Source organism: Dasypus novemcinctus, chromosome 24 (assembly GCF_030445035.2).
Source record: "Dasypus novemcinctus isolate mDasNov1 chromosome 24, mDasNov1.1.hap2, whole genome shotgun sequence".
Lineage (NCBI taxonomy): Eukaryota > Metazoa > Chordata > Mammalia > Cingulata > Dasypodidae > Dasypus > Dasypus novemcinctus.
In genome coordinates, this window is record NC_080696.1 from 16,734,447 (window position 1) to 16,978,239 (window position 243,793).

Below are 243,793 nucleotides of genomic sequence, written 5' to 3' on the forward strand. Positions count from 1 at the left end.
CTATATGCTATCTACAAGAAACTCATCTTAGACCCAAAGATACTAATAGATTGAAAGTGAAAGGCTAGAAAAAGATATTCCGGCGTCCGTCCCCCGGTGTCCCTCAGCCTCGGAGACGCCCCCGTAGCGGAGCCCGGAGCCCGCCTGCCTGAGGCGTCCGCGGCCCGAATCCGGCCCCTCCCTCCCAGGTGCGGGCCGGAGGGGCGTCCGCGGCAGTTACCCTCCAACAATTTTACAGATGAGAAGACAGGCTCAAAAAGAATTTTATCATGTGGGCAACCTGCTGCAACTGGTTCTGCTTGGATGGACAGCCTGAAGAGGCCCCTCCGCCCCAGGGAGCCAGGACGCAAGCATGTTCCAACCCTGGGTACAGCTCCTTCCCTTCTCCAACAGGGTCTGAACCAAGCTGCAAAGCTTGTGGGGCCCATTTCGTGAACACGGCCAGGAAGCAGACCTGCTTGGACTGTAAGAAAAATTTCTGCATGACCTGTTCAAGCCAAGTGGGAACTGGGCCCCGCCTCTGTCTTCTCTGCCAGCGGTTCCAAGCTACAGCCTTTCAGCGGGAAGAGCTCATGAAGATGAAGGTGAAGGACCTGAGGGACTATCTCAGCCTCCATGACATCTCTACCGAAATGTGCCGGGAGAAGGAGGAGCTGGTGTTCTTGGTGCTTGGCCAGCAGCCTGTAATCTCCCAGGAGGGCAGGACTCGTGCCCCTATCTTGTCCCCAGACTTCCCCGAGCAGCAGGCCTTCTTGACCCAGCCTCACACCAGCACAGTACCTCCTACCTCACCCAACCTTCCTTCTTCACCTACACAAACCACCTCTGTTGGCCCAGCCCAGGCTCAGGAAAATCAGCAGGCCAATGGCCATGTGTCTCAAGACCAAGAGGAACCCATCTACCTGGAGAGCACAGCCAGAGTGCCTGCTGAGGATGAGACCCAGTCCATCGACTCAGAGGATTGCTTTGTGCCCGGCCGGAGGGCTTCTCTGTCTGACCTGACCAATCTGGAAGATATTGAAGCGCTGACTGTGCGGCAGCTGAAAGAGATCCTGGCTCGCAACTTTGTCAATTACAAGGGCTGCTGTGAGAAATGGGAGCTGATGGAGAGGGTCACTCGGCTGTATAAGGATCAAAAAGGACTCTAGCACCTGGTGTGTGGTGCTGAAGATCAAAATGGGGGAGCAATGCCATCCAGCGTGGAAGAGAACCTGTGTAAGATCTGTATGGACTCACCCATTGACTGCGTTCTGCTGGAGTGTGGTCACATGGTAACCTGCACCAAGTGTGGCAAACGCATGAACGAGTGTCCCATCTGCCGGCAGTACGTGATCCGAGCAGTGCATGTCTTCCGATCTTGACGACTTGCACCAGCTTCTTCAGTGCCTTACAGGGACACAGCCCTCGGTGCCTGGGCTAAGGGTTGGCCAGCCTGCAGAGGGGGCAGGCTAACAGAAGAAAATTTGCAGAGTGTTCCCAAGACCAGAGTAGGCAAAGATGCCATGTTACCCTGAGTATGCCTTTCTTGCCATGGGGTGCACCTCTTAGCTGACAGAGCCCCTGAGGCGAGTGTGGACTGATACAGATTGCGCCGGCAAGTCCTTGTTTTTATGATTTTGGGGTGATGATGGTAATTGATGGAGAGATTTTGCAGAGCTTGGACCATGTCTTCATTCCTCTGAGAGAACCCAGACAACTTAGGTACACTTCCACCCTTTCTTCCATTCCCCTACCCCATCCCACTGAGATGCTTGCCTCTGTTTCACCAATCAAAAGTCATGCTAGAAATGGTTCTCTTTCTCTCCACATTTGGATATATTTCTGGTCTTTTTGTGCTTTAACCTAACTTTGTTAAAGTATTTGGCTACATCGCCTAAAACCCATTTGTTTCTTTGGACCAAAAAGATGTTTGCTTATCAGACCAACAGAAGTTCTCCCTAGGATAGAATTTTTTACCAGTAATCTTAACTCTGGTGAGAAATGAAACTAATGCTTTTGAAATCTTCACAGTTGTTAAGAGTTGTTTACTTATGTGCTGGGATTGGAAGTTACCAGTCTCCTGACGCTGGTAGCCAACAGAGGATCTACTTCCCCAGCCACTGAAATTCCTCTCATCTCTGCTGCTTCCTCTCTTGGGGTCTGACTGTACCATCCTTAATTTTAGTTTATGATGAAAAAGTAAGTTGTTCGAGAGGCAGTAGCTTTCTGCTTAACTTTGATTTCTGATCCTCCTTTGCCAACTGTTATGGGTCTTAATCTACTTCCCTGAGGTTGAAGGCTCTCCCTTTCCCCCGGAATTTCTAAAGCATGTCTCACGTACTTCATACTGAAAGCATAGAGACTTGGGCAAAGAACCTTGCTCATCTCTACCAAGACTTTTCATGGAGACTGAACCTATAAGAGCACCTAAGAGGTATTGGAAGGTACTGAATTAGGCTGGGTTCTACCTTTGAACAGGCAGCTGGAAGCCTTAATCCCCAGTCTTGGTGGGAAGCCCTTACTCCCATTTCCTTTCTCAGCCTACTGACTGGGGGCAAGTCAGAAAGAAGCATTCTCTAAGCCCTTTAAGGAGAACCTTGTAGTGAGTGGGTGATGTTCTTGAGTCCACTTAGGGTTTTTATACCAGCGGAGGAATGAAGGGCTTAAGGAAAGCCCACTGGAAAAGCTTAGCCAAGTGCAAAACACATGCTGTCAGAAGAGTTGTTTGTGCTCCCATTACCAGTGGAAGAACTATGCAAACCCTAAGTACCTGAGGGCTTTGGCAGACCCCCACTCTACAACCAGGATATCTCAGACTAGAAGAACCAATCATGACTTTGGGAGGCAGTGGGAAACCTCTGCTAAGGGGACTTAATTATATTGGTACAGGCATAGTTAAGCTTCCTCTCCATCATCAACCACTAACTCCCTTTGGGGAAATGAAATTATTTCAGGAAATAGTTCATGAGCTAAACACTGGGCCACTTAACCTCGGCATTATACAAAGTCCTGGATTATTTGTTTCTAGACCACATCCTTTGTAGGAGTTGGGAGAAACAAGATTCCCCATGAAGACATCATTTTTTCACCTTTCTGCTGGACAGTAAATACTATAGTTTACAATATCTGCCAGATTAGCAAAGGACCATTTTAGCTACTCTTGATTTCACTGTGAAACACGTCTGTATATATGCAACTCAGTTAGGCTCTAGCAATAATTTCAGGGCAGAAGCTGGCTCTCTGCCTACTCCTAACTTGCTTTCTCTGCTGAGGACTTGCCTCCCCACCTTACCCCCATATTCCCTCCTAGTCATGATTGAAAATAAAGGCCTGATAGTTGGTTAGTAATCTCTGTAAGAATTAGAACTGATGTCATTCACTCATTCTGGAGAAAGAACTTGCCTTAACACTTTAAACCTCTAGTGATGGTTTCCATTTAGGGAAAAAAAGTGTCCAACAACCGTGATATTTTATACTTGCTTTATTGTAACAACAAATAAAAATTGGGAGTTCCAAAATCCTATTCTAAAAAAAAAAAAAAAAAAAGATATTCCATGCATGCAGTAACAAAACAAAACAAAACAAAACAAAAAAGCTCGATCAGCTATACTTATATTGGATGAAATAGACTTTAAAAGCAAAACTTTTATTAGAGACAAGAAAGGACATTATATATTAATAAGAGGGGCAATACACCAGGAAGGAATAACAATCATAAATGATATGCATCTAACCAGGATGCCCCAAATTTCATGAAGCAAACACTGTGAAAACTGAAGGGAGAAATAAATATCTCTGCAATAATAGTTGGAGACTTCAATACACTACCCTCAGCATTGCATAAAACATCTGTGCAGAGGATCAAAAAAGAAATAGAGAGCTTGAATAATATGATAAATGGACTAAACCTAATATATACAGAACATTGCACCATAAAACAGCAGGATATATATTCTTCTCATGTGTTCATGGATCTTTCTCCAGGGTAGACCATAGGTTGGACCACAAAGCAGATATCAATAAATTCAACAAGATCGAAATTATACAAAGCACTTTCTCTGATCTTAATGGAATAAGTTGGAAAGCAACAACAGGCAGAAAAAGGGAAAATTCACAGATATATGGAGATTAAACAACATACTCTTTTTTTTTTTTTCTTGTTAGCTACAGTTTTTCATATATGCCCTTAATCATGTGGAGAAAGTTCCCTTCTTGTCCTAGTTTTTATCAAGAAGGGGTGCTGGATTTTGTCAGATCACTTTTCTATGTCAACAGAGATGTTCATGTGGGTTTTTTGTTTTTTCATTGTATTAATGAGGTGTTTTACATTAATTGATTTTCTTAGGTTGAACTACCCTTGAATACCTGGGATAAATCCCATTTGATGGTGGGATATAATTATTTTATTTTAACAGATCAACTTTATTGATATATATTAATAAAATATGCAATTCATCCAAAGTATACAATCAATGCTATTTGGTATAGTTACATAGAAAGACATACTCTTAAATAATCAGTAGGTCAAAAAAGAATTGTGAGAAAAATCAATAAATATCTCAAAATGAATGAAAATGAGAACACAACTTATCAGAACCTATGGGATGCAGTGAAGGCAGTGCTGAAAGGGACATTTATAGCCCTCAGGGCTAATATTAAAAAAGAATAAAGAGCTAACTCAATGACCTAATTACACAGCTGGAGGAACTAGAAAAAGAACAGCAAACTATTTCCAAAGCAAGCAGAAGAAATGAAATAAAGATCAAAGCAGAAATAAAACTGAGAACAAAAAAAAGAATTAACAAATCCAAAACTTGTTTCTTTGAGAAGATTAACAAAATCAACAAACCTTTAGCTAGAATGACAAAGAAAAAAAGAAAGAAGATACAAATACATAAAATAAAAATGGGGACATAACTACTGACCCCACAAAAATAAAAGAGATAATAAGAGGATACTATGAACAACCTACAAATGAGACAATGTAGATGAAAAGGAAAAATTCCCAGGAATGTACAAACACCCTACACTGACCCTGGAATAGAACAAACACCTCAACAAACCAAACACAAGTAACGAGACTGAAACAGTCGTGAGACAACGTCCCAAAGTGAAAAGCCCAGGACCATGTGTTGACACAGGTGAGTTCTACCAAGCATTCAAAGATTTGATACCAACCTTACTCAAACTCTTCCAAAACATTGAACAAGAATGAACACTACTAAACTCATTGTATGAAGCCAATATCACCCAGATAAAGATATTATGAAAAAAGAAAATTACAGGCCCATTTCCCTATTGAAAATAGATGCAAAAATCCTCAACAAAATACTTGCTAATCGAATCCAACAACCCATTAAAAGAATTAGTCACCATGATCAAGTAGGGTTTAGACCAGGCATGCAAAGGTGTTTCAACATACAAATATCAATCAGCGAAATATATCACATTAATAAATCAAATTAGAAAAATCACATGATCCTATCAATTGACGCAAAAAAGGCACTTGACAAAATACAGCTTCCTTTCTTGACAAAAATACTACGAAAGAAACTTTCTCAACATGATAAAGGCCATATATGAAAAACCCACAGCTAACACTGTACTCAATGGTGAAAATCTGAAAGCTTTCTTGTTCAGATCAGAAACAAGACAAGGATACCCCCTGTCACCACTGTTGAGCTATATAGTGCTAGAGGTTCTAGCTAGATCATTCAGGCAAAAAACAAAATAAAAGGCATCCAAACTGGAAAAGAAGTAAAACTTTCACTGTTCACAGATAATATGATCTAATACCTAAAAAGTCCTGAAAAATCTACAACAAAGTTGCTAGAGATAATAAACAATTTCAGCAGAGTGGCAGGATACAAGATTAATATGCAAAAATCAGTAGTGTTTCTATATACTAGTAATGCACAATTTAAGGAGGAAGTTAGGAAGAAAATTCCAATTACAATAGTGATTAAAAGTATAAAATATTTAGGAATAAACCTAACCAAGGATATAAAACACTTATATTCAGAAAACTATAATGCATTGCTAAAAGAAAAATTTAAAAATACCTAAATAAATGCAAGAACATTCTGTGTTCATGGATTGGAAGACTAAATATTGTTAAGATGTCAATTTTACCCAAATTGATATACAGATTCAATGCAATCCCAATAAAAATTCCACCAGCATTTTTTAAAAAGAAATGGAAGTGTAAGGGGCCCCAAATAGCCAGAAACATCTTAATAAGGAAGAGTGAAGTTGGAGGACTCTCACTTCCTGACTTTAAATCATATTACCTAGCTACAGTGGTAAAAATAGTATGGTACTGAGAAATGGATGTGGCTCAGGCGACCTAGCTCCTGCCTACCACATGGGAGATCCGTGGTTTGGTTCCCAGTCTTCTCCTAAAGAAGAGACTGAGCTGGTGTGATGGGCAGGCATCACATGATAACACAATGAGATGACACAAAAAGAGATGCAAGAAGAAAAACATAATGAAAGACACAACAAAGCAGGGAGCAGAGGCTCCTTGTGCCTCCTAAAGAAAACAAGCAAGACAGCGAGCTGAAGCAATGGGCAGGCACAACAAGAGACATAAGAAGGAAAACAATGAAAGACAAAACAAAGCAGGAAGCAGAGGTTCCCGGTGCCTCCTAAAGAAAACCAGCAAGACAGAGAGCTGACGCAATTGGCAAGTGCAATAAGATGACACAAAAAAAGACACAAGAAGAAAAAACAATGAGAGACACAACAAAGCAGGAAATGGAGGTGGCTCAACTGATTAGGTGTATCCCTCCCACATCAGAGGTCCAGGTTCAGTTTCCAGTGCCTCCTAAAGACACAGCACACAGCAAAGTATAAACAACAAAGGAGTGGGGAGAAATAAATAAAATAAACCTTTAAAAAAAAAATTATTCTAAAAGAAAGTCTATTAAAAAAAACCAGCATGGTACCTGCATAAAGATACACACCTAGATTAACGGAATTGAATTGATGCTTCAGAAACAGACCCTCACGTATATATGATCAAGTGATTTTTCACAAGGCTGACAAACCTACCCAGCTGGGGCAGAAGAGTCTATTTAACAAATGGTACTGCAAGAACTGGATATTCACATCCATAATAAAGAAAGAGGATCCTTATCTCACACCTTAGACAAAAACTAACTCAAAGTGGATTGATGACCTAAATATAAATTCTAGAACCATAAAGCTCTTAGATGAAAATGTAGGGAAACATCTTCGAGACCTGGTGGTAAGTGGTGGATTCTTAAACCTTATACCAAAAGCACAAACAACAAAAGAAAACATGGGTAAATGGGACCTCCTCAAACTTAAACTCTTTTGTGATTCAAAGAACTTCGTCAAGAAAGTAAAAAGACAGCCCACTCAATGGGAGAAAATATTTGGAAATCACGTATCTGATAAGGTTTTGATTTCCAGTCTATGTAAAGTGATCATACAACTGAACAATAAAAGAGCAAGCAACCAATTAAAAAATGGACAGAAGACCTAAACAGATATTTCTCCGAGGAAATACAAATGGCCCAAAACCACATGAAAAACATGTTCAATATAACTAGCTATTAGGGAATGCAAATCAAAACGACAACGAGATTATCTCACACTGCATAGAATGGCCATTATTTAAAAAACAGGAAAAAAAAGTGCTGGAGAGGATGGGGATAAATAGGAACTCTGTGCCGTTGGTGGGAATGTAAAATGGTGTAACCTCTGTGGAAGAGTTTGGCAGCTCCTCAAGAAGTTAAATATAACTGCCATATAATCCAGCAATTCCTCTACTTGGAATATATCCAGAAGAACTGAGAAATGTGACACAGACAGACATTTGCACACTGATGTATACAGCAGTATAATTCACAATTTCCAGAAGATGGAAACAACCCAAGCGTCTATCAACTGATGAATGGATGAACAAAATGTGATATATACATATGATGGGATACTATGGTGCTATAAGAAGAAATGAAATTGGGACACATCTGATAACATGGATGAATCTTGAAGACATTATGCTAAGTGAAGTAAGACAGACACAAAAGGACAGATACTGCATGTTCTCACTAATATGAACTAAATATGAAGAATAAATGCATGGAGTTAAAACCTAGAGTAGAGGTTATTAGGAGATAAGAGAAGGGTTGAGAAGAACTACTGATGCTTAATATAGGTAGACGTTCTAATTAACTCAACTGTAAAAGTGTGGAAATGAATAGAGTTGATGGTAACACATTAGAGTGAGTAGCATCTGGTTTACAAATGGGACTGTGGCTGAAAAGGGTAGTCTAGGGGTGTAAATGTCAACTGAAAGAAAGCTAGAGAAAAACCTAGGGGCTGAATAACACAGTGAACCCAGAGGCGGATGAGAATTGGTGGTTGGTGGTCCAAATACAGAAGTGTCCTGCTATGAGCTAGAACAAATGTACGTCACTATTGCCAGGTGGTAAGAACGTGGAGCAGCATGGGAAAAATACAGTTAATGTAACCTAGGGACTAGGTAACAGCAATACTGTAATATTTTCACATCAACGCCAAAGATATAGTGTGTTAATAAATAAATAAATCTAAAAAAAAAAAGGAAAAGAAATGTTCCAACAGTTGAAGGAACAGTTTTTGTGACGGCTCCAGGCTGTGGCGTGGGAGAGCTGGGGCGGCTCCCTGCACTTCGGGCGCTTCACCTGGAGTTCAACATGCCCTCAGAGGGCCATGGTTTAAGGACGAAAAGGGTTGAAATGTGGACAGGGTTTAGAAGAGCACTGGGCGCATCAGAGGCGCTTGATGCAGGTGCTCAATAAACATTAGTTATTGCCACTATAATAATCATGCAGCTGGCCATTATGCTGACACCTCATGGGCCCCTTAAACATTTGAAAGCCTGCCCTAAGGCAGCTTAAACATTTTGTTGCTAAATCCGTAAGCGATTCAGACTGTGTGTAATCAATTTACTCAGGAAATTTGAATTTCCCGATGGTCAATAGACTTTTAATAGTGCTTTTAGAGTTCACGTCCAAGGTCACTTTGCAACTGTGACAAAAATCTCTCTTTTCCTCCCCTGTGAAATGGGCACACCTCCTCACAGCAGTAGGAAGGAAAGGTCACTGTCCACTCTGGTTAATACTGGTAAGTCCTTTGCATGAAGGTAAGGCTGGGATGTCCCAGGAATGTGGTTTCAGGGAATTCCTCTCCCCTTTGGTGAGAGGACACTTCTGCTCCTGCCTTCCTGGTGAGTCACTGGGTTCAGTCTGGCAGGAGGCACGGAGGACTGGTTGGGGCTGAACCCCAGGGTCCTGCCCATCTTCCCAGATCTGCAAGCTCCAGGGAGGCTTTTGCTTGTCTCGGTGTCTTCAGCCAAAGTTCCTGGGTACTGGCTGCCAACCATGGGAGAGCTGGGCACCCACCGGCGCCTCCCTATAGGGCATTGTTAGGGCATTAGTCACCCAGCAACGCCCTCTTGTATTTGTTTAGTTGATGTAGCAATAGAAAGATTACACGCCGGCAACGTCTTGGGCATTCTGGACTCTGCCCTCTAAAGAAAGCCCCATCGACCACGTTGCCATTTACTCCAAAGGACGATGCCCATCAAAGCGCAGCGCGCAATCGTCGGCTGTGGGCCCAGCTCTGCCTCACTCAGGTTCCCTCTTTGTTTTAAAAGGCCTCTGGCAGCCCCTCCTGAAATCAGTGAGGCTGGAGATGTCACTCCCTGGTCACGCCTAGATTCTTGACTGATTTATTAAGGTTCCTGGGGAAAGGTTCCTTCTATTATTTGCTTGGCAAATGCTTTCTTGGCTCCTGCTCAGAGATGCTTATAAGAGGTGGAGGCCCCAGTCAGATGTGGTCCCCAGAGCCGCTCAGGCAGTTTTCTGTGTGCCCGAGGGGCAGGGCGGGAGGTACGGGACGCTGGGTGGGGATGAGTTGTTCCCCCGAAGACCTGGCTGGACCCCTAGGCAAGCTGAGGGCAGTGGTGAGCAACCTCGTGGAGTCACGAACTCCTGGGCCCCCACTGGTCAGGCAATAGGGAGTAGTGGGGCTTGTGGCGAGCTGGAGATCACCTGCCCCTCCTAAAGGCAGAGGCTCCACTCCAGCTGCCTAGGGCTTTGGGGGAATGAGTGGCCAGCGTGCCAGAGCTTTTTAGTTGCCAAGAGAGCCCAGGAATTTGGAGGTATCATAAGATTCTCACATTTTTCAATGTCAGCAACTAATTTTTAAAAGACATTGCAAGTACAGTACAGCCCATTGGAACTCGTCCCTGGGCCCAGGGCGGGCCTTGAGCTTGGTCCTCGTGTGGTGCGGGGTCCCCCACGCCAGCCCGCTTGCCGCGTCCACGAGCCTGCCCTGGCCGTCTCCGCACAACCTCGGGAGCCGGGCCCGCCTGGCTCTGCGTCCCGACTACACTCCTTGCCGGTGTGAATGTTAACAGGGCCAGACTATAAAAGTCCGAGACTGTGTCTCTGAGGGTACCAACCCCCAAATGCCTTTGCCCAGAACCCCTGCCTTCACCGAGCCGATGTCTACTGGTGATAGGAATATGCCCCTGGGTGATACCGAAGGCCAGCTCGGCTTTTGGCCATAAGCTGGTTACCCACATGCTACTTCCAAACAGGACTTGAGCATCAGGAACTCTCTTTGAACCTGTGTTTAACATTTTGAGAGGAGGGCAGCAAAACTGCCAAAGCCAGCCAAAGGCAGGTGTCCCTGTCAGCCACGCTAACTAGTTTAAAGAAAAGGGTCGGGGAAGACGATGTATTTGCAAAACAATTTGTATAATAATATAATTCCCAGCCACAACTTTCTTGTAGTGTTTAAAATTTCTGTTGTCACTTTTGTCTGAGAGATTCCAACTGACTCGCTTTTCTTCACAGTGGAAAACTTAATGAATGTAAATTGGGGAAAAAAGTTTTTTGTCAAATTAAATTTTTGGTAACATTCTTAATATCTACTACATCTTCTTGAGCAGGTACTGAAGACTGAAAAATGAGTAAGTTGTGTAGGTCTCTGCCCTCAAGGAGTTGATACTCTAGAGAGGACAGAAAATGTAAGTTCCAAGCAAGAGGGTACAGTAAGGATACTTAGAATAGGTAAGTTATAATGTAGAAGATATTTTCAGGTTGGCTTCATTTAATCAAAAGGAGAAGAGATGGAGAGAGGTCAGGGAAGGCTCCCTGCTAGAGGGGACGCCTGAGCTGAAAAGTCAGAGATGAGCAGGGGTCAGCCCAGAGAGGAAGCAGGAGTAAGGAAATGGGAAGCCCACTGAGCTGCAGCTCACATGCCCCGAGGGATGGGCATAGAGGGTTCTCGGCCAGCATTGCAAGAGGATTCAGAGAGGCCACTGAGAGGTGGGTGGAAACCAGCTCCAGGAAGTCCCAGTTCCTTCCCCTGGGCAGGGTAGACTGTCGTGTGGAGCCCCTGGAGGGTGCCAAGCAGGGGAGAAAAGTGAGCAGGTCCGCATTTTAAATAGATGACCATGGACTGTTGTGTGCCGGGTTGGAGGGGGATGAGATGGAAGGCAGTGAGTCTGACCACTGCAGGCATCCAAGTGAGAGCTGAGCAGGAACTCGACTCAGACCAGGAGTGTGGGGAGGAGAGGAAAGGAAACCTGCAAAGTGCCCGTGATGCAGAAAAGGCAGGTGGGTCGGCCCCCATTAGTCAAAATGCAGCAACCATTTGTTGAATAATAAGTGAATAAGTGAATATCACCTGGGTTCTTCCAGGGGCCCAGCAGGGCTGTGGGGTGTGGCTGTGTAGGGTGAGCACTTCCGGGGGCAGCCAGCCATGGAGATGAGTGACGTTGTGGGGTCCACTTGGCCTCTGCTCCCAAACCTAGTAAGCAGGTTTGTAGTGCTAACAAGGAGATCTAAGACAAAGATATGCCCCCCAAGGTGTCGACAGTGATTACTCAGCATGAGAAGGACACCTGTGATCACATGCTAAATTCCTCATTCAGGCTACGTCCAGAGGAGGTCGGCAAAGACAGACACCATCTCTCCTTGTGATGGCAGGTGAGATAAGAGTGGAGCGTCTTGAGAGAAGACTTCTATTTCTTCCCGTTAAGTAGGATTAACCTTCAACAAGTTGACTCAAATGAGGATGAAACAAAGGATCTAAATTTAAGATTTTCCTTCATCAAAGTTTGGGAGCGTGGTTTCTTCAAGGGAAAGTTTAGAAAGATGAGAAACTCAATGTTTTATTAAGCCCTAAAGAACTTTATGCCATGGTTATCAACCCTGCCTAACTGTATTACTAACAAGTAACATCTCGGTGACTCTTAAAAATACATAAGCCCAAGCCCCACCCCTATAGGTTGTGATTCCGTGGGTGAGGGGTTGAGCCCAGGGTTCTATCTGTGTTCATGTTTTTTCCCCAGAACAGCTGTAGAGGGAGGTGCCAACAGAGTGTCAGCTGCAGAACAGGTGGAGGAGAAAATGCCCCTTAAGAGACCAGCAAGCAATATATTTATGATAAAGATCTTTAAAAATCACTAGCTTTTACTCTCTTATTTTATTCATATATTACACTAAATCAATGTGCAAAAGTCTTGCTCATGTTCTCGAACAAAGCATTCAAGATTTTTAGGGTACAGGGAAGCTTCAGGTGCAAAAAACATTTATATTCAAGAAGATGCCATCTTACGACTCAAACGTAAGCACATTATCAAGTCCTTTGAAGGGACAGTTTTTATCCAATGCATTGGATGGATCTGGAAAACCACCAAATAATCAAATGAACAAATCAGATGCAGTACCTGAAAACCCTGATAATTTAGGTTGGCATCTTAAGTTCTGATTGTTTTCTCTTTTCATCTTCTCCCTGCTGCAAAGCAAACCATTAAAGTCAAGTTTACATGGACTTAGAGGATTCCAACCCTCCACCCCCCACCCCCAATAAGTGTCTAGAGAAACTTGCTTTTCATCTGTTCCTTAGTACAGCTGTGCACACTCCCTGTGGCTGTTAGAAATTTTTTACCCTCAGTTTTCCCATCAGTGTAATTAGTGAAAGGCACCACATCCCTATGGAGGACATGTACAACAACACGAGAGTCGACAGTAATCACTTTCTAAATACACAGAAAAGACATACTCCTGCCCAGACTTGCTTAAATTCCAAAACAACTCATTAACTTACATAGTAGCCTAGCAAGCAAACAGAAAATTATGAACTCCCAAGTACAACCTGGCTAAAGACCCATCGACATATCACTGGTGGGATTAACCATCCACAGCAGCAATCTCCAAGGTTCTCAGCTCACACTGACCTGAGCATCTCAGTAATTTCTTCAGGGCACATCAGACCAAAAGGAAATACTCAATACTTCCATTAATTAGGTTCAAACAACACAAGCAATTATGTCCTCACAACCTAGTAGCCATTTGAAAAAATTTTAAAAATGAAAACAACACCTTAAACAAACACAAAACTAACGCACTTGTTAAGTACAGCACGACTTCTCCAACCTTGGATTTAGACTGAACACTACCACCTTCATTTCCTGTACCACACTGACTGTCACATGATACTTTTTTTCTTTTGTTTTGTTTCTTGTTTTTCACAGCAACACTGAAAACTCAGCTTTGCAAAGATACAATGTTATGGAAAGGAATGAATGTGATTTAACGTTGAAAACTGAACTATCTCGAGTTAGTCTTCACCTCTCTGAGCCTCAGTTTCCTCACTTCTGCAAAGGAAACAAAATAAGTGCATGTCCTAAGTAAAATTAAATGGATTCCTGTTGGGAGCAAACCTTTCCAAGAAGTGACAGAGACTTCCAAAAGTTAAAAATAAAAAAAATGTTTTCTGAGAAATGGAATGTGCCCTGAAAATATTGCAGTTTAAGCAACAATTGGAATAAGCTGGTTTTGGTCCAGTAGAAATAACTTATTAAAAACAGGCAAGAATGCTATAGAAATCAATGATCATTATCTGCTTTGTAAGACCCTACTTTGTAAAAAGGGAACCTAAATGCCAAACAATTATTTTAACTTCCCCTTTACAAATCACCTAAATCTCTTTATAAGCCAATGCAGCTTACTAACCACTTTGAAGTCTACTTTGGTGTGAAGTCTTCTTTCTGTGTTCAAAGAGTTTCTCTTTCAATAAACCTACTTTATTGATTACCAATGGTGAGTCAGTTTCTTTGGAGAGTTTCTGGTGTCAGAAGTGGGATCTGGAGACGACCTCTGGCCATTCCCATGGCTGGTGAGTAACCAGGTGTGGTACCCATGGAACCCTGTGCATCTGCTGCTCTCTTGCCAACTACAGACCATGAGAGGTAAGTTTCTCCTGGATCTTAGTTCCACTTTATTTGTGTTGAGCTCTTTGGGTTTATTTTAACACTTGGTTCTGTTTTGGTCTGGTCAGATGTCTCCTTGGTGAGTTCCTTGCTCTGTGAAGGGTGTGGAGGTTCTGGTATACCTTTAGACAACCACCTTTCTATGTGTAGATTCCTATATAAATTTCATTTTCAGAGTCTTTGATTGAACATGGGTTGTTTTAAGTCTACATCTAAATCTCTCTCTTCACCTATGGCAAAGATGACTGCTGCCTACATGATTTTTCACTATGGGCCCAGTTCATCTTTGTTTTTAGATAAATGGGTAGAATCCATCAAGAATGACTTGAGTGGCTGCTTTGTGGATCTAACTAAAATGATACATTTGAGAGGGGCACTTGAGAGTTTCCCAGATTCCACAAAGGGAGTGGGGGGCATTTTTTTTGTTGCTATTCAGAAGCTTCTAAAAGGCAAAGTTACTCTAAATTAGTGTCTTTAAAAGATTCTTTAAAGCATGCAGAGGAAAAAAATTTAAAAACCATGTTGCTAGTCCTACTGCTCCCACTTACAGTCCCTTAGATCCATTTTACCATTCTCCTTTCCACCTGATTCCCCAGTGTCCATAAGTCAGTTTCTCTAAGAATTAGGCCATATACTGAGCCTTGCATACTAGCTACCACTGAGTCTACAGTCTGGACCAGGGCTGAACCTCATGCCATTATAAAAGACTTCCCAGACCTTAAGAAAGATCAGACTAAATTTACTGAATAGTTCAAAATCCTGACTGGGGCATATGACCCAGGGCTCCTAGACTTATATCAACTAGTTCACATATTAGTGAATCCATGAGAAGCTAAAAATGGATGGAACTGAGTGAATGAAGCAACTATGATGCATATTTAAAGGATCTTTTCCAGTATGGTACTAAGGATGGAATTGAGAGAGCTCACAAAACCAGACAATCTTTGTTAGGAAAAAAAACACCCAAGGTCTTTCCCATAAAAATAGATAGGAAAATAGTACAATTTTGCAAACAAACAAAAAGGATGAATCAGTAGGAGACTACTGGGAGAGATTAGGAAATACCTTTAGCCAAAAGTCATGACTCAAAATAAATAAAGGAACAGTGCTTTCTAGTCATTTTGTAAGTGGCCTAAAACCCAAATTAAGGAAGTGGACTTGGCCCAGTGGTTAGGGCATCCTTCTACCACACAGGAGGTCTGCAGTTCAAATCCCAGGCCTCCTTGACCTGTGTGGAGCTGGCCCATGTGCAGTGCTGATGCACGCAAAGAGTGCCCTGCCACGTAAGGGTGTCCCCCACATAGGGGAGCCCCATGCGCAAGGAGTGCACCCCGTAAGGAGAGCTGCCCAGTGTGAAAGAAACTGCAGCCTACCCAGGAATGGCACCGGACACATGGAGAGCTGACACAGCAAGATGACGCAACAAAAAGAAACACAGATTCCCGTGCTGCGGACAACAGAAGCAGACAAAGAAGAACACCCAGCAAATAGACACAGAGAAAAGACAACTCTGGGGGCGGGGCAGGGAGGGGGGAGAGAAATAAATAAAAAATAAATAAATCTTTAAAAAACAAAAGCAAACCCAAATTAAGTGACCTAGTTAAAAAGCATAAATTCAAATGGGTAATTACTCCTATTTCAGAACTCTAACAGCTGGCCTAACATTTTGAAAGAACATTATAGCATAAACATACTAGCCATGCTGCAGTGGTTTGAAGCTGTATGTACTCCAGAAAAACATGTTCTAAATTTAAGCCATTCCTGTTGGATGTGGACCCTATGTAAGTAGGACCTTTTGATGAGGCTATTTAAGTTAAAGTGTGATCCACCTCATTCAGGATGGGTCTTAATCCTGTTACTGTAATCCTTTATAAGAGAATGAACTTCAAAGAAAGAAAAACCACTGAAGCAAGAAATTGAAAGCAATGGAATCTAGAAGAGAAGGGAGAGACCAACATATACTGCCATGTGCCTTGCCATGTGGCAGAGGAGACAAGGATCACTGGCAGCTGGTCTTTGGGAAGAAAGTATCACCTTGATGATACTCTGATTTGGACATTTTCTCAGCCTCAAACTGTAAGCTAATAAATTCCCATTGTTTAAGTCAACCCATTTCATGGCATCTGCTTAAGCAGCCTAGGAAACTAAAACAAATGCTAAAATGCTGATGGCACCAAAGCTTCAGCAATTACAGTCCTCAAATGACAAAACCCATCCTGACCAATACAGGCCTTTATTAGATAAAAATACTTATAGTTACTGCAAACAAAAAGGACTTTGGAAAAAAAGATTCCCCTGATTAAAGCAAAAGACCCAGCCCTAGCCTGCCTGCTGATAGGACTCCAAGGAAAGAGTTGACAGGTTGCTCCCTTTGCTTCCATTGACTTTACAGGAAGAATTTTCCAGTTAGTTAATAGAAAACTTATTCTTTTAAATTGACACTGCAGTCAACATATCAACAATAAATTCTACGACAACTTCACAACCTCTTTCTTGGAGTAATGAAATAATAACAGTGGTAGATATAATCAATCAAATCCAAACTTTTTATCATAACAAGGGGCACAATAAACACTTCTTTCTGCTTTATGAGACTTCTTCAGCAAATCTTTTGGGAAGAGATCTTCTCACAAGATAGAATTGTAAATTAGATTTTGCACCAGAGGAAATAATCTTAGAAATCCCGGATCACTCAGTGTCTATGTGCATGGCAAAGCCTAATCAGACTTCCCTTTTCCCTTCTGAAAAACTACTAGCTTATTCATACTCCTCTGATCAACTATTTTCTGAAATATCAAATTGTCTTTGGGCAATAAATGTCACTGATGTGGGACACATCAGAAGTGCTTACCCTATAAAAATACAAACTGACCTCTTCAATTCTTTACCTACATTGTTCCAATGCCCTATTAAGCCAAAATGGGCTAACTCCTATTGTTGGGGAATTAATAAATAAGGGTCTCATTGTTCCTTGCACTATTCCCTGTAACACTCCCAAGTTTCCTGTCAAAAAGTCCAATGAATGAAGCCACCACTTTGTATAAGATCTCAGAATAATAAAATAGTAATCTCCTGACATCGTGTAGTCCCTTACCACAATACACAGCTAGCCTAGAATCCAGCAAACATCAGATGTTCTATGGTTATTGATCTTTGTTCTGCCTTTTTTGATATACCTGTTCATGCAGAAAGTCAATATTTATTTGCTTTTACCTGGAATGGTCAACAGTATACTTGGGCAGTCATGCCTCAAGGGTTCACTGAGGCCCCTTCCTGTTTCTCACAAACACTTCAACAAGATTTAAGAGATGTAGAATTCCCTAGCGGGTTTACACTCCTCCAATATGTTGATGATTTATTGCTTTGCTCAGAATGAAAAATTGCTTGTCCATAGGATTCCTTGTATTTTCTTACCCAACTTGCATTAAAAGGACATGGGAGGTGAAGCAGCTGTAGCTCAAGCAACTGAGCTCTTACTTACCACATGGAGGGCCTGGGTTTGATCCCTGGGACCTGGTGAAAAAAGAAAAAGGCATAACAGACCTGCATGGTGAGGTGCAGGCCCCCACACTACACAGAGAAACATGGGTCCTCACATGGCAGAAGCAATACACCAAAAAGACAATGACCCAATTGGATAGGGGGACAAAAAAGGGCCTGGGAGGGAGTGGATGTGGCTCAAGCAGTTGAGCACCTGCCTCCCACAGGTTCAGCTCCCGGTCCCTCCTAAAGAAGACAAACAACAAGCAGACATCAAGTAAAAAAACAATGAGCAGACAATGAGCAAAAACAATGAGCAAGACAATGAGCAGACAACAAGCAGACTACGAGCAAAAACAAAACCAGGAGGGAGTTGATGTGGCTCAAGCAACTGAGCACCCACCTCCCACATGGGAGGTCCTGTTTTGGTTCCTGGTGCCTCCTAAAGAAAAAACAGGCAATGAGCAGACAATGAGCAAAAACAATGAGCAGACAATGAGCAGATGAAGGCATGGGTAGGGGGAATAAAGATTAAAAAAAAAAAAAGGACATGGGAGCAGATGAAGTTCAGGTTGGGAGCCTGCTTCCCATGTACAAGGTTCCAGGTTTGATCCCCAGTACCTCCTAAAAACAAAACAAACAAGCAAATGAAAAAACCAACTCTCTTTGGGGAGCAGATGTAGCTCAGTGGATGAGTGCCTGCTTCCCATGTATGAGGTCCTGAGTTCAAGCCCCGATACCTCATTTAAAAAAAAAAAAAAAGGCACAAAGAACCATCTGAAGACAAACACAACTTGTTAAACTAAAAGTCTTTTACTTGGATCATGAGTTAACTCATGATTATCCTCATAATTACCTCAAAACAATTCTATTTTCCCTGACCTATAACAAGAAGACAGCATAGACTTTTGGGGGATTTGTCACTACTGCTGCCCGTGGGTCTCAAATTTTTCTCAATTGACTGTTCTTCTCTATAAATTCACTAAAACCTTAACCTCCAAATTATTACATGAGAAAAATGACACATATAGGCCTTTACCCAAATTAAAGAAACCTTAATACAATCCCAACCTTAGACTTGCCTAACTACAATTTACCCTTTTCACTAAGCTTAAAAATAAAAATCAGGCATGGAGGGCAACAGAATTGCATACCTTACTACAGTCTACAGTTGGGTTCAGTAGCAAAAGCATATCCAGCTTGTTCAAGGGCAGTAACTGCCACTGCACTCAGCTGCCGTGCAGGCACTTGACTCACCACAAAGGCATGCTTTCTCTTTTTTACCAGGAGGTCCCACGGGTCAAACCTGGGTCCTCCCATATGGTAGATGGAATCCCTATCACTTGAGGCACATCCTCTTCCTGATTAATGGAATACTTAGAAGGTTATATTCAACAGATCCAATAGGCTTTTAGAGATCCCCTGTTCACAATCTACAACCTGGCAACTTTGTACTTCGGAAGACATCAAAGAAAGACCTGGGTCTCCAGTTGAGTGCCCCTAGAAAGGACCTTATCTGGTTTTAACTTCTCATACTGTAAAGGACTATAATAATACATACCTTTGCTTCTGGGAATAATTAATAAGAATGATAAATTATAAGATAAATGGAGTAAAAAATTAAGTACTCAGTATCTTTTTTTGCCAATTGATATTTTATTTTATTTTTTTGTCTTTATTTTTTAATGTTATATTCAAAAAATATGAGGTCCCCATATACCCCTCACCCCCCTCATCCCACTCCTCCCCCCATAACAACAACCTCCTCAATCATCATGAGACATTCATTGCATTTGGTGAATACATCTCTGAGCACCACTGCACCTCATGGTCAGTGGTCCACATCATAGCCCACACTCTCCCACAGTCCACCCAGTGGGCCATGGGAGGACATACAATGTCTGGTAACTGTTCTTGCAGCATCACACAGGACAACTCCAAGTCCCAAAAATGCCCCCACATCACATCTCTTCCTCCCACTCCCTACCCCCAGCAGCCACCATGCCACTTTCTCCACACCAATGTCACATTTCCTTCAATTACTAATCGCAATAGTTTATGAATAGAATATCAGTAAGACCACTCCAATCCATACTCTATTCCTCCAACCTGTGGACCTTGGAATGGTTGTGTTCACTCCACATCTATATCAAGAGGGGGCTTAGATTCCACATGGATGCTGGATGCAGTTCTCCTGCTTGCAGTTGTAGGCACTCTTGGCTCCCTGGTGTGGTGGTTGACCTTCTTCACCTCCATGTTACATAAATGTTATATTGAATATATAGGGGATTCACATATACCTCACTCCTTCCCCCTCCTACACTTTTCTCCATTAACAACATCTTTCATTAGCATGGTACATTTGTTACAATCCACAAACATATATTGAAACATTGCTACTAACCATGGTCTATAGTTTACATTATCGTTCACACTTTGCACTGCACAATTTCATAGGTTTTGACAAAACGTATAATGGACTGTATCTGTCATTGAAACATCATGCAGAACAATTCCAATGTCCCCCAAATGCCCCAAGTTATACCTATTCTTCCTCTCCCTCACCTCAGAACCTCTGGTGACCACTGCGTTCATATCAATGTTTCAAATTTTTCCATTACTAGAATAATAACAAGTCTACTTTAGTCCATAGTTGCATTTCCCCTTTGTGTTGTTGTTCATTCCTTAATCTTGAGGATTTTGGGATGGTGATGCCCACTCTGCTTCTGATTGCAAGGGGACTTAGAAATATTCAGTATCTTGAAAATTATCATTTAGACCTTGCTATTCAAAGTATGGTCAGTGGGTCAGTAATAGCTGGGAGTATGTTAGCAATGCAGAATCTCAGGACCCACATAGATTTGTTGAATTAGAATCTGCATTTTAACAAGATGTCCAGGTGATTCATATGCACATTAAAGTTTGCAAGGCACCAATTTACTTCCATTATTATATACTAGTGAATTATCAGAGCAAAATCACCTGTTTTAAAAGCAATGGCGTAGAAACCAATAACAGAAAGAGATCCAGGAACTCCCCAAATGTTTGGAAATTAAATAATATACTTCTAAATAATCCATGGATCAAAGAAGAACTCACAAAGGAAATAAGAAAATATCTTTAACTGAATGAAAATTAAAACATGACACTTCAAAATTTAACGAATGCAGTTAAAATAGTTCTTAGAAGAAAGTTTACAGCATTAAAAGCTTACATTAGATTCTGAGTAGGCCAGAGATCTCATCTAAACAGCCTTCAGAAAGTAGCTACCCACTCCAGGTGGCCAGACGGGAGTTTCAGACCAGTGCTGTCTCCCAGGACATTGACGCAGCGGCCAAGTTTATTGGTGCTGGGGCCGCCACAGTGGTGTGACTGCACTGGGACAGTGATAGGCAACTTGATCATTGGCTGTGCCAGGAACCCGTCTCTCAAGCAGCAGCTCTTCTCCTATGCCATTCTGGGTTTTGCCCTGTCCGAGGCCATGGGGCTCTTCTATTTGATGGTTGCCTTCCTCATCCTCTTTGCCATGTGAGGCTTCGCTGGGTCACCTAGCTGTCCCTGCTGCGTGGATTCCAGGCCATACCCCATGCTGGAGTGTGCTAAGCTTTACCATTAAACACACTGTTTCTCTAAAAAAAAAACAAAAAACTTACATTAGAAGAAAATGTCTCAAAAATAAATTACCTAAGTTTTCACTCCAGGAAGCTAGAAAAAGAAGAGCAAATAAAATTCTCAATAAGAAGAAGTAGGAATAAGTAAAGATCATAGGGGAAAATAATGAAATAGAAAAGAGAAAAGCAATAGAGAAGTCAATGAAAGACAAAAAACTGGCTCTTTGAAAAGATCAACAAAGTTAATGAATGTTCAGCTAGCCTGACCCAAAAATAGAGCAAAGACACGAATTCCCCAAGTCAGGATGAAAGAGGAAACACACATTACAGAAATCAAAAGTATTCTAAAGAGGGAAGCATATGTGGCACAAGTGATTGGGCTCCTGTCTACTATATAGGAGGTCCAGGGTTCAGTTCTCAGGGCCTGCTGGTGAAGGCAAGCTGGCCCGCATGGTAAGCTGGCTCATGCAGAGTGGTGGCCTGTGCAAAAAGCTGGCACAGCAAGATGATGCAAGAAAAAGAGACACAGAGGAGAAACAATAAGAGATGCAGCAGACCAGGAAGCTGAGGTGGTGCAAGAGATTGAGTGCCTTTCTCCCACTCTGTAAATTCCTGGATCGGTTCCCCGTGCCGCCTAAAAAAGAAGAAAAGCAGACACAGACGAACACACAACCAATGGAAACAGGGCAGACAAGGAGCACAAAACAATGTGGGAAGGGGGAGGGGGGAGTAGAATAAATAAATAAATATTTTTTAAAAGTATTATAAATATTAACATATTTATGCTAACAAATTAGACAATTTAGAAGAAAGTCCTAGAAAACCACAATTTACTAAAACTGAATCAGAAGAAATATATACTCTGAGTAGATCAATATCAAATAAAAACACTGAATTAGTAATTTTAAGTCTTCCCATAAAGAAAAGCCCAGATGACAACACTGGTGAATTCTATCAAACATTTAATAAAGGTGAGTGGGATAATATATTCCTACACAAATTCTTTCAAAAATAAAGGAGAGAATCACTCTCTCAACTCATTGTAGGAGACCAGCATTACCAACACAAAGGCTAAATAAAGATATCACAAGAAAAGATTACAGACAAATATCCTCATGTACACAGAAAAAAAAAATCCTTAACAAACTGGCAAACCAAATCCTACAACATGAGGAATTGGGGTGGTTTTCAAATATATCCACAAATACTTTGGTTCTTCCCCTTTCAAGTGATGGAGCCTTATACCCCTCCCCTTGACCCTGGGCTGGACTTACTGAGTTTCTTCAAATGAACAGTGTGGTGGAACTGATGTTAGGATTCCAAAGGAGATCATAAAAGGTATTGTGCTTTAAGCAATTTGATGATTACGTACCTTAGTGTATTTGTTTTTATATTTCTTGGGTTTGGCATTTGGTAAGTTTTTTCTGATCCCTCTATCTTCCCTCCCCTTCAGAGGCTCCAATTAGACATTTATGAGTCTGTTAGAATTCATTCCAAAACTAATTGATGCACTGTCCCTTTTTGTTGTCTTTTTCCCTCTGTGCTTCATTTTATATACTTTGTATTCCTACTCTACATCTTTCTCTTTGTTTTCTATGTCTCCTGTCTTTTCTTGTTCCTCTGTTCCTCCTTTACTATCTTATTTTGTGTTAAACACATATTTTCAGTGTACCATTTTAATTACTGTGCTGCTTTTCTAGCTTTTTTGGATTTTTTTTTTTTTTGCTGGTTCTGCTAGATATTACAATATTCGCTTTTGCTAAAAGACAAAGATAAGAGAAAATTTAAAAATCAACAAGAAAAAAATTACCTGTCATGTACAAAGAAACTATACATTTAACAGCTGATTTCTTATCAAAAACAGCAAAGGCCAGAAAGCAGTAAAATGACATATTCAAAATTTGAAAGAAAAAGTCTGTCAACCAACAAAATAATAAAGACAAAATTGACATTACTATATAAACAAAAACCTTGAAAATCTGTTGCTAGAAGATCTGCCCTGTAAGAAATATTTCATGTTGGAAGGAAATGGCACCAGATGCCAAAAAGTGAAAAGCTCGACAAAAGGTAAATACATGAGTAAATATGAAGACTGTGTGAGTGTAGGTGCATAGTTTGTGCATGGTTATAGAACATAAATAAATGTAATATATATGACAATATTATCACAAGGAGGGGAGGAACTGATCTATTCTGGAGAAAAGCTTACATAATCTACCACAATTATGTATTAAGTTGAAGTGGATTGTAGGAATTTAGATTGATTATGATGTATATAGGTATGGTTCTCTTTGTTTTTTTCTTTTTAGGGTTTGCAGAGTTTTTTAGCTCTGTAAGTTAATGTTTTTCATCAGATTTGGGAAGTTTCCCACCATTATTTCTTCAAATATGTTCTGCCTCACTTCTCACTCTTGCTCTCCTCTGTACCTTACAAGGTCAGATGGACTCCTACCCCCATTCAGGACTGTGGCCTCCTCCCTGAGGTTTCACTATTAATACACCTCCATCCTCCTCCTAAAATGTGTTGAAATCCCTAATCTGGTAGTAAACACTCCAGTACCATACTCTTCAATATTATAGATTTATTTCCCAATGTTTCTCCCCCATGTATATCTTTTTTCCTATCCATATACTTTGAAAGAAAAAAAATCTTTCAAAACCTGATTTTTTTCACCTCATAAATTGTAAACAGAGATTTTAATTTCAGATGAAAGTATTCATTCAAGGAATATTTGTATACCGCTATATATGAGTCTATGCTTAGTAGAATAGAGAAAACATGATTTGTGGGTAGATACTGAAAGCCTAAATCCCCACACAAGTTTAGTCCTTAACCTTCTGTGTAATTAGGGTAAGTGACTCACTGTGCTATGTTAGTATTTTGAGTGCCTATAAAAAGCTTAATTAAAAACATTAAAGTAATTATGTTACTTATCCCTCAGTTTCTGTTTCTATATAATGGTAGAATTTATTCCTCAGGGCATGGTAAAAGGTAAATAAAAACTAGATAACAATTCAAGGTATAAAACACCTACATGATTAGGTTTCAAAACTTCAGTTTAAGATTTCATTCTCATATTAGAATTTTAGACTTTTACACACAGATCCACATTTGAATCCAAGTTCTGTCCCAATTACTAACTAGTCATCCTTAGCAAGTTCTTAACCAATTTGTGTAAAGTAGTCTATGGTTGATGTGGACTTCCTATGCTATTGTAAATGAAGGTCTGTTTCCTGGTACATGGAAGAAGGGAACTGACTGTGAGTTCGAAATATATGTCCAAGGCTTACTGATGAGCAGGTTTCACTCTAGGAGCTGCAGATGCTCTACATGGTAAAATGAGGTGCACTCTGCCCCAGGGAAGAGGAAAAGCCTTGACTCTCTCCAGACAGTACATTAATTTTTGTTGGAGAAGAGTACTCTTGTTTATTTCCTCTATCTAGGTCTCAATTTCTTCATCTGTAAAGTGGCAATAACAACTTCCACCTGTCAAGATGGCTGTGAGAAGTAAATAAGACAGGGTTCTTTCTTTTTTTTTTTTTAAGATTTATTTTATTTATTTCACTCCCTGCCCCCCCCATTGTCTGCTCTCTTGTGTCCATTTGCTGTGTGTTCTTCTGTGTCTGCTTGCATTCTCAGCAGCATTGGGAATCTGTGTCTCTTTTTGTTGCATCAGCATGCAGCATCAGCTCTCAATGTGTGCGGTGCCACTCCGGGGCAGGCTGTGCTTTTTTCACATGGGGCGGCTCTCCTTGAAGGTGCACTCCTTGCATGTGGGGCTCCCCTACGTGGGGGACACCCCTGCATGGCACGGCACTCCTTGCATACCAGCACTGTGCATGGGCCAGCTCACCACATGGGCCAGGAGGCCCTGGGTTTTAACCCTGGACCTCCTATTTGTAGGCGGATGCTCTATCAGTTGAGTCATATCTGCTTCCCGACACCAGTGTTCTTACTGATGAGGTCAAGCTTTATAATCCTATAATTTTATTAGAGACACATAGTTATACTAGTGTTGGGTCAGTTAAGACACTTGCTGAGGCATACACGTCTACAACACTCCTTTGACTAAGGGAAAGTATTCTCTCAGCAGTGATTTTCACCAAAAGGCCAGGTTATACCATCAGAAGAGCACTCTGACCTTCTGCACAGAATGACCTCTACAGCCAAGCTACCATTCCTGCAGACCTGAGGCAAAACCTTGGAGGTACAGAGCAGGTGGTGAAGCTCCAATAAGAAGAATGGGGAGAAAGAAGTGGAAAATCGTAAATAATGTCAAGTAGATAGAGTCATTGAAGGACTCTTCCTTCCAGGTGTCTCATGAACCGTAGGAGGCTTACCCAGTGTGCCTTCTGAATTACTCATAGGGTATGGGATGGCTTATTAAGCTGAGGACTGTCATTTGGCCTGCAAACACCCAGATAACCTAGGTGCCTACATGATAATTGTGGAGATTATAAAGAAAGGACAGAATGAGTCTCTGACATACTCTCCTTCTTCCAATATTTACAGAGTACAGGAGCTACAACTGCTGGAAGACCAGTGTAGTGGTTTCAAAATAAGTCCACAAATTCTTTGAAACCCTTTCCCTCAAAAAGTGGAGCTCCCCCTTCCTTCACTGAATATTGGCTGGACCTACTGTCCAACTTATAATGAATGGAATGTGATGGAACTTATAATGAATGGAAATGATGGTCACTTCTGAGACCAAGTTATACAGTTCCCTCCTGGCTCTCTTCTTTCTTGCTCTTGGAACTTAGCCACCATGTTGTAAGGAAGCATAGGCCACATGTAAAAGGCATGGACGAATATTCCAACAAGCAGCTCCAGTTAGTCCCTTTGCCAACAGCCTGTACCAACCACCCAATACGTGAATGGACAAGTCTTTATATGAGTCCAGTCTCCAGCCTTCCAGGCTGATAAAATCATCCCCTTTGTGCCCAGTTTTCTCAGTTTCTATTCCCCTAGAAACTGAAAAATAAGAAATGATTACTATTGTTTTAAGCCACCAGAGTTTGGTGTAATTTGTTTTGCAGGAATAGATAATCAATACAGCCAGTTTGTTGTACAAGTTAGAGCATTTTTAAAGCAATGCTGTGATTGGACCAATTCACTGATATATATATATATATATGTATTTTAAAATTTCTCTCCCCTTCCCCTCCCCAACCCCCCATTGTCTGCTCTCTGTGTTCTTCTGTGACCACTTCTATCCTTATCAGCGGCAACAGGAATCTGTGTTTCTTTTTGTTGCATCATCTTGTTGTGTCAGCTCTCCATGTGTGCGGCACCATTCTCGGGCAGGCTGCACTTTCTTTCGCACTGGGTGTCTTTCCTTATGGGGTGCACTCCTTGCGGGTGGGGCTCCCCTACGCAGGGGACACCCCTGTGGGGCATGGCACTCCTTGTGCGCATCAACACTGCACAAGGGCCAGCATCACACAAGGTCAAGGAGTCCTGTGGTTTGAACCACGGACCTCCCATGTGTTAGGTGGACGCCCTATCGATTGGGCCAAGTCCACTTCCTTCACTGATATTTAGATGCAGACTGCAGATAACTGTCATCCATTCATTATCCAAAGGTCACTGAAGAGTTTAGACAAGGAAAGCATTTGCTTTCAGTTCAATGAGGAAAATCCCAAGAAGGTACCATCCCCAGAGGATATTTTGGAAATTTGCAGAGGCATATTATAGTTGTTTTAAGAACTAACAAGCCCTTCTGGCATTTGGTTGGGGGAGTAGGGATTCTAGAGATCTAGCAATATGCAAGTTAGCAGTCCTGCAAAATAAAAATTATCTCATATCATACACAACTTTCAGATGTTCTTTGCCCCCTGGCTTCTTTTGGGTCTGGTCTATGTGAGCCTCTGAAAGGACACTGGAGGATAGAGGGAGAGAGACATCAGGGTACTTAATGCCTTGTTTTCCTCCTTGCTAGGTCATGGTTTGGCAGTGACCACATTCCTCTGCCCAAGTCTACAACTTTGTTGGGATGGCACTCTCCTTCAGCTCAAGGACTTACTGGGCTCCATTAATTGCTCCCTTCCCTTGATCCTTTAAAGCCAGGAGTCAAAATGGCTTCTCATCATTGCTAACTCTTGAGAGTTTCAACCTTCACTGTCTATACCCTCGTGAAACTCTCCTCTAGTCCTCCTTCAAGCATGCCATCTGTCCCCTGCTGGGACAACAAATGATCCTTCTCAGGTCCACAATTTCCTGTCTTTAGAAGTATATTTGTGCCAACATGTTATCCCTCCTTATGCTAAGATTATTTCCCTATTTCTTTTATCATATACAAATAAGTCTGGTCTATCTTATCTGAACACTAGTTTTTATTCTAGTCTCCACCCTTAATTCTCCTCTTTTATTTTCCTCTACTTTTCATCTGGAGTACATTCTGAACTTCTCACTTACTTTTAAATCCAAATACAATCTTTCTGACTAACTTCTACATGTAGGTAGTATTTGCTCTTCTATTATGTTTTCTAGTGTAGTCATGCTAGAGCAATTACATATTGAAGTACATGTTGTGTATTATTTATTATAAACTACTTTCTATTTCTCCTTTATATTATAGCTTGAAGAACATAATATACACACATATATATGACATGTATGTATACATACATATACTCAATTAAATATGGGTGGGTAATTTATGTCATCTAGGAATTTCACTTTTGGACATTAGACAGGCTTTATATAAAATTTGTTACTGGGAGGGGGGTGTCATTAAGCTTCACAGGGTTGAGGACCACTGACCTGAGAGCTCCACAGTGTCTGAAAAGATTTAACAAGGTTTCCTCATGAGGTTGGCCATGACTACTCCACAGACTCTTTAAACAACCTACATGATTCTGTGGCTTCCCAGAAAATGGAAATTAATCAACCTACAATGAAGACTCCCAAGTGCAGGAAGCTTTCCCCCTTGAAAGACCTAGTGTATGGTGGGAATTCTGAGGTCCACCTGACCACCTGGAAGTCTGAGAATTGTTCAAACTGTTGAAACCAACATCTCCTAGGATGGAAATGGACAAACAATATGGCCTCCTTTGCCTATATTTACTCATCCAGTTCTCCACCTTCCAAGACACTGGAAATATATGCCAACTTAGACTCAGGGGCATAGATGTTATGAGACACCCTCTTAAATAGAATGCTTCATTGTTGAATCCAGGAATGGTCATATGGGGACATACTGGTGCCTCTTCAAGAGTACCAGAATGTTAAAGAATTGTTTTAAAGAGAGTGCATCATTATAAGACATCATCTTATACATTGATATCTTCATTTTTTTTAAATCCTTCTATGTCCTCATAAAACACCCCATTGTGACTTCTTTTGGAAAGCTCCTGCTTACAATGTAACAAAACAAAGAGACAAAGTGCACTGGAGCAGATCTCACTAAAAACAATTAGACTCCCAACTGCTGTAATCATTACGGCTCCATAACATCATCTTCTAAGAAGCTAAGAACAGTGTGCAGATATGACCTCATTTATCTATACAACAAGCTTATAGGTGGGTGGGGTATTATCATTCCCATTATGCCTTATGCAGTTAAGGATTGTCTCAAGATAACCCAGAAAATTGGCCTTGGATACAAGGACTGGAATTTTCACTTTCGTTCTGGATCTGTTAGAGCTTGTTTCCGACGTCTGCAAGGCACGTGAGACACTGAAAAAATGTGCACACATGTAGCCATCCAAATGTGAAACAGCAATATCAAAGCCTCAGTTTTAAATAACTCTCCAAAAGAAGAAAAAGAAAGGTTTTGACTATATCACTAAAGGGAAACTCTGACCAACACACACACACTCAAAGCCCTTGGGCCTTTTATGTCAAATTGAAAATAAAAGGAAAGAAATATTAACAAAAATTGAAGAGACAAAAATCATGAAACAATCCTTTTCAACAAAGCAGTGCAGGTCAGGGAGAGACAGGTTCCTTCTAAAGCCCCTTGCTACTAGAGATGTTACAATACACAAGAACAGGAAATAAAGAAAGGGGAAGAAATACATTGAAATGATTTGCCTTTTTATTTTTTATTTTTTTTTATTTTTTAAAGATTTATTTATTTATTTAATTCCCCCCCCTCCCCTGGTTGTCTGTTCTTGGTGTCTATTTGCTGCGTCTTGTTTCTTTGTCCGCTTCTGTTGTCGTCAGCGGCACGGGAAGTGTGGACGGCGCCATTCCTGGGCAGGCTGCTCTTTCTTTTCACGCTGGGCGGCTCTCCTCACGGGCGCACTCCTTGCGCGTGGGGCTCCCCCACGCGGGGGACACCCCTGCGTGGCAGGGCACTCCTTGCGCGCATCAGCACTGCGCATGGCCAGCTCCACACGGGTCAAGGAGGCCCGGGGTTTGAACCGCGGACCTCCCATGTGGTAGACGGACGCCCTAACCACTGGGCCAAAGTCCGTTTCCCTGATTTGCCTTTTTAAGAAAACACCTAATTTTAACCAGCAGTTAAGTGCACTCTTCTTCCTACTTGGTGTATCATTCAGAAACAAATGTAAAATCTCAAGTATTTCAGTTAATGGACATACAGTCAACATGTGGTATAGCCATGATCCTATGTGATTGACAGTAACATCTGTCCTTGAGCTGAAAATATGTCAGCCTACTGTTAATCTGAAACTTATTTCCTAAATCAAAAAAGAGAATTCATTAAAACTCTAATAGAAAAACAGTTTTAAAATAAAATCAAAAGCATTCCGCTAATACATTAATTTTAGAGTTTAGTTTCTGCCTGGCCCCATAATGCAAAGCTCTTCTAGCACATCCTCCAAGATTTCAGGGCATCTTGAAACATGTGAAGGATCACCTGACTTCAAGGGCCAGCACCATGTGGCAACATGGGTGACCTTGCATAGCCCACAAGTCCCGATACCTCGATTCTTTGTTATAAAGGAATAGGGGCAACCCAGAAGACCTCTGAGGCCCTTTCTTGAACTCCCACCTGCTTATACGTGAATTTACTCAAATCATTGTACAATGTGTTTTAAAACACCTGGGGCCAGCTTGTGCCCCCCACTTTGGGATGTGTTCCTCGGCACCACCAGAGAATTATCTGATTGAATTTGATGTACCCCCCACATTGCCTTGTATTTCTTTACTTTGTCATCTCCCCAAAGAGACGATGAGCATCATGGGTCTAGGAACTGGGTCCCTCCACTTCGAATCCCAGCTGTCCAGCAGAGCAGGGCCCAGTAAGACTGCAACAAATGAGAGGTAGCTAGCTGTCTACACATCATAGCATGTTACTGTACTAATAATGTAAATGCAAGTATTTTTGGGAACAACTTGCTTTGTTCTTTAAATTAATATACTTAAATATTCATAACCTAGGATGACCTTTTTTGTTTCTTAAAAAAAAGGAAGTTCTGAAAAAATCTGTACTCAGACAAAAAAAAAAACACTTTGATATTGCATCAATGAATTTAAGCAGGCAAGATAATAAGACCTGTTCATATTTTATTGTCAGTAGAATCTTGAACTCCAACAAGTTCAAAATATATCGTATTAGCAAGACTGAATTAACATTTATAAATTTGAACAACAAATTGGGGAGAAATGTTTTAAATGACTGTTTATTTAGTACCTGACCCTTTGATGGAGTCCACAAATCATTTCTAGAGCTCTGGACTTTCAACTCACTAAATTAGTGCTTTTTTCCCTTAGTGTTTGTCTTTCCAAAGATGATCACTTTATAGTAAACAGCATAGATTCTTTCAATTTTGTAAAGCCCCTGTCCAATAAAACCCCAGAATGTTAAGCATAAAAAGAAGAAAAAATTCTGATCAAAGTTTTGATTTTTAACAACCCAAGTTCTTCCGCTACCCAAACATTAGTGGTAGGTCAATAGCAACAAGTACCTTCAGTTAACTGGACAAAGTCTTCCAGTTCACATATATAGCTCAATCTTTAGCTTATACAGACTCATAATGAGTACTTCTCTCCATTTTTTTTTCCAGAATATTTTCTTTATTGTACCTAGGTCACAAATATAAATCTCTAGAGGGTAGGAAATATTTATTCATGCCTGCTTCACTGTAACCATAAGATTTCACTTCCGAGCCTGTGCTTCTGCGTGGCCACACAAAACAGCAGCAGTGCCAACAGGTTCCTCCAATCTTAAGTAGAAGTCTGGATAGTAAGAGATTAATTTGGCAGTCATTTTCTCCATAAGTATTAATGTTTGTGCCTTGTGTACACCAGACCCTGTGCCACTGCTGCTGAAGATAACATCCAGATACCCCACTGAAAGATGCTGGTAAGATTCTGCTGCTCATCTGAGCTCCTCCCAGCAGGGGAGAGGACAGCCAAGTATGGACAGTACAAGAGAGTCCTCTGAGCTCACATGTAGTAAGTATTCAAGGGCTTGCTGAACCCTTGAAATGGAAAGATAAGAGCAGAGAGATAGGCTGCTGCCTCGAAGTACTGTTGAGCAACATCTGACAAGCTGCAGGGTCAGAAGGAAGTGGACTGCTGTTGCCCTGGTGGGCCCAGGCAGGAGATGTTCTCAGACCTCAACAACAAGGGCTGTGAGGAAAGGTGGGATGGCGTGAAGAGTGCGGGAAATGAACTTATGACAGAGTCTGGCCCGGCCTGTCCCTCTGGGACCTCCCCTGGGGGAGCTTGTTCCTAAGGGGAGGGAAAAACATGAGACACACGTTGCGACACACTCTGATAAAAATTTGGAGATAAATGTTTGAAAAATGTTCTGGGAAAATCTAATGAAAGGAGGAGGGGAAGGTTCAGAGAAGAATGGACACTTGAGAGGAAGCTTGGGGAAGCGGATTTGGCTCAATGGATAGAGCGTCCGCCTACCACATGGGAGGTCCAGGGTTCAAACCCAGGGCCTCCTGATCCATGTAATGAGCTGGCCCACATGCAGTGCTGATGCGTGCAAGGAGTGCCATGCCACGCAGAGGTGTCCCCCATGTAGGAGAGCCCCACGTGCAAGGACTGCTCCCTGTAAGGAAAGCTGCTCTGCGCAAAAAAAGTGCAGCTTGCCCAGGAGTGGCACTGCACACATGGAGAGCTGACGCAGCAAGATGACGCAACAAAAAAAGACACAGATTCCTGGGGCCACTGACAAGAATACAGGACAAGGACATAGAACACATAGCAAATGGACATAGAAAGCAGACAACTGGTGGTGGGGAGGAGAGAAATAAATCTTTGAAAAAGAGAGAGAGGAAGCTTGAAGGATGAGTGAGTTTGCCCGGGAAGATGCGGTGAGGTATATTTTACCCCTGGAGAGGAGGACGGCAAGGGGCTTGAAGCACAGCATTTTGGGGGGATTCTAGGTGGCTTGAAATGGCAGGAAATACCATGGAGTAGAAAGGGAAGAGATAAGAGGGCTGAAACTAGGGGTGAGTTGGAGTAGACTGGGATGGAGTTGTGATTTTATCCTGAAGGCAGTAAATGGTCAGAGGTTTAATTAGAAAACAGGGGTGTATGAAACAGAAAGCTGAACATACTTCAGAATGGCTGGAATACTAGCTGAGAAACTGTTGCAATAATCCCAAGAAGAAAGGACAAGGGCCCAAGACTTCATTCAAGGCTGGGGCAATGGGAACAAAGAGAACCTGGCAAATTTAGGAATCCAGAGCAGGCAATGGGAGTTTGATGGGGAGGGTTTGAGGGGTTAAGGGAAAGGAAGATGCTGGGAAGGACTTTAAGAAGGTCCTCCATGAAACTGAGAGGAAAGTAAGGAAATCGACTGAGATTGGAGACTATAGGAGGAAGAGGTTTGGGAAGGAAGAGAAGAGGGTGAGCTTGAGATATGCTGAATATGAGGTGCCTGATGGTCATTCAAGCAACCATGTCCACCTGGCACTGGAAAATGGGTCTGGAGCTCCAGAAAATTGATAAGGGATGGATTTTGTATTCTCCCACATACACAGAGTTTAGTTTTGACTCAGATTCAAACAGAGTCATTGTAATTCCAAAACACTGGAGCAGTATTCATTCAAGAGACAGAAAAGCAAGACGACTAACTTGGCAGCTGAAAAAGATGGCCTGAGGTCAGACCAGCTCAGGATGTTTTCTGGTTTGAGGAGGCTTTGTTGTTGTTGTTGTTGTTGTTTGGGGGAGGAAGGTGCAATTTTGTTTACTTGTTTGTTGCAGTAATCTAGATAAATGCTGTCTCCTCCCAAGAATGTACTTAATTCCTAGGACCTGGTTTAGACTTACTAATCACTGGCATGAGTCCTTATGTTTGCCTCCAGGAAGAATGTGGTTTTTTCACACTGGTGACAAGAGGGAAAGATAAAAAGATAATTACAGAATTAAGTTATGAAATAAATTGCTCTTCTTTTTCTTCATAGGACTTGATCAGACCTATTGGAGGGTTGTCTGATACGGCTGCACAGGGTATGAACTAAACAAACCTAGGGCAAGCAATTCACACCTTAGGCTTTGTAGAAATGATTATCTATTATGAAAAGTTCCAGGAAGATGGCAGTAAAATATCCTAAGGAAGGGAGCATCTCTTTCTAACTTGTACAAAGATCCTTTCTGGGCTAGACGCTGTCTCTCCTTATCAGAAAAGGAAAGGATTTTGCTGATGATGGTTGGCTGCTGAGAAACCTAAAACAGTAACATACATACATTTCACTTAGAAATTAGAAGGTTGAAAGGAAACACAATCTATTCATTCTCTAGTTGCTGGAACCACACTGCAAATATCAGTCTGGAATTCATTCTTTAGCCTGGACAAACACAATTCAACATATAATCAGGCTTATAATCTTGTTGCAAAGAGAATCTGTAGCATCTCTAGCTTCTGTCTACATTTTGTGGAAATGAAGAAGGAAGCCAGGAAATATCTTTACTTATGCAGTTATTTGCTGGGATTTGTGTATCAATTCCTTGAGTGGAAGATAGCCTCTTACTCGAACATAAATAATCATGAATACAACAACTAATATTGTAGTGTTAAAATTAATTCCAAAGAAAGAAATACTACTTACATCCATTACACCGGAACTTATTTACTTTTTAATGTATTTATTGCCTATAATTCAGCTAGAAAATGTTCCTGAGAGATAGAGGCTCTATCTTATTTATTAAGAAATCCTTAGTGCCTAAAACTGTTCCACATACACAGTAGGCACTCAGTAAATATGGGTTGGTCAACTGACCAATGCAATCTATTTAGCCTTTTTAAACTAAGGTTTAAAAAAATTTGCTTAGGATGAAAAGAAATCAGGAACTGTCTCAACTTAAAAACTATAATGAAAATCATGTTGACAAGAGTGGCAAATATTTATTGAGCAATTACTATGTGCCAGATCACTGTTTTAATGGCTTAAATACATGGATCCATTGAATCATCACATGACCCATTGAGCCTCAGGCAGATTAAGAAACTTACCCAAGTTAGTCAGTTGGTGAGTGGCAGAGACAACGTTCAAATAAGGGTAGCCTAGCGCTAGAGACTGTTCTGTCCATAGTAAAAAGTGCTTTAGCTGCCACGATTAATCTGAACACTAATGTCCTCCCACAAATTTATTACTCTGAGACTGAAAATATGGAAAAACTAGGGTGAATTTCTTGTCTAACTTTCTTTCAAGAATGATGTGTCAGAAGATGTAGCTCTAGCTATTGGGTTCTTGTCTACCATATAGGAGGTCCAGGGTTTGATTCCTGGAGCCTCCTGGTGAAGGCAAGCTAGCCTGTGTGGTGAGCTGGCCCACATGGAGAGCTGGTGCAGCAAGATGATGCAACTAAAAGAGACACAGAGGAGAGACAATAAGAGACACAGCAGACCAAGGAGCTGCGGTAGTGCAAGAGATTGAGTGCCTTTCTCCCACTCCGGAAGGTCTCAGGATTGGTTCCCAGTGCTGCCAAAAGAGAAGACAAACAGACACATTAGAACACACAGTGAATGGACATAGAGAGCAGACATCAAGCGCAAAACAATGGGGGAGGGGAGCAAAAATAAATAAATTTAAAAAATAATAATGATGTGTCTGTACATTTAGCCCATTCAGCACAACCAGATATTTCCTCAATTATTGCATTTTGCCTGTGGAAAACTGAGCAGATGAGCAGATTTTCTGCCCTTTGAACTACTGTTCTAGTACATTTGGATACTACATGGTGTTAGTAAAGTCTATATTCTTGATTTGCTCAACTATGGCTACACAAATGCATTCTAAGGCTTGAGACTCTGTCTCAGTCCACCATCTTGAAAATGCTCACACAAGGTCCAATGTGGACCAGGGTTTTGTTTTGTTAATGCTGGAAACTGTAGTTCTCACATAGTAGAAAATCAATAAATATAGAATGAATGAATGAGTCCATGCTCTGAGAACCTTAGGACAACATGTGAAACATTCCTTTCTCTCCCTCCAAAAAAGAGAATGGCTATTTTATTCTCTGTGTTTGATTTTAGAGCAGTCAGTTACCATGGCATTACAAGAATGTTATTATTTCTGTTTTCTTCAAGGGTAGCTATACTTAAAAATACATGAAATGTTTAATCTCACAAATATTTGGAAAGATGCAAAATCGGCTGATTTTTCTGCATCTTTGGTTACCTAGATTGCCCAGGGAAAATGCTGGTCCCTGGGCAAATGAACTCTGATTGTTGGAAGCCTGCTCCCATTCTCTACCCTGATTGCTAGAAAGGGCCTATGGGGAAGGCAATGATTATTTTGTTTAGAGCACCCTCTTCTGTTCAGTGGTGCTGAGGCTGTGTGGAGAACAGAGGTAAGGATTTCAGTGGGTGAGGATCTTAAGTCAAAGGTTAGAGAAACACAGGTTTTCATCCATGGAAAGGAGTTTTTTTTAAAATTTATTTTCTTTAAAAAGAAGCTTTAGATTACATAAATGTTACCTTAAAAATATAGGGGATTTCCATATATACTACCCTTTCTCCCTCCCATGCTTTCCCCCATTAACAACATCTTTCATTAGTGTGATACATTTGTTAGAAACGATGAACACATTTTTTAAAAAAGATTTATTTATTTATTTCTCTCCCCTCCCCCCCACCCTGGTTGTCTGTTCTCTGTGTCTATTTGCTGCGTCGTCTTCTTTGCTTCTGTTGTTGTCAGCGGCACGGGAATCTGTGTTTCTTTTTGTTGCACCATCTTGTTGTGTCAGCTCTCCGTGTGTGCAGCACCATTCTTGGGCAGGCTGCACTTTCTTTTGCGCTGGGCGGCTCTCCTTATGGGGTGCACTCCTTGCACGTGGGGCTCCCCTACGCTGGGGACACTCCTGCGTGGCACGGCACTCCTTGCGCTCATCAGCACTGCACATGGGCCAGCTCCACATGGGTCGAGGAGGCCTGGGGTTTGAACCACGGACCTCCCTTGTAGTAGACAGACGCCCTAACCACTGGGCCAAGTCTGCTTCCCGATGAACACATATTGAAGCATCGCTACTACCCATGGTCTACAGTTTACATTACAGTTTATACTTTGAACCACATTTTATAGGTTTTCAAAAAATGTATAATGGCTTGTATCCATCATTGCAATGCCATGCAGGACAATTCCAATATCCCAAAAATGCCCCGTGTTACACCTATTTTTCCCTTTCCCTCCCCGTCAGAACCTCTAGAAATCACTGACTTTATATCAATGATACCCAAGTTCTTCCATTGCTAGAACCATAGTTTCATTCCCCTTTATGTTTGTTCATTCCTCAATCTTGAGGATTTGGGGATGGTGATGCCCACTCTGTGTCTGATTGAGAGGGGGCTTAGATTCCATGGGACTGATGGCTGGAACTGTCTTGCTTGCAGTTATAGATACTCTCTGGTTTTGGGGATGGGCATTGTCCTTTTGTTAGTTGTCCTGGGTGAGTCCAATGTACTGGAGAGTAGGTATTGCAACTCTTCTGAGATTCAGGGCTCAAGTGGCAAATGAACAGACCAAAGATTTAAGTCTCTGTGACATATATTTAATGAGCATAGTGCTATTTATAGGCTCAAATAAAAGGGGCAGAAGAGCCATGTGTAGGGAAATTATAAATTAGTTTAACTCACATTGGGAAGCATACATTCCAAAGTAGGGCCCACTGACAGGGTGCCAAATTTCTGAGATTGTCTGCTCTGCCTATAGTGTCTAGATGTCTCTAGAACCCTCAAGAGCCCTGCTGTTTGAGGCACTGTTTACTGTGGCAGTCAATGAGATCCTCCTGAGATGTGCGTAAGTGTAACCTCTGGAATGACCTCCTGACTCACTTTGAAATCTCTTAGCCATAAAAACTCATTTGCATTTAATATTTCCCCCTTTTGGTCAAGGTCTTCTTTCCAAATGCATCACTAGTTGGCACTTGGCAAAAATCCCTCAGTGCCAGGGAGGCTCATCCCCAGGACTCACGTCCCATGGCTGGGAGAAGGGAGGATGGTGTATGCATTTATATGCTGAGTTTGGCTTAGAGAGAGGCCACATTTGAGCAACAAGGAGGTTTGGAAAGGACTTTATAGAGGACTAGTTCAAAGCAGCCTTTAACAGATTGGGAAACTAAGGCCCAAGGAGGTCAAATGCCTTACCCATGGTCACAGAACTGTTAAATCTCAAAAGTAGAAGAAGCTAGATTCCCTGATCTGTATCTCCCATCAACAAAGGAAAACTGAACTTCTAACTCCAGTCTCTTCTACCTTTTTAAACATTAAAAACAATTAATCAGACCAATTGTGCCTGTTTATGATTTATACCTTCAACTTCCTATAATGAACTACTAACATTCTTAACAATTTTAAAAATCACTAATTTTGGACTCCAAAGGCTTCCCAGGAATGGATTTCCTTCAATCCATTTCAAGATTTTTCTCCATAGGCCTCACATTTTGAAGGTTTTAAATCTACCAAATAGAGACAAATTTACAGTAAAAATGTGTTTTCTCATTTTTAAAAGTAGAGATACAACAGCCATGGATGAGGTTTCATGCTATTGATATTATTAAATGGAATTACACATGTAAAACGCAATTTCTAACAGTGATTAATACATTGCAAACATTCTGAAAATGTTTGCCATTATAATTGAATAATGCTAGCCAAAAGCCAAGGGGGGGAGGTATTTTTGTCAGTCTGTATAGTCTTGGGGAAAATCAATGTACCACCTTTTTTGATATTTTAAATACTAAAAATGACAAGCAGCTTTCAGAGGTAATTCTAAGGATGGCTGGGGGCCTAGAAGCCCCAGATTGGGCTGGCTGCTGTAGGCCTACCCCGGGGGCCATTCTGAGCTCATCTGGGATCAAGATGCTTCTTGATCTGGCAGTTGATGTGTGCACCCTGATGAGAAGAGAGTACCCATGGAACCCTCCAACTCTTTTTGCCACTGAACTAAAACAAATGTTTCCTAGAAGCTAATTATTGGAGACATATATCTGGAGTTTAATAAAAGTGTATAGAAAATGTGCAGCCCTTTGCGAAGACCATAGGCTTCTAAAAACAAAACAAAACTGACTCCATTTATGTAAGGTTCTAGAACAGGAGGTGGTGGGGATGAAGACTGCCTGGGAAAAGGCATGAGGGAAACTTCTGGAGGGACAGAAATGTTCTGTAGTTAGAGTTTGGGTTTCATGGCCATGTGCCTGTATTAAAATTATTGTATGGTACATTTAAGATCTATGTATTTTATTGTGTATAAATTTTACTTTAAAAAAGAACTGAAAACAACTGAACACTAGATAATGATAAGCATGCTTAAATCTTTAGGGGTGAAGTGGACCGATGTTTGCAGCTTACTTTGAAATGCACCCAAAAATTAGATGGATTAAAGTATGGATAGGCGGATGACAAATGCAGAGGTGTGTGATAAGGCAAATACAGTAAACTGCAGTGGGCGTCTCAAGGTTCACTGTATATATTTCTTTCAACTTTTATGTTGAGTTTCACAGTAATACTTTGGAATGAAAGGATTAAGCTAGTTTCAACCATTTTGTTCCAGTAATTTCTTACCTTTAAATATATTTTTCTCCAGCATATTCAAATTCTAAGATTTTTCTTTGTAAAAAGTCATAGAAACACTTCTAACCAAAGGACTCTGCCTAGTGGAAAGCTGAAGTGTTGTTTCCTCAACGGTGGTGGTACTTTTCTCTACTAACATGGTTGGTGGTAATTACTTGCAGACACCTGCTTCTCCCCATTAGGCTGTCCTGCGGGGGGTCAGGGAACACGAGTCATCCTTTTAATGAGCCCTGTGCAGCGTGGTGGGCGGGCACTCCAAATGTGCGGTAAGAGCAGGGTTTGGCAGCCAGATGGCTCGGATTTGGGTTCTACAACTCACTAGCTGCATGACCTGGGGTAAATTACCCACCAGCTCTGAACTTCAGGTTCCTCATCCTTATGAGCTGTTCTGAGGTGTCATGCCCCCCCATTTCTAGGACAAACCTCGTTGGACTGCTCCTCTTGTTCACTTCATCCGCACACTAATTGTCAGGTCTCCTGGAGTCAGCTACTAGAGCTTGGTTCTGGTGCCAGGAGCGCCTCCTACAGGTAGCTCTGGCCCACTGGTTCAGCATCTACACCATAACAAGATCCCAAGCATACTCCAGGTTGAGCTACCCTAGTCCAGGTGAGATGATTTCTCTATCCTCCCAGTTGTCCATCAATAACAAATCCCTTTCTCTTTCCCCAGAGCCACCATCAGCCCTCTACTTTCCTTATCTTGAGCTATAAACTTACTGACACTAATCTCTTCATTGTTTAAGACTGGCAGCTCCTTGCTGACAGTGCAATTATTATTTTTAAAAATATCCGATCATGACGCTCAGTCTTGCTTAACTATGAATACAGTAAACAACTTATTAGGGGACAATCTGGTTTTCTGAAAACATCAAACATATGGGTGCACAGAGGCAGTAGTTATATAAAAATCAATACAGGGATAAAGTTCCTTTTCTCAGCAATTAGGTTTTGCATTGCTATGATTTCACCAGCTCGTCAATGTACAGGATGGAGTCCAGACAGCTCAGTCAGTCGGGTGAGGAAGTTCAAGGGCTCCAGCCTATCTTGCCAGCTTGCCTTCCGCCACCCTATGCCCCATTCTCAGGCTCTCACAGCTCTTTGCCCCTCTGAAAGCCTCAGTGACAACGTGAAAAGGGGTTGGCCCATCCATCTCACTGTTACCAAGAAATACTTTACTTTGTTTTAAAACACCATTCTATGTGACTGGGAAATGGGGAGGGCAAGAGTTGGAAAATCACAACTATGTAGTTATTATTTTTTTATTTCTTTTATTTCTTTCTTTCCCCATCCCCAATTTTCTGTCCTCTGTTTCCATTCGCTGTGTGTTCTTCTGTGTCTGCTTGTATTCTTGTCGTGGCACCAGGAATCTGTGTCTTTTTTGTTGCTTCATCTTGCTGCGTCAGCTCAGTGTGTGTGTGGTGTCACTCCTGGGCAGGATGTGCTTTTCTCACACAGGGCAGCTCTCCCTACAGGGCGCACTCCTTGCGTGTGGGGCTCCCCTATGCAGGGGACACCCCTGTGTGGCAGGGCACTCCTTGCACGTGGCAGCACTGCGTGTGGGCCAGCTCACCAAATGGGTCAGGAGGTTCTGGGTTTGAACCATGGACCTCTGATGTGGTAGGTGGATGCTCTATCCGCTGAGCCAAATCCGCTTCCCAATTATGTAGTTATTACAGTAAAGACTGGTCTAGGCAAGAATCATCAGTGGTTGCATGGTCTTAACAGTGTCTCATCAGAGATGGTCTTATGTACAAGGGAAAACAGAAACCGCACAAGGCAGCCATCAAGTACTACCTGAAAAGGACATAACTCCACTTATCAAACATTATTGGATCAACTGTCAAAACTGCAGATGGATGGTAGGTTATGTAAGAGTACTGCATCAATGTCACCATCGCTGAACCTGATGACTGGACTGTGGTCACGTAAGAGAATGTCCTTATTCTTAGGAAATGCACACTGAAGTCCCTCATGGCTTATGATGTTTGGAACTTACTTTCAAATAGTTCAGGAAGAAAGAGACAGAGAAAAAAAAAGAGTGGGAGAGAGAAAGGCCAAAAGTACAGGCAAGTAATAAAGCACCTGGAGCAGAATGTTAAAAATGGGTGAATCTGGGGAAAGGGGACATTGGTATCCCATGTGCTACTTTTGCAACTTTCCTGTAAAGTTTGAAATTATTTCCAAATAAAAAGTCTAAAGTTTAAAAAGTATTTCTTTTCCCAAAACAACAACAAAAAAACACCCCCAAAACATTTTACTCAAGAAAACATGTTTCTCTAAGACAGAGGTAAACTACACTATCAGTAACAAAAGTGCAGTAAATCTTGTAAGAAATCACCTGGTAGAAGGTGGAGTGCATGTGGAGGCAATAGCAATGAATCCTAGCGAACAGCCCCCGAGCCGTCGCTCCATGCCAGGCGCTCCATCTGTAGCACCAGCGTTAGTACTATTTCACTGTTGGTTTTCTAATCCATTCCTCCATGCCTTTGTGTTTCTTCTTATTTTCTTTCTTTTTTTTTTTTTAAAGATTTATTTTTATTTATTTAATTCCCCTCCCCTCCCCTGGTTGTCTGTCTTCTGTGTCTTTTTGCTGCGTCTTGTTTCATTGTCCGCTTCTGTTGTCGTCAGCGGCACGGGAAGTGTGGGCGGCGCCATTCCTGGGCAGGCTGCTCCCTCCTTCACGCTGGGCGGCTCTCCCTACGGGGCGCACTCCTTGCGCGTGGGGCTCCCCTACGCGGGGGACACCCCTGTGTGGCAGGGCACTCCTTGCGCGCATCAGCACTGCGCATGGCCAGCTCCACACGGGTCAAGGAGGCCCGGGGCTTGAACCGCGGGCCTCCCATGTGGTAGACGGACGCCCTAACCACTGGGCCAAAGTCCGTTTCCCTTATTTTCTTTCTAACACGGGTTGAAAGCTTAGTCTATTTTCTTACCTTTTCTATTTCTTCCTTCAATAATAAAAACATTTAAGATAGTGGATTTGCTATAATCAGCATTCTGGTTTTCATACATAATATTTTTGTTTCGTTTCTAATGTAAATCAAAAACTACCAGGGCTTAAGAAAGAAAAAGGCTGAGTTTACTACCCACATCATTGAAAAAGTTGAGGGGGAAATTCCAGGTGTTTTTAAATGGTAGAAAGCAGAAAGGATGTTTCATTGCTCGTTAAAGATTGAAAGAGAACACTCTGAATAGGTCAGAATGAATTCACAGAACAGTTACAGGCTTGGTTAAAAGAAATCCTATTTTTCAGAGGTCAAGAAAAATTCTTGAGTTAGATCCAAGAAGGTCATTCAAAGTTCATGGTTCTTTAACAAAGTTAGTGAGAGAGAGAGAGCACTCAGTTTTATTATCTCCTAAGCTAGTGCTGCCAAAAATGAAAAATCTACCTTTTAATGTTCCCCTTTGGGGTCTTTTCTTTCCCCAAAATGATGGGGTGGTCACACAAATAATAGCCACATTATCAGGTTTTCACTTCTACACCTCCGTACTGTTTTCAGTGTCATTCCAACAGGATTTCTTTGTTTGTTAGCGCTAATAGATTTGTTGTGGATTTTTTTTTGGATTTTCTCTATGACGGATCGTGTCATTTGCAAACAGGGAAAGTTTTACTTCTTCCTCTTAAATTTGAATGCCTTTTCTTTTTTTCTTTTCCTAATTGCTCTGGCTAGAACTTCCAGTATAGTTTTGAATAACAGTGGTGACAAATGGGTATTACTGTCTTGGTTCTGATCTGAGAGGGAAAGCTTCATACTTTCGCCACTGAGAATGATGTTAGCTGTGGACTTTTCATATGTTCTTTACCATGTCGAGGAAGTTTCCTTCTATTCCTCATTTTCCAAGTGTTTGTTTTTTTAATCAAGAAGGGGTGATGGATTTTTTTTGTCAAATGCCTTTTCTGTATCCACTGAGATAATCCATGGGTTCTGTCCCTTTGTCCTATTCATGTGATGAACTATATGGGTTGATTTTCTTATGTAGCACCACCCTATCATACCTGGGATAAATTCCACTTGATCATGGTGGATAAATTTTCTTTTTGGCTTGTAAACTTTTATTATTTTATTTTTAATGTAAACTGTTTCTAATAGGGGTAGAAAAGAATGCATACACCAGATCAATGACCACATAATGAAGCCATGGTAATCTAATGTAGCAAAGATACCACATGTGAAATGCACAGTCGCTGTGACAGGGGCTACTGATTTGGTAATAGCCTACTGTCATCCTCCAGGATCTATCTGATTTTTGCTGGTGAGTTAATGGAGATATGATGGGGAACACCACCCTTGCACTCTTTAGGTCTTTCATGGTGAAAATAATTTCTGCCATCACCTCTGGCATGTGGTATTGTTTGTTTTTAAAATTTATTTTATTTTTTAAAATATATTTTTATTAGAGAAGTTGTGAACTTACAAAACAATCATGCACGTGTGTAGAATTTCCATATGACACCCCTTCACCAACACACCACACCATTATGGAGCAGTTGTAACTTATAAAATAATATCATCAGTCTTTTACCATTAACTGTGGTCCACAGTATACACTTGGCATATTTTTTCCTTACTCCATTATTAACACAGTACATCTTTGGCATTGATGCAAAAATATTGCACTATTGCTGTTAACTATAGGCCATAGGTTACATTAATTATATTTTTCCCATGCTTCTCCACATTCCCACCCCCCTGTAATAGTGCCATATATCCATTCTAGTTCATGGAAGGACATTCTTGATTTGTACTATCAACCATAATTCACATGGTGTATAATTCTTTTAATGTGCTCTTGGATTCAGTTTGCTAGCATTTTGTTGAGGATTTTTGCCTTTCTATTCATAAAGAATATTGAACTGTAATTTTTTATTCTTGAAGTATCTTTATCTGGCTTTGGTATTAGTGTGATTATATAAAGGAGAACAGCAGTAAAAAATAAATAAAATTATAATTCAATAAATTAAAGCTGACTTCTCACTAGAAGTAATGGAGGCCAAAATAAAATGGAACTACACCTTTTAAAGTACTAAAAGAACGCCTGTTAACTCAATTCAATATTAAGGAAAAATCATCTTCTCAAAATAAGGTAAAATAAAGACATTTTCAGACAAACCAAAACAGAATTCATGGCCATCGAACCTACATTTTAAAAAATGCTAAGGGGTGTTCCTCTCACTAAAGGAAGATGGAAACTCAGATCTACAGAAGGAAACGAAGAGTACTACAAATGGTAAATATAAAAAAATTATTTTTTCTTCTCATAATTTCCTTATAATACAACTGTGTAAAGCTAATGTGTTAAGATGGGGCTCATAACATATTCAGAAGTTACAAGTATGACACAATAGCACAAGGAATCCAACTACTAGAAAGTTCTTCCATTTGGGAAGTGGGATGTTCAGATGCATGGAGCCAAGTGTGACATGGCTCAACTTTGATAAGTTATAGATACATATCATTAGCTCTAGAGCACCCACTGAAGATTAATAAGAAGTGAAGTTAAAAAGCGAATAAAAAAGGGAATAAAATGGAATACTTAAAAAAAATTACTTAACCTGAAAAAAAGGCAGAAAAGGAGCAACTAAGAAAGCAAAATAAATGGGACAAATAGAAAACAAATAACAAGATAATATATTTAAATTCAACGTTATCAGTAACAACATTTGATGTAAATCAACTACACACTTGAATTAAAAGGTTGAGATCACCAGACTGGATAAAAAAATCAAGATCCAATGATATGAAGTTTATAAGAAACACTGAAAACAGAGACATAATTCAAATGTAAAAGGTCAACTTTCGAGAAGATGGCAGACTAGAAAGATATGGGACTCTCTTCTTCAGAAAAATAGCTAGAGGACAAGCTGAAACAGCCTTGAAAAGGATCTTCTAGGGTTTAGGACACCAGGCAAAGGCTGGACACTGCCAGAGGAGAGAGGGACAAAGGAGAGGAATGGCAATGACGAACTGTGAGTTGAAACCAGCTGCTGCTACTGGCACCATCCCCCACACTAAAGACATTTTAGAATTCTTGGGCCTCTGGGCATGCAGCTACAGAAAAAGGGGGCTCCAGGGATCCCCCACCCCAGGAAAGGAGAGAAAGAGGGACACAACCTAAGGCTGACTCAGTTTTTGACCCACAAATTTGGTCTGCTTTGTCCCACCAGCCCTTCCAGGCCCCTTGGAGCCACACCATTGTTTGCTGCACCATTGTTTGCCTTGGGAGCTGCACAGGACTGGAGAATTCTGACCAGACCCTTGCAATCTCCCTCTCTCCTAGCCAGGACTGATTGCTGAGGAAGCACCTCCCCAGGAAAGGGGAGAGAGAGGGACACAGCCTAAGGGAGACTCAGCTTTTGACTCACCAATTTGGTCTGCTGTGTCCCAGAAGCCCTTCCAGGCCAGGTGTGACTGTGTCATAGTTTGCCTTGGGAGCCTCAAGGGGCAAGGGGCTAAAGACATACGACCTTCCCAATCTCCTTCTCTCCTAACTGGAACTGACTGTTGAGGATTCAGAGTGGAAATATTTCCTATCTGGGAAAAGGTAGAGGGCTGGCAGAGAAGGTTGGAGAATTGTCTCTGAGAAAGTTTGAATTACAAGACTCTTAGCCTCCAGGCAGGAAGCTCTATCAGATTGATCCAGTCTGTGTTGCAACAAATACCCTCTGACCAGGCATTGAACTGAGAGCTGCCAAAGAGCACCATCTGCTGGCAGATCAAGGAAGTGCACGTGAGAAAATTAAAAATAAGTAAGAATCTTTTTTCAGCCTTTATAGCTTCCCTCCCTAGGCCCTAGGAAGCAGGTCTGCAACCAATTACACGGTCGAGGGCCCAGTTTTGAGCAACTAGCAGGGACAAACCTAAGAATCCTGGTTGAGCCAAGAATCAAAGAACAGTGATTACACACAGCTTCCCACTACTAAATTCCCTACTAAAGAGAAAGAAATTGAGCATATGAGTAAACTACATCCTAATCAGATGCATAGACAACAGCAAAAAATTACGTCATACTAAAAAAATGGAAGATGTGGCCCAAGAAAATGAATATTTCAAAGCCCCAGAAGAGACAGAGGATTTGAGAGAAATGATTAGCCAGATGCTCACAAATTTCCCAAATCAAATTAATGAGTTGAAAGACAATATGGCTAAAGAGATAAATGACATAAAAAAGACACTGAGCTAGTGCAAAGAAGAATTTGAAACCCTGAACAGAGCTCATGGGAATGAAAGACACAATAGGTGAGATAAAAAACACATTAGAAATAGACAAGAGCAGACTCAAAATGATAGAAGAAAGAATAAGTGCCACAGAAGACAGAACAGCTGAAACCAAAGAGAGAAAAGAACAGAAAAAATTGAGCATGGGCTCAGAGAGTTAAATGACAACATGAAACACAACAACATATGTGTCATGGGAGTTTCAGAAGGAAAAGAGAAGGAAAAGGGGGCAGAAAGAATGAGGAAATAATGGCTGAAAATTTCCCAAACCCCATGAAAGAAATGAACTTACATGTCCTAAAGCGCACCATAGCCCAATCAGAATAAATCTGAATAGACATACTCCAAGGCACATACTACCCAGAATGTCAAGTGTCAAAGACAAAGAGAAAATTCTCAGAGCAGAAAGGGAGAAGCAAACCATCACATATGAGGGATGCCCAGTAAGACTTAGTGTGGATTTCTCTTCAGAAAACATGGAGGTGAGAAGACAGTGGTAGGATGCAATTAGGATACTGACAGAGAAAAACTGCCAGTCTAGAATTCCTTATCCATCAAAATAGTCCTTCAAATATAAAGATGAGTATAAAATATTCACAAACAAACATAAATTAAGGGACTTTGAAAAAATGAATCCACCTTTGCAGGAAATATTAAAGGAAGCCTTAGAACCTGTAATAAAAAGACAGGGGAGAGAGGCCTGGAGGAAAGTATAGAAAAATGAATAGCAGAAAGAATAACCAAAAGATTAAAAAGGCAGACAAAAATATGATATGAATAAAATGGTGGAAGTAATGCATTTACAGTAATAGCATTGAATGTAAATGGATTAAACTCCCCAACCAAAAGATAAAGGCTGACAAAATAGATTTTAAAAAAAGAGCCTTCCATATGCTGCTTACAAGAAACTCACCTTAGATCCAGGGATACAAATCAGCTGTAAGTGAAAGGTTGGAAAAAGATACTCCATGCAAATAGTAACCAAAAAAAGAGCAGGGGTAGCTATACTACTATCAGACAAAACAGACTTTAAATGCAAAAAAGTTATAAGAGATACAGAAGGTCATTATATATTAATAAAAGGGACAATCCACCATGAAGATATAACAGTCATAAATATCTATGCTTCTAACAGTGGTGCTCCAAAATATATGAGACAAACTCTGGCAAAACTGAAGGGAGAAAGACATTTTTACAATTACCATTGGAGACTTCAACACTCCACTGACATCATTAGACAAAACAACTAGACAGAAGATCAACAAGGCAACAGAGAACTTGAACAAAATGATAAACAAGCTAGACCTAACAGACATATACAGAGCGCTGCATCCAAACTCAGTGGGTTATACATTATTCTCAAGTGTCCATGGATCTTTCTCCAGGATAGACCACATGTTGGGGCACAATGCAGCTCTCAATAAATATAAAAATGACTGAAATTATACAAAGCACCTTCTCAGATCATAATGGAATGAAACTGGAAATCAATAATAGACAGGAAAGGGGTAAATTCTCAAATGTATGGAGGCTAAACAACACACTCCTAAATTCTCAGTGGGTCAAAGAAGAAATTACAAATGAAATCAGTAAATATATTGATACAAATGAAAATGAGAACACAACTTATCAATATTTATGTGATACAGTAAAAGCAGTTCTTGAGAGGGAAATTTATAGCCCTAAAAGCCTATGTTGGGAAGCGGACTTGGCCCAATGGATAGGACGTCTGCCTACCACATGGGAGGTCCGTGGTTCAAACCCCAGGCCTCCGTGACCCGTGTGGAGCTGGCCCATGCACAGTGCTGATACATGCAAGGAGTGCCGTGCCATGCAAGGGTGTTCCCCGCATAGGGGAGCCCCATGTGCAAGAAGTGTGCCCCATAAGGAGAGCCGCCCAGTGCAAAAGAAAGTGCAGCCTGCTCAAGAATGGCACCGCACACACGGAGAGCTGACACAACAAGATGACACAACAAAAAGAAACACAGATTCCCGGTGCCGCTGATAAAGACAGAAGCAGTCACAGAAGAACACACAGTGAATGGACACAGAGAGCAGACAACTGGGGGTGCGGGGTAAGGGGAGAGAAATAAATTTAAAAATAAATCTTAAAAAAAAAGTCTATGTTAAAAAAGAAGAGCTAAACTCAAAGATTTAACTGAACAACTAGAGAAACTAGAAACAGAACAGCAAACCAATCCCAAAGCAAGCAGAAGGAAAGAAACAATAATGATGAGAGTAGAAATAAATGAAATAGAGAACAACAACAAAAAAAAAAATAGAGAAAATTAAAACCAAAAGCTCGTTCTTTGAGATCAATAAAATTTGACAAACCCCTAGCTAAACTAACAAAGAAAAAAAAGATTGAAGATGCAAATAAATAAAATCAGAAATGAAAGGGGAGAAGTTGTAGAAATAAAAAGGATCATAAGAGGATATTGGGAAGCAGACGTGGCTCAACTGATAGAACATCTGTCTACCATATGGAGGGTCCAGGGTTCAATCTCCAGGGTCTCCTGACCCATGTGGTAAGATGGCCCATGCACAGTGTTGTTGCACACAAGGAGTGCTGTGCCACGTAGGGGCACCCCTGCCCAGGGGTGCCTCACATGCAAGGTGTGCACCCCACAAGAAGAGCCACCCCGTGTGAAAAAAGCTCAGCCCGTCCAGGAGTGGCACCACACACATGGAGAGCTGATGCAACAAAAAAGAGTTGCAGTTTCCCAGTGCCGCCTGATAATGCAAGCAGACACAGAAGAATACACAGTGAATAGACACAGAGAGCAGACAAGGGGGAGCAAGGGGAGAGAAATAAAATAAAATAAATCTTAAAAAAAAAGAGGATATTATGAGAAACTGTATGCCAACAAACTAGACAACCTAGATGAAATGGACAAATTCATAGATACACAAACTAACTACACTGATGCTACAAGAAAGAAAAGAGGGAAGTAGATGTGGCTCAAGTGATTGTGTTCCCATCTACCATATGGGAGGTCCAGGATTCAATTTCTATGACCACCTGGTGAAGGCAAGCTGGCCTGCATAGTGAGCTGGCCCAAGCAGAGAGCTGGTCTATGAGAAGAGCTGGCCCACGTGGTGAAATGGATTGAGGGGAGTGCTGGCCCGCACAGGAGTGCCAGACCACGTGGCAAGTTGGCCCGACTGGAGAGGTGGTGCAGCAAGATGACTCAACAAAAATGAGACACAGAGAAGAGACAATAAGAGATGCAGCAGATCAGGGAGCTGAGGTGGTGCAAGAGATTGAACACCTCTCTCCCATTCCGGAAGGTCCCAGGATTGGTTCCCAGTGCCACCTAAAGAGAAGACAAGCAGACATAGAAAAATGCATAGCAAATGGACACAAAGAGAGCAGACAGTGAGGGGAAGGGGGAGAAATAAATCTTAAAAAGAAATAAAAGAACTTAACAAATCAATCACATTTAAAGAGATTGAATCCATTATAAAAAATACCTCAGCAAAGAAAACTCCAGGACCAGATGGCTTCACAGGTGAATTCTACCAAGCATTTCTAAAAGAATTAATGCCATTCCTGTTTAAACTCTTCCAAAAAATTGAAGAGGAGGGAAAAATTACTCAACAGATGTAATGAAGCCAACATCACCCTAATACCAAAGCCAGATAAAGACATTACAAGAAAAGAAAATTACAGACCAATCTCTAATGAACATAAATGCAAAAATTCTCAATCAAATCCAACAGCATATCAAAAGACTTATACATCACAACCAAGTGGGATTTATTCCTGGTATGCAAGACTGGTTCAACATAGTAAAATCAATCAAAATAATATGCCACATTAACAAAGTGAAGGGAAAAAACACATGATCATCTCAATCGATGCGGAAAAGGCATTCAACAAAATCCAGCATCCATTTTTTATAAAAACACTTCAAAAGATAGGACAGGAAGGAGAATTTTTCAACATGATAAAAGACATATATGAAAAAGCCACATCCAATATCATACTCAATGGGGAGAGGTTAAAAGCTTTCCCTCTAAGATCCAGAACAAGACAAGGATGTCCACTGTCACTGTTGTTATTCAATATTGTACTAGAAGTTCTAGCTAGGGCAATTAGACAAGAAAAAAAATTAAAGGCATCCAAATAGGAAAAGAGGAAGTAAACCTCTCACTGTTGCAGATGACATGATCCTGTATTTAGAAAACTCTGTAGTATCCATGACAAAGTTACTTGAACTAATAAATGAGTTCAGCAAAGTGGTAGGATACATGATCAACACACGAAAATCAGTAATGTTTTCATATACTAGTACTGAACAAGCTGAGAAGGAAATCAGGGGGAAAACTCTATTTTCAATAGCAACAAAAAGACTCAAATGCCTAGGGATTAATTTAACCAAAGAAGTAGAAAGCCTATACACAGAAACTACAAAACAATGCTAAAAGAAATCAAGAAAGACCTAAATATGGAAAGACATTCCATGTTCATGGACTGGAAGAAAAAATATCATGAAGATGTCAGTTTTACCCAAACTGATTTATAGATTCAATGCAATACCAATAAAAATTCCAACAGCCTACTTTACAGAAATAGAGAAGGCAATTACCAAATTCATTTGGAAGGGAAAACGCACCCAAAGAGCCAAAAGCATTCTAAAAAAGATGACCAATTTTGGGAGGAATTTCATTGCCTGATCTTAAAATATATTACAAAACTACAGTGGTCACAACAGCATGGTACTACCATAAAGATAGACATGTCAATCAGTGGAATAGAACTGAGAATCCAGAAATAAACCCTCCATGTTTACAGGACAAAATAGTCTCTTCAACAAATGATGCTGGGACAACTCGATATCAATAACCAAGAGAATGAAAGAAGACTCTTATCTCAATCCCTATATGAGAATCAACTCAAAATGGATCAAAGACTTACATATAAAAGCCAGGACCACAAAATTACTACAAGAAAATGTAGGGAAACATGGTCAAGACCTTGTAGTAGGTGGTGGTTTCTAGGGGCTTACACCCAAAGCATGTGCAAGAAAAGAAAAAATAGCTAAACAGGGCCTCAAAATTAAAAGCTTTTGCACCTTATCTTTGTTAAAAGAGTTAAAAGGCAGCTGCCTCAATGGGAGAAAATATTTGGAAATCACATGTCTGATAAGGGTTTAATATCTAGGATATATAAAGAGATGTTAGAACTTAACAATAAAAAGAAAAATGACCCCATTAAAAAATGGGCAAAAGACCTGAATATACATTTCCAAAGAAGAAATATAAACGGCAAAAAAAAAAAACACATGAAAAAATGCTTAACATCCCTAATGATGACAGAAATGCAAGTAAAAACTACAATGAGATATCATTTCACACCTATGAGAACAGCCACTATTAAAAAGTCAGAGAACTACAAGTGTTGGAGAGGATGTGGAGATATAGGAACACTTATTCACTATTGATGGGAATGTAGAATGGTACCACCACTGTGGAGAACTGTTCTGCAGTTTCTAAAAAAGTTGAATATAGACTTGCCACGTGACCCTGCAATACCAGTACTGGGTATATACCCAGAAGAACTGAGAGCAGTGACACAAACAGATATCTGCACACTGATGTTCACGGTGGCATTATTCACAGTTGCCAAAAGTTGGAAACAACACAGTTGTCCATCAACAGATGAATGGATAAACTGTGGTGTATTGATATGGTGGAATATTATGCAGCTGTAAGAAGAAATGAAGTCATAAATCATATGACAACATGCATGAACCTGGAGGACATTATGCTGAGTGAAGCAAGCCAAATGCAAAAGGCAAATACTGTATGATTGTGTTGCTATAAACCAAATATACTGTGTAACATATTATATGATTAAAGAAAAATTTATATGTATCCAGTACATTTAATTGAGAAATGTATGTTTTTATTCAACCGTCTTTTTTTCTTTTAAATTATTGCTTATATTTTCAATTATTAGATGTACGAAATAAAGTTTAAAAAATTCTGATTGAAAAAAATAGTAAAAGGTGGAGTAAGATAAGCCCATAGTCAAATGCTCTACCATTGGTGGTGGGGCGATGTATGGAGATCCTGTACAGTATTCACGATTGTTCTTTAAACATTTGAAATTTTAAAAAGCATGCAAACAGTAAGGCTAAGAAAATGTGTTGCTATGTTAATATGGAAAAATAAATTTCAAGATAAGGTGTATTACCAACCATAATGAAATTTTCATAATGATAAAAAAGGTAAATATGAACACATTAGAGTACTAAATGTACACATACCAAGTACCAGAGCTTCAAAATACCTAAAGCTTAAAAACTAAAGGAGAAAGAGACAAACCTACAGTCATAGTTGGAGACATTGAAACTCCAATCTTAGTATTTACAAAAAATGATTAAAGATCTAGACGATCTTACTGGCACTATCAAACAAGTTGATCTAATTGCATTTATGGAAAACTATAACTAACAAATGCAGAACATACATTCTTGTTTAAAATGCATATTCTATGTTAATCAATATACCAGAAGAGTATCCTGCAACATCCTTGAAAATACGGAAGGAAGAAACTGCCCATCTGCAGAGAAGATTCATGAGTAGGGCACGCCATGCTGTGGAAGCCAGTGCCTGCGGTGGAAGCCACCTCGGGAGCTATTCCATGACTGGAATTGGAAGTTCCATTTCCCATAAAAGGGGCAGGAAGAGACGGTTGGTCACCAACTTCACGTACTGATTATAAACTCAGCTGGCTAAAGTATAACCCTAAAGCCAGCTAAAGTTTTACCCTGTCCAACTCAACATGAGGCCAGCAGCCACCATTTTTTTTTTTTAAGAACAAATACACTACAAACACAAGTAGCCACCATTTTAACTCTACCCCAGCATGAGGGGAAGTGGGGCTGACTAAAAATCACAGTGAAGTTAGGGACTGGCTTCTTTCCACCAAGATCAGATTACAGCCTTAACTTAGGTTCCAGCCCCATCTCCAGCAGGGAAGAAGTTGGGGGAAACTGCACCAGCCTCTCCAGGAAACTGCAGGCACTTTTGGCTAGCACAGGCTGAATAGTTGGATACTTGGGGCTCCATCCCCACAGCCCAATAAGATAGGAGAGGAGCTGTGTTTCCTCAACCTCTCCAGGCAACTACAGGCACTCTGAGACCATATGAACTGGTTTACTGAGCACCTTTGATTCCATTTCCACCTCTGCTCTCCCCTACATAGGATAGGAGGGGGCTGGTGTTTCCTTACTCTCTCAGAGCAATTGCAGGTGCTTTTGGCCTGTGTAAATTCAACTGTTGGGCACCTGCGGCTCCACCTCCAGCCCCAATTGGACAAGAGAGGGACTGTGTTTCCCAGCTTCTCTGGGTAACAGCAGATGCTTTTGGTCCACACAGACTGAATAGTTAGACACCTGTAGCTCCATCCCTGCTATAAGTAGGCTGGAACGGGAGCTGGGTTTTCTCAGCCTTTCCAGGCAATGGCAAGCACTTTCAGCCTGCATGTCCTGGGCTAGTGGATACCTGTGCATCCACCCCCACCCCCTAATAGGATAGGACTGGTGTTTCCTCAGCCTCTCCATGTAACAGCAGGTACTCTCAGCCTAAAGGGATTGAATTTGTAGGCATCAGTGGTTCCATTCCAATCCCTTAAAGGGCAGAAGGGACAGTACTCCTTCAGCCTCTCAGGGCAACTGCAGGCATATTTGGCCCACACTGTTGGGCACGCCAGAGAGTCCATCTGCACACCCAGCAGGGGGGTGGGATAGTGCTACATCAGTCTACCTCGGCAACTGCGGTCATTTTGGACCTGCACAGTATAGATTGCTGCCCATACCTCTAGCACCATGGCTGCCCCAGGTGGGGGTAGAAGGGGTGTGAAGCTTCATCAGTTTCTCTGAACAACTACAGACAGTCTTGTCTTATACAACTCACAGCTATGGGTCTGTCTCTACACTTGGCAGAGAAGAAAGGTGGGAGAAGCTTTATCAATTCCTGGGGCAAAAAAAAGGCAGCTTCAGCCTCCACAGCTTACAGCACCAACTACATTCTCAGCTCCTCCTACACAACCAGCAAGGGAAAAAAGGCAAGAAAGCCATAAACTAAAGAGAGAAACTTCACACAGAATAAATACCTCTAGTAAGCCAGATGCCAAGACACCAACAAGAAATTACAATCCATATCAAGGAACAGGAAGATATGACCCAGTTAAGGAATAAGATAAGCCTCTGGATAACATAAAGGAGTTAAGACAACTTATCATAGATGTTCAAACAAATCATCTTAATAAATTCAATGAGATGGCAAAAGAGATTAAGGATATTAAGAAAACACTGCGTAGGCACAGAAAAGAATTTGAAAGCATATATAGAAAAATAGCAGATCTTATGAAGTTTCATTTCAATAAATGAAATTAAAAATACACTGAAAGCATATAACAGCAGATTTGAGGAGTCAGGAGAAAGAATCAGTGAGCTTGAAGACATGGCCTCCAAAGCAAACATACAAAGAACAGATGAAGAAAAGAATGGAAAATATTGAACAGGGTCTCAGCAAGAGATGTAGAAACATATGTGTCATGGGTGCCCCAGAATGAGAAGAGAAGGCAAAAGGGGCTGAAGGAATATTTGAAGAAATAATGGTAGAAAATTTCCCAACCTTATTGAAGGACATAGCTATCTGTGTCTAAGAAGCACAAAGTACTCCCATCCAAATAAATCCAAATAGACAAACTCCAAGACACGTACTAATCAGAATGTCAAATGCCAAAGACAGAGAATTCTGAGAGCAGAAAGAAGAAAGTGATGCATCACATACAAGGTACACCCAATAAAATTAAGTACTGATTTCTCATCAGAAACCATGGCAGCAAGAAGGCAGTGATATGATATATTTAAGAAACTGCAAGAGAAAAACTGCCAACTAAAAATCTTATATCCAGCAAGACTGTCTTTTAAAATTGAGGGTGAGTTTAGAATAGTCACAGATAAAAAGAAACTGAGAGAGTTTATAACAAAGAGAAAGGCTTTGCAGGAAATACTAAAGGGAGTGTTTCAGACTAAAAAGAAAAGACAGGAGAAAGAGGTTTAGAAGAGAGACTATAAATGAAGAGAGTATCAGTGACAGTAACTAAAAGTGTGTCAAAAGAGTGATGAAAATAAAATAAGACAGATAAAACCCAAAGGTCAAAATGGGTGAAATAAGAACTGCCTTTACAGTAATAACATTGAATGTTAATGGATTAAACTCCTCAATCAAAAGACACAGACTGGCAGAATAGATAAGAAAATATGAGCCATTTATATGCTGTCTGCAAGAGACTCACCTAAGACAAGAAGGACATCAATAGACTGGAAGTGAAAGTTTGAAAAAAGATATTCCATGCATGCAATAACAACAACAACAAAAAAAGCTGGAGTAGCTATACTTATATCAGATGAAAGAGACTTTAAAAGCAAAACTGTTATTAGAGATAAGAAAGGACATTATATATTAATAAAAGAGGCAATTCACCAGGAAGAAATAAGTCATAAATGTACATGCACCTAACCAGGATGCCCCAAAATACTTGAGGCAAATAATGGCAAAACTGAAGGGGGAAGTAGATATCCCTACAAAAATAGCTGAGACTTCAATACACCACTCTTAGCATTGGATAGAACATCCTCGCAGCGGATCAATAAAGAAACAGCTTGAATAATATGATAAATGGACTATACCTAATAGACACATACAGAACATTGCACCACAAAACAGCAGGATATACATTCTTTTCAAATGTCCAAGGACCTTACGTCATATTTTGGGTCACAAAGCAGATATCAATAAATTCAACAATGGGAAGCAGACTTGGCCCAGTGGTTCGGGCGTCGGTCTACCACATGGGAGGTCCGCAGTTCAAACCCCGGGCCTCCTTGACCCGTGTGGAGCTGGCCCATGCACAATGCTGATGCGCGCAAGGAGTGCCCTGCCATGCAGGTGTGTCCCCCGCATAGGGTAGCCCCACGCACAAGGAGTGCACCCCATAAGGAGAGCCACCCAGCGCAAAAGGAAGTATAGCCTGCCTAAGAATGGCGCCGCCCACATGGAGAGATGACACAAGATGACGCAGCAAAAAGAAACACAGATTTCTGCTGACAACAACAGAAGCGGACAAAGAAGATGCAGCAAATAGACACACAGGATCATTGACTATGGGGTGTAGTGATGCTCAGAGATGTTCTTGCTGGGTGCGGTGGATGTGTCATGATGATGGGAGCGAGGGTTGCTGTGGGGGGAGTGGGGGGTGGGGGTGGTGGGGTTAAATGGGACCTCATATTTTTTTAATGTAATTTTTAAAAATAAATAAATAATTTAAAAAAAAAAAGAAAATGAGAACACAACATATCAGAACCTATGGGATACAGTGAAGGCAGTGCTGAGAGGGAAATTTATAGCCCTCCATGCTTACATTAAAAAAGAAGAAAGGGCTAAACTCAATAGCCTAACTACACAGGTGGAGGAACTAGAAAAAGAACAGCAAACTAATCCCAAAACAAGTAGAAGGAATGAAATAACAAAGAGCAGAACAGAAATAAAAGAAATTGAGAAAAAACAATAGATAGACTGCATAATATCAAAAGCTGGTTCTTGGGGAAGATTAACAAAATAAATACTTAGCTAGACTGACAAAGAAAAAGAGAGAAAATGCAAATAAAAAATAAAAATGGGGACTACTGACCCCACAGAAATAAAAGAGATCATAAGACCATACTATGAAAAACTGTACACCAACAAACTACATAATGTAGATGAAGAGGAAAAATTCCTAGGAACGCACGAACAACCTACACTGACCCTAGAAGAAATAGAAGACTTCAACAAACCAAACACAAGTAACAAGATTGAAACAATCATCGAACAATGTCCCAAATTGAAAAGCCCTGGACCAGATGTTTATACAGGTGAATTATACCAAGCATTCAAAGATTTAATACCAATCTTACTCAGGCTCTTACAAAAAACAGAACAAGAAGGTACACTGCCAAACTCATTCTATGAAGCCAGTATCACCTAATACCAAAGCCAGATAAAAATACTATGAAAAAAAAATTACAGACCCATTTCTCTTATTAATATGAATGCAAAAATCCTCAACAAAATGCTTGCTAATCAAATCTAACACCAAGTTAAAAGAATTATTCATCATGGTCAAGTGGTTTTTATACCAGGCATGCAAGGTGATTCACACAAGAAAATCAGTCAGTTTAATATACCTCATTAATAAATCAAAGAAAAAAAAAATCATATGATCCTATTGATTGATACGGAAAAGGCATCTGACAAAATACAGCATCCTTTCTTAATAAAAATATACAGAAGATAGGAATTGAAGGAAACGTTCTCAAAATGATAAGGGCCATATATGAAAAACCCACAGCTAACATTGTACTCAATGGTGAAACACCGAAAGCTTTCCTGTTCAGATCGAGAACAAGACAAGGATGCCCATGGTCACCACTGTTGTTCAAAATAGTGCTAAAGATTCTACCTAGAGCAAAAACAGGCAAGAAAAATAATAAGCATCCAATTCAGAAAAGAAGAAAAACTTTTGCTATTTGCAGATGATATGATCCAATACCTAGAAAAAGTCCTGGAAAATCTACAACAAAGCTGCTAGAACTAATAAATGATTTCAGTAGAGTGTCAGGATACAAGATCAATACGCAAAAATCACTGGTGTGTCTATATAATCGTAATGTGCAATCTGAGGAGGAAGTCAGAAAAAAAAATTCTATTTACAATAACAACTAAAAGTATCAAATATTTAGGAATAAACTTAACCAAGGATGTAAAGCACTTGTATTCAGAAAACTGCAATACATTGTTAAAAGAAATCAGAAAAGACCTAAATAATTGGAAGAACATTCCATGCTCATGGATTGGAAGACTAAATATCATTAAAGTGTTAATTCTACCCAAACTGATAAACAGATTCAATGCAATCCCAATAAAAATTCCATCAGCATTTTTTAAACAAATGGAAAACACAATTATCAAATTTATTTGGAAGGGTAAGGGGCTCTGAATATCCAGAAACATCTTAAAAAGGAAAAAGCAAAGTTGGAGGATTCTCACTTCATGACTTTAAAACATATTACCTAGCTACAGTGGTAAAAACTGCATGGTACTTGCATAAAGATAGACATGTAGACCAATGGAACTGAATTGGTGGTTCAGAAACAGACAGTCACATCTATGGTCAAGTGATTTTTTGATAAGGCTGTCAAACCCACCCAGGTGGGCAGAACAGTCTATTCAACATATGGTGCTGGGAAAACTGGATATCTATAGCCAAAAGAAAGAAAGAGGACCACTCTCACACCTTATATAAAAGTTAACTCAAAATGAATCAAAGACCTAGGTATAAAAGCAAGAACCAAAAAGCTCCTAGAAGAAAATGTAGGAAAACATCTTTAATACCAGGTGGTAGCTGATGCATTCTTAAACCTTATACCAAAAGCACGAGCAACAAAAGAAAACATGCATAAATGGGACCTCCTCAAATTAATCAGTTGTGATTAAAAGGACTTCATCAAGAAGATAAAAAGGCAGCCCACTCAATGGGAAAAAATATTTGGAGTCGCATATCCAATAAGGGTGTGATTTCCATTCTATATAAAGAGATCATATGTCTCAACATAAAATAACAATCAATCCAATTTAAAAATGGGCAAAAGATTTAAATTGACATTTCTCCAAAGAGGAAACACAAATGGCCAAAAGCACATGAAAAAGTGCTCAATATTGCTAGCTATTAAGGAAATGCAAATCAAAATGACAATGAGATACCATTTCACACCACATAGAATAGTCCTGATTAAAAAAACAGAAAATAATAAGTGCTACAGAGGATGTGGAGAAATAGGAAAACTCCTTTACTGTTGGTGGGAATGTAGAATGGTGCAGCCTCTGTAGAAGACAGTTTGGTGGTTTCTTAGGAAGCTAAATATAGAACTGCCGTATGATCCAGCAATTTCTCTACTAGGAATATATCCAGAAGAACTGAAAACTGACAAGAACAGACATCTGCACAGATGTTCATAGTGGCATTATTCACAATTGCCAAAAGATGGAAACAACCCAAGTGTCCATCAACCAATGAATGGATAAACAAAATGTGGTATATACATACTATGGAATACTATGCTGTAGTAAGAAGAAATGAAATAGGGACACATATGATAACATGGATGAATCTTGAAGACATTAGTCGAAGTGAAATAAACCAGACACAAAAGGACAAATATTGCTGGGTCTCATTAATATGAACTAAATACAAAGAATAAATGCATGGTGTTAAAACCTAGGCTAGAGGTTACTAGGAGATAAGAGGAGGTTGAGAAGAACTGCTGATGATTAATGTATGCAGAAGTTTTAATTAACTTTACTGTAAAAGTGTGAAAGGGGATAGAGTTGATGGTAACACATTACAGTGAGTAGCAACTGGTTTATAAATGGAACTGTGGCTGAAAAGGGTAGTCTGGGGAAGTAAATGTCAACTGAAAGAAAGCTAAAGAATAATATAGGGACTGCATAACATAGCAAACCCAGAGGTGGATGAGAATTGTGGTTGAGGGTACAAATGCAAGAGTGTCCTTCTGTGAGTTAGAACAGATGTACATCACTATTGCAGGGTGGCAGGAATGTGGAGAAGCATGGGAAAAGTATAATTGGTGTGACCTATGGATTGTGGTTAACAGCAATAATGTAATATTCTTGTATTAATGCCAAAAATGTACTGTACTAATAATGGAGGTGTATGGAAGAAGTGTGCCAAATGTATGGTATGGACCATGATTGGTGGTAATAGTCTGATGATATTATCTCATAATCTGTAAGAAATATTCTACCACAGTGTGGTATGTCCATGAAGGGGTATTGTATGGGAATTCTACATATGTGCATGATTGTTTTGAAGTTCACAATTTTGTAATAAAAACATATTGAAAAAATAATAGGGGAAAAATATACCAAATGTAAGATACAGTTTATAGTTAGTAGTAATATTTTGATGATTCTCTTACATAGCTTGTAACAAATGTTTCACAATGCAAGGTTTCATGGAGGGGTGATACATGGAACCACTGTATGATGTTGTACATGTTTATTTTGTAAATTCACAACTTTTACTATACACTTATTGTTTATGTATGTTCATATATGAATGATATACTTCCATAAATAAAAATATTTCGAATTGAATAATAATGAAAATACATCAAAATATTGGGATGCAACTAAAACCATGCTTAGAGATAAATTTGTAACTTTAAATGCCCATATTGAAAGGAACAAATGTTTAAAACCAGTGATCTAAATTTCCACCTTAAAATGCTAGAAAACTGAAGAGTAAATTAAGTAGAAGAAAATAAAAAAGAGCAAAATTCAATCAAACTATAGATGAAACTAACAAACCAAAAGTTGGTTATTTGAAAGATTAATAAAATTAATAAGCACCAACAATAAAAATCAAGAAAGGAGGGAAAATACAACTTACCAATATTAGGAATTAAAAAGCAATGTCAGTATATATACTACCGGTATTACTATAGTAAGAATAAAATATTGTCAATAATTTTATGTAAATTCAGACATACCTTGGAGATACTGCAGTTCAGTTCCAGGACACCACAATAAAGTGAATGTTGCAATAAAGTGAATTACACAAATTTTTTGGTTTCCCAGTGCATATAAAAGTTATGTTTACACTATACTGTCATCTATTAAGTGTATGATAACATTATTATCTAAAAAAGAAATGCACAGACCCTGATTAAAATATGACATGGAGACATAAATTGAGCACATTTAATTTGAAAAATGGTTTCAATACACATGCTCGATACACGGTTACCACAAACTTTAATTTGTAAAAAATGCAGTATCTGCAAAGTACAATAAAGTGAAATGCAATAAAATGAGGTATGCTTGTACATATGCTAACTTAAATGAAACGGAGAAATTCATTGAAAAATACAACTGATCAAAAGTGACTCAAGAAGAGAAAATTTGAATAAAACTATGACTATTAAAGGAATTGAAATAGTAATAAATATTTGCACAATTTTAATCCAAGCCCAGATGAATTCACTGCTGAGTTCTAGCAAACATTTAAGTAAGAAATAATGCCTAAGTTACATAAAATCTTTCAGAAAATAAAGGAGGAAAGGATGCTGCCTAAATATATGAGCCCAACCTATTCCTGAAAAGAAATTTGATAAGGGCATTGCTTTTTTTTTTTAAGATTTATTTTTTTAATTTATTTCTCTCCCCTCCACTCCCCAGTTGTCTGTTCTCTGTGTCCATTCACTGTGTGTTCTTCTGTGACTGCTTCTATCCTTATCAGCGGCACCAGGAATCTGTGTTTCTTTTTGTTGTGTCAGCTCTCCGTGTGTATGGCGCCATTCTTGGGCAGGCTGCACTTTCTTTCGCGTTGAGTGGCTATCCTTAGAGGGTGCACTCCTTGCTCGTGGGGCTCTCCTACGCGGGGGACACCCCTGCGTGGCAGGGCACTCCTTGAGCGCATCAGCACTGCGCATGGGCCAGCTCCACATGGGTCAAGGAGGCCCGGGGTTTGAACCGCGGACCTCCCATGTGGTAGGTAGATGCCCTTTCCATTGGGCCAAGTCTGCATCCCTGATAAGGACATTTAAAGAAAGGAAAATTGCACACCAAAATATCCCAACTGCACATAAACTCAAAAGTCCTTAAAAACATTAGCAAACTGCATCAAATTAATAAATGAAAATGATAATACATGATGACCAAATGGAGTTACCCAGGAATGTAAGCTTTGTTCCACATCTGAAAAATCAATTGATATAATTTATCACATTAACAGAATAAAGGAAAAAACTACAAACTTTTTTCAGGGGTCACAGAAAAAGCATTTAACAAAATTGAACACATACTCATGATCAAAAAAAAAAAAACCTAAAAAACTCTTAATGAAATAGGATTTTAAAAGGAACTTTCTCCATTTGATAATAGGCATCTTAAAAAGCATACAATTAATATCTTACTGGTGAAACAACAGAAACTTTCCCCCTAAAATTGGAGAAAAGTAAAGGATGTTTGTCTCACCACTTCTATTCAGTATTGTACTGGAGGTTCTAGTTTGGGCAATAGGACAAGAAAAAGAAGCAAAAGACATAAAATAGGAAAGAAAGAAGTAGAACTGTTTTTATTCACCAACTACACTATTGCTTCTGTAGAAATACCTAGGAAATCTACCAGAGAAGTGTAGAATAAGTAAGTTTAGAAAGGTTGCTGGATATAAAGTCATTATATAATTGCTGTTTATATCTGTGAAAAAGGAACAGTTGAAAACTGAAATTGAAAAATATCACAATAACATTAGAAACATAAAATATTTAGAAAAAACTAACAGAAGATGTGCAAGCTCTGTATGTTCAAAACTACAAAATATTGCTGAAACATGTTAAAGAAGGTCTAAATAGATATATCAGGTACATGATGCAAAGGATATTGAGGACTTCCAGGAAGATGGAGGATGAGAAAGACACAGGACTCTCTTCTCTCCCAGAAAAATAGCCAGAGGAGAGGCAGAGATGTCTGAAAAAAAATGTTCTAGGGTTTAGGACACCAGAGGAAGGCTGAACACCACCCAGAAGAGAGAGGGGCACAGGTAAAAAAAAAAAAAAAAAAAAAGCCCTACACATTAAGACCATGAGTACAAGCTGCAGCTGCAGCCGCCAGTGCTTTTTCCCCATCCTGTGAGCAATTTTAAGTTTTTCATCCTTGGACTGGAGGCTACAGATTGAGGGAGCTGCAGGGATCCACCTGCCCAGGAAATGGGAGAAAGAGGGACGCAGCCTAAGGTTGATTCAGCTGTTGGCTAACAAACTAGTCTGCTGAGTCCCACGAGCACTTCTAGGTCAGCCGGAGCTGTGCCATCATTGCTTGCCTTAGGAGCAGGCCCGGGACTAAAGAGATGCAATTCTCTCAGTCACCCTCCATACTGAGGACTGGTTGTTGAGGATTCAGAGGGAAGTGGGATTATTTTCTACCTGCAAAAAGGGAGGGGGATGCCAGCAAAGGTTGGAGAACAGCCTCTGATATAGTTTGAATTACAAGGCTCAGAATATCCTCAATGCAGAATCCTCTGCTGCACTGTTGCTGTCTATGCAGCAGAGAAAACACTCTGACCAGGGTTTAAACTGAAAAGTCTGTCAAAAGGAAGTGGTATGTGAATTTAAAAGTAAATAAGTCAGAGAGGATTTTTTCCAGCTTTTACAGCCTTCTTCTCCAATGCCCTTGGAAGCGGGTCTGCAACACATTATTGGGTCCATGGCCCAGATTTGAGCAACTAATAGGGACAATCCTAAAGACCTAGTACAGGTTGAACCAAGAATAAAGAACAGCAGTAACATTCAGGCTCCCACCACTAAATCCCTACACAAGAGAGAGAAATTGAGCATCAGGTAAACTCACCATCATAATCAGATGCCAAGATATTAGCACAAAACTATAAGCCATACTAAGAAAACAGAAGAAAAGGACCAAACAAAGGAATATATCAAAGCCCCAGATGAGACACAGGATTTGAAACAACTAATCAATGAGGTTCAAACAAATTTCCAAAATCAAATTAATGAGTTGAATGGTAATATGGCTAAAGAGATAAAGGACATCAGAAAGACACTGAGGGAGGTGGTTCTGGCTCAGCTGATAGAGCATCCGCCTACCATATGGAGGGTCCGGGGTTCAATACCCAGGGCCTCCTGACCCATGTGATGAGCTGGCTCACATGTGGTGCTGCCGTGCGCAGGAAGTGCCATACCAGGCAGGGGTGTCCCTGAGTAGGGGTGCCCCATGCGCAGGGAGTGCGCCAAGGAGAGCCACATCATTAGGGAAAAAAAAAAAAAGTGCAGCCCGCCCAGGAGTGGTGCCACATGCGTGGAGAGCTGATGCAGCAAGAAGAGTGACACAGTTTCCCAGTGTCACATGACAAGAATGCAAGTGGACACAGAGGAGTACGCAGCAAATGGACACAGAGAGCTGACAATGGGGTGGGGGGGGGAGGGGGAAGGGGAGAGAAATAAAAAAAATAAATCTTTAAAAAAAAAAAAAGACATTGAGGGAGCCCAAAAAAGAATTTTAAAATCTAAATAGAAAAATAACAGAGCTTATGGAAATGAAAGACAAAATAGGTGAGATCAAAAACATATTACAGGCATACAACCACAGACTCAAAATGATAGAAGAATAAGTGATACAGAAGACAGAAGAGCTGAAATTGAAGAGTGAGAGGAACAGAGAGAGAAACGAAGGAAAAATTGAGGAGGGGCTCAGGGAATTGAATGATAACATGAAGTGCAACAACACAGGTGTCATGGGAGTCCCATACGAGAAGGAAAAAGGGCAGTATTTGAGGAAATAAAGGCTGAAAATTTCCCAACTCTCATGAAAGAAATGAATTTACAAGTCCAAGAATTGAAGCATACCCCAATCAGAATAAATCTGAATAGACCTACCCCACGACACATACTACTCAAATGCCAAATGTCAAAGATAAAGAGAAAATTCTGAGAGCAGTAAGGGAGAAACAAACCATCACATACAAGGGATGCCCAGTAAGACTTAGTAAATATTTCTCAGCCAAGAATTCTTTATCTGGCAAAACTGTCCTTCAGATATGAAGGTGAGTTTGAAATATCACCAAGAAACAAACGAAGAGAGTTCATTAAAAAAGAATCTGTCTTTGCAGGAGGTATTAAAGGGAGCACTACAGCCCAAAAGAAAGGCAAGAGAGAGAGGCTTGGAGGAGAGTGTAGAAGACAAGAATAGCAGAAAGGATAACCAAAAGAGTAAAAAGATAGACAAAAATAAGATATGACATATGAAAACCAAAGAATAAAATTGCGGAAGTAAATAATGCATTTATAGTAAAATCAGTGAATGTGAATGGATTAAACTCCCCAAACAAAAGATAATAGGTTGGGGGAAGCAGATGTGGCTCAATCGATTGGGCTCCTGTCTACCATATGGGAGGCCCTGGGTTCACTTCCCAGGGCCTCCTTGTGAAGGCAAGTTGGCCCACACCCGTGGAGAGCTGGCGTAGCAAGATGATGCAACAAAGGATTGTTCCTGAACCACAGAAAAACTACGTAGAAAATAATGACCTACACTAGCACAGGCTCACCACCCCAAACCCGCGGGCGTGCGGGGTACCGGGCCCGCTACCTTGTTGAGCCGGTCGTCATCCGCCTCGATGCCCACACTGTCCAGGATCTTCTTGATGTCCTTGGCGCTGGGGGAGGTATTGCCCCCGAGGGCGGCCAGTAGGTAGGAGGCGACGTAGCACATTCTGAGGCGAGGCGGGGTGGCTTTTAGCATTGTTTTGTAGTTTTCCACATATAGGTCCTGTACTTCTTTGGATAAATTTACTCCTAGATACTTGAGTCTTTTTGTTGCTCTTGTAAATGGATTTTTTCCCCGATTTTCTCCTGAGATTGTTGAATACTAGTGTGTAGAAACATTACTAATTTTCACTTGTTGATATTGTATCCTGCCACTTTGCTGAACTCATTTATTAGCTCAAGTAGCTTTGTGACAGACAGTTCAGAATTTTCTAAATATTGGATCATGGCATGCACAAATAATGAGTTTTACTTCCCCTTTTCCTGTTTGGATGCTTTTTTTTTCCCTTGTCTAAGTGCTCTAGCTAGAACTTCTAGCACAATATTAAATAATAGTAGTGATGATGGGCATCTTTGTTTTGTTTCCAATCTTGGAGGGAAAGGAGAAGTCTGGAAAAAGATATTCCACACATACAGTAAAAAAAAAAAAAAAGCAGGGTAGCTAGACTAATATTGGATAAAACAGACTTTTAAAAAAACAGCCAACTCACTAGGAGAAAATATTTGGAAATCACATATTCAATAAGGGTAATAATGATATTTACAGAGATGCTACAGCTCAACAATAAAAAGACAAAAGACCAAATTTAAAATTGGGCAAAAGACTTGAATAGACATTTGTCCAAAGAAGAATTATAAATGGCATAAAAACACATGCAAAAAAGTTCAAGAACACAAGCAATTAGGGAAACTACAATGAGATACCATTTCACACCTATTAGGATGGCCACTATTAAAAAGTGTTGGAGAGGATGTGGAGCCATAGGAACAGTTATTCACTGTTGGTGGGAGCGTAGAATGGTACAGCCACTGTGGAAGACTGTTTTGCAGTTCCTTAAAAGGTTGAATATAGATTTGCCTCATGACCTGGCAATACTACTACTAGGTATATTCCCAGAAGAACTGACAGCAATGACATGAACAGACATCTGAACACCAGTGTTTACAGTGGCATTATTCATGATTGCCAAAAGATGGAAACAACCCAGGTGTCCATCAACTGATGAATGGGTAAACAATCTGTGGTATATATATAGGATGGAATATTATGCAGCTGTAAGAAGAAATGAAGTCATGAAGCATACGACAACATGGATGAACCTGAAGGACATTATGTTGAGTAAAGAAAGCTAGACAGAAAAGAACAAATTCAGCGTGATTGTGCTATTATGAACTAAATACATTGTGTAATCTCATTGAGTTAACTTGAATATGGGTCACCAGAAAATAGAATGAGGTTAGAGAATGGTAAGTCACGGATTAACTTGTGCAGAATTGGTAAAAAGGATGTAAGTTAATCTTTGGAAATGAATAGGATCGGTGAAAGCACAACACAATGTTTGTAACTAGCAGAGCTATTACATATGGGTATGACAATGGTTGGAAGAGAAAGTGTATGGTCACGTATTTTACTAAAAGGAAAGCTAAACATGGGGCTGTATAATATAGTAAAACCTTATGTGAAGTATCAATATGGGTAATATTGCATATACAAGACTGTTTTTCTTTGAAACTTAATGAATGTATGCTAATGTTACAAGATGTTAATATCAGGTCAAAAAATGCCACCATTATGCTAAGTGAAAGAAACCAGACACAAAGTACTATATATTGTATGATTCTATTTACATAAAATGTAAATATAAATCAATTTATAAGATGAAATTAGATTAATGGTTTCGTAGGGCTGAGGAAGGATAGAGGGATTAAGAGGTGACTTCTAAGGGGTGTGAGTTGTTTTTGGGTTTTTTTTGAGTAAAGAAATTGATGTAAAACTTTTTATGGTGATGAATGTACAATATTGTCATTTGACTAAAAGCCATTGAGTCTACACTTTGAATAGCTTGTATGGTATGTGAATATATTTCAATAAAACTGCTTAGAAAAAGAACTCAATATTATTATGACGTCAATTCTTTCCAATTTGATTTATGGATAAAACACAATCTAAATCAATATTCCCATAGACAGTTTCACAGAAATTGTTAAGCTGATTCTAAAATATATAAGGATATGCAAAAGATTTAGAATGACCAATATGATCTTGGAAAAGAATAGCATTTGAAGGACTTAAACTACCAAATTCTAAGACTCACTATATGTTTACAATAATCAAGATCTGTGGTAAAGGTATTAAAGTATGCAGAATAGAGAGCCCAGAAAGAAGCAAATATTTACAGGGAATTGATTTTCAGCAAAGCAACCAAAATAATTTAATGGTGAAAAGAAAGTCTTTTAACAAATAGTACTGTGGAACTGGCTGTGGAAGACCGGAATACAGCACAAAGGACCTTTGGAGAGGGCCAAACTCAAAATCTTTTGAGGTGAGGTTAAGACTGTATATTTTAAAGGCTCCCTAGTATAGCCGAGGTGTCAGTCACTGGCTCAGAGGACTCTCAAGGAGAGGTCACCACCCAATAGAAAGCAAGGTCAGGGAAGGTTTCATGACAGTGCTGGGAATATGTTCTTGAAGGATGGGTAAGATTTAGAAGAGGCAAAAAAAGGGGAGCAGGCAATGTATTCCAGGTGAGGTGTGTGGTCAGGTGAAGTGGGATGTGCCCTGGCGAAAGAGGAGATGGGGAAAGGAGCACGGAGGACTGTTTGCTTTTAGAAAGCAGGTAATCCAAATTTCTAGGTGGAAACTCCCAATTATTAAATGCTAAGCATGCTTTCAAATATGAAACACAAGGTGGGCCAAACCAAACACATGTGGACAGCTAGATGACAATCTCAACTACACACATGGAAGATTAGCCTGATATAACTCCACTGGCCACTGAAAACTTCCCTCACTGTGACCAAGGCAGAATGCACAGTGGCCCAGACCCTGAGACACTTCTTGCCCTCTTCCTGCTGGCATGTCTTTCACCAACTCTTCATCTTGCCAACTTGGCCCTTGGAACAGTTCAAGCAGTCCCCCATCCTGGAAGTCTTTCTGGTCTCTATCTACAGGTCCCTGAGAGCTCAGCCATCCATGGCTTTCACGCACAGCAATCATCACTGGACACTTAAACACAGTCATCCCTGTATTGTTAGTTGGATTCTACCACATGTTAACAGCTAACTTCTCGGTGAATGACTGAGTCACAGATGGAGTTTGAGAGGGATATTGAGGGACAGCTCCAAGTACCACAGGCTACTTCCCGGGATTAGGGTTAGACTGAACCCACTAGAAAGAAGGCAGCCTTCAGGGCAAAAGAAAGGAATAAGTAAGAGAAGGGAATGGATTTACCCTCAGAGCTAGGAAGGAATTTCAGGTAATTCTCATCTTTCGCTGGCTCTTTTAAAGTCACATGGACATTTTCCCGGTTTCCCTAAAGAAGGTTCAGAAAGCAGATCTAAGGAAGGTGGAGAGAGAAGTTAGAGGGTGCCGGGCACTACGCCCTGTTCTCCAGCTCCCCAATTGGAGCCTCGCAGACGGCACCAGCACAACCCAGGCCGCGGAACCAAGGTCCAGAAAGACAGGCTGTTGGAGGGCTCAGTTCCAAGCGTGAGAGTGAGGCTCCTGCCCCCAGGAGGTAGACGAGAGTTTGCCTCTGACTTTGTAAATTCCAGTAGGGAAAGAGCCTTAGGGCACCCGCAGAGGACAAGGGGGTGCTCGGGTGGAAGGTGCAGGCTCAGATTCTGGTCTACCTCGTACGGGATGCGAGACCTTGGGCAGGTGCTGTGCGATCCCAGCCTGTGTCTCCACGGGTTTAGATGGAGTTTAAAGGGCATGGGAGCTGGGCCAAGCGACGCCTACCCCGCGCTCACGGAACGCGGCCCGTAGGGTTCCAGCCCGAAGATGAGACCCGGGAAAACCTAGGCGCCACAGCTGGAACCAGCTGGGTGAGAAGGGACGTCCCGCCAACAACGCACATAGCCCACCCAAAAAGCCGAACAGGGCGCCCCGCCCCTCCCCCGTCACGTCATCATAGTGCGCCGAGGGAGCGCCGGGCGCCGGATGCGGAAGCCACCGCAGGGACCTCCGGGGACTGCAGTCCTTGAGGGAGAGGCGTTAGAGAGGGGGTCACGGCAGGGGGTAGTCCTCTCGGGACCCTCAGTATGTTTTATGTGCGTGGTTTTAAGGAAAACGAGGGGGCAGCTGTGTGCCACAGTGGGCACTGTCAGGTGACGGGAGCACGTTACCCAGAAATGGCCCGCGGAGGTCAATGGCGGCTGCCCACGGTCAGCGCACGGCGGGCGCCGCCGAGCATCCTGGGAGGTCTGTGCCCTGCGCCTCGCTGAGGGCTCTGGGTAGTGTAGTCCCCGCGCCCTGCTGGAGTAGCTCCTCAGCTGGAGGCTGGAACAGCCCCCTTGTTCTTTGGTGGCGCTGGTGAGTGAGACTCCGGCGGGACTCCGGCCGTGGCCGGCTCTTCCGCGCGTGGGAAGGAATGTCCTGAAAGGCTGGGCTATGGGCTGAACCTCGGGGCAGTGCGGCTGGCGCGCGAGAGAGGATAGTGGAGGGGATGCGCTGGCGTGGCTCAGGCCGTCCCCTCCCGGATGTCTTGTTTTGGGGGTGTGGGCGCGCATCTCCCGGGGAGGGGGGTGAAGCTCAGCGGTGAAGCTCGGTGGCGGTGGGAGCGAGGACTCAGGCCTTTCGCTCTAGGGTTTTTGTCAGTGGGGGCGGGTTCGGCCTGGACGACCGAAATCGCGTTATTGAGAAGAGAGGAGCACTCATGCCGAAAGTCTCCGGGTTTTTGGTGGGGCGGGTGGGGTGGAATGGGGGTGTGGGGTGAGTAGGCATCTTGGAACCTTGGATTTCCCCAGATAGTGGGGTGCTGACCGGCCGCCTTGCTTCGGGTCCAAACACCTCTAGGGTTGGGGCAGGAGGCTAACTGGCTTGGCCAAACCCTTGATTAGCTGGGAGTGGGTTGGCCATTTTGGCGGGGTCTCAGATTGGTCCTTGATTTCGGGCCTTGGGCACGGTTTTCAGAAACCCAGTGAACTGTCATTGACAACAGAGATCCTTGATTGCCACATCTGTGATGTGACCAGGCTTTGAAATTTTCAGTTTCATTTTAACTTTATTAGGGAGAAATTTAAATAGCTGCAAGTACAGTGAACAGCATAGACCCATCCTCCAGATTCAACACTTAATCATCTCCTGGCTAATCTTGATTCATCTCAAAGTGGATACATTTTACAAATCTTCAAAGCCCATGGGGACAGTTTGCCATACTTTCCTTACTGTTTAAGAGTGTTGCCCTCTACAGCCAGATTTCATCCAGGCTCTGTCACTTTATAGCTGTATCACCTTGAGCAAGATACTGACTTCAGTGTGCCTCACTTTTCTCATCTTACTGCTATTGTGAGGATAGAATGCAGTGAAGCTTCTACAGTGCTGGAACAGTCTCTGGTGTATACCAAGTCCTCAGTAAGTACTAACTTCTGTTACTAAGAACAAACCTTGAGATTCTAGAGGTTTAGAGAGGATCAGCTTCATGCTCAAGGCCAGCAGCAGGCAAAGCAGGCCGTGCTCACAGCCGTCACTCCAGCTCTGTTTCCGGGAAACTGTCCACAGTTCTTTTCTTCTGTGGCAGATCCATGCCTGATGCCTTTAAGGAAAAGGAGGCCCTACCCTGCTGGAACCTGAGGATTTCCAGCACTTTTCTGAACGTTTTCCATTGTCTCCTGCGGTCCCCGCCTTTCCAGAGATCACGGCCTGCTGGGGAAAGGGAGGACACCTGGGCTCCTGACAGCCCAGCTGCAGGTGGATACGCCCTACTTTTATTTATTTATCCACCCGCACCCCTCATTGTCTGCTCTCTGTGTCCATTCGTTGTGCATTCTTCTTTGCTTGGCTTCTCTTTAGGTAGCACTGGGAACCAATCCTGGGACCTTCAGGAGTGGGAGAGAGGTGCTTAATCTCTTGCGCCACTTCAGCTCCCTGGTCTGCTGCATCTTTTATTGTCTCTCCTCTGTGTCTCTTCTTGTTGCGTCATCTTGCTGCACCAGCTCTCCACTCAGGCCAGCTCGCCCGCCATGCAGGCCAGCTTGCCTTTTACCAGGAGGCCCTGGGAATCGAACCCTGGACTTCCCATATGGTAGATGGGCACCCAATCACTTGAGCCACATCTGCTTCCCCCCTTACCTTTTGCTTTCTGAACCGTGGCTTGGTTTCCTTTGCTCTTTTTTGACGTTTTGGGCCCTTTAATATCCCTGCCAGGAACCAGGCCTGTCCTAAAGGTTGTGGTTTTCACAGAGAAGATTCCTCAGACGTGATGGCCTCCTTCAGGACACCTCCAGCCATGCCCCAGCATCCTCTTCAGCATTCATTTAGACTGCTCATTCCCAGGGCTGGTCAGGGGCTGTGGAAACAAAAACGATGATAACTATTCTTTATGGAGTGATTGTGCTGTGCCATGTGCTGGGCTTTATTTACAGTCACTGCCATATTTTATTCCCTTAAGGAGCTGCAAGTGGAAACCCAAATCCCCATATTATAGAGGGACGAAGCAATTTGTACCTGTTTTGGAGAAACTGGGAGCTAGCTGGGCTCTTTTTTTAAATGAAAGATATTCAAAACATATACCTCACTCTACTTTCACTGTTACCAACATTCTAATCTTGTTTTGTCTAGTGTCCTGCACATACTGTTTTCCCTGCTAAAACAGTTTGCAGCAAATCCTAGTTGTATCATTTCACCTGAAAATATCTCAGTAGGTTTCTCTAACACATAGACATTGTTTTGACATAACCGCATTTCATTACTATACTCAACACGATTAATAACTCATTGATATGATTTCATGCTTTAGCTTGTATTCAGTTTTCCCCCAATTGTTACATAATTGTCTTTTGTTTGTTTGTATGTTTGTTTTGAGTCAACAGCCCTGGTCAGAGGCAGGAGAGAGGGAAGGATCTAGAATTCATGGTATTTCTCCCTGTCCCTGCTTTCTCTCCTCTCATTGCCTCTAACCTTGCTGATCTACAATTAACAGCTGCAACTTTCATCCCTTGGTACAAGTTGGGCCTCTCAGTTTTCCTTGCCTCCCTGTTCTTTCCAAACATACTTCCCATTTGACTGACTATGGCATCCCCTTAATTCCATCTGAGCTGAATACCTTGATTCCTTCCCATTTTCTTTGTCTATACTCTTGATCACTTCCTTTCTCTGCTCACCGTACTTTCTTGTCCCTCCTTTCCCCGCCACTTCCTGAATTGGTCTACTAGGGTATAAATACTGATTCTGCCACTTACCTGCTAGAAGGGGTCCTTTCTGTTGCCTGTCTGCTTCTGTCCAAACTCCAAAGCTAGACTGCCCAGGTTCAAATCTCAGCTTCACTGTATTCTGGGTATGTGACCATAAGCATATTACTTAACTTCTCTGACTTCCTTTTCTCATCTATAAAATGGCGATCATAATGGTATCTGCTTCGAAGGGATGTTAGGCAGAAGAACTGTGATCATATTTGTAATGCTGTCTGAGCACTGGATACATAGTGAGTATTCACTAAATACCAGCTATGATTATTGCTTCCAGCTCCTCCAGTCTACCTCTTCAGACTCACCTTCTCCCACCTACCCCCATCAGACAGTTTTATAGCTGGATGGAAATATATTCCATTCTTTGCTATTTTATTTCTCCATGCTTCTCTGCTTCAGTATAAATTCTGGTGTAATTGAGCTCAGATTTGATCTTACTATAGCTTTCCCAGGGAGAATTCTCCCCAGTCTCCCTGCCAGCAGCAGAATTCTGTGTATATCAGGTCTCTAGAGTTCTCCAGCTTTATCATGACTTTCTGTCCAACTGTCCTACTGGGCTGTGAGGCGATTCTTTGAGGGTTGGGCACATCACCTTGCTCCTCTGGGGTCACCAAGTCATGCAGTGTACAGTCATGACTCATCCTTATTGACTGGGAAGGGAAAGTTGGGGAATGGGCATTATTGGACTGAGTCCTACATGCTAAGTTAGTGCTGGTGGCCTTGATCTGTGGGCAGGAAGAAATCACTGAAGGTTTTTGAGCAGAGCAGTGACATTATTCCCCCTCCAGCTATTGCTCCATGGCTCAGCTCTATTTAGCCCTAAGGTCCTTCAATTATTTGTACTTCTGGTCCCCTTTTCTATCCTTCCATTGTACTTTAAACATTCTAGTCAGGCTTTTTAAACTCCACCCACCGAAAAGTATTCTTGTCAAGGTCTCCCTGTGGCTAAATGCCAAGGTCATTTCTCAGCAACATTTTACTTAGTTAATACTTCCTCCTCCCCCAAACATCCTTCCATTTGGTGGTTCTTGGTTCCAAGATTTTTCTCATATTCCTCCCACCTCATAGGCTGCTTCTCCTGTCTCCCTCACTGACTCCTTCTCTTCCAGACACCCTGTACTGGAAGACCCAGCTTCAGTTCTTTAACTTCTTTCTCATGGTATTCCCGGCCACTCTCAAGGCTTTAAATACCATCTCTCTTAATTCCTGCCTAGACTTTTGCCTTAAACTCCAAATACCATTCTCCTACTGTCTACTTCACATTTCCATATGGCTGTCTAATGGGTATGTAAGAAAGAAATCTTCTGAAAGAAAATAAGGCTCACCCGATTGTGAAGAAGAAAAAAATTTATTCTCAGTCTTGCAAGAATGGGTGCATAACTAGAAAACGTGGCTAGCCCCTGAAACCAAGAAAAATGACACAATTTATACCCCTAAGGCTAGCACACAAGCTCTTCCTTAGTTTTTGCATAGATTGGGTACTTCAGAGGTTACAGCCTATCCGAGAAATCTAACTTTCCCACGCTAAAGTTTTTGATTAACTGCTTCCCCCATCACATTCCAACCATTTTAACTTTTATCTACTCCTTTTGCCAAATAAGGAATGGAATTTAGTGATGAACTGATATTGACTTAGCTCTTTCTTGTGCATCCTTTTTACTGGCTATAGGACTGGCTTAAGCTGGTTTCCTTTGTTCCTGCTTAACCCGGGAGTGAGAGACTGAGGCAGTAGGCTGCCAGGTTACATTAATTAATATTTTTTTCTTTTATGTGAACACTAAACTAATCTCCGTTTCTTAAAATCACTTCTCTTTCTTTTAAACTCTTTAGTTTTCACATTTCCATTCTTCAGATTTTCTAAGAGCAATCTCACACTCTTCATCATAGGGATCTCCTTTTTTAAGTGGATACAGATTGTTTTGACTTTATAGGCACTTATAGGTACTTTATAGGCATTTGTTTGGTTAGGGTGGTTTCAATGAGTCTTTGAACTAGCCCTTGGACACATGAAATGACACAATATCCAACTGTGGTAAGCACCCCAGCTGAGATAATGACGGAAGTTAAGATGGACAGTACAATCCCTTCCATTTTCCAAACCAATTTTCAAGCCATCCTGAGAGTGAATTGCTAATGCAGAATTCTCTGCTAATTCCTCAGATAGGGCTGGTAGGCCTTGTAAAGTTTTAGGGATAGTTCCATCAGGGACAGTGTTATTGGGGATGAATGTATAGCAGCTACCTCCAATCATAACACAGACTCCCCCTTTCTCAGCTAACATATCTAAGGCTATTCTGTTTCCCCATGCCATTCTGCTAGTAGCATCTAATTGTCTGCTAGTCTCGTCTAATTCCCTTAACTGTGTAATTAATAAATCTGTTTATTATAATAAATGTAATTAATCCAATCTACATTTTTATTAATGGTGACCCACCAGAACAAGAATGATTCAAACCTAGCCTTAAATTCATCTTGGACTCCTCGGGGAACTCCCACAGTGTCTAGATAGATCCGCTGATCAAAAGAACCAGGTAGACTTCTCTCTCTCTAGGATGTTATTTTCACTTCTTTTTTAAATGTCAAGGTGAACGGTATAGCCAGTTGGACCAGAGCACAGGTTCCGCCCCACCTCTCAGGCAGTACTGGTTGGAGAACACCCTTTCCACAGTACCACCACAGGTCTGCTCAAGGTCTGACCAAACTGGAGAAATTGTCAGTACAATCTCTGCTTACATTCCACACTTGTGTACACAAGGCCATAGTTCCAAGGTCCCAGAATCCTTCCCCCTATCTAGAGAGACAAGCAGAGTGATTCCCTGGGCCTAGACGGGAGGCGGGTATGGCCTTGATGTTTCTGTTTTTGACCGGTGGGAAGAGAGAGGACAACATACTACAATTTTCACCAGGAGTAGCATTCTGGAAGAGGAGTATCATACACTTAAACTCCCTTTCATGCTTTTCCATACCTAGCAGAAAGGGTACAGTATGTGCTGTGGGTCGGCCTGTTGCACAAGCGTAATGGTTGCCTTTGTTCAGACTCTGGACTGTATATTTGATCCAAGTATTTGTGTCCCCATATCCTGTCTCTCTATGGTTTGCTTTAGATCTTCTGCCTTAAGTATTCTGACTGCTTTGGGATCATTTTGAATTGGGGAACTGACTTTTGGTTGGTTTTCCTGTGGTATTTCTGAAGGGTTAGCTGGAGAGGGCATTGTCGATGTCATATTTACAGGGGGAGGGAGGACTAGCATATAGAACCTCCCCAGAGAATCTTTACCTGTAACATCTCTTCCCGTTCCATATATTCCATCGACTACTTGGTCCCTGGTGCTGCTCCCAATTTCTGATTTGTCTGCCTCCTTAATAGTTATTACTACTAGATTGCACTGAAGCCTTTTGCAGTCTGGTGGGGTATTGCCTTTTTAAAAGATTATCTTACCCTTTAATGGCCTCGAACTTGGTGAGACCCATCCCATATTCATGGTCCATCCCTTATACTGGCGTAAGTAGTCCACCATATATCATCCCAGGAGGGGCATGGGGGGGCTTGGCTGTAAGCATTCCCCACTGGCTCTGGGCATAGGTATTTATTTTCCCCACTCAGCCATCACTGGTGCTCTAAATTCCCACAGTCTATGACTTGGCAGGCATCAAACTACACGGTCTGGGATTCCAGACCTTCAGTCATGTTTATAACTAATTTGATGGGGCTAGTTGCTTCTCAGGTTTGAAGCATCATGGCTAGTAAGATTATTTTCACCTGTAACTTAAGATCTGAATTCCTCCTTTGGTATTCCGATAGGACTAGTGCCATTGTTGACTAGGATGATACACAGCTCAACCCGTCCCCTTCCCCCCACCCCCCCAATTATTGTCTTTTCAGTGTGATCTTTAAGGAATCGGGGGCTGAAATTATTTTCCAAAACTCAGACGAAGTTATGACTACTTATCGTCCAGTTTAGGTACTAGTCCTTTTACTTAAGTGTAGTGAGTCCAGCCTTTTTCTGCGGTTTGGACTGCTGTTTCAGTTGTCAGCAAGACTTGATAAGTCCTTCCCAGGTCGGTTGGAGTTTGGACTCTTTCCACGACTTGATTAGGACCCAGCTGCCCAGTCGGTGTTTGTGGACTGCAGATTCAAGAGGTGGCATCTGAACCAGCAAACCCCAATGTCTGAGAGATGACAAAGTAGAAGACAAGGCCAGTATATAATTTTGAAGAAAGAGATCCTTCGACTCAAAGGAGGGGAGTTCTCCAGGCTTCCCAGGGAAGGGCAGACCAAAAAACATTTCATAAGGGAAAGTTCCCAGTTCCCTCCTAGGGGCAGTTCGGATTCTTTTTTTTTTTTTTTTTTTTTTTTTTAAATAAAGATTTATTTATTTATTTAATTCCCCCCCCCTCCGCGGTTCTTGGTGTTCTTGGTGTCTATTTGCTGCGTCTTGTTTCTTTGTCCGCTTCTGTTGTCGTCAGCGGCATGGGAAGTGTGGGCGGCGCTATTCCTGGGCAGGCTGCTCTCTCTTTTCACGCTGGGCGGCTCTCCTCACGGGCGCACTCCTTGCGCTTGGGGCTCCCCCACGCTGGGGACGCCCTTGCGTGGCACGGCACTCCTTGCGCACATCAGCACTGCGCATGGCCAGCTCCACACGGGTCAGGGAGGCCCGGGGCTTGAACCGTGGACCTCCCATATGGTAGACGGACGCCCTAACCACTGGGCCAAAGTCTGTTTCCCTAGTTCGGATTCTTAACAGAGCTATAGGTAAACATTTAACCCATGGTAATTTGGTTTCTAAGACCAACTTAGATGTTTTTTTAAGGTTTGGTTCATTCTTTCTACTTTCTCTGAAGATGGCGGGTGCCAGGGTGTATAGAAGTTCCATGTGACACCTAGACCCTGCATAATATTTTACAACACTCTGGATGTAAAGTGACTTACCATTCTCTGAATCTATGTTTTCTACTAACCCATATTGGAATGATTTGTTCAGGGATAATTTTTGAAGTCCCTGATGCTGTAGCTGAAGCAAGAGGGTATGCTTCTACCCACCCTGTCAGGTGATCCACAATAACCAGAACATACTTTAGTCAGCCTGCAGGGGGCATTTCAGTATAATCAACCTGAATGCTCTGGAATGGTATAAGGCCAGGCTCCCTTCCCGCTGGCACTTGCTTTCTTAAAACTTTCATATTAACTCTCTGACAGATTATGCACCGTTCACTTATTTGTTTGGCTATAGTATAAAGGCCCACACACCCGAAAGCTTGAGGACCAGGTCACAGACCAGGTCACAGTAGAGTCATTGACCTGTATTCCCCAATGACTCCCTTGGTACAAAACCGCTAGTACTTCCCTCATTATTTGCTTATTCAACATCTGCTGGCTGTCTGGGAGGAGCCACTTCCCTTAGCTATCTAAGGTCACCCCCAATTGTTCTATTTCTTTTACTTCCTTTTCAGAGAATACAGGGATTCCAATTTCTTTGGGATTGGAGGGTATCAGGACCAACGGTTCCAAAGGGGAACAGAGGAAAGCCTCTTTGGCCTTTTTATTAGCCAGTCTATTGTCTTTTGCTCCCAAAGTGTGACATTTCTGATGCCCATTTATATGTACCACGGATATTTCTCTTGCTAAGAGCAGACTGGCTAACACTTGTTTTACCAGTTCCACATGGACTAATTCCTTCCCTTTGTTATTGATCAATCTCCTTTCTTCCCCAATTTTTCCAAAGATGTGGACTACACCAAAGGCATATTTAAAATCTCTATAGACTGTACCATCTTTTTCCTTTAACAATTTAAGGGGTTGACTTAATGCATACAGCTCACAAGTCTGAGCTGACCACTCTTTGGGCAGTTGGCCAGCTTCTTTCACCTCACAAGTTAGCCCATCAGCAGCAGCATAGCCATTGTGCCTTTTTCCTTCCAGGACCCTAGAAGACCCATCTATAAACAGATTTTTCCCCTAATGTAAGGAAAGGTCCCCTAGGTAGAGCTGAACTCAGGTTTGGTATTCAATTAAGTCTAAACAATCATGTTTAGGAGTTTCTACCTGGTTGGATCCTTTCCAGAGGAAAGAGACTGGGTTCAGACTCTGATCTATTGTCAGTATTAAATCATCTTTTTTCATTAGAATTGCCTCATATTTCAGAGTTTGGGAATCCGTTAACCAACTTCCTGCTTTTTGAGACAAAATAATCCTGACTTGATGAGGAGTGCTAACAACTAAGGCCCTTCCAAAGGTCAGTTTCCTGCTTTCTTTTACTAAGAAAGTAGTTGCTGCCACGGCCTGACCACACCCTGGCCATCCCCTGGAGACAGGGTCCAGGATTCTGGAAAGGAAGGCCACAGGCTCCCTTTGGCCTCCCTACTGTCACAAACAGATGGAAACATTTTTTGAGGGAGGGGAGGGCTGGAACGGACTTGCACCAATGCCGGTTCGAGCCCCTCTAAGGCCTTTACTTCCTCCTCCTTCCACTCTTAATTTGTCAGGCTCCTCCTCCAAACAGTTTTTGGTATAACCCATTGGTTTGTGATGCATAAGAATTTATCCATGATCTATAATATTCCACCAATCCCAAAAATCTTCTTAGTTCTCTTATTGTCCAGGGAAGAGGTAATTTAGTAATAGCTTGAATTCTTTCGGGATTTATCTTCCTCCTTCCCTCACTAATGAGATGACCCAGGTATTTGACTTCCTTTTCTACAAATTGTAGCTTACTTTTTCACATTCTTAGCCCTTGATCTCCTAGGAAATTCAATAAGCTCTTTGTAGTTCGGGGCACTATCTTCACCTGGTATTAGCATACCATCTACATATTGTAAAAGGAAAATTACAGATGGGTCTACTAATTTCTCCAATACTTTTTCCAGACCCTGCCCAAAGAGGAGGGGGGATTCTGTGAAGTCTTAGGGTAAAACTGACGACCTATATTCCTGAGAGGGATCCTCCCGCTCAGTGGCAAACAAGTCTCTACTCTCAAGATCACGGGACAGTCCCAGAAGGCACCCTTTAGATCTATTACACTAAACCATTTATGATGGCAGGGGATCTTACTAAGGAGAGTGTATGGATTTGGGACTACTGGGTGTCGAACCTGAATGATTTGATTAATGGCCCTTAGATCCTGTACCAGCCTCCAACTACCGTCTGATTTCTGCATGGGCAAGATAGGAGAATTGAAGGGGAACATGCAGGGCTCCAGGAGTCCATCCCGAAGGAGACCTTCGATGATGGATTGAAGTTCCTGCCTCCCCTTAAGGGGAATGGGATATTGTCTTCGACAGATGATTTCCCCTTCCTTTTTCAATTTGACTTTAATAGGGGGTACCTGCAAACCCCCTCTGTTCCCTTTTCTCACCCACACTTCCTCTCGGATATATTTTTCATCTTCTTCAGTGAGGCATGGATAAGACTACTTCTATCTGCCCATCCCTTCCAAATCCAGACCCATGAATACTATTAAGTCTCTTCCCAACAAATTACTTACGGCTTCTGGGATGTACAACAAAATGCCTACAATTTGATTGTCCTCCCAACAAATATTAGTGGGAGAAAGAATGGGGACCTCGAATCCTTCTCCTTTACCCCTGAGACTGTAAGGGAATGGCCAGAGAGTTTGATTCCTTAGGGAAGATAAGTCACAGAGGATCGGGCTGCCCTGGTATCCACTAAAAATGTAATTTCTTCATGATATGGGCCCATGCTTAGATTTACTGAAGGGTCCCAGTGGGCTTTAGAAGCAAGGAGCCTCAGACCCCCCAATCCTCAAAATTCATGAGGGGGATTACCCAACTCTCTTTCTTTAAACAGGGGCATTCCCTTTGGAAATCACCAGGCCTGGCGTAGTCATAGAACCCTGCAGAGCCTTACATTCTCCTTGCCACCTTATCTAAATAAGCCCATTTTGCATCTTTATCTCGCGGTTGCCTGTTCTGTTCCTGATTCGCCTCCAGTCTTTTCTTAACCTTTTGATCAACTGTGCTTATCATACATAACCTTTGCTTTCTGTTTCTGCTTTTCCTCCTCTCTCCTTACACTTTCTGGGACTCTCTCAATAACTCTTTCAATGGCTTATCCATCCATCCTTCTATTTTCTGAATCTTCTGAATATCAGGCCAAGACCTGATATTTTAAAGCTGACTTTTAACATTACCTGAGCCACAGGATCAGCAGGGTCCATCCCTGAATATTTCCTCACTTAGTCCCTCAATTGTTGCAGGTAAGCAGACCTTCTGGGCTACTTCAAAGGCCTTATTCAAGTTTTGAGATTTGGGTACAGCCACTTTGATCCCTTGTATAATGAGGTCTCCAAGATCTTGCATTTGTGCTCTGTCCCCCAGGTCGTTATTATCCCAATTAGGGTCTGTGTTTGGGAACTTCTGTTCTGCTGCTATTACCCCCTGTCCAGGTGGATGCTGCCTTTCCCACTCCTTCATAGCTGCCCTCCACACCATTCCGCTTTTTTCTCCCGTAAAGAGGATATTCAGTATGGACATAAGTTTGGGCCAGGTATATAAACTAGAACCTAGGAATTTATCTACTTGTTCAGACAGCCCTGCTGGATCTTCCATTAGTGATTTCATGTCCTTTTTGAAGTTCCTTACTTCAGTACTTGTCAGTAGGGCATTTACATAGCCAATCTCCCCTGGCCCCATTGGTACTTTTCTCAGCAGATAGAAAGGCTCAATGGAGTTTTGCTCTTTCACTCTCTTCTCCTCAGGTGCTCTGGGGAGTGGAAAATTTTGTTTATCTTTCTTACACTGTTTCAATTCTTTCCTCAGCTGTTGGTGGGTTGTAACCGGTGGGGCTGTTGGCCCTGCTTGATTCTCCAGTTCCCCAAGGTTGAGAATGTGTTCTATTGGGCCCTCCAAGTCTAATGGCCCTTCTCCCTGGAGGGGAGGGGGAACGTAAGGAGGCAGGAATTTTCACAGGGGGTTCCAGGGTTAATTTCTGCAAGCTTAGTCTTGGGGTCTAGATTTTCAGCTTTCATAGGATAGAGAGTGGCCCTCTTTTCCTTTAGCCAGCACACAGCATAGTCAGACTCTTCTTTGGAGAAGGGTGTTTTCCCATTGACATACAGGGCAAGGTCGGCACAAAACCAATCCTCATCTGCCCTGTATTTTGGCTAGAAAACATAAGGTGGTAAAATATTTTCCTTGGTCCAGATACAACAGCAGTATTTAATCATTTTTTTCTTGTCTTTCCCCCTGGTTCGATCACTATCAGTCCAATGCCTTAACATGCTCTCTAATGGACTATCTGGAGAAATATCTCTGGGGGATCCTACAGATACCCCCTTCCCCTTTTTCCCAGTCGACTGACTGCCTCTATTTCCCATTCTGAATCTTGTCTGGGTCTCTTTATCTTGAATCTTTCACTTCACCTGTCTCCGGCCCTTTCCCTCCTGGGAGATGGGAGACCAGAAATGCAAATTGGGACTCCTCACTCACTTCACACTGTATGTCACACGTCTCATGCACGCACAGTCAACCTCAGACTCTTCAGAATCTCCGACCACCAAGTTAATACTTAATAGCCTTTTTTCTTACCTTGGTCCATGCATGGAGTCACCTGGTCAACAAGAAGCAGACTTTCCCTTCCCTTTTTCTCATCCACAATCGGCAGATCTAACATTTGTTCTTGGGTCTCTTGGCTGCCAGAGGTGAGGCCCATGCTGGTGTAGTTCAAGACCACTTAAACAGCGGGGTGTGCCTCCCCATTGTCCACCCCAGGGGCCCTCTCTCTAAAGCTTCAGATCCTGGATGAGCCCCGAAAGCTGTAAGAAAGAAATCTTCTAGAAGAAAATGAGGCTCACCTGACTGTGGAGAAGAAAAGAATTTATTCTCAATCTTGCAAGAAGGGGCACACAACCAGAAAAAGTGGCTAGCACCCCAAATGAAGAAAAATGACACAATTTATACCCCAAAGCCTAGCATGCTAGCCCTTCCTCTGTTTCTCCATAGATTGGATACTTCGGGGTTACCGCCGATCCAAGAAGTCTAACTTTCCCGCACAAAAGTTTTTGACTAACTGCTTCCCCCATCACATTCCAACCATTTTAGCTTTACCTGCTCCTTTTGCCAAATAAGGAATGAAATTTAGTGCTGAAGTGGTATTGACTTAGCTCTTTCTTGTGCACCCTTTTTACTGGCTATAGGAATGGCTTAAGCTGGTTTCCTTTGTTCCTGCTTAACCCGGGAGTGGGAGACTGAGGCAGTAGCTGCCAGGTTACATTAATTAATATTTTCTTCCTTTATGTGAAAACTAAACTAATCTCTGTTTCTTACAGGCATCCCAAATGTTATGTGTCCAATGACAAACTCTGATTATCTCTACAGGTGCTCTATTGATAATTCTTTTTTTTTTTTGTATCCAAAATGTTTATTGATGGTATCCCACTCATTTTCCGTCAGAGCACTTTTATTGCTGCTTCCATCTGAAGGAGTATCCTTCTGTAAGCCTTGCTTTTCCTCCAGTAGGTTGACAGAGGACAGTGGAGCAACCAACATACAAAACTACTGTTTGTGCATGGCTAAAGACCATGGTGATTTTATAGCATCCTGGGCATTTTACATCCATGAAGTAGGAATTGGGGCTCTGCATCAGGCACTTCTTCTTGTGTTTCCTCTTTTCCTCTTCTGGAGAGGGATGGAGGAGGTCATTTGCAAGAGGCATGTTCTTGTGGGGAGGTGGTTACTGTTAGAAAGGTGATAATTCTTTTAAGGAGCTTAGCACTGAAAGAGAACAGAGATACGGCAACTCCTTCCTTCAAATTGCTCAGGTTCAAAACCTTGGATTCATCCTTGACTCTTTTCTTGCTCTTGACGCTCCATCTTCAATAAGCAAATCTAGCCTCTAGCAGTCTCCAGCCCCCATGCTTTCCACCTTGGCACCATTCACCATCACACCTGGATGATTATAGCTTTTGAGTAGTCTCTTTGGTTCCTCCTTTGTCCCTCTATGTTATATTAATCAGTATAGCAACCAGAAGGATCTTAAAATGTAAATGAATTCATGTCATGTATCTGCTCAAAACCCTCCAATGGTTTCTCATCTAAAAGTCAAAACCGGTATTCTTGCAAGACTGAACATGGTCTCCCCTCATTCTCTCCTGGCTCTGGTCTCTGTCACTCTGTGCCAGTCATGCCACAACAGCCACAGCAGACGTCTCTTTTCCTTGACCACTTTTGCGTCAGGACCTTTGCACTAGCCATTCTCTCACCTGCAATGCTCTTCTCAAGTTATCCACTTGGCTACCTCCCTAGCATCCTTCAGATTTTATTCCCAGTCACCTCTCAGAGAGGCCATCCCCAGTCACCCTATTTAAAATTCCCAAATCCCATCCTACCTCTGGCACTTTTCTCCTTCCCTGCTCTATTTTTTGTCTTATCCCTTTCTGATGTACTGTGTGTTTTATGTAGTAATTTAACATGCCCATCTTTCTCCTAGACTTGCTTGTTAGTGAAGGCAATTGTTTTTATCTTAGTTCACTTCTGTGTCCCCAGTGTCTAGAATAGTACCCCCCACACAGTAGGAGCTTAATAAATACTTACTGAATGAATAGTCTCACCTTGTATATGTGGAGCTAATTTGGGGGAAAGAAGGAATGCATGAGACAGACTGGAATATTGGGAGATTATCTGCAGAGACCCTGTCCGGAGGTTATTTCCATTGTCCCAGCCTTCTAGTAGGTGTGGGGATGGGGAGTAATTGAGAAAGTCCTGAGAGGTTGAATCATTTGGCCTTGGTAATTGGTTCAGTGTCGCAGGTAAGGAAGTAGTCATGGTAATTCTGAATGGGCGCCTGGGTGAGAGGGGAGCTGAGGAGAGAGAAGGCACAGGATATCTGGAAGGATTCTGGTTATTGACTGCTGTACAACCAGCCACCTTAAAACTTAGTGGTTTCAAAGAACAACAATGTCATTGTCCCTCACAATTCTCTGGGTTTTCTGGGATCAGCAGGGTGATACTTCTGCATCTCTGTGTGAGTTGGCTGTGACTGCAGTCATTTGGGTTGGGACATCCAGTATGTTCTCTCACACATTTGGCAGTTAGTGGGTTGGCAGGAAGGCTGGGGTCAGCTGGGACATCGGGGCCTCTTTGTCTCTCTGGGTGGCCTTGTCAGCAGGCTGGTTGAACTTCTACATGCTATTACAGGGCCCCCAAAAGTTCAACAGGGGATGCTGGCTAGCTTTCTTTTTTTTAATTATTTCTTTTATTGCTTTATATTTTTTTAAAAATTTTATTTCTTTTTGTTTCATATTTTGTTGTCTATCCTTAAAACTTAAGACTTGGAACTGGCAGTGCTGCTTCTGCCAAATTTATTGGTTAATGCAGGAACAAGGCCAAACTGAGGGAGCGCTCCAATGTTTAAAGCTGGGATAATTTGAGCAACAAAATAAACAGTAATAGCATTGTATTGTAATCCATAGGATAAAATATGAATCCATACTCATGGAAATAAGTAAGTGAATATATAAATAAGTAAAGGAGAAGGGATAGCTCTTGCTTACAGAAGAAATTGATGAATGTGAAGAAGGAAATAACAGCATTGGTATTTGGCAAACACCACAGTAATAACTGTTGTAGACAGGTTTTACCAATGTATCATAAAATTAGGGGGTGAAAGTTTAGAGAGAAACAGGATATTTGTAAAATCTCAAAGCATCTATCTCTCTCAAGATATTTATTAATTATAAAGGGGAAAATAATGGCTTTACAGTGGAGAAACCCAACAGACACTGCCTTAACCAAGTGATTAAGATTAAGGCTAACATCCTCAGTCATGTAACTATCAATATCATGAACCCCTTGATATGGTGCTCTGAAATGGGCGTGGTATCACTTTTGAGGCATTTTAGCCAAAAATGAATAAGGAGTATTGTATAAAGTAACTGACAAGTACTCTTAAAAAAAAAAGTGTCAAGATCATGAAAGAAGAGGAACTGTCACAGATTGGAGAAGATTAAAGATATATGACAGCTCAATGCAATGTGGGAACCTAGATAGGACCATGGACTAGAAACAGGACATTGTTGGAAAAACTGCGAAAATTGTATTAAGGCCTATAATTTAGTTAATAGTATTGTTATACTATTAGTATATTAATATAGTACTGTTAATTCCCTGGTTTTGAAAATTGTGCTGTGGTTTTGCTGGATGTTATCATTCAGAGAAGAGAGGTAAAGACAATATAGGATTTATATTTTTGCAACTTCTACATAACTCTAAATTCAGTTCAAAATAAAAAGTTTTTTTAAAGTCATCAGTCTACTTCCAGGAAGATGGTGGACTAAAAAGACATGGGACTCTCTTATCTACCGAAAAATAGCTAGAGGACAAACAGAAATGGCCTGGTTAAAAAGGTTCTAGGGTTTAGGACACCAGAGGAAGGGAAAAGGGGCAGAAAGAGTATTTTAGGAAATAATTACTAAAAATTTCCAAACTCTCATGAAAGAAATAAACATACATGTCCAAGAAGCACAGCGTACCCCAATCAGAATAAATGTGAAAAGAAGTACTCCATGATACATACTACTCACAATGTCAAACATCAAAGAGAAAATTCTGAGAGCAGCAAGGGCAATGCAAACCATCACAAAGGATGCCCAGTAAGACTTAGTGCGGTTTTCTCATCAGGAACTGTGAAGCAAGAAGACAGTGGCATGATACAGTTAGGATACTGAAAGAAAAACTTCCAGGCAAGAATTCTTTACCCAGCAAAAACTATCCTTCAAATACGAAGGTGAGTTTAAAATTATCACTAAGAGAATTCATAAAAACAAATCCATCTTTGCAGGAAATTAAAAGGGAACCTTATAGCCTGAAAGAAAAAGACAGGAAAGGTTTGGAGAAGCATATAGGAGACAAGAATAGAAAAGAGCAAAAAGATGGACGAAAATAAGATATGACATATGAAAACCAAAGAATAAAATGGTGGAAGTGAAAAATGCATTTACAATAGTATCATTGAATATGAATGTAAACTCCCCAACCAAAAGATACAGGCTGACAGAATGAATTAAAAAACAAGAGCCATCCATATGCTACCTAGAAGACACTCACTTTAGACCCAGGGTACAAGCTGGCTGAAAGTGAAAGTTTAGAAAAAGATATTCCATGCAAATAGTAACCAGAAAAGAGCAAGCGTAGCTATACTAATATCGGACAAAACAGACTTTACATTTAAAAAAGTTATGAGATACAGAAGTCTGTTATATTTTAATAAAAGAGACAATCCACCATGAAGATATAACAGTCATAAATAGCTATGCAGCTAACAAGGTTGCCCCAAAATACATGAGACAAACTCTGGCAAAACTGAAGAGAGAAATAGACATCTCTGCAATAATCATTGGAGACTTCAACACACCACTTACATCATTAGAGCCACTAGACAGAAGATCACCAAGGAAACAGAACTTGAACAATATGGTAAACAAGTTAGACCTACCAGACAAACAGAACCCAACAGGTTATACATTCTTCTCAAATGCTTATGAATCTTTCTTCGGGATAGAACACATGTTAGATCACAAGGCAGTTCTCAATAGCTATCAGACCAATAGAAATAAAAAGGATCATAAGAGGACATTGTGAGAAACTATATGCCAACAAATTAGACAACCTAGATAAAATGGACAAATTCCTAGAAACACACAAACAGCCTACACTGACGCTGCAAGAGATTCAAGAACTTAACAAGCCATTCACATTTAAAGAGATTGAATTGACCTTCAAAAATCTCCCAACAAAGAAAAGTCCAGGACCAAATGGTTTCACAGGTGAATTCTACCAAGCATTTTGAGAAGAATTAACATCAATTCTGTTTAAATTATTCCAAAAAAATTGAAGAGGAGGGAAACACATTTTATGAAGCCAGTATCACCCTATTACCAAAGCCAGATAGTGATACTACAAGAAAAGAAAATTGCAGACCAATCTCTCTAGTGAACATAGATGCAAAAATTCTCAAAAAATAAATGCAAATCAAATCCAACAGCATATCAAAAGACTTATACACAGGAATGGATGTGCCTCAGTCAGTTGAGTGCCTGCCTTCCACATGGGAGGTCCCAGGTTTGGTTCCTGGTGCCTCCTAAAGAAGACAAACAAACAACAGCAGACAACAAGCAAAAATGAGCAGACACTGGGCAAAAGTAGCAAGCAAGACAATGAGCAAAAACAAGTGGGAGTGGATGTGGTTCAAGCAGTTGAGCACCTGCCTCCCACATGGTGGTCCCAGGTTTGTTTCCCAATACCTCCTAAAGAAAAAACAGACAACAAGCAAACAATGAACAAAAACAAGGAAACAGACAAGGGAGCCCTCTCGAGGAAGGAAAAATAAATATCAATACACCATGACCAAGTGTGTTTCAACATAAGAAAATCAATTAATGTAGTACACCACATTAACAGATTGAAGGGAAAACATCACAGGATCATCTCAGTCAATGTGGAAAAGGCATTCAACAAAATCTAGCATCCTTTCTTGATAAAAACACTTGGGACAATAAGAATAGATGGAAAATTCCTCAAAATGATAAAAGGCATGTATGAAAACCTCACAGTCAACATTGAATACAATGGGGAAAGGTTGAAAGCTTTCCCTCTAAGATTGGTAAAAAGACAAGGATGCCCACTGCCACCACTGTTATTAAACATTGTGCTAGAAGTTCTAGCTGGAGCAATTAGACAAGAAAAAAAAAGGCATCAAAATAAGAAAAGAAGAAGTAAAACTCTATTTGTGGATGACATGATCCTATATTTAGAAAATTCTGACAAGTCTTTGACGAAACTACTTGAGCTAATAAACAAGTTCAGCAAAGTGGCAGGATACAAGATCAGCATGTAAAACTCAGTAATGTTTCTGTACAGTAGTATTGAACAATCTGAGGAGGCAATCAGGGAAAATATTCCATTTACAATAGCAACAAAAACACTCGAATACCTAAGAATCAATTTAACTAGAGAAATACAGGACCTATATGCATAAAACTACAAAACAATGCTAAAAGAAATCAGTGAAGACTTAAACAAATGGAAAAATGTTCTGTGTTCATGGATTGGAAGACTAAATATTGTGAAGATGTCAATCCTACCCAAACTGACTTATAGATTAAATGCAATACCAATAAAAATTCCAACAGCTTACTTTACAGAAATAGAAAAGGCCATTTCCAAATTCATTTGAAAGGGAAAGTGCACCCAAATAGCCAAAAGCATTCTCAAAAAGAAGAGTGATATGAGAGGAATTTTGCTGCCTGACCTTGAAGCATTACAAAGCTACAGTGGTCAAAACAGCATGGTATTGGCATAAAGATAGTCATATGGATCAGTGGAATAGAATTGAGAGTTTCGACAAACTTGCCAAAGCCATGTTAAGGGGACAAAACAATCTCTTTAACAGATGGTGCTGGGAAAACTGGATACCCATAACCAAAAGAATGAAAGAGGACCCCTGTTTATCACTCCCTAGACAAGAATCAACTCAAAATGGATCAAAGATGTAAATATAACAGCCAGTACCATAAAACTACTAGGAGAAAATGTAGGGAAACATCTTAAAGACCTTGTGGTAGAGGAATAGGTATAGATCAGTGGTTGAGTGCCTGCTTCCTATATACAAAGGCCTGGTACCTACAAAAAAAAATTATAATCTTGTGGTAGGTATGTTTTCTTGGCCCTTACACCCAAAGCACGAACAACAAAAGAAAAAATAGATAAATAGGACTTTTTCAAAATTAACACTATTGCACCTCACAGGATTTTGTCAAAAGGGTAAAAAGGCAGCCCACTCAATGGGAGAAAATATTTGGAAATCACATTTCTGGTAAGGATTTTAATAACCGTGATATATAAAGAGATGCTACAACTCAACAATAAAAAGACAATGACCTGATTAAAAATGGACAAAAGCCTTGAATAGACATTTGTGCAAAGAACTACAAATCGCATAAAAACACGTGAAAAAATGTTCAGCATCACTAGCAATTAGGTCAGTGCAAATCAAAACTATAATCAGCTATCATTTCACACCTATTAGAATGGCCACTATTAAAAAGACAGAAATAAAAGTGTTGGGAGAGGATGTGGAGCCATAGGAACACACATTCACTGTTGGTAGGAATGTAGAATGGTACAGCCGCTGTAGAGGACTGTTTTGCCATTCTAAAGAAGTTGAATATAGATTTGCCATGTAACCCAGCAATACCACTACTGGTTATATACACAGAAGAATGAGAGCAGTAACACAAACAGACATCTGCACACTGATATTCACAGTGCTGTTACGCACAATTGCCAAAAGATGGAAACAACTCAGGTGTTCATCAACTGATAAAATGGATAAACAAACTGTGGTATATACACACAATGGAATATTATGCAGCTGTAAGAAGAAATGAAGTTGTGTAGCATATGACAACATGGATGAACCTGGAGGACATTATGTTGGCTGAAACAAACCAGACATAAAAGGACAAATGCTGTATGATTTTGCTAATATGAACTAAATATATTGTGTAATCTCATGGAGTTTTGTTTTTTTTTTAAGATTTATTTATTTATTTATTTCTCTCCCCTTACCCCCCCACCCCGGTTGTCTGTGTCTATTTTGCTGCATCTTCTTTGTCCGCTTCTGTTGTTGTGAGCAGCACAGAAATCTGTGTTTCTTTTTGTTGCGTCATCTTGCTGTGTCAGCTCTCCGTGTGGGCAGCGCCATTCCTGGGCAGGCTGCACTTTCTTTTGCGCTGGGCGGCTCTCCTTAACGGGTTGTACTCCTTGCGTGTGGGGCTCCCCTACGCGAGGACACCCCTGCGTGGCCCGGCACTCCTTGCACGCATCAGCACTGCGCATGGGCCAATCTCATGGAGTTAATAACTTCAATATAGGTCACCAGAAAAAAGATGAACGAGGTTAGAGAATGGAAAGCCAAGGGTTAACATGCAGAATTGGTAAAAAGAATGTGTATTAATCTTTGGAAATGAATGGAAAAGGTGAAATTACAACATAGATTTGTAACTACCAGTACATAATATAGCATTTTAATGATAAGGGTGTGACAGTGGTTTAAAAGGAAAGCCTAATGTCATATATATTAATAAAAGGAAAGCTAAAAAATGTAACATGGAACTGTGTAGCATAGTAAAACTGCATATGATATATGAATATGGATAAAATTGCATATATAAGACCATTTTTCTTTGAAACCAAACTAATATATGTTAACACTACAAGATGTTAATATCAGATTAAAAAACCCCACATTATGCTAAGTGAAAGAAACAGACACAAAGTACTACCTATTGTATGATTCCATTTATATAAAATGTAAATATAAATCAATTTATAAAAATTAGATTAGATTAGTGGTTATGTAGGGCTGGGGAAGGATATAGGGAATGCTGAGGGGTGTGGAGTTTTTTTCGGAGTAATGAAATTGTTCTAAAATTTTTGTGGTGATGAATGCATAACATTGTGATTATACTAAAAGCCATTGATTCCACACTTTGGATAGATCATATGGTATATGAATATATCTCAATAAAACTACTTAGAAATAAATAAAATAATCTTATTTTCTTGAGTGAGTTCTTTTGTTTTTTGTTGAAGAAAGGGTATGGGTTTTGCTGAAGAATATCTCAACATGTTTGGAGGCAGTCATGCTTTTTATTATAGTAATTGATTTCCTAATGTTGAACCAATTTTGCATTCCTGGCATGTTTTAGCTTACTCATTTCTAAAGCAAATACCATGCACTGGTTGACTTAAACAACGGGAATTTATTGGCTTATGGTTTTGAGGGTTTTTTTTTTTTTTTTGGTTTTGCTTGGTTTTTTGTAGTTTAAAGGTCAAATTTATTAGGAGATTAACAGATATATTTTACGTGGACTATAAGTACTGCACAGCTGACTTTAATTACAGTCAAGCACAGAGATATAGTCAGTGCCAACCTATTTGGTGGATACTCTTTTTCTTTTGTTCCAGGAAAAGTTAGATGCATAAGATTTGGACTTCGGTTTCATCATCAAGATGATGCTTCTCTCAGAAGACTGGCATTCTGGAACTGGCTGCAGGCAACCATTGGTCCTTGGCTTTTCTGTCACATGGCAGTGCACATGGCGGCCTCACCGGGCCTCTCCCTTCTTTTCTGTTTCCGTTGACCTTCAATTTCTGGCTGCTCTCTCTGGCCTTCTTTCTCTCTGACCTTCCCTATAAGGCCTTCAGTAATAGGATTAAGACCCATCCCAGCTCAGCTGGGCCACATCTTAACTGAAATAACCTCATCAAAAATCCTGTTTACAAGAGTTCACATTCCCAGGACTGGATCGAGTTTAAGGACCTGTTTTTCTGGCCTCCATAGCTCCAAACCACCAGGCTGGGTAAATCCCACTTTATTATGGTGAAATATTTTCTTATTATGGCATCTCCTCACTAGTATTTTATTTAGAATTTTGCTTCAGCATTTGTAAGTGATATTGGTCTATAATTTTTTTTAAACTGTCATTATTAAGTTTAGGTATTAATGTTATACTTGTTTAATAAAAAGCACAGGAAAGTTTCCTTCATCTTCAGTGCTCTAGCACAGCATTGGAGCATTGCAGTTACTTGATTTGAAGGGTTGGTAGAATTCCCTTATGACCAGCCAGGTGCAGTGCCTTTTTTGGGGGTAGTTCTTGGGTAATTGTCTATATTCTAGGGAAATTGGCCTATTTAAGCTTTCTGTCTCTAATGGGATAATTTTGGTAAAGTGTATTTCCCTGAGAAGTTATTTATTATATTTGGATTTTAAAATTTATTTGCATCCAGATCTGCAATCGTCTGATTAATGTTAAATTTTTTTCTTTGTGATTTTTTATTTAAATGTTTTTGTTCTCTTCCTTTTTTCCTTGATTAGGTTAGCTAGTGTTTCTTTTATTAATTTAAGAAATTGGGATTTAGACTTCTTAGATCTCCATTTTTTTGGTCATTAATTTCTGGTTTCACTTTCATTATTTCCTTCCTTGTGCTTTCTTTTGGTTTACTTTGTTATTTATTTATTGGCTCTTTGAGCTGGAAGTTTACTTTGTTTATTGCCATTCTTTCTTTTCTTTTTTTTTTTTTAGGCTTGTGCTCCAATATCTTTAAAAAAATTTTTTTTTTCTTATTTCTCCCCCCTACCACCCCTCCATTGTCTGCTCTTTGTGTCCTTTCACTGTATGTTCTTCTGTGTCTGTTGTCTTCTCATTAGGCAGCTCTGGGAACCCATCCTGGGACCTTCCAGAGTGGGAGAGAGGTGATCAGTCTCTTATTCCACCTCATCTCCCTAGTTGCTATGTCTCATATTGTGTCTTCTCTATGTCTCTTTTTTGTTGCGTCATCCTGCTGTGTCAGCTCTCCATGTGGGCGGCACCACTCCTGGGCAGTCTGCTCTCCTGCATGGGGCTGCACTCCTTGTACCGGGGCCACTCCTTGCATGGGGGGCACCTCTGGGTGGCGTGACACTCCTTGCTTGTGGGGCGACACTCCTTGCGTGCAGCAGCACTCCCTGTGGGCCAGCTCACCACACGGATCAGGAGGCCCTGGGTATCAAACCCTTCCTATATGGTAGGCAGATGCTCTATCAGTTGAGCCACATCCACTTCCCATCTTTCATTTTTATTTATAAAAGTAATTAAGGCAATAAATTTTCCTCACCCCACTGTTTTAAATAAATTCCATATATATATATATTTCTTATTATTTTTTCGAAATTCTTTCATTTCATTTTGTCTTTTCTCTTTCAAGAGTTGTTTAATAGAAAATTATTTCAGGTGGAAGGGTTTTTTGTGTGGGTTTTTTTAATTGATAATTTCTCATTTTATTACATTGTAATCCAATTGAGGTTTGTAAGATTTCTAAAGGAAATTATTGTTTTATTTGTGGTCCATTTTTGTGACTGTTCCATGTGTGCTTAAGATGAAGGGGTTTGTGTAAAGTTAGAAATAATCTTTCTTATTATGTTATTTGGAGCCTCTCCTTAATTTTTTCTTTCAATTTATCTTTCTTGTACTAGAATTGGTATGTTAAAGTCTCTTATTATTTGGTGTATTTCTTTTTATTTCTCTGCATTTCTTATAATTCTTGCTTTCTAAAGCTGATTGCTGTGTTCTTTAGTCCGTAGATACATAGGTATTATATCTTCTATATGAAGTATGGCCTTTAGCATTAAAAAGTGACCTTTATCATATTTGATGCCTTTTAAATTTTAATTCTACTTTGATATCAGTATCACTTGATCTCTCTTATTGTTTTGTTTTGTTTTTTCCATTTGCTTGTATACCTCTGTCTATTTCATTATTTGTAGACATTTTGAAACATTTTAGTTTAGGTATATTTCTTATACACTGCATGTAATTGTTTTATGAGCTAAATTGAAAATTCTTTTCTTTTAATCAATACATTAAGTCCTTATTCACCTTTTATTAATAAGACCAGTATGTTGGTTTAAAATCAGCCTTACTATCTTATCTTATAACTAGTATATCCGTATTATATTTTCTATTTCCCCCCTCTATTTAAAGTGTTTTCCTCATGCTTTTAATTTTATTTTGGTCTTAGGAAGGTTTGTAATTATTTTCCCTAATGATTACCTTCATACTTATATATATATATTTTTTTCTTTCTCCCCTTCCCCCTTGCCCCAGTTGTCTGTTCTCTGTGTCCATTTTGCTGTGTGTTCTTCTTTTATCTGCTTCTGTTGTTGTCAGTGGCATGGGAATCTGTGTTTCTTTTTTTTGCATCATCTTGTTGTGTCAGCTCTCTGTGTGTGCGGCACCATTCCTGGGCAGGCTGCACTTTCTTTTGTGCTGGGCGGCTCTCCTTACGGGCGCATTCCTTGCACATGGGGCTCCCCTATGTGGGGGACACCCCTGTGTGGCACGGCACTCCTTGCGCACATCAGCACTGCGTGTGGGCCAGCTCCACACGGGTCAAGGAGGCCCAGGGTCTGAACCGCAGACTTCCCATGTGGTAGACGGACACCCTAACCCCTGGGCTAAGTCCATTTCCCATGTACTTATATATTTTAAAATGCTCTTAATTCCCCTGATTTCTTATTTAACATGTTATTGTCTGGTTTGTTAATTTTTAAAAAATTCCTTCCAACCCCGAGATAGCTCCCTCGTCTGTTTGCTCATTGTTTTTGTTTGTTGTCGGCTTGTTGTCTGTTTTTTCTTTAGGAGACACTGGGAACCAAACCTGGAACTTTCCATGAGGGAGGTGGGTACTCAATCTGCTCTCTGGTCATTTGTTTTTTGTTTCTTTAAGATTTGTTATTTATTTTTCCATCCTTCCCTTTGTTGTTTGTGCTCACTGTCTGCTCTATGTGTCTATTTCTTGTGTGCTCTCTGTGTCTGCACATCTTCTTTTTAGGAGGTACCGGGAACCAAACCCAGGACCTCCCATGTGGGAGGGAGGTGCCCAATCACTTGAACCACCTCCACTCCCTGCTTGTTGTATCTCTCATTGTATTTCCTCATTGTGTCTCATCATTGTGTCAACTTGTTGAAACATCTTGTTGCGTCATCTGGTTGTGTCAGCTCTCTGCGCCAGCCTGTCATGTCAGGTCACTGTCTTGATTATCTTCTTTAGGAGGCTCCGGGAACCAAACCTGGGACCTTCCATGTGGTAGCTGGGCACCCAGCTGCTTGAGTCTCATTTGCTTCCCTGCTCATTTGTTTTCGCTTGTTGTTTACTCATTGTTTTTGCTTGTTTTTTCTCATTCTCTGCTTGCTGTTTTTGCTCATTGTCTGCTTGTTGTTTTTGCCTGTTGTCTGCTTGTTGTTTGCCTTCTTTAGGAGGCACTGGAAACTGAACCCAGGGAGGCAGTCACTCAACTGCTTGAGCCCTATCTGCTCCCTGGTTTGTTAATTTTTAGTGGTATCTTTTAATTCCCACCTATTGCCTATATCATATTTGATATGCTTTTTAAACTTTTCAACTCTGCTCTCTCTTCACATTCCCCTGGGGGTGGGGGAGAGTTGGTTCACCACCCCACTGTTCCGAGGGGTTGGGCCTGTTCTCCAGAGATTGGAGGGAGTATGGCCATCATCTCAGAGTTCTTGGAGAGTGAGGCCTAGTAGCCACACAGATGCCTGATGAGGGTTGGAGCTGAGAAGATGGCCCCTGGGCAAGCCCTTGAAAGGTGTGGGGCTGCTGCTCCATGAGGCACCAAGGAAAAGAAATCATCGTTCTATAGATGACTCTCAGACTTGGAATCTAGTGGAGTATGCCCTGGAGGTTTTCTGAAGTGTTTGGGACCCATGGCTCCTATTTTCCTTCCAATTTTTCCCCTTTGATAATGGAAAAGTTTATTCTATGACTGCCCCTCCTTTGTATGTTGGAAGCAAATAACTTGTTTTCTAAGTTTCACAAGTCTAAATCTGAAGGGGAATTTTGCCCCAAGACAGACTGCATGCCTATAACTGATTTTGATGAGATTTCGTACTTAGTATTGTTACTAAAATGATTTAAGACTTTTTGAAATATTGTCATGGAATGAATGTATTTTACATATGGAAAGAACATGTCTTTTTGGGATCCAGAGGGTGGAATGACTCAATAGTTTGATGCTTTTTGAGGATCCCAGAAAAGATCATGTTCTTAGAGCTAATGCATTCCTGTGAGTGTGGGTCCCTTTGATTGGATTGGGTTCAGCAGGGGCGGGGGGGGGGGGGGGGGGGGGGTTGATTGGATTGCTTTAGGGAGGTGTGAGCCAGGGTGCATCTTTCCTCTTGTTGGAGGCCTTTATAAACAGAGGACTGAAAGCACAGACACACAGGAAAAGCAGCAGAGACGGAGAAAAAGAGCCCAGGAATTCAGAGGGGAACCTGGAAGAGAAGAAGCCACAGGCGGAGCAGCCAGAAGATGAAGCAACAAAACCCAGAAGAGAAGCAGATGTGCCTCACCACTCCTGGCAGGAATCCAGGATTGCCAGCAGCTGACCTTCGGTGAGGCAGCATCTCTGGTGCTGCCTTGTTTTGGACATTTTCACAGCCTCGGAACTGTAAGATTTTAACCTCATAAATTCCCATTATAAAAGCCAACACATTTTGGTACATTGCTCCCAGGAGCATTTAGCAAACTAATACAGAAATTGGTGCCACACACTTTGGTCAAGCAAGTACTGGCCTAATTGTTACTATGAAGACACTTTGTAGACTTAAGTCCTTAGTAAGCTTATTGCACCTATGGCTGCTTACACCTACAATCAACTAGAGATTGCCTTCTCCAGTCAGTGGAAGGTCTTAAAAGGGGAAGTGCCTCTTCAGCAGGCAGAAGAGAGAATTCCCATCGCTACTTCAGACAGACAGGTTCTCTGAGGAGTTCATTAAGGACCGTCGTCAGAGTTCCTGGCTTGCATCCTGCCCTACGGAATTTGGACTCATGTATCCCCACAGTTATGTGAGACAATTTTATTAAATCTCACAATATTTACAGATGTCTCCTGTCAGTTCTGTTTCCCTAGAGAACCCTGACTAATATAGTCAGAGTTTTAGTACAGTAGAGTTTTAAATATTAGTTTTGTTGCATTGTTTTGTCTTTTTTCTTCTTCATGAACTGCAATTATATGAATGTTATTTCTGCTTTTCCTGATTTCCATTTCAGCCACACTTTCTCTGACCCTTTTTACTGTTTTCTGTATCTCATTTTTATTTTCTTAAGTTATTTTCCTGCTTCTCGTCATTGCCTGTTGTTTCCCCTTGAGTCTGTTCTTCCTTGGGTATTTTATCTTTTCTGATACAATTTTGTCTCTTTTCTTTCTGAATTTGTCAACTCATTTTTTTCTTCTTTTTTTTTTTTTTTTTTTGTCCCTTTCTCGTCTTAGTTTTGAATTTTTGATTCAAGGTGATTACTCTTATTTTCAGATGCTTGTTTGAGAATATTTAAAACAGTTTGGAAGGTTTTGATACAGTTTTTCCTATGTCACCATTGTGTATGTGTACTTGCAGTTTTCATTAGCTGGACTGTTTGAATTCTCATTTTCTGTTTTGTTGTTATATGTGTTTTCAATAAAGGAAAACAGCAAGTCTGCATTTCTTTAGCTGGAACCATCAGATCCCAGTATTTTTGAGATTTTCTAGTTCAAGAAGTATTCTTCTGTCAGTGTAGCAAAGTATGATTCTTTGGATTATGGGAGGAGGAGGGATTGTGTGTCCTTTGGGTTTTTGCTTGTTTTTTGCAGGATCCTGAATTTTCCCCACTTGCTTTTTTCACTTCACCTTGCAGTTTCCAATGGATGCTTCTTTCTTGCTTGTAACCTCTTTCCCCCTAGAGCACTACATTTGCATTTCATCCTGCATGCCTTATTTTTCTTTTTATTAATTATCTTTTTTTTAAAAGATACATAAATCACACAAAATGTTACATTAAAAAATTTAAGAGGTTCCCATATACCCCACTTCCCACACCCCCACTCCTCCGTCACTGACAACTTCTTTCATTAGTGGTACATTCATTGCATTTGATGAGTACATTTTGGAGCACTGCTACACAGCATGGATTATAGATTATGTTGTAGTTTACACTCTCCCCCAGTCCATTCAGTGGGTTATGGCAGGAATATAATGTCCTGCATCTGTCCCTGCAATATCATTTAGGACAACTCCCAAGTCCCAAAAATGCCCCATTATCACACCTCTTCTTCCCTCTCCCTGCCTTCAGCAACTCCCGCGGCCACTGTCTCCACATCAATAATATAATTCCTTCCATTGCTAGAGTCACAATAATTCTATAGTAGAATACCAGTAAGTCCACTCTAATCCATATTTCATTCCTCCATCCTGAGGACCCTGGGGTGGCAATGCCCACTTCACCTCTCAATTGAGAGGAGGCTTAGATCCCACATGGCTGATGGATGAAATTCTCCTGCTTGAAGCTGTAAGACTCTCTCAGTCTTCTGAGTGTGATGGAGTTGGACTCAGATGTGACCTCTCTACACATGCCTCTGCTCTCACTTTTACTGAACCTGTGGTTGGCACTGGGGTTGGTGTATGCTCAGGAGACTTGAATCTCTGATTTGAATCTCTGGACTTCCTATGTGCCAGATGGGCCCTGAGCCTCAGCAGAGTTGCAGTACCTACTCTCTGGTTCGTTGGACTTACCCAGGTCAGCTAACAGGAAGGTGAGGATGGTCAACCACCACGCCAGAGAACCGAGAGAGTCTACAGCTGCAGACACTTTCAAGTGCCTTCCCTGTAGTAAGTGTTCTGACCTATTGGTATCCTTTTTCAGTATTTTATTTTCTGATGTTTTTTTTAAATCAATTTTAAGGCTATCATTAGTGTCCCTCTTTTTGCTTACATGTAGTTTTTTCCCCCTCAAGTCGCCTTTGTTCTCCCTGAAGGCTTACCCTGGGGAGTATGGATGATAGCTCTCTGGTTTAGTGTTTTTAATATTTTTATTTAAAGGTAATTTGAAATTAGGACATTCTCGGTCTAGTTGTTCTGAGTGTATATGCTTTGTGTTGTTTACTTGTGTTTCTGGAAGTCTAAGGTGTTTAGCAATCCTCTGTTACTTGACTGGACTCAAACTCTAAATTTGATTTCTCTTGTAGTGAGCAGTAGCTGAAATTCCGCACAGCTCATTCACCGTCTAGGTGTTATTATCTACCTGAGCTCCTGTTGTCCTTGCCTTATGCTTACACAGTTCAGGATCCAGCTAAGACTTTTAAGAGGTGTTTATATGTAGATTTGGGGTCTCCATCCTTTGCTGCTCCCACTTTTCTAGGATTTTGCCATGTAATTTCCAGGCAGTCCGGCAGCCTCAGACTCTTGTTCCCTTGTGCCACATGGACTAGGAGCATCCTCAGGTGAAAAACCAGTTAAATACAGGTCTCACCCAATGGGCGGCCCCTTTTTCAAGGGTCATGCCCCCCTCCAGCTTCTGACTATTTTTAGTTGCAGTGTCTTCAACTGGTAGCTTCTTATATTTTTCTTAGGGTTTATAGTTATTAGCATGGTTAATTTGATACAAGCTGTTTCCCCAGTGTCAGAGTCTAATGCTATTGGTTTTTAATTCAGTCATTTTTGTCCTTTTAAAAAGCATCATATTTTTCTGTCCTCCTCTTACCATTTTACCCCCTGCTTTCTAGAGTTGAATGCAAGTGAAAACAATGAGGGTTTTGTGTGTGTTTAAAAAAAATACATTGGTAATTTAAAAAATGGGTGGAGTTGCACATCAGAAATGCAGGAATCACTCATGTGATTGTTGGAATTATAAATTGGTATACCTTTGAAAGGGCAATCCAACTGTATAAACAAGTGTTCAATATTATACCCAATAATTCCATTCCTTTGTCACTCATATAAAAGTAGAGACATTTACAAAAAGGTGTTGAGTATAACCTTCTTGGGGATAAACAGTACAATCTCAATGCCAATTGATAGAGAAATACTTCTTAAAGGAAATGTGGTCTGCTCATAGAAATAGTACAGTATTTATTACAAAGATTGGAGTCAGGTCTGAGTTCTGGCATGTAGATAGCCCCAAGGTGTATTATTTATGAATAAAGAAAATGCACAGCTGATTCTTAGGTGCTGTGAGAACAGTGGTGAGAACCAAGGTCACCCTTGTTTAAATGAAAACAACTCAGAACAGCACAGATGTTTTTCATTTATGGGAAAATAACATTTGCACATGTACACAAATATGAATGGAAGTAATAGACAACTTTCGGGAAGATTAGAGAGACACAGGACTCACTTCTCTCCTGGAAAAATAGCTAGGAGACAGGCAGAAATGGCCTGGAAAAAAAAATGTTCTAGGGTTCAGGGCACCAGGGGAAGGGTGGACACCAGCCCAGAAGAGACAGGGGCAAAGGAGGAGAATCTCAACAGGAAAAATCTGTGCGTAAAAGCTGAGGGTGCTGCTGTAGGTGCCTTGGAGCAGACAGCTTTGAATTCTCCAGCTCTGGCTGGTGGCTACAAGGGGCCACAGCAGTCCACCTTCCCAGGAAAGGGGAGAGAAGGATGCAGCCTCAGGTTGATTCAGACTTTGGCCTACAGATTCGGTCTGCTGTGTCCCACGAGCCCTGCCAGACTGGGCGCAGCCATGCCATTGTTTGCCCTGGGAGATGGCAGGGGACTGAAGAGATCGACTCCCTACTGACTGGGACCGGTTGTTGAAGATGCAGAGGGAAATGGAATTATTTCCTACCTGGGAAAAGTGAGGGGGGTATAGGCAAAGTTAGAGAACAGCCTCTGAGAAAGTTTGATTTGTGAGGCTCTAAATTGCCCTGAGGCAGGATCCTCTGCCACCTTGTTGCCTGTGCAGCTGTGACACATTTCCACCATGGTTTGAACTGAGAAGTCTGTTGAAGAGCGCCACCTGCTGGTGGACTAAGAAGTGCATGTGAGGAAATTAAAAGTAAATAAATGAATGGCTTTTTCCTGCCTTTACACCCTTCCTCCCCACGGCCCTTGGAAGTGGGTCGGCAACCCATTACTGGGTCCATGGCACATCATAGTGTTTGTAATTAGCAAAGCTATTATATGGGTATGACAGTGGTTGAAAGGGAAAGTCTAAGGTCATGTACATTACTAAAAGGAAAGCTAAAAAAAGCAACATGGGATGGTATAGCATAACAAAACATCATGTGAAATATAAACTCATTACTTTCAGTCTTCTGACTTCTGTTGATTCTTTCCAACTCTAACGTGGTCATTACACTTATAATTAAATATAATGAAACTGAACCACAAAAATGAATTTCTTTACCTTCTCTTATGGGTGATTTGCAATTTTATTTAATTTCTCCTCTGACTGTTTCATCAAAATCGTAATATTTATTAGTTCAATCTGAAATTGTGTTCTTCATTGTTTCAAAATTGATCCATTCTTTTGGACATTTTTTTTCTGTGATTATTGCTTTATATATATATTTTAAGATTTGTTTTATTTATTTCTCTCCCCTTCCCTGCCCCAGTTGTCTGTTCTCTGTGTCCATTTGCTGCGTGTTCTTCTTTTTGTCCGCTTCTGTTGTTGTCAGTGGCACGAGACTCTGTGTTTCTTTTTGTTGCGTCAGCTCTCCATGTGTGCGGCGCCACTTCTGGCAGGCTGCACTCTTTTTGCACTGGGTGGCTCTCCTTATGGGGTGCACTCCTTGTGCGTGGGGCTTCCCTACGCAGGGGACACCCCTGAGTGGCAGGGCACTCCTTGCGCACATCAGCACTGCACGTGGGCCAGCTCCACATGGGTCAAGGAGGCCCAGGGTTTGAACCGTGGACCTCCCATGTGGTAGACAGATGCCCTAAACCACTGGGCCAAGTCCGCTTCCCGATTATTGCTTTAGGTTTTACTGGTTTCATTCTCACCACAGAGTTTTCTCTGTCCTGACTACTCAATTAAAAATTGTACACTTTTTACCTGTTAAGTGAAAATTACCGTAATAAAAGTAACATTATAATTAATATCCTTCCATGCATTGTCTTGATTTAATAGTTCTTTAATATTTTGTCATATTTGCTGCATCTCTCTTTTTGATGGTTTTTGGGTGTTTTTAAATACCTTTTGTTTAAAAATGGAAATTATCAAACATATTCAAAAGAATCTAGAATAGAGTAATACTATAATAAACCCATGCCCAGTTTTATTACCCTGTGGGAATCTTTTTTTAAATTTTAAAAATTTATTTCTCTCCCCTTCCCCCTCCCCTCCCCCCACCTGTTGTCTGCTCTCTGTGTGTCCATTTGCTGTGTGTTCTTCTGCATCTGCTTGCATTGTCAGGCGGCACTGGGAATCTGTGTTTTTTGTTGTTGTTGTTACGTCATCTCGCTGCGTCAGCTCTCTGTGCAGGGCCACTCCTGGGTGGGCTGCGCTTTTATCATGTAGGGCAGCTCTCCTTGTAGGGCGCACACCTTGCACATGGGGCACCCCATCGTGGGGGTGCCCCCGCATGGCACGGCACTCCTTGCATGTGATAGCACTGCGAGTGGGCCAGCTCACCACACGGGTCAGGAGGCCCTGGGGATCAAACCCTGGACCCTCCATATGGTACACAGACGCTCTATCAGTTCAGCCACGTCCACTTCCCCCTGTGGCAATCTGGTTTCCTTTTTCTTTGTCTTATTTTTTTCTGAGATGTTTTCAAACCAAATTTTAAAAATCATTTTCATCCATAAATACTTCAATATGTATTTCTTTAAAAAGAATACCACAATACCATGTCCTCAATCTACCAAATTAATAATGATGTGTTATTATCTACTGTCAAGTTAATTTTTGCACTTCCTCAGCCTCAAAAATGTCCTGCATAGGGCTTGTTGGGATTAGGACAGCTTGGGGCTGACCCTGATGGAGGCCCGCCTCCTTGGGCCTTTTTCTAGGGCCCTAGTAGAGAACCCCAGTGTTACACACCCAATTGTGGGTCAGGAGAGCAAGCCCCACTTCACTCACAGGGAGAGCATTTCCACCTGACGCCCTGTCTTTTCTATGTTTCTTACTCAGTTCTGCCTGCTGAGATATATCAGTCCAGGAGAAATGACCACGGGGTCCCAGAGAGCAAGCGGAGAGGTGAGTATTTTTGGCATTTCCACACTGGCTGGCCGAGGATGGGCATTATTCCCTTCTCTTGCCCCACCTTCCTTGTCGGTACCTGGCAGGGTACAGCTCCAGTCTTGGAGGTGTGACTCACCCTACCTGCAGCCCTCCCTCAGCATCCCTTTCTGTTCCTCCCGTGAATCGGTCCTTCACCAAGTAGTTACGTGGCCCCTGAACACCATTCAATTCTACAGTAGAGCGTAGAGTCCACAGTCCTTCGTTTGTCTTCTCGACTTCTACAGGTTTCTACTGCCCCCTTCCTGCTCAGTATTCTACCACTGGGCCCCTTAAATTCCTCCCGGGAGGTCCTCCCTACTGGGCTTCCTCTCTTCCATTGCCCACAGCCCCTTCCAGGTAGCATGTGTTTCTATTTTCTGTTCTGTCAGTGGAAAAATAATAGAAATACTAGGTTATATTCATTCCCTCAACTAATTTAGTATGTCAGTCACTGTTCTAGGCACTTGGAATTCAGCAATAAACAAAATGAACAAAAACGTTCCAGTTCACATGGAATTTATAGTCTGTTGCAGAAGACAATAAATACTTACCGGTAAGTTAGAGCAAAGGAGGCCTTAAAAAGAGTAAACCTGGGCACAGCGATGAGAACAGGGTGTCGAGATGAACTTTGGGATCAAAGGGCCAGGAAGACCCTCCCGTTGCACCCTCAGTGTGCGCCCGGTTCTTCACAGTGGTGACCTCGTTCAGTGTCCTGGTACCCACGTTTCAGCCAGGAGAAAGGGAGGCACTGAGAGGTTGAGTTACCTGTCCAGGGCACGCTCGTTGGCGGGAAAGGTGGACCGCACACCAGGCGGCATGGCTCAAGCACCTGCTCTTCACCACTCCCTGCTAGTGCCTCTCAGGCCCGGGAAGGGTGAGGGGCTGTGGAATGTAGTTGGGAAGGACTGAGCTGTGGTTTAGTCTGTCATTGAACTTCTTGAATTTCAGTACTCAGGTACTTCAGCGTTAACGGTCCTGGCTAGACCGTTTAATCTTTTAAGTTCTTAAAACTCAGAGAGTCTGTTTTGCTTTACTGTCTAATGTTTATCTATTGTTTGCTTTTCTTTCTGCTGCGATTTAAATACTTCCAAAGTTAGGGACTCTGTTATATGTATACCCCCAGGCAGCCCACCCAGACCTTGGCTATGTGGTTCACAAATACTGCTGGCTGCATAGGGATAGGGGCTCAAGGGCCTTAGAACACATGGCACCAGGGTCACTGCCAAAGGCAGAATCCGGATCTCTCACCCACCCTCCCTTGGTGGCCTTCTCGCCCCTCACCCTGTGCCATGGCGAGGCTGGCTCTCGGTGAGCAGGGCTGTGTTGTGTTGCAGGCACACATGGCGTTCAGGGATGTGGCTGTGGATTTCTCCCAGGAGGAGTGGAGGCTGTTGAGTCCTGCTCAGAGGACTCTGTACAGGGAGGTGATGCTGGAGAACTACGGCCACCTGGTGTCGCTGGGTAAGGACGGCTTCTCTTGGGACTCGCACTCTTGCTGCTGGGCATTTTAGGCTGTACTTGAAGCAGTCATCTCACTTTCCAACTTTGCCTTTGTGTTGGACCCAAAATTGAAGATATTCTGTTCCCTGTTTCCCCAGGGAAGGATGGATCTTGTGGAGTCTTTGCTTGTGTTGTGGTGATGCTCTGCATTTCTAGACCTTTTATCCCAGGCTGGACTCTTTCTAGGTCATCTTCCTCTAAAAGAGGGATCAGTGTGCTCCCACCCAGGTTCACCTTCCCTACTCACCCCTTCCATTGCTGAGAGCTTACTAGTCTCAGATTTTCCAAACCACCCTTTGAAGTTCCTCACCTGAGTCCTGGAAGGGGCCCTTGAACCCACATCCCACAGTTACCTTGTTTTCTTTTCCTGTGAATAGGAATTCCATTTTCTAAACCAAATCTCATCACCCAGCTCGAGCAAGGGAAAGAGACCTGGCGAGAGGAAAGAACATGTCCACCGGCCACCTGTCCAGGTGAGTGGGGACCGCTGGGCAAATGGGACCCAGTGCTCAACAGGCTGGAAGGGAGGGGCATCAGGTATAAGGGAGGAAGCTGTTTTCCTGACCTTCTAGGCGGCTGGTTAGATGGCCTGGGACCGCCTTCCCTCCAGACCTTGGTTTTCTCTCGAGGGAGGACTTCCTGGTGTCTTGTCTCCTTCCTCCACTGGGAGCCCTCTTCCTTCCTCCTGGCTTGCCTTCTCTGTCTCGTTCAGTTTTCTACATTCTTGGGTTTCTTTCTCTTGTTGGTGCTATTTTTTAAAAAGATCAGGTAAGAATGTTGGGGGTGGGGGGAACTGACTGAGTTAAAGAAAGAAGGCAAGCTCAGTAGGAGGAAGGAAGGCTGAAGAGCCAGGCAAGAAATTGACATGGATTTCTCAACCACCTGTGAATTAAGAATTTGTTCGTGGTTTTTTTTTTTAGAATTAAAAAAAATAATTTATATATTTAGAGCAGTTAATAGGTTTTTAGAAAAATCATGCAGAAAGTATAGAGTTCCCCAAACCTCCCCCACACACACACATACACAGTATTTCCAATTATTAACATGTTGTTTTAGTTTGGTACATGTATTACAACTGATCCATCAGTATTATTATAGGTATATTATTATAGTTTACACTAGGGTTCACTCGTTTTGTATAATTTAATGGGGTTTCTTTTTAAAATTTCTTATTTTAACCCCTTTAAAGTATACAATTTAGTGGTGTTAATTGCATTCACAATGTTGTGCTACCATCACCACTATCATTACCAAAACTTTTCTATCCTCTTATCCAGAAACTTTGTACCAATTAGGCATTCTCCACCCCCACCCCTGCCCCTGATATCTTGTATTCTAATTTCTGACTATGAATTTGCATAATCTATTGTGTCATATAAGTGGGATCATACAATATTTGTCCTTTTGTATATGGTACATTGGCTTATTTTAATTAACATGAGGTCTTCAAGGTCTATCCATGTTGTAGCATATACCAGTACTTCACTCTTTATCATGACTAATATTCCATTGTATGTATATGGCATATTTTGTTTATCCATTTATCTGTTGATGGACACTTGGGTTGCTTCTTCTTTTGGCTATAGTGAATAATGCTGCTAAGAAGGCTAAATATCTGTTTGAGTCCCTGCTTTCAATCATTTTGGGTATATACACAGAAGTGGGACTGTCAGGTCATATGGTAGTTTTATGTTTTAACTTTCTGAGGAATCATCAAACTATTTTACACAGCGGCCGTACTATTTTACATCATCTCCAACAATGCACAAGTGTTCTTATTTCTCCACAGTCTTGCCAACACTTATTATTTTCCATTTTAGGATAATAATCATTTTAGTGGGTGTGAAGTGGTAGCTCATTGTGGTTTTGATTTGCAATTCCCTGATGGCTAATGAGACTGAGCATCTTTTCATGTGCTTATTGGCCATTTGTATATGATCTTTGGAGAAATATCTATTCGTGTTCTTTGCCTTTTTAAAAAAAAAAACTTTTATTTTAAAATAATTTCAATCTTATAGGACAATTGCAATTTTAACATTTTGCCACCTTGCCATATTAGTCTGTTTGTCTTATCTATCTGTCTATTATCTGGACATTTGAGAGCAGGTTGCACATATCATACTCCTTGAACACAATACTTCCATTTACATTTTCTGTGAACAAGGATATACACTTATGTGATTACCTTAAGTGCAGTTATCAAATTCAAGAAATTTAATGTTGATATAAAGTTTACATTCTACACTCAATTTCTCTTATACCCCAAACATGTCCTTTTGAGCCTTTTCACCTCCATTTTTAGATTTCATCTGGTATCACGTATTGCATGTAATTGTCATTATCTTTTTAGTTTCTTTTCCTTTCTCTTTTTTTTAATTGTAGAACCATATTTACAGCATTAATCTTCCCTTCTCAGTCCCTCAAAAATACCATTCAGTGGGGTTAATCACATTGACAATGTGCAGTACCTCCATCACCATCCATTGCTATAACTTTCCCTCCATCCCAAATGAAACTACACTCATTTTGCAATAACTCCACATTGCCCCTGCCTCCCACCCTTGGTAACTTGTACTCTACTTTCTGTCTCTATAAGTTTGCATATTCTCTGAGATTTTCTTTGTAGTTACCATAAGGCTTAACTCTAACATCTGAAATCTATAACAGTCTCATTTGCTTTGATGCTAGTTTAACATGTTCAGTAATGTACATAGATCATGTTTCTGTACTACTCCATCCCCCACCTTTGTTCTTTTCACAGATTATATACTTATACATTATGAAATCCAAAACCATTGATTTATCAGTACGTTTTATGCATTTGCCTTTTATTTGTTTGTTTTTGTAGGAGGTACCGGGGATTGACCCTGGGACCTCATGCATGATGCAGGCGCTTAACCACTGAGTTACACCCACTCCACCTGCATTTGCCTTTTAGACCTTGTAGGAAGCAAAAAGTGGAGTTACAAGTCAAAACTACAATAGTACTGGTATTTGTATTTAGCCATGTCTTGATCTTTACTGGAGATCTTTTTTCTTCACGTGACTTTAGTCAATTGTCTAGTGTCCTTTCCTGCAGAACTCCCATTAGTATTTTTTGTAGGGCCAATCTAGTAGTGATGAACTCCTTCACCTTTTGTTTATCTGGAAATGTCTTAATTCTTCCCTTATGTTTGAAAAACAGTTTGCCAGATAGAGAATTCTTGGTTGGCAATTTTTTGCTTGCACCACTATATCTTCCCAATGTATCTCCCGTTGCTTTTTTTGCATCCATGGTTTCTGATGAGAAATCTGCATTTAATCTTATTGAGGCATGTTGTATAGGACATGTTGCTTCTCCCTGGCCACTCTCAGAATTCTCTTTATCTTTGTCATTTGATAGTTTGATTATAACTTGGCCAGATGTAGATGTATTTGGATTTATCCTATTTGGAGTTTGTTGTGCATCTTAGATGTGTATATTCATGTCTTTTGTTACATTTGGGAAAATTTTGACCATTATTTCTTTCAATGTTCTCTCTACCCTTTTCTCCCTTTCTTCTCCTTCCAGGACTCCCATAATGTATATATTGGTGTGCTGTGATGGTGTCCTACAGATTCTTCAGGCTCTTTTCACATGTCTTCTTTCTTCTTTCTGCTCCTTAGACTGGATGATTTCAATCGTCTTATCTTCATCATCACTGATTCTTTCTTCTGACAGCTCCAATCTCTGTTGAACCCCCTTTCGGGAATTTTAAATTTCTGTTATTGTGATCTTTAGCTCTTTTTGGCTCCTTTTTATATTTTTCATCTCTGTTGATATTTTCTTTGTATTCATCTCTCATTTTCCTGATTTCCTTTAGTTCTCTGACCATATTTTCCTTTAGTTCTTTGAGCATATTTAGGACCATTTTTTAAAAGTCTGTGTCTGGAATGTGGCAGGTCTGGTTTTCCTCAATGATGGTTTCTAATGCTTTAATCTCCTTTGCCCGGGCTATGACTGCCTATATCTTGGATGTTTTGTAATCTTTTGTTGAAACCTAGGCATTTCAATGTATTTGTATGTTAGTGATAGAATTTAGACTCCAGGGCATCTGTTCATTAAGCTTGTATCCAGCTAGTGTTATGACAGGTCCCCAAAAAAGGAAAAAAGAAAATATCTTCCCCACTTTCAGCAGATTGACCTTTGTGAGTGCTCTCCTTCAGGGCTTGTCCATACAATGAGTTTGGAGAATAGATCCAGGCCAAAGTGTAGGAGCCTCCCTGAGCCTTTCTGCCACTGCCTCTTGTCTTGGGCATGTGCCTTTTTCCTCATGGGGCACGACATGTATGTCCCTCAGCTAGCAATCCCTTGCTTCACGCACTATGACTTGACTACTTTCCCACTGCCTTCTTTAGGAGAACTTGGTGAGCTGCCTTCTATACACAAATGCATATTCTGGTTTAGTGAGTATGTCAGGCCAACGTCAGACAGATTGGGCCAGACAACCATGCTCCTAGAACCAGGGATCCCCACTGGGTGGTGGTGACCAGGTGAGGGAAGGGCCAGCCAGAGTGCCATCAGATCCTACCACCTTTAAGTGGCCTTTCCTTGATTCAGTGCTCACACTGTTATAGTTGTCCTTCAGCTGTTTCTGGAGCTTTTATAAAGATGTTTCTGCCAATTCTTTCTAGTTGTTCACAGTTTCTGTGGGGGAACAGAGTCCTGAAGTTTCTTCCTCTGCCACTTAATCAAGACAGGGCTTCTATCTTTGCCCACTTTCAGATTTTTTTTCTTTTCTTTTTTTTTTTTCTTGTTTTGTTATTGCCTTATAGGAGTGCGCTATCTATTCTGGATATTATTCTGAATATTAAAGTATTATCAGATACATGGTTTCCAAATATTTTCTCCCATTCTGTAAGTTTTCTTTTCACATTTGGTAATGTCCTTTGATGCACAAGTTTTTAATTTTGATCAAGTCCAGTTTATCTATATGTTATTTTGTTACTTGTGCCTTTGATGTAACATTTAGGAATTCATTGTCATATTAAGATCCTGAAGATGTTCTTTTTTATGTTTATTTTCAAGGAATTTTAAAGTTTTAGTTCTTTTTTTTTTTTTTTTTATGGTCACAAAACTTAATATATTTAGAATTAGCCAGCTGGACTCAGTTTAGATGATCCCAATTTTGTTGGCAACATCCAAAGCATCATAGTCAGGAGCCAGTCGAACATTTGCCTTCTTCTCTCCATCAGGCCTGATCAGGGTGTTGACCTTGGCCACATCAATGTCATAGAGCTTCTTCACCACTTGCTTGATCTGGTGCTCGTTGGCCTTGGCATCCACAATGAACACAAGTATGTCGCTGTCTTCAATCTTCTTCATGGCTGACTCAGTGATCACGGGGAACTTGATGATGGCATATTGGTCAAGCTTGTTTCTCCTGGGGGCGCTTTTCCGAGGATATATGGGCTGTCTCCTGAGACGCAGCGTCTTAGGCCACCGGAAGGTGGGTGATGTGCGGATCTTCTTTTTTTTGTGGCCGTGGACGCCGTTCAGTACTGCCTTCTTGGCTTTCAAAGCTTTGGCTTTGGCTTCGGTTTTGGGAGGGGCAGGCGCTTCCTTCTTCACTTTCGGCGCCATCTTCGTGAAAAGAAGTTTTATTTCTTATATTCAGGTTTTTTATTCATTTGAGATAATTTTTGTATATGGTATGAGGTTAGTGGTTATCTTAGTTTGCCAAAGGCTGCCAATACAAAGATTCCTGAAATGGGTTGACTTTTATAATATAAAGGGAATTTATTTGGGGTAAAAGCTTACAGTTCCCAGGCAGCAGCATCGTAGATGCTATCTCACCAAAGGTCAGCTGCCAGCAGATCCTGGAACCTGCCACTTGGTGCGGCAAGATGGTGGGTCTGCCGCCTGTCTCTCCTTTCTCCTGGAGCTCGGCTGTGGGTGCTCAGGCAGCTCTTCCTGGGCCTTTCTCCTTGATCCTCTTGGGGCTTCTCTGTCTTTCTGTAGGTGTATGCGAACCCAGTGTCCTCTCTCTCACATGACCAGGTCAAAATGGCATGTTTACTGTTTTGATTACTATAGCTTTGTAGTAATTTTTTAGATTTTAAATGGTTACATTTTAATGGTTGTATAGATACCTACATAATGTACTCAATTTTGCCTCTCAACCTTCAAAGCCTAAACTATTTACAGTATGGTCCTTTAAGAAAAAGCTTGGTGACCTTTGCTCTAAGGGATAACAAGATAGAGCCATAACATTTAATATTCTATTTAAAGTTATTCTGCCATACTGCTTTACGTAAAATGTAAGAATGTTGCATTTGCACATTTCAAAAATTTATCTCTAAAACCAAATTTGGAAAATTCAGACATTATTCCTTCATGTGTTTTTTCTGTCCCATTCTCTTATCTCCCTGTATTAGTCAGCCAAAGGGGTGCTGATGCAAAATTGTTGACTTTTATAGCGGGTATTTATTTGGGGTAAAAGCTTACGGTTACAAGGCCTAAAGAATCCAACTCAAGATACCATAAAAGGTACTTTTCTCACCCGGTCTGTTGTCCTGTGTTGACGCAAGATAGCAGATAAGGGTTCAGCCTTCCTCTTCCCTCTTATGGCTCTTTGGATCCAGTTTCTTCCAATCTCAGCTGTAGGCTGGGCTAAGGCTTCTCTCTCAGGGCTTCTCAGCTGCTCTGTTCTCTTCACAAGGTCAGCTGTAAGCTATCAGGCTCATCTCTCTTCCCAGGGCTGCAGAGTCCTCTGTGTATCTTCTCTGTATGTCTTCTTCCATGAGAGTCTGTTTTATCAGCCCTGCAGGCCCTAATTTAACATAATTTAATCAAAGACATCTCAACTGAATCCAGTATAATCAAAGGATATGATGCCCAGAAGAACAGACCAGTTTACAAACATAGTATCTCTTTTGGAATTCATAAATAATATCAAACTACCACTACACTTTTGAGGCTGTAATTGCAAGTATGTTGGTCTTTTTTGTATTGTCCCACAGCTTAGTGAGAGTGTCCATATGCTTATATCTTTTTTCCCTTTCTTTTATTAAGCTCACATGCATTGCTCCATCTTCAAGTTTACTGTCTCATCTCTCATCTCCAATGTGCTATTAATTCCTGGTCACTTAAGTTCTCATTTCAGATATTGCATTTTCAGTTCTGTAATCTCCATTTATTTTATTAGAATTTTCTGTATCTGTGATGAGATTTCCTATCTGTGTAGTCATTATGAATAAATTTACCTCATTTCCCTCCTTAATAAGTTATAAATATTGCTTTTCAACCCTTGTCTGGTAATATTCAACATTTAGGCCATCTTGTCATTCTCCATTGTCTCATATTGATGGATAACATTTTTCTATTTCTTTCTATGTCATTACTTTTAAAATTGTATTGTGGACATTGTGAATGATACATTTTTAGAGACTATACATTGTATTAAGTTCTGAAGAGTGTTATTTTTGTGTTTTTGCTTTTTTTTCTGTTAATTTGGTAAAAATTATACTGCAGACTCTAACTCCACTGTGATAAATAGCAGCTGAAATCACCATTCAGTTATTTTTAATTCTTTTTGCTAGATTGTTTGGAGTCTGCCCTCTGCATGCATAGTTTTTATAGACATTAAGAAACTGCCCATCTGTGGTTCTTTCATTTCTGAGAGTTTTCACTCACTTTCTAGTTGCAGTGATAGCCCCAAATTCTTTCTTCTGATTTCTTAATCCAGCAAGGTTGCCAGTTTCTATCACATTTCAAGCTACCTTGTTCTGTAACTAAGACAAAAGGCTATAAAAATGTGAATATTACCCACTCCTGTTCTCTTTTTCCAAGTGTCATTTCCACTCCAATTTCTGCCTGCTTTTGGTCACTCTCTCCTGCCATGATAGCTGTTTTTACATTTTTTTCAGGTGTCTTAGTTTCCAGGCTGCTATGACAAATACCACACAATGAGTTGGCTTAATAGCAGACATTTACTAGCTCACTGTTTCAGAGGCCAGAATGCTTGCTTCCTTCTGAGAGCTGGTAGTGTTTTAGTTGGCCAGCAGTATTTGGGTTGCTTGGCTTTCCCATCACATGACAATGTCCTCTCTTTTCTCTTCTGGGTTCCTGCTGACTTCCAGCTTCTCTCTGTGGCCTTCTCTTCCATGTCCAATTTCTTTTGCTTGTAAGGACTTCAGCCATATTGGATAAAGGCCCACCCTCATTCAGATTGGCACCACTTAAATCATAACATCTTCAAAGGTGCTATTTACAAACGGAGTCACATCCACAGACCAGGGGTTGGAACTTGAATATGACTGCTGAGGGGGCATGATTCCATCCCCAGCACCGGGTTAAATTTTTTAATGAGAAGGAAGTTTGGATAAATATGAAATATTCCACCATTGGTGGTCTTCAGAAAATGGTTTGGCAGTATTTTATGAAATTAAACAAATACTTAACTATATAACTTAGCAATTTCATTCCTAGGTATTTACCCATAAGAAATAAAACTTATGCCCATACCAAGACTTAGCCAAATATTCACAATAAAAAATACATAAAAACTAAATAATAAATATAGACTGTATAGTATTTAATCTCCTTCCAATTAGGAACAAGGTACAAATACTCATTGTCATTAGGATGCTACATTGTTATGGAGAATCTAGCTAATGCAATATGACAAGAAACAGATGCAGGAGGTGTAAGTACAGATGGAACATTATTGTTTATTATTATGATTGTATTTGATTATATACCTTGAAAATCCAGTAGACTCAATAAAATACTGTTATGACTCTTACGTGAGACTAAGATGGCTAGATAAAAGGAAAAATACAAATAAAATAATAGCATTTAATATATATCATACCCTATACTAGCCAGTTTCATATTAGCAATAAAGTCAGGAAAAAATAAATATTACCATTGAAGGTAAGAAAAAATAAATGATCCTTGGATTAAATTTATCAAGAAATGTAAAATATGAAGAAAATGAAACCTTAGTGAAGTATATAAAATGAGATGTAAAAAAAAGATAGCCTTCCTTTTTGAATGGAAAGATTAAGTATTTAAGGATTTGAGTACTTTCCAAATGAATATGTCAATAAAATATTTCAACCAGAATCCAGTCTTGTGAGGATAAAGTTATGGGAGGGGGGGGGGAGATTTTATAAAGTTTGCTTTACAAAATACATGGGTTAGAATAGCCAAGCAGTATTGAGAAAGTATAATAATGAGGTTTACCATGTCCTAATAGACACTAAAATGTTACAATTAGACTACAATTAAATAAAATTGTTTAGCATTGTGACTTAAATAAAACCTTTAGTTCTGAAAGTCCATAATCAGCCCATGTCAAATGGGAGTTCAGTCATCTAATAAAAGTGGTATTTCACATCACAGTTAGGAAAAGTTGTTGAGAAAACTGGCTATCCTATAAGAAACAAATTTAAATTCCTAATTCATGACACATCTAAAAGCAATTTCTACATGAATCACAAATCTAACTAAAAATATTTTACTATAAAAGTACTAGAATAAAACATTTGATGTGGAGAAAATTATATAACTTGGTGCGGCAAAAACTAGGCTATTAATCTTATAAAAATCTTATAAAAACCCACCTTACAGTCAGTAGAAAACAAGGCAAATTATATGACTATTTAAATCATGGAGGAAAATTCAGATAGCAAATAAACACAAGTAAAAATATTTAACCTCTTCAACTAAATACATATTATGTCCCCAATGGGATATCATTCTCATCAGATTTGCAAATATTAAAATGGTTTCTGGCACCCCAGATATGCAATAGGGAGAAAATGAGCACTTTCATGTTGATGGACTATAATTGTTCTCATCATTTAGGAGAATATTTGACAGCATTTAATAAAATTTAAATTTATCTTCTGTTTATTTTTGCTGGACTACTTCTATAAAATAGTACCATTACCTGAAGATAAGGTGATAAGGATGGTGAGTACACTGCTTATAACATGCCAGCTCTGCAGGTTTATGGGTTTGTTAAAAAGGAAATGGCTTAGCAATTACATTTACTTGTATTTATGGTAGGGTTCATCTAAGCAATAAAGTGCCACAAACCATTAGAAAGAATAACCCAGATAAATATTGATGTATTATTACATGAGAAAGTCACAGAACAGTATATGTAACATGCTTCAGGTTTGTCACATTTATTTTAATAACTGCTAAGTTTGATAGAACTTACTTCAGGGTTAACTATGAGGCATGGGAGTGGGTGTTTTAGTGCAGTGATATGAAAGAAATTCAATTAAATATATAGGTCCATCAGATCTCATTTGTACAAAGGGAAGAGTCGAGATGAGGGACTGATGCATAAGGAGAAAGGGCGTGACTTGGAGGCCCTCATAAGGTCAGGGAATGTCTAGTCACACTGCTTGAGCAAAGTGAGCCAGAAGGAAGAGTAAACGTTTGTGTCAGGGCAGGGGGTGTGCGCATGCGTGACTTTGAAGATGGTGCCGTCTTTCCTGAAGTGGACATTCCTGGTGAGGGGCAAGGCAGTGTTGGTGAGAATCCGGCTCTTAGCTGATGGGTCATGCCTGTAGAATACCCTGAGGCCGCTGACAGGGCAGAGTGGAGGGGACCACTGTGGGCAGGTGATGGAGTCTGCAGGGGAAGGGGGGACCTTACCAAAAGAAGTGTGGTGTGGAATGGTGCAGAAGGCACGTTAAGGTACAAGGGCTTCCCCTCAACTTGAGGTAGGAGAGGAAAAGCCTGGTGTTTTGGTCTACTTGAGGGGGACATAAAAGGCTTCCCCTTGGGGACAGCCAGAGGTAGGGTTTGCCAAGCACTTGGAAGGAATGTTGGGTGGAGAGGGAGAAGTACTAGGGGCATTGTCTGCTGCCAGGGCTTGCCTTCTAGAATTCCCCTGAGGAGACCAGGAAAATGCCCTGGTCTTTGTATAGTAACACAACTGTGTATTTTTCTGAACCTGAAAATAATCACCGAGACATTTACATTAATAACAAGCAACTAAGTTTCCGCTCCTCGGTGGCGGAGTCGCGACCTGGCTTTCCTCTCGCCATGTCCATGAGCAGTGTCGGACCCACGGAGGCCGAGCCAAGTGCTGCGCTGCAGCCCCCGCCGAGCGTAACCCGGCCTTGGGCGCCAGCGCCGGGCTGCGCGAAGCTCCTCGGCGCGGCTCAGCGCGCGGCCCCTGCTCGCTGCAGGCGAGTGATGTGTGCTGGCGCCGCACCTGCTCCTGCTCCAGCCCTGCCAGTGCCTGGGCTCGGAGGACACCAGGCAGTGGGTAGCGTCGTGCGGCCCGTCCCTGCCGTGGTGATGTCCTGTCTGCAGAATGAACCCTCAGCCCATGACGCCCTCCTGCTAAGGCCAGGCCAGGGGGTCCCATCCCGGACCCCCTCTATCCCCCTCCCCCCAGGCCTGGCCTTTGGCTGCTCAGCGTCCTGCCCTCAGCTGCTGCCCCACGCTTGCCTGGGTGAGGTGGGCTGTGGCGCCCCAGCCACGTGGAGGGTCCCCGGCCCTTTGCCGGCCCCGCTTTTGCTGAGGCCTAGAGGGAAACCTCGTAGGCGTACCCCCCTGCCGCCGCCTCCCTGCCAGCTGCCAGAGGGGATACCCATGTTTCTAGGAGTTTCTGCCTATTTTCTCTGAAACCATTAATAATAAAGTTTTTCATTTTGAAAAAAATTAACAAGCAACATATTTCTTATTAACCTTAGAAGGCTAACCATTTTTGTGTGTGTGCTAACACATACAACGTAACAGTTTACATTTTAACCACTTTCAAATAGGTAATTCAGTGTGTTAATTACATTCATAATGTTGTGCTACTATCCCCACCATCCCTTACCAGAACTAACCTTCTGTTTGTGTTTTTGTTTTTAATCCTTGTTTCAGTTTAAGGAAAAATATGAAGCAGCTCTCACAGCAAAGCTGAGCTAATTAAAATCTGAAGACAATGCAAATCCAGTTATTTCTATTATCTCCTTCTTATAAAGGAAAGGAGCAAATCTTTATGGTTGCCTAGTGGCTATCTCAGAAACCCAAAATATACTTCTAATAACAGTAAAAGATTTGCATTTTAGGTGTAAAACATATCTTAACAGTCCCATTATTCTATATTTGGGACCTGAACTTAGGAAAGGCAATATCAAAAAAAAGTCCTCAAAATAGACTGGTTACAAGGAAAGGCTATAGTTGTCTTGGTTACTTTATTAATCAGAATGCTAATACAATGTATAATGATACAGTGTAATGAATATAATAGAAGTTAGCATAATAATCAAGAATTTTAGACCTTCCTGCAGAGTCCTTAATTTTTGAATTTCAATTGACTGAGGAACATGGTAAGAACTAAAACAAAAGCATAAAAACAAGACTTTTGAAAATTGAAAATACGCATACGGTGAGGAAAAAAAGAGCCTTTGTTTTCCAGAGTGTTCAGAAGACAAAAATTCATTATTTTTCACATGGAAATCAGAAATTACACACAAAATCATCATTCCCCTTCAGTTATTACTTTTCTCATCAGATTTATGCTTTTCTGCTAATTGAGTTGATATACAATTCTAGATAAATATGTTTAAAAATGCATATTTATCCTATATAGTTTTTAGATGACAATGTTTAAAGTTTTAATTTTCATTCTTTAAAATAATTAAACTTATTAGGATGTTATAAGACTGACACATTGGTTTTACCATTTTAACTTAACCTTATGAAGAGTAAGTTTTTTTACAGTAAAAAATTTAAGTAAAACTATTGCATATGAACTCAATATATTGTTGTTTTTTGAATTTTGATTCCCTTAGGAAATATTTAAACAAATATTTACTGATAATTCTCATAATGATTTTCAAGTAGAGATCTTAGAAATTAAAATAAAAACAACACAGTATTGATAAATTGCCCAGACAATATGCTATTTCTGAGATTACTTTGAGTAAGGTAATTCTAGATTTGTATAATTTCTGGCAGTGTCTACAAATGATAAAGACATTAGTTGGACACGTATCTTTACATTTTTCTTTTCTTTTTTTCCCAAGCCAAACTGTATCCAGCTTTTATTAAAGATGCTTTTCATAAACAGTCATGGCATTTCAGGCAGGACATGGGCAGACATTCGTTAACAGCATACAACAACTTTCAAACTCCCTTCTTCAATGGACTACCAAAATCAGAAAGCCATTATAAAACCCAGTGAAGTCTTATTTTGATGCTCTGAACAGGCAAAGTTTAGAGTGAGGGTTGACATTTCACATTTAGCATATTTAGCAACTTTTCATGAGCCGACCCTAACTTTCAGGAAATGAAATGAAAACAGCAGAATTATCCGTAATCTGAAAAAGGAATCGCTACTCTTTTTTTTCCATGGCATCACTAGAAAATCCAGATTGTGTGACATCCTGGTAACCAATTTTTTTGGGGGTCAGGCCCCAACAGGTCTCTGGGTTTAAGGGAGTCAAGTATATGCTAAAGGCAGAGAGAGAAAAGAGGTCATGAGGAACATAAAAACGATTTTTAGTTTTTCCCACCGCAAGGCATCTGTGCCAAGGGGAATAATGTTTATCAATGGCAGGGATTCCCTTCTCCTAGGACTAAAGAGGAGGTCTCTCAAAACTTGGGGGGAAAGGTTTTCTCCCATATTAATTCAGCTTCAAAGATATTCTATTAGTGACATTTGCTCTTTCCCCCAAAAACAACAATGAAGTATTCTGTGTGCTAACAACATAGCTTAAAAAAAAAAAGTAAAAATACTACATTTTTATAAAATTTGATTAAAAAAATAGTGTTTCGAAAAATGCACACACTTCACGTGGCATGTCCAGCACCTTCAACTTTCTGCGCCTGGTCTGTTTTGGTATCTCCATTTTCTGCAGGGTTATTCCCACCCTTGCCAGCATCAGCTTTCCCTTTTTCCCTTTGGGTACCTTCTCTCCTTTCTTTACAGGGGCCTTTTTAGGCTTGGATTCTGGCTTTTGAGGAGGAGGTTTAACAGATAACCTTACAGATCCTCTCTGGTTCGTCCTTTACCTTGGCTTTATCTCCTTTAACGTCCTGTCAGCCTTTCTCTTGGGCAGGACGTGGGCGCTGGGCACCAGGCTGCAGCAGCATGCAGGCTCTGGTCGGTCCAGGGCTTGTCCTCGCCGCTTCCTCTTCACACCGCTCCCTTTACATTTCATTTAAAGTAATATTTATCTGGCCTCATCATTATGTCACACTTAGAAGTATAGATTTATGAAACTTTCCTTTGAAAAAGTAAACCAAGTTTTGTATAACTAGAATATTAATCTAACATAGTTATACTGTGATAAAATATGGGAAAGGACATTATCAAACCTGTCTAATTTCCAAGACATACCTTATTTTGAAATAGTTTGAATTTTCTTCTTCATGTGCCAGTTATTAAAGGTCTTTACGTAGTTTGTAAGCTCACATTCTTTTTTAGTGTAACCTAATAACCAAGGCTCCTAACTTAACTCACAACTAAACTTTTTCTTTTGAGGTAGAGCCCCACCTGCAGCAACAAAGGTTTCCTTCAGAAGCTGCACATTTAAACCATTGGGGGTTATAGTTTTCATTTTCTTTTGATTATTCTTGAGTTATAAAATTTTAAGTTTGTATCAGTGTTCAGTAGTCTCTATAAACCTATCAATACAAGAGCCCTTCCATTGATTTAAAATACTGCATAGACTAATTCATTAATTTTGTAAAACTTTGTGTTAAATCTTTCTTTTGATGAAATATTTCTAGAGTGCTCACATAATGGCAGATTTTATGATCTTCCAAAATTACTGACCAAGGGAGAATTGGAATTTTTCTCTTTAGTTCTGTCACTCCATATAGGTATTTAAACTATGTGAAAATTAAAATTTCTTTGAAGAGTCACTTTATTCTGAATAATCTTTAATGTATAAAAGAGCCTGACATTTTACCAAATAGGTACAGCAACTAGGGCTGTAAAAACATATCAGAGGGAAGTAGATTTGGCTCATCTGATAGAGCATCCGCCTGCCACATGGGAGGTCAGGGTTCAAATCCAGGGCCTCCCGACCCAGGTGGTGAACTGGCCCATGTGCAGTGCTGATGCGCGTAAGGAGTGCTGTGCCACGCAGGGTGTCCCCCGCAAAGGGGAGCTCCACACGCAAGGAGTGCGCTCCTGCAAGGAGAGACACCCCATGCGAATAAAGTGCCACCTGCCCAGGAGTGGCACCGCATACATGGAGAGCTGACACAGCAAGGTGACACAACAAAAAGAGATACAGATTCCCGGTGCCGCTGATAAAAATGCAAGCAGACACAGAAGAACACACAGCGAATGGACACAGAGAACAGACAGTGGGGGACAGGAGGAGGGAAGGTGAGAAAAATAAATAAAAAATGAATATTTAAGAAAAAGAACATATCAGAAACCTTGGTTCCCTTAGGGTTTTTTTCTGTTCTTGTTTTTAAGATTTATTTCTCTCCTGCCCACCCCCACCCCCATTTTCTGCTCTCTGTGTCCATTTGCTGTGTGTTCTTCTGTGTCTGCTTGCATTCTCATTAGGTGGTTCTGGGAACCAATCCTGGGACCTTGTGGAGTGGGAGAGAGGTGATTACTCTCTTCTCCCACCTCAGTTCCCTGTTCTGCTTCTTTTCTCTCCTCTGTGTCTCTTTTTGCATCATCTTGCTGTGCCAGCTCTCCGTGTCAACCAGCACTCCTGTGCCCAGCTCCCTGCATCGACCAGCACTCCTGTGCGGGGTGGCATTCCCGCGTGCGGCGGCATTCCTGTGTGAGCCAGCTCTCCACGTGGGCCAGCTTGCCTTCACCAAGAGGCCCTGGGCATCGAACCCGGGACCTCCTATATGTAGACAGGAGCCCAGCTGCTTGAGCCACATCTATTTCCCTTAGGGGGGTTATTACCTGTATCAAAGTCACAGTCACCATGCTAACATGCAACAGACACAAGAGGATTTCCTCCTGCTATTGAAAGACCTTTCTTACTTGTGTTGTAATATATTAACACAGACCCAATGTATATAAAAGCAAGCCGAGAAGTTGCCTCTGGTCTAAAAGCTCAGCCAAACTTCAGAGGCCTACAATCTCAGGGAACTTAATGACTAGAAATAGAAATACAAAATCTGTCACAGATCATGGAAACTAAACCTCGTTTAAACAAAATCAGCTTAGTAAGAGCTCAATGATAGCCAGATCTCCAGTACTGCTGAATAGCATAATCTTCAGGGGACCTTTAGAAAACCCATCCTGAGTATAAAAGTTCAAGGAAAGCACTGAGACTGGCCAGAGATGGTTTTTGGAGTATTTCAGAGGGTCCTCAAGATCATCATTAAAGAATAAAGAAAAGACCACAGAGTTATTGGAAAAAGTTGAGCTTATTTTATTTATTGGCCGGACAGTGGAATACAAAAGGGAAGACATTCACTTAGTACTTTGCTGAGTTCAAAAAGTTAAGGATTTGTAAGAGGTGGTAATGCTAATTTAATTAGAATTGAAAAGTAGCATTTGGTATAGAGTGGAATGAGTCTGAAGCTGTGTTCATTAGTCAAGAAAAGAGTGTTCAGATCCATTAAGGACCTGGACATGGTTTCTCAAATTGCACAGTCATTTATTAGCTTCAGCTGGTTATAACTATACATTCATTGTTGATGAAACAATACATTCATGTTGAAATCTCCTGCACAAGAAGTACATGAATTGGAAATTTTTCCCTTTACACTGATTTCTGGAGGAAAAAATTTGCCCTAATCATGAAAATAGGGCTTGGATTAGTAAGGGGCAGCAGGATGGAGAATCTTTTAAGTTGGTGGGTACCTTAACCATGTTTGTGTTTTCCATTGCTGAAAACCTAGAAATTCTGACATAAAAGTATCCTCCAAAAAATGTTTATTAATGATGGGGAGACTAATTTATACATGGTCTTTTTAACCAATATTTTATAATGTTTCCTATCCTATGGGTTCTCCAGGCTGAATGACTGCTCTCTCAATCCATCTCTTTGTCTTCATAGTTAAATAGAGAAAGACATAAGGACATTTGCCCCTAGGTCATATGGTTGGATAGTTCTCCAGGTGAAAACTTGTGATCAGTGTGAGTGGCAGTGGGCTAGAAGGTCGTTGTAGCAGGGGGAAGACTGTGGCATATCATTCCTGTTTACAGAGCTGAAACTGCCCGTGATGCCTATTGGAACATTTTCTTGGTCTGTTACTTAGACCAAGGAGATACTTACATTCCAGGAGTGGGTTTCCTGGATTGTAACAACAGGTGGAACAGGTAGTGATGGAATGGAAGCGTTGGCTGTGTGAAGGAGGCGTGGCTGGGATAGCACTTCAGTTTTAAGCATTCAAAGAACAGGGAATCGAGTCTCACCACCAGACTCGGCAGAATTGCTCAGCCTGCCCCAAGGACTCAGTTCTGACCAACTTTTCTCTCTGCAGCAGAACCAAAGCCTGAAATCCAGTTCTGTCCCTTCTGCCCTCCGGATTTCTCCAGTAAGAAGTTCCACATGCAGCACGTGCTGTGCAGTCACCCGCCTTGGATCTTCACGTGCTTGTGTGCGGAAAATCACAACCAGCCAGAGGACCGTCGGCCAGGGGAACAGCTGCAGCGGCGGCAGCTCTCCCATCAAAGCTCCTGGAGTGAGAAAGCAGAAAGTCGGGAGAGGGAAGGCGCCAAGCATTTGTTTGGAAGGACAAAGAAAAGGACTTTGGGATCATTCTCCAGGCCACCCCAAAGGCAGCCAGTCAGCTCGAGGAATGGCATCAGAGGGGTGGAAATAGAGTCCAGCCCAGCTCAGAGGGGCAACCCTGAGGAGACAGACAAGCTATTGAAGAGGATAGAAGTCTTGGGATTTGGAACAATCAATTGTGCAGAGTGTGGACTAGGCTTCAGCAAGATGACAAACCTACTTAGTCACCAGAGGATTCACTCAGGGGAGAAGCCCTACGTGTGTGGGGTGTGTGAGAAGGGCTTTAGTCTAAAGAAAAGCCTTGCCCGGCACCAGAAGGCACACTCCGGGGAGAAACCAATTGTGTGCCGGGAATGCGGGCGAGGATTCAACCGGAAGTCAACGCTCATCATTCACGAGAGGACACACTCAGGCGAAAAGCCATACATGTGCAGTGAGTGTGGGCGAGGCTTTAGTCAAAAGTCCAACCTCATCATACACCAGAGGACACACTCAGGGGAGAAGCCTTATGTGTGCAGGGAGTGTGGGAAAGGTTTTAGCCAGAAATCTGCTGTCGTCCGACATCAGAGGACACACTCAGAGGAGAAGACCATTGTGTGCAGCGATTGCGGACTGGGCTTTAGCGACAGGTCAAACCTCATCTCCCACCAGAGGACGCACTCAGGGGAGAAGCCTTATGCTTGCAAGGAGTGTGGGCGATGCTTTAGGCAGAGGACAACCCTCGTCAATCACCAGAGGACACACTCGAAGGAAAAGCCTTATGTGTGTGGGGTGTGTGGGCACAGCTTTAGTCAGAATTCAACCCTCATCTCACACAGGAGGACACATACCGGGGAGAAGCCTTATGTGTGTGGGGTCTGTGGACGAGGCTTTAGTCTGAAGTCACACCTCATCAGACATCAGAACATACACTCAGGGGACAAGCCCATTGTGTGCAAGGATTGTGGTCGAGGCTTCAGCCAGCAGTCAAATCTCATCAGACACCAGAGGACACACTCAGGGGAAAAGCCCATGGTGTGCGAGGAGTGTGGGCGAGGTTTCAGCCAGAAGTCAAACCTCATTGCACACCAGAGGACACACTCAGGGGAGAAGCCTTATGTGTGCAGGGAGTGTGGGCGAGGCTTCAGTCACCAAGCAGGTCTCATCAGACACAGGAGGAAACACTCAAGGGAAAAGCCGTACACATGCAGGCAGTGTGGACTAGGCTTTAGCAACAAGTCAACTTTAATCACACATAAACGGCTACACTCTGAAGAGAAGCCTTGTGTGTGCAGAGAGTGTGGCCAAAGCTTTATCCAAAGGTCACATCTCATCTTACATCAGATGATACACAAGGAGGAGAAGCCTTATGTGTGCAGGACTTGCGGGCAAGGCTTTAGCCAGAAGTCTCACCTCAGCAGACACAGTAGGATGAAATGTGTTCACCACAAACCCTTGCTCCAGCCTGACTCTGAGGACTATTCTGGACAATCTTCTGACCCATTATACTCCCTTTGAAAGTGGAGTTGGCAACAAGGACTAAGTAGTCAAATTTTTTACACTTTGATGAAATGGAGTAGAAAAATGCATTCCTAAGTGATCAAAGGACATTTGACTTAGTTCATTTTCTCCACACTAAGTCTTCTCCGTGTTTTGTGGCCTTCTGTTCTAATAAATTTAGCTTCTGTACAAATCTGTAATCCTGGCTGTGCACCTCAATCATTCATCTTGACAGTAAAGATAGGGAATAAGGAGTGGTAAGGATACTTGAACTCTTGAGTCCACTCTTCTGCAAGAATTCAGTTCCTGAGAAGACATAAGAACTGTGTATTTGTTGGAAACTCTGGTCCTTTGTAGGGGGGAGAACATTTGGGAACTGTATACATGGATTTCAGGGGAGGGGAGGGAATCTTCCAGATTTCTTACAGAAAATGTGGCTTCTGCTTATTTACTTTTTTTTTTAAATTTATTTCTCTCCCCTCCTCCCCCCTGCCCAGTTGTCTGTTCTGTGTGCATTTGCTGCATGTTCTTCTTTTGTCCACTTATGTAGTTGTCAGCGGCATGGGAATCTGTGTCTGTTTTTGTTGTGTCATCTTGCTGCGTCAGCTCTCCGTGTGTGCGGCGCCATTCCTGGGCAGGCTGAACTTTCTTTCGCACTGGGTGGCTCTCCTTATGGGGCGCACTCCTTGCGCATGGAGCTCCCCTACGCAGGGGACACCCCTGCGTGGCATGGCACTCCTTGCGCGCATCAGCACTGCGCATGGGCCAGCTCCACACGGGTCAAGGAGGCCCGGGGTTTGAACCATGGACCTCCCATGTGGTAGACGGATGCCCTAACCACTGGGCCAAGTCCGCTTCCTATGCTTTATTCACTTTCATCTGCAACTACCCTCTTCCCTTGGTGTCTCAATTGGCCAGGGCTGCTATAACAAATACCAGAGACTGGTTGGCTTAAACAACAGGATTTTATTGTCTCACGGTTTTGGAGGCTGGAAGTCCAAAAGCAGGTATCAGTAGGATCTTGTTTTCTCTGAAGTCTGTAGTGTCCTGGGGGTGGCTTGCCAGCAGTCCATAACTCAATGTCTACCTCTGTCACATGGCTGTCTCTCCCTGACTGTCTCTACTGCCTCCATCACAAATTTCCTCTGCTTCTAAGGACTCCGGTCATATTAGATTAAGGCCCAACCTGATTTAGTTTGGCCTCATTTGAATTGATAACATCTTCAAAGATCCTAGTTACAAATGCGTTCACATCCACAGGACCAGGGGTTAGAACCTGAATGTCTTTGTGAGGAGCATGAGTCAGTCCATAACATTTGGCTTTTGTGACAGCTCCCTTTCTCTTCTCTCCTAGCCTCTGAGTGACTGTGTTTTTGTCTTTGCTGAATCATCCCCCAACCCTTTATGGCTTTTCCTCAGGCTTCCATTCCTGGTCCTCCCCTCTTAGGGTCCTGCTTAACAATACCTTGTCCCCAACATACCAGGCCCAAGGCCTGGTCTTTCAACTATGACCAAGCAATTCTTCAGTCTCAGAGCTTGGGTCTCAGTCATACCCACGTCATGCCACCAAGAACATGAGTAAAACTCCTTCCCTCCCTGCCCCCCACCCCTGCTGTACCATCTCATCAGCCCTCCAATAACTATATAAGGACCTTAAACCATGTTCTTTCCTCAGCCCTCCATGAGAGGGATAAGACCCACGAAGCCACACCCCCAATTCAGTCCTACAATTCCAGGGTTTAGGACTTTGAAGCATGCTCCTCAGCATTCCTTCCCAGTTCTCAATCCCCATATTAGCCATCTGGTAAATGGTCTAAGTCCCCTTAACCACACACTCTTGAAAGTTCTCCAGTCACAAGACTAAAGATATGTAACCATATTTCATCCATCGTGTTCCAGTACTAAGTGGTTTTGCTAAAAATAAGATGGTCAGGGTAAAGATCATCTCAAAGATTCAGCTGTAAGACTTTTTTTTTTTTAAGATTTCAGAAAGATTTAAGTGTGTGCCTCCTAGGTCCTCTCAGCTACACAAAATGGCTGCTAAGTATCATCCTATAGCACCCTGACACTCAGCCCATATCAGCAAGAGACCTGTCTTGAAGAGTTTTGTGGATGTAGTTCATCAAATGGAGTGAACTTCAACAAGAAGCATAGGAAACTCATGATGTTTTTAAGAAATGTGTACTAGACTTCTGGGAAGAAAGAGGATTAGAAATGCAGAAGAGTCACTTCTCTCCCAGAAAAAATAGAGACTGGAGGGCTGCCCTGGGGCTGGGGACACAAGGGTAGGCAGGATACCACCCAGAAGAGAGAGATGCAAAGGAAAGGAGTCTCAGCTGGCTGAAAAATCCTGTGAGTAAAGCTGCAGGAGCATCTGTGGGTGCCCATCTCCCCAACTTCAGAGTAAACAGCAGTCTGCAGACTGCATCAGCTGTGGACTGCAGTGGCTGTAAACTGAGGGAGTTGCAGGGGTCCTCTTCTCCATAAAAGGGGAGAGGGAGGGACACAGCCTACAGCAAATTCAGATTTTGACCAGTGAACTTGGTCTGCTGCATTGGAGAGATCTCACCTTCAGGCGGGTGGGGCCGGGACACTGTTTGCACTGAGAATTAGCAGGAAGCTAAAGATTTTTTGCCTTTTCAAACACAGTCCCTACTGCCTCAGGCTGGTTGATGAGGAGGCAGAGGGAGGAAGGGTGAAGCTGGCCATGGGAGGAGAACAGCTTCAAGTTTGTGAGGCTTGGCCAACAGTGAGGACTTTGCTTCTGCACCACCCACCACAGAGTTATGCTGAATGCATTCCCCTCAGCACCTGAGCTGAGATGGCTGCCAAGGAGCACCATCTGCTGGCCAGACCAGAAAAGTACACAAAAAGGGAAAACTAATAATAAGCAAAAGAGGCGAACAGGTGCCTTTACTGGCCCCTTTCCAAAGCTCTTGGAAACTGGCCTGCACCCCGTTACTGGGGTCCTTAGCCCTGGTTTGAGCAGTTACATAGGGGCATTCATAAAAAATATCTAGAGGATGTTGACCCAAGAGTCAAAGAGTGGTGGTAGCACACAGCTACTTAACAGTAAATTCCTAGGCATGAGAGAGAAACTGAACATCAGAGTAGGCAGTGGACTTGCCCCAGTGGTTAGGGCGTCTGTCTACCACATGGGAGGTCCGCAGTTCAAACCCTGGGCCTCCTTGACCCGTGTGCAGCTGGCCCATGCGCAGTGTTGATGCGCGCAAGGAGTGCCGAGCCACGCAGGGGTGTCCCCCGTGTAGGGGAGCCCCACGCAGAAGGAGTGCCCCCCGTAAGGAGAACCGCCCAGCGCGAAACAAAGTGCAGCCTGCCCAGGAATGGCGCTGCGCATACGGAGAGCTGACACAACAAGATGACACAACAAAGAGAAACACAGATTCCCGTGCCGCTGATAACAGAAGCAGACAAAGAAGATGCAGCAAATAGAGAACAGACAACCAGGGTGGGGGGGGGGGGGTAGGGGAGAGAAATAAATAAATCTTTAAAAAAAAAAAAAGGAGCTTTTATAAAAAAAACACAAACAAAAAAAACCATCAGAGTAAACTCAGTATCAGAATGAGATGCCTAGATGTCAGCAAAAAATTACAAGTCATACTAAGCAAAAGGAAGATAAGATTCAGGCAAAAGAACAAATCAAAGCTCCAGACAAGACACAGGACTTAAAATAGCTAATCAATGAAGTTCATACCAATCTCCTAAATCAAATCATGGAGGACAACATGGCTAAAGAAATAAAAGATGTAAAGAAGACACTGGGTGAGCCCAAAGAAAATTTTGAAATCTTGGATAGAAAAATAACAAAGCTTATGGGAATGAAAGACACAATGAGTGAGATTAAAAATACAATAGAGGTGTACAACAACAGATTTGAAATCATGGAAGAAAGAATCCGTGACATAGAGGAGAGAACAACTGAAATTGAATATAGAGAAGAACAGAGAAAGAAGATGGAAAAAATTAAGCAGGGAGTTGAATGATAACATGAAGTACACCAACATATGTGTTATGGGAGTTCCAGAAGGAGAAGAAAAGGATAAAGGGGCAGAAAGAATATTTGAGGAAATAATGGCAGAAAATTTCCCAACTCTCATAAAAGATATGAATACATGTGTCCAGGAAGCACAGTGTACTCCAATTAGAATAAAGTCAAACAGACCTACATCAAGACACATATTATTCAGAATGCCAAATGGCACAGATGAAAAAATTCTGAAGGCAGCAAGGGAAAAGCAAAACATTATACAAGGGACATCCAATAAGACAGTGTTGATTTCTCTTCAGAAACAATGGAGGTGAGCAGGCAGTGATATAACAATTATGGTACTGAAAGAGAAAAACTGCCAGCCAAGAATTCTTTATCCAGCAAAACTGCCCTTCAAATATGATGGTGAGTTTAAAATATTCACAGATAAACAGAAACTAAGAGTGTTCCTAAACAAGAATCCATCTCTGCAGGAAACACTGAAGTGATTTCTGTAGTCAGAAAAGAAAAGGGAAGAGAGAGAGGCTTGGAGGAGAGTGTAGAAGTGAAGACTATCAGAAAGGATAACCAGGGAAGTGGACTTGGCCCAGTGGATAGGGTGTCCGTCTACCACATGGGAGGTCCGCGGTTCAAACCCCGGGCCTCTTTGACCAGTGTGCAGCTGGCCCACGTGCAGTGCTGATGTGCGCAAGGAGTGCCCTGCCACGCAGGGGTGTCCCCCGCGTAGGGAAGCCCCACGCGCAAGGAGTGCGCCCTGTAAGGAGAGCCGCCCAGCTCAAAAGAAAGTGCAGCCTGCCCAGGAATGGTGCCGCACACAGCTGATGCAGCAAGATGACGCAACAAAAAGAAACACATATTCCCATGCCGCTGACAACAGAAGTGGACAAAAAGAACACGCAGCAAATGGACACAGAGAGCAGACAACTGGGGCGAGGGAAGGGGAGAGAAATAAATTAAAAAAAAAAAAAAAAGAATAACCAAAAAGGTTAAAAGATAGACAAAAATAAGATATGACATATGAAAGCCAAAGGATAAAATGGTTGAAGTAATGCCTTTACAGTAATAACATTATTACTTTTTCTTATCTATAGGCTGACAGAATGGATAAGAAAACATGAGCCATCCATATGCTGTCTGCAGGCGACTTACCTTAGACCCAAGGATGCAAATAGACTGAAAGTGAAAGGTTGAAAAAAGATACTTCACACAAATACAAATAGTAACCAAAAGAGAGCAGGGGCAGCTATACTGGTGTCAGACAAAACAGACTTTAAATGCAAAAAATGACAAGAGATGCAGAAGGCCATTATAAATAAAAGGGATGATCCACCAGGAAAGAGCAGCAGTCATAAATATCTATGCACCTAACCAGGGTGACCCAAAATATATGAGGCAAACTCTGGCAAAACAGAAAGGAGAAATAGACATCTCTATAATAATAGTTGGAGACTTCAACATGCCACTCACATCGATAGATAGAGTAACTAGACAGAAAATCAACCGGGAAACAGAGCTTGAATGTTATGATAAACAAGCTAGACCTGAGAGACATATGCAGAACATTGCACCTCAAATCAGCAGGTTATACATTCTTCTCAGATGCTCATGGATCTTTTTCCAGGATAGACCACATGTTGGGTCACAGCACAAAACTCTCAATAAATTTAAGAAGATTAGAATTATAAAAAAAAACCTTCTCTGATCATAATGGAATGAAGCTGGAAATCAATAATAGGTGGGAAAGGGGAAAATTTTGCAAATATGTGGAGGTTCATAACACTCCTAAAACAATCAGTGGGTCAAAGAAGGAATTGCAAGATAAATTAGTAGATATCTCGAGACAAATGAAAATGAGAACACACCCTATCAAAACTTATGGGATACAGTGAAGGCAGTGCTGAGAGGGAAATTTATAGCTCAAAAGGCCTTTATTAAAAAGAAGAGCTAAAATCAAAGATCTAACTGAACAACTGGAGAAACTAGAAAAGAACAGCTAACCAATCCCAAAGCAAGCGAAAGAAAGAAAGAACAGATTAGAGCAGAAATAAATGAAATTGAGACAAAAAAAAAAAAAGAAAATCAACAGAAGTGAAAGCTGGTTTTTTTGAGAAAACCAATAAAATTGACAAACCTTTAGCAAGACTAACAAAGAAATGTGTACTATTAATAATAGATATACCACCAACTTGGACTGAAAAGGATAGAGAAAATTCCCTTTCTGTGGGCAGGGAGGCAGGCTGCAAACACAGGCTGTTTCTTAAGGAAGGAAGGGTAACTCAGAGTGCGGACAACAAAGCCATTGAGAATCATGCCAGTGAGCAGTACAGGGCAATAAGCAGGGAATGGTGGCATGTGCCCAGATGAATTTCAGAATTTCTAGGAACCAGTGCCTGTTGTGTTGCTGTTATTTCCCCCCCCTTTTTTTTAACAGAATAATCACTTATTGTGGTTATTCTATTCCTGAATCAACCTTGGATATGAGATAGGCTTCTTTCACAGGTCTGCAAAGAGCTGCATCTGAAAAGCATTATCTACACCCGACTTGATTTAGATAACAAGATCCTGAACTTTGAGCTAATGCTATAATCAGATAAGACTTTGGAGGGTCTTAGGAGGGATCAGTGTATATTTAACATGGATGGACATGAAGTTTGCCCTTCAGAGTGCAGACCTTGGAGATAGTCTCCAAATTGGGCACCATCAATTCCCTCCTAAAATGTACCATTATGAGGTAGAGTCTAGTTATGCTCCCCATGAATCTGGGCCAGCCTTAGTGACTTGCTTCCAATTACCAAGTGAATGTAACAGAAATGACATGGTAAGTCTGAGGCTAGTTCAGTTTCGACCTTTCAGATCCTGCTGCCATGCTGTGGAAACCCCAAGCCTTATGGGAAGGCTGCATGAAGGCACCCTGGTTGGCTGGCTAGTTCCTGCTGAGCTAGCCAGTAGCCAACATCAACTCCAGTCCTGTGCATCAGCCACGTGGAACGTCTCATCCTGTAAAACCTTCAGATGACTGTAGCCCCAGCTGACATCTGCAACCAGGCAAGGGACCTCAACTGAGGACCATGCAGCTGAGGTCAGTCAACCTACAGAATTGATAGAGATGATGATCAAGTTGTTTTAAGTCCCTACGTCTTAAAGTGTTATGCAGCAATATTTGATTAGAACACCTTTATAACGTAAGGTTGATTTTTCTAGCTATAACGCAAAATCTTAAAGCCATAAATTAAAAAAAAAAAGTTAGGTTTGACTACACAAAAATAAATTCTGGAAGGCAACCAACCCACACCTTAAACTGAAACAAAGTGTAAACTGTTGGGGAAAGGAGAATGCTGCAGTTCATATCACAAAGGGATCTGCATGATAACTTTAGAAACCAAGTTTTAAAGATCAACAATGTAACAAAGTATTCAAACTATACATACAGACAGATCACACTATAGGAAGTCTTTTGCGTTTGAAAATGCAATTTGAAAATGTCCTTGACATCAGTAAAGATATAAATGAAAACCACACAGAGATAGGGCCCTGAGTACTGACCACAAAGCATATAAGCCAAGCCTGAGGGATTGGGGCTCACAGGTCAGATCACTGCCGCCTCGCGGGCGTCCAGGCGCTGGCTCACTTGGCGGGTTGGGCAGCAGCCACGGTCCTTCCAGCCTCCATGGTATCTCCTCCTTTGGCTTCACCACATCCTGGGTCAGGACCACACACTGCTCCACAGTAGACACTCCAGAAGTGCCACCCTTCCTGGGGTAGCATCTGGGAACAGCAAGAAGGGGCTGTAAAGACCTGGCCAGCTCATGGGACTCTGATGGGCAATCCTGGCTCACCAGCTCCCTGCTGCCCGGCTGAGCCTCCGTCAGGCCTGCATTGCAGACCTCCCTCTCCCTCTGCACAATCCTGCTTCTTCCCCCTTCCTTTCACAAATGTTGATCTCAGTGAACATCTTCCATGCCAAACCGTCCCAGCCTCTTCTCCCAGAGAGCCCGACCTGCGACAGGCTCTGCGGTAGAGGAGCCAGCGTCTCCTGAAGTTGCCTTGAACAGGAGACACACATGGCCTGAGCCGTCCCCTTTGCCCTTGCTTGCCCACTTCCCCCCCTGATTTCCTGCCAGCCTTGCTGAGCTACAGTGAAGTCAGGCTCCCCGTCAGACTCACTCGCTCCCATAACTGCCAAAGGCCTGATGCCTTTATTAATTTCCTTACCTTGTCACTCACAGTGGTTCTATGCCCCTACCAAACCCTAGCAGATAGTGTTGACAGTGAAAATAAAGCTTTATGGAGGATAAGCAAAAATAAATGATTTCTTTTTAAATCAAAAGGGACTTCCTTAAAACTTGCATTAAATTTTCCTGAAAACTTTAAGTTTGATATTTATATAATGTTTTATGTGACTCTGTAAGAGTTCATTAGAAAGTTCCTGGATTTGAGCCTACATTCTTGTATCTTAAATACTAAGCAACTTTTTCAGTTTTTAGTCTTATTTTCAAAGCGTCTTGATTTGAAGGAGTGAAATTCCAAGGTATTTTGTGCAGGCTGTGGGCTTCCAGAGAGCTGAGAACCCTGATGTGGGGTACCAGGGTGCATGGCCTAGGGCTCCTGTGTGTGGCAACAGGCACTGGGACAGGCTCTGGATTCTGAGGACAGGACATGCCACCAGAAAGGGTGGGACACCCAAGGAACATTGCAGACTGGCTACTACACTGAGGCCGTGAAAGTCACCCCAAGAGGAGTGCTTCTGGAACCCACGGGTCCAGGGGCCCTCCCTTCCTCTTGAAGTCTGGGGGGAAACCGTCTGTACCCACTCCCCGACCTCGACGCAGGGCCATGGGGTGTGAGCTGCAGTGCCCTCTGACGCCCCACTCCACCTCGCTGTGAAACGGCTGTGGCTTCACTTCCACCTTTCAAGCCGAGCCATGCAGGGAGAATTCTGGAATACGTAGTTCCAGCTTAGCTAGGCTGACAGTGCAAACCACCACAGACACCCAAGCCAGCTCCATTGGTCTTAGAAATGCAGTGGGCCCCCTCCCACCACGCGGAGGGAACCCCAGTGCCAGCCGCCGGCCCGTCAGGGACATGGACTCCAAGGACCACAGCCTACCGGCAGGCAGCCAATTCCAGGTGATAATCATGGTAACCACCTCAGCAAAGTCTGGTATTGTTATTGTGCTAAAGCCTGGTGTGTTAGGGGTTTATACACATTAATAGAAATGGTTTAGGGATCCACAACCCAGCGTTACCCAGCCCCTAAAGACTGACGCAATGATCTGAGAAAGGAATAAGCCAAATTACACACTCCTGAAAATAGTTTACTCAAAGATGATTTATCATCTGATGAACAAACCATAGAACTGTTAAAGAGTTCGATGTAAGGGGAAATTTTTTTTTAAATGCAATCTTTATGTATTAATTTGAAACAACTTATAAAGTATATTAAGCAAAAAGAACAGGATGCAGAACAGTGTGTAGTTTGCTACTATTTGTGTTAAAAGGGGATATATATATGTATTGATATATTTTATGTGTACTCTACATGTACATATGCATTTTATTTATGCGTGTGTGCTTATTTAATCTTATGGTATCTCTGGAAAGACATAGATGACACTGATGTCATTCATTGCCTCTGAGGAGGGGAACTGAGTAGCTGTAGGACAAGATTGGAGGAGTTATTTCATAGATGATACCTTACACCGTTTACCTTTGAACCACGTGTAATTATGATCTATTGAAATAGAATTTAAAACCTCTAAAGAAAATTCTAAAAATAACACAAGCAATTAGCCATTAAAAACGTGCAGTAAGTTAATCACAGGCTAGGTTATACTGGGAAGTATCAATGTGTATTGGTGGCTTATACTGTCACATAAAAAAAAAAGACTCTTAGTTCCTTTCAACCTCATTCCCAAATCTCAATACACATTTCAGAAAGAAGGAAACAAAGAAAAGCCAGAGCTGCATGATTCCTTAAGTGTTACCCCACAAGGCCCTTTGGGTCTAAGAGTCATCTAGACTGAGGCTCCTGGATGGAGTGAGCTGGTCCAGGTGCTCTTGGCCAAACTTAGCAAAGAGTGAGGTGATGCAGTCATCCCCGATTTTTAGAGCTAGGTCGTACGCTGTCTGGCCTCTTGAGTTCCTCTTTTGGGTACTTGCATTGCATCTGTGAAGGAAATGGAGGTGAGCTGAAGGACTCAGGAACTCGAGCCTGAGATCCTGATTTTCCCTGCATTGGAGGCCAATCTTGGTCCCTCCCGGCCCCACCTCCCCAAACCTGCCCCCAAGAGGTCTCCATGACCCCAGGTCTCAAGGGTGGTTGTATACTCTTGAGTCCTTTTGAAGGGCTCTGTGCTTTCAAAATGTTCAACTGCCAGTCCTGGCCCTTGGTTCCCATTGCATCAAAGTCCTACTCCCAAGTGTGTGTAATGGGGGCAACATTTTCATTGTGTTCTTAAATGCCATTGGTGCCTTGGGAGTTATGGGGGGGATGGTGGCCCCCTCCGTGGGACAGCTGTCCAAGAGGTCAGTAGGGGGACTGCTGCACACTTAGGCGTGTCCCCCAGAGGTCAGGGAACATACCCGAGTAAAATGGCGATGCATTCCTTTCCTGCTGAGCCAAGCAGAACTGCTTCATGAAGAGCTGTATTTCTGAGCCTGTTTGGGGGAGAAAATCATTCTTGGCTAAATCACTGGTTAGCATCATTAGGAAACTGGAGGGGGATTTGTAGCAGTTTGATATGGTTATAAATTCCAAAAGTAGATATTGGATTATGTTTGTAATCTTATCTGTACCTGGGCATGATTGAGTTATGATTAGGGCGTTGAGTCCTCACCCCTTGTAGGGCGGGGACTCACAGATAAAAGGCACAAAGAACAGAGTTGAGGGTTTCTGGTGTTAGAGTTTTGATGTTGGAGTTCGATGCTGAAGACTTAAGCTGGAGCCCCAGGAAGTCAGCACACAGAGAAAAGAGAAGCCAGCCCCAGGAAGAAAGGAACCTTGCACCCAGAGAATGAGCCTCAGGAACGTAGGAACCCAGGAAGCCTGAACCCTCGCAGACATCGGCAGCCATCTTGCTCCAAATAGACTTTGGTGAGGGAAGTAATTTATGCTTTATGGCCTGGTATCTGTAAGCTCCTACCCCAAATAAATACCCTTTATAAAAACCAACTAATTTCTGGTATTTTGCATCAGCACCCCTTTGGCTGACTAATACGGAATTTGGTACCAAGGAGTAGGGAAGTGCTTTTGCAATTACTGAAATGCTGGAATGGTTTTATAAATGGGTATGGGATATTTTTTGGAGGAATTGTGAGATGCTTAATGGAAAAGGCCTAGATTGGTTTGAAGAGACTGTTGTTAGCAATGTAGATGCTAAAGAGACTTTTTATGATGCCTTAGAAGTAAATGATGAAACTATTATTGGAAACTGGAGGAAAGGCAATCTGTGTTTTAAATTTGCAGGGAACTTAGCAAGATTAACTCCTGGTGTTTTATGAAAGGCAGAATTTGAAAATGATGAGCCTGGGCATTTAGCTGAAGAAATTTGCAAAGTAAACTCAGAGAATCAGCTTGACTTCTCCTTGCAGCTTATAGCAAAATGCTAAATGAGCGAGATAAGCTGAGAACTGAATTGTTGGGCACAAAGAAAACAGAAACTGATTCTTAAAATTCCAAGCCTCTGGAAATTAGGCTCCCAGATGAAAGTGCCCCGTTGGAGGACTTAACTAAACTTGGAACTTGTAAGTCAGGAGGGAAGATGCAGTTATGTCAGAAAGACTTGTGAAAAGTCTTACTGTCTGATGGCTTAGACCCCCTGCTTCCTGCATATTAAACCAACGAGGTTTTTGAGAGAGCTGTATGAACAAAATCACTGTCAGCCTGGAATGAAAAGAACATGGAAAGAGAGATTGAAGGAGAAACAGCTTTAAGAGGAAAACCATGGAAGCTGAGATCTGGAATTAGGACATCACCTTGGGCCAAGAGAGGAACCCCACTCATGTGTACAGAGGGTGAGTTTGCCCCAGCAGTTGAAGAGGGTGGATGTTCCTGTCCAATGTTCTGGGAGTTTTGCTGCCCCAGGGTACAAAGAGGGTGGAGCATATTCCCCAAGGATTAGGGCAATTCAGGTCAACACCCCACAGGTCTGAGAGGGGTGTTCCCAAAGGTTAGGGAAGGCCAGGTGGTCAGCTCATTGCTCTGAGAGGGTTGAGCTTCTATGCCAAAAGTTAGGGAGAATGTTGTCTTCTCATCACTGTACTTAGGGGACTCTAGCTCAAAGATTGGATGAGGTGTGACAATCACCCCAAAACTCTTGGAGGGAGAGGTCTGGATCTTGGTCAATGCCCAGATGCTTGATGAGGATGGAACCAAGAAAATGGCCTTTGGGCAAGACTGTGGAAAGGGTGGGTCCCCATATGGCCCCAAGGAGAAGAAACCATCATCTTAAGAATAACTCTCAGACTGTAATCGAATGGAGGATGCCCTGCAAGTTTGCTGAACTGTAGAAGACCTGTGATTCATGTTCCCTCCCAATTTCTCCTTATTGTAATGAAATTGTTTATCCTATGTCTGTCCATTTGTGTACTGGAAACAAATAAATTGTTTTGTAAGTTTCAGAGGTCTATAGAGACAGGACTTTGCCCCAAGACAAACTGTAGTTCTTTAAATTGATTGTGATATGATTTAGTACTTGCCTTGTTACTGATTTAAGGTTTTTAAAAAAATATTACAATGTCTTTTTGGAATTCAGAGGGTGGAGTGTAGCAGTTTGATATGGTTATGAATTGCAAAAGTAGATACTGGATTATGTTTGTAATCTGATCTGTACCTGGGCATGATTGAGTTATTAGGGCATTGAGTCCCTGCCCCTTGTAGGCATGAGAAAGGCATGACAAAGAACAGATTTGAGGGTTCCTGGTGTTGGAGTTTTGATGTTGGAGTTCAATGCTGAAGACTTTAGCTGGAGCCCCGGGAAGTCAGCATACAGAGGAAAGAGAAGCCAGCCCCAGGAAGAAAGGAACAAGCCCCAGGAACGTAGGAACCCAGGAAGCCTGAACCCTCGCAGACATCAGCAGCCATCTTGCTCCAAATAGACTTTGGTGAGGGAAGTAACTTATGCTTTATGGCCTGGTATCTGTAAGCTCCTACCCCAAATAAATACCCTTTACAAAAACCAACCAATTTCTGGTATTTTGCAGCAGCACCCTTTTGGCTGATTAATACAGATTAGAGGATCAAAGGGGTCTTGGTTTCACCTATTAACCTACTTAGTTAATCTTAATTAACCTGGGAATATCTCTTCAATGTTCTCTCCCTTTTCTTGGAACAATGCTGTGATAGTAGGAAACCTTGGAAACTAGCTAGAAAGTAAAAAGTCTATAAATACATGAATTTTTTAAAGAAAGAAATCCCACTAGGATATGGTTTACAGTTGATTTAATAAATGCAGTAAATACTATTTTAGTAAGTTTCCTGCAAGAGTTTATGGAATATATTGGATCTACTCTCAGTTCTGGCTTGGACCTCTTGGACACTGTCTGTATGATAACTTTTCAGGAAAAGGCACTTATTCTTATATGGGGCAGATGAGCTAGGCTTAAATGAGTTTGGCTTATGTGAAATGAAAATAAACATCAACCTTAGAATCCAGAGGGCAAGCCTAAGATGTCAGACAGCATACTTTGCTGCATGCCAGGTTGTCTCTCCACCTTACCTTGTCAGTGAGGGAGGAGTGGATGGCTGAAATGGAGGATGGAATGTACCTGCATTCTAAAACTCCTGAAAGGATCTTGACTGAGAGAAGTGATGGAAGATGGGAGTCTTGATTGGAGATAGACATGAGATGAGCCTTGCCCCCTACCCCTGCAGATGTATCTAAAAGCTATAAATTTACCTCAATGGAGTAAAGATATGGTGGCTCTTCTCTACAGAAGAATTTAGAAACTTCTGGTGAGAATCAGGCTGGCAATTGCTGTGCCCAGAGGGAAGTCTTCCTCTTTCTGGAATTAGGGGTTCTAGCCTGAGAGCAGCGCCATCTACCTACAAAGCCTCCCTCTACTCCCAGTTGGCAAGCTCCACCCATGTGCTCAGAGTTCCTATTCATTTAGCCCATTCTCCTTTCTCAGACATTAATGGACAATAAAGGATCACAAACATTTGAGGAAAGCCTGTATTATCAAAGAGAAAAGATACACAAACTCGAGAAATTTAATACAAAACAAAAATGTAATGGTGTCCTCAGAATGATTTCAAGACAATATTGCACAAAGACATAACACAACGAAAAACATTCAAAACAAGTGACTCTTAGAATGTGAAAATATGATTGTTGAAGTTAAGATTATTCAATAGAGCAGATAGAAGACAAAGTTAAGGAAATCTTTTAAAAGAGGTAGAAAATATGAAAAACGAAAAAGAAAGAAAAACACAGCAAATCAATTCATGAGGACTGCTTTCCAACTAACAAGAATTCCAGAAAGAGAGCATAGGAAAAATGGAGGGCAGAAAATTCCAGAGATAATAGAAGAAAATTTCCCTGAGCTGACAAAAAATCTGACTTTTCAGATGGAAAATGTTCTGAATGGATGAATTTGAAAAACATCATATCTAAAAATGTCTTTATGAAATTTGGAACAAGGATAAACACTTCCAGAGAGAATAAACAAAGAGGCCACAATCAAAGGAACAAGAATTTTCACAGGCTATGCTGGATACTAGAAATCAATAGAGCAAGGCTTTCCAAGACTTGAGGAGAAATTATTTGGAGCAGAGAAACTAGTATCAGTCCAAGTGTTTATCACCTGTGAAGGCAAAATAAAGTCAGTTTTAGACATTCAAGGACTTAGGAAGTTTATTTCTACACATGAATAAGTTACTTGAGTCTACACTCTAGCCCGACAAGGGTCAAAACAGAGGAAACTGTGAACAATAACTACAGGCATATTATAATGATAAGAAATTCTATGATGATCACTATGCAAAGACCTGAAAAGCAGTTAGATGAAATCAGAGTGGAAAGCACAGTGAAAAGTGTGCTCCAAGAATGTCTCTAAGAAGAATGGCACTGAAAAAGTAAGAAACCAGAGAGGGTTATGAGTATGGTGGAGGCATGTTCTTTTCCATTCAGGAAAAACAAAGGTAATCAGAAATTCCAGGAAAATCAAACATTAAAAACTGCAAGAGTTATTCATGAGTTGTGAAAGAAAATGAAATGTATCATAATTCTGAATAAGTTATGGGGTGTAAGGAGAATCCATTACATTTCTGCTTAAAAAATTCTACTTTGAGTGCTCTAGGGGTCACTCTTGGACCTACAAACAAGAAAATATAACCAGAGCATATCACTTGGTTCTGTGATGAAGAATATTTTTGTTGAATATTTTGTAGTTATTATAATGTAGTTATTCTTTGTTGCTTTTCAACTTTTGGAGTCAACCTACGTTAACACAAGTGAATATAAATGTGATCAGCCTTGTAAATAGAAGTGAAGTGGAAGGTGGAGGTGAAGGTGAAGATGACTTAGGAAGCTTATTGCTCTATTGATTTCTGTTATGTTTTACATAGAGGGGAATCAAGAGATATTGTTGAAAGTTGAAGGTCAAAAAATAGGAGCTTAAATATATTATTTATACTTATACAAGTAATTAATAAAAGAATCAAGAATAGTAGTAGAACTGTCAAAACTGGAAGATGAAGGGTAAAAATGGTCAGGTGGGGTCAGTGAGCCACATCATTATCTATCATATCAAGAAGCCAGTGGATAATGTCGAAGAGTGCTAGGTCAGGAATGATCAGTTTAATTGCATTATTTACTGACAGAGATGTATGTGACTCCCAGAAGTTAAAAAAAATAAAACACTTTTTTTTTTTTTAATGTAATTGCTGCTGGAGATAAGGAGTAGGGTGAAGAAGTGAGGAAGGAGGACTGCTTTTCATCTTAGGCCCTTCCATAGGATTTGATTATTTTTAAGTCATATGTACATACTACTCTGATAAAATTTAAAAAGTTATTTGATCTGTACAAATTGTTTCCAATAAATCTACCCACTTAAAAATATTTTTGCAAGACTAATCATAACTAAGGCAATCTTACTCTGACTGGATCAAAATGAAGGATGCTGTTGGTGAATACAGTTCACCTCCCCCAATACTGCTCGCACCTAAAGCAAATCTGTTCCAGACTAACTCTATGAGTCTCTGGCATCCTGAGGGACTTTTTCTGACCACCACCCTCCCTCTAGTGTCTTACCTGGCTTTATTTTCTCTGTAGCACTTATTCTCTTTATTCATTTGCTTACTTGTTTATTGACTGTGTCCTCCACTAAACTGTAAGTTCCATGAGGGAAGGGACTTTGTCTTCATCACTGCTGTATCTCCATCACCTAGAATGGTGGCTGGCACATAGTTGGTGCTCAGTAACCACTAGTAAAATGAATATACCAATGAAATGAACAAACAAACAAATGAAAGGAATAGGTATTGCTGCCAAGACTGAAACCAGTATGAGTTGCAAGAATTTCAGGTTAGCATGGCTATGAATCTCTTCATCCAATTGTGGAAGGGTTATCCTCTGTCTGATTTGGGCCCCAGAGTCTGAGCTCTCCAGTTAATGAGATGGCTTTTCATTTTCTAAGTATTCACTGATTTTTACAGAAACTAGAACCTAAGCTTCAAACTACCCATTTGCTTATTTTATATCTTATAGTTCGCATAACTTCAGGTACTTGGTACTAAGCAAATCTGAATGCTCAGATTAACTGGTTTCTCCTATTTCTCCAGAGAAAATATGTGCAAATGTCAAGGCCATGGGCTTTATGACAGAATTACCAAGAATTTCCAAACATCTGACCATGGATTCTACACAGTCACTCTAAACAATTAAGATTTGAGGATCAACCTTATTATTGTTTTGGGTGGTTGATGATGTCACTATTATGTTTTATTATTATTGGACCAACATAATTAATCTGCCAAGTACCAGGGAAAAATCCTATATCCAACATTATTAGGGTATCTTTACAAGGGTCACTTTGGGTGGTCTCTTAAAAGCACAAAGTATATTAAGAATATTCTCTATATCATTGCTACTCAAACTGGTTCTTTGAATAGCAGCAGGGACATTCCCTGAGAGCCTATTAGGAATGCAGACTCGTGGGTTCCACCCAAGACCTACTGACTCAGAACCTGCAATTTAATAAAATCCTCATGTGATTCATATGCACATTAAAGTATGAGAAGCACTGATTTAGTTCATCTTCTTACATATTGGTGCATTATAAGACTACATCATACCCTTTTTAAAAAATATGAAAACTTAGGAAGATTGGGTGACATTTATTTCAATAATAGAATTTAGGACTTAAATTCAGTTCTTACATCTTACCCCAGGTTGTCTGTTATTTAAGGCCTCTTACATGGCTATTCTCCCAGCTCCAATTTATGCCATCCAAGACTTAACTTTCTTTATATTCTATGACAATGACTGTGCAACCAATACTTTCCGTTAAAAGCTAGGTGATTTTACCATTTATTAATGTCCAATTATTGGACTCCTCATAAGTACTACAAATACATGTCATAGACCTGTTTTCATCCTCAAACCAGCTCTATGACATAAGGATTATTATCCCCACTTTACAGACGAGAAAACCTAGTGAGAAGAACATGTTCATGTTCATTTTCTCCACATTTTGCTCTCTTCTACCTCCAAGAGTCTCTTTCCCTATCTGCATAATCCCAGCTGGTCACCTTGAAAACTTTCATTTCTCATGAGGCCTTTTAATCACCTCTACCTGACTTTCTAGTCACTTGGCTATTTGTTCATCTGTTCAGCACACAAAGGAGTGCCTGTCTGGCTCCCCCATCTGTGTGAGAGAAACCCAGTCACATGTGACACAAGCCTGCTCTCTTCTCAGGGAGCTCAGAGGATCTGGGGTTAAATGTAGGCTAGAGTGGGGCATAGAATGTTGTGGGAACACCAGCTAAGGGACATCTCGATGACACAAACCTCCGCCTGACCTTTATCCTTCCTTCGCCCTTGGTGACGTATGGCTTCACTGTCACTTCACTCCTCAGGTTTCTTGGGCCTGTGATAATGTGTTGACCTGAACTTGGATATGTTCATGGGATTGCTGCATCTCTGGGGAGGCTTATGATCTTCTCCCTGCATAACTTTCCCCAAAATGAGAGCAGAGTATCCGTTCTACTTACTGTGGTGTTGATTATAGCTAGATTTTCTGTGATCTTTCCTGTAGGCACAGTTCAGTTTTGGAAAATCTTCAATTGTGACTTTGCCAACCCTAATTTTGTACTTTGTTCCTCCAGTATATCAAGGACACTAGCTGGAATATACCTTCTTAAGCAAATCCCATGCCTTAGAGTATAAATTACAGCCTCTGAGTCTGTTTCTCTGAGTAGCTTTGTGTTATCACATCAGACCTTCAAAAGCCTGGCTTTTGGAGCGGGCACACGATGGTATTTTAAAGAAACTTTCCTATTCAGGCACAAAGAAGTCACAGCGCTTATTCAAATCTAGGCATTATGGTGGATTAAGGTGCGTTCTCTCCTTGTAAATCTTGCATGACCTAATAGAATAAATCTCCACAGCTGAACTCTAAGTAGTAGACTGATGGCTGCATGTTCCTCACCTGGCTATGGGGCAGCGCCAAGAGCCTGCTTGTTTGAAACTGCTAGTGAAGTGAAGAAGGGAAGCTACTTTCCAAAAGCTGCCAGCCCTACTTACTTCTGTTTCCCTCTCCTAGTGGAGACCTTGGCTCTGTTTCTGAAGTCTGCTGGTCAGAGGCATCAGCTTTGGTGGAGAAGAGTCTCTCCATAGCAGATCCCTTTCTGTTGAATATGAGTTTATTCTGGTAGGAGTGATACAAACATGGGAACTGGGAGCACTAGTGAGAGGCTTTTTGCCACCCACCAACATTTTTAACAGAAGTTGCCTTGGGTAGAGACCACCTAGGCTGCTTCTCTTCACTAGCGAAACACAATTGGGGTGGGAGAGAGCATTTTAATCCTTATTTGCTGAGGAACAACTTGCTGAGCCTCTTTCATAGGACAGCTTATGCCTGAAGAGCTATCAGATAGACAGAACCTTGATATTCCTAGGCCGAGGAGGTTCAGCTATGGGGCAGAGGCCAGGGGACCTAGGCATACACACTTCAGATTAATAGATATAAACTAGACATAGCAGATTTGCTTCAGCAGAATTTGTGTTTTAGTGGAAAAAATCTACTTTCCTCTATTGGCATACATTTAAAAAGAAGACGAGATCTCTGTGCTCTATTTTAGGGGAGGGCCTCCTGTCTTCCTTTCCTTCCCTCCCCAGCCACGCCACATGGGAGCTAAATTCTGCTGTAATACCTTGAGGGTAACAAAGGGCTGTTAAACAGAATACAGACAGCAGGGTATAACCAGTGCTAGGCTTCACAGAATTGCAGTGAGATCACATGGGGATAAATGTAAATTTGTAGAATGGTGATGAAGGAAACATGGAAACTGAGGAACATCAAAGTAAAACAGGTAATCTGTTCCAAACCAGAGTGATTTCATCTTCTTAGATGGATTTTCATAAAGCTAGGAATTCTAGTAATTCATCATGTCGGGAATGCAATTAATTAAGCATCAATTCAAACGTGCTCAGAATAGTATACTTAAATACTATAAGAAAAACTTGCCTCAATTATAAAATATAAAGTAAACCTTAATGCAGAACAAGCAGCATCATTTTTATTACCAATGATGACAGTACAACAGTGTGGACTGGCGAAGGAGTTGACATAGTGTGATGAACATATACCCTAAGAAAACTTGAGAAAGTAAATTCCAGCTATCAAATATTTACACCAACATACCAAGCATTCTGTTCTAAAACTAAAAAAAAACAAAAAAACAAACAAAAAATGGGTAGTGTCTATTGATATAATTGTCCTATTGGGCAGATGCTTGTAAAAGTGCACTTAGAAAAATTAGCAGGTATGTATTTTGAATAAAAACACAAAAAATTTAAAGCAGAGAAAAAGAAAACTAAAGCTATTTAACTCTTGGCCCTTGTGGTGGCTTGACATGCACAGCAGCATGTTTCAGTGACCTGGGACCCGACTTTGTCTTAGTAACAATTTAGGAGGCAGTAGTGCTAGATACCCACAACAGAACAGGACCAAGGCTAGGAAAGAAACAAAACCATCCAACCTGACTTGGTACCTCTCTATTCCATTTCAGAGGTGGGGAAATTAAGGTGCCAAGAGATTATGTAGTGAACTCAGATAGACCAGGCTCATCCCCAGGGACATTAGAGCCGGGAGACAACTGTATGTTTTCTTTTTGCATGTACTACATGGGTGTACTTCTCCTAGTATCAATCTTACTAGTTCAGATCATGCCGAAAACACTCCTTAACACTCTAATGGCATGGCTTTGGGATCCCACAACAGTTATCACACAAGTTAACAAACCATCATCATTTATAAAAGTGACTAAATGGGGCGACCTGATAGTCCATTTTTAAAGTTTGTTTTATCCAGATTTGGAAATGAGAAGCAGAGAGACCTCTTATTAAGGCTAAAATAAGTTAAAATGTTCTTAGGTGGTTTGCATTGAACAGGGCACACGTGCAGGTTTGATTCTGCTGCAGCTGAGCCCCACAGGTTATGCGCTGCCTGCGACCATGGCCCCAGAGCTCTCCTCTCGATGAGTTTCACTTACGGTCCTGACTGTTGGTCGACGTCTGCTCCTCTCTGCGCAAGCACCGGAATCGCTTCATGGTGCTTGTTCACAACAGCTATGGTCATGATGGGCCTGTCTTCATCATCACTGCAGTTGGGGTCCGCTCCCTGCAGCATATTGAGAAAGGAAAACTCCCACAAAACTCTGCACTCAACCTCCAACCACCATCCTAGTAAGTGTAACAAACATTTTATTATGATGGTGCTGAACAGCTTTTACATCGAAGGAGGAGAGAGTGAGGAACCCCAGCCTACAAGGGACAGAGCTGTCAAATCACAAAACTCTGCCTCCTCCTTGCTTCTTTAGGAAACCCTGACAATCTTGCTTCTTTAGGAAACCCTGGTCCAAGGCCTCCTGGGGGCCAAGGGTTACCTCCATCTTCACACCTTACTTGGCTCACGTGCACTTTTCTGCCTATTTTCTTTGCTATGAAAACTAGCTGTAGGTTACAATTGAATGAAAAGCTTTTTGGCAAGCTATTTAATCTATTCCCAGACATTTTGTAAAAGTAAATGACATAATTTATCACATCACTGAGCCAAACATCCGTCGGAAAGAGACAGAAGTGGAATGCCAGGCCTGAAAATCCCCAGAGGTGTGTTCCCTGGTCACACGTACTTCATCCAGCAGCTGCTCAATCATGGAGACTCTTCCTTCCCCCGCGGGCCCGACCTCCCTCAGCAGGCGTCTGTCCTCAGGCTGGAGAATTAGAGGGTGGTCATTTCTGTTGCCTCCAAAGAGTTTTACAGTTAAGTCCTACTTGCCCAGGCCCAGCCCTCAAGGGAAATGTTCCCTCCAAGGGTGGCAGTTATGTTCTCAGCTATGTTCTGAGCCATGGGGACAGGGGATTATGAGTATGAGCACGAGTGTGTACATGTGTGCGTGCGTGCATGTGTGTGATCTTCAAAGACCAGCAGCACAAATCAACACATCGAATGTAAATCTTGCTGATTCTGAAACATTGTCTTGTGGAAGGACCCCTCACTGACATTGTCTTAAGTCATTAAGGACAGGGATGCCGTGAGAAACCTCACACAAATCCAAAAACCCAGAAACCCCACATCACTTTTAGTGAGAATATTTCCAGGCAAAGTGACCAGGTGGGTCCTAAAATGCTTTACAAAGTGTCCACTGGTCAGTCTCAGCACATTAAGCAGATTCCCCAGATGTGCCCACCTGACCAGCGAGTGAACCAGTAAAGCAGCCTCTTGTTTAGACAGAAAAGCCCACACTGATCATCAGAAATCTGAAGAATTAATTATCTTTTATATTTTCAAAATGCTATGAAGTTATTTTGAAGACAGAACCTTCATATTCCATCTAAATTCACCTTTATTTCAAAATGCTGGTTGCTGGAAGACTGGAGAATGCGGTCTGGAAAGCAGGAGCTATTACTTTTAGAATGGTTCTGTCCCTGGTCCCAGGTCCCAGAGCCATCATTTCCCTGTCTATAACATGGCAATCACACCCAGCCCTCCCTGGCAACCTGGGAAGCCATGAGGCTGAGGACGTGGGTCAAGACCTCTGAGCCTCTCAGAGGAAGATGCAGGTTCCAGGCTGAGGCCTCCCTGCTTTAAGATGAGTGCCTTGGCATAAGGTGCTTTAATTAGCAAATTCCTGAAAGGGTTGAAGGAGGCCTCTCTACTGGATCCCAGTTCTTAGGGAAAAAATATGCTGGAATGGACTAGAATGTCAACTTCATGAATTCTGAGACCTTGATCTCTCCTGTTCATATTTTATTTCCAACACCTAGAACTCTGCCTAGTGTATATGTGTTCAAGAATAATCATTGAGTAAGTGACTGAATGTTAGAGTTCCTGATATTTATTCCCCAAATGCAAATGAGCAAATAAAGGCACATAGCAATGGGGAGATTCAGGATACATACACAGTAAGGAAGTAGAGTCTCTAAGTTTATGGAACTCAATACTTCTATCATACTCAATAATATTTCAAACTGGGGGAAGGAGGAGAGTACAGGAATCACAAGAGATAAAACTAAAACAATTCTGAGGTCTTCTACCTCAATTCATTGTTGTTTATTATGTGCAAAGTATGCGGTGGGGAAAAAACCCAAGATGGTAGAGTCCCTGCCTGCAGAGAAATCATGTTGCAAGTCGAAAGGCTGATATGTGTACCAGTAAGGAAACCTTGCGAGTCTGGCTTCACTGAAGGGGGAGGAAAAGAACTGACATGGTGCCCCTTCTCCCTCTCAGGCCTGAAGACCCAGGCTTTGGTCCTGTGCCTAATGGCATCTGTTCTCTAAAGAGCAGCCAAAGAGAAGCACCTGAAAGGCTAGATGGTGGGCTGAGCAAGGCTTCTGCTCTCCCTTCCTCCTAAACTCCCATTGCAATTATTCATGGTAATATATTTTAAAACAAAACTCTAAAAGGTGTGGGGAAATTCTTAAATGGTACCATCGGTGGAATCCCAAGAACATTGGAAATAGCTGAAATATGATTGACAGGGAAATCAAAGCAAGGGAAAACCAGCTGAAGATACTATATTTAGGTGTATTTTTCTTCAGGGGAAGCCTAGAGATGTCCAAAGTTAATCAACAAAGAGGGTGGATGTGGGGTAAGGCTAAATTCACGAGTATTATTAAAGGGCTTTATTGTTAATAGCAGAGATGGTCAGTTGCCTTCTTCTCTCCCATGCAAGAAGGGCAGGAGGCTTTTGCTCCCTGCTTTAAACCCTGATAACCATTTTCTGAACAGTACCTGATTTTCCTGACAATTTCTACCAGGAGCACTGGGGCCCAAGAAAGGAGGGCAGAGCCCAGACCTCCACAGCAGGCATAATGGAGGGTATGAAAGGCAAGGGAAGACAGAGAGCTTCCTGGGAATGAAATGCACTAGAGCATATGACACAACCACTGCCTCCACAGTAGCATTCTTACATTGGCAAGTTAGGGACCCAAGGCTGTCTCGCTGCGCTCTGCCCACAGTGCCCTCCAGCGGAGTCTACTCAGCCACATTCCCCATCCACCCAGATAGGTACTTCAGGTCCACTCATCTGTGCCAGACACCCATGCCTGGCACCAGTACTAACCAGACAACCAAGAAGTATCACCTATGTAAATCAAGCCAAAAATAAGAGAAGGAAAAGATGGACAGATGGAACTGACTCTAGAGGAAACAGAAGATGCAGAAAAGTGATGAGAATTTAAACATTATAATCTTGGGATATTTGAAAGGATTCTGCCTTCATAAAATAAAAATAGTTATGAAAAAGGAACAGAAAATAAGCAAGTATTCTATTTAAAAAAATGTCAAAAATAAAACTTTAAACAGGCTGAAGACAATAGTTACAAGGACCAAGGAGTATACATACTGTAAACTGCTTCTTCTTTTCTTGAAATTTTTTGGTCTTGAAATTCTTTATCCTCTTGACTTTTTCAGTGGTATCTGAGGCACTTTGGCTGTAGTCACTCACTGAAATGATGAAGAGTTAAAGACCAAAATGATGCCACCCCCCAACTCCCCACATGTAAAGAGCTCTGCTGTCAGATAACTCAAGAGGTCAGAAAGAAATTGAAAAAGCCTGGCAGGAAGTACTCCTGGAGCTACTGCCCTCAGTCTAGCACAGAAGATGGATGTGACAGAGGAGAGTAGAAGGGACTACAATTTTTAGGCCCAAAAGAGCACCCCCCAAATGGATCTTCCCAAGCCCTGTGAAGACTTCAGAAGTCTGACCCCTAACTTCAGTTATACCAGAGAAATAAAATGACTGGAGCACATAAGTAAGATATATGGTTGGACTGGCAAATTGTAAGAAATTCTCTGCTGCCTTTGCTAAATAAGTGTGCTCCTGGTCAACTGTTTTAAAATCACCAAAAGGTACAACTCACCCAAGCTGGACCTGCTGCCGAACAGCGCATTACTACCCTCGGTGACACTGCTCAGAAAGTGGTCACTGAAATTCACTGCCTTGTCCAGGTAGAGGTTCTGGCCAATGAAAAAATCCAAGCACCACAAATGATAAGGCTTCTGTGTCCTAACAGAAAAAACTACTGCCCGGCCAGTCTACTCCTGTTTTGTTAATGACTTCTTTATCTACCCAGACAGAGGAGCCTGAAACCTGGACATCCTTCCTGACCCCTCCCTCAACTTGCCATGATGTTTTGTCCATTTTGCCTTTTACACAGCAAAATGTCTGGTCCCTCTTCTCCATCACTTAGCCGTGACCCCTTTTCTCACACTGGGACCATCACAACAGCCTTCCGACAGGCTTCTGCTAGCCCACCTTCCAATGTGGCTGACCTAGGCACCTTTATGCAATTTAGAACTAACTGCGCCCTTCCCTTGTTAAAAACCCTTCAGTGTCTTAGAATTAGGGTGGCATGGTGGGGAAGCTTCAGGCTGCAGACTCTGAATCCTGGTTATGTCAGTAGCTTAGTGACTTTGGTAGAAGCCATTTGCTTAATCTCTCTGAGCCTCAGTTTCCTTACCTATAAACTGGAAATATGATCTACCTCAAAGGGATGTTGTGGAAGTAAAATGTGATAAAATGAGTGTCTATAAGATGAGGATAGATACGTGGGCCAGATATGGAATTCTGTATCCACCTGGACTGATTCCACAGCACAGCATCCTGCCCCACCCTCAGCTGGCTGCCCTGCTCTTATCTTAGGGAACCACCTGCTACTTCCTCAGTGCTGGAATATGCAGGCTAAGAAAAAAGACATACGAAACCTGGAGCTGTATCCTCCAGTTGAACGTGATAGCACGTTGTAGATGCTATTGGTCACCGGCCCAGTGCCCCCTTGCCAGCCAGGACACCTGTCCCAGCAGCTCCCAGTGTTGGCTGCAAAGAGCTCCCAGCTGATCTCCTTCTCCAGGGAAATGTCCCCAGTAGATGAGTGCTGTCTAGCCCTTGAAGTATGCCCTTTTCCCCTCTTGCCTCAAGTGAGGACAACTTTATGGTATGATTCACTCTCCATAACTCCCCATGGATCAGGCTAAAGTTATACTTCACTTATGACCACATCTTCACTCAGACCCATCCCCTACCTTTTCCTGCTTCTCTCACTCCCTTTCTCCTGAGAGTACCTCCCTCCCTCAGGCTCTGCTCTGGCCACATAACCTAAAACATAGCATTTAATGCTTCAATTAGCTTGAAAGCACTTTTGTGTGTGTCATCCCATTTGAAACTCCCAGCCTCCCACTGAGTTAGGCAGAACATTCTCATTTTAAGGATGCCCTTAGCACCTTGATGGGCACATAGTCAGGGCCTAATAAATGTTAGTTCCCCTCCTTTCCCTTGTTTTCTGTCAACTTCTCAACTATTAATTATTCTTTTGCATATTTTGACATCTTGTCCAGTGAAAGTATAGCTGTGAATATCAATGTTTGTCACATACTTACAGGCTCTGTGGCAACACCTCAGGCACTGTGTGAGAGCAAAGAATAAGGAAGACATGGCCACAAAGCTTGATTTATTTTAGATAGAGCAAATAGGCCAAAGAACATAACAACAAATAATTTTGTCATATTTTACCAAAATCAGCAGTATTACAGACATGCAATCAGACATCAGTGAGTCCTAATAAGGCTGAGAACTATAGGACCGAAAGGGTGAGTGATAATTTCTGTTCTTATATTATCTTTTTATGCTTCAAAGCTGGCTTCTCTGAGATTTAGCTCAATTATTTATCTAATTCTTTGAAATCACTTGCCTATAGTCAAGTTTCATAATATGTGAAACTTCTATGAATTAGATGGAAGCATTTCTGTAATTGTAAGCTACAATTTACTAGTTCAGTCAATTCTCAAATGAATAACTTTTAAGATTTTACTTACCTTGTTTGAGACTTGACTATAGTTCAGCCTGATGCTAACTTCACAACCATCTTCATGGACAGTAGCAGAGAGAAGCTTTTTAAAGAAATATATTAAAAACAATTAAAAACCATGGGTATAAGACTCTGATTAAGTAACAGCCTAGAAAATCTGAGATGTTAAACTCTAAACTTAATCATATACTTAATTAATACAAAGGCAGAAAAAGAAGAGTAAAAACTTGATAAGATAAATAGAAAACAAATAACAAAATAGCAGACCCAAATCTGGCCATATCAACATTTCCATTATTTATAAATGAGTTAAATTCTTCAAAGGACAAAGATAACCAGATTAGATAAGAAAGCAAGACTCAAATTCATGATTTTAAGAAGGGACACACATTAATCAAACCACATGGCTGGATATTGCCACCTTAGAAAAGGTATCCTGGCATGGCAATCAAGAGACAAGTATCAAGGGATAAGCATCACAGTTGAGTAGCTTCCTCTATATGTAGCAGGAATAATTTATGTTAAATCAAGTGTCAGCAAATACTGTTGGTATCTTTACCAAGACAGTAAATATTTCAGGTTTTGTGAGCCATAGGGGCTCTGTCACAAATACTCAATTTTGCCATTATAGCAAAAGAGCAGCCATGAATAATAAGTAAACAAATGTGGGTAACTGCAATCCAATAAAACTTTATTTACAAAATCAGATGGCAGGTCAGATTTTCTTTATGGGCCGTAATTTGCAGACCACTGGATTAGGCCAAAAGAGTTATAAGCCACCAAGATAGGTTATCAAAGGAAACTGAGCTATACTTGACAATGAGATAGTTTCAAAAGTTGGCCTATTTGGTGGCAGAGAAGTAGACAGGATGATTTTATAATATTCCCTCTAGTCTCATGACAAATAGAGGAGAAGGTCCTCTTAACAAAGTTGTCTGTTTACAAGGATGGTGTAGTGTCAGAGAAAAGGCATGGGGCTTGGGCTCTGGTTGATTTGGCTTCAAATCCAGAATTCCTTAAGACCCAGAAGTATAGCTGAGGACAATTCACCAAACATCTTTGAGCCTCAATTTTCCTGATGTCAAACAAGGTTTGTTCTGATTATCTATTGTATTTGTGGGGAAAAAAACTCCCCAAACTTAGTGGTATTAAATAGCAATCATTTTATTATGCTCATGAATATGGCAGATGTAGCAGTTTGATATAATTGATGAATTCCAAAAAGAAATATTGGATTATGCTTGTAATCTGATCTGTACCTGGGCATGACTGAGTTATGATTAGGGCATTGAGTCCCCACCCACCAAGGGGTGAGGACTCACAGATAAAAGGAATGGTGGAGAACAGAGTTGAGGGCTTTTAATGTTGGAGTTTTGATTTTGGAGTTTGATGCTGAAGATGTAAACTGGAGCCCTGGGAAATCAGAATGTGGAGGAAAGAGAAGTCAGCCCCAGGAAGGAAGGAACCTTGAACCCGGAGAAAAGCAAGCCCTGGGAATGTAGGAACTCAGGAAGCCTGAACCCTCGCAGGCGTCGGCAGCTATCTTGCTCCAAATAGACTTCGGTGAGGGAAGTAACTTATGCTTTATGGCCTGGTATCTGTAAGCTCCTACCCCAAATAAATATCCTTTATAAAAACCAACCAATTTCTGGTATTGTGCATCAGCACCCCTTTGGCTAATACAGCATAGAAGAATAGCTTGCTCTGCTCCACATATGAGGCCTCAGCTGGGAAGAATCAAGTAGATTTGGCTGGCTCCAAGTTTGGGGGCCGGGAATATCTAGTCTCATCACTCATACACCCAGCATCTGAGCTGGGATGCCTATAGGACTAGGATCATCTGAGGCTGCAGCCATTCCATGTTACTTGGACTTCTCACAGTAGTGTGACTGGGTTCCAAGAAGGGATGTCTCAAGAGACAGCATCTGGAGATGAGCATGCCAAGCAAAAAGAAGCTGCGTGGCCTCAAATGGCAAAGACTTGAAAGTCAAATAGCATCACTTCCACCATACTCTATTTTTCTTTTTTAAAGATTTATTATTTATTTATTTCTCTCCCCTTCCCCCCTCCCACCCCCCAGTTGTCTGCGCTCTGTGTCCATTTGCTGTGTGTTCTTCTGCATCCACTTGTATTCTTGTCAGCGGCACTGGGAATCTGTGTCTCTTTTTGTTGTGTCATCTTGATGTGTCAGTTCTCTGTGTGTGTGGTGCCATTCCTGGGCAGGCTGCACTTTTTTCGTGTGGGGCGGCCCTCCTTACGGGGCACACTCCTTGTGCATGGGACTCCCCTACGCGGGGGGGACACCCCTGTGTGGCACGGCACTCCTTGTGTGCATCAGCACTGAGCGTGGGCCAGCTCACCACACAGGTCAGGAGGCTCTGGGTTTGAACCCTGGACCTCCCATGTGGTAGGCGGATGCTCTATCAGTTGAACCAAATCCGCTTCCCCCACCATACTCTATTATTCAAACAGTCACAAGTCCACCCAGACTCAAAAGGAGGGAGCATAGACTCCACCTTTTGAAAGGATGAGTGTCAAAGGATTTGTGGCCATCTTCCTACCTCGTATGATGAGATACTGAATGCATTCTTCAAGTGTAAATATCATGATTAGTATATGATTTAAGCACACTGTTTGACTGCACTGAACGGTTTCTTTCAACTCTGACCTTTAGAATTTCTGTAGCACAGCTATGAAACCTTGCTGTTTTAGGTCAAGTGCCCCAGAAGCAGACCCTGAGACAAGATTCACATGCAAGGGATCTACTAAGGCAGTGTTCCCAGAGGAGATGAGTAAGGAAGTGTGGAAAGCAAGACAGAAAAGGGAAAGAAGCCAAGCAAGGGTGCAATTTCAGGCAAAGTCCCAGGGAGGGTAACTCTAAGCCTAATATCATGTCATGCTCAAGATATTATTTCAGAGGTTGCCCACCTTTCCCATCCTGGGTTCTGCAATTAAGGTCCGGAATTCAGGGTTGTTCTGAGCATAAGACCTCAGGTGAGCAGAGATGTGATCCAACTGTTTTCTCCAGTATCCTAACAGAAGAATGAAATCCAAATTTAGCCATATGGATAATTCTTCTGAGGTGGTTATTTTCCTTTGCCAAGCTTTGAGATTTTTTTTTTTTAAACTCAACTGTGTCCTGGCTAAGTTCCATGTTTATTATCAGCTTCTTTTTACACATGGTTAATCATACTATAATCATAGAATCTCAAAAGAAGATTTTATGAGATTGCCCCACATGGAGTTTTTTCTTCTTTTCTTTTTAAAGTCAACCATATTGACATAGAACTTACTTAATAAAATGCACCTATTTTAAATGTACAGTTTGAGCTTGGCAAATGTATACACCTGTCTAATACTATCCCAGCCAATATACAGAACATTTCCAGCCCTCAAATGCACAGGGTTTAAAACACATCTGAATTAGCTGCCACCATTTAAAACTTGGAAGATTTCACATGCAAATCTGGATTTCATGTTTCTCATGCACAGGTGGAAGATGTGGCAGGCTGGTCCTGACTTCCTGAATAGCCTCGGCACAGGGCACGGTACTCTAGTCGGCGGTGCGCCAACTTCCTGCCTTTATTTACCTGCTGTGTCCTGTGGCCATTTGAATCTGCAACCCTGCACTGAATTGTACCTCCATTTTACCAAGGAGAAAAATAGCCTGAGAGTAATCAGATGACTTTTCCATGGTTTAGAGGAAAGAGTACATGATCTGGAGTTTAGATAGAACTGCATTTTAAAAAATTGTAGTAACCTATACATAAAATTAGCCACTTTAACCATTTTTCAGTGTCCAACTAAGTGGCATTCCTTGAACAGTGTCACCATCCATTACTAAAACTTTTTCATCACCCCAAACAGAACTCTTAATCCATTAATGAATAACTCCCTTTTCCCCTCTTTTCTGTCTCTATGAATTTGCTCATTCTAGATATTTCATAAATGTTGAATCACACATTATCTGTCCTTTTGAGTATCGCTTATTTTACTTAGCATAATGTTTTCAGGGTTCTCCATGTTAGCATGTATCAGAACTTCATCCCTTTTTATGACTGAGTAGTAGTCCATTGTATGGACTGCTGAGGGACACTTGGATAATTTCCCCCTTTTGGGAATTTGTGAATAATGCTGCCATGAACATTGATGTACAAGTATCTGAGTCCCTGCTTTCAATTCTTTGGGTATACATCTAACAGTGTATTGCCAGATGTATTGGTTAATTCTATGTTTAACTTTCTGAGGAACCGCCAAACTGCTTTCCATAGTGACTGCACCATTTTAGAATCCTACCATCAATGCATGAGAGTTCTGATTTCTCCATACCCTCAACACTAATTTTCTGTTTTTAAAATACTAGACATCCTACTAGGTAGGAAGTGGTATCTCATTGTGGTTTTTATTGGAATATGCCTAATGGCTAATGATGTTGAGCATCTTTTCATGTACTTATTGGCCATTTGTATGTACCTTTGGAGAAATGTTCTTTGCCCATTTTTAAATTGAGCTGTTTGTCTTTTTTGTTGTTGAGCTGTGAAAGTTCTTTATATTCTGAATATTAAACCTTTATTGAATATTTGATTTCCAAATACTTTCTTCCATTTTGTAGACTGTCTTTTCACTTTCTGGATAATGTTCTTTAATGCACAAAAGTTTTTAATGTTGATAAAGTGCCATTTATCTATTTTTTCTTTTCTTGCTCATGCTTTTGGTGACATATCTAAGAACCCATCACCTAATAAAGGTTCTAAAGTTTCCCCATTTTCTTCTAAGAGTTTTATGGTTTTAGCTCAAGCCACTGATACATTTTGAGTTAATTTTTGTATATGGTGTGAGGTAAGGGTCCACTTCCATTCTTTTGCATATGGATATCCAGTTTTGCCAGTACCATTTGTTGGAAAGACTATTCTTTCCCCATTGATGGAAATCAATTGGCCATGTATGTGTGGGTTTATTTCTGAACTCTCAGTTCTATTCCATCGGTCTATGTCTAACTATCCCTATGTCAGTACCACCCTATATTGATTACTGTAACTTTATAATAAATTTTGAAATTGGGAGATGTAAGTCCTTAAACTTTGTTCATTTTCAAGATGGTTTTGGTTATTTGGGACCACTTGTCATTCCATATGAATTGGATGATTGGCTTTTCCATTTCTGAAAAAAAAAGCCGCTGAAATTTTGATCAAGATTGCATCTTTAAAAAAAAAAAAGATTGCACCTTAAATCACTTTGGGAAGAATATATAAACCTTTGGAGAGTACTGATTTATTAACAATAGTAAGTCTTCAAATCCATGATCATGGTATGTCTTTCCACTTATTTAGGTCATCTTTAATTTCTTTCAGCAATCTTTGTAGTTTGTCTTTTACATCCTCTATGGACAAGGAAAGGTTATCCCACAGGGGCAGTGGGAAACAAAGAATAAAGTTGCATTTCAAGTTGTGCTTATTCAATGCACCAGGTACACACATATTTGATGGGAAAGTGAGAAAATAGACACCTGCCTTGGGTTGGTGAATAGCAATAACTGCCACAGATAAAGTCTATTTTGCTTACAGTGCCTGCTCCCATATGTAGGATGCTTAGTAATGTGCTGAATGGAAAAAGAAACTAATGGAATGTACATACAACTGTTCCACAGCATCCTTTGGAAGCATCTTTTTAAAACTTGCTTTTGCTTATAAAGTCCTTCTGAATTTGCTCTCTAAAAAGACAAAACATACTGGTTTAAAGATATTGTGGCTTCAACATTATGTCCACTTTTACATACTTTCCTCATGCCTTTTCCCTTTAAGAGCCTTATTCCCCATCTCTATTTCTTGAGTTTGTTTCAATAAAATTGAAGAATGTCTTCAAGAGCTCATGTGCTATAGCCACTAAAAAAGGTGAGTTGCATCTCTAAAACAGGATATTTAAGGAATAATGTCTCATCCAATATTCAGGTCCATGTGCTATTTGAGGGCATTGATTTCTGTTACTGCTTATTGCTCCAAGTGAATGTTATGTAATTCTCATGATTTGTATATATGTATTTGTTTCAGATGAAATTTATAGAGTTCTTACTATGTGCAAAGCAATTCAAGTGCATCCTCTTTTGTATTCCTAGCAACCTGATGATATAGGTATGATCATCTCAAGGGGTGGTGCCAACCTCTAAGATTAAAAATGAGGCAAGGATGTCTGTCTCCTATTACACACTGTACTGGAAGTCCTAGCAAGTACAATAAGATAAGAAAAAGAAATAAAATTCATCCAGGTTGGGAAAGAAAAACTAAAACAGTTTTTACCTACAGATAACAAGATTGTTCATGTAAAAAATCCTATATACTCTACTTTAAAAGCTACTAGAATAGATGATTTTATCAGGGTTTTATGGTACAAAATCAATATACAGAAATCAATTGTATTTCTATATACTAGCAACAAATAGTAAGAATTTAAAATTTTAAAAACACCATTTACAATGACTTCAAAATATATTAAATTCTTAGCAATAACTGGCCAAGTATGTACAAGACTAGTACACTGAAAACTACAAAATGTTGCTAAGAGATATTAAAGATGACCTAAATAAATGGAAGGATATACTGTGTTCATGTATTGAAAGATTCAGTATTGTTAAGATGGCAATTCTCCCCAAATTGATTTATAGATTCAATGTAATCCCAGTCAAAATTCCATAAGTTGTTTTAGTAGAAACTAACAGGCTGATTTGAAAATTTATATGGAAAGACACAAGATCTAGAAATAGGCAAAACAACATTGAAAAGGAAAACATAATTGGAAGATGTATATTATTGGATTTCAAGACTTATTAGAAAGTTACAGTAGCCAAGAAATGTGGTATTGGCATAAAGATAGACAAATAGATGAATGGAACAGAATAGCGAGACTAGAAATAAAGCCACACATATATGGTCAACTAATTTTGCTAAAGCTGCTCAAGCAGATACTATAAAATGGATTGGCTTTTAACAATGAGAATTCATTAGCTTATAAGGTTACACTTTTGAGGCTGAGAAAAATGTCCAAATCAAGGCATCATCAAGTTGATGCTTTCTTCCCAAAGACCAGCTGAAAGTGATACTTTCTTCCCAAAGACCAGCTGTCAGCAATTCTGGACTCCTCTGTCACTTGGCAAGGCATGTGTCTGTTGGCAATGTCTACTGGTCTCTTTCTTCTTTTCTGGGTTTTGTTGCTTTCAGTTTCTTGCTTCCATGGCTTTCTCACCCATTGTCTGAAGTTCATTCTCTTATAAAGGACTTCAGTAAGGGAAATAAGACCCACCCTGGGAAGCAGATGTGGCTCAACTGATAAAGCGTCTGCCTACCATATAGGAGGTCCAGGGTTCAAACCCAGGGCCTCCTGGCCCGTGTGGTGAGCTGGCCCATCCACAGTGCTGCCGCGCTCAAGGAGTGCCATGCCACGCAGGGGTGTCCCCTGTGTAGGGGAGCCCCACATGCAAGGAGTGTGCACCACAAGGAGAGCCACTCTGTGCAAAAAAAGCGCAGCCCACCCAGGAGTGGTGCCATACACATGGAGAGCTGATGGACACAGCCAGATGATGCAACAAAAAGAGACACAGATTCCTGGTGCTACTGAAATGCAAGCAGACACAGAAGAACACACAGTGAATGGATACAAGAGAGCAGACAATGGGGTGGGGGCAGAGGGAAGGGAGAGAAATAAATAAAATATATCTTAAAAAAAAAAAAAGACCCACCCTGGTGAGGTGGGTCACATCTTAAATTAAGATACTACTCACCAAAAGAGCCTATTTACAATGGGTCCACCACATAGGAATGGATTAACTTTAAGAACATACTTTTCTGAGTACATACAGCTTCAAACCATCACAGAATTGCTAAGACAATTCAATGGCAAAAGAATAATCTTCCAGCACAACTGGTGCTGGAACAGTGAATCAGCCACATGCAGAAAAATGAACCTCAACCTTTACCCTACTAAATTACTAAATTTACTAAATTTACTTAATTACTTACTAAACTAAAATTAACTTAATTAATTAAATATGTAGCAGACTAAATCTAAGAGCCAAAATTAAAGCATTTCTGCAGAAAAACAAAGGATAAAATCTTAGTGACCTTAGATTTGGCATAGATTTCTTAAATAAGTCACAGAACACAGGAAGTATAAAAGAAAAATATTAATAAATTGGACTTCATCAAAATAAAAAATTTTTGCTTTTCAAAAGACACCTTTAAGAAAAAGGCAAAAACTGGAGACTGGGAGAAAAATATTTGAAAAACATATAAATGAAAAAGGATTTGCATATGGGATATGTGGAGAGCTCTTACAAAGTCAAAAATAAGATGACAAACACAATTAAAAAATGGGAGGAGCAAATGTAGCTCAAGCAGTTGAGAACCTGCTTCCCACATGGAAGGTCCTGGGTTCAGTCCCCAGTGCCTCCAAAAAAAAAAAAAAAAAAAGGGTAAAAGATTTGGACAGTTACCAAAGAAGATATATGGATGGCAAATAAGAACAAGAAAAGAATCTCAGCATCACGTAACATTAGGGAAATGAAGATTAAAACCACAATGAGATACTACTTTACATCCCTTAGAGTAGCTAAATTTAAAGACTGCCCACACCAAGTACGAGAGGATATGGGGCATAGGTATTCTCATGCACTGAGAATGTTGTGGCAATGTAAAATGGGACAACCACTTTGGACAAGTTTGGCAGTTTCTTGAAAAGATGTGCATACACCTGCCATAGGACCTAGCCATTCCACTCTGGGTATTTACCCAAGACAATTGAAAACATGTTTCCACACAAAGACTGGACATTGATGTTCATAGCAGCTTATATTTGGAGGAAACAACCCAAATGGCCATCAACAGGTCAATGGATATACAAATTGTGGTATATCCATATAATAGTATACACTCCAACAAAACAAGGGACTGAACCGCTGATAGATGTAACACCACAGCTGATTCTCAAAATGTGTCCCTCAGATCATTGTCAATACTGTAAAGAAAGGATTAAGTTTAATTTTCACATAAAGGTGAAGGCAGAGCTGGCTCTGCAGTTGGAGGAGGAAGGGAAAGGGGTTCTAGTGGCTTTGGCACCAAGATTTGAAAAGTGGTGCCAACGCGAGGGCAGGGCCAAAGCAAGGGCAGGGTCGATGGTGAAAAGCAGCGCTGAGCTTGATAAGTGGTGCCAGCAGTAAAAGCGGCACTAAGCCTGCTGAGCCCACCGGAATGTAGGGAACCGGGAGCAGCGACTCAGAGCAGGAAGCTGTGTAAGTTAGACTTCTCAGATATGCTGTAAGCCCTGAAGTACCCAATCAATGGGGAACAGGGGAGGTACCTGCGTGTTAGGTGTTTCTTGCTGTTTGGTGCCCTGGCCATTTTATCCAGGTTGTGCACCCATTCTTGCAAGATTGTTAATAAAATTCTTTTCTCCTCCACACTCAGGTGAGCTTTTGTTCTCTTACAGGTGTAGCTTTCTTTCTAACAATATCATCACTCAGCAATCTGTTAGAAATCCAGAGTCTCAAATCCCACCCCACACCTGCTAAACCAGAATCTGAATTTAAATGAGATTTCAGGTGAGTTTGTACACATTAAAGGCTTGGAAGCATTTGTTTCATATATTTCTTTTTTCTTTTTTTTTTACCTGTATTTATTTACTTATTTTTAAAAAGATTTATTTATTTATTTCTCTCCCCTTCCCCCCTTCAGTTGTCTGCTCTCTGTGTCTATTCGCTGTGTGTTCTTCTGCTTCTATCCTTATCAGCGGCACCAGGAATCTGTGTTTCTTTTTGTTACATCATCTGGTTGTGTCAGCTCTCCATGTGTGTGGCACCATTCCTGGGCAGGCTGCACTTTCTTTCGCGCTGGACGGCTCTCCTTACAGGGTGCTCCCCTATGCGGGGGACACCCCTGCGCGCCGCAGCACTCCTTGCGCACATCAGCACTGTGCATGGGCCAGCTCCACACGGGTCAAGGAGGCCCGGGGTTTGAACCGCGGACCTCCCATGTGGTGGGCGGACGCCCTATCCATTGGGCCAAGTCCGCTTCCCTTATATATTTCTATTATTATATATTAGCTGTTTATCATATTATGTCTAAGAAGAATCCAACAATTATAATTAAGCCTGAAGAGTTCTGATCCCAGAGTGGTTAAATGACTTTCCTCCTGTCATCAAATTGAGATATGGCAGTGCAGCTATAGATAGTCTTAGTAGTATGCCTCTAGCCTTTTAAAAAATAGCTTCATATATTGTTGTTATTGTTGTTATTTACAGCAGCCACACCACTCTCTCAAGTGCTTATTTTGTGCCAGACACTTTACATATATTATTGTTTATAATTCTCCTAATAATCACTTAAGATAGGTATTGATTACCCCTTTAATCAGGGAAATCACGTGACTTGCCCAAGGACAGCGGTCGGACTCCGAGGCCCACACCCTTAACATGTGGTCCCTTCAGCATAAACCCACTGCCTCAGCAAGACAGTTCATGTCTCCTTGGCTATTAAACAACTCAACCATGTATGTAATCACAGTAACCATTATCTCCTAGTATAACAAGATCAAAATGCCTATCTTTTAATTACAAATGAAGTCTAATCTTTTAAAAAGTGTGTGTGTGTGCGGGGGGGAATCCCTGAAATTATCAGTTCCCTGAGTCTGCTGTAACTTAAGAGACCCAACAATTACTCCATGAGATATGATGAGAGTGTTCAGCTTTCAGGATTTTGCCTCCTTGGTTTTTAAAAGCAGAGTTACCGTTCTGGCCTTTCTGTATTTGATTTTGACTTGAACAGGAAAAGCTAAGTTTGGGACTAAATTGTTCTTGGCACTTAGTGATGCCTGTCTGGTTATTCACAGATCGGTACACCCGCCCATAAAAGCAGGTTTCTGAATCTGCTCTGATGCAAGTTTGGCACTTGTTACCTTTGGGAAATGGGGGGAAGAAATAATGATGCATTAAGAGATAATGGGGGAAGCAGACTGGGCTCCTGTCTACCATATAATAGGTCCCTGGTTTGGTTCCCAGTACCTCCTAAAGAAGAAGAGCAAGACAGCAAGCTGAGAGATGGGCTAGCATTGCAAGGTAATGCAACAAGATGACATAACAAGAGATACAAGAAGAAAAACATAATGAGAGACATGACAAAGCAGGGAAGGAAGGTGGCTCAAGTGATTAGGTGCCTCCCTCCCACATAGAAGGTCCCAGGTTTGGTTCCCTGGTGCCTCCTAAAGAAACAAGGAAGACGAACAGACACAGCAAGTGCAAACAACGAGGGGGTGGGTTTTTAACCTTAAAAAAAAAAGAGAGATAATGGCAGACAGCAATATTGGCAGCAGACTAACAACATTTCTACCGTAACACAAGAAATCCATCTATGCTATCTGATTTACAAACCAGATGATGGGCTATGGGTTAAAATCAGAGTACTGAAAGCTTAAAGAAGAGCTATTTTTATACAGAAAATTAGAAGAAAAAAAGGAAGACTTTATCTGAAAGAAAAAGTGACCTCTCTCTGACCACAAGAAAGTGAGTCTTTCCCCTCACCTCTTCCTGGGCTGATGGCTGTGAGGGGAGGCTTAAGGTCACTCCTTTTCCCCTGCCTCTGCTTTTGAGATGCCATTTCCAGTTCCTTCCTTGCTAGGAGCTTGCCAGAGGGGTAGAACAGGCCAACAGTCTGTGTGCCTATATCCTTCATTCCAGCATCAGATTTGGCCAAAGGACCACTTAGGGACTGCCATGCAGACCGAGGCTGAGTGAGTCAGAAAACAAAGAATTAGAATATAGTTGAAACAATCCTCCATTTTGCTTATAGAAAAACAATTCTAATCAGAATTGTTACAGGAAACTGCTACATTGAATGAAAAGGAGTTTCTGAGCCCTTGCCACATTTTCCTTGCTCTTGCCTTCCCCACCAACTCCCGGCCTGATCCATGAAGCCAGCCCTTGGCCATTTACTTTATCAAATTCAACAAATTAGATGATGTTCCCTGTCCTGACTCAGGCCCCTCTGCTCTACCGCCCCATGGAGCAGAGGCTTCATTACCCTTCCAGACTCATCTACCAAATACCAACATTTTCCCTGAAGCACTCTCCAACGTCTGGACCTGGGCACCTGCCACATAAGGTCACCACATAAGGTGTTGCAGGTTGTGACTGCATAGGGCATCACATTTTTTTTCCAAGAGGAAGCATGGATTGAACCCATGACCTCGTATATGGGAAGCAGGTGTTCAACCACAAGCTACATCCACTCCCCGCTGAGAGTTGGGTTTTGCATTTGCTTATTTTGTTTTCAGGAGATACTGGGGATTGAACCCAGCCCCTTGTACATGGAAAACAGGCACTCAATCACTTGAGCTTCATCTGCTCCCAGGGCACCACATCGTAAGGGGCACTGTTCACGTTGTAGATATCATATATTTGCAAACTTATTAGGACCATTTTTCAGTAGATGGAAGAAAAAAACCTTTCCAGTGAAATTAATTTATTAAAATTGATTTCCAACAGAGTCAATGTCTTGAGGAAAGAGCATCTTTGTCTATTTGCACAAAGGTACCATATGGGCTAATGACAGTCCCAGGATTTATAAATCTTTCAATCTCGGTTGAGAAGGCCATGAACTTTCTAAAAATGTCTGCAAAATGCTAAGAGCATATGAATTTTCTCTAATCATTATCAACCTTCAAATTGTTATGAAGAAGCAATAAGAAACCTAGGGGAGTGGGTATAGCTCAGTGGTTGCCTGCTTCACATGTACAAGGTCCTGGGTTCAATCTCTGATACCTCTTTTTAAAAAAATGAAGAAGAAACCTAAAATGTCTTTATCTAGCTTAGAAAATTTCATCAAATGGTAACATTTTATGCTAACAAGAAGCCAGTTAGATGTTAATGTGCTTCTAAAAATAACCTTGTGAGATTTTCCTCAAACTACTATTATAAGTAGCAAAAGCAATCTTATATGATAGATATAAGTCTTTCTAAAATATAAAAAAGTGGGAGGGGGAGGTTTTGATATGCTACATGACAAATTCAAGATAAGAGAAACTATATTCTATTCCATATATTATAAATCCACATCTCCCTAGTGGCATATTTTTCATTGCCTTGCAAATGGACTTAGACCTCAGTCTATTACAGATAAATGCATATTCAGATCTTTGATTTCTGAGGAAATAATCTGGGTGTTTAAAACCTAAATTGAGTGTTTGTTTGGAAAATATTTCTAAAAATAATAATAAAAGCAAAATTGATTGTGTTTATTTTCACACCAAAAGTGGAAGTTCTAAATGTTTGGCCTGGATTTTCCCATGGAAACCCAAGTCCTGAGCTGATCCACATGGCAGAGTGTATCAGTTCAGGTCACATCCTCTTCCAGGGCACCAATTCTTCCTCAGTGGAGACCTCACCTCAGAGAAAGGGCAAGGTTCTCCAGCAGCTAGAGCCCTGCTGTTGTCCAAGGTTAGTCTTGCCAGGGAGTCCACATAAATACCACAGGAGCCACAGAATCGGGCAGACCGGTAATTGCTGGCTCCACATTTAGGGCAAACAGAGCAGCAAGCAGGAGTGCTAGGCTAGAGGACAAAAAATGTTTTATATGTTCATGAATAATAATAATTTCCCCATATAATTTATTACTTTACCAGATTATCCCTAACCACCAAAATAACATATGTCCATGCCTTCTAACCCAGCAATTCCACCTTCTAGAATTGATCCTATAGGTGGACAGGTACACAAAGAAGTATAGTCAAAGCTATTCCCTGTGACATTGTATTTAGAAGGAATAACTTGGGGCAAAAAACCTAAATGTCCAGCAATAGGAGATGACCTAATTTATCATAGTACATTCAGACAATGGAACATTCAAACAATGGAACATTATGAAGCCACTAAAGAAATGAAATTTCTAACAAGATATATTGCTACGTGAAAAGAATTAGACCAATGTTGAGATTAAGCTATGCTAGAAAAATGCGATCAGTTTACTTATAAATGCATTGATTATTTGAAAAAACACTGCAGAAAGTGCTTCTGGAAAGGGGATCTATGGGACTAGAATGAGGAAAGAGACTAACCTTCACTACAAGCCCTGAATTTATGTATTGTTTGCATGCAATATTTACTCTGATAAATAAATACATAATTTTGAGTATTTCTTTTAAAAGGTAGGTAAACAGAGCATGCATTAAAAGAAGAAATGCAAATAGCGAATAAACGGGTGAAAAAGGTCAACCTCAAAGAAATACAAATCAAAGTAGCAATGAAAGACCATTCTCAAGGTAAGAGGATTTAATGAGCTCTGTCTCCAGATTCTTAGGTAAATTAATGTCTCTACCGAAAATCCCAAGTGATTTCCACAAGCCCACCAAAGAAGTGGACCCTGTATCTCTCTAGCATAGTGGTGAGAGGTACCTGGACCAAGGAAGCTTAGTTTTAAGATACCCACCGCGGTTCCACACCAGTCACAGAAGCAAGCCTCCGGCCGATTCTGCTGACCACATTTGGAGCACATTTGAAAGGTCTCCCCTTTCTGAGTGGATGAAGAAGGGGCTTTATCTCCACTGCACCTTGACTAGTGAACAAAACAGCATTTACAGGCAGGATGAGTACTCTATTTTCCAAACCCCCTCGCAATGCACTTTAAAAGAAAAAAAGACTCCAAATAAAAGCAAGCCCTGGCATGCAGTATTTTTTGCCCAAAAGGGTAAGATTATGATGGGCTTCATCAATTAATAAATTAGATTAAATCAGTCCTTCACACACTTTGATATTCCTCAGCATCTTGAACACTAAAGGAAGCAAGGGTCCTATTGATTTAATAAAAATATTAACTAATAAAAAGGATGTAAAGAGCGCTGAGCTACCTAAGGCTTATCTTCTTTCTCTTAGGGTTCTGGTTCCTCTATGGAAATGTGAGTTTATTTTCTATTCCTGACACATGAAAATAACTTTTATTTTGGGGAGGGAGCTAAAATTTCCAAGACTTTGTCAGGCAGACCTGGAGTTCAATCTTTGCTCATGTCACTTATTCACTGATGGCTAATAAGAGAGTTTCTCATCTCTCCTGATAAAGGGAGTTCTTCTGTTTGAAGGGAAATTATACCAAAGAGAAACTCAGATCCTCAGAAAATAATGAAGAAGTATCAGAAATGGTAAGTAACTGTACAAATGCAAGTACAAAATGCATTTATACAGTTTTTTGGTTTTTTTCTCTTCATTTCCTTATAAACCATACAACTGTTTAAAGCAGAAATTATAGCATTGTCTTGTTGAGTTTGTAATGTATATAAGGTGTAAATACATATAACAACTACAACATAAAGGATGGGTGAGAGGGTATAAGCCGATATGGTTGCAAGATGTTCATATTTTACCTAGTGTGATACAGTAATAACTAAATGGACTGTAAAAGTTAAAGATGTATATTGAAAGCACTAGGACAACCACTAAAATAATGCAAAGAAGTACAGCTAAAAAGTCAATAGGAAAGTAAAATGGAATTCTAAAAGGTACTGAATAGGAAGCAGCTGTGGCTCAATAAGTTGGGCTCCTGTCTACCATATGGGAGGCCCTGAGTTTGTATCCCAGGGACTCCTTGTGAAGGCTGCAGAGCACTGCCCAGCCTACAAGTGCCGTAGAGAGCTGACTCAGCAAGGTCAACTTGCAACAAAAAAGGCAGACAAGCAAAAACACAGAAGAGTGCACAGTGAATGAACACGGAGAGCAGAAAGCAAGCAAACCACAAGGGGGGAGGGGAAATTAAAAAATAAATAAATACAGGCACAGAAAAATGCACAGCAAATGGACACAGAGAGCAGACAGCATGCAAAAAGCCACAAGGTGGATAAAAAAAAAGTATGTGAATACCCCAGAAAGGCAGGAAAGGAGAACGAGAGGAAACACAATAGATATGAAAAGTATAAACTGAATATTAAAATGGTAGATCAAAATTCAGCCTTATCGGCAGCCAACTCAATGGGAGAAAATATTTGGAAATCACATATCTGATAAGGGTTTAATATCCATGATATATAAAGAGATTCTACAACTCAACAATAAAAAGACAAATGACCCAATTAAAAAGGGGGCAAAATAAACAGTTGTCCAAAGAAGAAATACAAATGGCAAAAAAAAAAAAGCACACATAAAAAATGTTCAATATCACTAGTGATTAGGGAAATGCAAATCAAAAAAGCTACAATGAAATACCATTTTGTACCTATTAGAATGGCCGTTCTCAAAAAGAAGGAAAACTACAAGTGTTAGAGAGGATGTGGAGAGATAGGAAGGCTTATTCACTGTTGGTGGGAATGCTGAATGGTAAAGCCATTGTGGAGGACTGTTTGGCAGGTCCTAAGGAAGTTGAATATAGACTCGCCATGCGACCTGGCAATACCACTGCTAGGTATTTACCCAGAAGAACTGAGAGCAGTGACACAAACAGACATCTGCACACCAACATTCATAATGGTGTTTTTTACAATTGCCAAAAGATGGAAACAACCCATGTATTCATCAACCGATGAATGGATAAACAAACTGTGGTATATACACATGACGGAATATTATGCAGCTGTAAGAAGAAATGAAGTCGTGAAACATGACAATATGGGTGAATCTGGAGGACAATCTACTGAGTGAAGCAAGCCAGACATAAAATGATAAATAATATATGATTGTGCTATTATGAACTAAATATATTGTATAAACTCATGGAGTTAGTACTTAGAATATCCATCACCAGAAAAGACAGTGAGGGTAAAGAATGGAAAGCTGAGGGTTAATGTGTGCAGAATTGATAAAAAGGTTGTTTGTAGATCTTTGGAAATGAATAGAAATGGTAAAAGCATATCATAGTATTTGTAACTAGCAGAGCTATTATATGGTTATGACAGTGGTTGAAAGGGAAAGTCTAAGGACATATATATTACTAGAAGAAAAGCAAAAAAATGTAACATAGCAAAACTTCATGTGAAATATGAAGGTGAGTAATATTGCATATATAAGACTGTTTTTACAAAATATAAATACAAATAAACAAGAGAAACAGAAACAGAATAGCAACTATGTATGATAGGAGAAGCACAGAGAGATTGAGAGGTGATGAGTTTCTCTTTGGTTCTGTTTTTTGTTTATTATTATTATTGGCATAATGAAAATACTCTACTAATGATTGAAGTTATAAATGCAAGACTATGTGATTATATCAAATACCATTGGCTTTACACTTTGGATGGATTTATGCTTTATTAATATGTATCAATAAACTTGGTTTGCTAAAAATTTCAGTCTTATCAATAACATTAAACTTTGATGGACTAAATACCCTAAAGATGGAGATTGTCAGAATGGATTTTTAAAAAGCTATATGCAAACAATAGACAAGATCCGACTATATAGGTCAAAAGTAAACATATAGAAAAAAATATATCATGTAAAAGATAAGACTGGAGTGCCTATATCAATATCAGATAAAATAGATTTCAGGAAGAAAGTATTACCAGAGATAAAGAAGGACATTGAATAATAATCAAAGTTTGTCCAGTTTTCCAAGAAATCATTCAAAGATGAGGACAACCCCCTGCAACAGCCCCAAATATATATAATGGCCCCAGAGAAGCAAGTTTCTTTTTCTTCTACACTGGTTACTAAACGCCAACTTCTTTCTGACAATGTTAACTCAGGACAAGGGTAACCTGGAAGTTACTATAAGAGCCTCCTCTTCATCAGAAACATTTTATAAACATAAAATAGATCATCTGAAGTTTAGCTTCTAAAATGAACCCAGGTACTGTATTTAAATTGCATGTACTCCCATTCCTTCATTTCAACATTTAAGATAGGCTGGCAGGAAACCCAAGTAACGGTGGCCACCCATGTTCTCAACTTCAAAAAGCAGCATGACACAGCTCCCAAAGACTTGCTGACTGTAAGTGAAATGTGAATGGCCCACTTAGCCACTGGCTACTGCCAGCCCCCATGCAGAGTCCCTGGACAAATATGTAAGGACTTGCGGATTTTACTAAACCCCCTTGAAATTAAGACTTCGAAAACATTTTGTATGGATGAATATATAAGGTCCTTCTCTACATATGGAAATGTTGCCTTCATTTGCCATGAGAAGTGTTGTTGTTTTTTTGTCTCTCTCCACCTTCCCACTCTTTCCTTCCACCCCAGATAATAATTCTTTCTGTTTATTGTCCTTAACATTGAATATTTAGGAGCCATTAAATATAGGAACGGAGTCAGCCTACCTCTTGTGATGAAGGCAGGGCCGCCTCACAGGTGACACAGTGACTCAGGTGAGCAGGATTCCCTGTGCCGCAGCCTGGGCAGAATACCTTCTCCTTGAAAATAGAGGAAGAAATACAAGTTCTCCTGAGCAAATCACTGAGCGAAGAAATCCTGTCTTTCCAGCCAACTGGCCAGCTACAGACCTTATTATAAGACCCAGACCCTGAAATATTGGGTTTGGTTTAGAATTACAAAAAAAAAAATAGTGTCATACAAATGAACATAGCTTTCGAAATAAAACTGAAACAAACTGAGAAAGAGTATTCATTTTGGCCTTGGGAAGGCAAATTGAAAATGTTATACTGATGATGTGTGAGTTGTGTTTTTTCTCCACCAATGTAGAAAACTTGATAATCAATAGGCCTCTTCATTTCATGGTTTGAACAGTTCAAAGAAGGGGCCAAGACCAGCAAAAGCTTATCTATGTGTTTACAAGTAACCCAGTTCTTGGACTGGGGTTTCTCTCCCATGGGACTCTATGTTAATTGTGATTTCAAGTTTGCTCTGTAGTTTCTCATGCAGAAAAAAGACTGCTTCAAAAAGGAAAGGTAAGTGCAATTTTCTGAGTCAGGAACCTGAAATTAAGTTCCAGTACAGAAAAAGGGAAAAAAAAGAAGTGATGGTTAAATAGTCTAACTAGACTTCAGCTATCAGGGGTTTGCTAACATCTGTTTTGTCCCTGGACTATTTTGTATTATCAGGACACTATCATTTCCCATTGTTGATGGCCAGTGATATACAAATGTTCCTTTCCACTCCAACAACTAGGTTTCCTGAAACTGAGGAGGGTTGTGAAGCTGATGCAGATAAAGAGGATGATCAAGAAAAAGAAAGTTCTACTCCTAGGGTTTTAGTGCCAGTGTCACTAGGCAGCCCTATGAAGTCTCTCTAACCTTTCTAGATCTGGTTAACTCCAGTTTAGTAGAAGTTCTTCCTAGGACCCCGAGCCAAATGAGGAAATTGAATTTCCCAGCCAGAGCACTCGTCAAGTGCAGAGAGGGACTGACTGCTATTCAAAATGGCAGAAATCACAGTCTTGTTCTCCACTAGTGTCTCCTGACACACCCTGGTTCCAGCATTCCTCAGTGAATGGAACATGATCTGCAGTTGGAAGGGCTTTTCTATAAGATTTAGGGCTGCAATCTTCCTGAAGACATTGCCTCAAAAAAGATCTAGTGAAACCCATGGAGAAGTGAAACAAATTTCCTATCCCTGAGTTTAAAAAAAATACTGGAAGAGAAGACTGTAGACCCACTAAAACTGCTGATTTAGCAAGTCCAATAGCTTATGTATCCAGACTCACTTCCAGACCTGATCTTACAGGGGCCACAATCCAAAACTAGCATCATAGCTTTGCTCAATCCTAAATCTGCTCAATCCCGACCACTTCCCTGCCTTACTAGACCTTTTTTAAAACCATCCAGCTCTAGCACTAAACTGCCATAAATACTTTTCACTGCCTTCTCCCTTCCAAAATACTCCTAAGATTATCAAAGGAGTGGGTTACCATACTGTTGTAAGTCTAATAATAATAAACCTGGCACAGCCATTGGGGTTACATGCTGGGAGATATGGAACCCCAAACCTGTCTTTCTTGATCAACAGCTTTTTCTAGTGGTCTTTGAGATGCTTTGGGCACCTTGTCAGGCCTGATTCCTTCTAGAATTTACCATGACCCACAGTTAGAAATAATTTGATATCATAATCTACTACACACACTTATATATTCAAATGCCTGTATATATGAATATATATGCACATATACACATATATACATATATACCTGAAATGAAAGTTTCATGAGAAAATACTTGCCCCTGCTCTGTATGAGGCCCTCTATTTCCCATCTTGTAGAAATGCTATCATAACCCTTAAATTTATTTTATGAGTCTATAGTGGATCTCTATCTGTTCTGAGGGTCAGTGCCACACAGAGAATGATCTTGGACTTAGGTCACCATTAGAGTGCCTCAGAAAGAATACTAACCACCTATGAAGAGGATTTCTTTAAAAAAACCAATACCCCTTTGTGATAGGCTATTGTGTCAACTCGGTCAGGTAATTGTGCCCAGTTGTTTGGTCAAGCAAGCACTGGGCTAACTGTAATACAAGGGCATTTATGGACTTTAGTCACCATTGACTTTATTGCAGTGGTAAATAGCTGGTTATAATTACATCAATCAGGGAGATTGCCATCAGCAATGAGTGATGCTTAACCTAATCAGTTGAATCCCTTAAAAGGTGAAATGATTCCAGCATTGAGAGAGAATTTCCCACTCATCTTTGGACAGCCAACATCTCCCAGAACTCATCAAGAACCTTCACTGAGGAAAGCGGATGTGACTCAACTGATAAGAGTGTCCGCCTACCATGTGGAAGGTCCAGGATTGAACCCAGGGCCTCCTGGCCCATGTGGTGAGCTGGGTCACATGCAGCGCTGCCACGCGCAAGGAGTGCCGTGCCAGGCAGGGGTGTCCCCTGCATAGGGGAGCCCCACACGCAAGGAGTGTGCCCTGCATTGAGTTGTCCCTCATGAAAAATAAAGTGCAGTCTGCCCAGGAGTGGTGCCGCACACACGGAGAGCTGACAGAGCGGTGGGGGGTATATGGGGACCTCATATTTTTTTAATGTAATATTAAAAATATAAATAAAGACAAAAAAAAAAGAGACACAGATTCCTGGAGCCACCGAGAATGCAAGTGGACACAGAACACACAGCGAATGGACACAAAGAGCAGACAACCGTGGGGGGAAAGGGAGAGAAATAAAACAAACAAACAAAAACAATGGCTTCCCTTAAAAAAAAAAAACAAAAACCTTCACTGGACTTTCACTGGAGCCCCTGGTTGCAGCCTGCCTGTGGAACCTGGACTTGTGCATCCCCCAGTCATGTGAAAGACTCTTATAAAATCTCATACTACTAACAGATATCTCTTCTTGATTCTGTTTCCCTAGAGAACTCTGACTAATACACCCTATTTGCCATCTCATTCACAGCATTTGAAAAATTTTACCTTGTTGGATTGTTTTAAATAATTTAATAGATACAACTTAGTCACTGGGATAGAACTTTTCCTTTCAAAGCAGTTGGAAGATAACAAATATATATATATGTCTCATAGAGCAAAATTTCTTGGCCTTTAAATCCATACAAGGTGATATGTGCACAATAGCGGTTGGGTCTGTCTTCCTCATTCAGGAAGAGGACAGAAGGTGCTTTTGGCACTATTTGGAATGAGCTAGAGACTAACAGAGACAGTGGTGGGGCTCCCATGGACCTCACAGCTGCCTTGGGCAAGGTGGGGTTGGTTGGCTTTCCTGAGCATTTGGCCCAGGTATTCCCACTCACCCTAAAGGGGGTTCTGGGACTAAGAAAGTTATCTGAACACCTATTGTCCTCATAACACCTGGGAAAGCCACTGGAACAAAGATTTACAGGCCAGGGGGCTGGTTCCAAATAGGTCTCCTATGAATAGGAAGCAGCAATACTGGCTGTGTGACCATAAAAATAGATATACTTGCCTCCAGGATTGGCTGTTATGATGATAAAAATCTCTCTAAGATTCAAGTCTCATTAAAAACCTGTCCCTCGGGAAATGGGCTTGGCCCAGTGGTTAGGGCGTCCGTCTACCACATGGGAGGTCCGCGGTTCAAACCCCGGGCCTCCTTGACCCGTGTGGAGCTGGCCCATGCACAGTGCTGATGCGCGCAAGGAGTGCCGTGCCACGCAGGGGTGTCTCCGCGTAGGGGAGCCCCATGCGCAAGGAGTGCGCCCATAAGGAGAGCCGCCCAGCGCGAAAGAAAGTGCAGCCTGCCCAGGAATGGTGCCACCCACACTTCCCATGCCGCTGAGGACAACAGAAGCGGACAAAGAAACAAGAAGACGCAGCAAATAGACACAGAGAACAGACAACCGGGGCAGGGAGGGGGAAATAAATAAATAAATAAATAAATCTTTAAAAAAACCTGTCCCTATTTTCAACCCTTCATGGTCCACAGAGAAAATCTGAGGTGCTAAGTATGGTAGAGAAGGCATTGTCTCCCACAAGCCATAGCACCCCCACTTTTTGTAGCTCAGCAAAAAGCCAAACTGCTCGCAAAATTTTGAGGCATACCTGCAGTTTCCAGCCTCTGTCATCTGCCTGAACATCTTCACACACACACACACCCCACCACAAATACATACATGAGTCACTTCTCCATGTCACCCAAAATAACCAAATATAACCAAATATGTCACCCAAAATAGCAGTGGCTTAAACAAGTGAAAAATTGATCTCTCTTTCTCTCATACACACATACATATAAGACGTCTAGAGATAGGCTTCCACCAAAACTGTATGGTAGCTTCCGGCAGAGCCTTCTAAATCTCCTGAAGATTCAAAGTAGTTATCTAACAACAACGACAACAAAAAAGATCAGCAAATTTTCATCTACCAGACTTTGGCCCAGCTAGTTCTTCAAAATCTCATTTCTTAAGACTTTGTAAAGATTTATGTGGCCTGGGGATGGTTTTGAAAGTTCCACAGTATAAGGGAGCTTGGAGGTGGAAGAAACAAGTGGACTTGCCCCTAACTCAAAAATTTCAATACGTTTCACTCTCACAGAACCCACAATTTAGGAAAGTTACAGTTCAAATGTACTTTAAGATCATGTGTTTCTAGGAAGTGGATGTGGCTCAAGTGATTGAGCTCCTGCCTACCACATGGGAGGTCCTAGGTTCAGTTCTCTGTGTCTCCTGGAGAAGAAGAGCAAGACAGCAAGCTGATGCAACAAGATGATGCAACAAGGAGACACAAAGAGGAAAGACAATGAGAGACACAACAAAGCAGGGAGGTGAGGTGGCTCTGGCAATTGAGTGCCTCTTTCCAACATGGGAAATCCCAGGTTCAGTTCCCGGTAACTCCTAAAGAGAAGACACAGAGAGCACACACACAACAAATGGATAGAGAGAGCAGAGAGTAAGTGCAAACAACAAGGAGGGGCAGGGATGAATAAATTCAAAAAAATCTTTAAAAAAAAAAAGATCATGGGTTTCCCCATTGCTAAAAATTCTAGCTTTTGTATCCCCAAAAGTCTCTTTTTTAAACCTATTCTATCCTGTAGTGATCTTCACTTGGTATTAAAAAAGAGGTGAAAAAACTATAAATTGAAAAATGGTGAAAGGATACAGTTGTAAGATCAGTGATTGTTCTAAAATTATTTTTATGGGATGATATAATTTGTCTGGCAAATTTTTTGAATGCATGTGATGATATTTAACTTTTTCAGCCATGTGAGTAATTATGGTCTTTCTTTTCCTACACAAGAGATCCATCATCAAATAAACCAAACAGAAGCATGAACTCACATTAGGGATAAGATTATAAGCCAAACTAATAATAATATTCAAGTTTATAAATATATAAAGTAAAAAAATGTCTAATTTAGCAGTAGTGCAACTTGTCTTCTTTGATCAGAGAACACATTTAGATGTATCCCTCTTACCATTCTAGATCCTACTGGCAAGTTAAATTTGTGCTGGCTTGCCTTTTTCAAAAACAAGTGGAATTTTTTCATACATGTTAGCTTATCAGTTTTTAGCCAATCCCATTGGCCAAATAATGACATTTAATTATTCAAACACTGCTTTCTATAGATTTTTACAGAATAACATTTCATTACCTTCAAATGGAGGCTGGCCTGTGGCTGCAGCTGTAGAGTGAGAGGAGCTTCACACACCACACAGATGGGAGTGTTCATGGGAACCATGCTTCCGCATTCTACACATAAGCCCATCTGCACAAAGGTAGATGCCAGGTTTATCTTGGGATGAAAAAACTGAAGCTCTTAAAATATAAGGTTTAATTTACTTTCATGAAATAACTAAAAAGAATTACCTTTGTTATTTTATTTCTGCTAAATATAGAAACATGTTTATTACATAAAAGAAAGATGTGAAAAAAACTAAAATATCCATTGACTTACAGCATGACAGAGTGAGGAAGTCAACAAATCCTCTCCCCAAAAAGCAATTATGAAGTTGAACAAAATTCAAAAACAACCATTTCAGCACTCAAGAAGTCAATCAAAGGCACACAACAAACTGAAAATTTCCTGAAAATAACTGAACTTCAACAAATAAGAACACTACAAGTCTGTGTGGTTCTTGCCTGGGAGTGCTCCCATCCTCTGCAAGCTGTGTCATGGTATTCTACTAGGGCAAGGAAGATTTTGAAAAACCATCACCTTTGCTGCTACCGATGGACAAGACTCGCTGGATTTGGAGCATTGTTAAAGTAATGATCTCAGTAGCAAGCAAACAGAGAGGTTCAGCAGCTCTGCTAGCCTGGGACTGTGGTTCTGTTTGGGACAATCAGTGGACCAGTAAACTAGACAAAGCACTTAATATGGAAGTCTAGGAAGTAAGTTAGCTATGAAGAACTTGATATGTTCTCCACATATCCTTGGTTGACCAATGACTGTCTGCATGCATAGCTTAAACTATAGTGGACCCACACTAGCCACACATCTTTGGCTGATGGAGCTAGAAACAGAGATGCAAGAAAAACCAGCAAAAAGTAAAATCTGGGGCAAACTCAAGAACAGCCTGAGTTTTGAATGTTCTCATCAACCAACACACATCCATTAGCATAAAGTTAAAGCCTAACAGGTTGAGGTATTTGAGCACAACCTCCAACCAATCTTAAGCTGAACACTGAGCTGTGTAGACACAGGGGTGACCTTAGATTAAAAAATAAGTATAAGAAAAAAAATGACATCAATGGCTGCATATTACAGGGGAGGCAGACACCACAGATTTAATACAAGTAAACAAAACAACAGAAAGTCAGAATCTGGAGTTGACAGATTACCTAAAATGTCCAGTATTTAAGAAAAAATTATAAAACATGCAAAATGAGAAAATAAGATGAATACTCAGGTGGAAAAAAGCAGCCAAAAGAAAGAATCTCTGAGTGTTTCTAGATGCAATCTTTGTCTAAAGACTTCAAAGTAGCTATTATAAAAATGTTAAAAGAACTAAATAAAACCATGTTTTAAAAAATTAATGGAAAATATAATGACAATGGCTCAATAAATACTCTCAATAACAAGATAGAAATTATATTAAAAAATAAAAACTCTGGGTTTGAAAAGTTATTATTAACTGAAATGAAAAATTCACTTAAGGAACTCAGCAACAGATCAGAGATGAAGAAGAAAGACTCTGTGACCTTGAATATAGTTCAATAGAAATTGTCTGACCTGAAGAATAGGGAGATAAAAGACTTAAAAAAATAAACAGACTCTGAAATATCTGTGGTACAGCATCAAGCATAACAACATACAAGTAATTGGAATTCCAGAAAGAAGGGGGTAGCTGAAAACTTCCCAAAATTGGTAAAAACATTAATCCAGGTCAATGAACTCCAAGAGATATATTTTACGTATATTTTAGTCAAACTGTTTAATGTTAAAGACAAAAGGAAAACTTCTCATATACAGGGGACAAAAAATTTGATTGACTTCTTATCAAAAATAATTGACCATGAGGTGGAGCGGTGCTCAGAGATGTATTCACCAAGTGCAATGAATGTCTCATGATGATGGAGTAGGTTGTTGTTATGGGGGGAGGAGTGGGGTGAGGGGGGTGGGGGGTATATGAGGACCTCATATTTTTTTAACGTAACATTAAAAAATAAAGACAAAAAAAAATAATGGAGGCCAGGGAAGCAGCTGTGGCTCAATCAGTTGGGCTCCCGTCTACCATATGGGAGGCCCTGGGATGCAAACCCTTGTGAAAGCAGCCTCACCCGTACACTGCCAAGAGCTGCCCAGCCCACAGACACCATGGAGCACCGCCCAGCCCGCAAGTGCCGTGGAGAGCCGACTCAGCAAGGTGACGCAACAAAAAAGGGAGACAAGCAAAAACACAGAAGAGTGTGCAGCAAATGGACACACAGAGCAGACAGCAAGCAAGCCGCAAGGGGGAGGGAAAATAAATAAATACAGACACAGAAGAACACACAGCAAATGGACACAGAGAACAGACAGCATGCAAACTGCGGGGGGGGGGGGGGTGGTATTAAAAAAAAATAAAGGGGGCCACAAGGCAGTTGAATGGCATATTCAATGTGATGAAAGAATAAATAATTGCCAAACAAGAATTTTATACTTAGCAAAACAATCTTTCAAAATGAAGGTAAAATAAACCTATTCTCAGATAAATAGACTGAAAAACTGTTGCTAGCAGAACTTCCTTACAAGAAATACTAAAGGAAGTCTTTCAGTCTGAAAGGAAGTGACTCTAGATAAACTGAATCCACAGGAAGAAATTAAGAGACCAGATATAGTAAATAAGTGAATAAATATACACAACTCAAAAAATATGTTTCTTGGGAAGCAGATGTGGCTCAAGGGCTTCCGCCTATCATACGGGAGGACCCGGGTCCAATCCCTGGGGCCTTCTGGTGTAAAAGCAGAGTGCCTATGTGGCGAGCCAGTGCCCACATGGTGAGCCAGTGCCAACGTGGCAAGCCAGTGCCTATGTGGTTAGCTGAATGCCCATGTGGCAAGCTGAGTGCCTGTGCGGTAAGCCAGTGTCCACGCAAGTAAGTCACGCAGCAAGATGATGATGCAACAAAAGAGAGACGAAGGGGAGAGTCAAGGTGAAGCACAGCAGAAACCAGGAGCTGAGATGGCACAGCTAATAGGGAACCTCTCTCCACATCAGAGGTCCCCAGGATTGAATCTTGGTGAATCCTAGAGGAGGAAAAATGAGAAAAGGAGACCAAAAGAGATAGAGATACAGAAGATCACACAGCAAATGGATACAGACAGCAAAAAACAGCAGGGCAGGGAGGGGGGAAATAACTAATTAAATAAATCTTTTAAAAGTATGTTTCTTATATTTTCTTTTAAATTCCTTAAAATAACATGCAGTTGCATAACACTGAATTTTTCATTTTGTAACATATATAGATGTAAAATATGTGACTATGTTTTACATAAAAGATGAAAGGGAAATGAAAAGGAGCGCTACTGAGCAATTAAGATATTATTATTCTGGAATTGTTAATATTATTCTGAAGTATATTGTGATAAATTAAGATGTACATTGTAATCCCTAGAGCACCTTTTAGAAAATAAGTTTTTAAAAAGGTAGTAAAAAGAAACCAACAAAAGAATTAAAATGGTACACTAAAGATTATTGAACACAAAGAAGGCAGTAGAGGAGGAACAGAGAAACAAAAAAAGAAACAAATAGAAAAAATAGCAAAATGTCATATGTAAATCCAACCATATCAAAAAATATCATTAAATGTAAATAAAATAAACACTACACTTAAGAGGTAGAAATTTTCAGACCAAATTTAAAAAGCAAGACTATATACTGCCTACTAGAGGCACATCCTAGATTCAAAGATATAAATAGGTTGAAAGCAAAATGAAAGAAACAAAGCAAATGAACCATAGGAGAGCTAAAGTGGCTATATAAATATCAGAAAAAAATGGACTTTAAGACAAATATTACTAGACACAAAGAGAGATTTCATAATGATAAGAGGTTCAACCCATCTAGAAGATATAGTAATTATAAATGTATACAACCCTAACAATGGACCCTCAAAATCCATGAAGCGAAAACTATGAGTCAGACTTGAAGAATGACTCTATGTATCACTTGACCTTTGTAAGCCCCCATTCTAATGGTGGACCACAGTGGTGTTTTGGATCTCCAAGAAGTAGTGTCCATTCAGAACCAGTGTCTAATAATATCCCAAAGGTTTGCACATCTCCTTTTCCCTGATGCACTGGCACTCTAGTGAAGCCCACAGGTCCCTGCAAGGAAGGCTTAGAGGAGGATTTATGGTATATGTTTTCAATGCTGCAGGGTCCTTTCTCAAGGGACCCAGATTCCCTTTCAATCGAAGGTTCTGGGTTTGTAAATTGACTTAGGTTTGGAAACTGGGTGAAAGACTATGATGACTCCCTTGTGGGAACTCAAGTCAGATTTTTGGCTACTAGAACTAGCTTTTTCTTTGTTGTTAATGTTGTTATATAGAGCAAAATATACTCAACTAGGCTGCCCATCTATTCAGTTTCTAGGGGCACCAGGATCAGATTCTGATTACCAAACACCACTGCTACCTTTTATAGTAGATGTACCCATCTTGTCTTTGGCAGTTGTGTTGTCACTTGACCTCTGCTACTCTGGGATCCCATAAGCTCCATTGAAATCAGCATCCCCCATGGGCATATCTGCAATTTTTTTCTTAATGTTTATCTCTTTAAAGATAGTCATTTCTCAATCAATGACACAGACCCTTTATTTCATTTTATAAACTCCAATCCAAAAAAAAACAAAACCCAAAATAACAAATGTATAAAAGATGAACACAAGAAAATGGATGTGGCTCAACCAATTGGGCTCCTGTCTACCATATAGGAGGTCCCAGTTTTGATGCCCAGGGCCTCCTGATGAGGGCAAGCTGGCCATGTGGCAAGCTGGCCCACGCAGAGTGCCAGCCCATGAGGGAATGTGGCCCCATGCAGGAGAGTCGCCCTGTGTGGGAACACTGCCCAGCACAGGAAAGCTACCCCATGTAAGAGTGCCAGTCAATGCAGAGAGCGTGCACAGCAAGATGATGCAACAAGAGACACAGAGGAGAGAGAATAAGAAGACATAGTAGAGCAGGGGAGCTGAGGTGGCACAAGAGAGTAATTGCCTCTCTCCCACTCCAGAAGGTCCCAGGATCAGTTCCCAGAGCTGCCTGATGAAAATACAAGCAGACACAGAAGAACACACAGAGAATGGACACAGAGCAGACAACAGGAGAAATGGGGGGAAGAAATAAATAAAATAAGTCTTAAAAAAAAAGATGAACACGTTTTGGTAATGGTTTTGATTTTTAACAAGTCACGTATTTTTTATTTTTGTAACTTTCTACAAAATCAGTGATAGAATGGTATCCATTATTACATTGAGTTAATCAGTCAAAGCTTTTATATTTAAATATTCTAATCAATCTACAACTTATATAAATAGCTTCTTTGCAAAGAATGACATATTTTATAGATGTACTTAGGCTTTTAATTTGAACTTCTTTACATTTATTTTTAGAATATATTTCGTTATTGTACCCAGGTTATGAACAGAAACCTCAAATGGGTAGGAAATATTTATTTATCTATGGATGCCTCATTAAAAAAAATTATTTCAACCTCTTCTGAACCTGATCTTCTATGAGACCACAATAAAAAAACTGAAGTACTACAGGTTTTCCTGATTTTAAGTAGAACATTAAGAGATAATCAGCCAGTCATTCTTTCAATGAGTATTTATATTATGCTTGGTGTGTGCCAGGCACTGTGTTGTAGTTGAAATAAACCATTGAAAGATGTTGTAAAGATTCTGCTGCTCACCTGAGCTCCCTCCGGGGGTGGGAGATGACAGCCAAATATGGGTGGGACAGGAGAGCCACATTCTTGACAGAAGCGAGCAAAAGGGTCAGATGGGCGGGGGGCAAGGCAGTGGGCACACCTATAACAAAACAGGTTCCTGGTTGGCCATGTTCTGAAGGGCCCACATTAAGAAGACTGGTGAAATTCTAACAGCATTCAAACATTCTTAAAAACAAAACAAAAAGCAGGCCAGTGCAAAGACTACGGGACAGGTTCAAGGTAGGAGATGCTTCCCAGATGATTTTATCATAATGTGGCCTCACAGTTGGAACCACTGGTCACTGGTGCTCTCTCTTCATGTGTACGCTAGGGCCCAACCCACTTCCTGACCAGGGCAGGAACTTTTTCAGTGGCCTTGGCCTTCTTTTTAGTGGGCTGAGAGGGAGCCCTGGGAATTTCAATAATGTCTACATTGCATTTTTCTACCTTCCTGCCTGATGAAAATCCGAGTAACAGGTCACCTTCCCTGCCACTGTAAAGGTTTATGACCACTGAAGCCCTGCCTTTGTCTCTGCCCACCTGGTTAGAATCCCAATGCCCTGCTTTACAATATCTGATCCCTTTCTTAGGCAGCTGGATCCCATCATTTAACTCATAGCTGCCCATCTAGATTCTATAAGCCAAAAGTGAATGGATGCCTGAAATTGGGCTATCTGGTGAATAATATTTCTGCTTTCATGCCTTTCTAGGGAGGTTGGGCCCCTGATTCTGTGACCCATCTATCCAAACTCCTCCTCAGTTCCTATGATGTTTGGATACTGTGCACTAGATGGCTAGGCTGACTGCACTCACCTCCATCATGGCCTTCTAACAATTACCATGATGACTGAGTTCATTTCCCACATTCTTCATCCCATCACGTCCTTCCTCACCAGCCCATATTGTTGAGATCCAAGTACATCTGCTGCCTGAACCCACCAGGGCAACAACAATCTCCTTTCTATTCCCAAAACTCATACTCAACAGTCAATGGAGCCTCTGATAAGAGGGTTTATCGGTGCTTTTATCTGTCCATTCATTTAACAAACCCCTCAAGATCTACTAACTGTCAGCTCAGAGCACATTAGAGGATGAAATGATACCTGAAACCTCTCCTTAAGAGCTTGGATCCACAGGAGGAAAACCATGGAAAACATGTTTAACACACCATGAAAAATATTAAGACAAGGCATGTAAAATGTGCTATGAACAATAAAAGGATGGAGAAAGGATTGGGAAACCTCAGAAAAGATGCTACATTTAAGCAGGACATAAAAGGCTGAATAACCGTTTGCCAGAAGGAGAAGTGGGGATGGCATTCTACTCATGGGAACAGTACAGAAAGTGGCTTGAAGCAAGCATTTTTGATGAATTCTAGCAGTTTGAGGGATTTCTACTTAAATATAACATAAAAGAGAGCAGATGTACTCTTGTTCCTGAAACAACAAAACCAACAAAAACAAAACATACCCAGAAAAAATGAATGAAACAACAGGTTTCAGACACTGGATAACAGACAGTGCCAATGAACCATGAGAAAGAGGAAACAAACAATAGAGCCATATAATGGCCCCAGTTTATTGCCAGGAGAGAGGCTCCAGGGTAGACTGCAGAAAGGAGGAACTCTGAATGGAGGACACATAGCTGGGAGACTGAAGAGGCCCACACAGCTAGAGTTTGCACGAAGGAATATCAGAGAAGAGAGAGCTGCATAGAGACAGAGCTTCAAAGACCTTCAAGTTTTCAACTGGGTACTGATCAGTCTGTGTAAGGAAACTCAGAGCCAGAAAAAAAAAAAAAAAAAATATATATATATATATATATACAGAGAATGGTTGAGACAGAATGGCTCCCAGTAAGAAAGATGGCGAGAAGAAAAAGGGCCATTCTGCCATCAACAAGATGGTGAGCAGGGAGTACACCATCAACATTCACAAGCACATGCACAGAGTGGGCTACAAGAAATGTGCCCCTTGGGCCCTCAGAGAGATCCAGAAATTTGCCATGAAGGAGATGGGAACGCCAGATGTACGCATGGACACAAGGCTCAACCAGGCTATCTGGGCCAAAGGGATAAGGAATGCCCTATACCATATCCATGTACAGTTGTCCAGAAAATGTAATGAGGATGAAGATTCCTCAAACAGGCCCTATACATTGGTTACCTATGTACCTGTCTCCACTTTCAAAAACCTACAGACAATCAATGTGGATGAAAACTAATAGCTGATTATCCGATAAAATGATAAAAAAAAAAAAAACACCTTATCAAACTAGGCATATAGAAGAGCATTTCCTCAAACTGATAAAGATCATCAACAAAAATCTGTAGCTAAGAACATATTTAGGGAAACAGACTTTGGCCCAGTGGTTAGGGCATCCGTCTACCATATGGGAGGTCCGCGGTTCAAACCCCGGGCCTCCTTGACCCATGTGGAGCTGGCCATGCAGCAGTGCTGTTGCGCGCAAGGAGTGCCGTGCCACGCAAGGGTGTCCCCCGCGTGGGGGAGCCCCACGCGCAAGGAGTACGCCCGTGAGGAGAGCCGCCCAGCGTGAAAAGAAAGTGCAGCCTGCCCAGGAATGGCACCGCCCACACTTCCCGTGCCGCTGACGACAACAGAAGCGGACAAAGAAACAAGACGCAGCAAATAGACACCAAGAACAGACAACCAGGGGAGGGGGGGAAATTAAATAAATAAATAAATCTTAAAAAAAAAAAAAAAAAAAAAAGACCATATTTAATGTTAAAAGGCAGAATGCTTTCCCCTTGATCAGGAATAAGGCAAAGATGTTCACTATAAACACTTCTTTTCAAAATTGTAATTAAGGTTCAGGCCATTGCAATAAGTTAAGAAAAAAAATAGAAGGCATCCAAATTGGACAGGAAGAAGTAAAAGTGCCTTTATTTGCAGGCAAACTAATAACCCATGTAGAAAATCTACAAAATATATGAAAAAAGCTAATAGAATAAGTGAGTTTAGCAAGTTTGCAGCATACAAGGCCACTACACAAAAACAATTACATTTTATATTCTTGGAATAGATAATAAGAAAATGAAGTTTAAAAGAACAACACTATTTGTGATAACATTAAAAACATTACATGAGGAGAGGGGAGATTGGAGTTCTTAGGAATATATTTGACAAAGATATGTAAAACCTGTACACTGAAATTAAAAATACTGCCAAAAGAAAGTAAAGAAAACCTAAATAAGTGATAAGATATCCCATTTTCATGAACTGTAAGACTCAATATTGTTAAAATGTCCATTTTCCATAAATTGAGTATAGATTCAATTCAATCCCAATCAAAACCTCAGACGACTTTTTTGCAGAATTGACAAGCTGCTTTTAAAATTTATTTGAAAATATAAATGAGTAGAATGGCTGAACACCTTCTTAAAAGAAGAACAAAGTTGGAAGATTTACAATACTTGATTTCAACACTTATTTCAAAAACCACAGTAATCAAGGCAGGGTTGTAGTGAATAAATATAGGCAAACATCAATGAACAGAATACAGAGTCCAGAAATAAATATTGTCCATTGAGGTTTTCTGTTTGTTTCTTTGTTTTCAGGAGGTACGGGGGATTGAGCCTGGGACCTTGTACATGCAGGGCAGGTGCTCAACCACTGAGTTATACCTACTCTACTGTCAATTGATTTTTGCCAAATATTCTAAATCCAACACGAAAGAATAATCTTTCAACAAATGATACTGGAATAATTAGAAATCCATATGCAAAAATATGAACCTCAAACCTTATCTCACACTATATACAAAAAATGGGTCAAAGACCAATATGCAAAAGATAAACTTAAAAACTTCTAGAAGAAAACATAGAAGAAAATCTTAATGATGTTGGTGTGGATTAAATAACATGACAAAATAAGCATTAAGTACAAAAGAAAAATAGTAAATGGGACTTCATCAAAATTTAAAACTTTAGCTCTTCAAAGGATAGTGTTAAGAAAATGAAGACAAGTCAAAGACTGGAAGAAAATATTTGCAAAACATATATTTGACAAAGAATACATATGACTACAATAAGGAGACGTATAATCCAATTATTTAAATGGGCAAAAATTTGAACAGACACTTTATCAGAGAAGATGTATGGATGCCAAATAAGCCCATAAAACAATCCTCAACATCATTAGATACTAGGAAAATATAAGTTATAACCACAATGAGATACTATCACACTCTCACTAGAACAGCTAAATACAAAAATAAAATGTTGGCAATGATATAGAGAAACTGGAATTATCATATACTGCTGATGGGAATCTAAAATGATACAACTACTTTGGAAAAGTCTGGCAGTTCCTTAAAAGTTAAACATATACTTATTATATCACACAGTCATTCTACTCTTAGGTATTTACCCAAGATAAATGAAAGCATTTCTGTCTACACACTGACTTGTACAAAAATATTCATAGCAGCTTTATCTGCTGTAAAAACTGTAATAGTTTTTGACACAAATGTCCATCAATACATGAATGGATAAGCAAATTGTAGTGTATCCATAAAATGGAATACTACTGAAATATATAAAAGAATCAAATATTTGTTATACATAATAATAATGAATCTCAAAATAATTATGCATGGGGAGTGGATGTATCTCAAGTGGTTGAGCGCCTGCTTCCCATATATGAGGTTCTGGTCAATCCCCAGTACCTCTGGAAAAAAAAAAATTAATAATAATGTGGGGAAGCAGATGTGGCTCAAGCAATTGGGCTCCTGTCTACCATATGGGAGGTCCAGGGTGTGATACCCAGGGCCTCCTGGTGAAGGCAAGCTGGCCCATGTGGCGAGCTGGCCCACGTGGAGTGCAGTGCTGCCCCACACAAGGAGTGCTGGCCCACACAGAGAGCTGACGCAGCAAGATGATGCAACAAAAAGAGACACAGAGGAGAGACAATAAAAGACGCAGCAGGGAAGCGGACTTGGCCCAGTGGATAGGGCATCCGTCTACCACATGGGAGGTCTGCAGTTCAAACCCTGGGCCTCCTTGACCCTTGTGGAGCTGGCCCACATGCAATGCTGATGCGCGCAAGGAGTGCCATGCCACGAAGGGGTGTCCCCCACGTAGGGAAGTCCCATGCACAAGGAGTGCGCCCTGTAAAGAGAGCTGCCCAGCACAAAAGAAAGTGCATCCCGCCCAGGAATGGCGCCGCACACACAGAGAGCTGACGCAGCAAGATGACACAACAAAAAGAAACACAAATTCCCATGCCGCTGACAACAACAGAAGCGGACAAAGAGAAGAACATGCAGCAAATGGATACAGAGAACAACTGGGGCGGGGGGAAGGGGGTAGGGAAGAGAAATAAATAAAAATAAATCTTTAAAAAAAAAAAAGAGGCAGCAGACCAGAGAGCTGGGGTGGCGCAAAAGAATGATCTCTCTCCCACTCTGGAAGGTCCCAGGATTGGTTCCCAGAGCTGCCTAATGAGAATACAAGCAGACACAGAAGAACACACAGCAAATGGACACAGAGAACAGACAATGGAGGGAGGGGGGAGAAATAAATAAATAAATCTAAAAAAAAAAAAGAAGATGGCAAGCTGAGTGATGGGCTGGCACGGTGAGCTGATGCAACAAGAGACACAAGGAGGAAAATGTGAGAGAGACAACAAAGCAAGGAGTAGAGGTGGCTCAAGGGATTAGACACCTCCCTCCCACATTCAGCTCCCTCCAAGGTTCATTTCCCAGTGCCTCCTAAAAGGAAGATGAGCACACAACGAACAGACACAGCAAGTGCAATCAACAAGAGAGTGGGGAGAAATAAATGAATAAAATAAATCTTAAAATAATAATAATAATAATGCAGAGTGAAAGAAGCCTGGCCAAAAAAGAGTTCACATTGGATTTTTCCATTTATATGGAGAATCAAATGCAAACTAAGCTATAGTCAGAGGTTGCTGTAGGGGATAGGGGGACACAAAGGAGGGATTGCAAAATTATATAAGGAAATGTGGGGGTGATGGATTTGTTTATTTTCTTGATTGTGGGGATAGTTTTGTGGTTATATACATATGTCAATTGTACTATCTGTCAATTATACCTTAAAAAGCCGTAAAAATTTAACAATAAAAAAAAGTTGGAAGATGGCAAACTTCATTATTTCTTATCTTTGACCACAATGTGTCTTAGAAATTTTAAGAAAGAATAAAGACAATGCAATACTTACTTGAGAAAGTCTGTCTCCCTCTGAATTCTTGTGATCTCAGTGCTAGTCAAACTCTTCTGGCTGGCTACATGTGCAAAACTAGGGAACTGAAATTTTAAAAAAAAGATTAAAATCAATATAACATGGTAAAAGCTATGGATAATAAAATTCCATTAAAAGTTCACTTTAATGTTTTATCTTATATCTAGCATCCATGCTTTAAAAAACATGATAAAGTTATAAATAATTAATAACCCAGTACCCAAAATTTATTTTAAAAATTACTTAGCATTATTCATAATTATATGTATGTATAAACTTTTAAATACAAAAGTTTACATAAAAATCACCTGAATTTACCATAGATAGATAGGATTTTTAAATTAAAAACCTAAGTTAAAATTTACTTTCCTCAAAGATTATATCCCTGGGAAACTCAAAAGGAGTCACTTACAGGAAAATATGTAGCAACTGTCTGCTCTAGTCCAGAAACCTTCAATAAACTTTTAACTGAGTATCCTCTATGTACCAGACACTGTGCTTAATGCAGGGATGGGGACAAAGATAAATATCACATGGTCTTGGTCTTCAAGGAGCTGACTCTTACACATACAAAATAACTGACATACAATGGGATAAGTACTTTGACAAATCTGTGTTGAGTCTCATGGAAACCTAGAGGAGAGAATGATCACATTCACTTGCTCGAGGGCTTCCCAGAAGAGATGACATCTGAGCTAGGCCTTGAAGAATAAAGAGAAATTTGTCAAACGGACAGAAGGGAAAGGGAGATTCCTAGGAGAGAAAACACCCTTGCAAAGTCACAGTGACAGGGCAGTGCATGGTGTGTCCTGGGATTTGCAAGTGCTTTGATGTGGTCTAGAGGTCAGAGTGGCAAAAGAACGAGATGGGAAAGGAAAGTTGGAGAAAGAACGTGAAGGGAGACAAGCTAACATTTATCAAGGGTTTAATAGGAGTAAATTGTACAGGTTTTTTTGTAGCCATTATCTTGACATTTCACAATGGGCCTATAAGATGGGGAATATTATCCCCATATTATTTTATTTTTGTAATATTTTGTTTTCATGCAACTTCAAACTTACAGAAAAGGGTGTGAGCACAGACAAATATCACCAGTTTGAACAGTTGTTTACATTGACATTTCGCCCTTTTTATCATTCTCTCTCTCTGAATCATGTGAGAATAAGTTACAGTCATGATGTTGCTTTACCCCTAAATAATCCAGGGTGTGTTTCCTAAGAACAAGGATGTTCTCTTACACAATAACAGTACAATTATCAAAATTAGGAATGTTAATGATACAGCTGTGTTATCAAATCCACAGACCTTATTCAGATTTTATCAATTGTGCCAATAATGTCTTTTACAAACACACACACATATTTTCTGGCCCAGGGTCCTGTTCAGTGTCACACTATGCATTTTGTTGTCATGTCACTTTTGCCTCCTTTAATCTGGGATAGTTCTTCAGTCCTTCTTTATCTTTCATGACCTTGATATTTTTAAAGAGGAATAGGTCAGGTGTTTTGCAGCATCGCCTTCAATTTGGTTTAGTCCTTGTAATTGGATCAGTCATGCTTTTTGGCATGAATACCAAAGAAATTATGTTTTCCCCTTTTCAGTGCATCAGATCATGAGGCTCATGTAATCAATGAGGATGCTAAGGCTCTAAGAGTTTGAGTCACCTGCTTGAGGTCATGTCAACATTAAGTATAGTGTGAATTCAGGCCTATCTGATCCTGGTAAATTCCCAAAATACCTGTGGGCCGAGTCTAGGACTCTAGACTTTATCCTGCAGTCAATGGGTAGCAGTCAGAACTTTTTAGCAGGTTTTGTCTCAGAGCCAGCATGGAGTAGACCAGAAGTTACAGTGTGATAGAGTTTTGGCCAAATCTGGTCTGCCACTGAGTTTCATTTGGTCTATACATGTTGGCCCACACAGTGTTTCAAAACTTGAATTAATTGCTAGTTTCAAACGAGGTTTTTACATATTAAGATGCAGATCTCTGGCTTCTCTTACAAATTCATCAGCTGTGGCAACACGGAAGCCGTAGTGCTTCTTGTCAGCAGTTGGCTAGGGATGAGTAGAGAGAGATGAGCCCTTTAGTTGGCTGAGGTATTCCATGTTTCTAGAGAACTCACAATTCCTGGCCCCAGACACTAAAGCCAGGTATCAGATGTCACTGATCTTCTACCCAACCTACATCATGCATATACTCTGCCTCGCCCGTGAAGGAGCTCCTGGTCATATGCTTAGCTCAGAGACATCTTGTTTCCCTAGTGGCTGCAGCAACCAGCAGTTTCATTAATTCTGATATTTGCTGAAATGTGCTTCAGATTGTATTAAGTTGAAACACCTAGAAGAATCTGTCACTGACATGAAAAGAATGGGAGAAAAAAATTTTGTGGTCCTTTTCTGGCCTCCTGGGCTTTCTGAACTCCGGATTCTCCATAATATGGCTTTGTCCCTAGATTTCTAGTTTTAGGAGATCCCAAATCTTGGGATCTTTATACATTATTTTATTCTATCTTTCCTTTGGAAACAACTCTTCAACAATTCCAGGTAATCCAAATATTCATGGCCTGAGCATGAGTCATTCTTAAATCCTCTCTTCTTATCCTACTTGTTCCTCAAACCTGCCAGCTCTGGACTTCAAAATATATCTGGACTCCAACACTTCCTACTCTCACCAATGCTATAACCTTGGCCCAAGCCAAGGAAGCAGAAGCCTCCTTAATGACTCCTCTACAGTCTAAACTCCAGACTGCGGCCAAAGTGAAAAAAATTTAAATGTAAATGAGTTTGTGTTTTGCATTCCAAATGGATTCCTTTTACAAACAGAATAAAGCCCAATATATTTGCAACGAAATTCAAGTCCCTCTCAAAAGTGATTCCCAACCACAGCTGCCCATTAGAATCAGTTAGGAGTCAATTTTTAAAAAAATCATGCCCAGCCAGACCAATCAAATGAGAATTTCCGAAATTAGGTCTCCAGGCTTGGTTCACAGTTTCTCAGGTGATACTAATGTGCAGTGTGTTTGAGAAACATGGCTCTGTTCCAGGCCCAGCCCACCTCTCCCACCTCATCCCCTACATTTCTCACCATGCTCCACTCATACCAGCCCCACTGTGAGCCCTCAAACACCTCCAGGAGAATTTGCTGTACTTGTTCCTGCTGCTGGAATGCTTTTCCCAAATATCTGTGCAGGGCTGACTTCCGTTCATCATGAAGGTTCAATTCAAATGTCACCTCTTCAAGGAAGCCTTTCCTTATTACCCTAAATTGAGAACCACTCTTGTCCACACACCATGGTCATTCTCCATCTCAGAGGTTCTCAAACTGAATGTGTACCATAAGGAGGACTAATTAAAACACAGATTATTGGGCTCCAAATCCAGAGTGTCAGCTTCAGTGAGTCTGGGCTGGGGCCTGAGAATTGCATGTCTAATAAGCTCCCAGGTAATGCTGATGCTGCTAGTCTATGGGCCATATGTTGAGAACCACTCTTCTATTATATTATCCAATTTTATATTTTCCATGAAATGTATCACTATTTAAATTTTGTTTTATTTACATGTTATCTGTCTGCTCCCATTCCCAATAAAATGTAAGCTCCATGTAAATTTTTAATTCAATCCTAAAAAAAAAAAGTGTAAGCTCCATGAATACAGTCTCCTTTCTTGCCTAACACAGTATCCCCAGCACTGTAACAGTGCCTGGCACATGGTGAAAAGGTTGGGAGGCATTGGTTTAAAGGGTTTCATGGGACGTATTAAAAATAAGAGAGCCATTAGCATCCTAAAGATTCTCCTGAGAAGTTACCTGGGACTGGTGGGAAGGTGGTCTAGAACCTGACTCTTCACGGCAAGCTAGGATTTCCAGTGGGCTCTCTGAGAAGCGAAGATCTTTCAAAGTTTTAGGGTCAGTTCTTTCACCTATCCCAAGGTCTAAAATTAGAGTAAAAACATTTTTCTATGAACATATGTAATTATATATATAAAATCATGCAAATATTGCTTCATATTGGAAACCTTTTAACAAGAGACCATTGTCATCACATTCTTTCCCTAGAAGTAACAATATATAAAAAGACCCCACTTAGTGAATTAGCACTAAGAAAAAAAATTAGCCCAGGCTGAAAAAGTAAAACACTGCCTTGCTACCTTCCACAACATTCTACATTAAGCTGGGAAAGCAGACAGATAAAACCAATTGCAAGATCAGCAGGAAATATTATTTCTCCCAAGTACATAGTACAGTAAAATGTCATAACAACCTCCTCTTTGAATGGCTACTGCTTTCCACTCACCAAGAGATCTGGTTCTACAAAAGCACAGATTATCAGAAACTTTGCTGTTTGAAATCATACAAATAAAAACAAAAATATCCCAGTCTTGCCTGGAGGAGCTAGGTCACTTAACATAGAAAAGTAGCCTTAATTTCCAACCCTGGTGCAGAACTTCAGAAAGGGATTTCAGAACACAACATACTACATTTAGCTTATTTTGTAATTTCCAAGGTTACAGAATCCCAGGTCCCCTCCACAGGACAGACCTGATGTTGACCCCATCACCACAGCCCTGTTTTACTTTGAGTCTATCAAAACTCTGCTTTGATTTAAATCTCATCCTAATCCACCCTTCCTCAAAATCCTCTTTTTGTTTGTATCCATGGTTCCTTTGGTGTGCGGTCTCCCTTGTTGTAGTGAGTCAATAAATCTCACTTTGTTGGACTGCTTGATTATCCCTCATGGCCTTAAGCTGTTTGAACTAGGACAGTGCTAAAACTCAAATTATAGCTTACTTTGCTGTTTCAGTGTTTCTTATTCCAGCACCTCTTCCCACAAGAAAACAAGCACTGACCCCTTTTGGGGAGTTTAGAATTCTAAATCTTATCTTCATTCTGTAACATCGTACCTGGAAACTTTCTAAGGGGAACATTCCAACCAGATTTCTTATCTTTCTTCCTTAGTTTTGGAGCAAAAACTCCATTTTTCAGTTTCTAAAAATGAAAAGATTGTATATCAATCACTTGATTATGCCCATTTAGAAAGTGAAAATTAAATTACACAGTAGACTGTCATAGCATGCATTTGTTACTTGACAGGGTTTATGATAGTTTTTTTCAAAAAGACCTCTGTTTAACCTTCCTAAAGAAACCCACAAATTTGTATCTGGGCTGCATGGGTGGCAGCATGACTGGCTGGTAGGCCCTACCAGGTCAAGTGGCCAGGACAGGAGGCAGGTAGCAGCACAGGTAGGCAGGAGGTTGGCGTCCTGGGAGTCTGAGTAATAAAAGAGGTGCCACCAGACCCAGTGGGCAAAGGTAGGCATTGTATATGCTACCTTCAAGCATATCAGGTCAGACCAAGATAGGCATTGTGTATGCTACCTTCCCATATCCAGTCCTTAAACGGTTTTCTGTTTGGACTTTTCTCTCCACATACTTTGTCCCCTATACCTGATTCAAGTCTGAGTACCTGCTGATAAATATGGGCCCAGCTTCTGCTGGCTTCTGCCACGGTAAACTCCTGTGTCACTCATACTTGAGTCTCACACCATACCTGAAGCCACTGCTTTGATCTCACAGCCTCCTCTCTCTGGCCCCGGGTTCTACTCTTTGGACTCAAAGGGCCCTCCCACAAGCCTCCTCTTGCCTCACCATGGGGCAGCCCATTCTCTGGTTCTGCTCCTTGGATCTTTCTCATTGACGTCCATGCTCCAGGTACAACTTTCAAGCTTTGTTCTTAGATAGGTCTAGTTCTGCTAAGAAGTGTTCTGTGTGTTCTGTCATTTCAACATAATAGAAAGCTACATCCTCTGAACTCTCCTACCAGCTCTCATGCATCTATTCAACAAATATGCACTCATCACCCTCTCCTGCTGGCCCCTGTGCAAGGCAATGAAAAATACACACATGCTCTCTGCCACGTTTTCAGTGGGTAGGGAAGACAGATACCTAAGAAACAAAGTAAAGACAAATTTAAGGCATTTTTAAAGAGAAGGCCTGGGTGCTGGGGGAATAATAGCAGAGCACACACAACACAAACAGTTTAGTTTGGCTGCAGTGTATATAGTGAAGTTGTAGACAAAGCAAGAAGGACCAGATAAGGATAGAAACTGATTACCTGGGATGCCAGGCTAAGGGTTTCTGCTTTCTTCAGTAGGTAAGGGAGAATCATTCAAGACATTGAGAATGGGCAGGACTTCTGATTTTCAGGGTAGAGGGGCTGATCAAATGCTGGGAAATCACTGAAGATATTTTGCAATGGATGAGGGTAACTTCAATTATAAGGACTTGACTATGAACAGAAGTGGTGAAATGAAAGGGAAGATGTGACCACTGAGAAAGGAAGAACCAAGAAAGCGGTGACTATCTGGATGAATTATAGCTTTATTACTTGCCTGCTTTGAAGAATCTTTGAGAACATTTTCAACATTGTCTTCAGAAGAGACCATATTTGGTGGCTCATAGTCTACCTGAAACACTTTTGTTACAATTCCGCTCTGTCTGCAGTCTCTGAAAATTATTTTGAAAAGTGTATTACACAAAGATTTGAAGAAAAAGTGGTCAGTAATTAAAGTCCCTTAATCTAGCTGCAAAGTATATTTAAACTGGAGAAATCAAAATACAATTGCTATAATCTTGCCTTACCTTTTTCTCATTTGGGTTATCTATTGTTGTGTACAAATTACCCCAAAACGTAGTGTCTTAAAACACAAGACTGGGGAGCAAGTGTAGCTCAAGAGGTTGAATGCCCGCTTACCATGTATGAGGTCCCGGGTTCAATCTCCGGTACCTCCTAAAAATAAACAAACAAAGAAAACAACTCTTATTGGGGAGTGGATGTAGCTCAGTGGTTGAGTGTCTGCTTCCCAAGTACAAGGTCCTGGGTTCAATCCCCAGCACCTCCTAAAAAAAAACAAAAACAAAAACGAAACTATGGTTTAACTGGGCTCAGTTGCGCTTTCTCATGTGGTTGCGGTCAGATTTCAGCTGGTATTGCAGTCAATTCCAGGTTTAATTGGGCTGGACATCCAAAATGGCTTCTTTAGTCCTCTCTCTCTCCATGTTATCTTGGGCAGTCTAAGGATAATCAGACTTCCTGTATGGTAGCTGGCTTTCCCCAGCACTTATGTTCAAGAGACCGAAGCAAAAACACTTCTTATGATCCAGCCTCAGAAGTCCTCAGCATCACTCCTGAAGCATTCTGTTATTCAAAAGCAAGTCACTGAGCCATCCTAGATTTAAGGAGAGGGATTCTGAAGGGAAGTGAACACTGGGAAGCATGATTCATTGGGGGGCCATTTTTGGAGACTAACCACAACACTCATCATCAAGACATCAAGACTTAAGCCTTAAATTATTCTAAAACAAAGAATGGGGTTACTTAGGTATCAGTTCACTTAGGTATCAAAGTCAAGAGACTTTCCTTTACACCTGTTTAGGCAGCATAGAATATTCTGGCCTAGGAGATTTCAACTGTTATTTTTTTTTTTTTTTTTTAAAGATTTATTTATTTATTTAATCCCCCCCTCCCCTGGTTGTCTGTTCTCTGTGTCTATTTGCTGCGTCTTGTTTCTTTGTCCGCTTCTGTTGTCGTCAGCGGCACGGGAAGTGTGGGCGGCGCCATTCCTGGGCAGCTCTCCTTACGGGGTGCACTCCTTGCGCGTGGGGCTCCCCTACGCTGGGGACACCCCTGCGTGGCAGGGCACTCCTTGCGTGCATCAGCGCTGCGCATGGGCCAGCTCCACACGGGTCAAGGAGGCCCGGAGTTTGAACCATGGACCTCCCATGTAGTAGATGGACGCCCTAACCACTGGGCCAAGTCCGTTTCCCAGTTATTTCTTAAATATTATTAGAATGTTCCAATTTATTCATAATATTACACAATTAATCTTATGTTTCTCTGATGGAGCAGGAGTTCCAAGAGAAAGCAAAGTAGAGGTTCCCAAGACTAAGAACTGGTGGAGTTACATCTTAGCACCTGCAGCTCATCTATACTTTAACTGCTTTATTGAGGTAAAATTCACATTCCTAAAATTCACCCATTTTAAGTGTATAGTTTGATGAGATTTAGTAAATCTATACATTTGTCCAATTATCGCTACAATTCAGTTTTAGAACACTTCCATTGCCCCCAAATTCCCTTGTGCGCATTTGTAGTCATTCCCTGCTTCCATCCCCCACCCCAGACAACCAACTATCTGCGGTTTTGTCATTTCTAGAAATTTTATATAAATGTAATCATACAAACATAATCTTATATATCTGGCTTCTCTCACTTATGTTTTTAGAGTTCATCGATGTTGTATCTATCGTTTGCCCATTTTTATTTTTGACTACTATCTATTTTATAGATGTACCACAGTTGGTTTACCCATTCACCAGTTGATGGTTATTTGGGTTATTTTCAAGTTTGGGCTTTTATGAATAATGCTGCTATGAACATAAGTCTTCATGTGGCAATATTTTTCACTTCTCATGGATGGAATTGCTGGGTTATATGGTTCCATGTACATTCAACTTTTTAAGGGACTGCCATACTGGCTGTTCCATTTTACATTCCCACCAACATATCAGAGTTCCAGTTTCTCCATATCTTTGCCAATACTTGATAGTGCCATCCTTTTTGACCACCTGTACTTTCAATCATTTTCTGTAAGTATCCGCTTGATATTAGGGTACAGAGTGGGCTGTTGTAGCAAAGGCTTAAACGAGATAGACGTAATAGGGTACAAGTAGTCCAGAGTTTCCATGGAGACAGGGGCATGAAGAATTTACTACATTGTCTGTCTCTCCACCATCCCTAGGATAAGGCTCTTGTCTTCATGATCCAACATGGCTGATCATCACATCCACATTCTTGACAGTGGGAAGTGGGCCCACCCCTTCCCTTTAAGGAGACACTCTGGAAGTTGTATACATCATTTCTACGCACATCCCACTGGACACACAGCCTGATAACATAGCTCTAGCTAGCAGCAAGGAAAATTGAGAAATATCTTTCTTCTAGGGAACTATGTGTCTGTCTAAAAATCATGGACTTAATAATTATAGAAGAGGGGAAAAAAATAGATTTGGGGGAACCAACAGCCTCTGCCATACACCATCATGACAGCAATTACTCTATTTATTTGGTATGTATTTGGTATGTATTCAATGCACTAACTTGTATTGAAAGCTCACAGTGGCAACACAGGTTTCCTATTGTTATGCAGTCCACATAGCTTATTAGTTTGCATCCAGTAATTGTTTATTTGGGCGTTTAATGTTTCTTTAAATTACCAATTGTCCTTTCATGTTCTTGTTTTCATACTGGTCTTTGATATATTTTATTTCTGCTTAATTAGCATTTTTCCTGCAGTTTCTCAGATTTCTTACATATCCACTTTTTATATTTCTTATAATTTTTGAACCTTTCAGCAATTAAACCCACATACTTAAAACTCTTTGATTGAGGAAATATTCAGAAACCACATAAAGCATGGACTTCAAAACAGTTGAGAAAAGTTTAACATTGAACTATAGAGAAATTTTAAGCTTTATTTTAGAAGATGGAGTAAAAAATCCTCAGAAATATACAATTCATATAAATAGTCACCACCTGCAAGTGATAGCATTTACGAAATAGCATGCTTGGCTTCCTGTGATCAGTTGATATTTGCATGTTCACTGGCTGGAGAGACTCACAGATGGCTAAACTTTGGGGATCTCATGTTTTTAAAAAAGTAGATTTACATATATATAGACTGGGATGTAGCTATAGATGATCTTTTACATCAGGGGTTCTTAACCTTTTTTGTTGCATGGGCCCCTTTGCCAGTCAGGTGAAAGCCACGAACCCCTTCTCAGAATGTAGCGGCAGATAGTTTTATGACACTCAACTAGTATTGGGTCTAACAACTACTGTAATTTCAAAGTATAATGACCGTATGTGATTTTTGAGATATGCAACAACTGTAATGTGATATGAAATGAATACTACTATAATTTATTGCATACATTCATAAGTGAAGGAAATGCTAGATTTCAGTTAGAGGTCAGAGAAAATAAAGATAATAAGTTGATTCCTTTCAATTCAAGCTCAAGAAGCCCCTGCAATCTTTCCACAGGCTCCTTGGGGGTCTATAGACCCCTGGTTGAGAACCCTTGTTTTAGCTGACCATTAACTTCACTCAATCACCTCAATATCCACGTCATCTAAATGTCTCTCTTTGGCCCCAGGACTGTCATCTAAGACACAATAGTCCCCCTCTATTGTGGGAATGAATCTCCCATCTCCATTCAGGGATGATTCAAATCCTTGATAATCGTGGACTCCTTGAATGTGCACTTAAAATCCCACCAACAGACTGAGTAGAAGCCAGGTTCTCACCTACCTGCTCTACCCCTTTGCGTCCTCAGGGATGCAGCCAGGGCATTAATCCACGTACTCTATCCCCAACGAGAGCAGCCCAGAGATTAGCTTAAGCTCCCTGCTAAATATATGAGTTTCCGGATTGTAATCCCCAAAAAGGATTAGATTTGGGGTTGGAATTACAAGTCTTACTGAGAGCCCAAATCTCATTTGAACATGCACACACTTGTGTTAGGGCAGAAATTAAAGACTTTAAATATGCATATTCAGGGGAAGCGGATGTGGCTCAAGCAATTGGGCTCCTGTTTACCATATAGGAAGTCCAGGGTTCGATGCCCCGGGCCTCCTGGTGAAGGCAAGCTGGCCTGTGTGACGAGCTGGCCCACACAGAGTGCTGGCCTGCGTGGAGTGCTGGCCTGGTGGAGTACACACAGGAGTGCTGCCCCACGCAGGAGTGCTGCCCTGTGCAGGAGCGCTGGCCCACACGGAGAGCTGGCGCAGCAAGATGACGCAACAAAAAGAGACACAAAGGAGAAATAACAAGGGACAAAGCAGATCAGGGAGCTGAGGTGGCGCAATTGAATGATTGCCTCTCTCCCACTCCAGAAGGTCCCAAGATCGGTTCCCAGAGCTGCCTAATAAGAATATAAGCAGACACAAAAGAATATACAGGGAATGAACACAGAGAGCAGACAATGGAGGGAGGGGGGAGAAATAAATATTTTGAAATAAATAAATAAGCATATTCAGGAATACCAATAGAGGGCACACCCAACATAAGAAAACGTGTGTAGCTCTGTCCCCACAAAGATTACTATTGCCTCAGTAAAACACCAGAATTACTTGAATGATTGCAAGGGAGTTATAAAGCTGGATCTTTAAGAATTCTGCAACTAGGTCAGGGTTTCTCAATCTTTTATTGACATTTTGCATCAGCTAATTCTTGGATAATTCTGTATCTGTTTGTCTCCAGGTTTTGTGCTCTTTCCCATACCCCAAGCTACCTCTCTTGAGGCACATTTCTTCTTGCCTTTGTTTATTGCCCATGGAGATGACATCTTGATCTTTTCCTCTATGCAAAGAGAAGTTACTGTAGTGCCTCTTAGAATTTAAGGGATACAACTAACTTAATAAAAACTACCTCCAGGCAGGAAGATAATTTTAAAGGTACATTATGTATTCCAAGGGTGCCCATTAGATACCCTGGAAACCTGCCTACTAAATTTGCCTTATCAGCCATTGCTCCAGAATTGGGGAGTCCCTCATGGTTCTGCTAGAGAAAAACAATTGTTCTTAAAGGACTCTAGCCTCCCAAACTATCTATGCTGGTTAAATAGTAATTCCAGAGATCCTTTACTTTCATTACATTTATAAGTTATGTATGTATATATGTATGTATGTATGTATGTATGGAAGGATGGATGGATATATCATTTGTTACAAAAGTAGTGTTCGTTGTTAAATTTTGGAAGCTTCAGAAAATTATAAAGAATAGGAAAAAACACCCCTGATTATATCACCAGAGGCAATTACTGCTAAATGTTGATATGTTTTCTACCATCTTTTCTCTCTACATTTTAAAGTGTTATACCTTCTTTTTGCTTACTATATCATAAATATTTTCTTACCTCATTCAAAACTTCATAATATTTTCCCTTAATATTTTAAAATCTTTTAAAAATCTCATTTAAAATCTTTTGTTTCCCTGTTAAAAAATTAATTATTTTAAGAGCCTAGAAACAGAGATTTGAATGAAGCAGAATAATTTTCACAAACAATTATTTTATCACAAATCTACACAAGTACTATTTTTTGCATGTTGAAAACTCAAAAAATTTTTTCACTAAACTGAGCATGTCCAAAATACCAATAGTGCTTTTCAGAAGAAACACTTAGTAGATACAGAGCAGGATGGTTGCGAGGCATAAGAATTAACTTATTTTTTTATTTGACTCTTTTTTTTTTTAGGAGGTATCAGGGATTGAACCCAGGACATTGTACACGGGAAGCAGGCACTCAACAACTGAGTTACATCTCCTCCCGTTTATTTGACTCTTTTGAAATCTTTATTAAAGCCTTTAAACTATAGAGGTTTTCATTAAAATATGACTTTATTTTACGACAACCTGCAATTTCCAAAAGGGCCTGTCCTACAACAATAGGTTGTATTTTTAGCTTGTTAATTTTTAATGACAATGAAGAGGAATTGTTTTGATAGAAGTGGTTCATCTAAAATTTTGTGTGATCCATGTATCTTTAAAAAAAAAAAAGGTAAAAAGAGAGACAAAAAGGAAGTGGTTTGTCAAATGAAAGAATCCCAATATTTAATAACAATGTATGAGAGGATTGTTTGTTTCATTTTTATTTTATTTGTTTTAATTTTCAGATGCCCAAACCATCATTGTAAAAAATTTGCAGTTCTTCTCAAAAAGCCATGAGTAGTTTAGCCAGCAGGGGGCGCCCGGAAAGCGGTTTTAAGTATACCCAGGCCAGCCTAGTACCTACTTGGTTTGGGCTTAAAACTTTCCAAGAATGTAGCCAAACCTGTCTCAGTAACATCAACATGCCAAGCATGTGAGTGGCTTTTTTTTCCCTCTACAACACACAGTGAAAGTTTACCAATCAAATGATGTTTCTATGTTTAAAAATGAGAAAACGTCCTTAAGTACCAAAGAGAGGGAAACGGACTTTGGCCCAGTGGTTAGGGCGTCCGTCTGCCACATGGGAGGTCCGCGGTTCAAACCCCGGGCCTCCTTGACCTGTGTGGAGCTGGCCATGCGCAGCGCTGATGCGCGCAAGGAGTGCCATGCCACGCAAGGGTGTCCCCCGCGTGGGGGAGCCCCACGCGCAAGGAGTGCGCCCGTGAGGAAAGCCGCCCAGCGTGAAAAGAAAGTGCAGCCTGCCCAGGAATGGCGCTGCCCACACTTCCCGTGCCGCTGACGACAACAGAAGCCGACAAAGAAACAAAAGCAGACAAAGAAACAAGACGCAGCAAATAGACACCAAGAACAGACAACCAGGGGAGGGGGGGGAATTAAATAAATTAAAAAAAAAAAAAAAAGTACCAAAGAGAGGACAAAGAAAAGAGTGAAGTAGCTAATAACCACTAAGTTGAAATGACAGTAGCTTTTGAAGGCCAACTGAGTCAATACAAAAATGAAAGAATGATGGAAGTGGTTGTAGACTGTGTCCTAGGGGAATAAAAGAACAATCCACTAAATACAATATTTTCTTCAGGGCCAGATGAAGATCTTTAGAGGACCCAAGTCTTGAAAAAGTTTTTTCTTTCCCAGTCCCCAGAAAAGAATTTTTAAAAATAATAACATAAAGCTACATAACACTTCATTGAGCTGTACATTTATGATTTGTGCACTTTGCAGTATACCTTAATAAAAAACAAAACACAAAAGTTACATATATGCTGAAATTAAAATAATTTTTTGTTTAGTATCTTTTTAATCCAGGATTGATTTTCATAAGAAGAAATAAGTAAAAATAAAACAATGATATTATAATATAAATTAGTTTAATCATCATGTTCTTAACTTACTTAGAGACTGCAATAGCTTTAACTTGTATTTTTCCATCAGGCAGAGTAATAGGTTTTCTATACTTAAATGTATTATTTTCACCATAACCAATTCTCTTCAGAAATTCAGGTTTGCTGCCATCCAGGGTATAATATATGTTGACATCCGGGGTATCTGAAAAATCCAAAACAGGGTAACCGTAATTAACACTAAAGTAGCAAGTCCCTGAGTAATGCCTATAGATCATTTAGGGAGATTACATGTAATTACAAAAATGAGAACCAATAACTAACAATAATGGAGTTATTTATCTTTGCTAGGTACTGTGATCTATATGAGTTAGCTCATTTCATCTGTATAAGGTTATGTGGTAGGTCCTATTTTATACCCATTTTAGAGATGAGGAAACTGAGTCCCAGAGAGGTTCAGAAACTTGCTAAACAATAAAAGAGTGTGGTTTGACTTCTACTAGATGGGATCCATAACCCATGCTCTTGAATCACTATTCTATTTTGCCTCTCCAACAGAACATCAGTACAAATAGAGTAGAAGTAGTTTTAAAGTGACAACCACCATTTAAAAAGCAGAAGCTAATTTCTAATTTGCTGAGCATTTCTTAAGAAATGCTTTTATTATATTTTTTTGAGCTTGGAAAATGACTCCTAAGCTTTCTGGAAAATTTTTAAAAGGAATAAATTGATGTGACTCAAAATCCAAAAGGTTACAAAAGGGCATACAATGAAAAATCTCCCTTCCACACCTGATGCCAGCTGCCCAGAAGCAACCAAAGGTATCATGAGTATCTTTCCAAAACTATTTTATGTACATACAAACATATATGCACATATTCTTATGTCTTATGTCCTCACTTTCTTTTTACACAAATGCTAACATGCCACAATCTGTTCCACACGTTTCTTTTTTCATTAAAAATATATATCAGATACTGTTCTTTTGTTAAAGAAAGATCTTCCTCATTCTTTTATATTTATTGTATTCACTTGAATTGATGAATCATAAAGTAACCAAATCCCTACAGATGGATCTTTAGATGGTTTTCTTTTTTCCCTTTCTTCCTTCCTTCCTTTTTGTTTTGCCATTACAAGCATTGTAATGGATAATCTTGTAATGAGTTATTTTCGTAAATATCCCTATTAAAGAAATACGTAATATAATTGAGTCAAAAGACAATGTGCATTTGTAATTTCAGTTAATATTACCAAACTCCCTTCCATGATGGTTGCATGAAAGTGCTGGTTTACCCACACTCTCAATTTTTCTTTTTTGCCTATCTCCTAGGTTAAAAAAAAATTGTATCTTATAGTTTTAACTCACATTTCTTGTTGTTAAGATCCATTAATTCATTTAGCAAATATTTACCAAGTGCCTATTATGTGTCAAGCCCTATTCTAGGTAGTGGGGAAAAGCCAGTGACCAAAGTCCCTGCTCTCATGGAGCGTATGCTGTAGGAAGGACACAAACTTCAAACAAACAAGTACATTCTGTCAGGTGGAGACTCAGTACTATGGGGGATAAAGTCTGCTCAGAAAGCAGGTGATGGGGTAGGTAGAACCATCTTTTCATATGTTTAAGAGACATTTATCATTTATACTTCCTTTCCTATAAAATATCTTTTCAATACTTTGCTCATTTTCTATTGGGTTATTATTCTTTTGGTTATTTAATTGTGGAAGCTCTTTATATATTAGACATTTAAGTATTAGAGAATTTGAACACCCTGTCATTCACATCACCATTTGTCAATAATTATCCAACTTCTCCTAAGAGTTGTGATATTACAATTTTTATTTTGGTTTGAGAATTTTAACAAATAATATTAGCTTTTAAGATAAAGGGGGACATAGTGTAATATAACATATTCTTAGTTGGAACTCTTGGTCTAGGAAGCACACAGGTTATGTTATAAATGCAGATAAATAGTTCTTATACATTTCTGTTATTAAAGCTGATAGCTAGAATCCTGAAGTCTTTTTTTCTAAAGATTGTCTCCAAGTTGTCTGCTCTCTGTGTTCATTTGCTGTGTGTTCTTCTGTGACCACTTCTATCCTTATCAGCAGCACCGGGAATCTGTTTCTTTTTGTTGCATCATCTTGTTGTGTCAGCTCTCCACGTGTGCGGCGCCATTCTTGGGCAGGCTGCACTTTCTTTTGCACTGGGTGGCTCTCCTTACGGGGTGCACTCTTTGCGCATGGGACCCCCCTACGCAGGGGATACCCCTGTGTGGCCCAGCACTCCTTGCACGCATCAGCATGGGCCAGCTCCACACAGGTCAAGGAGGCCTGGGGTTTGAACTGCGGACCTCCCATGTGGTAGGTGGATGCCCTATCCATTGGTCCAAGTCCACTGCCCTTGAAGTCTTTTTAATGAAGGCATTTGTTCATATGTTTTACTGATAAAACTTTCCCTTCTCCTTCTGTTAATTATATATATATATTTATATATGTATGCATGTTTTTGATTTATGACTTATATATTTAGATTTTGACATTACTACATACCAGACACCACACACTTCCCATATGTATCAACTTATTCAATCCTCACAGTGGCTCTAAATGGTAGATATTATTATCCCTATCTTACAAAGATAAAACTGAGACTCAGAAAAGCTAAGTAATGTGCCTAAGGTTACTAGAAGTTGTCAAAGCCAAGATCCAATCACCAATCCATCTGACTGGAAATCCTATGATATAGGTCAAATTTATTATCCCAGGAAAATAATGGGCATCCTGGGGAAGTCTGGGGAAGCATTGGGACATCATACCTCAACTAAGGTGTCAAGACGTTGCTCTAACTGTACTCACAGATATGTAAGACGCGTCAAAGCCTACCATTTTAACCTACATATTTTACAGCTCCATAAGCCATCTAAATACAACACTGTTCCATATTTTGGAAGTTTTACGAACTTCCCAAGATTCTGATTATAGCAAGCATGCAAAGATGTATATCAACAACCAGATGACCATAAAGCATATGACAATGATATTTTGAGTGATTTCAAATACATTTGATTCCTACCTGATTTCATTTCCAAAAGTGTATTGCTATCAATTTCATGTTTGGCTCTTCCAGGCTGAGGCACTTGCAGTGGTATGAGCTGAGGGACAGACACTGAACCAGCAGTCATTTTCTTTCCTGACATTTAAAAAAAGTGGATAAAAATAAATTCCAATGGGCACGTACATTTGAACACAAAAGCTAAGGAGAAATACCTCTAAAAATGTAGCAAAACTAGTAAAACAATAGATTCTGTTAATATTATTCTATTTTTAAATGGAAATAATTATAATGTTTCAGCTGTATTTTTTAATGTCGAGGTCTTCCATGAGGTTTCAATTATTTAAATACTTCCCTCTCTTCTGGGAAAAGAGGATGAATGGATGGAACCAGGGAGTGAAATTATTTTTAAAAGGGCAGAACAGAGACCAACAGTAATGATCTGACCTACTTCCCAATGGATCAGTACCAGCCATTCCTACTTCTTGCTACTGTGCTACTTCTCTGGGCTTCAGAATAAGTCATCACACCAGATGAACAGAAGTAACTCTGTATGTAGCAGTAACTATTACTAAATAGAGCCAGTTCCTTTAGGAAACACGAGGTCCTTCTCCCTGCAATTGTTACCACACTGGTTCTTGAATTGGAAAGCTGCAAAGAAATTTCAGAAGGACTGCAGAGTTTGGGCCCTCAGTTGAAAGAAGTTGGCGAAGATATAAACAATGACCAACAAACACAATGTCTCCCATTGCAGCTATTGTATTTATAAATAATAAACTAGGAATATAAGGGAAGCAACTGTGAATCAAGCACTTGAGCGCCCATTTACCATATGGAGGACCCAGTTCCATCCCTGGAACCTCCTGGTAAAAAGAAAAGAAAAAAGGCATCCCGCGGAAGCGCAGGCCCCCATGATGCCACAGAGAGGTGTGGCAAAGTGACAGCACCAAAAGGATGATGACACAACCAGATAGAAAAAAGCAACAACAACCAGGAGTATGGAGGCCTTACTGATCTTTTTGTTGGGGTGTATCATAAGTTTTGAAACATAAGAGCTTTCAGGGGGGAAAAAACCCTCACCTTAACACAGCAACCATATACATCTCTATATGGCCTTTACAAATTTCAGTGATTGTGGATACTTCAGTTTTACTCAATTATGAGCTATATATTCATTCATTTTTTAGTGTCCACTTCTTGCATGTCATTTAATTATCTACAATTTTTCCATACATGCATATTTATCAGTTTGTGGTTGGGCATTTAGGCTACTTCAATTTTCTTTTTAGTTGTGTTTGCTGCAAATCTAAATGTTGCTGCTCTAAAGATCTTTGTAGTTTGTGTTTTGTCACAGACTGCATTCCCCAAATGGGATAACTACATTTATGGGGTGAACTTAATGCCTTATTGGATACTACCAGGTCAAGGACCATGAATTTAAACTGAAGATACTAATAGTAAAGCAATAACCCCTACAGAAAGGTTGCCAGACTGCTTGGCCCCACCAGTTGTCCAAACCAGTTGCACTACACACTTGTCCAAACTTTAGTGTGGACTTTCCTAATTCTAGGCCATGTCCCTGACTGGAACCCTGACCCCATTCTGAGCTCCTACCTAAGGCGATGCAATACTGCAAAATCAGAATATGCTATTCTTAGAAAGACTGCACAATGGCTTAATCAGCCCTTCACCCCAGTTCCATGAGTCCAATGCCTGATCCCTGACCTTTCCAGGCCCCTCTCAGCAGTTTTCCAGGTCTCCATTTCCCTTTTCTCTTGAGCTCTTAAAAAAAAATCTAGCTACCTCTGAGCCAATCTGAGGCTGGCTGAGGCTGGCTACTCTTCTCCCCTGCCATGGCAGTTTAAATAAAGCACTAGCAGGTTTTTCTTTGGCATCTTGTGGGGCTTGCCCTTTCCCACATAAGCATTCACGTGAGAAGCAGTTGAAACAAAAAGTTAAAAATCTCTGTTCAAAGAAGAAAAAAAATTGCGGGGCAGGTAATAATAATTCGCACGCAGCCACTGGTATCTCTCAGCCCAAGGGACGTTAGGGCGGTGAGCGGCCCCACGCAAAGGAGACGGAGAAGTACCGGGATCTGCGAGGCCAAACGGCAGCACAAGCCCACCCTCCGCCCCAACGCGCGCGCGCACACACACCAGCCCAAGCCCACCCTCCGCCCCAAAGCACATACACACACCAGCACATGCCCGCCCTCGGCCCCAACACACACACACACACACACACACCTCCCCCCCACACACACACCTCCCCCCACTCCGTCCAGACCTCCCTCTTGCCGCTGGGATCCGGAAACCCATCCTGTCACTGCCCCCGCCCATCAGCTTCGACCAGGAACGCCCGCATCCTTCCGGCGAGGGAGCAGGGCTCTTCTTGGGCCACCTGGGCCGGGATTGGGACTCGTGTAAAACAGACCCGCCGCCTGAGCCGCCACCAGTCGGCTTCTCACGGCCTCTGGCAGCCTTCTGCGAAAGGACGCCGGGTTACCACAGACGCTGCGAGCTGCGCCCCGCCCACTGGGAGCGGGGCAGTTGATTGGCGGAAACTCGGTTTCCTTAGCAACTAGCTCCGCCCCTGCAGCTTGGCAAGGAGACTGGTACCCGCCTTGAGTTCCTTTCCTAAGACTTCACCTTAGGCACCCGAAAATATGCCTTTACAGAGGTTGCAAAGTGCTCGAAGATGGCCTCTCAACTGAGCATGAGGGAACCAGGTTCGTTAAGTCTGACGGGCGTTAATATTCTGGAAAACAAGAATAAGAAAATGTGGCCGCCGCGGCAAGTGAGGCGGAGCAGGCGTGGCTTGGCCGCCTCTAGCTGACAGACAAGGAAAGACCGGCTGCGACACCAGGAGGAAGGCCCCTCATTCCCGACCGGCGCTGTCTTCAGGGGGTTCGCTGGGTTTTCCAGCTCCTTATACCGCGACTCTGCGTCTCTTTTCTATACGGGCCAGGAATTTCGCCCTCATGGCTGAGGTGAAGGTAAAGGTGCAGCCACCCGACGCGGATCCGGTGGAAATAGAAAACAGGTAAACCAGTGAGACTGTATTCCCGGCTCGGTGTGCCCCGCAGCGGACTTTTTCTCCGCTGATCAGGATCGGGATTCCGGGGGGCCACTGGGAGAGGCTAGAGCAGGTCCGTGAGCGCGCAGGCAGGGGATTTCGGGTTCTGGACTCCCTTCCCACTCCTGGGGACTAGAACTCAAAATGGCTTTTTGATAGTTTGCAATTTCGCTCTGATGCTCTTTTGAAAGTTGTGGTGATGCGCTTCTTTCCTATATTAAAGTGACCAGAGTCCGGAGAGGAAACCTTGGCTTTTTCCCCGTAGTACTTGTGGATGCATTCTGTGATACAGGCTCCCTTTGTCACGAAGGGAATTTTCACTGGAGTTAGGGATGCAGTATGTGATCACCGAGCAATTTTAAGCCAGATGGTTCCAGTGCGGTATTGAAGTCAAGATTTTAGTACAGCAGGGGCAGCATATAGAGATCAAGGAATGAAGAATTTTCTTGTTAATTTGTGTGTTATTATTATATTATTATTGAAGTACAGAAAATGTAGTGAATGCACAACTATGTGATTACACCAAATACCATTTCTTGTACACTTGGATGAATTGTATGCTTTATTAACATGTATCAAGAAAGTGGATTTGTTTGGGGAAAAAAAAAAAACTTAGGGCCCCTCAAGCCGCTCCCAGTTTTATATTCTCTGCCAGCGCACTGCTGTTTATAGATTTTTCGCACAGTTCTTAAAAACCCAGACTTTCTCCAGTCGTTATGAATAACACGGATATGATGATTCTATGACAAAGCGAAGATTTTAACTTGTTTTTGCTTGGAAAGAGAATTTCAAAGTCAGTTTCCAGTTATGGTGAATTGTCCTAACACGTTTTGCCTCCTGCTTACAGTCTTATGGCTGCACAATGCACTGTATTTTTTTATTATTTGTATTCTTTTTTTCCTTAAACTTTTTATTCAAAATAATTTCAAACTGAAAGGACAATGCACTATATCTTAACTTTGTCATATTTAGTCAATCTAAAAAATTGAAGCCTTAGCCTTAAAATTGTTTTGTGTGTTTTCATTTGACTTTTGTTCTAATTTAAAGTTGAAATTAGTGAGGGAAAAAGTACTCCCTTAAACAACAACAATAGTAATGTAACATATATTTAGAAAGCATGTTCCTCAGTTTCTTAAATGCTTTGGTTCAGAACCATCAAAGAAACCCAGCTTATCTGTGAAATGTGAAAAAGACAAAATTTCAGGCTGTTCTGCTTGGATTTTCCCCCCACTGCCTCCTGAAACAGACAAACATAACATCAAATTAATGCCTTTGTTCCTAGGATTATAGAATTATGTCATCAGTTCCCTCATGGAATCACTGACCAAGTGATTCAGAATGAAATGCCTCATATAGAAGCCCAGCAACGGGCAGTGGCCATCAATAGACTGTTGTCCATGGTAAGGTAAATCCAACTCATTCAAGTAATCTTTTATATGTCATGGTTGTCATTACTATCTATAATGTAGCCATAAAACCAGAATGTGTGTTTAGCTTGGATGGATAAGATAACTCAGACTAAACAGGAAATACCTCTGACACCAGGAAACAGCTAACACTACCTGAAGTGAGGAAACAAGTTACAATTATGGGTCATTTTACAAGAGAAACAAAATAAATGGTATTTTGTTATAACTGTTATATTTGTTAACTTAATTGTCATTAAGGTAATAAGAACACACAAGTCTGTGCTCACCTTCTGTTTGCTTCCCTACTGCTAGCCTTGGGCACTTCTCTGATTTCTGAGTTGTCACAGAGCGAGTTCATTAGGGTATTGCCCTCCCCAAACTCAAAATGAGCATTTCAAGAGGGAAAAATGAAGCCAGTTAAATGTCAGCAGTGCTGTTCCTTTAGGAAGAAGTTCACAATTTTCCAGTGACATCTCATTGGATGTTTCAGTGACGCCTTTCTTCATTGTCTAAAAACACCCCATCTAGTGGTATTCCACATTTGAAATATAATTATTTCTCCTTCCTTTCCCCCATTATTAAAACTCCCATTTCCTAATAGCATTTCAGTTTAGTTTTAGGCGCCAATAAGTAAAAGACTTCTATACCAGTGCCTCATCTGAATGACTGATTTACTTTTTAAATCTATCACCTTTCTTGGATTTCTGAGGGTCCTTGATATGGCAATTTGCATATGGGGTAGCCTTCTGATAAGCACTTCCTTCAAATTTATATCTCAGAGTTTGGCAGACTTTTTCTATGAAGTGCTAGATGGTTACTATTTTAGGCTTTGTGGGACACAAAGTCTCTGGTGCAACTACTCTACTGGGTAGTTTAGCAAGAAAATAGCCATGGACAGTATATAAACAAATGGGCATGGCTGTGTTCCAATAAAACGTAATATATAAAATCAAGCATGTGGGCCAGATTGCTAATTTCTGTTGGCCCAAGGGAAAAGGGAATGTTGGTGATTTCTAGTCAATTCTCCATGAAGGTCTTCAGATCCAGGCAGGATAGAGGAAGGGATTTTAGGAGACGGCAATGGGAAATATTCCTTTTGGTCCTCTGACCACTCCCTCTCTCTCTCTCTGCTACCGTCCACCCACTGCCAGTCCTCTTAGCCATAAGCTAAGCCATAAAGTAGAGGCATTGAAGGATTTTAAGAACAGAAGTGGTTATTGATAAGGCACCAAAAATTTCTGATTTTCTCTCTTAAACTGTTCTCCAATTTGTCTCCTGTTTCCATTCCTATTAGCCTTTCCTGAGTTGAGACTCTCGTCTCTTCCATGGACTAATGCAGTAGCATCCTAACTGGCTTCCCTGGCTTCCCTGCTCCATCTGTTGCAGAGCAGCCCGCCTAGTCTATCCTTTTTTTAAACTTCTTTCAGGGTTGTTGGAAGAGACTTTTTTTTTTTAACTTTTTAATTTTTTTTTTTTTTTTTTAATTTCTCTCCCTACACCCTGTTGTCTCCTCTCTGTGTCCATTCGCCGTGTGTTCTTCTGTGTGCCCTTGGATTCTTGTCAGCAGCACCGGGAATCTGTGTCTCTTTTTGTTGTGTTATCTTACTGCGTCAGCTCTTGTGTGTCAGCTCTCCGTGTGTGCAGCGCCATACCTGGGCAGGCTGTGCTTTCTTCGCACAGGGTGGCTCTCCTTACGGGGCACGCTCCTTGCGCATGGGGCTCCCCATGCAGGAGACACCCCTGCGTGGCATGGCACTCCTTGCGCGCAACAACACTGCAGGTGGGCCAGCTCACCACACGGGTCAGGAGGTCCTGGGTTTGAACCCTGGACCTCCCATGTGGTAGGCAGATGCTCTATCCATTAAGCTAAATCTGCTTCCCCAGCCTATTCTATCTTAATTACAGCTCTGACCAAGTCATTCTCCCATCTAAATTCCTTCAGTTTATGTTAGGGATTCAAGTTCTTGGTTTACCACACTGATCCCCTCCCTTCCTTTCCAGTTTCCTTTCCCTCTGCCATTCTGCCTCAAATCTAAGGCTTCAGAAAGAATAGATTGTTCTTTGGACCCTATAACACCATGCTGTTTCATGCCTCAAGGTCTTTGCTTATGCCTTCCTTCCTTCTCCCCTTTTTATCAAAGCTCCCCATTGTCCATCAGGACTTAGATCTGCCTTTGTCTTCAGGAAGCCTCCCTGAACCCCTAGGTTGGGCCAAAGCCTCTTTATCAAAGCCCATCTCACCCTCTGCTTACCTCTATCTTTTTGTTTTTTAATTCAAATAAATATCCTTCATTTTTAAAAAAAGGAATATTAAGCACCAAAGCTGTATGTTGTTATACTGCATGTAGAAGAGAAAGGTGATTGTAATACTAGGTGGACAAGTACTTAACTCTGAAGTCATGAGTGTAAAAAACATGAAATACAGGAATGTGGATTTGGCTCAACTGATAGTGTCCGCCTACCATATGGGAGGTCCAGGGTTCAAACCCAGGGCCACCTGGCCCATGTGGTGAACTGGCCCAAGCACAGGGCTGATGTGCGCAAGGAATGCTGTGACACGTAGGGGTGTCCCCTGCGTAGGGGAGCTCCACACATAAGGAATGCGCCCTGAAAGAACAGCTACCCCACCCTTTCTAAGCCTGCCCAGGAGTGGCGCCACATACACAGAGAGCTGACGCAGCAAGATGATGCAACAAAAAGAGACACAGATTCTCAGTGCCACTGACAAGAATGCAAGCAGACACAGAAGAATACACAGTGAAAGGACACAGAAAGCAGACAACTGGGAGGGGAGGGCAGGAAGGGGAGAGAAATAAATAAAAAATCTTTTTAAAAAAAGCATGCAATACAAAGCAATACAAATTACAGTGCAGAAAATTGCACTAAAGAGCAAAAGGCAATAGTCAAAGCAAATATTGGACATTTCATTGGACATGTATTGCTATAAAAGCTTGCTTAGATTTTTCTTTGTATTTTTTTTTTCAAAAAGCGAGTGCACTTAATTACACTCAGTTAGCTCATAAGAGAGCTTGTTTAATGAAATATTAACAGAGAAAGTCAGTAGAAGGAAGGTAGAGAAATTTTGTCTTGCAAGGACTAGAACCTAGGGGCTCCATAATCATCTGGCATCCGTTCGATGTTGTACCTGTGGTTAGAAATGTACATGATAGGAACTCCAGGGATCTTTCTGATTCTTCGCTTAAGGTCCCGATCAGCTGTGGCCACAATATAACACTTGTGCTGAGTTACTCTTTGTACTAAGCAGTCATCTGCATAGGTTCCTTTGTGTGTGCATGGTAATCGTTCAAATCTTGGATCCTTAGCAATCCTTAGAACCACTCGATACTTCTGTCCCAATTTTTCAATTTCAGCCATGACACAGTCAGTTATACAAGGGATACACTTAGCATACAAACAGTCCATCATCGACTGCACTAAATCCAATTTGGCTTTGATGGAAAAGTTGATAAAGTTGGTATCAACCAAGATGTGGTAAGGTGGGCCCAGCTGTGTATTATATTGGAAGAATAAGCAGGAAGGGTGTTGAGGCACTTCTCTTTCCTTGAGTGCGCTGGGATCTTTCTTTTCTTTCTTTTTAGATTTTAATCTATCCTTTTCTTTGAGCCTCTGATCTCTGAGACTAAGCATTTGCTTCATGGTTGCATACTTCCTTGCTTTGTTTTGTTTCCCCTTGAAATAGAAATCTTAAGAGTTAAATGAGTTGGACTACATTGCATCTTCTTGAGTCTCTTCTGTCCCTTTGCCCAGTCCCGTCCCTCCTTCATTCGAATACCCAGCTCTTACCCTCCCTGCCCCAACCGGCCCTCCCACCGCTCCCTAAACTAAAGCATCACAAGCATCGCTTTGCACAGTTTAAGAGCGAAGGTCAGAATGTTTCTTTCTTTGTATTTTTAATACGACCTTTGTCTTAGTACTCAACAGATGATTTTGAAGTTAGCTGTGTGTTTTTCCATTAGAATTCATATTTGTTCCCCAAATACCCATCTCAACACCTGGCATAGTACTGATCTTCAGTAAATGTTCATGGATTGAATAAATGACTGAATAGAGCCTCTGAATTGAACTTACGGTCCGATTTTGAGTGGGGTTGGGGGAGGGAGGAAGGTGTAGCTGCTCACCCATATGTAAATCCATTTCCAAGTCCTGGGTCTGCCCAGTCTTAATTCAGGGGAAAGGGGCCCCTCTCAGCCCCAACTTTCCAGAACTACCAGAAGCATGTCAGAACATGCTTTATTTTACCTTTGATTTGTTATATAAAAATGATACCAGTACATGCCTTTGATCCATCAGTTGCCCTTTCTGCCTAATTTTCATTTAACACAATGAAAATTACACATATCATTGAATGTTTCTATAAGCTTTGTAACTCTTATTTAATCATCATGCTATACTATATTTATGCATGTTTGAGCTTTCTATTTACACAAATTCTATTTTTATTTTTTATATTCTTACTAAACATTTATTTATTTGAATTTGAGTATGAATTTTTATTAGTCTAAAGCTGCTTGTTTAATCACTTCTTCGCCTTTTGGCTAAGATCAAATGTAAAATTCTTTATGCATTGATCATATAACCAAGCCAGTATCTAGATGTAGGTAATTACTAGGTTTGAATATATTTTGAAAAATGATGAGATACAGAACTAAGTTGTGAAAAATATATTACATTGATATGTAGGCAAAAACTTAAGTCTCAAGTGAGGAATTGACAGTTAATTGTGGTAGGTAGAATATTTTAACCTGTGTAATAAAACTATCAAAATATGCATTAGTATTTGTCATTGGGTTTGATATATCTCCAAAATAATTGACTGCTATTTTTTATAAAAATCGACTTTAGGGTCAATTGGATCTCTTAAGGAGCAATACAGGTCTTCTGTATAGAATTAAGGATTCTCAGAATGCTGGGTAAGCACCTCTGTTTTTATTTCTAAGAAAAATATAATTAATACAAAAGTAATACATGTGTTGGGGAAAAGGCTGCCACAGAATTGTATACTATACACCTGGCCTGTTTTTCATCTTCACATCCTGTCATGAGTCTCATTTCTCAGAGATAACTGCTCTTAATCATTTGATATGTATTCTTTCTTCTAGGTCAATACATATAGATGATTATATATTTATATACAATCTATATAATCTTTTTTCTTTTTCCTTTTTTAAACAAAAATGGGATCATACTATCCATACTGTTTTACAACTTTGTTTTTTCATTTACTGTATCTTGGACATCTTTTCATGTTGGTACATACAGATCTGTCTCATTCTTTTTAAGGTAAGCTCTTGTTTTGCTAAGTAAGTCAGTTTGACGACCTTGTTTTCTGATTCATTTAAATAGTTGTGTAGATGATTAGATTATCCTGTTCCTCTTTGCCATTTTAATTCTACTTTATTCCCCTGCAGCAAAATGAAGGGATCAGATAACCAAGAAAAACTAGTATATCAAATCATAGAGGATGCAGGAAATAAAGGTAAGCATGTGAAGGAAGAAGTGGAAAAAACATTGGGACCAGATAGGGACTGAAATCCTGGCTTTCTGAAGTAGTTTGTGGAATAAGCTGCCACTTGTTTCAGAAGGGAAGGAAAAGAATATAACATGTCTATGCTTTAAGGACACCCAAGAGCAATGCCACTATTGCCTCTAGGGAGGCATGAACTCTGGCTAGGGTGGAAAGAGACTTCTAGCTGAACCACATGAAAGTGTTTTCTGTTCACAATAAAGAAAAGTTAAGTTTTGTTTAGTTTTTTAAATAATCCTCACTTTCTAGCTATATGATCTTGGAAAAAGTATTTAAACATTGTGAGCCTTAATTTCTTCATGTTTTCTATACATTGTGGATAACATGTCTCAGGGTTTTGCAAGGATTTTGTAACTCATAAACTGCCTAATGCCATGTAGCAGTGTCTGCGATATATCCCTTAATAGCTGTTTAATTCCCCTAGTATCCACTTGAAGAACTATATCTAAATTGCTGTGATTACTCTTTAGGATCTGTGTGAGTCATTTGACATTAGCTTTAGTAATTATGATGTAATCTGAAATTATATATTTAAGTTTATATTTATTAATTAGAAAATTAAACTGTCATCTTAAAAATGGACATATAAGAAAGCCATTCTTGATTTTTTTTAAAAATTTCTTCCTCTATTTTATGTGTGATTGTTTTGTAAACCCACAAATGCTCTAAAGAAAGTACCCAAAAAAATTCTTCCCTTAGTATGTCTCTACTTTGGGAAAAGAAGATTAAGCAAAATATTTTTCCATAAAATTCCCTTTCCATATAAAACACATATTTCCTTCTTGGAAAGAGAAAATATGGCTTACCGTGCAGGACTTAAGTGGCTGTAAGAACCAGTCTTTCTTTTTCCACCTCACAAATATAATCCATAAATAATGGATATATATGCTCACCTAAAGTTTTTTGCTCCTAGCTGAGAATCGCAGCTGACCACAACCCAAATTTAAGTTGTTCTCACATTTACAGTCTAAAGCAAAACTATTAGAAAACAGAGATTGGGGAGAAGGAGGGAATGGAGTAGAAAGTATTAGTTAATTCAGTAGCTTTGGAGATTTCCTTCCATTATGAAAATGCCCTTTTCATACATTTTTAGAAGGAACTACATGAATATTCCAAGAAATTTCCATCTGGAAACTAGAGCATATAGCATCTTACTGTTTTGTATGTTTTTGTTATTTTATCTGAGGTTCTTACCTTGAAGTCATTTAACTTTTCCTAGAGTGTAGCAAACTAAAGCTTTTTGCTCAAAGTATTGACAAGAAGCTTTATTTTGCTAGGTTAAGGATGAGATTTAAGCAATAGGAATATAAATAAAAATCCTTCAGTGTTCAATTTATTTTGCTTTATTTTCTTATAGGAATATGGAGCAGAGATATCCGATACAAAAGCAACTTGCCATTAACAGAAATCAACAAAATTCTAAAAAATTTGGAAAGTAAAAAGCTTATCAAAGCTGTCAAGTCTGTGGCAGTGAGTAGTTTTCTCTTTTCTTCCCCAAATATTCACTGTACATATGTTGCTCCACATGAATTTGAAGTTTATATTGTCCTTTAAGCTATGTTGTGATTTAAAACAAGTTGCCAAAAAAGATGTTTGAACATTTCCTTCATTTTGGGCTAGTTTTGAGAGCTGCTTAGATTTGTCACTGACTGTTTAACTCTTCGTGTCTTATCCCAAAAATCTAAATCTACTCTCTTCAGTGAAGAATTTTGGGAATCATTTTTTATTTAGAATATTATTTCTTTTCTATGTTTTTAAATGGAAAATTTCAAAACATATATAAAAATAGAGAAAATACTAATAAACCCTATGTACCCATCACGTAATTTCATTTTGCCAGTCTTCCTTGTACATACATTTTTAATAACAGCCTTATTGAGATATAATTTACATACCATACAATTCATCCTTTTAAAATAAACAATTCACTGGTTTCTAGTATATTCAGAATTGACCAACCATCACCACTGTTCAAATTTTAGAATATTTTCATCATCCCAGTGGCAAGTCAGAAACTCCAGGATTCAGTTCCTTTACCAGAACAACTATTAAACAGGCAGGAACTGTCTGAAACAACAGTTTGAAAACTCTAAAGTCTAGTCAATGCGAGCAAATAGTGAGAGAAGAGGCTGGTAAATTGTGGTAAACACTCCATAGGCTGTCACAACCCATTTCCCTAACCTCCCAACAGGCAGTAGTGAGGTACTACTGGTCCCTCATGCAGTTTCTGGAGCCAGAGTGGGATATAAAGACCTAGTTCCCTAAGATCTTGGGGTGGGAGTTTGGGAGTTTGTTTCAATCACAGATCACTGCTGTTAATTAGCTACTTCAGATCAGTGAAGGCCTGCCTGGCTCTGAGTGCAACCATTGTTCCAACCTGCCCTGGAAAAAAATGGCAGGGAGACTTAAAGATAGTAGCCATCCTCAAAGCTACAGAAAACAGTTAAAGGGCTGCATTTACTGGGCAAGTGCTGAATCAATAAAATGCACCTCAGAGAGCCATAAGAGAAGCTCTTGGTACCCTTTTGGCCTCTATAACCCTTCTCAGGGCAAGGTGGAGCTAGCTGGTGGATCCTTTGTGGATCCTTGGCCTTGTTTAGCTGGGAAAGACTGACCTGGGAAACTCCTCTCCAGCTTTCTCTCCCTAATCTCTCTATACCCCTGAATTTGCCATCCAGGCAAAAGAAACTTTAGACAATGAAAGCAATGTAAGAAAAAAATTGAATTGGGCTGCCTGGGGAAAAAACTTACCTTCTTTAAGTCATGTGGTAGAACATCTAGGAGAGGGAGAAGGTCTGTTTTCTGCAAAGGAGAGTGGGCACTCAAATTCCTAAGGCCTCTAGCAAGCAAGCCTAGGACAAGACACAGGCCTAGAAAAGTCAGGACTGTCCTGTACATTTCATTTACCTTGAGATGACCTTGATAGGAGGACTGAACTCGAAAGGATAGCACCAGCCAATGCAAAGCCAATTTGCACAGACTAAAAGCAGTGCTACAAGCAATGCTAAAGGGAGTTCTTCAAACTGAAAGGAAAGAACACTAGACGAGAGCAAAGTGGCATAAGTAATTAAAGTAATTAAAGGTACACCCATTTGGTTAATTATAAGTGCCAGTACTATTGTATTGTATTTTTTTTTTTTTTGTATGTAACTCTACTTCTTACCTGGTATAGGTGCTAAAATGCGAATGCATAAAAAGTAATGATAAATCTTTGGTTTGTAACATAAAACATAGGAATATATAATTTGTAACGTACAAAAAAAAGTGGGATGAAGTGGTATAGAAATAGTGTATATGTATGCTATTAAAGTTTAAGTTAGTATCAAATAAAAAATGATTGTTCTGGGAAGCAGATTTGGCCCAATGGATAGGGTGTCCGCCTACCACATGGGAGGTCCAAGGTTCAAATCCAGAGCCTCCTGACCCATGTGATGAGCTGGCCCACATGCAGTGCTGATGCGCACAAGGAGTGCCCTGCCACGCAAGAGTGTCCCCCGCGTAGGGGAGCCCCACATGCAAGGAGTGTGCCCCGTAAGGAGAGCCATCCAGCACGAAAAAAAGTGCAGCCTGCTCAGGAATGGTGCCGCACACACAGAGAGCTTACGCAGCAAGATGATGCAACAAAATGAGACACAGATTCTGGGTGCCACTGACAAGAATGCAAGCTGGCACAGAAGAACACACAGCAAATGGCAGAGAGCAGACAACTTGGGGGGGGTAGGGAAGGGGAAAGAAATAAAAAAAAAAAAAGATTGTTCTATATTTAGGATATTAAATTTTAACTCTACGGTAACCACAAAGAAAATATATAAAAATGCACCCAGAGAGAAATTAAAAGGGACTCAATATGTTACATTAGAAAAAAATCAATAAATATGGAAGTCATTAATAGAAAAATTAAGGGTCAAAAGGTACAAGACTTGCAAAGACTAAACGACAAAATGGTAGAAGAAAGGCCTGTATTATCATCAGTAGTTACATTAAATGTAAGTAGATTAAAATCTCCAGTCAAAAGGCAGAGACTGGCAAAATGGATTTTAAAAAAAAATACAGCCTGTCTACATGCTGGTTATAAGAGACTCACCTTAAATTCAAAGACATAAGCAGGTTGAATGTCAAAGGATGGAGAAAATATATACCATACAATTAGTAACCCAAAGAGAACAGGGTAGCTATTACTAATATTAGATAAGTCAAAACTGTTATGAGGATACAGAGTATAACAACAACAAAAAATTGTAACAGAAAAAAACTTTTTTCTGCGGTACAAAGGTCATTGTATACTCATAAAGGGGTCAATTCAACAATAAGACATAATTATAAACATATATGTACATAGTAACAGAGTCTCAAAATATATGAAGCAGATATTGACTGATTTGAAGGGAGAAATAGGCAATTCATTAATAGAAAGAAGCTTTAATACACAATTTTCAATAATGGACAGCACATCTAGACTAAAGTTCAATACGGAAATAAACCATCTAGACCTAACAAGCTATCTAGAAAACTTGACCCAGCAGCCACATAATAAGCATTCTTCTCTAGTGCACATGTACCATTATCCAGGATAGACCATATGTATGTCACAGAATAAGTCTCAGTAATTAAAAAATATATATTGAAGTCATACAATGTATTTTCTCCAACCACAATGAATAAAACCAAAAATCAATAACAGGGAGAAAGGGAAAATTAATAAATGTGTGGAAATTAAACAATAAAATTTTTTTAAAAGATTTATTTAGTTATTTATTCTCCTCCTCCTCCCTCCCCTCTCCCCCCCATCTGCTCTCTGTGTCCGTTTGTTGTATGTTCTTCTGTGTCTGCTTATCTTCTCTTTAGGCAACACTGGGAACCAATCCTGGGACCTGGGGTGGGAGAGAAGTGCTCAATCTCTTGTGTCACCTCAGCACCCTGGTCTGCTGCTGTATGTCTTACTGTCTCTCCTCTGTATCTCTTTTTGTTGCTTCATCTTGCCTTGCCAGCTCTCCACTTGGGCCAGCACTCCTGCACAGGCCAGCACTCTCATGGGCCAGCTCATCACATGGGCCAGCCCATCGCGCAGGCCAGCTTGTCTTTGCCAGGAGGCCTGGAGAATCAAACCCTGGTCCTCCCATATGGTATATGGGAGTCCAATCACTTAAGCCACATCGCTTCCCAACAATATAGTTTTAAACAATGAATGGATCAAAGAAGAAATCACAAGGGAAACGAGGAAATATTTTTGAGGTGAATGAAACAAAAAAACCACAACCAAAATTTATGAGATGCAGCAAAAGCAGTTCTGAGGAAAGTGGACTTGGCTCAACAGATAGAGCGTTCGCCTACCACATGGGAGGTCCAGGGTTCACCCAGGGCCTCCTAACCTGTGTGGTGAGCTGGCCTATGTGCAGTGCTGATGTGCACAAGGAGTGCCATGCCACGCAGGGGTGACCCCCATGGTGGGGTGCAAGGAGTGTGCCCCATAAGGAGAGCCGCCCAGCACTAAAGAAAGTCCAGCCTGCCCAGGAGTGGCGCCACACACACGAGAGCTGATGCAGCAAGATGACACAACAAAAAGAGACACAGAATCTCAGTGCCGCTGACAAGAATACAAGTGGACACAGAAGAACACACAGCGAATGGACATAGAGAGCAGACAACTGGGAGGGTGGGGGAGAAGGGGAGAGTAATAAATAAAAACAAATCTTTAAAAAAATAAAGTAAAAGCAACTTATATAAAAAAAGCAGCTCTGAGAGAAAAATATATAGCTGTAAATGCTTAAATTAAAAAAGAAGATCTCAAATCAGGGAACTAAGCTAAAAACTTGGAGATCTAGAAGAGCAAACTAAACCAAAAGCAAGCAGAAGGAAGGAAATAAAGGTCAGAGCAAGATAAATGAGAAGGAAAAAAAAATAGAAACACAAAACCAGAAGTTGGTTCTTTGAGATGATAATAAAATTGACAAACCTTTAACTAGACTGAAAAAGCAAAAGAGAGCACAAATAACTGAAATTAGACATAAATGGGGGGTCATTATTACCCTCCCCACAGAAATCTTTTTAAGAAGATACTATGAACAACTGTATGCCAACAAATTAGATAACCTAAGTGAAATGGACAAATTCCTAGAAACAAACTACCTGCACTGACTCAAGAAGAAATTGAAGATCTGAAGAAATCAATAAGAAGTAAAGGTGTTGAATCAATACTCAAAAACTTCCCAACAAAGAAAAGCCTAGGACCACATGGCTTCTGGGGGAAATATTACCTACATTCCAAGAAGAATTTACACCAGTCCTGTTCATATTCTCCCAAAAATTTAAGAGGAAGGAACACTCCCTAACTCATTGTGTGAGGCTAACATCACCCTTATACAAAAGCCAGATAAAGATAATATAAGAAAAGAATATTGGAGACCAATATGTCTTATGAACATAGGAATAAAAATTTTAAACAAAATACTAGCAAACTGAATTCAACAGCAGATCAAAAGAATTTTACACCATGTTCAGGTGGGATTTATCCCAGGCATGCAAGACTAGTTCAACATAAATTAATGTAATATATGACATTAACAGAACAAAGGGGGAAAAACACATGATCATCTCAAATGATGCAGAAAAGGGTATTTGACAAAATTCTCAAAACTGTTAAGGTCATCAAAAATAAAGATATGACTGAGAAACTGACAACCAAGAAGACTAACAGAGACATGATGAGTACATGTTATGTATTCTGGATGGAATTCTGGAACAGAAAATGAACATTAGGGAAAAACTGAGGAAATCTGAATAAAGTATAAAATTTACTTGATGTCTCAATATTTGTTCACTAAATGTGACAAATGTATGATACTCATGTAAGACATTAATAACAGGGGAAACTAGCTGTGGAGCATATGGGAACACTCTGTATTGTCTTTGCAAAATTTCTGTAAACCAAAAACTTCTGAAACACCATGTCTGTGGTTCCCTCACCAAAGATTCAGTGACTCCTCCACTCAGGGGCCTACCTGAAATATATTGAGAGTCTCAGTGCTGAGTCCAACAGTATTAGCAAGTGGGACCAGACCCTGGCAGCACAAAGACGCAACATCCATTTGTCAAAAGAACAGGGGAGCTGCTTTCCCTCTTGCTGAAAAGAGAAGGGATCCACACCCATGGCAGATGCCCTCTCTCACTGTTGGGATCTCATGCTCTGAGACACCCTCAGTATTCACCAAGCATAATACCTAGAAAACATTTAATCACACCAATTAATGTTTATTTTACAGAAGCATAAAGAGTTTTGTGGAACAGTGGTCATTTTAGTTACTGGGGGTTGGGGGGAAGATACAAAGAGATAATTTTTATTGCATTTTACTGTACATCACAATGTCATTTTTATATGACAATTTTAATAAATATATTTTAATTTGTTTTTGTTATATTAAGTTGACTATCAAATACACAAAGGTTTTTTTTTTGGAAAAAAAGTGGTTCTGAATGGTTCTGAAATATAAAGTTTATTTTTTACTTTTTTTTTTTTTTTTTTTTTTTTTGAGACTGTTATCTTCTAAACATGTGAACTTTGCCTGTTCTTTCCTAGGCCTCAAAAAAGAAGGTGTATATGCTTTATAACCTGCAGCCAGACCGGTCCGTGACTGGTGGGGCTTGGTACAGTGACCAGGATTTTGAATCCGAATTTGTAGAAGTGCTTAACCAACAGTGTTTTAAATTCCTACAAACCAAGGTGAGACATAAGTGAGGAAACATCACTGCCATTCTTTTTTTAACTTTCTTAATAAACAATGTTTAATCATATCTTTTATAGAAATTGAAAATAATGAAATTGGTCATTTTTACTAGACAAAATATGTTTGACTGTATAAAATTAATCAGAAAACACTTAACTAATATTCTTGCTGAGATTTCTCATTCCTTTTCCCTAGGCAGAAACAGCACGAGAAAGCAAGCAGAATCCAATGATACAAAGAAATAGTTCGTTTGCGTCATCGCATGAAGTGTGGAAATATATCTGTGAATTGGGTATCAGTAAGGTCAGACTTCACTTTCTTGCCTTTCCATCATTTTCATCTTATTTATTTATTCCTGTCTGCCTCCATCGTTGTTTTTTTGTTTTTTGTTTTTTTTTTTTAAAGATTTATTTTTATTTATTTAATTCCCCTCCCCTTCCCCGGTTGTCTGTTTTCTGTGTCTTTTTGCTGCGTCTTGTTTCTTTGTCCGCTTCTGTTGTCGTCAGCGGCACGGGAAGTGTGGGCGGCGCCATTCCTCGGCAGGCTGCTCCCTCCTTCGCGCTGGGCGACTCTCCTTATGGGTGCACTCCTTGCGCGTGGGGCTCCCCTACACGGGGGACACCCCTGTGTAGCACAGCACTCCTTGCACGCATCAGCTCTGCGCATGGGCCAGCTCCACACGGGTCAAGGAGGCCCGGGGCTTGAACCGCGGACCTCCCATGTGGTAGACGGACACCCTAACCACTGGGCCAAAGTCCGTTTCCCATCCATCGTTGTTTTTGCTTGTTGTGTGCTCTCTGTGTCTGCTTGTCTTCTCTTTAGGAAACACCAGGAACAGAATCAGGGACCTCTCATGTGGGAGAAAGGCACTCAATTGCATGAGCCTCCACTCCCTGCTTTGTTGTGTCTCTCATTGTCTTTACCCTTTGTGTCTCCTTTTTGTGTCAGCTTGTTGTGTCAGCTTGCTGCATCAGCCCATCATGCCAGCTCACTGTCTTGCTTGTCTTCTCCAGGAGGCACCAGAAACTGATCCTGGGACCTCCCATGTGGCAGGCAGGCAGTCAATCATTTGAGCCACATCTGCTTCCCTCATCTTATTTTTTAAAACTTATTCTTCATCATGGAAATATCATTTACAGTGTATGCCAAACATATTTGACTCAGAATTCTTTTTTCAGGTGATACCTGTGAACATTCTGTAGAACTTACTTTGGGAAACACGTCCTACGCCTTTGGCAAAGGCAGTTGTTGCTGTTGAGCCCTGTCTGATGGACAGGCAGAGTTGAGGCCTGGCAGTGCCTTTCCCACCCAAAATTCAAAAATCTGTTCTGACAAGTTCTTGACTTTCTCAGGGACATTTAAGCATATGTGCAAAACAGCAATCATCATACCAGTTGTCATTTATTGGTATTTTCCTACTTATTGGATGCAAATGGTCTTATCAGCATATTCTTTTCAAGACCTGAGCTGAAAGCTTCTCACAACCAGTGAAGAAGTCAAAGTGGCCCCTTGGACAAGTCAGTGTTTCCTGGGCCCCAAAAACTAGGAGCTTGGATTGTTTAATATCTAAAGTACTGTTCTGCTCAAGCATACCATAAATCTCCATCAAATTCTAACCAAAGAAATGTTGGATTCTAAGACTTCTATATTTTACTTAGGAGGATGAGGATGTCAGAAATGTTAAATTTAGCTTGAGATTAGAGATCTATTCTAGCTTTTCAGTGATGTGTACTAATTTGGACCATTGTTCAGCCTCTTTGTACTTTAGATTATTCCTCTCCAACATAATGCTTCCCTTTCATCAAGTAACTGTGACATTTTCCTGTTTATAATACCATCCAAAAGGATGTCTTTTTGTCCTTTTTGTGTCCTTTCTAATGTGTCCCTTTTTTAGGTAGAGTTGTCAATGGAGGACATCGAAACCATCTTGAATACACTCATTTATGATGGGAAAGTGGAGATGACTATCATAGCTGCAAAAGAAGGCACAGTTGGCAGTGTAGATGGACACATGAAACTGTATAGGGCAGTTAATCCAATCCTACCGCCCACAGGTTTGGTTCGAGCTCCCTGCGGACTCTGCCCGGTGAGTCAAAGTGGCTTCACTTTACACCTCACTGCCACCAAGTGCACATGCTACAGAATGTTAACAGAGCAGGTACACTCCAGGTTTCTTCAGACTCTTTAGGGTTTGACCAAGAACTGCTCCAACTCCGCATATAACCTTGACAAATGGACTTTTAATGAACAGATCGTTGCCTTACATTCTTCCTTGGAATAACTTGGTTAAAGGAACTTGTGTTTTCTGCTCTTGACCCTGAAATGGATGGTTTTTGATGAGAGCTAATCAGTTAACCTAAGCATGAAGGAAATAGAGATTCTTGGAGTACCTACCACGGACCTAACATGTTTTGCTTCTCATACATGGTCTTGTAAATCTTCCCCATGACCCTAAGAACTAGTGGTATTATCTCCCCTTAAGAGTTAAGGGACTTAGGCTAGAAAAACCTAAAAGCATACAACAGAATAACAACCAGGATTCAAACCAGAGATAATATTCCTTCCCTGAAGCATGCCCCACCCTTCATTCACTCCCTCCACAAAGTTTATGAGCACCAACCAGGTGCTGTAGGCACTGTCCCAGTCCCCATGACACCTAGATTCTTGGGCTGCTAGCCTGTTTTAATTCATTAAAATTATACTAACTTCCTTGTCTTATACTGGGGAAGGTGGGTAGGCTTGAAACACTTGGCTAATCAAAAATTCAGTCATTCATACTTTTAGGGCTGCCTTACTGTGTTCCTGTTCCCTGCTGATGAGTGTTTCACCCAGTGGCCAGGTGTGCCTGGTCATCTTAATGATTCATAAAAGGCCTCTCAGAACTAACTTTATGATCACCAAGGAGATCCTGTTACAGTATGTTCTTAAATACAGACCTACTCCCTTTCAGTTTGAAAATACTGCTTTAAATATAGGTTAGGGTCTTGGTTATCATGTTAACAGAAATTTTAGTTGTGGTTGACCTTTGATTCAAAACTGTACTGTAGTAGTTTTAAACTTCAGTTTGACTATAAACTTTTTTCTTTTTTAAAGGTTTTTGATGACTGCCATGAAGGTGGTGAGATTTCACCTTCTAATTGTATTTACATGACGGAGTGGCTTGAATTTTAATAGCAAACTAAAAATTTTACATTTTACAAATAAAGTTAGTTTGGAAGCAAATAATTTAATTCATAATGAAACAATGTCTCATGAAAGCAAACTTCAAAATAATGGATACAGACTTGTTGCTATGACAAGATATTTGACAACTAAATTTATATTGGTAGAATAACCAACGGAATATGAAGCAGATAAGGTTGGTAGTGGATCTCTTCGTTCTTCAATAAATAAAATACTTTTAAGCCATGGAGAACCACATCTTTTGAAGCTTCCAGGACTTCGATAGTTCAAGGAAAAAGAAACCAAAAAACTCATATTTACCAAGAAGTATGGTGATGGCTAGAACTTAAAAATGCCCATTTTACAGTTATTTATGTCTCTGTCAGCTATATTTTATATCTAGTCCACGACCACCATTTGTTTTCTATTTTATTTATTGATTACATTGAGAAGAAAGTAAAAGTGGTGGAGGCAGGAATTACAAGCACAATATACAAACTTGGGCCATGAGGATGGAGAGAAGGTGGAATATCCCTTTTCCACACTATTAATTCCCTTTAATGTCAGAAGTATTCTTTTAGAGGTTTATACCATCATACTTACCTCAAACCCGAATGAGGACTATTGCCAAGGATATAATGTTTTCAGTGCATAAATATCATTCTCATCCTAAAGGGAGTATTTTCATTGTTCCTTGTTTGTTTAATAAAATTTCCTTAAGTTTCACTCTGCCTCATTTGCATTGTTTGCTGGAATTTCCCTCTAGATATCTATTTAATATCTAAATCACTGAACTAAAATTAAAACTAGGGAAGCAGATGTGATTCAAGCAATTGAGCTCCTGCCTGCCACATGGGAGGTCTGTGACTTGGTTCCCAGTGCCTCCTAAAAAAGACAAGGGAAGCGGATATGGCGCAATTGATGGAGTGTCCACCTACCATATAGGGGGTCCAGGGTTCGATGCCCAGGGCCTCCTGGCCTGTGTGGTGAGCTGGCCCACACACAGTGCTGCTGACTGCAAGGAGTGCCATGCCACACAGTGGTGCCCCCTATCTAGGGGTCCCCCATGCACAAGGAGTGTGCCCCACAAGGAGAGCTGCCCCATGCAAAAAGTGCAGCCTGCCCAGGAGTGGTGCCGCACACACGGAGAGCTGACTCAGCAGGATGACACAACAAAAGAGATTCCCAGTGCCACCTGACAAGAATGCAAGCAGACACAGATAAACACACAGCTAATGGACAATGGGGAGGGGAGAGAAATTAATAAAAATTAAAAAATTTTTAAAAAGCTGGTGTGACAGGCAGGCATGGCAAGCTGACACAACAAGATGATGCAGCGAGACACAAGAAGAAAAAACATAATGAGAGATATAACAAAGCAGGGAATGGAGGTTCCTGGTACCTCTAAAGAAAACGAGCAAAAGAGCAAGCCGACGCAATAGGCAGGCACAGCAAGACAATGCAAAAAGATGACACAACAAGAGACACAAGAAAAACATGGGAAGTAGGTGTGGCTCAGGTAATTGAGCTCCCGTCTACCACATGGGAGGTCCCGCGTTCAGTTACTAGCGCCTTCTAAAGACGACCAGCAAGACAGAAAGCTAACACAATAGAGGACACAGGGATGAAAACAATGAGAGACACAACAAAGCAGGGAGTGGAGGTGACTCAAGTAATTAGGTGCCTTCCTCCTACGTGGGTGGTCCCCGGTTTGATTCCCGGTGCCTCCAAAGAAAAAGACCAGCACACAACAAACAGACACAGCAAATGCTAACAACAAGGGGGTGAGGAGACATAACAATCTTTTTTTAAAAGGAGGAGGAAAACATAATGAGAGACACAACAAAGCAGGAAACAGGTGGCTCGTGTGATTAGGCACCTCCCTCCCACATCAGAGGTCCCAGGTTCAGTTCCCAGTGCCTCCTAAAGAAACAAGACAACAAACACAGCAATGGCAAATGAGGGGGTGGGGAAAATAAATTCTTTTAAAAAATAATAAAACTAAAAGTAACCCATTGCCCTCCATTCAAACTTTATTTGTGAGGTATCATTCTTCTTGTCTTCTTTTAGATTCCTTCCCTTATGCTTTTCTAAGAATCATGTTCTAATATATTTAAAGTGCATGGAACTTAGGAAACAGTCATTTTAATTGTTAGTATTGGCAGTACTTTCCGTTCCAATCTTCAGCCATAAAGAAAATGCTAAATTATTTGATGTTGCACAAAAGTGAGTTGGAAAGGCTTTTTATGATCTCAGTGGTTATGTTTTTCACTTAATAACTGCATTTAAAGGTTTCTGTGCCCAGGCCAAAAGCCTGGAACCAACAGAAAGGGATTCATTCTCAGCTACTCAGTTTCTAATACCAGTTTGGAGGTACTCTAAGTGGACAACATCAAAAGGGCTATTTTGAGATCTGTGGGATCAGTTAAAAAAAAAAAAATTCAGCACAGTAACCAATTTTTAAGTACCAGATAAATTCTGTGGCTAGCTCTTTAGAACTAGCATTTGATGACATGACACTAGCTCTTTGAAACAAAGATCATTTCAAGTGTCACATTTATATAAGAGAGAAGAATCTGGGAGTATCAAACTACAGTTTCTCTTCAACCCCCTGTGAGAGTTGGAATGGCAAGAACAATATCTGTCCTGCCATGTGTGACATGGCCCATCACTGAGGCATGAGTTTTATCTAATAAGAAAACTGAACTTGGTGGGGAGTTCTAAGGAGGGAGAAAGAACCAATGTATGTTTTAAATAAAGACTGCATCATGTTTTGATAAGCAGAGTCATTTTAAAGTTTACAATCATTGGCTAAAACATAAAAGTACTCCTTGCCTTACCAGAATAAAGAGACCCTTTATACATTTTTCCCATTGTATGTTTTTCATTCTGAATATTAACTGATGGGGAAATAATAATGTGGGCTTTTTCTGTGAAACACCTTGGAGATGTGAATTTTGTGGGACTGATTCTGATGGTGATCAACTAAGCAAACCAATCAGACAAGTAATTTCAAATGGAGTCACTTTTACTCAGAACATGTATGTATTCATTACTAGATGCTGGGTGAAGGATGAATATAAAATACATGCCCTAGAACAGAGCTGTCCAATAAAGCTTTCTACAATGATTACAAAGTTCAGTACCTGCTGTCCAGTACAGCAGCCTCTAGCCACATGTGGCTGTTGAGTACTTGAAATGTGGCCGGTGTGACTGAGGATCTGGAATTCTAATTTCATAGGTCCCTGTGGCCAGTAACCACCGTATTGGGCAGCACAGCTCAACAATCATATAGGTCTGTCTGAATTATTTTTTTTAGAAAAGAAGAAGACAAATTTAATTATTTCTCAATTTTATAAATATTTTTTTCTATGAGAAAGAGGACAACAAAGTATTAGGAACATTGCCATTATGTAGAAGTTTTTAGTTTTTTAGAAAGGACTTCAGAAAAACAAGGCAGAGAATAAGTAAAGCAATTATTAATTCCAAATATTTAAAAAAGAATCCAACTTTTTATTACATACTTGGCCAAATCAATGCTAAACAGCCTCTTTAAGAATACTGTTACCCAGCTGATTTAATTTGCTTTTCACTGACTTGTCAAATACATTGGCTAAATCTTAATTATATTTAATTATAAAAAATAATGTTTAGTATAACAAATAATCCCCAGGTACATAATTATGGTAGAAAAGGGACGCTCAGCACACCCTACCTACCAAATTCCCATACCTCCAAAATAATTGCCAATAAAAGCTTTCCTGACTATCTTTCCTGACTTTTCTTTGTCTAAGCACAATGAGAAACCAAAAGGCTTTTCAGGTTAAACCAATGGCTCTGAATCCCCTTTATGCCTCAACAGTGTGGGAATTCACATTACTGCAGAAATGTCAGGTTCTACAATTCAAGTGTAAATTCACTGGAAACAGCTTGAGGTAATATTTAGGGATAATAATAGCCAAAAGATGATGGGAAATTAAAAAAATTCTGAGGGAGTATGATCAGAGGAAAAATCATGGAACGATACTTGAAAGATCTAAAACAATGGAATTTAAAAGCTATAGCTTTTTTATAAGACAAAATTCAAGGTACGAAGAGATTACCGTAAAAAAAAATACTTGAGACTGTAACAAAAAATTCAAATTGTTCCCGTGATTTCCTCATTTTAAATTATGTCCATTTTGGTTATTTTAGGCTTTTCTCAGGTTTTCTATGGAATCACTAAAAGCACTTGGCTAGTAATGTTTACAGCCAACATCACAAATGGATGCCTTGGGTTTGTTTGGCTTGTAGTGTTTGTCGACTTATTTATGCTGTAGTTGCCAACTAACAATCTGTATGTACATGGATTGGAAATAATGTATCCATATATGTTCCCTGAATTTTAAAACTGTCATATGAAGATTTGTCCCCCCAAAACTCAGAAGCCTGGCAAAACCTTGCCACATTCCCACATAGCAAAAATCTCCTGATCCTGAGTAGTAGCTTCCTGCTTTAGACAGGACATATGCTCTCTAGATTGTCCTAACCCCCACTCTCTCATTGTCTTACATCAGGACAATCTGCTGTGCTCACTTCTGCTCCCCCCTGCCTGATCTTTGCAGATCCCTGACTCAGCATCCTAGTGTGTCATTCTCCATGTCTTCAAACACCAGGGGCAGCAGTGTGTCAAAGGTGAGCGCTAGTCTGGGTTTGATATCCTGGGCCAGCTTGAAATAGCAGCTAATGTTTTGACTTCCATGCCAACACTCTGGACCCTCGTCATGTTTTCTTTCCCCAATAAATAGCAAGGTTTGTTCTATTTCAAAGATTGATCTCCTACAATAAACACGGGGCCTATTTAGTTGTAATCTAAACTGGGTATTGGAAAACCTGGGTTCTAAGTCTGACTTGTCCATTTTAGATAGACAAGGGCAGTTAAGCTGTCCGATGTCCTTTATCAAGTTGGAAAAATAGTGCTTTACTACATAGCAGTTTAGGAGATTGATTCTGTAGAAAATGGAAGTGCTGTTTGTAAATTAGTTTGACTATTACAATTTATATTTGTTTCTCAGGCATTTCCAGAATTGAACTTGATCTTTTATGTGTCCAGTAATTATCTAGTATATAATAGATATTATTGCTATACTTATATATTGGGTATCAAAATAACAAAAATCATCCTGTCTATGCTGGTACTTTCAGCATAGACTTTACCACACTAATGAGTTCATGAAACTCTGTGTTCTGAAAGTGGCCACGGTCAGTGAATTTGTACAATTTGGCCTCCAACCTATCAGCAACTTCTTGTTGCTCCTTCCAGGGAAGGAAAGGATCATCTGTGGACCCAAACTGCACAATGTGAGGGCAGTTGGCCTTGATCTTCTCCCACTGCCAGGGCCGGTTGAAGTATCCTATGGGGAGGAACAATATATAACCTGTCAGTGCCTATGGATAATCTCTGTTCAAGAATATATAAAGGAGACTCTAGCAGAGACTTAAAGAATCAGGATTAGGACCTGCTAAATGTAAATTAGAAGCACTTTTGTTTTCAAATCTGTAGGGCTTGATACCATACCTACTTGTGAAGAGGAAGTATATGGGTCAAATAAAATCAGGCCTGAAGAGTTCAATTCTAGATTATGAGTTGGAAAGAGGTCTGCTGCCTCTCAAAGTGCCTAACTTCTATCCAAGAATGGGTAGTTAATATTTCTTGAATGCTACTGGATTCTTTTAACCTGAGCAACCCCATGACTAAGGGCTTTTCTGGAGCTTCTGCCTTAGCAGGGCAGGAAGGAAAAGAATCCAGATGCCCTTGTTTGCGTAGAGACACAGAGCAGGTGCTCTGCTCTACTTTCTGTCCATGCTGATGGTGATCTTGCTCTCTGTCCTTCCTCCCTTGCCTCCTAACAGAACAGGATGGTGGTAGGGAACTCGATTTGTTTTTCTTTCCATTGGAGTGTGTGTGACATTTTCTATTTAGTTTCTCTAACCATGATTGTACGTATTTTTATATGTAAATTAGCAAATTAAAATGTACTTAGACTGAAAGATTATAAAGACTAAGTTTTTATTGTTAGCCACATAACCAATAAAAGAGGATATATAGAATAAAAAAGAGGGAAGCAGCTAAAGATGAAAGGAAATGATAAGACATTTATGGATGAAGGAATATGAAAATGGGATTCAGAATGAGAGAATTAGAGAGGAAAAGGAGAAACCCAAAGAAACCAAACTTACCACTTGCACGCTCATTTTCATCCCCCAAGTCTGATGTGTAGGCAGCCACTAATATAATAGCATAGACTCGATGAGTTTCTGCATATCTGAGAAGGGAAGAATTTTGTCAGCTAATTTTTAATGTTCAAATCTGATTACCAAGAAGTCAATAAATCACTTAAAAACTCATTTGATTTAGCTTACAGAAAGCATGTGTTTTATGCTTTTGGGGTGAATATGAAAAACAGCAAGGAAACTGCAGAACAAGTCCAGTGGTTAAGCAATCTACCATGGCTAATTGGTGAGCGCCTCATTTTTTCAAGAGTCCAAACCTCTTTTGTAATCCTTTCCTGATGGGAAATTTAATCAATCCCTTTGATGTGCAGCATTAATACCTAACTTTAGTATATATCAGCATTACTTGGGGACCTACTTAATATGCAGAGCTGAGTCCCAGGGCATCTGCTTCAGGGGGCTGGGGTCAGAGCCCAGTAATCTGCATTTTAAAGCATGACGCCTCCTCCAATCCCAGTGACTCAGATGCAAGTGGTCCATGAACCTATTGTAGGAAACACTGAATAGTACCTATGACTCCACACTCCACACTGCATTGTCTTACTTGTCTGCACTAAACTCTCAGTTCCTTAAGGCAGACACTCATGAGCCTTATTGAGCTCTCTGTCCCTGGTGCCTGGTAGAGTGTTGACAAGTAGATACTCAGCTAGTTATCTGTATACAGTTCACTCACTCATTAAGACAGGGCTAAGCCAAGATGTGGGATGGTGATCATCATTTCGAGAGTCCTTTGTGCCAGGTCACATTGAGGGTTGGCATCTTGTTCTTGGTCTGCTGCTTCTCCTAACTTTTTATTTAAAAAAATTTTTTCCCAGCTACCTAAAAGTTGACAGAGTAAACACCTACATTGATTAATGTTGCTACATTTTCATCTCTAAATATTTCAAATATCTCCTAAGATCAGGGTTGTTCTCTTACATAACTACATTACTATTATTCACCCAATAAACTTAATATTGATACTGTTATATTACCTATTTTTAGTCTTCCCCAATGGTATAAAAAATGGCCTTTAAAACATTTTTTCAATTCTAGATCCAGTTAAGAATCACACATTGCATTGGTGGTCATGACTCTTTAAGTCTCCTTTAAATTTTGTGTGTTTTAAATGACACATTTTTACGAGTCTAGGTAAAAAAAAAAAAAAGACTCTAGGCCAGTTGTCTTACAAACTATGACCTAAGCTGGATTTGTGTTACCTCATGATTAGATTGAGCCTAAACATTTTTTACAAGAATACTACCTAGAAGATGTGTCCTTTCCACTCCATCACATAATGGACACATGATGCCAATTTGACCCATTACTGTTGAGGTTAAGTTTGGTCACTTGATTAAGTTGCTATCCACCAGATCTCTCTAGTGAAAAGGCACAATATCTCTTTTGTGACTAATAAGTAATCTGTAGGGTGCTACTCCATTACTATGTCAATATCCTGTTCTACAACTTTATACCCAAAGGTTTTAGTATCAATTGATCTTGCCCACCTTAGATTTAGAAGTAAGTCTTTAGAAGGTTGCTAACAATCCTGCACTTTGTCTCAGGGGTCTTTAAAACAAGGTACATCTTCATAAGCCAATAGCCTGAGAAAAACGCAGTTGGCCTTGAGTTGGGTCAGATTTCAACAATAAAGGGGTCTCATCTTCATTTTCCAGACAACCCCTGGTAGCTTACAAACATCCTTTCTATAGCTGCACTATAATTTTGTAGCTTCACACAAAAAAGCATTATTCCTGTAGCTTGGATTAGTGTGCCTGAAAGGTGGAATTTGGCATGATTCCCTGAGGAGCAATTCATGTGACATCCTGAGCAACTGCTTGGGACAAGAGGCTATGCAAATAAAAACTACAATCCTTTGTCACCAATCTAGCAAATGTGGAAGAAACCCAATCCTAATAGGCTTATACAGGCAGCTAAGTTTGTACCCCCTATGGCTTATTAGGCTAAAGGGAGAGACGGGCCCATGAATCCTAAGGACTGACGGGTCGAGAGGAGTAGGGAGTATCAGCCCCCACCCTCCAACACGTATTTGTATGTCAGGTACTCTTCTAGGCACTGGGGTGTCATAATAAACAAAACAAAGTTCCAACCTCATGTGACTTACATTCTATTGGTAAGAGAAAGGAGAAGTAAACAGGATGTCAAGTGCTACAGAGAACAGTAAGAGGGATCAGAGCAGGTGAGGCATGTTGCTGTTTCATATGGTATGATTAGAGAAGGCCTTACTGAGATGGTAGAGACTTAAAGGGAAGGGAAAAGCCAGGCAGATATCTGGAAAGTATTCACAGGACAGCAAGTGCAAGGTCAGAGTGTACTTGGCTTGTTCAAGGAGCACCAATGAGGTCAGTAAGCCAGACAGGGGGCAGTCAAGAGGAGACATCAGACCTAGTGGGGGCCAGAGATTTTTTTCTGAGAATGATGAGATGCTGCTAGGGTTTGGAGCACCAGAGTGATGTAACTTTGTTTTAAAAGGATCACACTGGGAGTGGATATAGGTAAGGCAGTTGAGTACCTGCCTGAGGTCCCAGGGACCTCACAAGAGAGGTCCCAGGTTTGGTTCCTGGTACCTCCTAAAAACAAAAACAACAAGCAAACAAACAAACAAAAATCAGGGGAGCCCATGTGGCACAGTGATTGAACGCCGGCTTCCCACATACGAGGTCCCTGGTTCAATCCCGGCCCTGGTACTTTAAAAAAAAAAAGTATCACATGGCTTCATTCCAGTAGGGGCAACATTTTAAAAAAAATCTAACCCAGGAAGGGATTAGTAAAGATTATGTTACTACTTTTGAGATCAGCACTGTTCCTCAGCAGAAGAAATTTAAGAGGTACCCAAGGCATTTCCCAAGCAAACAAGGCTGAGCACATGCAGGTAGGGGCAATTTACACGGATCGCACCTCATGGCAGCAATGGCCCCGGAACTGTGGCCTATGACGATGGTCCTGTCATCACAGTGGAGCTCCGTCTCCATGAAGGGCAGCCAGATGCTCTCTCGCGCCATGACTAAGGTTCAGGGTAAAGAAGGGAGTCTGTCATCTGTGTCATTTGATAGGGCGAACCTCAGGCTAAAGCCACCTCACCATGGGCGATGGGGCTGTTTCAATAGAACCAGAGATTTACGAGGACTACTATTTGAAAGACCCACATCTGTAGTTTTGGTAAATAGTTTTGTTTTTGTTTTTTTATTATGCTCTTGTAAGAAACTACTGAGGAAATATTGAAGTATAATTAAAGCCTTCATGTAAACTTTCAAACCGGGAAGAAAAAACTTCTTGTCAACATTCTCACTAAAACTCACATACATAGATATTCATTATTTTCAAAAAGAAAGTTCCCAGGACAAGTTATAAACATACCAAGGACAAAAGTGACACTATTACATTTTTAAATGTTAGGATCTCAAATAGATACTGTAAAGGTTTATCCTATCTCTGTCTCAAATGGAACACCCACAGATTTTCAGAAAGTTAGTTGCTTAAAAATATTTGTTAAACTTTTAGAAGGGAAAATCAAGTTGATTGTAAAGTTGAAAATTAAATTTTACTAAGTCCCGGGTGCTTTTCTTGATTCTTACTAGAATTTTCTACAATGCATGTGTGTGTGGAGAGAATGGGTGGTTGACACCCTCCTCACCAAGCTAGTATTTATTCCTAGATTCGCCTTTGGCTTTTCTACTATATTTCTGTTCCCTACAGGAAAAAAATGAGATAAAAAACATAGCGAGATGAGGCTATTTAAAAACAAGTTTAAAACTTACTTGGGTCAGGCATGTTTTTAGCCAAGCACTGGAAACCAGGTATCTAGGACATGAGGGTGGGGGAAAAAAGCCATAATAAATAGCTTAATTACAGCTAATACTTTGCCAATAAGAAATGAAACACCTGATATTATCTTGATCAATTTAATAATCATCTTCTTACAGATTATGAAATGAATTGGGTTAAGTGCTATAGGATTACATATGAACATATCAGTCATCTGGAGTTCTCTAGCCATTCTGTAGCTGTCTACGTAGAGACCTACATCTACATTTGTCCATGCGTACTTGTCGTTACAGGCATATATCTACAGAGTAGGAATGTGTGCTAGACAGACTGACTTGGAGCCAAACAGACTGTGCCAGGGAGTAAGTTAAACGTGGCTCAGAAAGTTGGAGACCCCATCCTTTTGGACAGCTCCTCTTCTACCCCTGGGTTTGTAGCTCTGGCCATGGTTTTCAACCACAGCCCTGGAATTCTGTTCTGGAGATGTATTCTAGAGGACTGCAATCCAGGAAGCTATCTTATTACCTGGTTACAGAAGAGGGTTTAAAAAAAAAAAAAGTGAGTTGCTCAATACAGCTTACAGGATACCATTTTTTAAACACAAAGCAAATTAAGCAATATGTTGTTTAAAGGATACACACGTACGTGGTAAAGGTACCTTAATTTTTAAAAAGGAAGCAAATAAAAACAAATTTCAGGATTGCAGGGGGATGGGATGGGGTGACATACAGATGACTTGAAAGATACTGGTAATGTTCTACACCTTAGTTTGGTAATGGATTCTCAGATGTTCATTACATTATTAGGCTTCCTAATTTATACGTAGGTTACATATATCCTTCGTATGTATTAAATATTATATATTGACTTAAAAAAAAACTAAGGCAGAGCGCAATGAAAATAGATGTAAAATGACCTGGGGAAATCCCAAATCTAAAAGGCAACAGGTATGAGGAAGGCAGTGGGGCTCGATTCCTGCAGTACATTTCTGTGTCTCTTTCTAACCGGTACCTTTCAGTCTTACGACTGAGCCCTCAGACAGTCTTCTGGGCGGTTTTACCACCCCAAATTTCGACCACTAGTTAGGTCGAGGTCCCACCGAGAGTTTACCGGCAGGGGAGAGAAATGAAAAGAGAGAGCATTGCTAGGGGGCAGGGCACGTTCAAACCTCGGGGCTGCGTCTCTTACCTGTTCCAGCCCCCTTTTCACCCAGCCGTACCAGCCGTGGGTGGCCACGTCCCCGCCTCCGTTCCCGGGAACAATGACAGCCTTGCTAGGAGAAGCCATGAATGCAGAGACGCCAGCGGCCCCGCAACAGACCCAGCAGGCGCCGCTGCCCGCCGCGAGCCTGCCCGCGGCCTCCTGGGAATTGTAGTTCCGGCCGCCAGGAGGGCGGGTCCCTCACGCTGCCCTGATACAGCGGGGCGGCTGGAAGCAAACCTGGCCTGTGTCCGTCCAGCGTAAACCGCGTTAAACTTCTTTCACTAGCGCTCTCGCGCTGTTGTTATCATTATCATTATTATTGTTATTGACAGGCTGTGGCCTGTGTTAGCCCTTTACCAGACCTACTGCTATTTATTTAAGAAAGTGTGCTTTTATTTCCAAACATGCAGAACATAATCTATACGTTGGAGATTACTAAAATCCTTATTTTTCCTTTGATTTCTTTACAGATGAAAGTAGGACACTCAGTATCAGCCCTTCCTTGTTATTTTTTGTTGCTTTAAATCAGGGGTTATTAATCTTTTCTGTTCCACAGACCCCTTTGCCAGTCAGGAGAAAAGCATGGACCTCTTACTAAGCCCACACTATACTCTGTATTATTTAATAAATATATCACACCCGCACCAACACATCCCCACAAGAATGTTTTTTTGAATTTAAATTCAAGCTTACCAAGATAGTCCCATCCATCTGCCCCATAGGATCTAAGCCCACCTCTCAATTAGAGATGGAATGGGCATCACCATCCCAGAATCCTCAGGATTGGGGAATGAACAATGGACCAGAGTAGACTTACTGGTATTCTACTATAGACTTATTGTGATTCTAACAATGGGAAAATATTTATCATTGATGTGGAGGCAGTGACCACCAAAGGTTCTGAGGGGAGGGAGAGGGAAAAACAGGTGTAATATGGGGGCATTTTTGGGACCTGGGAATTGTCTTGAATGACATTACAATGATAGATATAGCCCATTATATATACTGTCATAACTTAAAAAATTTTGCTGACTGAGTGTAAAGTAAATGTAAACTATAATCCATACTTAGTGGCAATGTTCCAAAATGTGTTCATCGATTGAAACATATGTACCACACTAATGAAGGATGTTGTTAATGTAGGAAAATGTGGGAGGGGTAGGGAGCAGGGCATATGGGAATCCCCTATATTTTTTATGTAACATTTATGTAATCTAGGTATCTTTTTAAAAAAATTAAAAGCATATTAACAAAAAATAAAGGACTCCAGTAATCCAGATTTTAAAAATAAATAAATAAATTCAAGCTCATTGACCCCTTGTTAAGAACCCCTGCTTTAAATGCTGTCCTTAAAAAACGTATACCATTATGATTATCCTGAACCCTCCAGGCCAAATCAGTGCTGGCTATGCACCTGTGCTGGATCGTGACACAGCTCAAACTGCTTGCAAGTTTGCTGAGCTGAAGGAGATTGATTGCCGTTCTGGTATGAAGCAGGAAGATGGCCCCAAATTCCTGAAATCTGGTGATGCTGCCATCGTTGACATGGTTCCTGGCAAGCCCATGTGTGTTGAGAGCTTCTCTGACTCTCCTCCTCTGGGTCATTTTGCTGTTCGAGATATGAGACAGTTGCTGTGGGTGTCATCAAGGCAGTGGACAAGAAGGCTGCTGCAACTGGCCAGGTCACCAAGTCTCCCAGAGAGCTCAGAAGGCTAAATGAATATTACCCACAACATTGCCACCCCAGTGTTATCAGTGGTGGAAGAACGGTCTCAGAACTTTTTGTCTCAATTGGCTATTTAAGTTTAATAGGAAAACACTGATAATGGGAACAAGGCATCATAAAACCTTCAGAAGGAAAGGAATATTTTGTGGACCATTTGTTTTTGTGTGGCAGTTTTAAATTATTGTATTTTTTTTTCTTTTTTTTTTTCCTATCTGGTTGCTTCATTGTCTTTTCGGTGTGTGACTTCGGGGTGCAGGGGCCTGTGCCTCACCCCACAGGTTTGGGGCACCTTTTTTCTTTTTTTTTCACCAGGAGGTCCCAGGGATTGAACCCAGGTCCTCCATATGATAAACGGGAGCCCAATTGCTTGAGCCACTGCTGCTTCCCATGTTTCAGGCCAGGAAATCTTCTGTAGGCTTCATGATCAAACTCTTCAAACTCACTTGCCAAACTTATTCTCACCTCCTCTATGGTCACTTTTCTATTTCTTTCAGTAAAGTATATAGAAAAAGTTGTGGAGTTACAAAACAAACATATCATCATACAGCATTTTCATATATTACTCCACCAACAACACCTTCATTGTTATGATATATTTGTTACAAAATATGAAAGATCATTGTCAAAACATTACTTCTAGAGGACTCCCGGGAAGATGGAGGACTAGAAAGATACAGGGCTCTCTTCTCTCCCAGAAAAACAGCTAAAGGACAGGCAGAAAGGGCCTGGATGAAAATCTTCTAGGGTTTATGACACCATGCGAAAGCTGGACACCATCCAAGAGAGCAGGACAAAGGAAAAGAAGTGTGACAGCAAAACTGTAAGTTAAAAGCCATGGCTGCTACCGCTGGCACCCTCCACCACACTGCATACTTTTGAATACTCAGGCCCAGGAATGGTGGCTACAGACAGAGAGGGCCCCTGAGATCCACCTCCCCAGGAAAGGGGACAGAGGGGGACACAGCCTAAGGCTGACTCAGCTTTTGACCCACAAGTTTGGTCTGCTGTGTCCTGGGAGCCCTTCCAGGCCAGGTGGGGCCACAATACTGTTTTCCTTGGGAGCCAGCTCTAGACCAAAGAGATCAGGTTCTAGAGATCCGAGGTTCTAACATCCTTCTCTATTAACCTGGCCTCATTGTTGAGGATGCAGAGGGGAGTGGAATTATTTCCTGTCCGGGAAAAGGGAGAAGGCTGCCAGGAAAAGTTGGGGAATTGTCTCTGAGAAAGTTTGAATTACTCCTAGCCTCAGACACTCATTTAACATTGATCCAGTCCATTTTGCAGCAAACGCTAGTTGACCAGGCATTGAACTGAGAGGACCGCCAGAGCACGCCATCTGCTGGCAGACCAAGGAAGGCAAGTAAGGAAATTAAGTAAGGGAGGTTTTTTCTGGCCTTTAGATCCTCCCTCTCCAACGCCCTAGGAAGCAGGTTTGCAACCCATTATTGGGTCAAGAGCCCAGTTTTGAGCAACTAACAGGGACAATCCTAAAGAACCAGGTTGAAAGAATAACCAAAGAACAGCAGTAACACACAGCCTTCCACCATTTAATCCCTACAAAAGAGAGAAATTGAGCATCTGAGTAAACTACCATCCTTTAATCAGATGCCTAGACATGAGCAAAAAATTACAAGCCATACTAAGAAAAAGGAAGACAAGACTCAAGAAAAGGAATTTATCAAAGCCCCAGAAGACATGCAGGATTTGAGACAACTAATTAAAGAGATGCACACAAATTTTCAAAATAAAATTAATGATTTAAGAGACAATAAGGCTAAGGAGATAACATCAAGAAGACATTGAGTGTGCACAAAGAAGAATTTGAAAACCTGAATAGTAAAGTAACAGAGCTCATGGGAATGAAAGACATGATAGGTGAAATAAAAAACACATTGGGGGAAGCAGACTTGGCCCAATGGATAGGGAGCCCGCCTAACACATGGGAAGTCCGCAGTTCAAATCCCGGGCCTCCTTGACCCATGTGCAGCTGGCCCATGTGCAGTGATGATGCACGCAAGGAGTGCCGTGCCACAGAGGGGTGGTGTCCCTGCATAGGGGAGCCCCACACGCAAGGAGTGCGCCCCATAAGGAAAGCCACCCAGTGCGAAAGAAAGTGCAGCCTGCCCAAGAATGGTGCTGCACACATGGAGAGCTGACACAACAAGATGACGCAACAAAAAGAAACACAGATTCCTGGTGCCACTGATAAGGATAGAAGCGGTAACAGAAGAACACACAGCAAACGGACACAGAGAGCATACAACTGGTGGGGGCGGGGGGGAAGGGGAGAGAAATAAATAAAAAATCTTCCAAAAAAACACATTAGGAAAAAAAGCACATTAGATAGAACAGATGTGGCTCAAGTGGTTGAGCACTTGCTTCCCACATAGGAGGTCCCGGGTTCAGTACCCAGTGCCTCCTAAAAACAAAAACAAGTAACAAACAAACCCAACAAAGGGGAGCCAATGTGGCTCAGTGGTTGCACACTAGATTCCTGCATACAAGGTCCCAGGTTCAATCCCTGGCTCCAGTACCTCAAAAAAACAAAACAAAACAAAGTAAAAGAACATTAGAGGCATACAGCAGCAGGCTTGGAATGATAGAAGAAAGAATAAGTGACACCAAAATCAGAACAGCTGAAATTGAAGAGAGAAGAGAAAAGAATGAAAAAAATTGAGCAGGGGCTCAGGTAGATGACTGACAACATGAAACACAACAGCACACCTATAATGGGAGTTCTGGATATAGACAAGAGAAAAAGGGCAGAAAGAGTTTGAGAAAATAATAGCTGAAAATTTCCCAACTCTCATGAAAGAAATGAACCTACATGTCCAAGAAATTCAGGGTACCCCAGTCAGAATAAATGTTACTATATCTATTCCAAGACACATACTACTCAGAATGTCAAATGTGAAAGATAAAGAGAAAATTCAGAAGATAGCAAGGGGGAAGCAAGCCATCACATACAAAGGAAGCCCAGTAAGAGTTGGTGCAGATTTTTCATCAGAAACCGTGCAGGTGAGAGGACAGTGGTATGATAAAATTAGGATTCTGAAAGAGAAAAACTGCCAGCTGAGAATTCTTTATGCAGCAAAATTGTCCTTCAGATATGAAGGTGAGTATAAAATATTCACAAACAGACAGAAACTAAGAAAGAGTCCATAAAAAAGAATCCACCTTTGCAGGAAATATTAAAGGCAGTCTTAGAAGCTGGGGAAAAAAAAACCAAAAAAACAGAAGAGAGACTTGGAGGAGAGTATAGAAGAAAGAAAAGCAGAAAGGATAACCAAAAGAGTAAAAACACAGATGAAAGTCAGATATGACATATGAAAACCAAAGAATAAAATGGTGGAAACAAAGAGTGCATTTATGGTAACAAACATTGAATGTGAATGGATTAAACTCCCCAATTAAAAAGTATATGCTGGGAAGCAGGTGTAGCTCAAGTGACTGAGTTCCGACCTACCACGTGGGGGGTCCAGGTTCAGTTCCCAGTGCCTCCTAGTGAAGATGCACAAGATGGCAAACTGATATGATAGGCTGGCACAGTGAGCTGATGTGACAAAATGCCACAGTGAAATGATGAGATGAAACAAAGCAGGGAGAGGAGGTGACTCAGGAGATTAGCACCTCCCTCCCACATGGGAGGTCCCCAGGTTCAGTTCCTGGTGCCTCCTAGAAAGAGAACACCAGCACACAACAAACAGACACAGCAAATGCAAACAATGAGGGTGGGGGAAGAAATAAATAAATTAATCTTTATTTTTTTCTTTAAGATTTATTTATTTATTTCTCTCCTCCCCCCCCCCCACCCCGGTTGTCTGTTCTCTGTATCTATTTGCTGCATCTTCTTTGTCCACTTCTGTTGTTGTGAGCGGCATGGGAATCTGTGTTTCTTTTTGTTGCGTCTTGTTGTGTCAGTTTTCTGTGTGTGTGGCACCATTCCTGGGCAGGCTGCACTTTCTTTCATGCTGGGCAGCTCTCCTTATGGGGTGCACTCCTTGCACGTGGGGCTCCCCTACACGGGGACACCCCTGCGTGGGACACCACTCCTTGTGTGCATCAGCACTGCACCAGCTGCACACGGGTCAAGGAGGCCCAGGGTTTGAACTGCAGACCTCCCATGTGGTAGACAGACGCCCTAACCACTAGACCAAGTCCGCCGCCCTAAATAAATCTTTAAAAGGAAAAAAAAGATTTAAAAAAAAAGTGAACCAACCACATGCTGCTTACAAGAGACTCACCTTAGACCCAGGGATACGAACCAGCTTAAAGTGAAAGGTTTGAAAAAGATATTCCATGCAAATAGTAACCAAAAAAGAGCAGGGGTAGCTATACTAATATTGGACAAAACAGACTTTAAATGCAAAAGATTTATAAGAGATACAGAAGTCCATTATATATTAATAAAAGGGATAATCCACCAAGAATATGAAACAGTCATAAATACCTATACATATAACCAGGGTGCCCCAAAATACATAAGGTAACCTCTAGCAAAACTGAAAGGAGAAAAAGATATCTCTACAATAGTTGTTGAAGACTTCAACAGAATACTCACATCATTAGATAGAACAACTAGACAGAAGATCAACAAGGAAACAGAGAACTTGAACAACATTATGAATGAGTTAGACCTAACATATACAGAACATACAGAACACTGCACCCAAACTCAGCGGGTTATACATTCTTCTCAAGTGCACATGGATCTTCTCCAGGAAAGACAACATGTTATGTCACAATGCAACTCTCAATAAATATAAAAAGATTGAAATTATACAAAGCACCTTCTCAGATCATAATGGAATGAAATTGGGAATCAATAATAGACAGGAAAGAGGTAAATTCTCAAATGTGTGGAGGCTAAACAACACACTCCTAAATAATCAGTGGGTCAAAGAAGAAATTACAAATATATTGAAATCAGTATATATATTGAGACTAATCAGTAAATATATTGAGACTAATGAAAACAAGAACACAACTTATCAAAACATATGGAATACAGCAAAGGCAATCTTGAGAGGGAAATTTATAGCCCTAAATACCTATATTAAAAAAGATTTTAATTAGCTTATTGTAAAAGTGTGGAAATGTATAGAGTGGATGGTAACACATAGTGAATAACAGCTAGTTTATAAATGGGGATGTGACGGAAAATGGTAGTCTAGGTATGTAAATGCCAGTTGACAGAATGCTAGAGAATAATCTAGGAACTGAATAGCACAGTAAACCAAGAGGAGGATGAGAATTGTGGTTGATGCTACAGATGCAAATGTACATCACTACTGCAGAGTGTTGGGAATGTGGAGAAGCATGGGAAAAATACAGCTGGAGTGACCTACGGACTGTGGTTAGCAGTAATAATATAATATTCTTGCATCTGTGCGAAAGATGTACTGTGTTGATAAGAGGCAGTATGGGGGAAACGGACTTTGGCCCAGTGGTTAGGGCGTCCGTCTACCACATGGGAGGTCCGCGGTTCAAACCCGGGGCCTCCTTGACCCGTGTGGAGCTGGCCATGCGCAGTGCTGATGCGCGAAAGGAGTGCCGTGCCACGCAAGGGTGTCCCCCGCGTGGGGGAGCCCCACGCGCAAGGAGTGCGCCCGTGAGGAGAGCCGCCCAGCGTGAAAAGAAAGAGCAGCCTGCCCAGGAATGGCGCCGCCCACACTTCCCGTGCCGCTGACGACAACAGAAGCGGACAAAGAAACAAGACGCAGCAAATAGACACCAAGAACAGACAACCAGGGGAGGGGGGGAAATTAAATAAAATAAATAAAAATCTAAAAAAAAAAAAAAAGAGGCAGTATGGAAAATGTGAGCCAAATGTATACTATGAACATGGTAGCAATCAGATGATATTATCTTATCTGTAGCAAATGTTCCACCACAGTGTAGTGTGTTGATGGAGGGGTGTTGTTTGGGAATTCTGCACATGTGCATGATTAAATTTTATAAGTTTACAACTTCTGTCAAAAATATATATATTTTTTAAAAATAATAATAGGGTAGGTTGGGGGAAAAACAGACCAAATGTAAGATAAGGACTATTATTAGTAGTAAGATTTTGACAATATTCTTTCATAATTTGTAACAAACATCTCACAACAATGCAAGGTGTTGGTAGAGGGTTGATGTATGGGGTCCCTGTATGATGTCATGCATGTTTGTTTTGTAAGTTCACAACTTTTACTGTATACTTGTTTATGTATGT

General features: G+C 40.8%; 5 protein-coding genes and 2 pseudogenes across 17 annotated transcripts; 3 read left to right on the forward strand and 4 right to left on the reverse strand.

Annotated features, from left to right (window-relative positions):
* The first annotated feature begins 88 nt into the window (after positions 1-88).
* Positions 89-1,501, forward strand: LOC101427032 (E3 ubiquitin-protein ligase rififylin pseudogene; annotated as a pseudogene).
* Positions 1,502-69,881: 68,380 nt separating this feature from the next.
* On the forward strand, positions 69,882-124,511 carry ZNF133 (zinc finger protein 133). Of its 11 annotated transcripts, none has more exons than XM_058287612.1 (8): positions 69,891-70,258; positions 71,171-71,299; positions 92,113-92,507; positions 94,791-95,364; positions 103,591-103,656; positions 105,015-105,141; positions 105,558-105,653; positions 122,582-124,511. In XM_058287612.1, exons 4-8 carry the CDS (start codon positions 95,356-95,358, stop codon positions 124,327-124,329), a joined length of 2,046 nt encoding a protein of 681 aa, XP_058143595.1. In that variant the 5' UTR covers positions 69,891-70,258; positions 71,171-71,299; positions 92,113-92,507; positions 94,791-95,355; the 3' UTR covers positions 124,330-124,511. The 11 variants fall into 11 exon arrangements, with proteins under 11 accessions (XP_058143596.1, XP_058143595.1, XP_004472436.2 ...); XM_004472379.5 differs by having other exon boundaries at positions 69,913-70,258; positions 122,585-124,511; XM_058287613.1 differs by lacking the exon at positions 71,171-71,299 and having other exon boundaries at positions 69,882-70,258.
* LOC105747495 (large ribosomal subunit protein uL23-like) lies at positions 110,245-110,782 on the reverse strand. The gene has a single exon (XM_058287623.2). It carries the CDS (start codon positions 110,780-110,782, stop codon positions 110,312-110,314), a length of 471 nt encoding a protein of 156 aa, XP_058143606.1. The 3' UTR covers positions 110,245-110,311.
* Positions 124,512-133,614: 9,103 nt separating the features above from the next.
* DZANK1 (double zinc ribbon and ankyrin repeat domains 1) lies at positions 133,615-206,233 on the reverse strand. Of its 3 annotated transcripts, XM_071211570.1 has the most exons (22): positions 205,984-206,225; positions 203,719-203,835; positions 200,697-200,850; positions 193,553-193,588; positions 193,191-193,305; positions 191,703-191,787; positions 190,609-190,733; positions 186,785-186,870; positions 180,565-180,682; positions 174,823-174,936; positions 169,120-169,212; positions 165,312-165,437; positions 164,272-164,436; positions 162,410-162,614; positions 153,778-153,881; positions 150,857-150,931; positions 148,906-149,002; positions 148,389-148,489; positions 145,674-145,754; positions 145,035-145,162; positions 134,903-134,977; positions 133,615-134,486 (listed from the first exon to the last, which is right to left on the reverse strand). In XM_071211570.1, the coding sequence occupies exons 5-22, from the start codon at positions 193,242-193,244 to the stop codon at positions 134,324-134,326; spliced, it is 1,995 nt and encodes a 664-aa protein (XP_071067671.1). In that variant the 5' UTR covers positions 193,245-193,305; positions 193,553-193,588; positions 200,697-200,850; positions 203,719-203,835; positions 205,984-206,225; the 3' UTR covers positions 133,615-134,323. The 3 variants fall into 3 exon arrangements, with proteins under 3 accessions (XP_071067671.1, XP_023438527.2, XP_058143592.1); XM_023582759.2 differs by lacking the exon at positions 193,553-193,588 and having other exon boundaries at positions 205,984-206,233; XM_058287609.2 differs by lacking the exon at positions 193,553-193,588 and having other exon boundaries at positions 205,963-206,206.
* A 52-nt stretch (positions 206,234-206,285) lies between these two features.
* POLR3F (RNA polymerase III subunit F) lies at positions 206,286-225,335 on the forward strand. Its single transcript, XM_058287620.1, has 9 exons — positions 206,286-206,739; positions 208,055-208,172; positions 213,045-213,112; positions 213,611-213,678; positions 215,084-215,196; positions 221,300-221,443; positions 221,643-221,750; positions 223,342-223,533; positions 224,541-225,335. Exons 1-9 carry the CDS (start codon positions 206,678-206,680, stop codon positions 224,616-224,618), a joined length of 951 nt encoding a protein of 316 aa, XP_058143603.1. The 5' UTR covers positions 206,286-206,677; the 3' UTR covers positions 224,619-225,335.
* On the reverse strand, positions 211,257-211,934 carry LOC105747497 (rRNA-processing protein FCF1 homolog pseudogene; annotated as a pseudogene).
* A 2,609-nt stretch (positions 225,336-227,944) lies between the features above and the next one.
* On the reverse strand, positions 227,945-236,005 carry RBBP9 (RB binding protein 9, serine hydrolase). The gene is made up of 5 exons (XM_004472374.2): positions 235,836-236,005; positions 234,641-234,683; positions 233,781-233,886; positions 230,829-230,914; positions 227,945-230,002 (listed from the first exon to the last, which is right to left on the reverse strand). Exons 1-5 carry the CDS (start codon positions 235,932-235,934, stop codon positions 229,776-229,778), a joined length of 561 nt encoding a protein of 186 aa, XP_004472431.2. The 5' UTR covers positions 235,935-236,005; the 3' UTR covers positions 227,945-229,775.
* Positions 236,006-243,793: the final 7,788 nt, after the last annotated feature.

Coding starts and splice junctions, on each gene's coding strand:
- ZNF133 (XM_058287613.1), top strand. Junction 105,142..105,557: donor CGGCCACCTGGTGTCGCTGG/GTAAGGACGGCT, acceptor TCCTGTGAATAG/GAATTCCATTTTCTAAACCA. Junction 105,654..122,581: donor TCCACCGGCCACCTGTCCAG/GTGAGTGGGGAC, acceptor TTCTCTCTGCAG/CAGAACCAAAGCCTGAAATC.
- LOC105747495 (XM_058287623.2), bottom strand. CDS start 110,782: ATGGCGCCGAAAGTGAAGAAGGAAGCGCCTGCCCCTCCCAAAACCGAA.
- DZANK1 (XM_023582759.2), bottom strand. CDS start 203,827: ATGACTGCTGGTTCAGTGTCTGTCCCTCAGCTCATACCACTGCAAGTG. Junction 190,734..191,702: donor TCCCCTTAGAAAGTTTCCAG/GTACGATGTTAC, acceptor CTCTAATTTTAG/ACCTTGGGATAGGTGAAAGA. Junction 148,490..148,905: donor CGGCAGCAGGTCCAGCTTGG/GTGAGTTGTACC, acceptor TCATCATTTCAG/TGAGTGACTACAGCCAAAGT.
- POLR3F (XM_058287620.1), top strand. CDS start 206,678: ATGGCTGAGGTGAAGGTAAAGGTGCAGCCACCCGACGCGGATCCGGTG. Junction 206,740..208,054: donor CCGGTGGAAATAGAAAACAG/GTAAACCAGTGA, acceptor CTTTGTTCCTAG/GATTATAGAATTATGTCATC. Junction 223,534..224,540: donor CTCCCTGCGGACTCTGCCCG/GTGAGTCAAAGT, acceptor TCTTTTTTAAAG/GTTTTTGATGACTGCCATGA.
- RBBP9 (XM_004472374.2), bottom strand. CDS start 235,934: ATGGCTTCTCCTAGCAAGGCTGTCATTGTTCCCGGGAACGGAGGCGGG. Junction 230,915..233,780: donor GGGGCCATTGCTGCCATGAG/GTGCGATCCGTG, acceptor TTCCCTTCTCAG/ATATGCAGAAACTCATCGAG. Junction 230,003..230,828: donor TGAAAATGAGCGTGCAAGTG/GTAAGTTTGGTT, acceptor TCCTCCCCATAG/GATACTTCAACCGGCCCTGG.